The 243,793-nt window shown below is 47.1% G+C and overlaps 13 protein-coding genes and 4 pseudogenes across 29 annotated transcripts; 11 read left to right on the top strand and 6 right to left on the bottom strand.

Moving 5' to 3' along the window:
• The first annotated feature begins 1,503 nt into the window (after positions 1-1,503).
• On the top strand, positions 1,504-27,207 carry PPM1G (protein phosphatase, Mg2+/Mn2+ dependent 1G). The gene is made up of 10 exons (XM_066266771.1): positions 1,504-1,800; positions 21,038-21,107; positions 22,288-22,373; positions 22,703-22,835; positions 23,518-23,930; positions 24,517-24,654; positions 24,987-25,221; positions 25,771-25,900; positions 26,194-26,296; positions 26,597-27,207. Exons 1-10 carry the CDS (start codon positions 1,681-1,683, stop codon positions 26,798-26,800), a joined length of 1,632 nt encoding a protein of 543 aa, XP_066122868.1. The 5' UTR covers positions 1,504-1,680; the 3' UTR covers positions 26,801-27,207.
• A 484-nt stretch (positions 27,208-27,691) lies between these two features.
• Positions 27,692-31,202, top strand: ZNF513 (zinc finger protein 513). 2 transcript variants are annotated; one of them, XM_066266767.1, is made up of 4 exons: positions 27,692-27,972; positions 28,218-28,379; positions 29,362-29,949; positions 30,035-31,202. In XM_066266767.1, the coding sequence occupies exons 1-4, from the start codon at positions 27,918-27,920 to the stop codon at positions 30,859-30,861; spliced, it is 1,632 nt and encodes a 543-aa protein (XP_066122864.1). In that variant the 5' UTR covers positions 27,692-27,917; the 3' UTR covers positions 30,862-31,202. The 2 variants fall into 2 exon arrangements, with proteins under 2 accessions (XP_066122864.1, XP_066122865.1); XM_066266768.1 differs by lacking the exon at positions 27,692-27,972 and adding an exon at positions 28,011-28,095 and having other exon boundaries at positions 30,035-31,200.
• A 102-nt stretch (positions 31,203-31,304) lies between these two features.
• On the bottom strand, positions 31,305-36,853 carry SNX17 (sorting nexin 17). Its single transcript, XM_066266770.1, has 15 exons — positions 36,653-36,853; positions 36,154-36,228; positions 35,019-35,136; positions 34,476-34,540; positions 34,132-34,242; positions 33,948-34,038; positions 33,714-33,801; positions 33,410-33,479; positions 33,015-33,107; positions 32,719-32,922; positions 32,449-32,574; positions 32,212-32,289; positions 32,017-32,091; positions 31,894-31,935; positions 31,305-31,802 (listed from the first exon to the last, which is right to left on the bottom strand). The coding sequence occupies exons 1-15, from the start codon at positions 36,713-36,715 to the stop codon at positions 31,689-31,691; spliced, it is 1,413 nt and encodes a 470-aa protein (XP_066122867.1). The 5' UTR covers positions 36,716-36,853; the 3' UTR covers positions 31,305-31,688.
• Positions 36,854-36,920: 67 nt separating this feature from the next.
• Positions 36,921-41,586, top strand: EIF2B4 (eukaryotic translation initiation factor 2B subunit delta). Of its 4 annotated transcripts, none has more exons than XM_066266766.1 (13): positions 36,921-37,133; positions 37,508-37,551; positions 37,870-37,999; positions 38,202-38,405; positions 38,669-38,751; positions 38,944-39,035; positions 39,264-39,378; positions 39,576-39,652; positions 39,833-39,935; positions 40,203-40,330; positions 40,474-40,651; positions 41,056-41,236; positions 41,347-41,586. In XM_066266766.1, the coding sequence occupies exons 1-13, from the start codon at positions 37,103-37,105 to the stop codon at positions 41,544-41,546; spliced, it is 1,566 nt and encodes a 521-aa protein (XP_066122863.1). In that variant the 5' UTR covers positions 36,921-37,102; the 3' UTR covers positions 41,547-41,586. The 4 variants fall into 4 exon arrangements, with proteins under 4 accessions (XP_066122863.1, XP_066122862.1, XP_066122861.1 ...); XM_066266765.1 differs by having other exon boundaries at positions 38,199-38,405; XM_066266764.1 differs by lacking the exon at positions 36,921-37,133 and having other exon boundaries at positions 37,399-37,551.
• A 3,792-nt stretch (positions 41,587-45,378) lies between these two features.
• GTF3C2 (general transcription factor IIIC subunit 2) lies at positions 45,379-75,785 on the top strand. 2 transcript variants are annotated; one of them, XM_066266762.1, is made up of 21 exons: positions 45,379-45,512; positions 48,667-48,801; positions 49,813-49,874; positions 54,634-54,901; positions 55,087-55,408; positions 55,965-56,250; positions 59,521-59,615; positions 59,985-60,062; positions 60,205-60,303; positions 62,127-62,354; positions 62,528-62,639; positions 62,855-62,963; positions 64,263-64,288; positions 64,466-64,595; positions 71,248-71,392; positions 71,496-71,657; positions 71,849-71,936; positions 72,432-72,560; positions 73,248-73,400; positions 73,707-73,814; positions 74,246-75,785. In XM_066266762.1, the coding sequence occupies exons 4-21, from the start codon at positions 54,658-54,660 to the stop codon at positions 74,414-74,416; spliced, it is 2,685 nt and encodes an 894-aa protein (XP_066122859.1). In that variant the 5' UTR covers positions 45,379-45,512; positions 48,667-48,801; positions 49,813-49,874; positions 54,634-54,657; the 3' UTR covers positions 74,417-75,785. The 2 variants fall into 2 exon arrangements, with proteins under 2 accessions (XP_066122859.1, XP_066122858.1); XM_066266761.1 differs by having other exon boundaries at positions 48,667-48,809.
• Positions 75,786-77,507: 1,722 nt separating this feature from the next.
• On the top strand, positions 77,508-88,722 carry MPV17 (mitochondrial inner membrane protein MPV17). Its single transcript, XM_066266758.1, has 8 exons — positions 77,508-77,567; positions 78,064-78,138; positions 85,362-85,477; positions 85,678-85,770; positions 85,863-85,958; positions 86,202-86,234; positions 86,497-86,549; positions 88,397-88,722. The coding sequence occupies exons 2-8, from the start codon at positions 78,069-78,071 to the stop codon at positions 88,494-88,496; spliced, it is 561 nt and encodes a 186-aa protein (XP_066122855.1). The 5' UTR covers positions 77,508-77,567; positions 78,064-78,068; the 3' UTR covers positions 88,497-88,722.
• Positions 88,723-88,856: 134 nt separating this feature from the next.
• On the top strand, positions 88,857-91,597 carry UCN (urocortin). Its single transcript, XM_066266759.1, has 2 exons — positions 88,857-90,496; positions 90,755-91,597. Exon 2 carries the CDS (start codon positions 90,768-90,770, stop codon positions 91,149-91,151), a length of 384 nt encoding a protein of 127 aa, XP_066122856.1. The 5' UTR covers positions 88,857-90,496; positions 90,755-90,767; the 3' UTR covers positions 91,152-91,597.
• Positions 91,598-91,701: 104 nt separating this feature from the next.
• TRIM54 (tripartite motif containing 54) lies at positions 91,702-119,983 on the bottom strand. The gene is made up of 9 exons (XM_066266757.1): positions 119,465-119,983; positions 96,479-96,651; positions 95,820-95,991; positions 93,954-94,049; positions 92,922-93,155; positions 92,627-92,649; positions 92,393-92,517; positions 92,176-92,268; positions 91,702-91,847 (listed from the first exon to the last, which is right to left on the bottom strand). The coding sequence occupies exons 1-9, from the start codon at positions 119,630-119,632 to the stop codon at positions 91,837-91,839; spliced, it is 1,095 nt and encodes a 364-aa protein (XP_066122854.1). The 5' UTR covers positions 119,633-119,983; the 3' UTR covers positions 91,702-91,836.
• A 1,848-nt stretch (positions 119,984-121,831) lies between these two features.
• On the bottom strand, positions 121,832-141,178 carry DNAJC5G (DnaJ heat shock protein family (Hsp40) member C5 gamma). Its single transcript, XM_066264718.1, has 5 exons — positions 141,099-141,178; positions 124,340-124,455; positions 123,452-123,665; positions 123,114-123,258; positions 121,832-121,899 (listed from the first exon to the last, which is right to left on the bottom strand). Exons 2-5 carry the CDS (start codon positions 124,450-124,452, stop codon positions 121,832-121,834), a joined length of 540 nt encoding a protein of 179 aa, XP_066120815.1. The 5' UTR covers positions 124,453-124,455; positions 141,099-141,178.
• A 333-nt stretch (positions 141,179-141,511) lies between these two features.
• SLC30A3 (solute carrier family 30 member 3) lies at positions 141,512-150,308 on the top strand. The gene is made up of 8 exons (XM_066264716.1): positions 141,512-141,773; positions 146,079-146,260; positions 146,692-146,838; positions 146,935-147,088; positions 147,652-147,850; positions 148,093-148,198; positions 148,452-148,586; positions 149,480-150,308. The coding sequence occupies exons 1-8, from the start codon at positions 141,679-141,681 to the stop codon at positions 149,626-149,628; spliced, it is 1,167 nt and encodes a 388-aa protein (XP_066120813.1). The 5' UTR covers positions 141,512-141,678; the 3' UTR covers positions 149,629-150,308.
• Positions 150,309-157,985: 7,677 nt separating this feature from the next.
• On the bottom strand, positions 157,986-183,766 carry CAD (carbamoyl-phosphate synthetase 2, aspartate transcarbamylase, and dihydroorotase). Of its 3 annotated transcripts, none has more exons than XM_066266754.1 (44): positions 183,525-183,766; positions 183,133-183,272; positions 179,978-180,107; positions 178,937-179,079; positions 178,636-178,777; positions 178,273-178,444; positions 177,887-178,072; positions 177,597-177,709; positions 177,153-177,298; positions 176,751-176,882; positions 176,373-176,606; positions 176,022-176,243; positions 175,659-175,847; positions 175,284-175,408; positions 174,989-175,119; positions 170,768-170,880; positions 170,071-170,315; positions 169,624-169,870; positions 169,157-169,255; positions 168,742-168,966; positions 168,482-168,664; positions 167,848-168,066; positions 166,373-166,540; positions 165,622-165,804; positions 165,411-165,515; positions 164,730-164,969; positions 164,423-164,504; positions 163,977-164,143; positions 163,648-163,812; positions 163,342-163,473; positions 162,923-163,124; positions 162,394-162,584; positions 162,144-162,284; positions 161,844-161,945; positions 161,324-161,420; positions 160,643-160,687; positions 160,370-160,542; positions 160,185-160,259; positions 159,469-159,681; positions 159,246-159,371; positions 158,915-159,070; positions 158,728-158,829; positions 158,433-158,527; positions 157,986-158,325 (listed from the first exon to the last, which is right to left on the bottom strand). In XM_066266754.1, the coding sequence occupies exons 1-44, from the start codon at positions 183,604-183,606 to the stop codon at positions 158,223-158,225; spliced, it is 6,681 nt and encodes a 2,226-aa protein (XP_066122851.1). In that variant the 5' UTR covers positions 183,607-183,766; the 3' UTR covers positions 157,986-158,222. The 3 variants fall into 3 exon arrangements, with proteins under 3 accessions (XP_066122851.1, XP_066122852.1, XP_066122853.1); XM_066266755.1 differs by having other exon boundaries at positions 160,370-160,539; XM_066266756.1 differs by lacking the exons at positions 157,986-158,325; positions 158,433-158,527; positions 158,728-158,829; ... (4 more) ...; positions 160,370-160,542; positions 160,643-160,687 and adding an exon at positions 160,710-161,026.
• A 200-nt stretch (positions 183,767-183,966) lies between these two features.
• ATRAID (all-trans retinoic acid induced differentiation factor) lies at positions 183,967-189,811 on the bottom strand. Of its 3 annotated transcripts, none has more exons than XM_066266753.1 (7): positions 189,683-189,811; positions 188,493-188,614; positions 185,955-186,026; positions 185,666-185,737; positions 185,444-185,565; positions 184,525-184,622; positions 183,967-184,301 (listed from the first exon to the last, which is right to left on the bottom strand). In XM_066266753.1, exons 2-7 carry the CDS (start codon positions 188,588-188,590, stop codon positions 184,197-184,199), a joined length of 567 nt encoding a protein of 188 aa, XP_066122850.1. In that variant the 5' UTR covers positions 188,591-188,614; positions 189,683-189,811; the 3' UTR covers positions 183,967-184,196. The 3 variants fall into 3 exon arrangements, with proteins under 3 accessions (XP_066122850.1, XP_066122847.1, XP_066122849.1); XM_066266750.1 differs by lacking the exon at positions 189,683-189,811 and adding an exon at positions 189,314-189,443; XM_066266752.1 differs by lacking the exon at positions 189,683-189,811 and adding an exon at positions 189,314-189,443 and having other exon boundaries at positions 185,444-185,499.
• On the top strand, positions 188,781-203,826 carry SLC5A6 (solute carrier family 5 member 6). Of its 8 annotated transcripts, none has more exons than XM_066266747.1 (17): positions 188,781-189,141; positions 190,214-190,280; positions 196,079-196,577; positions 196,895-196,960; positions 197,306-197,357; positions 198,136-198,203; positions 198,905-199,059; positions 199,443-199,583; positions 199,790-199,916; positions 200,205-200,293; positions 200,569-200,681; positions 201,037-201,104; positions 201,480-201,566; positions 201,714-201,892; positions 202,093-202,196; positions 202,426-202,541; positions 202,910-203,826. In XM_066266747.1, exons 3-17 carry the CDS (start codon positions 196,185-196,187, stop codon positions 203,060-203,062), a joined length of 1,911 nt encoding a protein of 636 aa, XP_066122844.1. In that variant the 5' UTR covers positions 188,781-189,141; positions 190,214-190,280; positions 196,079-196,184; the 3' UTR covers positions 203,063-203,826. The 8 variants fall into 8 exon arrangements, with proteins under 8 accessions (XP_066122844.1, XP_066122842.1, XP_066122841.1 ...); XM_066266745.1 differs by lacking the exon at positions 188,781-189,141 and adding an exon at positions 189,524-189,662; XM_066266744.1 differs by lacking the exon at positions 188,781-189,141 and adding an exon at positions 189,569-189,705.
• LOC136328595 (nascent polypeptide-associated complex subunit alpha-like) lies at positions 194,330-195,257 on the bottom strand (annotated as a pseudogene).
• A 4,437-nt stretch (positions 203,827-208,263) lies between the features above and the next one.
• LOC136329806 (glyceraldehyde-3-phosphate dehydrogenase-like) lies at positions 208,264-215,263 on the top strand (annotated as a pseudogene).
• Positions 215,264-229,633: 14,370 nt separating this feature from the next.
• LOC136328593 (large ribosomal subunit protein eL34-like) lies at positions 229,634-229,981 on the top strand (annotated as a pseudogene).
• A 6,787-nt stretch (positions 229,982-236,768) lies between these two features.
• On the top strand, positions 236,769-237,099 carry LOC136328592 (large ribosomal subunit protein eL38 pseudogene; annotated as a pseudogene).
• The last annotated feature ends 6,694 nt before the right edge of the window (positions 237,100-243,793 follow it).

Raw genomic sequence — 243,793 nt, 5'->3', positions numbered from 1 at the left:
AAGCATCAATCATCAGTTTTTTGTTGCGAGACCTTAGTTGTTCATTGATTGCTTTCTCATATGTGCCTTGACCGCGGGCTTTCAGCACCGAGTAACCCCTTGTTTGAGCCAGCAACCTTGGGTCCAAGCTGGTGAGCTTTTTGCTCAAACCAGATGAGCCCGCGCTCAAGCTGGCGACCTCGGGGTCTCGAACCTGGGTCCTTTGCATCCCAGTCCAACGTTCTATTCACTGCGCCACTGTCTGGTCAGGCTAGTTTTGTATTTAAAAAAAAAAATCAACTTGCTCATAATTTGGAGCATTTTTTCCCCCTTCCGTTCCTGAATCCAATCTATTGCTGAATCCTGTCAATTTCTTAGTCTATAATGTTCCTTCATCTCTATTCCCACCACCCAATCTTCTTCTCGGCTCTTCTCACCTCATGCTTAGATTGAGAGCCCCCTAACCAGTTATTCTCCAGACTCTCCCCCCAATCTACACTGCACGCAAAAGCTAGACTAACAGCCCTAAAATGCTATACCAGAATAAGAGTGAAGTCCCAGTCACCCATTTGGCACTTACAACCATCTCTATCCTAATATTACTATTTAAAATCACTTTCCAACGAGGCTAGTCAGCTTCCTCAAAAATCTTCCCAAACGCAGTTTAGTCATTCCTCATCCCTGCAATCTAGCTACATTATTCCCTCCTCCCCGGCATAAAGCACTCTAATGAGGCATCCTGAGGATTCAAGCAACAGCGCATCCTCCTCTTCGACTTCTCACCCAGCATAAAATGTGCCAAACATTTCTGCTCTGTGTCAACTCATTTGAGGTCATAGATACAGGTCTTTATTTTGTCAGAAAAGATCTCACATTCTACTCAGAACTAGTTAACTTGAACTGAACCGAATCAGGCAGGTTTGTGAAGTCTGGCGGTACGGTGGGGCGAGAGGGGGATAACACGCTGGAGGACAGACTGGAAACACCAGGTCCCACACAAAAGAGCTTCAAACACGCGAGAGGCCGGGGGAGGGGAGCAAAGAAGAGGTACAGCTGGGCGCGCGCGCGCGCGCGCACACACACACACACCACCACCACCACCACCTGCCCGAGGGGCCGCGAGGGGCAGTTCCCGACACAGACAGACACACACACACACACACACACACACACACATGCGCCACCACCTGCCCGTGGGGCCGTGAGGGGCAGTTCGCGACACACACACACACACTCTCTCTCTCTCTCTCTCTCCTCTCTCTCTCTCTCTCTCTCCTCTCTCTCTCTCCTCTCTCTCTCTCTCTCCTCTCTCTCCTCTCTCTCTCTCCCTCCCTCTCTCCATCTCTCTATCTCTCTCTCGGACGTCGGTTGGCGTGGCCCCGCCAGTCTCGCGTGAGCGGCGGTTGGGCGGGCGGTTGTCTCCGCGGGTGGGGCGAGTTGCTAAGGAAATGACTGCCCACAGCGCCCGGCCGCGCCGCGCTGCGCCGGCCGGGCGGGGCCTGGAGCGGCGCCGTTTCCGCTTCCGCTCCCTCTCTTCAGCAGTCCCGTTACCGCCTCCTGGCCGGCCTCGCGCCTTTCACCGGCACCTTGCGTCGCTGCGTTGCCTGGCCCTCTCCTGCCACGCGCGCCCGCGGAGCTCCCGGCTCCGGCACGGGTCGCGCTCCGCTCGCTTGCCCTTGAGGCCACCGGCCAGCCGCCGCCATGGGTGCCTACCTTTCCCAGCCAAACACGGTGAAGTGCTCCGGAGACGGGGACGGCGCACCGCGCCTACCGCTACCCTACGGCTTCTCCGCCATGCAAGGCTGGCGTGTCTCCATGGAGGTGAGGCAGGAGAGGCCCACCGGCTGGTCGCTGGAGGGCGGGAACCCGATGGAGAAAAAGGGAGCGGGGGCGGGGGGGATGGAGTCGTCCCCGGGGAAGGGTCCGAATCGAGAGCTTGAGTCTCCAGCGGCAGTTTGGGGGGCAGGCACCGACAGCGAGCCCGAGGCCGAGCGGGAGCTGCCGGTCCTTGGGGACCGTGTGCCGGTGACCAGCTTGGCGGCGAGGGCTTTGCCATGTGGAGAGAGGCACCTTCCGCCCATTGACCGCCCTCTCCCCGTGCCTTCGCGCCATCCTCTTAAGTCAGCATAGCTCTCCAAGCTCATAAACGGTGTGAGGTTTAGTGTGGGGGTCAAGATGAGAAGAGGGACTACTTATTCATTTACTTTGTGAGGAAGAGGCGAATAGATGTGAATGACTGTACCTTAATTTCTATTTTATATTTTAAATATGTGAGAGGCGTCTGGGTGAGGAGGTTGACAGTGAAAGGAAGCCCAGGCAAATAGTCTGTTTCTAGTTACCACCTAGTTACCTGGCCCTGGGCACCGTATGTTAATATCAGAGGCTCGACCTGACTTCCAAGAATTGTCACTCGTTTGTATTCTCTTCAGGGCCTTTGACGGCCTTTGGAAAACTTGAATACTGTCAATCAGTATTATTACTTTAAAAAAAATTATGCTTGATACTTTACCTCATTTGGGATTTTTTGAAAACTTAATACTTGTCATTTCACTAATGTATATATTTTTGTGTTAACCTACAGAGAATTGATTTTCTTTTCTAGAAAACTACTCTGCATAAAAGGGGGAAAGTCTGGATTACAAGTAGTACTATTGGGTAAATGGATTTGAAACTACATGGAGAACAGGGAAAACTATGGTAGGAAGGAAAGGGAGAAAGAATTAAGATATGTCTTTGTGAAGAGTATTGTGAGATCTAGGCAGAGGGGCCACGGAAATGCTCTAATTATGTCTGAGATTCAGGGTTTACCCACTTAGTAGGTGGGCTTCAGGTAACAGCCTGTCTCCTTTAGGGATTTCTTCAAATTCCTCGCTCCTCCCTGTGGTTAGCTCTGGAATGACAGTATAAACTTAAAGATTTGTTCTCAGTCTCAAATGTACCCACAGCGGACTTGAAACAGTTCTATCTTTGGGTGTAAATTTCAAGAGAGTAGGGGATCCTATAGTTCATCTCATCTAGCATGGCACCCACATTTTACAGCTCAGAAGTTGAAGCCCAGAAAATTTAGGACACTTGTGCCTTGGGAAAGAATCTGTAGGATGAAGTTGTTCAAGACACTTACTAGACATCCTTTCTGTCAACCTGGAGTATAATGTTCATATTTCACTGTGGTGCACAGTATTGGGCTGAGTACTTGGTTAATGAAATTGTCTGTTAGAAATACCTGGATATAGTTTGAAGAGGTTAACATTTATGTAAAACTGGGGTTTGGGTGAGTTGGTAGTTTGGAGATTTCATTTCTATCATATTTTCTGTTAATATTGTAGGATTTGAGGTGACTCTATCATCTCTTAGGCAAATTTTCCTTTAGGTTTCTCATTCTGTATTTTCTGATTTCCTCTCAGCTGTGGTTTTCCCATTTCTTTCTTTTTTTTTTTTTTTTGTATTTTTTTCTGAAGCTGGAAACGGGGAGACACAGTCAGACAGACTCCCGCATGCGCCGGACCAGGATCCACCCAGCACGCCCACCAGGGGCGACGCTCTGCCCACCAGGGGGCGTTGCTCTGCCACGACCAGAGCCACTCTAGCGCCTGGGGCAGAGGCCAAGGAGCCATTGCCAGCGCCCCGGGCCATCTTTGCTCCAATGGCTGCCGGAGGGGAAGAGAGAGACAGAGTGGAAGGAGAGGGGGAAGGGTGGAGAAGCAAATGGGCACTTCTCCTATGTGCCCTGGCCGGGAATCGAACCCGGGTCCCCCACACGCCAGGCCGACGCTCTACCGCTGAGCCAACTGGCCAGGGCTGGTTTTCCCATTTCTTTAGTACTATTTCTCGTTTTCTTTATGAATTGGATATTCAGTTTTTCAAGTCGTTTGCCCAATGATTTTGTGCTGTTTTCTTACTCTCTGCAGGGCATTTCCTTTTATTTATGGTTTATCCTCTGGTAATAAGAAAATGATTTTTTGCCTGACCTGTGGTGGTGCAGTGGGGTAAAGCGTCGACCTGGAATACTGAGGTCGCCGGTTCGAAACCTTGGGCTTGCCTGGTCAAGGCACATATGGGAGTTGATGCTTCCTGCTCCTCTCTCTCTCTCTCTCTGTCTCTCTCTCTCCTCTCTCTAAAAAATCAATAAATAAAAAATAATAAAAAAAGAAAAAAAGAAAATGATTTTTTTTTTCCTCAGGGGCTGTTTGGTTTGTAGAGATATTGTTAGACTATTACTTAGATCCTAATCTTCCTTTTGAGAGATAACTACTTAGGGTTTTAAAATCCTCATTATTCTGTTTCTGAATTTACCTTTTCTGAATACTTAAATATATCTATTTAAATCCTTGAGGTCCTGTTTGGGATCCTTTTCTGCTTCCTTGATATTTTTCCTTTTGGCTTTGTTTTTTCCTTTCTCCGCAAAGTACAATATGATTTCTTTGGTATGGCAAGGAAATAACTGACTTCCAGCCTCTTGAGCAAATCTTTTCACAAAGTGTACTCCTGTTCCTCATGACCTTTAGGGCTTAGTTCCACCATTTAAGTCCATTGACCTTATTTGGTTGGTCCTAATGATCCAGTTGTGTTAAGTTTGTCATACCAATACACATTACAAAGGATGGTAAGTTTGTCATACCAATTCACATTACAAAGGATGTTAAAATTCTAACATATAGATTCAGCCTTAGTACTATAATATTTTACCCCTTCTCTTGAGTCAAGGATGGCAGCTGTCAATAGCTGGCATTTTACACTTGTGCCTCTCTCCAGCCCCTCTTGCTCTGGAATCAGGGTGTTTTGAGGAGGGGTAATCATGATACCACAGTTGATGTTCCCTTCCCTCCCCTCTACTCCCCTCCCCTCCTCCCCTGGTTTGGAGGGACCCTCAAGCTGCTTGAGGTATGTATTTTGGGGGTTAAGAGGTATGTTGTGGAATAGTGCCTGAGAAATACATGTGGAAAGGCTCTGAGTTTTTGGTGGTTAGTGAGAAGTCCAGTCTGAAATGTTGTCTTAAAAAAGGGACAAAGGTACTTGTAGTTTTTGGTTGGGAAATTCTCTGAAAGGACAAAATTTGCTTTCAATGGAGAGTTAGGATTTTTTTTTACTTTCTGTATATTTGCTCCTTTTAATTTTTTTGTTATTTAAAAAAATTTTTTTTTTTACAGAGACAGTTAAGAGAGAAGGATAGATAGAGACAGACAGGAACGGAGAGAGATGAGAAGCATCAATCATCAGTTTTTCGTTGCCACACCATAGTTGTTCATTGATTGCTTTCTCATATGTGCCTTGACCGTGGGCCTACAGCAGACCAAGTAACCCCTTGCTCAAGCCAGCGATCTTGGGTCCAAGCTGGTGAACTTTGCTCAAACCACATGAGCCCGCGCTCAACCTGACGACCTCGGGGTCTCAAATCTGGGTTCTATCTATCTATCTATCTATCTATCTATCTATCTATCTATCTATCTATCTATCTATCTATCTCTCTATCTCTCACAAAAAAAAAAGAAATTTTAAATTGATTTTAGAGGGAAGAGAGAGGGGATTAGGAGCAGGAAGCGTCAACTCATAGTAGTTGCTTCTTGTATGTGCCTTGACTGGGCAAGCCTGGGATTTTGAACTGGTGACCTCAGCACTCCAGATAGACGCTTTATTCACTGTGCCACAACAGGTCAAGCAGTTTCGTGCAGGAGTCCCGGGTTTGATTTCCGGCCAGGGCACACAGGAGAAGCGCCCATCTGCTTCTCCACCCCTCCCCCTCTCCTTCCTCTCTGTCTCTCTCTTCCCCTCCCACAGCCGAGGCTCCATTGGAGCAAAGTTGGCCTGGGCGCTGAGGATGGCTCTGTGGCCTCTGCCTCAGGTGCTAGAATGGCTCTGATTGCAGCAGAGCGAAGCCCCAAGATGGGCAGAGCATTGCCCCCTGGTGGGCATGCCAGGTGGATCCCGGTCGGGCGCATGCGGGAGTCTGACTGCCTCCCCGTTTCCAACTTCAGAAAAATACAAAAAAAAAAAAAAAAAAGATTTTATTTATTGATCTTAGAGAGGTGGGGGTGTGTGAAGCATCAACTCATTGCTTTTCATATGTGCGTTGACCAGGCAAGCCCAGGCTTTCGAACTGGCAACCTTAGCATTTCAGGTCCGTGCTCTGTCCACTGTTCCTCAACTAGTCAGGCCTAAAGTAAAAATTTTTCAAAAAATTTTATTTATTGATTTTACAGAGAGGGAAGGTGGAGGGGAATGAGAAGTATGAATGCTTCGCTCTAGCTATTCATTGGTTGCTTGTTGTGTGTGCCTTGACTGGGCAAGCCCAGGGTCTTAAACTGGTGGCCTCAATGTTCCAGATCAACGCTTTAACCACTGTGCCATCACCAGCTGGGCACCAGAAGTATAATTTTGAGAAGGTTAGTTGTTCATTTCTGGGTTATTAACGGTCATAGAATATCATCTAGAATTGAATGTAGATAATGTTGAGTAGAAAATTCTTAAACAGCTGCATGATAGTTTCAATATTATATTAATGGGCAAAAATATAACATAAACTACCTTAAACATGCTATGGAGTTCCGCTTGAGAGAGGGCATCTGAGGCTGGAGAGCATTTATGTCGGATTTTCAGATTAGTGTCTCATCTCTAGCTAAAAGCACTTTTTACTTACTGAACCAGGTTGTAATTCCTTTGTCTAGGTTGCAGTTAAGGAACTTTATAAAAGGGCATTCTTTTTTTTTTTTTTAAAGATTTTATTTATTTATTGTAGAGAGGAGAGAGAGAGAAGGGGGAGGGAGGAGGACCAGGAAGCATCAACTCCCATATATGCCTTCACCAGGCAAGCCGGGGATTTTGAACCAGCAACCTCAGCATTCCAGGTCAACACTTTATCCACTGCACCACCACAGGTCAAGCAAAGGGCCTTTTTTTCATTTGATTAGCATGCAGTACCTCTTCTTCACAATTCAAAGATAGGATGAAGTGATACCAAAGATAGGCCCATGTATATGGAGAAATTGTTTTCTATTATACTGTTCCTTTATAAGGTCTTAAGTGACTGGCCTGAGACACAATCAGAACGTATTCCTCAAGATTTCAAGAGTATTTTACATAAATTATTTCTATTGCCCAGTCCCCTTTCAGTTGTTACTACTACTTCTCCACCCCTGATCCTCTATTGGGTTATCATTTGGGAATTATACTTTTAGACCTAAGGACTGATTTTGAGTGTAGAAATTGAACAGATTTGAGCAGTAGCTCTTCTCATTTTAAGCTGCTATTAAAATGATCCTTTCTGGGAGCAAAAATCTTCAGAACTGAATTTAAAGCATTATTGATATTTAATGGCATGTTATAGACTGTTTCCAGAGGAGTTGTTTTCTGTTTTCTTCTATATCTAGTTCAAAGATGGAGTACATCAACTTTTAATTATACATGGTTTTGGAATGATAAGTATTATATATACAGGTCACTTTTTAAGTAACTGGGGTATAATTTACATATCATATACATTTATATTTTTAAATTTTATTATTATTTAGATTTTATTTATTCATTTTTGAGAGGGAGGAGAGAGAGAGACAGAGAGAGAGAAGGCAGGGGAGGAGCAGGAAGCATCAACTCCCATATGTGCCTTCACCAGGCAAGCCCAGGGTTTCGAACCAGCGACCTCAGTGTTCCAGGTTGATGCTTTATCCACTGTACCACCACAGGTCAGGCATATTTTTAAAATTTTTAAAAAGATTTTACTGATTTTAGAGGAAAGAGAGAAAGGGAGAGCAGGAAGCATCAACTCACAGTAGTTGCTTCTTGCATATACATTTATTTTCTTTTAATTTTTTAATTTGATTCTTAGGGGTAGGGAAAGAGTGAGGAGCATCAACTTGTAGTTGCTTCACTTTAGTTGTTCATTGATTGCTTATTATTATTATTCTTTAGTGGGGGCGGGGAACAGACAGACAGGGACAGACAGCCAGGAAGGGAGAGAGAAGAGAAACATCAACTCATAGTTTAGGCACCTTAGTTATTCATTGATTGCTTTCTCATATGTGCCTTGACGGGGGAGGAAGCAGGCTCCAGCTGAGCCAGTGACCTCTTCCTTGCTCAAGCCAGCAAACTTTGAGTTCAAGATAGGGATCCCATCAGCAGCAACCTTGGAGTTTTGAAGCTGGGTCCTCAGCCTTTTGCGTTGACGCTCTATCCACTGTTCTACCACAGGTCAGGGCATATCATATACATTTTATTTTTAAGTGAGAGGGGAAACGCATAGACAGACTCCTGCGTGTGCCCCGACTAGGATCTACCAGCAACTCCCATCCAGGGCCAATACTTTGCCCATCTGGGGCCATGCTCACAACCGAGCTATTTTTAGCCCCTGAGGTGGAGGCTCCACAGAGCCATCCTCAGTGCCTGGGGCCAAGGAGCTTGAATCAACTGACCATAGCTACTGGAAGGGAAGAGAAAGAAAGAGAAGGGGGAGTGTGGGGAGAAGCAGAGGGTCACTTCTCTTGTGTGCCCTGACTAGGAATTGAACCCGGGACTTCCACACACTGCGTTGATGCTCTACTGCGAAGCCAACTAACCAGGGCATATATGTATGTGTGTATGTGTGCGTGTATTTATTTATACATTTTAAAAAAAGATTTTATTTATTCATTTGAGAGAGAGAGAGAGAGAGAGGATTCACAAGGGGGGAGGAGCAGGAAGCATCAACTCCCATATGTCCCTTGACCAGGCAAGCCCAGGGTTTCGAACCGGCAACCTTAGTGTTCCAGGTCGACGCTTTATATATTTAAAGTGTACATTTCAGCAGTTAATTTATTCAGAGCTTTGTAGCCATCACCACTATCAATTGTGGAACATTTTCATAACCCCCAAAAGAAACCTTGTTAAGTATTACCAAGTCATTCCCTATGCTCTCTCCTCTAATCTCTGGCAACCACCAAATTTACATTATGGGTACAGTATGTCTATGGACTTGCCTCTTCTGAACTTTTCATATGAATAGAATTATAAGTCACTTTTTATGTCTGGCACTTAACATTGTTAAGGGTCATCCCTGTTGTATCTTTAATGTAGTAATTCCATGTTTTACATTTTGAGGAACTGCCTAACTTCCAAAGTGGTTGCACCATTTTATATTTCTACTAGCAATATATGAGGGTATCAATTTCTTCACATCCTCCCTGCACTTGTCTTTTTTATTATAGTGTATGTGAAATTGGTATCTCATTGTGGTTTTTATTGTATTTCCCTGATGGCTACTCGTGTTTGAGCATCTCTTCTTATGCTTATTAGCCATTTATATATCTTTGGAGAAATGTCTTTTCAGATCTTGTGTCCATTTTTAATTGGGTTATATTTTCTCTTTTTATTGAGATTAAGAGTTCTTTATATATTCTGGATACAAGTCCCTTATTAGATAGGATTTGCAAATATTTTCTCCCACTCTGCCTGCTTTTTGGTGTTCTTTGAAGCACAAAAGTTTTAAATTTTGAAGTCCAGTTTATCGAGAGTTTTATAGTTTTAGCTCTTACATTTAGATATGTGATTCATTTTGAATTATTTTTTGTGTATGGTGTAAGGAAGGTATCCAGCTTCATACTTTGGCATGTGGGTATCTAGTTGTCTCAGCTCCATTTGTTAAAAAACCTATTCTTTCCCCTCATTGAATTATCTTGGCATCATTGTTGAAGATTGGTTGACCATAAATATGAGGATGTACTTCTGGACTCTTACTGTGTTCCATTGATCTGCCTACCTATTGTTTTGCCAGCAACCACATTGTCTTGGTTGCTATAGTTTTGTACTAAGTTTTCAAATCAGGAAGTGTATCTTTCAACTTATTTTTTTACTTGTTTCTCCTTTTCAGGATCCCTTGTGTTTCCATATGAATTTTAGGATCAGCTTGTTAATTTCTGTACGAAAGGCACATGGGATTTTGATAAGGGATTATGTTAATCTTTAGATCAATTGAGGAGTAGTACTACTTTAACATTATTAAGTCTGTGGTTTTGTAGTGGTATCTGCCTGGTTTTGGTATCAGGATAATACTAGCCTCAAGAATTAGTTGGAAAGTGTTTCCTTCGCTTCTATGTTTTGAAAGACTTTATGGAAAATTGGTATTCTTTTTTTTTTTAAACATTTTATGTACCTTTATTTATTTTTTAAAATTATTCTTATATATTCATTTTAGAGAAGAGAGACAGAGAGAGAGATAGAAAGAGAAGGGGGGAGGAGCAGGAAGCATCAACTCCCAGGCAAGCCCAGGGTTTCAAACTGGCAACCTCAGCATTCCAGGTTGACACTTTGATCCACTGTGCCACCACAGGTCAGGCTGGTATTAATTCTCTGGTTGGGTCGAATTCACCAGGAAAGCCATCTGAGACTGGGCTTTTCTTTGTGGGAAGTTTTTTCTTTTGTCTTTGTTGGTGTTAAATATATATATATTTTTATATGTAACATATACATATACATATATAAATAAAACATATATATATGTTTTATTTATTTTTTTTACAGAGACAGAGATATAGTCAGAGAGGGATAGATAGGGACAGACAGACAGGAATGGAGAGAGATGAGAAGCATCAATCATCAGTTTTTCGTTGCTACACCTTAGTTGTTCACTGATTGCCCTCTCATATGTGCCTTGACCTTGGGCCCTCAGCAGACCGAGTAAACCCCCTGCTCGAGCCAGCGACCTTGGGTCCAAGCTGATGAGCTTTGCTCAAATAAGATGAGCCCATGCTCAAGCTAGCAACCTCAGGGTCTCAAACCTGGGTCCTCTGCATCCCAGTCTGACACTCTATCCACTGCGCCACCACCTGGTCAGGCTATATGTTTTAAATTTTTTATTGGGGTAAAATATACAACATTAAATTTGGTATCTTAACCATTTTTAATTTTTTTTAATTAATTTATTTTTTACAGAGACAGAGAGTGAGTCAGAGAGAGGGATAGACAGGGACAGACAGACAGGAACAGAGAGAGATGAGAAGCATCAATGTTTAGTTTTTCATTGCACGTTGCGACACCTTAGTTGTTCATGGATTGCTTTCTCATATGTGCCTTGACCGCGGGCCTTCAGCAGACCAAGTAACCCCTTGCTGGAGCCAGCGACCTTGGGTTCAAGCTGGTGGGCTTTTCCTCAAACCAGATGAGCCTGCACTCAAGCTGGTGACCTCGGGGTCTCGAACCTGGGTCCTCTGCATCCCAGTCCGACGCTCTATCCACTGTGCCACCGCCCGGTCAGGCTTAACCATTTTTAAATGTACAGTTTCACCTGACCAGGCTGTGGCGCAGTGGATAGAGCGTCGGACTGGGATGCGAAGGACCCAGGTTCAAGACCCTGAGTCGCCAGCTTGAGCGCGGGCTCATCTGGTTTGAGCAAAAAAAAAATAGCTCACCAGCTTGGACCCAAGGTCGCTGGCTCAAGCAAGGGGTTACTTGGTCTGCTGAGGGCCCATGATCAAGGCACATATGAGAGGGCAATCAGTGAACAACTAAGGTGTCCCAACGAAAAACTGATGATTAATGCTTCTCATCTCACTCTGTTCCTGTCTGTCTGTCCCTATCTATACCTCTGTCTGACTCTCTGTCTCCGTTAAAAAAAAAAGTACAGTTTCATAGTGTTAAGTACACTCACATTGGTTTGCAATCTCCTGAACTCTTCATTTTGCAAAAATGAAACTTTATACCCATTAATCAGCTCCCCATCCCCCTCTCTCCACCCCTGACAACCACCATTCTACTTTCTCTATGAAATTTGACTGTTCTAAGTGGTTAGAAAGGGAACTACATTTTGGTATTACTATCTGATTTTTAAAATTATATGCATTTATTACTGCTGTTTTTCATCCACTAAATTCATACGTTAAAGTGTAATCCCTATATAAAATCTTTTCATATAAAGACAGATTTACCTTTTTGTGACTGTCTTATTTCACTTAGCAGAATGTTTTTTTTTTTATTTTTTTATTTTATTTATTTATTTATTTATTTTTTTGTAGTTCCGACTGTCAGCAGAATGTTTTTAAGGTTCATCATTCTGTAGCATGTGTCAGAATTTCCTTACTTTTTAAGGCTAAATAATATTCTGTTTGTATATACCACATTTTGTTTATCTATTCATCTCTTGATGGACACTTGGGTTATTTCTGTCTTTTTTGGCTATTGTGAATAAAGTTGTTATGAACATTAGTGTACAGATATCTCTTCATAATGGAAAGTTGAGGATTAAGGTGTCTAATGAGCCCTGGCCAGATAGCTCAGCTGGTTAGAGCATTGTCCTGAAACATGGAGGTTGCGGGTTTGATCCCTGGTCAGGGCACATACAGAACAGATTGATGTTTCCCTCCCTCCCCCTCCCTCTCTCTCTGAAATCAATAATAATAATAATAATAAATAAATAATAATAAAAGTTAATAAAAAAGGTGTCTTAATGAGGGTTCACTTCCTGATTCATAGACAGCTGTCTTCTAGCTGTGTCCTCATAAGGCAAGGGAGCTCTCCGGAGTTTGTTTTATAATCTCATTCATGAGGACTCTTCCCTTATGACTCCCCCCCCCCCCATGACTTCTTAAAGCCCTACCTCCAAATACCATCACATTGGTGATTATGTTTCAACATATGAATTTTAGGGGGACACAAAACATTTAAGTCTATAGCACAGTGGTAATATGTGCATATAATTAAAGAAGTCAGTTAGCATTATGGTGATTATCAAAGGGAAAGGGGGGTGGGGGCAGGTAGAAGAGGGTACAGGGGGATAAATGGTGATGGAAGGAAACTTGACTTGGGGTGGTAAACACAATACAATATACAGATGATGTATGAAATAGAATTGTACAACTGAAGCCTGTATCATTTTATTAACTAATATCATCCCAATAAATTCGATAAAAAAAGTCAGAAATATTAAGGTGGATTTGAGAATTACATAGTTCTCCTGTCTTCTCTAGCTAGGCCTTCTTTTTTTTTTTTTTTTTTTTTTTTTGTATTTTTCTGAAGCTGGAAACGGGGAGAGACAGTCAGACAGACTCCCGCATGCGCCCGACCAGGATCCACCCGGCACGCCCACCAGGGGGCGATGCTCTGCCCCTCCAGGGCATCGTGACCAGAGCCACTCTAGCGCCCGGGGCAGAGGCCAAGGAGCCATCCCCAGCGCCCGGGCCATCTTTGCTCCAGTGGAGCCTTTGCTACGGGAGGGGAAGAGAGAGACAGAGAGGAAGGAGGGGGGTGGGGATGGAGAAGCAAATGGGCGCTTATCCTATGTGCCCTGGCCGGGAATCGAACCCGGGTCCCCCGCACACCAGGCCGACGCTCTACCGCTGAGCCAACTGGCCAGGGCTAGGCCTTCTTGATCAGTAAACCTGTTCTTACTCTAAAAGACAAAAACAAAAAACGTAACTCCCTTCCTAACTACCTTCACATTTTAAAAATAAATTTGTAAAGATGAAGATATCACAAACCAAATGGTTGACACAGTGACACAGGAGTGTTTGTGGATATATTTATAACCTTAGGAGATTGACATCAGGAGGATAACCAGGCCTTTATTAATACAGATACCATATGTTGATTGATTGTCTAGACTCTAGAAGGTCAGAGGGGCTGTGTGATATATGATTTAGTAAGACAAGGCCTAAGAGCCCTGACTCAGGTGATCTGTGTATTCTGAATCATCTCCTCCAGTCCATGGTTATTGTGTTATGATACCCATCTCTGAGTTTGGGGTAGGAAATGGAAGAGGCATCCTTAATGTATTTGTACTGAGGCATATAGGAACTCACCATTATAAGCAAACATGGAAGTCCTGCTCTGATGCAGAACATACTGTTGTTAGGCCCCAGAGCTAGATAGAAATTTAAGACAATCTTTGCTTTCATGTTGGTTTACAATCTAGTTTGAACCTAGGACTCCCTTTTCCACCATAGAATGTTGGATAACAATACAAGATAGTATACGCTAAGTGTCAAAATTTTTGGTAGAGGCAGTAAATACTAAAATACTTTAGAGGGGGGAATTATCATAGAGTATTGATGTGATTGAGAAAGATCACTTTGCCTGACCTGTGGTGGCACAGTGGATAAGGCGTCAACCTGGAATGCTGAGGTTGCTGGTTCGAAACCCTGGGCTCGCCTGGTCAAGGCACATATGGGAGTTGATGCTCCTGCTCCTCCTCTCTTCTCTCTCTCCTCTCTTCCCTCTAAAATGAATGAATAAATTTTTCTAGGGAGAGAAACAGAGACAGAGAGGGACAGATAGGGACAGACAGGCAGGAAGGGAGAGAAATGAGAAGCATCAATCTTTGTTGTGGCACCTTAGTTGTTCATTGTTTGCTTTCTCATATGTACCTTGACAAGAGCTCCAGCTGAGCCAACGACCATGGGCTCAAGCTAGTGACCTTGGGCTCAAACCAGCCGGGGATCTCAGGACTTCCGTATCCTAGTCTGACGCTCTATCCACTGCACCACCACCTGTTCAGGATAAATAAAATCTTTAAAACAAAGAGAGAGAGAATGATTACTTGGAGGTGATGAGACTAACTGGACCTTAAGGAAAGAGTATAAGAGACAAATGAGGTGGAAGAAAGTGGGAGGAGAAAAAGTATTAGAAGAAGGGATAGGAGGAAAGACTCTGAGGCAAGCATGCTTACTATGCTGGGCTGGGGTGGTCAGTGTCAAGAGTTTGTTATGGGGAATAGTTATGAAAGGTAAGAGATTAATTAACAGAGATTGGTAGGAACGGTGTTGAGTGCCTTAAATTTCCAGTAAGTTGTAGGGAATCAATCTTATATGCAGTAGAATTCACGGAAAGTTCTAGCAATAAAATTGTCAGCTGAATATATGTAGGTTGAATTACAGAGGGCAGAGAGTAGAGATAAGAGAGGAGTTAAACTATTAAGAGTAAAGTAATTCAGGAACAGAGCTACTAAGGAAAACTCAGTAGAATTCAGTGATGGAAGGTATAGGACAGCCATGAAATCAAGGAGGATCTATATTAGGCGTTGTCTGGGAGAGTTAAGATTTCATCCACAGAAATAAGACCCGTAGGGTAAGCTCTAATGTTTTTGTAGACTGCTGAGTTCTGTTTACATACGTTATGTTTGAGGTAGAGAAGGGATATTTGATAGTAACAGGCATTTTGAAGTATAGAACTACAGTTTTTCACAGAACTCGAGAACTTTCAAGAAAGCTGCCATGCTTAGAGCCCTGGCTGTATAGCTCAGTTGGTTAGCATCATCTGGAAGTGCAGAGGTTGCCGGTTTGATCCCCAGTCAGGACACATACAGGAACAGATTGATGTTCCTGTCATGTGGGCTTTCTCTCCCTTCCTCTCTCTAAAATCAATAAATAAAAAAAGAAAGAGGGCCCTGGCCCGTTGGCTCAGCAGTAGAGCGTCGGCCTGGCGTGCAGGAGTCCCGGGTTCGATTCCCGGCCAGGGCACACAGGAGAGGCACCCATCTGCTTCTCCACCCCTCCCCCTCTCCCTTCCTCTCTGTCTCTCTCTTCCCCTCCCGCAGCTGAGGCTCCATTGGAGCAAAGATGGCCTGGGCGCTGGGGATGGCTCTATGGCCTCTGCCTTAGGCGCTACAATGGCTCTGGATGCAACAGAGCGACACCCCAGAGGGGCAGAACATCGCCCCCTGGTGGGCATGCCGGGTGGATCCCAGTCGGGCGCATGCAGGAGTCTGTCTGACTGCCTCCTTGTTTCCAGCTTCGGAAAAATGAAGAAAAAAAAAAAAAGAAAGAAAGAAAGAAAGAGCCTGACCGGTGGTGGTGCAGTGGATAAAGCATTGACCTGGAATGCTGAGGTTGCTGGTTCAAAACCCTGGGCCTGCCCAGTCAAGGCATATATGGGAGTTGATGCTTCCTGCTCCTTCCCCCCTTTCTTTCTCTCTCTCTCTTCTCTAAAATGGATAAATAAAAATTAAAAAAAAAATAAATAAAAATAAAAAAGAAAGAAAAAGAAAGCTGATGTGGTTTGTACTATTTGATTATATACAATGGCTGGGGTGAATGAAACCTGCAAAACAGCTCTTTGAATTGCTGTTAAGGTTATTGTCTGCTTTGTGAAGTAAGATCCTGAAGGAGGAGGGTTTGAAGATTAGGAATTTAAGAGGAAATATTAATCTAGAAAGAGGAGAAATACTGCTTTTAAGCAAGTGCAGGAGAGATTAGATAAAGTTGGAGAAATTTGGGAGTAGTGTAGGGAAGGTGTGTGAATCAGTGGAGAGTGCCTTAAAAAAAAATTAAATGGAAGTAGTGACCACAATCAGCATGATTTCATGACATCTTATGACTACAATGCTTAGTGACTGATTCAGGGGTAAAAAGGGCAGTTGGGTTGGTTTTATAAGATTAGATGAGGTTTTCTAGCTAAGGGACAGTGTTGAAATAGTTGGCTCTGGCTCAGAAGGGGACAGAGAGAAAGAAAGGCAAGGCTTAAAGATAGGCTGTGATGAAAGGTAGAAAAGGGGAAGTTGAAGTGCTTAGAGAGGTAGAGCAGTGATAATATAGATTGAAAGCCTCAAGAATTGGAGAAGGTATTGTGTTCTAGGAACTGAGACCTTAAGGCAGTGGTTCTCAAACTTTTTGAAGTCAGGTGCATTTAAAATCCTACAAATAATTGTAGTGCACTATATACAGATTTCTGAGAAATATGTTATAATAATTAAGTCAAATATTAAAGAAAAAATATAAAGTCCAAGTGTGCTTTTATGGTAATTAAATGAAATATGACAAAGTTAAATTTATTCTGACATTAAAAAACTTTTTTTTTTTACAGGGACAGAGAGATAGTCAGAGAGAGGGATAGATAGGGATAGACAGACAGGAACGGAGAGAGATGAGAAGCATCAATCAGTTTTTTGTTGTGACACCTTAGTTCATTGATTGCTTTCTCATATGTGCCTTGACTGCGGGCCTTCAGCAGACTGAGTAACCCCTTGCTTGGGTCCAAGCTGGTGAGCTTTTTGCTCAAACAAGATGAGCCCGCGCTCAAGCTGGCGACCTTAGGGTCTTGAATCTGGGTCCTCCACATCCCAGTTCGACGCTCTATCCACTGCGCCACCACCTGGTCAGTCAAAAAAACATTTTTATGTTACATCTTTTGAGTTATACTTTTTAGAATTTATAAAAAAGAGGGGTTAAAAAATAAAAAAAATGACAAAAAGTTATCTTTTTATATATAAATATATAGATACGTTCTTAGTAAGATTTAGTAAATTCTGCAGGTCCCGCCGCGAATGTGTTAAGTTTTTTCATTCTTGTGTTTATGAGAAACATGAGCCTGATGTGTCCTAGCAATTTCTTCAATGTTTGGGCATATGTTTGAAAAGCAAACTCTCATTTCCTCATCAATACATTGAAGAATTCCTCTCTTTTTACTCTTGTGTTGAGTGCAGAAAACCCCCACCATATATATCATTTTAACTTTATACCAAACAAAGGATAGAAGAAACTTGCCTCCAGTCTTTCTGGGGAACATGAGGGGTAGTGTAAACAATCCAGCACCATAGCTTAACAGCCTTTTGCAACCTAATCAGTCAAGTGAGGTGGAGGGTTGGGCAGACTGTCAGCTTACAGCCAATTCCCAACACCTCTGTCCCCCAAAAATCTAAACTCCAAAAATCCTGTTGGTTTTTTGGTTCCCAACAGGTACATATTTCTCTGGAATACCATAGGGCACACCTGGAGATCTTCTAGGGCACACCAGTGCACCCCAGCGCACACTTTGAGAGCCACTGCCTTAAGGCATAAGATGAATCTTTATGGTGGGCTTTCCTCTTTGAGAATAAAATAGAGAGAAAAATGTGAGTTGTGTGCTAACTTTCAGAGAAGCATTATAAATTCCAGTTTACAAAGGACTTACACATGTTTTGCATTATCTTCACAATAGTCCTGTGATGATATGGGCACAAGGTAGATATTCTTAATCCATTTTGTAGAAGATGAAATTAAGGCAGGAGGTAGCTGGACGGAGTTCATGCAGTATATAGTAGCATGGGTACTCAAGGCCTGTTCATAGTTTTTATTTATTTATTGCCATTCAGAATGGAACAATATGACTTACTGTACAAAAATTAAAATGTAGAAAATAATTATTACCTAAAGCTCACTAAGTTTGGTACATGAGCTTCCAGACTTCTAGCATATACATACAGGCACTGTTTTTCTTTTTATTCCTTAATAAAGTGTAAACTCGTTTTCACCTTTTCTTTATTTTTTTTTTTACAGAGAGAGAGAGAGAGAGAGGAGGGAGAGGGAAGGGGAAGGGAAAGGGAAAGAGATGAGAAGCTTTAACTCATTGTGTCACTTTAGTTGTTCATTGATTGCTTCTCATACATGCTTTGATGGGGGTGGGGGAGGTGGGGGAGTGCTCAAGTTGAGCCAGTGGCCCCTTGCTCAAGCCAGCAACCTTAGCTCAAGCCAGCAACCTTAGGCTTCAAGCCACTGACCTTCAAGCCACATGATCCCATGCTCAAGACGGTGTCCCCATGCTCAAGCTGGTGAGCTTGTGCTCAAGCTGGATGAGCCCACGCTCGAGCCTGTGACTTCAGGTTTCGAGCCTGGGTCTTCAGCGTCCCAAGTTGATGCTCTCTCCACTGTCCCATCACCAGTGAGGTTCATATTCATCATTTCTAACAGCTGCATATATTCCAGTGGAGGGATGTACTATTTGTACTCTATTCATGGATATGTAGATAGTTATGATTGCTTTATAAACAATGCCACAGTGAATATTCTTTTACATATCTCTATACTCTTGGCCTTTTTATTTTTTGTGACAGAGAGAGGGACAGATAGGGACTGACAGGAAGGAAGAGCGATGTGAAGCATCAGTTCTTCGTTGTGGCACCTTAGTTGTTCATTGATTGCTTTCTCATACGTGCCTTGATCAGGGAGCTACAGCAGTGCGAGTGACCCCCCCCCCCCCTTGCTCAAGCCAGCAACCTTGGCTTTCAAGCCAGAGACTATGGGGTCATGTCTATGATCCCACTCTTAAGCCAGTAACTCTGCGCTCAAGCCGGATGAGCCTGCCCTCAAGCTGGCGACCTCAGGGTTTTGAATCTGAGTCCTTTGCATCCCAGGCCAATGCTCTATCCACTGTGCCACTGCCTGGTCAGGCTCTATACCAGGGGTCCCCAAACTACAGCCCGCGGGCCACATGCAGCCCCCTGAGGCCATTTATCCGGCCCCCACCGCACTTCTGGAAGGGGCACCTCTTTCATTGGTGGTCAGTGAGAGGAGCACATTGACCATCTCATTAGCCAAAAAGCAGGCCCGTAGTTCCCATTGAAATACTGGTCAGTTTGTTGATTTAAATTTACTTGTTCTTTATTTTAAATATTGTATTTGTTCTCGTTTTGTTTTTTACTTTAAAATAAGATATGTGCAGTGTGCATAGGGATTTGTTCATATAGTCTGGCCCTCCAACGGTCTGAGGGACAGTGAACTGGCCTCCAGTGTAAAAAGTTTGGGGACCCCTGCTCTATACCCTTGTCTTATACTTCCATAAAATAAACTTTTTTAAAGTTTTTTTTTTTTTTTTTTTTTGAGAGAGAGAGGGAGAGGGAGAAAGGGGTGGTGGTGGTGAGAAGCAGGAAGCAACTACTATGAGTAGATTGCTTCTGTATGTGCCTTGACTGGGCAAACCCAAGGATTCAAACCAGCCACCTCAGCGTTCCAGGTCGTTTTATCCACTTGTTACCACAGGCCAGGCCAAAATTAACCTTTAAAATTTTTTTAACTGAATTTTAAAGAGAGAAGAAAACATCAGTTTGTTGTTTCATTTATTTATGCACTCATTGGTTGATGCTTGTATGTGCTCTGATCAGGGATTGAACCTGTAACCTTGGTATCAGGATGATGCTCTAACCAACTGACCTACCTGGCCAGGGCATAACTTTTATTTTCTAGACTTGTATAGTGAAGCCATAGTCTTATTTCAGGGATAACATAAGAAGCACTGCACTCAGATTTCCTAACTATTAATGTAATTAGAAATTTTAAAATGTTAATGTGTAAGTGTAAGGAGAACTATTAACTTGTACAAGGATAATCAGTTAAAGTAAATAAATAGTTGATTAAAACCTTTCTGTTTGTAGAAAGCACCTGAAAGGAAGGTAGATTGTTTTCCAAGATGGGGCACAATAAACTGTGGCACACTTTTACTTAGGTCTGATAGTCTTGGTTGAACTATAGCTTAACCTGGAATTTTAGTTTGGGTGGCAGAGTTTAGTTACTAGAATTTGATTAAACTCAGCCTTCCTACTGAAATGTTAGTGTGGCAGAACCATTACCAACTTCTCTTCAGATGTGCTATTATGTGGTCAGGGTTGAAGGATATCTTAGTTCTGGTTGGGGGTAGAAGATGGGAAGGCTGTTTATATGGGGCATTGTAAATTCCAGGTAACAAGTACTAAACAGCATAATTTAATAACATTATTTGTTGGGAAGATACTCTGTAAATATGTCCTCTGCCTAGCCTGAGGGTAACTTCTTGAATGAGTTAAATTTTGAAGAAAGAAGGGGTTTGGATGGTGATGTGGGGAGGGCAGGGTTCTATTAAGTTCTAGTGCTTTCACTCAGAAATCCCTTAGAAACTTTTTAGGTTGGTAATGCCCTTGCGTCTCATTGTACTGTCTTCCCTTGAAGTTCATTGATTCATGGAATGATTGTGAGAGTGACTTTTAAAGATCCTTTATTCTGGTTTTTCCCATAATTGCCACAAATCCAAAAAGAGCAGGTCCAGAGTTCCAACACCCAAACATTCTGCCATCTAGACTGAGCTCTCCTAGGCTGGGGTTGCTAGACTGCAGAGGCAATGACCTGATTTATCTCTTTCTTTGCTCCCTCCTTTCTTTCATTTTCCCCCCTCCCTTCACTCCTTTACCCTCCTTCCTCCCCCCACCCCATACTTCTTTTCTTAGTTTATCATTCTATCTTACTTTCTTATTTCTAGGCCATGTAGATCAGCTAGGGAAGGGTTAGTGAGAATAAGGTGTGAACACGATCCTCATGATTTTGCACAAGGAAGAACATCTTTTGACCTTGAGAAATGATAATTATGCTCTCCTTTTTCCTAGGATGCTCACAACTGTATTCCCGAGCTGGACAGTGAGACAGCCATGTTTTCTGTCTACGATGGACATGGAGGTAATTTCAACAGATCATATCTGTAACATTCTAACACTCTAATTCCAGGTTCTATAGGGCAAGAACAGGTCCTTTGTTTTTTTAATTTCTAAGGTTCTGGTCCTCAGATACCATTTCTTGACTGGTGTTTTTCTCTATTCTGCCATTCTTCTTTTCCAGTAGGATACTGTATTGGCTCATAATCTTACCAGGGAAGCCTCTTCCTACATTAGCACTTTTTTTTTTCCACTGAAAAAAAAGAGAGGGTATATTAATGTAGCCTCTGCTGAAGTCTATTTTCTTTTGCTTGCTTTCTTGCTTGCTTTCTTACTTTCTTTTTACTGATTGGTTTTAGAGAGAGGGGAAGGGAGAGAGACAGGCACATCGATCTGTTCCTGTACGTGCCCCTGACTGGGGATTGAACCTATAACCTCTATGCTTTGGGATGATGTTCTAATCATCCGAGTTATCCAGCCAGGACAGAAGTCCATTTTCTGAGTCAGAGCTTTCCAAATATTGTCTTTCAAATAGGTTTCAGTTGTGCTAAGATATTCATCTCTTCAACCCTTAGGGTTTACTCTAATATGGCATATAGATATTATATTACCTTTTCTTTGTGTATGTGACAAAGAGAGACAGAGAGAGGGACAGACAGGAAGGGAGAGAGATGAGAAGCATCAATTCTTCATTGCGGCTCCTTAGTCTCCTTAGTTGTTTATTGATTGCTTTCTCATATGTGCCTTGACTGGGGGGCTACAGCACAGCAAGTGACCCCTTCTTGGGCTCAAGCCAGCGACCTTGGGCTTCAATCCAGCAACCTTGGGCTCAAGCCAGCGACCATGGGGTCATGTTTATGATCTCGCGCTCAAGCCAGATGAGCCTGCGTTTAAGCTGGTGAACTCGAGGTTTTGAACCTGGGTCCTCCGTGTCCCAGTCTGACACTATCCACTGCGACACCGCCTGGTCAGGCGATATATTACCTTTATAAATTTTTTTATTTATTGGTTTTAAGGAGAAAGGAAGGAGGGGAGAGAGAGACAGGAACAAAAATCTGTTCCTATATGTGCCCTGACTGGGGATGGAACTGGCAACCTTTGCACTTCAGGACAATGCTCTAACCAACCAAGTTATCCAGCCAGGGCATTATATTACTTTCTATGTGTGGGAAGCAGTGCTCTGGGTGACCTTACCTTTCTTCTAGGGGAGGAAGTTGCCTTGTATTGTGCCAAATATCTTCCTGATATCATCAAAGATCAGAAGGCCTACAAAGAAGGCAAGCTACAGAAGGTCTGTCTCCCCATAATGTTCATTCTTCCCTTCTGTAGGCCTTCCCTTATTTTCCAATCCTTGGCTTTTCCTTTCTTATTGCCACCTAGCTTCTTATTAAAGAATTCTGTCCCTAAAATGAGCTTATTCCCACTTTGGTGTTTCTAGAATTGCTTTATTATTCCCAGGTCTCTGAACTGTTCTTTATTTATATATGAGTGCCTCCTGTTATGGCAGATCACAATCTAATTTGCACCCTATTCTGTGACCAGGGTTGTATATAGGCAATTTATTTTATACCTGCTGTACTTTTTCCTACACTTGCCTTATACTATTTTGCTTATATCCAGGCTTTGGAAGATGCCTTCTTGGCTATTGATGCCAAACTGACCACTGAGGAAGTCATTAAGGAGCTGGCACAGATTGCAGGGCGACCCACTGAGGATGAAGATGAAAAAGAAAAAGTAGCTGATGAAGATGATGGTGAGTATGGCATCTCTTGTTTGAGAAGAAATCAGCATTTTAAAGTACTATTCTTTAGTATATATTATTTATGTATCAGTTCTCAGAGAGGATGCCTTCCTAGGGACCTGGAAAGTCCTCACATTAAAGAACCCTGTGTTCTGCATTAAATGTGATTATGAAAAGGAGAAAGAACATTAACCTGTGTTGAGTGCCTAGTGTCATAGTTGTAAGCATTTATATATGCATTATCTTTTGTCTTTTGATGGGGTCTTTCTGGTTCCTATTAATGTTTATGTGATCTTTTTTCAAGACCCAAGCTGTCATTAGCCCTAGCAGCCAGTTCTTAAGCCTGAGCCATAGGACTGAACTGGCACTGTGGGTTTCTTAGATCCTCAGCCAGAATAGGGATTCCAGCTTACCAATAAAAAATGAGAGGTGATAAGGAAAATATAGTAACTAGTGTTCCTTTGACTAAAAAGGAGGTGAAGGGCAAAAATCAAAGGAAGTCTATGGAGATAAGTGTTACTTGAGAAGGCAGCAAAGGGGTGTTTTTCTTAGACTTGATAAGTGAGAGGACCCTTAGGAGTAGGAAGTGGTGGGGAAGTTGGAACTCAGGCTGCAAGGACAGTGTATGTAGTAACAGGGACTAATCCCATGAGGAGTCTGGCATGGGGGCGCTGATTTAGCCTCTTACCTGCAGTGGACAATGAGGAGGCTGCACTGCTGCATGAAGAGGCTACCATGACTATTGAAGAGCTGCTGACACGCTACGGGCAGAACTGTCACAAGGGTGCTCCCCACAGCAAATCTGGAACTGGGACAGGCGAGGAACCAGGGTCCGAGGGCCTCAATGGGGAGGCAGGATCTGAGGACCCATCTAGGGAATCTTCTTCAGAGGAAAATGGCCCCACAGCCAAGGCCCACACAGGCCTTTCTTCCAACTCGGAACGTACAGAGGCAGGCCAAGGTGGTGAGCCTGGCACTCCCACTGGCGAGGCTGGGCCTTCCTGCTCTTCAGCCTCCGACAAGCTGCCTCGAGTTGCTAAGTCCAAGTTCTTTGAGGACAGTGAGGATGAGTCAGATGAGGCGGAGGAGGAAGAGGAAGACAGTGAGGTAAGGGCCTGTAGGGGCAGGTAGATGCTGAAGTTCAAGATAGGGCCTGTTTGGCTGCCATCCATAGCTTTTGACTCTTTTCCTTCTCCTATTTTGATGTCATCCCCAAGACCCAGTATATTCTAAGCTTTTTCTTGAATTCATTATCTTCACCAACATAGGTACTATTAGCACTCTTACATATTATTCCTTTGTTGATATACTAATAAACGGATCCAGTTCTGGTTTTCCAGAGTCTCTCCTAGAGAGAGGACAGGAAAATGGTGGTCATTATTTTGGATATTTGTTTATTTCCTTTTCTAGGCTACTTATTTTCTGGTCAAGTTGCCTAGAAGGTCCTTTTGGCTGACAGCCCTGGCCTTCCCCAGGGCTTCCTGCTAGGAACTGCTGAGCCCAGTTCAGGATATCAGTTATACCCATCCTACCCCTCTCTATTCCCCCAAATTTCTCACCATGATTATATGGTTGCATCTTTTAGTGTTTTGAGGACCTGTGTTCAGCAGGACCTCTTTGTTTTGAGTAGGAGGTGGGGAGTGGGACAGGAGGTTATCCCAGTCTCAGTGGCTTGGGATCATCCCTCTGGCAGGAATGCAGTGAGGAAGAAGATGGCTACAGCAGTGAAGAGGCAGAGAATGAGGAAGATGAGGATGACACCGAGGAGGCTGAAGAGGATGAGGAAGAAGAGGAGGAGATGATGGTCCCTGGCATGGAAGGCAAAGAGGAGGTGTGTGGGGGAAGGGAACAGAGAAATCCATTTAGAAAAACCAAGAGGCACAAGAGAATTTCCTGTTTTTTATTTTGGGAGAGGGGACCCCCTTGCTATCTTAGTACTGAAGTCATGGTCATGGGGGATTTATTCTGCAAGGGAATTAGATCTTTGGAACTAGAAAAGGGAGGGACTGTGCTGGAAAGGTTAAATCTGTGCTCCTCCTGTTGGTTAAAGCTCTCTTATTGGTCCTAGTGAGAACAGAAGGCATAGGTGATGGTCAGGGGAGCACTGATGAGAGAAGCTTGTGTACAGAACCTCCCATGATGCTTCCTTTCTTCCTCTTAAAGCCTGGCTCTGATAGTGGTACAACAGCGGTGGTGGCTCTGATCCGAGGGAAGCAGTTGATTGTAGCCAATGCCGGGGACTCTCGCTGTGTGGTGTCGGAGGCTGGCAAAGCTTTAGACATGTCCTATGACCACAAGCCGGAGGATGAAGTGGAACTAGCACGCATCAAGAATGCTGGTGGCAAGGTCACCATGGATGGGCGAGTCAATGGGGGCCTCAACCTGTCGCGAGCCATTGGTAAGGGTTAGGGAAGTATGGGAAAGACTTCTGGGATCTCGGTTTCTGTTTCAGACTATATAATAGCAAGTTTTATTCTTCATAGCCCTTTTACCTTTCCACATATTTCTGTATATGCCACCTACATCCTTAAATGTCTCTGTCTTCTCCCTGGCTGGGTGGCTCAGTTGATTAGAGCATTTTCTAGATGTACCAAAGCTGTGGGTTTGATTCCCAGTCAGGGCACATACAAGAATGAATCAATGAACGCATAAATGCATGGAAAACCAAAAGCAACAATTCTGTTTTTATCTCTTTCTCTCCCGCTGTCTCTCAAAATCAACAAATGTTTCTATGAAATAGATTAGACTGGTATCATTTCTGGGGTGAAAAAGACAAATTAGTGAGTTGAGATTCAACAACCTAAAGTCAAGGCTGAGACTAGAAAAACTAGAACTCACTTCTCTTTACCATTAGATTATGGAAAAGAGATAAATGAATGGTAAGGCTTCAAACACAAGTCTGGAAGGTGCCCAAGCTTCTCATTAACCAATTATTCCTTTACTTCAGGAGACCATTTCTATAAGAGAAACAAGAACCTGCCACCTGAGGAACAGATGATTTCAGCTCTTCCTGACATCAAGGTGCTGACTCTCACTGATGACCACGAATTCATGGTCATTGCCTGTGATGGCATCTGGTGAGCACTGGCAAAATGCCTTAAAATTCCCTTTTTTCTGCAGCATTATTTCTCGTGTAGGGCTCTGAGCTGCTTTGGCTTTATCATCTCTTGAATGGTTGCATTCAGCACATTTTCTCATGCTGCTCTAGGATTAGAGCCTAGGCAGACAGCTTGGTATCAAGATCCCCAAGCCTAAGGCAGAATGAGGACAATCTGTGAGTGTTTACATTGGCCTGGGTTGTAAGCTCTAGCCATATTCCTCTACTCTGCTTTGGTGGGACCGAAGAACCTGACTATTGTTTTGATCCCAGGAATGTGATGAGCAGCCAGGAAGTTATAGACTTTATTCAATCAAAGATTAGCCAGCGTGATGAAAATGGGGAACTTCGGTTATTGTCATCCATCGTGGAAGAGGTGAGTTCCCAGGAGGAGGAGAGTGAGTGAGTGGTCTGCATAGCCAGGATTTTCTCTAAGACCAGAGCCTGGGAATTATATTTATTAGTGACAGATGCCAAACCCTGACTAGAAAGTTCCTTCCCTCATTTCCCTGACTTACCCCTATGCCTCATGGACTGGCAAATGGGCTGTTTTGTAATACTTGTTGCCCATTTCCCTCCTGCCACCTTGTCTGGTAGGGCCAGCCCACTAGTGGGACATTAGGTGCCTAGGAAGGTGTTCAAACCCTGAAGTTGTGCTACGTCATCCCTTTTGTAGCTGCTGGATCAGTGCCTGGCACCAGACACTTCTGGGGACGGTACAGGGTGTGACAACATGACCTGCATCATCATTTGCTTCAAGCCCCGAAACACAGCACAGCCTCAGCCAGAGAGTGGCAAGCGGAAACTGGAGGAGGTGCATTCTACTGAGGAGGCTGAAGAAAATGGCAACAGTGACAATAAGAAGGCCAAGCGGGACTAGCGGTTTTGGGTGTCACACTCCTGCCCCCTGGACTGTTTTCTGAGCCCTCTGGACCTGAGACTGAGTTTTGTCTTTTTCCTTTAGCCTTAGCAGTGGTTGTGAGGTGTGCAGGGGGAGCTGGTGGCTTTACTCAGCCCATTCCAAAGAGGGCTCTCCGTCCACACAGCAGCCCAGGAGCCTCTGCTCTTCTCCCCAGCCTCCTCCTCACTCCTTGGGGCTCATCACCGGTTCTGTGCCTGTGCTCTGTTGTGTTGGAGGGAAGGACTGGAGGTTCTGGTTTTTACTCTGTGAACTTTATTTAAGGACATTCTTTTTTATTGGCGGCTCCATGGCCCTGGCCGCTTGCACCCTGCTCTCTGTTACACACTTTCAATCAACACTTTTTCAGACTAAAGGCCAAAACCTAATTGCGCCCTGGTGTCCTTTCTTTGCTGTCGTCGTGTCTGGGCCATCCAGGTTGCTCAGCCTTTATACTTGACGCCATTAGTAGCTCTGCCTAGCCAATGTGTACGTTTGTGTGTGTGTCTCATGTGCGACCCTGTGTGTCAGGGAGAAGGGGCCCAGGTATTTTAACTCCCTGAGTTGCTGGCAGGCTGGCTAGAGTGTCATGTCAGCTCATCCTCACCCCTTCCTGCAGTCAGGAATAATTTCCTCGTTCCCTCAGAGTGGGTTCAGGATCAGCCAGGTGGCATACAAGACGAAGCCAGTGGCCCCGCTTTGGTCCTCGCCAACCTTTTTTTAATCTGATCTCTGATTGGCTCTCCCACTTCTTTTTGTCACAATCACTTCCTGGTCACGCTGGGAAAGCCTTGTTGCCTCTGCAGTCCGCGGACTACACGTCCCGTGCGGCTCTGCGGTAGCGGAAGCGGAAGCGAGTACGGAGGTACCAGCTGGTCTCCGTAGGGGGGTAGGGGGCTCCATGAATGGACGCGGCGGTGGCGGCGGGAGCGGCCTGAGCTGGGCGGCGGGGCCAGGGCCGGGGTCTACCCGGGGCCCGCGCCGCTGCATGGGGGCGGCCCGTGGGCCCTGAGAGGAAGGGCAGGCGGCAGGCCGAGTTGGGAGGGGCGGGGCCGGGCGGCCGCAGGCCAGAGGCGGCGTAGGGCTGGAGCCGGTCACGATGCCCCGAAGGAAGCAAAGCCACCCGCAGCCCGTGAAATGCGAGGGGGTCAAAGGTCAGGGGTCGTGATGTGAGGGGGAAGAGCGGGGGTGGGGTCAATGGAGTGGGTTCAGGTCGGAGTGGAAGGGGACTCCTAAGAGATGGGGTGGGCGACCTGGACTCGAAGCTTCCCACCGAGGTACTAAGGGAACCCGGGAGGGTCTACAAGTCTGTGCTGTAAGGTCTACGAGGTCAGGCATCCCGGTGTGGATAATGGGCACGGGTCCTGAGGGGACATCTACGTTTCCAACCCCTATTCAGTGGATACCGAAGACTCCCTCGAAGAAGGACCTGGGGCTCTAGTGTTGGAGAGTGATTTGCTACTAGGCCAGGATCTGGAGTTTGAGGAGGAAGAGGAAGAGGAAGAGGAGGAAGGTGACGACAACAGCGACCAGCTCATGGGCTTCGAGAGAGACTCTGAAGGTGGGTTTTAGAGACTTGGGTAAGGATTAAGTGATAGCTGAAACCTGTCCTTCATGGTGGGTTAGAGTTTAATGCCAGTGAGCAAAACACCATTTACTGCCACAAACTAGGGCTGGTTTAGATTGGACTTGAGCTAGTTTCATTTGCCTAACTGTCCAGTCAGCTCTATCACTTTGTTGAGGTGAAGTTCTGGGGCCTGGTCCAAAGGTGGTATGAATAGGACGGTGGACATGTCATTGGTTAAAAGTAAATGTCCTTTTTATAACCTTGTCCTACTCCATAGCCCATTTCTTTTGAGTTTACTTCTGAGAGGTTCAGAGAAGCAACTTCTCATACAAGCTGAATTACTTAGGTCTAATCTCCCTTTCATCTGCAGCATAAGCTCCTTTTGTATTGAGGTTTGTCTCTGCCTTCAAGTATCCTTCCACAATACCTCTCCCCTGTGATCTTAGCATCACCCCATCCTAATTTGCTGCACTACCTACTTATTCATGCCACTTAATATTTTTGAAAGTCATTAAAGGAACCTATGTAAAAGAATCTATCTTTTAGGCTTAGAAGTGGTATTACATGCATTACTAGGTTTATACTCCCTCTACATTTTACCTTACTCTTCAGTTTATTTTATAATCAGGTCTGTACTAAAAGGGACCTTACTCATATAGAGCTTAGGAAAGGTCTGAGGCCTCTGCCTGGTGTATTTTTACTTTCTTACCCTAAGAATCAGTTTACTACATTATTGATTCATTTCATTGTGGTCTATCTACTGTGAGCCCTTAATCTTTTTTCATTAAGTGTAACTAGACACAACTCTGTCTTCACTAAATTAGTCCAGGTTCAGCAATAGAAAATTCATATTTAATTTTTGGTATCACTGAAGAGAAGGGTGGGGCCAAGCAAATAGGAAGACCAAAAGTAAGAAAGGGCATTGGAGTCTGGTCCTACCCAATGTTGATGTTTCTTCTCATGTCTGTCTCACCAGGAGACTCTCTGGGGGCCAGGCCTGGGCTTCCCTATGGGCTGAGCGACGATGAGTCTGGGGGCGGCCGGGCACTAAGTGCCGAGAGTGAAGTTGAGGAGCCAGCCAGGGGTCCAGGGGAGGCCAGGGGTGAGAGGCCAGGCCCAGCCTGCCAGCTGTGTGGGGGGCCGACAGGTGAGGGGCCGTGTTGTGGGGCAGGAGGGCCGGGTGGGGGGGCCCCGCTGCCCCCACGGCTACTATACTCATGCCGCCTCTGCGCCTTCGTGTCCCACTACTCGAGCCACCTGAAGCGGCACATGCAGACACACAGCGGGGAGAAGCCGTTCCGCTGTGGCCGCTGCCCCTACGCCTCAGCCCAGCTCGTCAACCTGACACGACATACCCGCACCCACACTGGCGAGAAGCCCTACCGCTGTCCCCACTGCCCCTTTGCCTGCAGCAGCCTGGGCAACCTGAGGCGGCATCAGCGCACCCATGCAGGGCCCCCCACTCCTCCCTGCCCGACCTGTGGCTTCCGCTGCTGTGCTCCTCGTCCAACCCGGCCTCCCAGTCCCACAGAGCAGGAGGAGACAGTGCCCAGGCGACCTGAAGGTAAAAACACTAGGGACCACAGAACCTGGGACACAGGTGGGTGGCCCTAGGGGTACATGGGTTCACTAGGTCTCTGTCCCTACAGATGCTCTGCTGCTTCCAGATTTGAGCCTCCACATGCCGCCAGGTGGTGCCAGTTTCCTGCCAGACTGTGGGCAGCTGAGGGGTGAAGGGGAGGGCCTATGTGGAACTGGATCAGAACCACTGCCAGAACTGCTGTTCCCTTGGACCTGCCGGAACTGTGGACAAGAACTGGAGGAGGGGGAGGGGAGCCGGCTGGGAGCTGCCATGTGTGGGCGCTGCATGCAAGGAGAGGCTGGAGGAGGTGCCAGTGGGGGGCCCCAGGGTCCCAGTGACAAAGGCTTTGCCTGTAGCCTCTGCCCCTTTGCCACTCACTATCCTAACCACCTGGCCCGGCACATGAAGACACATAGTGGTGAGAAGCCCTTCCGCTGTGCCCGCTGTCCCTATGCCTCTGCTCATCTGGATAACCTGAAACGGCACCAGCGTGTCCACACAGGAGAGAAGCCCTACAAATGCCCCCTCTGCCCCTATGCCTGTGGCAACCTCGCCAACCTCAAGCGTCACGGTCGCATCCACTCTGGGGACAAACCTTTTCGGTGTAGCCTTTGCAACTACAGCTGCAACCAGAGCATGAACCTCAAACGTCACATGCTGCGCCACACAGGCGAGAAGCCTTTCCGCTGTGCCACCTGCGCCTACACCACAGGCCACTGGGACAACTACAAACGCCACCAGAAGGTGCATGGGCATGGTGGCACCGGAGGGCCTGGCCTCTCTACCTCTGAGGGCTGGGCCCCACCTCATAGTCCCGCCTCTGTTTTGAGCTCTCGGGGTCCAACAGCCCTGGGCACCACTGGTAGCCGGACTCTCCATACAGACTCACCCTGAACTAGGTCCTTCTCTCTTGGCCATATGGCCCTGATCCTCCTGTCTGTTTTATAGAGATGGACCAGAAGCCACGTTCTCCTTCCTCCCCCGCTGGCCAGGGGCTCCACATAGACTAACCTAGGCACTATATGGACCAGTCCAAACCCCATAGGCGGGGTGCCCATATGGACCAGGAGGCCTTGCCTTGACTGATGCACTTCATGAGCTCAGTGAGAAGGGCCCTGTATTCCCTTCCACTGCTCCCAGGGGCTGTGGAGAAACTGGCTGGGGGACTGCCCAGGCTCCCACCTGTTTATTTAACTTATTTCAGTGCTTTATAATAAAGGAAACACTAACAAAGCCACGTCTATGCTGAATTGGCAGTGGCAAGCACAGCTCAGCCTCACCCTTAGCACAGCAGTTCATGCTGTGACTGGAAGCAGGGGTAGAGAGGGAACCAGAGGTAGGCAGCAATCAGGCTGAGTTTAATGACAGGAAACTGGGCCAGACCATACACAGACCTCTGCCCATCCTCTTGGCCCATGGCCCTGAGGAGCCAGAAATAGCCCGAGAGCTGTGGTTCCTCCCCAAGGCAGGTAGCCATGGTCCCGTGGACTTTGTGCAAAACACTAAATGCTAGTTTGGCATTGAGGGCCAGCTCTGTAAAAGGGACAATCCTTTGTGCAGCCAGCCCAAAGGGAAAGGGAACGTAGGTTAGGAGGCCCCTGGCCGAGAGGAGAAAAGGGGAAGGTAGGAAGGAAAAGGCCCCCGGGTTTGGGGGATGCAGGCACAGGGCAAGTTTTTGAACATTCCTCTGGGGTAGAGGGCAGACATCCTAGCACTGGAGATCACAGATCCTCATCTCCAATGCCCTCGAAGGCGAAATTGCCGTGGACATCACTGGCACTGGCATCTGTGCTGGGACTGCCAATCCCCCGCAAGCTCACGGCACTCAGCTTGCTCTGTAACAAAGGCAGGGTGGGATCAGAGGGTTCAAGCCTCCCTGAGATCCCCTACAAACACCCACCACACAAACCCTCATGGGAAACTCACTGAGAGTTTGACCATGGACTCCCGGCTGGCATCAGGGGACTCCTGGGGAAGAGGAGGCAGAGGTGTCAAGAGACCTCACTGGGGACATGAAGCAAGTGTAGGGTATTGATATTTAACACTTACAAGCATTGGTGGGGATTTCACCGTTTGCTGGCTATCTGAGCGTCTCAGGGTGCCTCCTACCCGCCGGCGTAGCATCTGGGGATGGAGATACAAGACACTGAGAAAGGGCAGGATCACTTCCTTTGGAATCCCCCATCACTTACCTCCCTGACACCTAGGACAAGACAGGGAAAGCACAACCACTCAGCTGCTCACCTTCCTGATACTGCCGCCAGATTTCTTCACCATCAGTTCATCTACCATGGATTGCAAACAGATGCTCATCATGATAGCCTGAGGGCAACAGAAGAGCTCAGCCTGACTCGAGTTGTAATCCTGAGCCCAGCACCCCTAAGACAAGGGCTCCCACTCACATGGAGTCCTGGAAACCCTAGACTTGGATATCTAAGAGGCGGTGCAATGGGGTCCAGAGGCCTGAGGGTGGGCTCACACCTGGGGGCTGGTGATGGTGACCCACTGGAGCCGGTCCTTGCTCATGAGGTATTCAAAAGCCAGTTCCAGGCGCACCTCACCCCTGCCCCGGCCTGGGCTGCTTGTGCCTCCACTGGGCAATGGCACCTGGGAAAGAGGGAAATTAGGCTGAGTTCATTCTGACCAATCTGCCAGATTCTCTGACCCACTACAGCCCCCCCAGCCCATTCCTGAAGCTCAAGGCTTCCCAGGCCCCCATCCCAAAGGCCTCTCCCTCTTATTCCAACTCACAGAGGAGGTGACCCGCCAACACCGCATGCGGGTAACCCGGAAGGAGCCTTCACGAAGTTGCTGGCCAGGCAAGCGGAGCTGGAGGCTGAGCTCACTGTTGCCTGCGCTCACCACTACCGGACAGTCCTTCTCTGGGAAGTCAGCCACACAGGCATCGAAACACAAGTAGCCATAGTGCCGCAGAGTCTGGGCCAGCCGCAGGAACTGAAACCCAGTCACCACGTGGGGTGGGTCAGGACAGGAAGCAGGGCAGTTGGGAGAAAACAACCACTTGGAAGGAGAAAGGCAGAGCTCACCTCTTTCTTGGAGACCTTCTCTTGCAGAGATTTGAGTTGCCGATGTTGCTCCTTGGTTACCAGGATCCACCCACGCTCAATGTCTGATACTGTCTACAATTAAGGAGTGGGGGGAGAGGGGGGCTTAGGGGTCCCAGTCAGAAGTCCAAGGAAGAGTGTCCAGTTACCTCTATACAGCTTGAACCCTAGCGCCACACTCAACTATCTCTTTTGCAGTAAGTCCTTGACCATAACTAGCTTACAAAGTAGGGAGAGTAGATGTTGTGCCAGACACCCTGATAGTATTCTAGGAACTTCCCCATGAACTGGCAGAAGACATGCCAGGAGTTTTCCTGGCAGAGTGGGACACTGGAGTCACTTTCAGGGGAAGGGTTCTGAGGCAGCGCCAAGCTCACCTGAGCATAAAGCAGGTTCAGGCCAACCCGGTTCTCCATGACATCGTCATCATAGGCAGAGTCCCAATAACTGTGAGGCAAAGGGGTGGAAAGGAGTAATGGGGCTAAGCTGGGGTAAAGCAAGAGGTAGAATGGAATACGGGCAAAACAGGAACAATCTAGAACTATCAGACTAATGGTGGTATGGTGGGAGGAAGCTTGGGAAGCCTGGTACAAACACCCAGTGACCAGATTATTCGGTCTCAATACATGGCCCAGTAATTCAATCTAGCACCTCCCCCCCTCCTCCAAGCTCAGCCCTGACCTCTTTCTTAGCACAATCTTATACTCTTGACTCCGAAGACTGGTAACAGACACATAAGGCAGCTCAAACTCTTGCAACTTCCGTATAACTATGGGTTAAAACAAAAGAGGAAAATGTCATGAGACTCAAGGGTGGGGGTGAATCAAGAGGAAAGCCCTGAGGAAATGCAAGGGGGCAGACAGGCAAATTCACTACTAGAAGCACAGGGAAGCAGTAAAGAACAGAGAAACTCACAAGAAAAGGCTCCATCTTCTTTTTCTCGAACTAGAAAGAGACTAAAGTATCCGATCAAGTCATCTGGAAGATCCAACTTTGCAGCCACAGCCTGAGAGTAGGGAAGAAAAGTATAGCTTGTCATACTGGCTGGTTCCAATCACCCCCCAAACCTGGGCTCTGGGGTGCAGAACAAGCACCTCACCTCCAGGACATCCTCAGTCTGATCCGAAGTTAAAACATTGACCAGGACTTTCTGCCCGTTGCTGAGCAGCACTTCCAAGGAGACCTCTTCTGTGGGAACCTGCTGGGTTTCCTGGGAGTGGAAGGCACTGCTTTAACCCCTGTCCAACTCTGTCTAGGTCCCTCTGGTGTCTTTATTTTCAGTTGCTTAACTACAGGCTGGGTTTCCTTGATTTCACTGGTATAGCAGAAGTGCCATTCCATGAAAAATGGTGCCAGGATGACTTCTCTGCAGCCACCTCATTAAAGTGACATTGCCCTGCAGGAAGGCCCTTCCCTTAAATCCTGGTCCTACCAAAGCCTCACCTGTTGTGCTCGACGTAGGAAACTATTAAAGGTCTCACTGCTCCCAAGCAATGGGTCTTGACGAACTGTGGGGATGAGAATGATGTTGCAGTAATTTAGGAATCTTTCTTGGTAAGTACCCTCCCCAGACCTCATTTCTTGGGCTGATGGTGGCCTGTTACATCCCCAGCTGGTCTCATCTCACTGTTTGCATAAATTCTTAACCTGTCCCACCCAGCTGCCATCTAGTTGAGTTCAGTCTATAGAACTAGGGAAATAACGATGTCAACCAAAAACACATCAGAAGCAATTTAAGCTCTCCCCACCAAGCTAAACTGCTGTAAGACTATTTACTATTATATTAGAATTTCTCATAGATATTAGTGCCCAAGTTGCTTTGCTAGTATCTAGAGCATCTATGCATGCTACTTACTTTTTGCAATTAAATCCAGATCAGACAAGAAGCTTCCCATGTCTAGAATTCAGGACCTTCCACAAAACAGCTGTCTAGTCTCCCCCCTTGTCCTCAACATAGCCAGCCTCAAGTTCCCTCCAACCACTCACCAGCTTGCATGTACTTCTCTAACTGTTCTCTCCTCTGTTCTACCTCAGCAGGTGTCAAAGAGAAAAGCTTCTTTGGGGGAAATGCAGGAAGCACATTGGCCCCATACTCCTTCCGAAGCTATTTTAGAGAAAGAGATACAACCCTTCACATTAACATAGCAAACAAGAATAGGCAATCCATGCTCACAATGTTGTTTTGGACTCCCTTTCCCTTCCTCAGTCTCGCTTCCCAATCTAACCTGGTCATCTGGGGAACAATTCCTTTGGCAAAGGTAGTGTACCTTTGCCAATAGAGCCATTCATCTGTCTTAGATACATGTTCTTTCCTATCTTACTGTGTACAAGTCAGTCCCTTTACAGTGTAGGAAGGGTTTTTGTATAGGGTCAGGGCCTAGGGAGGCTCTTAATTATCTAGCAAGACTGTGTTTACTGAACCCTCACAGGAAGCAAAGAGCTTTATAAGTAAAGCTTATATGCACAAATAGTTAATAGTTAAGTATATTCATAAAGCATCTTGGGACTTATAGGGACTTTACAGATCAACAAGTCCATTTTTCAGTTGTAGAAACTGAGACCCAAAGAAATTAGGTAACTTGCTCAGGGTTGTACAACTAGGTATTAGCAGAACCAGGACTCTGAACTGAGGTAAACAAGAGTTCACAGTCTGATGAGAACGGAGAAACATTGCATCACGGATACATCAAGATAACTGGAACAGCTACTTACACTGAGATGAACCACAGAACATAGAAGGAAAACGGTTGGTTTGTGTGAGCAGGCAAAAGAATTTTAAGTTGCAACTAGATAATAGAAGGAATGTGCTTTGGCAGCAGAAAGGAGGGTGGGGATGAGGTCGCCTTTTCATGCACAGGCAAAGCTTGAAGTAAGCCAGGGGACAGAGAAGCAGGAAAGAGGGTGTGAGTATAGGGAGAAACAAAACGCAGACATTAAGCTTCTTAGGGAGTTCCCCGGAAATGTCAAAAGATAAGGTAAAGTCATAGGTCCTCCCCTGTAGCAGTGATTAAAGAGTAACTACAACCTACAGGAAAGGGATGAGGGAGGAAAATGGGAGACACTGATGCCAAGGGGTAGGGAAGGGTGTGACGCTGCCTCAAGGTAGGGGTGCTAGTCCCACCTGCTCGTGCAGCCCCAGGAGTTGGCTGTAGCGCACCCGACAGTGCAGGACTCCATTCACGTGAATGTTATAGGCCTGAGGACACAAAAGCAGGCAAGCATTTTAGGGTCGCGATCCGGCGACACCCCTCAGAACCCTGGCCGCAAAGTTGCCTGGCACAGCTCCGCCTGAGTAATGCGCCGAGACCTTGTTAATCTCTTTTCCCCAGGACCAAGTCCCAAAGCAGGAGGACCAGTCCTGGGGAAATACGGGAGCGTGTCGCAGTCTCTATTCATAAGAGACCAGTGACGCCCACCATAGCAGCCGCAGCCCAACTGAAGGCGACGCGGCCGAACAAAGGACCTACAGGAGCTGGAGCGACTTCTGGACGAATCTGAGACGTAACATAAGATCCCGGCAAGGCCGTCGGGAGTCGGCGGCCAGGCCTCGGAGGCCGCTCAGAGAAGACGCCGGCCCGTTATCCCCGCCCCTGCCCGGCCCGGCTCCAGCCGGTCCTCACCACGTAGGCGGAGCCGCCGCTGTCCCCGCTGCGGGACTCGGTTTCAGGAATGGAAAAGTGCATGTTCCCTGAAGCAGGGCCCAGCCAGGCACCGGACTGTGAGGGCCGCAGCGGCTTTGCACGCTCGCCTCCACTGCTCAGCGTGTCCTCGCAGCCTCATTCGCCATTTTGGGGGTGGGGAGGGTCTGCGATAGGAGGTGGGAAGGGCGGTGGGACGTCCGCTCCCGGGCGCAGCGTTCCAGCATGCTGGGAATTGTAGTCTAAAGGGCAGGAAGAGACTGCCGGGACTGGAGGACCCAAGTCGAGATGGTCCTCGTCGCTACCCGTAGGCCGGGCGGCGCGCCAGCGCACATCAGAGTGTAGTAGGCTAGGGGCTGAGCGCCGCAGGTGTCGGCCCAGGACGTGCTGTAGTCCTTGCGACCGTGGGGTCGGATCCTAGGACTCTGGGTGATGGCTGCCGTGGCTGTGGCTGTTCGCAAGGGTGAGTGTAGGGCCGGGGTGCACAAATAGGCATGCTAGCCGAGGGGCTCCGGACGGCCGCTGCTGGGCCTTGAGGCCCTCTGGGCCCTGTCGCTCAGTTCCGGCGCCACGCCGGTCGGCTCTGCCTCGGGCGCAGCCTGGAGCCGCAGACCGCCTGGTTACCGTGAGAAGGGTGGGTGCCCCACCTTTCCCCCTCCCCCGCCTACCTTTTGATCCTTCCGCTCACCGCGTCCCCACGCGAATCCTTGGCTCACCTTCCGCCTGCTGGCGGAGCCGTGAACATGCCGACCCATCAGCCAGCTGCTCCCTGTACGAGTTCCCTCAAACCCTCCCGGAGCCTCTCGGGGTCACTTTGTGCCCTGTTTTCTGATATAGACTCAGGATCTGGGATGAAGACGGAGCTTCCTCCTCGGCCTGGGGTAAGTGAGGGTGCCCTCCCAAGCTGCCCGTCAAGCGCTGCGCAAGAGGCTGTATCAGTTTCATTCCGCCTCGATCTCCATCCCTTTTTCATTTTCTTAGTAAAGTCAGGAGAATTTAGAGTTCTTATCGCTCTAAAGGTCTGTGACTGTGACCGTGGATAAGAACCTTCGTTCCCTGTGAGATGTAAACTTGTAACAGGTAACTGGTGAGAGTTAGGGAGCTTTAGAGACTTTACCTTCTGGGAATCTTGTGAGCGTCCAGTAGTGTTTATTTACCTCTGAAAAGGTTGGGGAAGAGCAGTATTTTATATGTTTTAGGCAGCAGGGAGGGAGATGACCCAAGAAGAGAAGCTGCAGCTGCGGAAGGAAAAGAAACAGCAGAAGAAGAAACGGAAGGAGGAAAAGGGGGCAGAAACTGATTTTGCTGTATCTTCAGCCCAATGTCAAGGTGCGGGAGCTTTTAAAGGACTGGGATGTCGAGCTAGTAAAAGGATGTGTGGCAGAGAAAAGGGGGAGACGGGACAGAGTTGGTTTGAGCAAGTGAAGTTCAAAGAAGTTTAGATAGAGAGGAAAAGAGAAGTCTTGCTGATAAGAAAGCATAGATATTGCCTGCCTGGGGTTGGGGCATCTCTTCTTTCTACTTTCAGTAGGCCCAACCAAGGAACTGCCAGGACCCGGCAGCCATTTGGGCACTACTGGGGAGAAAGTTCTAGCTGGTCGGAGTAAAGCTGAACTTCGAGCTGAACGGCGAGCCAAGCAAGAAGCAGAGCGGGCCCTAAAACAGGCAAGAAAAGGCGAACAAGGAGGACCACCTCCTCAGTCCTGTCCTAGCACAGCTGGAGAAACCCCCTCAGGTATCTATCTTCCTGTCACTTCAAGACCTCTGTTTGATTTTCATTCTTGTGTTAGCTTAGCTCTCATCTCCCATTTTTTGCTTTGGTTCCCACAATTCAAAATTGTCCCTTTAACCTTATCATACCCCTATTTCTTCTTCTCCCTTTTCCACTTCCCTCTGTCCAATTTTTCGTGATGTCTCTTACACCCTAAAAGTAAATTTCTCAGTATCACTTACTCTGTAAGTCTTACAGAGTCTTGAAAACATGATCATTATTTCTAGGAGTGAAACGTTTCCCTGAGCACACTCAAGTTGATGACCCCACAATTTTGAGAAGGCTGGTTAAAAAACCAGAGCAACAACAGGTAGGAAGTGGCTTTGGTGTAAAGGGTCTAGGGAGGTGGGGTAGAGGGAGGAAATGTACTTGAGGCAAAAATGAGACCCTGGAGAAGGATGAGTATTCGGGTCAAAGAAGTTTCACTGTTTACTTCCTTTCCAGCTTCATATCATAAGTTTTAAACTCTGGGCCATTGATTCTGTTTCCCTATTTTGTCAAGGGTCTTACACGAAAAGATTATGGATCCAAAGTCAGTCTTTTCTCCCACCTACCCCAGTACAGCAGACAAAACTCTCTGACTCAATGTATGAGGTAGGATCTTTTGTCATAATTTTTAATCTGAGAAGTTCTAGTAATTATGTTTTGAAAGTGTCTGGAAATTTGAGATTGGATCTGTGGGAAGAAGCATGAACACAAGGCAAAACTCTAGTAGAAATGGGGGTGTTTGTGCTAGTGAAGGAAGTTCCTTTTCATTAGGGGCAGGTGGGCAGTAAGTGCTCAAGCTCCCTTGCAAAGTGTGTGACACCGCCATCCCATCAGCATTCCATCCTCTGTGATCCACCCAGCCATGGTGCGACTCGGCCTGCAGTACTCCCAGGGCCTGGTCAGTGGCTCCAATGCCCGATGTATTGCCCTGCTTCGTGCCTTGCAGCAGGTATGCCTTGTCCTGTTCCCTCTTATGCTCCAGCCTCTCCTCCCCCAACAGTACCCCCAGCTTCTCTCACCCAAGTTAATTTCTGGGGGAAAGATAAATGACTCCACCCTCAGAACACTTTCCTCTGTGAAGCTTGCCTGTCCCCTTCAAGATCTTTATTAGGAGGCATTTTGTTGACTAACTTGTATACATTACAGGTGATTCAGGATTACACAACACCACCCAATGAAGAACTCTCAAGGGACTTAGTTAATAAATTAAAGCCCTATTACAGGTAAGGACAACCACTACAAGCCCACTCTTAGTTCTCTTAGTCCTTTTCTTGTATCCTTTCTCTTGCTCTTCTACCTCTTTTTCATCTTTCTGTTCTTTGTCTTCTTTTTAAAGTTTTTTTTTAAATGTGAAAGCTTTGTAAATTGTGAGGAGTTACACAAATGTAAGATGTTGTTTTTAGCTTCCTGACTTTGTGCCGTCCCCTGTCAGCAAGCATGTACAACGCCATCAAATTCCTTAACAAGGAGATCACGGGTGTGAGCAGCTCCAAGCGGGAAGACGAGGTGATGAGTATAAGGAATGAGCAAGGCATACACCTGGGGGTAGAGCTGTGAAACATTCAGGACTCCTAGGAGGGACAGCACAGCCATTCTGTCCTGGTCTGGGGTTGAGGAAATGGTTGGGCTGCCTTACTTGTTCTACTTTGGGGTCCCTTTTATATCTCCCCACACCCCTTGAACTCATCTTTATATACATATTCAGGCATCTGGCATGATCATCAAGAAGAAATGTGTCCATTTCTTGTTCCCTAAGCATCTTATTCCATTTAGGCCAAGTCAGAACTTCAAGTAGCCATTGATCGGTATGTGCAAGAGAAGATTGTACTTGCAGCTCAGGCAATTTCACGCTTTGCTTATAAGAAGATCAGTAATGGAGATGTGATCCTGGTATATGGATGGTATGGTCCAGATGCTATGGCTAAGAAAATTGGGGGTGGGGTGGGTGAAATGATCTGAAGAAGGGACTACTGTTCTTGCCATTTAGGAATGAGCTGACCATCAGCTAGTAACGTAACTGAATCCTCCTCTCCATTCACTCCAGCTCATCTCTGGTATCACGAATTCTTCAGGAGGCTTGGGCTAAGGGCCGGCGATTTCGGGTGGTAGTGGTAGACAGCCGGCCACGGCTGGAGGGAAAGCACATGCTGCGCTCTCTGGTCCGTGCTGGGGTCCCTGCCTCCTACCTGCTGATTCCTGCAGCCTCCTATGTGCTCCCAGAGGTGAGGGCAGAGAAAAGGAACTCCAAAGTTGGAGTAAAAGGGTTTAGTAGTATAGATATAATCCCACTTCCCAAGGATTATAATTATTTAGAAGTATTAGAATTGTATAGCTCGGTTTATATTTAATGGGAAAACACCTACAGCATGTTATAGCAGTCTAGCTATTAAAGAACATTATATTAAACTAGCAGCCACAAAAAGGGAACAGGACAAAAATAACTTCCAAGTTGAGTTTTCTTGTGGGAGGTACAGTGGGTTATTATTAGCCAGGTGTTTTCCAATAAGAGCCATCATTAAGATTTGTTAGTCATGGTCTTAATGTTGCTGTCCTGGACAGGAGTGGGGAATTTTATTCTGCATTGATCACAGATGACATTTTTCCTGTTCTCTACTCTCTAAAATAGGTTTCTAAGGTGCTATTGGGAGCTCATGCACTCCTGGCCAATGGATCCGTGATGTCACGGGTAGGGACAGCACAGCTGGCCCTGGTGGCACGAGCCCATAATGTGCCAGTACTGGTCTGCTGTGAAACATACAAGTTCTGTGAGCGTGTGCAGACTGATGCCTTTGTCTCTAATGAGCTAGGTAAGGAGGCCCAGGAGGGCAGAAGAGAAGGAATTGAGATTTGGGATAGGGGAGGTTGAACTACAACTTGATTTCTTAAAAGACATAAATGGATACACCTCCCATTGCAGATGACCCTGATGATCTGCTGTGTGAGCGAGGAGAACATGTGGCCCTGGCTAACTGGCAGAACCACGGGTCCCTACGGTTGTTGAATTTGGTCTATGATGTGACTCCTCCAGAGCTCGTGGATTTGGTGATCACAGAGCTGGGGATGATCCCCTGCAGTTCTGTACCTGTTGTCCTACGAGTAAAGAGTAGTGACCAGTGAGTGGGGGAGCACAGGGTCAATAAAGGACATACTCTCCATACTCAGCAACTCTGCTGCCTTTGTCTCTTTTAGCATTGCCACCACTTAGACTCCCCAACCCCTCTTAGCACCTGCTACCGTCAGACCTTTATGGAGACTCAGGTGACTAGTTCCACACCAGTGCTTTAGGGCCAAAGTGAAGGTCAATATGGAGACCAAAAACTATCCTAAATCAACCTTTTTAACAAGAATCTAAGTGCCTCTAAGCTAGATATGAGGAGGAATATAAGGACAAATAGGTCTTAGCTTTTGTATTATGAATACATATTATGTTAATTATATTAATAAGTATTTGGTATCCTTAGTATTGAGTACTTATTGTGTCAGAAACAGTTTTAATTCTTTATCCATTTATGAAGCCTTAACCTAATTCTGTGGAGTAACATTTTACAGATGAGAATACCGAGGCACAGAGAGGTTGTTTTCCAAGGTAACAGCTAAGGCACAGAGAGGTTAAGTTACTTGCCCAAGATAACACAGTAACTAAACCAGCATGTGAGCTCAGGCATTCTGGATTCAGAGACTGTATCTTCTAACTTTTATGCTACCTGCCATTAAGGAACATTCATCATGGTAGAGGAAAACAGTATCAACAGTACGAGATAAATTTTTCTACCAGTAGTATGAGCAGATTCCTGGTAAGCAACCAAGGGTGATGCCAGGAGATCTAGTAAGGTTGGGGAAGACTTCGACAGGTAACATCTGACCTAGTCCTTGCAGGATAAAAAGTTTCTTTGTTGGAAAAGAATGGGAAAGAGGAAATAGCTTGGGCACAAAGACAGAGTAGACCTTAAAATAAATGGCTAATTCCAAAGTATCCAGTAGTGTGGTGAGGCTAGAACTGAGGCTTATTTGGACAATGAGTGATAAAGCTGCAAAGGTAAGGTTGGGCCCAGACTCTGTGAGTCTCACCATTGTGGTTAGCTTAAAAAAATGCAGTCAACAACACAGTATTTGTGTTTTATTGAAAAATTTCAAGCAGCACAGTAGAGTGACCTATATAAAGATTTCATACCTATTCAGTGCAGTTCGATGTGGGCTCACGCACAGATTTTTTAGGGCTCCTTAGGTAGCTATCCCGTACAGAGCCTCTACAGACTCGCCACTGACTGATGGCCTACCAGAACGGGGTTTCTCCACCAAACTGCTGGTTTCCTTCAACTGCTTATCCCACTGAGTAATGTTATTCCTATGTGGTGGAGCTTTGTTATAAACGTGCCGATACTCACGTTGCACTTTGGTCACGGATTCGAATTTAGCGAGCCACAGAACACACTGAACTTTCCTCTGTACCGTCCACATCTCTACTGGCATGGCCGTGGGCTGCTCCGCTGTATACACGGTGTTACATCATCATCTGCGCATGTGCACATGCTGCTACATCATCCTACGGAAACTGGGAGAGTTTTCCTTTTATTTGGTGCAGATTTCACATTTCTTTCATCTTTTGTTGCTTTCCTGTGACTGGTCAAAAGTGCACCATGACTACGGACACACTGTATTTGGTTATTAAATTTCTTGTAATCAGAATTAGTCTTCCCCACCCCTATTTTCTCATGACATTGACTTGTTCCAGAAACCAGGCTGTTTCATACTGCCTCACATCAGGAGGCAAATAATGGCTGCCTGTACCACTTTCAGTGATGAGTGGGTCCACACATTTTGAAGTTTCCTAAAAAGTTTCATCCACTGATGATTGTTGCCCAAATTATGTTATCAGAGGATGCACAATGGTGATATTTTCCCACCTAATTCTATCATTCTTTCCACACGACTAGGTCATAATCTAGAAATAACTCATCATATTTTTTTCTCATCAGCTATTATTCTGAATTACAGTTCATAATTCAGAAAGGCAGGATGCTTCTTATGTAACGTATTTGCTGGTTTTCAGTAATTGATCAATAGTGACTTCCAATGGTGTACAATGACTAGTTGATTTTTTTTGGCTTTTAATCACTTTTTTAAAAAAATTATGAATTAAAAAAAATTGAGCATACCACTCAATCATCAAAATTAAGCAGAGGTTCAACAGGGTCATCTTGGTGCTTCAGAAAGGTAACTTGTAGAGATTAGAAGCAGTGAAACATCAGTTAAAAGATTGCCTATTCAAAATTACAAATGGTTCAGTAATTCTACTTCTAGGAATTAATGTTATCCATATAGTCCCACATTTGAAGTAACTTAGATGCAGGGTTATTTATGGCAGCATTGTTTATAATTGCAAAACACAAAACTACCTAAATACCTTTTAATATTAATAAGGTACTAATTATACTAAATATAATTAAATCCTAAGGAGTCATAACAAAGAATGAAGTTTTTTATGTACAGAATCAGAACAATCTCCAAGGTACACTGAGTTAAAAGAATCAAAGTGTGTGTAGTTGCTGTTTGAATCAAATGGAGGAAATATATATGTACTCGCATATATGTTTAAATACATAAAACATCTTGGTGGATGTTTTATGTAACAAGAAACTGCCAGTGTGGATGTGGTCTGGGTGGCTGGAGATAGATGGGAGTCTTCACTTTATACCCTTTCTATTTTGAATTTTGAGCCACGTGAATGTATTAAAAAGTAAATATGATTATTAATATAAAAAGATTTTGCAATTGTTCAAGTGAAAGATAGCCTAATCCGAGGCAACAGGAATAGAGAGGAGACAGATCTGTTCATTAAAGAAGCATTTAAGATCTGATGTATTGGGAAATCAATCCTCAAATGCACCAACTTTGCGCTCTCCAAGGAGTTGGTCCTAAGCCACAGAGCTGCCTTAAGCTCGTCCAAGGAGGTGCGTAGTGAAGAGGAGACCCTTTATTCCATAAGCAAGGGGCTTTAACGAGATATTATTTTGGAAGAGAAAGGGTTTACCCTACTACTTTACGTATTTATACATCCTGAATTCTCCGGTCTGTAGAGATGCATGAAACTTACATATAGCTTTAAAGCTTCAGGAAAGGGCAGAAGTTGATTACATTTTCTTCACCCGCATCCCACTTCCCAGTAAGAGAGTGGGGCAAAGCCAGAGTCTCACGTGAGTGTAGCGTCCCCACGTCAGGTTTTTCTACTCCTGTTCCTCCCCTTTCCTGTCCTTTTCCCAAGCCCCCTTTGCGTTTCTGTGTCGCGTCCATCCTTGACTTCACTAGCGGTTCCATCCGCAGGAAGGTGGGGGGCGGGACGGTGGGGGGTGGGGGTGGGGAGCGGAGGCCGGAGTTATCTCCTGGCCGCTGGCCGCAAGGATTCCTTTGTCTCCCAGTCTGTCTTCCACGCCTGGTTTGCAGGTAACGACTCACATCTGGGCCTGGCTGGGTTGCTCAGTTGGTTAGAACGTTCTCTGGACAGGGTTGCGGGTTCGATCTGGTTAGGGCACATACGGGAATCAACCGGTGAATGCATGAATGGGTGGCACAAAAATCAAATCGATGTTTCTCTATTTCTCTCCCTTCTTCGCTCTCTTTTTAAAAAAAAAACAACTCACATTCGGCCTGGCCCTGTCCGCTACAGGCCCGGTAGTGAAGGAAATCCAGGGTTCAACGCTGGGGAAAAAGAGTCTACTCGAGTGTCTCGTACAGGCCGCGTGGGAACCCGCCGGGGCGCGACGCCGTCACCACGCAGGCGTCAATCTTACCTTCCTGATACTGCAATTCCCATAAGGCCGTGCAGCGCCTTCTGCGCCGCTAAAGCCCAGAGGCTTCGGCGGCTCGGGAACTCTAGCCGCACTGCATTACGGAATACATAGTGTAATTAGGAAACGTCTTCGGGCACCAACTCCTCCACCAAGTTCACGTGTTTATCTTGTGCACCGGCGTCTGCTGCCGGGGTGGGGTATCAATGAAGAGTAGCTGCCGGGTTACGTCATAAAGCCGCGACCAGACGGGCGGCGCCATCTTCGAACTTGGACTTCCGGAAGGACTTTGGTGAGGGTGAGTGTACCGCCACGGGGTGTACTGGGGGCCCCGCGATTACTGCTCCTCCTTTTAGGGAGCATTGAGATTTTGGCTCCGCTATTTCCTCTTTGCACGGCATCGCGACCTCCAGTCCCTGGGCTGCTGCAGAAACCATCATGTTCCCTACTTCCCCGTAGTGGCAAGAGTGCATCCCCCATCTCTGCTAACCACGGGTCTTCTTCCCCTTCGCGGTGTCCGTACCACGACATCCTGTGTCCCGACTTCGGCGTGCTGACATTACCTCTCTCGACTTTACGCACCTACAGTAGTTCTCAACCTTAGAAAACTCATAAGTTTTCTAAGTAGTGGTGAAAGCTACTTAAACGCCTAGGACTGAGGGAGGCCAGGAGGCCACTCCAGTAGTAGATGTGGGTCAATCTCATTCTGCTATGTCCCAGTATCTTATTCGCTGAGGCTCTTCTAATCCTGAGGTTGTGCCTTGTGCGCTGCAACTTTATTGGCGCAGCCAAGGACCAGTTACTTTTCCCTGCCCACCCCTTTTATCCCGTGGCAAGTTGTCTGCTGGGGATGGCGGAGGTGACGACTTCAGCCCCACCCAGTGATAATTCACTTTGTTCAAGTAGAGTATGGCTTAGCCTTTTTGCCCAAGCGGCATATTATTACACAAACTTAAGTCATTCTATGCCATCATCTCTTTCTGCCATCCATTCTTATCCGCTATACTGTTATTTTTCTTAAGAGTTTTCTTTAAATTGCTTTATATTTAAAGTTTAAGTGCTTTTGTCCCCATCTTAGCAATATAGATGAACCCATGGGTTTCATGGGCTTGTTAAACTTTTTATACAAGTTAAAATAAAACCACAATTAGTAAAATAAAATTGTTCATTTTTGTACCACTAAAATCATCTTGCATACCACCATTTGTACTATAGGAATACTTTGGAAAACAATATGTTAGACCAAACTGAGTTTGAAGTAATTCCATATTTGAAAAACAGTGTTATCTATTTTCTTTGGCTGAGGAGGTCATGCAGGCAGTCTGAAGCATTTTAGGTACTGGACAAGGTGGGGTGCAAATGTAAATTTTTATAAACTAATACAGATTTATTAATATCCTTTACTTGTGTCCAAAATTTATATTGTGAAATCATAAATGGAAATTAAGCACCATACCCTGCTGTTGCCTTAAAAAGTGAATCTTTAAAAGGGATTTTTGCACCTAGAGAAGTTAATTGTTCATTCAACACAGGTTATTACATTTACCATGTAGCAGGTTCTGGAAACAATAGAAAATCAAATAGACAAGTTCCCTATCCTTTCAGGGACTGTAGATGTGAAATAAGTAAATACCGTTATCTCTTATCAGAAGAAAATTCCAGAAGGACTAGAGAGCTACATGTAAGATTCAAGCTTATTTCAAAAAAGTGTTAGAAGAAAATGAAATATCCCTGGTCAGGTGGCACAGTTATTTAGAGTATCCTCCCAATATGCCTAGGTTTGATCCCCAGTCAGGGCACATATAAGAATCAACCAGTAAATGCATAAATGAATTGAATAACAAATTGATACTTCTCTCTCACCCTTCCTCTCTCTGTAAAATCAAAAATTTTAAATTGATTTTAGAGGAAGAGGAAAGAAGAGGGAGAGAGAGACAGAAACATCAATCTGTTCCTGTATGTAACCTTTGCTTATCAGGACAATACTCTAACCAACTGAGCTATCTGGCCGGGGTTAGTCTAAAATCAATTTAAAAAATTATTTTTAAAAAGAGGAAAATAGCCTGACCAGTCGGTGGAGCAGTGGATAGAGTGTCGGACTGGGATGCCGAGGACCCAGGTTTGAGACCCTGAGGTTGCCAGCTTGAGTGCGGACTCATCTGGTTTGAGCAAAAGCTCACCAGCTTGGACCCAAGGTCACTGGCTTGAGCAAGGGATTACTCGGTCTGCTGAAGGCCCACGGTCAAGGCACATATGAGAAAGCAATCAATGAACAACTTAAGTGTTGCAATAAAAAACTAATGATTGATGCTTCTCATCTCTCTCCGTTTCTGTCTTTCTATCCCTCTCTCTGACTCGCTGTCTCTGAAAAAAAAAAAAGAAAAAAGAAAAAAAAATAGGTTATGTTTATGTCAGTGAGGTAGAAAATGCCTTTTTAAGTTGCAAAACAGAAGCCATAAAGGAAAAGATTGAGAAATATAATTCATAAAATTTAACTTCAGTTTAGGAAGAACATCATAAAGTTAAAGAATAATAGGTACAGAGGAGAAAAAAGAATAGTAGGTACAGAGGAGGAAAAATATTTGCAATATCAATAACCTATCTCCACAAATCAATAAGAAAAAATTAATTTACCCTATAGAAATATGGCAGATTATGTACATGCAGTTCATTAAAGACATACAGATAGCCAGCATATAAAAAAATTGATTTAAATTATCAGGTCAATGAAAATGAATAAAATAAGGAAGAATTCTTTCACCTATCAGGTTGGCAAAAATTAAAGATCGGGAAGGGAGTGGTAAAATAGTTATATATAGTTAGTGGGAATATAAATTAGGGTGTTTTTTTTGGGTTTTTTTTTTTTTTGTTTTGTTTTGTTTTTTGTATTTTTCTGAAGTTGGAAACGGGGAGGCAGTCAGACAGACTCCCGCATGCGCCCGACCGGGATCCCCCCCGCATGCCCACCAGGGGCGATGCTCTGCCCATCTGGGGCGTTGCTCTGTTGCAACCAGGGCCATTCTAGCATCTGAGGCAGGGGCCATGGAGCCATCCTCAGCGCCCGGGAGAACTTGGCCCCAATGGAGTATAAATTGGTTTTTGTTTTGTTCGGCAGCATCTATTAAATTTTAAAATACATACTCTTCAGATACTAAATCCCACTTCAGATGCTCATTCTAGAAAGATAATTTCTCATTAATGAAAAGATCTGTACTAAAATAGTTGTTGCAGTATTGTTTGTAATGGTATTATTTATATAACCCAGTTATCCTTAAATGGGAAATACCCAAAATTATAGTTCTATAGAACACCATACAGTAACCAAGAAGAATGAGATAAATATATGCATACTGATACAGAAAAATTTTAAGACATATAGTATAGAAGTTCTCTTGGTTGATCTCCATTTAACTTTCCTATGTTAATTGACATTTTCCCTTTCCTTTGTAAAGCATACAGACTGATGCCATGGCACACTGAATGCTGAAAGCCACAGAAACTTTTCTGCTGTAGGCCTGATCACTCTATCTCTGCTAGTTGAGTTGAATGCTTGCCAAGAGTCTTTGTATTGATTTCCGAATCTGTTTGTAAGTTGGTATGTCATTATATTTATATAATTGTGTTGTATATTTAATTTTAAAGAAATTTGAGTATGAAAGAATTATTGTCTCTATTAAAACTAAGTTGAAACATGGTGGATATATAGGTATTTTATTGTTATTTATATTCTACATATATTTATAAGTGTTCTGTATGAACTAAAAGTTTTATATAAATAATTCTAAAAAAGAAAAGCAAACTAAATTAAATGTTTTGGAAACACAAAAGAGGTGAGTTTGCAAATAAGCAAAAAAAAGCTGACAAATAGGTGTGAGTGAGACAATTGTAAAGATTAGGAACATTTGTAAAAAATCTGGAAGGTTATTGTACTTGAATTGCTTCTCAAGAAAGTAAGGTAAGTAGCCTCAATGCTTATGAGAAGTCAAGTTAAACATGACTGAGAAGTGTCAGTGGATTAACTGACCACAATTACTGACAACTTTTGGCTTCAGGGATGAGTTGGGGATAATGTTCTATTTAGGAGGAAGCAGAGTAATTAAAATGTAAGGGCAGACAACCCTTTCAAGAGTTTTACTGTGAGAGGGAAGAGGAAGATATTAGTTGGAGGAGGGATACTAGTTGAAGGATAATTGTATGGGGTGTTTAGATGAAAATAGTAAACGTATTTAAATACTCTTTGGAAGAAGCCCATGGAAAAGAAAATGATACATGACTCTAGTATTTTTAAGGGGTGAAAGGGGCCCTAGCCGCATAGCTCAGTTGGTTAGAGCATTGTTTCAAAGCGCAAAGGTTGCCAGTTCATTCCCAGGTCAGGGCACATACAGGAACAGATCAATGTTTTATCTCTCTCTTTCTTCCTTCTGCTCTCTCTAAAATTAATTAAGTAAACATTAAAAGGTGGGGGGATGGGGCTAGAATATTAATGTAAGGTGTGGCCTTAGAAGTGAATGAGGGAGGGGTTCAGATGCCTGGAGGGTTGGGCTGTTTAACAAGAAATTGAAGTATTTCCCATTTAATGGCTTTGGGTTTTGTTTCAGAAATCAGACAAAGTCATCTGCTGAGAACCAGTGGATCAGACATTGGAAGAGAGAGTGTGAGGGTAAGTAAGAGAAAAGTGTGATTGCTAGCACATGGGCAGCTTAGATGCATACAGTGGAGAAGATGGATAATTGGTTCATTCAGAGCTTGAATTTTGCCAGACCTGTGAAACAAAAAGATAGAAAAAAAGGAAGTTCTTATGTCAGTAAAAGTCTGATTAAAATAAATCTAAACTAGATTGCATGTAGCTGCCATAGGGAGGAATTGGAGCGATCAATGTATAGTGGTTAGATGTCATTGAAGAATAGATATAGCCCTGGCCAGTTGGCTCAGTGGTAGAGCGACAGCCTGGCGTGCAGGAGTCCCAGGTTTGATTCCTGGCCAAGGCACACAGGAGAGGCGCCCATCTGCTTCTCCACCCCTCCCCCCTCTCTTTCCTCTTTGTCTCTCTCTTTCCTTCCTGTAGCCAAGGCTCCATTGGAGCAAAGTTGGCCCGGGCACTGAGGATGGCTCTGTGGCCTCGCCTCAGGCGCTAGAATGGCTCTGGTTGCAACAGAGTGATGCCCCAGATGGGCAGAGCATCGCCCCCTGGTGAGCATGTGGGTGGATCCCAGTTGGGCGCATGCGGGAGTCTGTCTGACTGCCTCCCCATTTCCAACTTCAGAAAAATACAAAAAATAAAAAAAGAATAGATATAGTGATAGTAGTTGAGCAATCTAGCTATAATGATGGGAGGTTGTGATCAGTTAGTGAATGTCTTGGTGATTTTGGAAGTCAAAAGGTTTTATGTGGTGACAGAGTTCAGGATGTGACAGCATATTGATTAGCAGTGCTTTAGTTGAATGTTACAAGTTTAAAGGAACGAGGTTTTTACAAGAGGGGAAGCACTATTTGGCAACAGTGGCATTGGAGAGGAATTGAGAAGACACTGATCCCCAATTCTACCTGGGGTAAGTGGGATGTATGAGAATGAGCAACCTTCACTTGAGAGCCTGGAAAGCTAGAAATTTCACTTCCTGGAAATTTACCATCCAAGATTCTGAATGTGATTTAGATCTTGCCTATCAAATGTGCTCTTGAGCAACTCAAACTTGGACATAAGATTAGAGAGGAGAGACAGGATAGCAGGTATATAGTTTGTTGGTGCAGATTGTGGTAGTGGAATTGTTTTGGATTTGGGGGTCAGAGAAGGGTCTTTCCCATTTATGCAGTCACTTTTTTGGGGGTGTGGGTGAGAAAGTGAGACAGACAGGTAGGCAGGAAGGGAGAGAGATGAAAAGCATCAACTCATAAGTTGTGGCACCTTAGTTGTTCAGTGATTGCTTTCTCATATGTGCTTTGACTGGAGGGCTCCAGCCAAGCCAGTGACCCTTTGCTCAAGCCAGCAATCTTTAGGTTCAAGGCAGCGACCATGGGATAATGTCTATGGTCCCATGCTCAAGCCAACAGCCCTGCACTTAAGCCAAATGAGCCCACACTCAAGCCGGCAACCTTAGAGTTTCAAACCTGGGTCCTCAGCATTCCAGGTGGACATTCTATCCACTGTACCATCATCAGTCAGGTGACAAGTTTCTGATTGCAGAGGCAATTTGTTAATGGAGCCATCAGCTGTGGCAGGGGCTTCTTGATTCAGGAAATGGGTTCTCATCATGGCATAGGAGAGGCCATGTGGTTCTTGAATTAGCAGCTATAAGCAACTTTATAGTTTGACAAGTACTTGTTCCTAAACTGTTTTTCCTCCTAGCCCTCCCAGTGATCTTCTATGCAGGTGCTTCTCAAGCTTGAGTGTGCATCAGAATCTGAAGGGCTGCTTATAACAAGAGCCAGCCCCATCTCAGAGTTTCTGATTCAGTAGGTCTGGGGTAGAACTGGAAATTTTCATATTAACAAATTTTTGAGTGATGCTGAGGTTGCCAGTTCTGGGGGAACCACACTTTGAGAACCACTGTTGTGAACCACTATTACCCTTTAATAAATTCCTTTTATATTGGACTGACTAGAGAGGATTTTTTTCTATGTAACTGAACCTTGGCTAATAGAGAGGGCAATAATTATTCACATTTTTGTCTTTACCTACTTCTGGTAAAGGGTAGGTAGCCTACAGGGTATTTTGGAAGCAATATGGTATACTGTTTTTCTGTTAAATTTTTGTAGTTTTTTAAAAAAAGATTTATTGATTTTATTGAGAGAGAAGCAAGAGAGGTAAGGAGTATGAGAAGTATCAAGTCGTAGTTATTTCACTGTAGTTGTTCATTGATTGCTTGCCATATGTGCCTTGACCGGGCAAACCCAGCTACTGCACCACCACAAGCCAGACATAGTTTTTTGTTTGTTTGATTGTTTCCATTTTTCTTCTCTCTTTAGGAACACCAATTATTCATATGTTGGCATCCCACTTTCTCTTTCTCATCTATATCATCTTCTCACTAATCACTTTTATCTCTTTGCAACCTATGTGGGTTTTTTCAAACCTATCCTTCATATCACTTCTTTTCTTTCCTTTTTTTCTTTCTTAGGTGAGAGGAGGGGAGATAGTGAGGCAGACTCCCACATGCGCCCCGACCAGGATCTACCCGGCAACCCCATCTGGGGCCAGTGCTTGAGTACGGAGCTATTTTTAGTACCTAAGGCTGTTGCGTTCCCAATCCTCAGAACCAGGGGCCACACTCGAACTAGTTGAGCCACTAGCTGTGGGCGGGGGGGGGGGGGAAGAGGATGAGAAGCAGATGGTTGCTTTTCCTGTGTGCTCTGATCGGGAATAGAACCCAGGACGTCCATAAGCCAGGCCAACACTCTATCCACTGAGCCACCAGCCAGGGCCTCATTTTCTTTTCAGCAGTATAATTTCAACATTTTGCTTCTCTGGTTTTCATTTCTATGATTTTATTCTTTTACTCAGTTTCTTTCCTTATAACTGCCAGCTTACTTTTTACCTTGCCATTGTCTTATCTCTGTTTTGGTCTCTTGTTTTTGAATTTCACCATCTCTGGTTTCTTTAAAAATATGGAAGCTTTTGTTGGAATATTTTCTGTGTTCTGGACCCATTCTTTTTTTTTTTTTCCTTTTGTATTTTTCTGAAGTGAGAAGTAGGGAAACAGAGAGACAGATTCCCTCATACGCCTGACCGGGATCCACCCGGCATGCCCACCAGGGGGTGATGATCTGCCCATCTGGGTCTTTGCTCTGTTGCAACTGGAGTCATTCTGGCGCCTGAGGTGGAGGCCATGGAGCCATCCTCAGCGCCCGGACCAACTTGGCTTCAATGGAGCCTTGGCTGCAGGAGGGGAAGAGAGAGACAGAGAGGAAGGAGAGGGGGAAGGGTGGAGAGGCAGATGAGCACTTCTTCTGTGTACCCTGTCTGGGAAACGAACCCAGGACTTCCACACCCCAGGCCGGCGCTCTACCACTGAGCTAGCCAGCCAGGGCCTCTGGAGCCATTCTTTGAAATGGTGCTTTCCGTTTTTGTCATGTGCTTGTTTGTATCCCTTTTATTTGTAGTTTCTATGCATGGTTTCCATTTTTTTAATTATTGAGTTGTAGAGAGAGAGGAAGGGAGGGGAGAGAGAGAGAAACATTGGTTTGTTGTTCCACTTATTTGTGTATTCATTGGTTGATTCATGTATGTGCTCTGGTTGGGGATCGAACCTGCAACCTTGGTATATTGAAACAATGCAGTATCCAGCTGAACTACCTGGCCAGGGCAATTTTTATTGATTTTAGAGAGAGGGGAACAGAGACAGAGAAAGTGAAAGAAACATCAATTTGTTGTTCCAGTTATTTATGCATGTATTATTTGATCCCTGTATGTGCCTTGACTGGGAATTGAACCTGCAACTTTTGTATCAAAATGACACTAACCAACTGAGCTACCAGCCAGGGCCCATAGGTTCCATAGGTCCCACTTAGATCCTTTTTGTTTATTACTAATTTTGAATGGAGTAGTTCTGTCAGGGCCTGCTATTTACCAAAGAACAATATAGGTAGATTCTCATTGACCTCTATTTTCTTTGACATTGTTGTATTTTATCTGTAGCACATAATGTTATATTGTGTCCTTAGCATCTGAGTTAGAGGGTTGGCTATTGTCAGTAGTTTAAAATCGCTTAGACAGCCTGACCAGGCGGTGGCGCAGTGGATAGAGCGTCGGACTAGGATGCCAAGGACCCAGGTTTGAGACCCTGAGGTTGCCAGCTTGAGCGCCGGGCTCATCTGCTTTGAGCAAGGGGTTACTCGGTCTGCTGAAGGCCCGCGGTCAAGGCACATATGAGAAAGCAATCAATGAACAACTAAGGTGTTGCAGTGCGCAACGAAAAACTAATGATTGATGCTTCTCATCTCTCCGTTCCTGTCTGTCTGTCCCTGTCTATGCCTCTCTCTGACTCTCTTTCTGTCTCTGTAAAAAAAAAAAAAAAGTAAAATAAAATCGCTTAGACTGTAGCTTCTTCAAGAAAGACAGTTGTGAACTTTAATTTATATGAGCTTTAAATTAAATAATATAAATAAAGCTCTTAGTACAGTACCTGGCACATATTAAGCATTTAATAAATGCTAGCTTTATTATTATGTTTATTGTAAGCTCCACTAGCATGCAAGTTCCATGAGAGTAGGGACCTTGTCTGTCTGGCTTTATTGTCATAATATCAGTTCCTAGAATAGTACCTGATGTAAAGATTATGTTTAGTAATTATTGTTGAATGAATGCATGAATAATCAGGGAGCTTAGGTTTCTGGTTGCAGGAGGGCAGGTGAGAGGAGGGGTGTAGAAAACTCTGAGCCAATACAAATAGCCTTTGCCTTCTCATTTGTATGCCTATATGCAGGGACAGCCATTTCAGGGGGTGCTGATGGATACCTACGGGGTCGGCTATGTTGCCCTGGGGGAGGCCGACCCCGTGGGGAACATGACTGTGGTAGAGTCTCCTGGACAAGAGGTGCTAAACCAACTTGACATCACCACTTCAGAAATAACCAGTACAGAGGCCTCCTTAGAGATGTCTTTACCTACTCCTTTGTCTGGATTTGAGGATTCTCTTGATGAGAAAAAGCTCCTTCCAGTACAGGAAAGCTTTTCCAGACTGGAACAGCAAGGTATGTACCTTGTTCTTTCTTCTTTTTCTCTCCCTGTGCTTAGCTTAAGGTGAAGGACAACAGGTTGAGTTCAGAGGTCTTAGAAACCTGGATATGATGTAGTCTATTCTAACGAGGCTTGAGCTCTAATGAGGTCCATCTATGAGATGGACCACCATCTCATAGACCCATGTTCTTCTCTACAGCTCTTTCTTCAGAGATGTCAAAGGTCTCAAATCCTAGGGCCTCAAAGCCTGGCCGGAAGAGAGGTGGTAGGCCACGGAAAAGCCCCAAAAGGCCCCAACAACCTAACTCTCCATCGGCCCCTCTGGTTCCTGGTCACTTAGATCAGTCCAATTCTCTGTCTGCCCCCATGCCTAAGAAACGAGGTCGAAACTCCAAGGCAGAGCTGCTACTGCTGAAGTTGTCAAAAGGCCTGGATCAGCCAGAGTCTGCACCTCCAAAGAGGCCCCCTGAGGACTTTGAGACCCCACCTGGGGAACGACCCCGTCGAAGGGCTGCCCAAGTGTAAGAATTGGGGCACATCTTGGAGGGGTTTTGGGGTGAAAGGGTCAGGGTGGGTCAGATGTTGGAGGAAAGAGAAGACCATAATGAAGTGTCAGGTTAGCAGGGGTGGTATCTAGATTCTGGGGACGTGAGCAGTTTTCTGGCTTTTACCACAGCAACTTAGGCAGTTGCTAACTTTGCCTGTTTAGGAGGTTTCTTTCTGTACCATGTAACCTATCACATTTTTCACAATTTCCCCCAGGTTTTCATTGCAATTTTACAACCCAGTATATATATCAGATTATATCAGTGATCTTTGACTGCAGCAGAGTGAAAAATGCTTGGGACTTAGAGTCAGAGGGCCTGGTTTAGATCCCATATATATTATCTGAATCATCTTGGCCAAGTCACTTCACTTTCTTGGATTTCTGTTTCTTCATATATCAAAAGGGGAGGGGAAACTAATAGCTGCTTCACAAAGTCACTGAGAAGATCCAGTGGGATAAGAATCAGCCAAGTGTCTGGAAAGTGAGTTAAGTGTGTGTGAGAATGGCTTTGACTCTCCTCTGTCCCACAGGGCACTTCTGTATCTTCAGGAACTGGCTGAAGAGCTTTCAACAGCCCTGCCTGCTCCAGTATCCTGTCCTGAGAGCCCCCAAGTGAGCAGCCCCATCAAACCAAAGAAGACCCGGCCACAGTCAGCCTGTCAAGGTGGAGAAGTAGTAGCTGAGACAGCACGGGATGAAGACTTTGTTCTCCAGGTTGAGGCTGAAGATGAAGAAGAAAGTGAGGTCCCAAGTGAGAGCTCATCTGACCCTGAGCCTGCTGTGCCCCGAAGCACCCCACGAGGATCCACTTCAGGGGTAACCTGAATGGACAAGAAAGTGAATGGGGAAATAATAGGATTATTAGGATGTCAAAAGAGTTCCCAGAAGGAAAGCTTTGGCCTGTGTTAGGAAACACAAATGTGGATGAGACAGAGTCCTGCCTGTTAAATGAAGCAAGTGCTAGACCAGGAGTAAACAAAGTGCTATAGGCAAAGGGAAGAGGGATGTTTAACTGCTTAGGCTTCACAGAGGAATGATAGTTAGGCTAAGTCTTGAAGGGTAAATGGAAGTTTGCTAGAGAGATTGGTTTTCCCATAAATTGATTATGGCTGCAGTATAAGGTGTGGGGTAGAAGTGGTGGGGAGATTAAACTGGAGAAGATAAAAAGACTGAGATTGGTGGAGCCAACCAAAGTGTTTGTTTATTTAATTATGGTAAGATATATATAGTTGAAAACCTACCATTTAAAAATGTATATATATATTTATAGTTTAGGCCCTGGCCAGTTGGCTCAGTGGTAGAGCATCGGCCTGGCATGTAGACTGGATTCGATTCCTGGTCAGGGCACACAAGACAAGCAACCATCTGCTTCACCCCTCCCCTTCTCCCCTCCTTTCTCTCTCTTTCTCTCTTTCTCTTTCTCTTTCTCTTTCTCTTTCTCTTTCTCTTTCTCTTTCTCTTTCTCTTTCTCTTTCTCTTTCTCCCTCAGCCATGGCTTGGTTTGTTCAAGCAAGTTGGCCTTGGGCCTTGAGGATGGCTTTGTGGCCTCTGTCTCAGGCACTAAAAAAAATGGCTCTTTTGCTGAGCTATGGAACAACTCCCCAGATGGGCAGAGCATTACCCCCTAGTGGGCTTGCCCAGTGGATCTCAGTTGGGGCGCATGTAGGAGTCTCTCTACCTCCCCTCCTCTCACTAAAAAAGATTTTAAATAGATAAATAAAATAAAAATGTATAGTTCAGTTGGCATTTAGTTTAATCACAATGTTGAGTAACTATCCATTTCTAAGACATTTTTCATCATTTCAAGTAGAAACCATACAACAAAGGTTTTTAAGTTAAGAAAAATAAGTCTGAGGTCGCCGGTTCGAAACCCTGGGCTTGCCTGGTCAAGGCACATGTGGGAGTTGATGCTTCCAGCTCCTCCCCCCTTTTCTCTCTCTCTCTCTCCTCTTTCTCTCTCTCTCTCTCTCTCTGTCTCTCCCTCTCCTCTCTAAAAAAAAAAAAGAATAAAAAAAAAAGAAATTAAAAAAAAAAGAAAAATAAGTCAATTATGGAAATAGGTCAGTTTGCGGTTGGAAGTTAAAAGACAGCTTCAGCTTAACCATGCAGTGGCACAGTGGATAAAGTATTGACCTGGGACACTGAGGACCCAGGTTCAAAACCCCAAGGTTGCTGGCTTGAGCGCAGGCTCATCTGGCTTGAGCATAGGCTCGCTGGCTTCAGCCCAAAGGTTGTTGGCTTGAAGCCAAGGTCGCTGGCTTGAGCAAGGGATTGCTGGCTCAGCCCAAGCCCTCTGGTCAAGGCATTTATGAGAAAGTAATCAATGAACAACTAGTATCGCAACTACAAGTTGATGCTTATCTATCTCTCTTCCTGTCTCTGTTTCTCAATCTTTAGCTCTCTTATTCTCTCTTGCTAAAAAAAAAAAAAGGACAGCTTCAGTGATCTAGGTGAGAGATAGTGTGGGCCTGAATCAAGCAGCGAAGGAAGAGAAGATGAGGGGCAGGTTCAAGAGGAATTAAAGAATTAACAGCACTTGGGAATTGAAGGGAGAGAATGAGTAGGAGTTTCCAACTTAGTTGGTACTCTCATGCACTGAACTTGGTAAAACAGGAAGAGTGGCAGACCTGGGAATGGTCAGGGTGGGCGGGGCAGGTGATGAGCTCACTTTCTGACATGTTGAGTTGGAGATGCCTGTGGGTCATGGACCATCCTTTGGGGACATCTGGTCGCCAGTCATATAGAGGGTGGCGTAAAAGTAGGTTTACAGTTGTTTGCTTGGAAAATAATACAATGATTAACAAGTAATAATATAGGAATAAACTCTGTTTTGTGTACTCACAATGGTAAACCTACTTTTGCCACACCCTGGATGTGGGACCAATGCCTTACTTGTCTTAAGTGCAACATTTAAGGAGGCATTGTGTACCTCAAATCAAGATAAATATTTTGATACATTTTTTAAAATCAAAATTTAATAAATCTATAATGAGCAAAATACCAAGTTTTAAATAAAGACAGGAACTGTAGGACTGATTTTTCCTTTTGCCTCAGGATCTAATGTGAACCACTGTATGGGTCTAGAGTTTGTAGGAAAGTTGAAACCTAGTAAAGTTTGAGTTACTAAAATGTGCACTTGCTAAACAGGTAATGATGCTAGTTAGACCTGATAATCAGGTATAATGATGGGTTGAGGAGAAGTCAGAAGGGCTCTGGGAAATACCATCATGGACCAAATCTGTGAGAAGAGAGAGAACCAGTGAAGGAATATTTGAGAGGTGGGAGAAATGAGGAGAGACTGGTCCAGAGGGCAAGAGTTTCAAGAAGTAAATGGGTGTCCTCTGAATCAAATGCATGAAGATGTCAAGGAGGATGATAAAGATAACAGATTTTGCAGGGGTTTTTTTGTTTGTTTGTTTTTTCTTTGTTTTTTGAGAGACAAGAAGGGAAAGAGCTGAGAAGCATCAATGCCTGATTGTGTCACTGTAGTTGTTCATTGATTGCTTTTCATATGGGCCTTGACTGTGGGGGGTGGCTCAAGCTGAGTGATTTGACTTCTTGCTCAAGCCAGCGACCTTGGGATTGTGTTGATCCTGTGCTCAAGCTGGTGAGCTTGTGCTCAAGTGGGTGAATTCAGGATTTCAAACCTGGGTCCTCAGCATCCCAGGTCAGTGTTCTATATACTGCACCACCACTAGTCAGGCAGATTTTGCAGTTTTGATGGAGGAATAGAAACAGAAGTTGGAGAAACCATTGTAATGGTTGAAACAAATCTTTTTTTTAATGTTTATTATTTTTATTTTAGAGAGAGGAAGAGAGAGAGTGAGAGACAGGAACATCAATCTGTTCCTGTATGTGCCCTGAGTGGGGGGATCGAACCAGGCACCTCTGCACTTGGGCGATTCTCCAATCAACAGAGCTATCCAGCCAGGAAAAAAATATAAATCTTTTAATTAAGATTCTGATAGGGCAAATATCAGAGAGGAAGCTAGTGCCAACAGAAGTAAAAGCTGGGAAGGCTCTCTCCTGGGGACTTTCTCCAGCCTATAAAATTCTTCCCATATGCTTTCTTTATTTGATCCCCAGAAGCAGAAGCCACACTGCCGGGGAATGGCTCCCAATGGCTTACCAAATCACATCATGGCTCCTGTTTGGAAATGCCTCCATCTCACCAAGAACCTGTGAGACTTGGGGAATGGGAGCTGGGGATGAAAGGCTGGAGGTGGAGTGCAAAGGATTATCGAGAAGTGGGGCTATGGGAAGAAGGGAAGGCACTCCTGGGGTCGAACACTGAAGACATTTATAAATAAATGGCACTGTTCCAAAGGCAAGAGCTCTAGAGCTGTGCTGTCCAGTATGGAAGCCACTAGCTGCATGTGGCCATTTAAAATTAAAAGTTCAGTTCATTTGTGTTAGCCCCATTTCAAGTGACCAACTAGCAGCTCATGTATTGGACAAATAATAGTTACTTCCATTGTAACAGCAAGTTTTATTGGGCAGCATTGCTCTAGAATTTATCTCCTTTATTATTGCTTCTTCTGTTCCTCCAGCCGAGATCAGAAGCATTCATACTGGGAGTTTGCAGAATGGATTCCTTTAGCCTGGAAGTGGCACTTGTTATCTGAACTGTAAGTTGAAGAGACATCTTTGAAGCCTTGGAGGGGGTGATACCACTGGAGACAGAAGGGTGACAGAGAACTCTAGATTTATGATGGGAATCCTGGAGAGACTGTACCAGACTCAGGCTGTGTACCCTTTGCCTTCCCCTAGTGAGGCAGCTCCCTACCTGCCCCAGGAGGAGAAGTCTCCACTGTTTTCTGTACAGCGTGAAGGACTTCCTGAAGATGGCACACTCTATCGAATTAACAGGTAAAGATTACGTGAAAAGGGATTACATCTCTTTTTCTGATTCTAGGAGACAGAAGTAGGAAAAATGAATATTGAAAAGGACGACAGATTGGCCCTATTCTTCTGCTGAGGCTGGTCCATTTGATCCCAGGGATCAGAATCCTGGGTAGATCTGGTCAGTCCCCTCTGACTTGCAGCACTTGCTGCTGCTGGCCTGACTGAGGGAAGGGAGGGAGATTGAGGGTCAAACCCGTTTACAAGATCATATTTACTCAGATAGACCCAGATAGACTGGCCTAAGGAGGAATACTGTAGTAACTAGAATGCACAGCCTGACTCCTTTGAAGGTGAGCTAGAACTAGGATGACTTAGGGAAAGAAACGAGGAAGACACAAATGGTGTCTAGGACTGTTCTCACCTGTCGACTTTTCTTGATATTCTGGCCCTTGCTTAAGCCAGTTCATACTAGCTCTTGGTGGAACTTCCACTCTGACCTTGTTATTTTTTCATTTTTCTTTCTTTCCTTTTTTGACTTAATTTTTTAAAGCAGTTTATGTTCACAGGAAAATTGAGAGGAAGGGACAGAGATTTCTCATATATTTCCTGCCCCCATACATGCATAGGCTCTCTCCCTATCAAAATCGCCCACCAAAATTGTTGAATCTACACTAGTTGAATCTACATTGACATATCATATTCACTCAAAGTCCATAGTTCACATTAGGGTTCACAGTTGGTGTGTGCATTCTATGGGTTTGGACAAATACCATTATTTTATACACAGGATTTTTACTGCCTTAAAATTCCCCTGTGCTCCACCTCTCCACCCCTTTTACCTTAACCACTGGCTATCACTTATTAGCTCCATAATTTTGCCTTTTCCAGACTGTCATAGTTGGAATTATATAGTATTAGCCTTTTTTTTTTTTTTTGTATTTTTCCGAAGCTGGAAACAGGGAGAGACAGTTAGACAGACTCCTGCATGCGCCCGACCGGGATCCACCCGGCATGCCCACCAGGGGGCGACGCTCTGCCCACCAGGGGGTGATGCTCTGCCCCTCCGGGGCATCGCTCTGTTGCAACCAGAGCCACTAGCGCCTGGAGCAGAGGCCAAAGAGCCATCCCCAGCGCCCGGGCCATCTTTGCTCCAATGGAGCCTCGGCTGCAGAAGGGGAAGAGAGAGATAGAGAGGAAGGAGAGGGGGAGGGGTGGAGAAGCAGATGGGTGCTTCTCTTGTGTGCCCTGGCCGGGAATCGAACCCGGGACTTCTGCACGCCAGGCTGATGCTCTACCACTGAGTATTAGCCTTTTAAGATAGGCTTTTTTCACTTAGTACTGTAATATGCTTTTAAGGTTCTTTCATATCTTTTCATGGTTTGTTTTTTTTTAGAGACAGAGGGAAGTCAGAGAGAGGGATAGATAGGGACAGACAGACAGGAACGGAGAGAGATGAGAAGCATCAATCATTAGTTTTTTGTTGCGACACCTTAGTTGTTCACTGATTGCCCTCTCATGTACCTTGACCGTGGGCCTTCAGCAGACCGAGTAACCCCTTGCTCGAGCCAGCGACCTTGGGTCCAAGCTGGTGAGCTCTGCTCAAACCAGATGAGCCCTCACTCAAGCTGGCGACCTCAGGGTCTCGAACCTGGGTCCTCCGCATCCCAGTCAGATGCTCTGTCCACTGTACCACCACCTGCCTGGTCAGGCTCTTTTCATGGTTTGATAGGTCATTTCTTTTTAGTGCAAAGTAATCATTTGTCTGGATATATCATAGTTTATTTCACCTATGAAGTTCTTATTTTTCATTAACTACTTCTTTCATTCCACCTTTGACTTTTCTCCAGATTTAGCTCGATCACAGCACACCCAGAGCGCTGGGATGTGTCCTTCTTCACAGGGGGACCTCTCTGGGCTCTGGACTGGTGCCCCGTGCCTGAGGGGGCAGCAGCCTCACAGTATGTGGCCCTTTTCTCCAGCCCTGACATGAATGAGACACATTCACTGAGCCAACTTCATTCGGGCCCTGGGCTACTCCAGCTCTGGGGCCTTGGGACCTTGCAGCAAGAAAGCTGGTGAGGTGGGGCTGGGACACCGCCATGGGACGGTGGTTGGGGCAGAGAGAAGGATGGGGCTGGGCAGGATCGGGGTTGGGGGTCTTGGGTTGGGTTGAGTGAGAAAACACCAGATGTGGCAGCCCTAGGCCCCTTCTTCCTACCCATTCTCCCCACGTGGTTTCTCTCCTTAGTCCTGGCAACAGGGCTCACTTTGTCTATGGGATTGCTTGTGACCACGGCTGCATCTGGGACCTCAAGTTCTGCCCCAGTGGAGCATGGGAACTTCCAGGCACCCCTCGGAAGGTACCTCCCACTTGATTGTGTGATGGCCCTAGCACTCCAAGCCAGGACAGAGGCCCTGGATGTTCCCAGAGTTGGAACAGTGGAGTTTGGAGAGTGGTGGATGGTGCTTTTTCCAGCAATTCCATGTCATATTTTCAGAGACTAGAACCTAAAAAGTTTTCTGAGAGACTCCTGAGAGCAGCAAGCCTCAGCGCAGATCTGGTCTCTCCCTCTAGGCTCCTCTTCTGCCCCGGTTGGGTCTCTTGGCTCTTGCCTGCTCAGACGGGAAGGTGCTGCTGTTCAGTCTGCCCCATCCTGAGGCCCTCCTGGCACAGCAGCCGCTGGGTGAGTAGCAGAGCATGGAGAATGGGGATATTGTAGCCATGGCCAGAGTGTGTCCATCTCCCTTGAAACCCCCATAGGCCCGGTCTCTCTAATACAAAGCCTTACATAGTCATACCTCACATTGACTTCACACATTTTGTTCTTGACCTGTCTCTTCAGCAGCCCGCAGGTAGTACTCCTGCAGACTTATAACTGCACTCTGCCAGTACATCACCTCTGACTCCCCTCCTCCCTGTTCTGTGCTCTCGGGCCCCTTCCTCTTGCTGCCAGTTAATTGGCTGTGTAAAGAGCTGCTGACGGTGGAGGCGGACAGGTGGGCCTTGTCTTTCCTGCCATACCCTTGTCCTCCCCGATCTTGTCCTCAGCCTCTCCTGCCCTCACCACCACACGCACACCACACACACACACACACACACACACACACACACACACACACACACACTCTTGTTAGGAAGAAGGGGAGAGTATAGAGCTGAAGGTGCACGAGAAGAGGGGGTCAGGGAAAGGCAGCTCCTATTTGTTGATTTTATTTTTTTTTAACTATACTGAGTAAATAAGAGGGCACCCAGGTGTGAACCCTGAGAAAGCCCTATTTGTGATCTGGGGGAGGATTGGCTTGAGAAGGGAATGGTATGTGAGGAAGTGAAGATGGACAGGCAGTTCGTTCAGGAAGTTTGGCTGTGGAAGAGAGCACAGAGGGTGCTGGCCAGAGGTAAAGGAAGGGTTTTGTTTGTTTGGTTTAAAGTTTTTTTGTTTTTTTTTTTATTCATTTTTAGAGGGGAGAGAGAGAGGGAGAGAGAGAGGGAGAGAGAGAAGGGGGAGGAGCTGGAAGCATCAACTCCCATATGTGCCTTGACCAGGCAAGCCTAGGGTTTCGAACCGGCGACCTCAGCATTTCCAGGTCGACGCTTTATCCACCGCGCCACCACAGGTCAGGCTGTTTGTTTGGTTTAGATAGGAGACGAGTGTGTGTGGAAGTGAGAATGACCAGTAGGGAGAAAGTGAAGAATGCAGGAGGAGGGACTGGTAATGAAAGAGCAAAGTTCTGGAGAAATGGGAGATGGTGAGAAGCGAGCAGAGCGGCAGGATTAGCCATTCTGATAGGAAGGGTACTAGCAGGTGTAACAGGAAGAAAGGAGAGGGTGGGGCAGAGAGAGGTGGGCTTGTACATTGATGGTGACGAGATAAGCATGTAGGGGGAAGGTCATTATTGAAAGGGCAGGGTGGTCTAAGCGAGGCTGATGAGGACCCAGTCCTCTGGATCCAGAGTGATCGGTTACTGCTCTTTTACCCTCACAGATGCAATGAAGCCCGCCATCTATAAGGTGAGTGAGGAACTCTGCCTTACCTGAGGTTCCATCTTCCAGTCCCTTAGTGATTCCGCAGTGAGTCTCTTTCTGACTCAGAGATCTTCCTCTCCTGTTGGATTGAACACTAATTTGAGCCTTTGTTCCAAACAGTAGGTATCCCTAACTCGAGTCCCATCTCTTCTGTCCCTGCAGGTACAGAGTGTGGCAACCCTTCAGGTGGGATCTATGCAGATGTCAGACCCCTCTGAGTGTGGTCAGTGCCTTAGCCTGGCCTGGATGCCCACCCGGCCCCACCACCACCTGGCTGCTGGATACTATAATGGTAAAAACCAAAACAGAACGCAAGGAGCGGCGGCTCTCTGGGCTTTCATATATGTTGCTTTGGTTGTTTCCTTTTTGGTTCAGTATTGGGCATTACATAGAACTATTCAGGCAGTGTTAAAAAAATAAAGTTATTAAAAATTTTTCTATTCAGAAAAATAATTAAGTAGTTGAACATTGTTTCATGCAGTTCTCTATGCATATATAAAGATAAAAAGAAGTGGGATCATACTCTATAAGCTATTTTAAATTAGAAGGTATTAAATTTAATTACACAGTGGTACCTTGAGATACAAGCAGACCAACATACGATTTTTTTAAGATACGAGCTGCGACTCAGTCTGTATTTTTGTTCAAGATCTGAAATTCTGAGATACGAATCATGATTCAGGAAGCTGCCGCTAGTTGGCGCGTTGATGCACGGGTCCAGTATCGGCAGCACAACACCAGCATTTCATTCTTTCTCACGTGTTACCCACAGAATCACGTTGAATCTCGTGCGCTGTACTCGTTCTTGCATCATTTTTGCATTTTTTACTAACTTTTTTTGTGTGCTGTCATGGGGCCAAAGAAAGTGAGTGTAAAGGACAGTGGTGAGAAGAAGAGAATGATGTCAATAGAAGTAAAGCAAGAAATAATAGAAAAACACAAGCGTGGTGTAGGAGTGATTGAACTGGCAAGGCTGTACGACCGCAATACATCTACAATTTGTACCATCCTTAAACAAAAGGATGGCATCAAAAGCGCAAATCCAGCAAAAGAAACTACAATTCTGTCCCAATTAAGGACAAATATCCATGAAGAAACGGAGAAGCTTCTGCTGGTGTGGGTGAAAGAGAAAGAGCTGGCAGGAGATACAGTGATAGAGACTAATACGCGAAAAGGCAGGCATTATTTACGGTGACTTGAAGAAAGAACCATTAACCTCAAAAGAGGCAGCAGAAGGTAAGTTTAAGGCAAGTCACGGCTAGTTTGAAAATTTCAAGAAGAGATCTGGCATCCACTCGGTGGTGAGGCATGGTGAAGCTGTGAGTGCTGACGTTAAGGCAGCTGAGGAGTACATCGCACGTTTTGCTGCACTTATCGCAAAGGAAGGCTACATCCCCCAGCAAATGTTCAACTGTGACAAAACAGGATTGTTTTGGGAAAAAATGACCCAGAGGACTTTCCTCACCACAGAGGAGAAGAAGCTGCCAGGCCATAAACCCATGAAGGACTGTCTGGCCCTTGCATTGTGTGCAAACAGTGACTTTAAAGTAAAGCCACTGCTAGTGTATCATTTTGAAAATCCTTGAGCCTTTAAGACTCACAAGATTCTTAAAGAAAAACTGCAGGTTATGAGGTGCGCCAATGCTAGGGCATGGGTTATGTGGCAGTTTTTTATTGAATGAGTAAATCTCGTCTTTGGTCCTGCAGTGAAGAAATATCTTCAAGAAAATAAACTCCCGATGACAGCATTACTAATCCTTGAAAATGCTCCAGCCCACCCACCTGGTCTTGAAGATAACATTCTCAATGAGTTCAAATTCATGAAAGTCCTCTACTTCCCACCCAACACAACTTCAGTCTTGCAACCTATGGATCAGCAGGTCATTTCCAACTTTAAAAAGCTTTACACAAAGCACTTGTTCCGCCACTGCTTTGAGGTGACTGAGAATACAAATCATACCCTTCGAGAGTTTTGGAAAGATCACTACAACATCGTGATATGTTTACTCATTGTTGACTTGGCATGGCAAGAGGTTACAAGAAGAACCTTGAACTCGGCATGGAAAAAGTTATGGCCTTATGTTGTTGCAGACAGGGACTTCGAACCCGAGACCGAGACTGAGGAAGAAGCATTGGAGGAGATTGTGTCCCTCGGAGAGTCGATAGGTCTGGGGTAGATGAGGGTGACATAAATGAGCTCATCGAGGAACATGAGGAAGAATTCTCAATTGAGAAATTGAAGGAGCTACAGATGATGCAACATGCGGAGCTTCTGCAAGAGATTAGTAGTGAGGAGGAGGTAGAGTTGGAGGAAGTGATTTCTACAAGTGAAATTAAAGACATGCTGGCAATGTGGGAGAAGCTTTCAAGTTTCATTGAAAAGAAACACCCAGAAAAAGTTTCAACTGGTCATGTACTTTTTGATGACACTTGTCACATTTCTGTAACATTTTATTTATTTATTTATCTTATTTATTTATTTTTGTATCTTTCTGAAGTTGGAAAAGGGGAGGCAATCAGACTCCCGCATGCGCCCGACCGGGATCCACCCGGCATGCCCACCAGGAGATGATGCTTTGCCCATCTGGGGCATTGCTCTGCCGCGACCAGAGCCATTCTAGCACCTGAGGCAGAGGCCATGGAGCCATCCCAGCGCCCGGGCCAACTTTGCTCCAGTGGAGCCTTGGCTGCGGGAGGGGAGGAGAGAGACAGAGAGGAAAGAGAGGGGGAGGGATGGAGAAGCAGATGGGCGCTTCTCCTGTGTGCCCTGGCCGGCAATCGAACCCGGGACTTCTGCACGCCAGGCCGATGCTCTACCACTGAGCCAACTGGCCAGGGCCTCTAACATTTTAAAAGGCAGGCAAAAGCACACCTCTATGGTTAGATTTTTATTCAAACGTCCTGCAAGTGAAAGTGCCGAAAGTGCAGCCAAAAAGGCAAAAACAGGTGGTGATTAAATGAAAAATACGTAATGTGAAGCTTAGATTAAGTTTAAAGTTAAGAACGTTTTTTTTACAATTAAGTTTTTGTGGTTTCATTTTAAATAATGAAAGTGCAGTTTTAGTTTACTTGTCTACAGTGCCTGCATCCCTTCCTCCCTCCCTCCCTCCTCTTCCTCCATTTACCTCCATTAGCCACACTTGTCTGTCTCCAAGGTAAGAATACAGTACTAAATAACCCTTTTTTCTTTTATTTCATATATTTTGTTATGCATTGGTAAAGTATACATGTGTATTTCTTAATTTAAAACATGTCTTTTTTCATAATTTAGGATGGTTTGGGGATATTTCACAGGGCTGGAACAGATTAAATCTATTTCAGTTATTTTAAATGGGAGAAATTTGTTTGATATACGAGTTGACTGACAAGCTCAGTTACAGAACGAATTAAACTTGTATCTCAAGGTACCGCTGTACTTCATTTTATAGAAGAAAAAGACAAATGAAGCTGAAAGGTTAGATAAGTTCCCAATAAATGTTCCTTTACCACAGAAATACTAGTTTCTTAAAGATATTTTTAAGATTAAAAAGAAAAAAAAGATTATAAATGACATTAAGTGTTGGAGGTATTAAGTTGTTTTTAAATGACAAGTTTATTTTTAGGCATCATCAGTAACCTTTCTGCGCGGGAGATAAGGAAATTAGCACTCTTACATTTCTTTTTATCTTCCCTCCCACCATCTAATTGTGTTTCTTTGGTGATATTACTCTTACATTTTGTCGAGGTACATGAAACTTGATGCTCATTTGCTATCTTAATTCCCAAAGTTGCCCTGGCCCAGTGGTTGGCAAACTCATTAGTCAACAGAGCCAAATATCAACAGTACAACTATTGAAATTTCTTTTGAGAGCCAAATTTTTTTAAACTTAAACTATGTAGGTAGGTACATTCCTTATTGAGGTAGCACCCACACGTGGTACTTTGTGGCTCACGAGCCACAGTTTGTGGACCAGGGCCCTGGCCGGAGAGCTTGGTTGGTTAGAGCATCGTTCCAAAGCACAGAGGTTGCCAATTCAATCCCCAGTCAGGGCTCATACAGGAGCAGATATTTCTGTCTCTCTCCTCTCCTTTCCTCTCTAGGGTCAATAAAATAAACATTAAAAAAAAATTCCTGGCCCTGGCCGTTGACTCAGTGGTAGAGCGTCGGCCTGGCGTGTGGGGGACCGGGTTCGATTCCCAGCCAGGGCACACAGGAGAAGCGCCCATTTGCTTCTCCACTCCCCCTCCCCCCTTCCTCTCTGTCTCTCTCTTCCCCTCCCGCAGCCAAGGCTCCATTGGAGCAAAGATGGCCTGGGCGCTGGGGATGGCTCCTTGGCCTCTGCCCCAGGCGCTGAAGTGGCTCTGGTCACAGCAGAGCGACACCCCGGAGGGGCAGAACATCGCCCCCTGGTGGGCAGAGCATCGCCCTTGGTGGGCGTGCCGGGATCGGGCGCATGCGGGAGTCTGTCTGACTGTCTCTCCCTGTTTCCAGCTTCAGAAAAATACAAAAAAAAAAAAAAATTCCCGAAGTTATTAAACTTTAATTTTATATTGAAATGACTGCAAGTCTCTACCAGTCCTTTCCTCTTTCTCCCTCCATTGATGAATTATTTATGTTGCTCAGTTGTAATTCACTTGTCAATACATTTTTTCTTTCCTTTTTGTTTTTTAAAAAATTTTTTTTAAATTGATTTTTGAGAGAGGAGAGAAAGAAAGATGGAAGGTGGAGCAGGAAGCATCAACTTGTAGTTTCTCATATGTGCCTTGACCAGGCAAGCCTGAGGCTTCAAACCAGTGACCTCAGCATTCCAGGTCAACGCTCTATCCACTGCACCATGACAGGTCAGGCAATGCATTTTCTTCAAGAAAGGTTCATAGCCTGACCAGGCGGTGGCGCAGTGGATAGAGTGTCGGATTGGGAAGAGGAGGACCCAGGTTTGAGACCCCGAGGTCGCCAGCTTGAACGTGGGCTTACCTGGTTTGAGCAAAGCTCACCAGCTTGGACCCAAGGTCGCTGGCTTGAGCAAGGGATTACTCTCTCTGCTGAAGGCCCACGGTCAAGGCTCATATGAGAGAGCAATCAACGAAAACTAAGGTGTTGCAATGAAAAAACTGATGATTGATGCTTCTCATCTTTCTCCCTTTCTGTCTCTCTGTCCCTATCTATCCCTCTCTCTGATTCTCTGTCTCTGTAAAATAAATAAATAAATAAAACCATCTTAAAAAAAAAAAAGAAAGGTTCATAGGTGCTACCTTCCTTGAGTTTATGTGTGAAAGAGGTTTTAGCTACACATATTTTTCCCAAATTTTATTTATTAAATTCTTATTTTCTTTTTTTTAAATTTTATTTATTCATTTTAGAGAGGAGAGAGAAAGGGAGAGAGAGAGACAGAGAGGGAGAGAGAAAGGAGAGAGAGACAGAGAGAGAAGGTGGGGAGGAGCTGGAAGCATCAACTCCCATATGTGCCTTGACCAGGCAAGCCCAGGGTTTCGAACTGGCGACCTCAGCATTTCCAGGTCGATGCTTTATCCACTGCGCCACCACAGATCAGGCTCTTATTGTTTTTTAATTAGTCTTATTTTTATCAAAGTTTCTTGACTTTTTTTTTAAGTAAGAGGGGGAGAGATAGAGACCCTCATGCTCCCTTACCGGGATCCACCCCGCCACCCCCATCTGGGCCGATGCTCAAATCAGCCAAGCTATTTTTAGCACCCAGGGCCGACACTCAGACCAATCAAACCACTGGCTACTAGAGGGGAAGAGAGAGAGAAGGAGGAGAGGGAGGGGAAAAGAAGCAGATGGTCACTTTTCATGTGTGCCCTGACCAGGGATCAAACCTAGGATGTCTTGCACACCAGGCTGACGCTCTATCTACTGAGTCAACTGGCCAGGGCCCAAAGTTACATTTTTTATTACCTCCTCATCAGCCAGCCTGGTCAGAGGTCAGCTTGTTTTGGATCATCCAAGTTAGTTTCTGTTTGTCTACTTGTTTTCTGTTTCTCTACATTTTGTTGTTTTTGGCACCTTGCCTATTCTCTTTGTCTTAGGGCAGAATTGGCAGACACTTCTGCAATGGATCAGATAGTATTTTATGCTTGGCTATTTGGCCATTGTTGGAACTGTTCAGCTCCACCATTGTAAAGTGAAAGCAGCCATAGACATTAGGTAAATGAATGAGTGGGGCTGTGTCACACTTTACTTACCAAAACTGGTGTCTTTGGCTCAGGGGCTGTAATTTGCCACCCCTGTCTTAGAGAGTTTATGTTCTTTTAAAATCCCTTTACATTTTCTTTAGAGGGAGAGAGACAGGAAAGGAGAGAGGTGAGAAGCATCAGTTCATAGTTGCATCACTTTAGTTGTTCATTGATTTCTTCTCATATGTGCCTTGACCAGGGGACTCAAGCTGAGCCAGTGACACCTTGCTCAAGCCAGTGACCTTGGGCTCAAGTCAGCAACCATGGAATCATTTGAATGATCCCATGCTCAAGCCAGAGTCTTCACACTTAAGCTGGCAATTCTGGACTCAAGCCAGTGACCTCAAGGTTTCAAACCTGGGACATTAGTATCCCAGGTCGATGCTCTATCCACTGTGTCACTTCCAGTCAGACAAAAATCCCTTTACTTTTATGTAGTAGAGCATAGAGGTTTCTGAGTGCATTCAGTATTTTTCAACTGAAGGTCCCAGACTAAGATATGACTTTTTGTTGCTGAGAATTGGATCTAAAATTATGTTACATATTTTAACCTTTCGAGCAGTTAGGTTTTTGTTAACCCTTTGAGTGAGGACGTACATGAACGTTTGTGTTACTCAAAGGGTTAAACTATGGAGGGAATGTTGGCTAGCTAATCATGATCCTTGTATCATTTCATAAGCGATCAGATCTGAGGGTAGAATATAGAGAAAGTAATTAGAGCAAGGAAGAGAGAACCTATCTTAATTCCTACATGTTCTATCCTACCTCAGGCATGGTGGTTTTCTGGAACCTGCCCACTAACTCGCCCCTGCAGCGGATACGGCTCTCAGATGGCTCCTTGAAGCTCTACCCCTTCCAGTGTTTCCTAGCCCATGACCAGGCTGTGCGTACCCTTCAGTGGTGCAAAGCCAACAGGTTGGAATAGGGAGTTGTGGAGGTGGGAAGTGCAGCTGGGACAAGCTGACTCTTCAGACTTGTTCAGATTTGATCTTCTCCCTCATCTTCCATCTTTCCACAGTCATTTCATAGTGTCTGCAGGAAGCGATCGGAAAATCAAATTCTGGGACCTTCGTCGACCTTATGAACCTATAAACTCTATCAAGCGCTTCTTGAGTACAGAGCTGGCCTGGCTGCTCCCCTACAACGGTGTCACTGTGGCTCAGGACAACTGCTATGCCTCGTATGGCAGGATGGAGATAGGAGAAACTTGGGGGACAGACCCTTGGGGTTGGGGTGTGAAGTGTGCCAGTTGATTGTGGGGAGGTTGATGAGGGCTGTTTCACTGAGGGAGTTTGAATGTTGGAAGGACATGGGGAGAAGAAATGAATGTAATCTTAGAAAACAGAAGGTTTTATTTTCTTTCTCTTATAGTTATGGACTCTGTGGAATTCATTATATTGATGCTGGTTACCTTGGTTTTAAGGCCTACTTCACTGCTCCTCGAAAAGGCACTGTTTGGGTGAGCCCTTCTCTTTGAAATCTTCATTACACCAGAAAATGATTTATTTACTCACCTAGTAGTGGTCAGGAAGAGGTAGTAGTTTTGGATAGAAGATAGGTATGTGTTAACAGTTTCATCAGGAATATGAGTTATGATTAACTTATTTTGTTTGTGTGTCTCTTCTACCTGAGATTGCAGTTATTACCAGTTCAAAAAAAAGAGAGCCTGGCCTGTGGTGGCGTAGTGGATAAAGCGTCGACCTGGAAATGCTGAGGTCGCCGGTTCGAAACCCTGGGCTTGCCTGGTCAAGGCACATATGGGAGTTGATGCTTCCAGCTCCTTCCCTTTCTCTCTCTCTCTGTCTCTCTCTCCTCTCAATCTCTCTCTCTCTCTCTCCTCTCTAAAAATGAATAAATAAATAAATAAATGTATCTTAAAAAAAAATTTAAAAAAAAAAAAAAGAGAGAGAATGACTGAATGGATAAATGAATGAAATGTGTCTCTTCCTATTAGAGTCTTTCAGGATCCGACTGGCTTGGGACAATAGCCGCAGGAGATATATCCGGGGAGCTCATTGCAGCTATATTGCCTGATATGGCACTGAATCCAATAAGTGTCAAGCGACCTGTAGAGCGAAGATTTGTACGTATATGAATATATAATGGCAGCACCATCTGTTAGGTCCTAATCCACATGACCTCCCAAATTAGTACTACAAATTAGTACTAGGTTTCCCCGCCTTGATCTCCCTGGGAGTCTTAATACAGAGTTGCATAAATATTCCCTACTCTAGTGCATCTGAACATATGTTTAAACATACTGCTTTCTTTTTTTTTTTCTGTATTTTTCTGAAGCCGGAAACGGGGAGAGACAGACTCCCACATTCGCCTGACTGGGATCCACCTGGCACGCCCACCAGGGGGTGACGCTCTGCCCACCAGGGGGCGATGCTCTGCCCCTCCGGGGTGTTGCTCTGTTGTGACCAGAGCCACTCTAGTGCCTGGGGCAGAGGCCGAGGAGCCATCCCCAGCGCCTGGGCCAACTTTGCTCCAGTGGAGCCTTGGCTGCCGGAGGGGAAGAGAGAGATAGAGAGGAAGGAGAGGGGGAGGGGTGGAGAAGCAGATAGGCACTTCTCCTGTGTGCTCTGGCTGAGAATTGAACCCTGGACTCCTGCATGCCAGGCCGACGCTCTACCACTGAGCCAACCGGCCAGGGCTTAACATACTGCTTTCTTAATTTTTAAGTCTCTCTTACCCCAGACCATTTTTCTCTTTTACTTTTATTCTATATTCAGCCTTATGGAACCTAATCTCATGGTCTCCTTTCTAGCCTATATATAAAGCAGATCTGATGCCATATCAGGACAGTCGTGAAGGTCAAGACCATTCTTCTGCTTCATCTGGGGCCCCCAATCCTCCCAAGGCTCGAACTTATGCTGAAACTGTCAACCATCACTACTTGCTCTTTCAAGACACAGATTTGGTAAATTGGGACCAGGGAAATGGGTGTGGCATTAGAAAAAGTAGAAAACTTGCCTAGGCCAAATAGCTCAGTTGGTTAGAGCATCGTCCCAACACTCAGAGGTTGCTGGTTCGATCCCTGGTCAGGGCCCATACAGGAACAGATCAATGTTTTTGTCTCTTTTTCTCTTCTTTTTAAAATCAGTAAATTAGAAAAAGTAGAAAACTCTAGTCTTTATATAATAGGGAATCCTAAAGTGTTCCAGCACAAAGATGCAAAACTAAGAGCTGCTCACTTGCTCTCTCCTATTGCACTTCCCCTCCCCAGGGTTCTTTCCACGATCTGCTCCGTAGAGAACCAATGCTGCGTATGCAGGAGGGAGAGGGGCAGTCTCAGCTCTGCCTGGATAGGCTGCAGCTGGAGGCTATTCATAAGGTAAGAACCTTGCCTCTCATTTTCTTCACCCTTCACTCTCATTTTCTCCCAGCTCGGGGCCTGTGGTCAATGAAATGGGAGATGAAAAGGCGACCAAGGGCAGAGCGTCGCCCCATGGTGGGCGTGCCGGGTGGATCCCGGTCGGGCGCATGCGGGAGTCTGTCTGACTGTCTCTCCCTGTTTCCAGCTTCAGAAAAATGAAAAAAAAAAAAGAAAAGAAAAGGCGACCAAGAGGGCTAAGGAGGGAAAATAGCTCTGAGAAGCTTGTGTTCAAGAGCTTACCTTGTTCATTGTCTTCTCATTCCTACTTCTCTTACCCCCTCATGGTCCTGTCCTTTCAGATTGTGGCCCATGTTTTCTGCTCTTGTGACTAGGACTCACCCTAAAGCAACCCTATGAGCAGCTTTCTTTTGTTTTCTATTCTCTCACAGGTACGTTTCAGCCCAAACCTGGACTCCTATGGATGGCTTGTATCTGGGGGGCAGTCTGGGCTGGTTCGGATCCATTTTGTCCGTGGACTCACCTCCCCACTGGGCCATCGTATGCAGCTTGAAAGCCGAGCCCACTTCAGTGCTATGTTCCAACTATCCTCCCCTACTTAAGGGCCTGGCTTCTCTTCAACCAGCCATCGCCTTCTGCCCAGTCCCTAGTTGTGGTCCACATGGGACCCTTGGAATAAAGTCTGCCAAGAACACATGGCCCCCCCCATGCACAGACCATAGGAACTGGGGCCTTCTTGGACAGTGATGCTGCCAGGCCTGGACCTTTAGACCTGCCTCCCCAGGACTCCTTAGATACCTCTCCTTCCACTGACTTCTGTCATCACAGCCCCCTGTGAGCAGGAGGGTTCGCCCTTCACAAACTCTCAAGCCTTCTTAGCCTAAAACTATGGCTCACAAGAAACACTCAGGCCTGACCTAGGCTTGGGAGTCAAATTGCTCATATTGAGCATATTGTGAAGTGGGTAAAGCTAAGTAAAGGTACTGAGTGTTTTTGAGACCACATATGAGTGGGTGTTTGGAGAACTGGGAAGAGTATCTGCATGAAGGCTCCTGTCTGATTGCATTCCAGATCCAATATTACTGCCTTCCCAACTTCCTGTTTAGAGTAAGCAACACGCAAGCCCATGGTAGCTGTGGAGTAGTAATTTATTGGACTGAGGCTGCTTATACTAGTTCTTTAACAGAGGAACACCACAAACACACTACCAATAGAACAGTGGCTCAGATCTTACTCCTGCTTATGAGATATTCCTGATCACTGGTCATCTGACCCTACTTGAACACTTGTAGACAGTAATGTTTTTAAACATCTTTATATCCAGTCATACCTCTGTAAATTTTACCATGGGTATTAGGATTTCTAGTCATTCTTTCCTGTGATTGCCCTTTTAAATATTTAAAATAGCTATCATGTGTTTCCCAAGTCTTCTCTAGATTAAATATCTTCAGTTACATTAACCATTCTTTTACCCGTCATGATTTTTTATCTTTCATGATAGGTCATGTTGACTTACTAAACGTTTAGCTACTTTATTTCAACCCTATATATAGGTGTTTAGAACCCAAGTAATGTACAGTAAGTCTGCACTTAACTTCAATATGGCCTGTGACTACGTGATGCATAATGAAACTAGTCTTACCATAGGCAAGTTGTTATAAACAAGAGTTCTTATGAAATCTCACCAATGCTATAATGAAACAGTGTTGAATGAAATGATGTTTATTTGAGGACTTGCTATAGTGTTATAGCTCATTTTGTTAAAATCCTTTTGTGGAATGCTGCAGACTCATCATGACTGCAATACTACTTCTTGTTCAAGGACATAACCCAGCAATGAGAAATAGGCAAACCATAGTTTTGGAATATATAGGAATACAATTTGAGGTTTGGGGTAAGTAGTCAGATGACCTCAGGAACTATTACAGAGAAAAATAGGCAGCCAGCTGCTATTGAAGGGAGTGTTCTCTTTAACATAAACTTCTTTCTTCTAGACCACTCCACTTCTAACCTGCCCTCCCAATATGTCCACGTTATACTACTCTCCATGGGTTTCTGCACCTTGTCCTTTGTGTTCTTTCTCACACTATTCCCTCCTCCAGGAGTGTTCTTTTCTAGCATCTCCACCTAAATCCTATTCATCATTCAAGGTCCCAGCTCAAATTCCACCTTCCCAAAGAGCTTCCTGTATTTTTTAAAAAATATTTTTTTGAAGACTTGATTCATTTTAGAGAGGAAAGAGAGAAGGGGGGAGGAGCAGGGAGCTTCAACTCCCACATGTGCCTTGACCAGGCAAGCCCAGGGTTTCAAACCGACAACCTCAGCATTCCAGGTCAATACTTTATCCACTGCGCCACCACAGGTCAGGCCTATATTTCTTGAGTAAGAGTTTTCCTCCAGTGTGTTTCCAAGAGGGAAGGAAGGCAAGTATAGGATAAACGTGTTTATTAAGCACTTGGTCTACTTCAGGTACTTTGCATGTGTTACTCAATCATGAGGTAGGTATTGCTCCATTTTACTTGATAAATTAAAATTCAAAGTGCTTAAGCAGTTTGAATAAGGACTTCAGAATACAGATTTCTAATCTGCCACACTTGGTCTACTATCATATATTTATTAGTGTAAATGGACTCTTCTATTATGGTGTTTTGCTTATAAGAGAGAGCCTTTAGTTAAAGGTTTGTAACCTCTAACTCTTGCTTCTTCCCTGTGTTTCTCCCTACCTTAATCATATAGGAATTGAATGTATTGTAGCTGGAGCTAGCCAGGTAGAGAGCCTGAAAGAATCAGATATGGCTGCCTCCTAAAGTGGGCTCCCTGGATATGGTTAAGCAGAGGCTGACAAATCCATGGCCAGGGATCTTGTGGGTGTTTCCACCTCCCTAAAAAGAAATTTAACTTTTAGAACGTTAGAACTGGAAAGGGTAATTAGGAAATTACCGAATTTATTGGTTTACAAACACTTTGAATTCCGTACCCTTTGTTAAACGTGGCCCTTTACATATTTGGAAGTTGGGGTAAAGAAGAATCTGTAGTGATACCCATCCTCACAAACCTAAACCGATAAAACTGGATGGAGCCCAGTTTGTTAAACATAGTCCAACCCTCTTCTTTCACAAACGAGGTACCTTAAGTTCCTCTAGTGATGGCCATGCCTGCCCAGCCTGCTAGTTAGGAAACCAATACCTACACTTCCTTGAGGCTCTGTAATCCCAATGCTTTACACGGAGAAGTCATCTTTATGCAGCATTTCTCAAGGTTGTGGACAAAACACTGAACTAGTTGCTGTGAGGACGACAGATATGAACAAGACCCAATTCCACTCTCTAAGAAACAACTGAGGCTCGTGAAGAACCTAGAGACAAATACACACGTACACACTTAACTGGTTTATAGTTTCCAAACTTAATTCGTAAGACTGAGACGGAAGTCAGCACCTTGGCCAGTTCTGGGGCTCGGGAACAGCGAGGCTCTCCAGGTTGAGAAGCCGCAGGGGAAAGAAACAGAATGAGACAGAGGTCAGGCCATGGTGGGAGTTATGAACGGCGGGCCCCACACCAAGACCTGGCTTAGTTAACTTGGGAAAGGGGTTTCTGAGCCAATCTCTATGAATATTAGTGATGAATCAGTCCACTCCCATTCCTGCGCTGGCTGCAAGGGAATGCCTTCCGGCCCGCCAGGCGGAAGGGGCGGGGCTCACAGCGGAAGTGCCGCCGCCGCTCAATCACGTTTGAGGGCTGTGTTCGCTCCCAGGTGAGTGTCCCGGTCTGTTGTCAGCAGCTCATATTTCTGCGCGCTCCGAACGCCCACAGTTCATGTGATAATTCCAGACCCAGGAATGACAGGCCCTATTTCTGGCGTGGAGTTGGACTCAGGAAAGATGAGGGCTGGTTCCAACTAAGTGTCTGAATGTGGGGACCGACCAGGCTTGAAAGAGCAAACCTGTCCTCATGAGAGTACCTCGCTGGGACAGAGGTCCCCCAAGGCCCTGCTTCAGGGCCGGGGGTGGCGGGTGGCGGGTGGTTGCCACCGGGATTCCATAGTCATTCACAGCCTTCCTCTTTTACCCGATTGTCTCAGGAGACCCCTGGGACAGGAAGCTGTCCAAGAAGCATCCCTCCCGAGGCCCCTTAGGACGGACGTATTGAAAGCGGGAGGGGAAGTCTGAGTGGGCATAAGGGCAAGTCCAGCGTCTCTTTAATTGTGGGGAGGGGCAGTGGGGTGAACCCCTCTCCTCTTGGCTTGACAGGAAGCATGGTACTCTGGCGGGCATACCAGCGGGTCCTGAATGCTCACCCGTGGAAAGTGCAGGTCCTGACAGCTGGTGAGTGTCCCTCTGGGACCAGAGTGGGCTAATTTGGAAATCAGCAGCTTGCCTACCGCACTTCCCTCACTTTTTGCTTCTATTCCGCTCCCTTGAAGAATTGGCTGTCTCTCATCCCAAGCTGTCTCCAGTCGGGAGGGTGGGCCACCTTAAAGGAAGGATATGCAGAGTTGGCCTAGCTGTAGGCTAGGATCTGAAAGTCCTCAAAAAGCTGAGGAGTCAGCCCTTCAGGATAAAGGCATTGCTCTAGGAGGCTTTAACTCAGAAAACTAATCATAATAAATATTCCTCTAACATTTTACAATGTGCAAATCACATTCACACACGTAGCTCACAAAGGTCTGTGGGCTCTAGGCCTACTTGAGTCCCCATTAGATTACATACCTAATAAGTTCTAGAATCAGGATTCTTGCCTTACTTTATTTTTCTTAGTATTCTTCATTGTGGAATACATCCTAACATACAAAAGAATGATTAAGACATGTATGTACAGTTTTAAAACTATTATAACAATATATCTGTGTGAGTACCCAACTTTGTGATAGCTTGTGCACCTGTCCCTAATTTCCTGACTTATGCCCACAAGAGAACTCGTTTCCTGAGTTTTCTTTATATCATTCTTTTGGTTTTCTTTTACTACCTAGGTATGTATCCCCAAGCAATATACTAATCAAGGATTTATTTTTACTCGAAGTCCAGTAATTGTGTAGCAACCATGCAAAGGTAACCCAGTAGCTTATATGCATTTGTTACCATTTTAATTTTGTAGATTAGCTAATGTGAGAAGGGATGGCACAGAGATAGTTTTATAGGGGGAAGAATTATAAGGAGTATTGGGGCAGTGCAAGAGTGATCAGGTTAAGATAGGGCCTTGCTTATGTTTAGAGAAGGGAACAGGATTCTACTCAGGACCATAGGCTTCTGAGAGGAGGACTGTTGAAAGGGTAGGGTATACAGAAAGCCAGGGTGGAACAGTGATCCTGTTACAGTGTAGCCTCACATCAGCACTGGAAACCTCACTCGGTGACTGGCCAACAAAGATGGACTCTTTCGCCCCTCCCTGTACCCCTCTCCAGGCTCCTGTGCCCAGCCACCCTATGTCCTGTCCTCAGAGTGTCCGTCAGCCTGCATGACTCACCTGGCTGCGTGTGTGGTGACTCATGCTGGATTGTGTGGCTGTGATGGGAACTGACACGCTGGGCCCTTTGCCCAGCCTCAGATTCCCTCAGGAATCTTCCTTCCTGCCGGAAGGAAGGTTCCCCCTTGTGGCCATCAAGAATAGGGAGGAAGGCCCTGGCCGGTTGGCTCAGTGGTAGAGCGTTGGCCTGGCGTGCAGAAGTCCCGGGTTCGATTCCCAGCCAGGGCACACAGGAGGGGCACCCATGTGCTTCTCCACCCCTCCCCCTCTCCTTCCTCTCTGTCTCTCTCTTCCCCTCCCGCAGCGGAGGCTCCACTGGAGCAAAGATGGCCCGGGCGCTGGGGATGGCTCCTTGGCCTCTGCCCCAGGCGCTAGAGTGGCTCTGGTTTCGGCAGAGCAAAGCCCCGGAGGGGCAGAGCGTCGCCCCCTGGTGGGTGTGCCGGGTGGATCCCGGTCGGGCGCATGCGGAGTCTGTCTGACTGTCTCTCCCCATTTCCAGCTTCAGAAAAATACAAAAAAAAAAGAAAAAGAAAAAGAAAAAAGGATAGGGAGGAAAGGATAGTCCTTGTGTTTCCCTACTCACGGTGTGTCTGGAGTTGGAGCTCCAAGGAGCCCAAGTGCAAATAGATAGCTGAACTGGGGTGCTTGTCTTTTAGTGCTCAACCCTGTGGCTCCACACCCGCGGTATTCCTGACAGCTCAGCCTCAAAGCAACCTCTAAGTAGCACTTTTCTCAGACTTTTCCAACCCTTTCAGACTTTTTCTTTCCTGCTGCTCAGTGTATTTGGATCAAACTAAAAATAAAGGGAGGAGGTGGAATTGCTCATCGAGCTGTTTTTAGATCCCAACACAGTAGTTTCTAATGGTCCATGGGATAGTTCATCACACTGGGAAACAGAATGGAGACTTCAGACCTGGAGTTAGAAGACCAAGATTTGAATCTCAAAGCCATAGTAATTCGTTGTGCTGCATGAACAAGTCAGTAAACCTCTTTGAGCGTGTTTCCTCATTTATAACTTGAGTTTAGTTATATGACCTCCTTATAGTCAGTGTAAGGATTATCTCAATGAAGACTTTAGAGATTTAAAACTGTTAATAAATGTCAAAACTCCCAGGGTTGGCCTAGATTGTTCTATGAGTACTGGCAACCAAGGCACAGCAAGCTATTCTTTTTATAGTGGTGTTTGGGTTGGATTTGTTCCACTTGCCATAAATCTGAACGTGGACAACTATCTCAGCCTTGCTTGGTTCTCCAAAAAGCAAAACCTGAAGCTTTTGTATAAGTTCTTTGAAAGGGAGTAGGAAGGAGTCCCATGAGGGGAAGAGGGAGAGCTAATATAAGGATATGTTATTAAATTGGACACTTAAAGCACCTGGTTTCCCAGTCCCTTAAAACTTACTGAGAAGCTCTTTGAAATGCTTAGCAATACACAGGTGAATAATCTTTTCTGGAGGAAAGGAGAAACCTTGACCCACCAGCTACCATCCCAGATTGGTCAAAGGTTCGCCACGTGGGACATTAATGCCATGCGCTACCAGATTGCACATGCATGGTCCCCAAGTAAAGATTCAACAGTTCAGCTCCAGGTGTAGCATAGGCCAGAGGCAAGACTCTATCAGTTTGAATTGCAGTAGTGGCTGGAGTAAGAGATAGGTGCATCAAGAAGATCTAAAATGGTTTAAAAGAAGTGTCTTATACACCCAGATTGGGCCAAGCCAGTCAGGAGCAGTGCAGCCTGGGCAGAGGTCTGCTCTGTGTTTTGCAGAATTTGAGCCAACCTTCTCCCATCCTTTCTTGGGGGCCTTTTCAGTCTTCAGTGGACCCAGAGCCCAACTCCATCTATCTTAAGTCCACCCTGGTCCTGCTGTGGGAACAGCTGAGCTCCCGCAGACACTGGTTTCCCTGGAGTCTGAAGTAAGCCAGAATGTAAGAGCTTATTCAGTCCAGCCTCTGCTCTTATAGAGAAGGAAACTGAGGCAAGGGGGGTGACATGCACTGATGCCTCACGTCAGTGGTAGAGTTGACATTAGGACCTAGGGCACTTGCCAATACACTGCCCTGCACTTGAGACTAGTGGGCTCAGAATGCTAAGTGTAGCCCCAGCTGGTCTGGGCTTAGACACCTGACAAGCTATAGAACCCTCCATTTTGTCTCATTTTCTAGTAGTAGGGTAGGGCCAGGTCAGGAATGGGGAGGACATTCAGACCAGTTCCAGAGGATGCACTCTCTCCTTTCATTGCAGGTCTCCAGCTCCCTCTGGGCTTTGCCAGACCAAGCCCCTGTGCCAGGCAGCTATTTAATTGTTGGAGACTTCTGGAGAGGAATGAGTCAACAGTACTGCTGGCCCTGTGCCAGTAGCTATACCTGACAACCCGGGTCTCCTGTACTCAAGGGCATGCTTCGTGCCCTTCCTTTCAGCTTTCTGCTCCTCTCAGCCTCTTCCATCAACACTGTTTTCTTGCATCTAGGACTCCATGCACAAAAGCCAGGAGAGGAACAAATAGAACTAGAGAACTCAGTCCCCCCGTGTCTAGGAAGAGGGTGTGAAAGTTGGGGCTTTTCCACTAGTAGACAGAGGGGCGGTCCTAATTACATCTGTGCTCAGAGGCAGGTTCTCCCCCAACCCGCCCCCACTCTGCTGAATCCGGTGGCGAGTGACGGCATGAGAACTGGCTCCAACCCAGGCGTATGATGTCACGCCCGCGCCAGCATCTGCCTGCTGGGCTCTGTGCCCAGCCTGGCATTGGGACATCACTGCCCAGCAGCCCCTCACCCTGCCCCATCAGGGCTCAAGCAGTATGTCTCTGTCGGCCTCCAGCCCCAACCCCCTGGAAACAAGTCCAAGGAAAGCAAGACCCAGACCAAGCATGCCCAGAGGACTCCCAGAGTCTGGGTTGGGGAAGATGTATGGAATCCGAATGTCAGCCTTTCCTGCGCAATCACTTGCACCAGAAATGAAAGCCTTGCTCTATGTTTGGACCAAAGCCATAGACCACCCTGGAGTTGCTGAGGCCCAGGGATCTGATGTTCTGTGGGCAGAGGAGGAACCTCTGGGTCCTGTTCTGTCTGAAATGGACAGACCTAATGGGGCTACAGAGCTACACACCACCTACTCCTCCTGCTGCTCTCCTGTTGCTCAGTATCTCTCAGGCTTGATGTGCATGTTTTGGGGGCCTGGAATCTATCTCAAAGACTGCAGGCTCCCAGGACTGTAGGGCTAGAAGTCGGGTTTTTATTCTTGCCCCACCATTAGCTTGTGTGACAATTGGCAAGCATGAAGAGTGAAAACACACACCTCTTTATGACTGTTTCTTTCCCAGGAATATTGCTGCTTGCACTCCCCACAAGTGACTAGGGACAAAGATGGTCCTACATTTTAAGAAGTAAAAGACAGAGAAGTGTCTTTGTCTTTGATATGCAGGACTTTGGGGCCTAGTTTGGACAGGAACTCCCTTTGAGTAGCAGTGACAGGGGCCTCTTGGTGCCTCTGGCTCCTAAGCACGAGTCTTGCCTATTCTGGGAATTCCCTGGCCTCCTGTTCCTCCTTGAGAGAATGCCTGGGTTCAGGCCCCAGGTCTACTCCTTATGAACTCCCTCTCTTTTCAAAGACATTAGATGGAGGTGTGATCTCTACTTCCCATACCTTTTGTGAGGACTAAATATGTGAGACCCCTTTGTAAACTCTAAACATCTTGCTAAAGTAGAATGTCAAATTGTTAATCTTTTCATTTACCAAGTGCCTGCCTTTCTGTTCTGCCCTCCTGGGCCTTCTTAGGGCCACTCTTTGTACATGGCCAGAGCGGCTCCCTTCTCTGCCTGGAATGCAGCTGGTGACCCCAAGTTGTTCGGGACAGGGGATAGGGAGTTCAGTGCTCTCCAGGGGAACAAGCCTGCAGTTCCACTGGAGTCTGGCATGCAGTCCTTTGGGCTAGACCTAGGATGAGACTTAGCTCTTTATGCCCAGTTGTTTGGGGCAGTACATTTGACATTTTCCTTAAAAAAAAATTTATTAAATTTAGAGAGATAGAAGAAGGGAGAGAAACATCGATTTGTTGTCCAACTTATTTATGCATTCATTGGTTGATTCTTGTATGTGCCCTGACGAGGGATCAAATCCGCAGCCTTGGCTTATTGGGACAATGCCCTAATCAACTGAGCTACCTGGCCAGGGCTACTTGGTTTATTTTCTGAGCACCTGCCAGGGGCTCGGTTAGGTGGGGCTGGGGATGAGAGAACAAAGAAGTCTAGGATTCTGTCCTTGTCCTCTGTGAGGTTGTGACTAGCTGTGTTCTGGGGAGAGCGTCCACTGCTATGAGAGTTTCAGGGAGAGGAGAGGCTTGCTGGGGGTCCCAGAGTTGCACCGTGGCTGGGAGTGCCAGCAGCTGAGGCCCGCAGCCTGAGTCAGCTACAGGTGTCCTGGCCCCGGCCGCAGCCCTAGCTCTCTGCCATGCCCAGCTGCCTCTGATGAGGCAGCTCAGGCGCAGGGCTGGGCAGAGGGTGTGGGGGAAGAGTAGGGAGTGTGCAGCCAGCATGGACGTCAGAGCCAGCTCCGGGCCAAGCAGAGGGGTTGGAGGATGTGTTTGCCCAGTGCTAATTGAGGGCACAGGGACAGTAGTGGCAATGGGGCTGAAGGGGGACTCTCATTACTCAATAAGATGGACAGGCGAGCTGGAGATCATACGGTCACTCCCAAGCAGCCCTATTTATAAGTGTGTATTTGCTAGAAACCATTACGCCACAGTAACTGATGGGGGGAGGGGGCTCTGTAAATAGTGATGGTTTTGGTCTTGGCTTCTGGTCATGGGTATCTGACAAGGGCTGCTTAGAGCTGGGTGCCTGTGCAAGAGAGGGGAGGGGAAGTGGGTGCAAAGGCTTGGGGGAGAAATGGCTATAATACCGATTGCCAGCGCAATCTGAGATTGCGTTCAGATTCTGTTTTGGGGAGAGCGTCCACTGAATAGCGTCCAATTCTCATAGTGGGAATTTGGGTTTACCTGGTTGAACAAAGAGGTGGCCAGGACTCCTCCCTGCAGGACCTCTTTTACTATTTTTTTTTTTTATTAATTAATTTTTTTTTTTTTTTTTGTATTTTTCTGAAGCTGGAAACAAGGAGAGACAGTCAGACAGACTCCCGCATGCGCCCGACCGGGATCCACCTGGCATGCCCACCAGGGGGCGATGCTCTGCCCCTCCGGGGCGTCGCTCTGCCGCAAACAGAGCCACTCTAGCGCCTGGGGCAGAGGCCAAAGAGCCATCCCCAGCGCCTGGGCCATCTTTGCTCCAATGGAACCTCGGCTGCGGGAGGGGAAGAGAGAGACAGAGAGGAAGGAGAGGGGGAGCGGTGGAGAAGCAGATGGGCGCTTCTCCTGTGTGCCCTGGCCGGGAATCGAACCCGGGACCCCTTGCACGCCAGGCTGACGCTCTACCACTGAGCCATCCGGCCAGGGCCTACCTGCGGGACTTCTTACCAGCTCAACCCGTCATCTTCCTGACTAGGACCATTTGAACACTTTAGAAAAATTTATTCTTGTGGTTCTCCACAACTAGAGATCCCAAGGCTAAGGTGAAGGACATTGGCCAGGGTGTGTGCTGGGGAGCAGGGAGTCCAGGCTTCCTTACCATTCTACACATGACTTTTCACAGTGTGGTGTCCTGGAAAGGACACTGTCTAGAAGATGAAGCCACTGGGTTTTTGCCTTGGCTCTTCCTCTTACCTGTAATGCTGCAGACCTTTATTTCCACACCTCTAAGTTACCTGGAAGGCCTTTCCGATTCTGACAGTCTAGTGCTCGGCCCCTGGTGTCTCAGGTTCTCCTTTCTTGAGCTGCATTTTCTGAATCTCACTTCCCTTGATTGCTCAATGTAGAGTTCTTGGGCCCTGGCCTGCTCAAGGCTGCTCATCCCAGCTCCTAACAGTATACATGAGGTGTTACCATCCTTGGGAGAGGAGAGCTTTGAAGCAGCAGCAAGGGACTGCCCATTTGCTCCAGAATTAAGCCCTTGGGCTCAGAATGCCAGAGCCTCATCCTTGGAGTGGCAGCCCATCCCAGGAAGGGTCCTGAGAACATCTGTGTACCCTGCACAGGGTCCCTGATGGGCCTGGGTGATGTTATCTCACAGCAGCTGGTGGAGAGGCGAGGTCTGCGGAAACACCAGATTAGCCGGACCCTGACCATGGTCTCTCTAGGCTGTGGCTTTGTGGTAAGTTCTGCCTGCAGCTGGGCAGCTGGGGGATTGCACAGTGGTCTGTCTGTTTCCCTTGGCCTCTCACACATCTAAGCCAACCTGGATGTATGTTTGCCCTGGGATTTAGTTTTAAGGCTTGGGGAGGAGCTTTGTAGGATAGAAGCCAATGCTCCCCTCACTGCATCCCTGCTCCCCTCCCTGGAGTTTACTTTCAGGGCCCTGTGGTAGGAAGCTGGTACAAGGTTTTGGACCGGCTCGTTCCTGGCACCACCAAGGCGGATGCTCTTAAGAAAATGCTGTTGGATCAGGTGAGCAAGAGGAAAAGGAAGTTGGGAAGGGTGAGCTGCATTGGGGAGGTTGGGGCTTAGGTGCTCACAGCACTTTAATTTCTCTTCTCTAGGGGGGCTTTGCCCCGTGTTTTCTAGGCTGTTTCCTCCCACTGGTAGGGACACTCAATGGACTGTCAGCCCAGGACAACTGGGCCAAACTCCAGCGGGTGAGCCGGGAAGGCGTGGGGAAGATCTCTGGCTGTCTGACTGGCACACCCAGGGGAATGAGGCAGGCCTGGGGGGGGGGTGCAGGTGGATGTACAGGTAGAGTCCCAGGCTCTGGAGAAGAGGAGTCGGGGGAGGTGTGGTGTAGGAGTGTTTTCTTTGAAACGCTGGGTGTATAGTAGGACTGAGAGGCATGAGTTGCTTGGAAATGTGAGTATTAATTTGTGCCTTCTCTGTCTCCTTAGGATTATCCTGATGCCCTTATCACCAACTACTATGTAAGAACTGACACCTCCACTCCCTGTTCTCCTGCTTCCTTGAGTCCAGAAGTGCCCAGGGATTGGGGGTCCTCCTGACATGGAAATCCTTTAATTGGGATTACTCTCATTCCTAGTGTGGGCAGCACGCTCTGGGAAGCACTCACCCAGTTTTTCAAGTTGTATTCTGTTTATAGAGATTGGAGGAAGACCAGGCAAGGCAGTGAGTCTGGGGTTGAGTGATGGAGGCAGCCCCTCAACAGTTACCTTCTTTCTCTTGTAGCTCTGGCCTGCTGTGCAGCTAGCCAACTTCTACCTGGTTCCCCTTCATTACAGGTATGACAGATTCCTGCCCCAGCCTTTAAGGGAGAATCACATTATGAAAAATTGTAGATAAAGTGATTCTCATTTAACCATGAGCTACTTTTGATGCCCCCCCTCCGAACATTCTGCCCTGATCAGAGCTCCTAGACGCCCGAACATTTTATTTTTTATTTTTTTTAAAATTTTTTTATTTTTTAGGAGGATAGAGGAAGATTAGAATTTTTTTTTTTTTTTTTTTTGCATTTTTCTGAATGCTGGAAACAGGGAGAGACAGTCAGACAGACTCCCACATGCGCCCGACCGGGATCCACCCGGCTTACCCACCAGGGGCGACGCTCTGCCCACCAGGGGGCAATGCTCTGCCCCTCCGGGGCGTCGCTCTGCCGCTACCAGAGCCACTCTAGCGCCTGGGGCAGAGGCCAAGGAGCCATCCCCAGCGCCCGGGCCATCTTTGCTCCAATGGAGCCTTGGCTGCGGGAGGGGAAGAGAGAGACAGAGAGGAAGGAGGAGGGGGGGGTGGAGAAGCAAATGGGTGCTTCTCCTATGTGCCCTGGCCGGGAATCGAACCCGGGTCCCCCGCACGCCAGGCCGACGCTCTACCGCTGAGCCAACCGGCCAGGGCCGCCCGAACATTTTATTCAGAACCTCTTCACTATAGAACCTGCCCAGAGTATCTGCCCACTGACCTTCTTTTATCTTCTTAGGGAGGATCCTGCTCCACAACCATTGGCTACATCCCACCTGAGCTTTCTCCCTTTGCTATAGGGATAGTGCCTGGGTCTGCAGCATAGATTAGACAGAAAGGTTGACCAAAGAGTCAGGTAGGTTAGGTTAGTCCACTGCAAAGCATTATTTTACCCTAATAATAGAGGTAGTTGTTAAACTGCAAAAAAAAAATATATAGTAGCGGTCCTGGCCAGTTAGCTCAGTTGGTTAAATGCATTGTCCTGAAACAATAAAGTTATGAGTTTGATCCCGGGTCAGGGCACACATGGGAAGCAACCAGTGAATGCATAACTGAGTCAAACAACAAATGAATGCTTCCCTTTCCTCTCCCTTCTCTCCCTCCCTCTCTCTGTCTCTTAAAAAAAAATTAAGCCCTGGCCAAATAGCTCGATTGGTTGGAGTGTCCTCCCAGAGCACAAAGGTTGCCAGTTCGATTCCCCAATCAGGGCACATACAGGAGAAGCTCCATGTTCCTGTCTCTCTCTCTCTCTCTCTCTCTCTCTCTCAATAAAAATAAATGAATAAATTATATATATATATATAGGCTGTATTATATATAATATATATATACTGTACATATGTAGTAGAATTCAAGATGAGCTGTTAAATTATTGGAGATAAGGGATCTCAGGGAACAAAAAAATATGAAACTCTTCAGACGGGATGTGGTCAAAACATACATGAATAGCACAGCTAAAAGGAAGACATATGGACCAAAATGTAAACATTATTGTCCTTGCAACAGTCATTGAAACTAAAGCAAGATAAAATGAAGAGAAGCAGGTGCTACTCTCAATGGCAGACAGTACAGTTTTGAAGATGAGATCTCAGCTGGTACAAGATGGACATAGTTGGAAGGAGCCTGGACAGGGGCATGAATAACAGCCATGCAAGGCAAGCCGGCTGAGAGTATTTTACTTTGAAGCTCTTGTCCAGGAGACAGAACTCTGGGACAGCAGCAGAACCTGAGCTAGTTGTGTTTTGGTCTGAGCCACGTCCCTCCATAGGGAGCTGAAAGAAGGAGACCGGAATCTGGATGTTCTCAGAGATAACCCCTCCATTACACTCTCCTCTCTCCTCTTTTGGTTTCTTCATGTCCAGCCTCTTCTTCACAATGCCTTTCTGTTCTTTAGGTTGGCCGTTGTCCAGTGTGTTGCTGTTATCTGGAACTCCTACCTGTCCTGGAAGGCACATCTAAGCTTGCCTCGCTCCAGTGCTTCTGCCTTGAAATGATGCAGCTTGACCCTGGAAGGATCAGATCATCTCAAAGTGGGAACATTGGCCTGTGGTGGCACAGTGGATAGAGCGTTGACCTGGAATGCTGAGGTTGCTGGTTTGAAACTCCACACTTGCCTGGTCAAGGCATATATGAGAAGCAACTACTTTGAGTTGATGCTTCCTGCTCCTCCCTGTGCCCTCCCTTCTCTTTCTCTCTTTCTTCCTGCTCTCTAAAATCAATAAATAAAATCTTTTTTTAAAAAGTGGGAGCATCAGTTTTCATGGGGATTAGTTATGGGGTCAGCACTATGAAATGGCCCATTTATATATAATATGATATAATATATAATATAAACTGACTCCTTTTGAATTCTCTAAAATATTTATAATAGTCTTATACCCACTACATAGTAGGAACTCCATAAATACTTGTTGAGCCATAACGACCTTGGCAACTTCAGTTTATTCCCATTTTTGGCAAATGCTATGTATCCCTGCTCTTCATAGATACATTTGTTTCTCTAGTTCCCAGCCCTACTGTAGCTCCGGTTCTTTGGGGAGCCCTCAAATTCTTTATTTGGTACCTCCATACCTGTTATAAAAATGTAATCTGGAACCTGCAGAGGCAATGAATAAGACCCAACAGAAAAGTCCTGGAGAGTCAAATTTTCTAGAGATGGGAAGAAGCCTAGAGACCACCAAGCCTAATCTACACATGAGGACACCGAGGTCCATAGAAGTGAGGTGTCCTGTTCACACCACAAGTTAGTTGTAGAATAGAAACTTGAGCCCATGTCCTACAAATTAAATTTTTGTATAATCCCCAAATTCATCTGATGAAAAACCTAGTGCCCAAGGTAATAGTATTAGGAGGTGGGACCTTTAGGAGGCGACTAGGTCATGAGGGCAGAGCCCTTATGGGGTTAGTTCCTTTATAAAAGGTGCCATGTGGGGACACAGCAAGAAGGTGCCATTTATGAACCATTAAGCAGGTCCTAATCAGACACCAAATCTACTGGCACCATGATCTAGAACTTTCCAACTTCCAGAACTATGAGAAATACATGTTTGCTGTTTATAAGCTACTCAGTTTGTAGGTTGTTTTTTTGTTGTTGCTGTTACAGCACCTCAATTGGACTAGGACACCATGTTTCCTTACTTTCCACCAAGTGATCTTAATCTGGAGGTTAAAGATACATTAATACTTCCGCTGCTGAGATTCCGAGGAGAAAAATTAACTTGGCTGAACTATCACTTTGGGGCAAGTTCAGAAGCAGATGGACCAGCTTTTTTATGGTTTCAAAGCACTCAGATTCAGAAACCCTCTTTTTTTTTTATGGTATCCCCCAGTCAGACAGCCCTAGAATTTAGATCCTGGGCTGGAATAAGATCAAGAATCCTGGCCAACTCAGCCTGCTTCAGCTGCTTCTTGGGTGGGCACCATGGTGATGGCTGAGTTCCAGCTGTGCTATCCTGATTGCTTGTGTTTACAGAATTGGTACCTGGGGCAAAGAACTGGGTCTGGATAGCACAGCCTTCTCCCAATGCCGCTGGACCCTCTGGATGCAGAAGGCAGGGTCAGCACCACGGACAGCTCCGCGATCCGGCTACCCTTTTGTGTGCCAGAGAAGACTGGCCATCCGGGCTGGTCTGGTCTGAGGACCGGCCCTGGTCACTGCGGACTGTTATAAGCGGTGAACGACTCTCTTGGCTCCCAGAGCAATTTTTACGCCCTAGCCAGCTTCTCGCTCACTTGAGTCCTCTGTCGCTTCCAGCGCAAGCCCCAGAGACGTGCCCCTCGGGGTCTCGCAACCCGCTGGACTCGAAGCTGCGGCCGTCATTGCTCTACAATCAGTGCATGTTCCTCGCTGACGTCAGTCGGAGCTGTCCTAGAGCTATATAAGGCTGGCGGCAGTCCCGGGACAGACCCCGTGTTTCCCAAGGCGCCCTCAGCCCGCCCCGAGGGACAGGGACAGAAGCTCCGTCCTGCACTGTTCAGACTCTTCCCGCAACCTGTGAGTGGCTTGGAGCTTCCGCCCGGACTGCCTCGGCGCCAGGACTCGGCATTGCGCTCACCCACCGGGACCCGCCGAGAGGGAGGGAGGGAGGGACAGAGGAGAGGGTGGCAGAGGCTGGGGCTGCAGGGAAGGTGTGGGCACCGGGCGGCAGCCGAAGGGGACCGGCGGGGACTCTGGACGTGCGAGGGAAAGGGAGTGGCGCCACCTGCGACTGCTCCAAGTGCGCCTCACCCTGCGCTGCCCCTATGTGTCCAGGGCTGGAGGCACCATGAGGCTGGTCGGACGCGCGGCGCTGCTGGCGGCGCTGCTGCTCCTGGCACAGCTGCGTCCGGGGAGCAGCCAGTGGAGCCCAGAGGAGGCGGCGGCGACCAGGGTCCAGGACCCGAGTCTGCGCTGGAGCCCCGGGGCTCGGAACAGGGGCGGCGGAGCCCGCGCGCTCCTCCTGCTGTCGGCCGAGCGCTTCCCACGCCGCGCCGGCCCGGGCGGATGGGGACCTGGGACCTCGGGCGAGCGGCCGCGACGGGACGACCCTCCGCTGTCGATCGACCTCACGTTCCACCTGCTGCGGACCCTGCTGGAGCTGGCGCGGACGCAGAGCCAGCGGGAGCGCGCAGAGCAGAACCGCATCATATTCGACTCGGTGGGCAAGTGACCGCGGGGACTGGGGCCCCCAAAACCTCGACCCCGTTCCCCAACGCCCCAAGGCTGGCCTCTGCTCGAGCGGAACTGACCCAGTCCCACGGGGCCGGCGCGGCCCGGGGATACCCTGAGCACTCACTGCGTTACTAGTTTTTAATAAAAGTGCTGAAGAGCCTCTGGCCTTTGTTGTTGTGGCGCGGGGAACCTTCCACAGCAGAGTGGGAACCCACGGGAAAGTGGGGCCTCCCGGGCCGGCGGGAGGGAACCGGTGCTGCAGGAGGAGCGCCAGGAGAACGGCTTTCAACCGGGATCCTGTGTCCCACGGTCCCTAAGTCCCCCACGAGCCCACGTTCTGAGTCCTCCACACCACCCCTCACTCTTTGCCCTTGGCTCTGGGCTCGGGAGTCCGTGCCTGATACCAACCAGATGCCCAACAGGGGCTCATCCCACTTCCGCCTCCCCCGCCCCCCGGCAGGTTCCAGACCCAAGGACGGGAGGGGCGGTGGGGAGGGGTCGCTTCCGAAGCCGGGGCTGAGAGAGCGAGCAGTGAACGGAGCTGCAGGTCAGGGTGCGTTAGCCTTTTATTGAGCTTTCCTCGCGGCGGGGCGCCCAGCTGGGGCGCGGAGGTCTCTGCGCAGATCCTCCACGACCGGAGCGCCAGGACCCCGGATCGCGGGGTCCCTCACAGGGTGGGGGAGTCAGTGCAGGCCTGTCCCCACGAAAGAAAGTTCAGTGGGCGGGGGCTCCAGAGAAGCGAGGCAACTCCGAACCCCAGCTCGCCCCTTTCCCAGGCATGTGGGTGTCTCCTCTCGCTTCCCACCCGCTCTGGTCTTCCAAAGCACAGGTGGAACGACTGGTGGAAAAGAAAGTGTCCTTCTGCACCTACGCTAGGGCGCTACCCTCCTGCTGGGTGTTGGGGGGCACTTAAAAGGAGTAGGGGCTACAAGCCAACCCTGGACCGGCAGGGAGGGCAATCGGCCGAGGACAGGACGGGAGCGCACTAGCCAGGCCCGCTGTGTCCCTCGGGCCACACTCACCTTCCGGCCCATCCCGCCGCTCTTCCTCTGGCCCCGCGCCGCCCTCTTCTCCGTCCAACACCACCTCCTCATCGTCTTCCTCTCCGGAAGCGCCTGGGCCGGAGGAGGACCCCGGTGAGGTGGGGTCCCCGCTTCGCTGGCTGAGATGCCCCTCCAGCCCCCACCCGCCCCTCCCGAGGGTCTGGGTAACCGGTCCCGGGGGCCCGCAGCCCCTCACCCGGCTGGAAGTCGATGGTCCTCAGCATTTCGGCCACGTGCTCCACGCTCACGGTGAATTGCTCCATGCTCTCGTAGCCTGGCTCTGGCCGCCCTGCCAGCTCCACCTTCGACATTGCCCCGACCCTGCAACAGCAGAGCGGCTCATCTGGAAATGCCCAGCACCCTCACCCCCTCCCGGGGGCAGCGAAGCCCCGCACAGCCCCTTCCTTTCCCTCCGGCTCCGCCTACTCACTTATTGATCAGCTCCTTGGCCTGCTGTAGGGAAGAAGGAAGGTGAGAGTTAGCACGGTGCCTACCTCTGGCCATGTTCCATTGCTGATACCCACCACAGTCCTCAGTCCTGTGGGGCGGGCAGATGGGGGAGAGTCATATCCCAATTTTAAGGAAAAAAGAACTCAGAAGGGGTGATTTGCCCAGGGCCATGGGGCAAGTAGGCGCCAGAGATCAGCCTTGAACCCAGGTCTCTCGGTGCCAAGGCCCCCCCCCTATAGCCACTATGCTGCCTGCCACCCACCTCCAGGGCCCACCTGCAGGTAGAGCGCCATCTGAGGCTCCTCCATGGACTGGATGGCGGACTCCACCAGTTTAGACGAGACCTCCAGGTGGTCGCCGTACTGGCGGATGAGGCCTCTGACGCGCTGCAGCTTCCCCTCCTGCTCCCGGGCCAGCGCCTGCAGCAGCTCACCCTTCCGCTCCTCCAGCACTGCACAGAGGGTCTCGAACCTCTGGTTTAGCAACTGCTTCTGCCTTCTGCTGTTGTCCTGAAAGATGAGGAGTGACGATGAGATCTCATAGGTGGGAGAGCACCAGCTACTTGTCCCACTTCCCACTTAATGTAAGTCATGGGGAACCAAGAAAAGAAGGGACCAGTTACACTACAAATTAGTGGCAGAGCCAAGACTCCAGCCAATGGCTACTGATTCCCAAATTTTTCCCCCCAGAAATAACAATAACATAATTTTTTAGATATAATTGACATACAGTATCATATAAGTTTCAAGTGTACAATGTAATGATTCAATGGTTATATTTATGGTGAAGTGATCACCACAACATGTTTAGTGAACATCTGTCACCATACATAGTTACAATTTTTTTTTCATGTGATAACTTTTGAGATCTACTCTCAGCAAATGACACAGTACTTTTAAGCATCACAAGTGCTGCCTATGTCTCTGGCCTGATTTTTACATATTTATTTTGAACTAAATTCCACATTTGTTTCTCAAAAAGATCCAGTGAGGTAGGTGCCAAATCATTCTCATTATCACTATTTCATGTAGTTAAAAATAAAACCTTGGGTGATGGGTATGCAACATAATTGAACTTTAAGATAACCTGGACATATTATCTTTGAATATATGTATCTTGATTTACTGATGTCACCCCATTAAAAATAAATACAATAAAAATAAATAAATAAAACCAAAGGACACAAAAGTAAAGTAAATGGACTAACATCACTGAACTAATGAGGAGCAGAGCTGAAATTCAAATCCAGCAGCCTGGCTAAGCTCATCCCACTACTATGATCCACCTCCCTTTCATCACAGGCTTACCTCAATGGTCTGGCACACCTCCTCCATCTGTGTGATCACGGCTTGCACACGGTCGTTGCCTGCCACCAGCATCGCGATGCCATCACTGAGCTCACTCTGCCACACACACAGGTCAGAATTAGGAGGACCTGGTTTAGAGCTGCCGCACTCCCACTGCAGCCAGGGGTGCATAGGAGAGAACTGCCCCTGCCACCCCACCATCAGGGCAGTTATTCCGGAGATCTAGAGGGAATGGAACCATCCAAGAAGTGTGGAAGCACATTCTATGGATTCTGGAAGGACAAGAGAAGAAGTCTTCTACTACCAAATGAGACATATCCACCATGTGCCAGGCACTGGGCTAGATGCTTTATCTGTAGATTCATGCCTTCCATCAATTTGGAAAAATCCTTCATGTTTGTCTGTGAGGATAACATTGCCTTTTCTCTATTCTCTTTATTGTCTCATTGAGTGACTCTGATTAGGTATATGTTAGACCTTCTCACTCTCAACCTTCTCATCCCAGTGTTGCATTCTAGTCTATTTTTTTCAGTCCTCTCTTTCTGTTCACTAATTCTTTCTTCAGTGAAATCTCTCATTTAATTCATCCTTTGAATGTTTTATTTCAACAATTGTATCATCATTTCTAAAAGCTCTATTTGGGTGTTTGTCAAATCTGCATTTTTTTTTTTTTTTTACAGAGACACAGAGAGAGTCAGAGAGAAGGATAGATAGGGACAGACAGACAGGAACAGAGAGAGATGAGAAGCATCAATCATTAGTTTTTCGTTGTGACACCTTAGTTGTTCATTGATTGCTTTCTCATATGTGCCTACCCCTTGCTTGGACCTTGGGTCCAAGCTAGTGAGCTTTGCTCAAACCAGATGAGCCTACACTCAAGCTGGCAACCTCGGGATCTTGAACCTGGGTCCTCTGCATCCCAGTCCAACACTCTATCCACTGCGCCACCACCTGGTCAGGCTGTCAAATCTGCATTTTTGATAGTCAAGTATTGCTTTTTTTTTTTGCTTGTTTTTTAATTCCATCTTTTTTTAGAACATTTATACACAGTGACTTTCTGTTCTTTAATAATTACAGTATCTAAATTTCTTGGAGGTCTAAATCTATAAGTTTCATTTCTGCTAACTTCAGTACTGAGGTACATTTTTTTGTGTATTTTAAATTGTGAGCTAACACTTGGTTGTTCTTAATCTAATAGAAGCCCAAGTGCTTAAACAGAGTTTGTTTCTACAGAGTTTGCATCTGTTTTTTTTTTTTTTTTGCATCTGTTTTTGCCAAAAGCTGGGTGGTGAAATTGACCACTTTAGTTCTTGGGATTCCAATTTAACCTGGGATTCTTAAGGGTCTTCAGTGCAGGGCTCCCCACCTATGAGGAGTTTGGAAGCATAGTCTCATGTTTCTAGCTCAGTAATTCGGCAGCATATGCCCTCTGGGAACTCCTACCTTTTCTGTGCGCAGCATTCAGTGTTCTGTTCTCAGTTCACTGCCCCCCTCCTCTCTCCACCTCACCCTCACTTGGAGATTTCCTGTGTGCCTACCAGTATAACTTTAAATTATATTTTATGTAGAATGTGATTGTGTGATGATGAGAGGGCCTTGAGAATATCTAGTCCATCCTACTAAAGTCTCTGCTTGCATCCATTATTTTATTTTACCCTAAAACAACTCTCAGAAGTAGGCATGTTCATCCCCAGTGAGGAAAGTAAGGGCCAGAGAGGTCAACTGACTTGCGCAGGTAACACACAGAGCACGACTTTAGCCTTGATCTGCCTTCCTTTAAAACCAAATGGAATCAGAGGCTGAAGTTAGAGACCTGGTCTTGTGCCCTCCTACCCCCACATTCCTGCTTCCTCTGCCACTCAGTACCTTCTGGCGTTTGTAAATGGTGGGCAGTGGGGCCACCTCACAGTCCTTGTGGGCACCGAAGACCTTGCAGAGGGAGCAGGTGGGCACTTCACAGCTCAGGCAGTAGATATTGATCTTTTCCTCCTCGTGCTCCTCACACATGAGGTGCTGCTCAGCCTTGGAGTGCAGCGGCCTGGGGGGGAGTGGGCAGGGTAGCAGGAGGGTCAGGGGCCCGGCCAGGGAGTGAGGCGAGGCCGGAGCGTGCACAGCTCCTTGGACACCTTCTCTTCAATTTCCGCCAACCACCACCACCTTTTCTGTCCCTGCAGTTGGTGCTCTGGCTGGGCAGGTGAGTGACTTCCACAGTGCTCTTCATTTGAGGAACAGAAAGAGCTAAGGGGTAGTCCCAAGAATCCAGGCGGCAAAGAAGTCCCACAGGGCAGGAGGGTTGGTGAGGATCTTGCTGGACTGCCAGCCCTTCCCCACATGAAGAGAGTGAAGGCGAAGCAGTGACCAGAGACCACCCAAGCCGAGTGACCTGGGGCAAGCCCCTTCCCTTCTCTGGTTTCCTCCCCTTGTCACTTAAATGAAGGGGCGGGTTGATTTAGTGCCCCTTCTTTCAGCCCCGATGGGTTCCCAAGCTCTACCCTGTAGAGAGACAAGAGGCCCTGACAGCTCACCGGGAAGACTCCTGCTTGTAAATGTCGATAATATTCTCTACTAGCAGGTTCCGCTGCAGGCCGTAGACACCGTGTCGGTCCAGGACGACCTCATGCCTGCAAGATGGGCAGCGGAAACGGCCTCCCGAAGACACAGTGGTAGAGCCCCGAGATTGCCACAGAGGGTTTGATGCCTGTAGGGAAAGGTAGCAAGAAAGAATGGCACCATGAGGCCTGAGAGGGTTAAGAGTCAGGGGAGAAGGTACTGGGGGCCAAAGAGTATGAGAATGATGGAGAGGGTGGCATCAGCTCTTTTCTGGGGCTGGGCCCTCCTGCAAGAGCAGCTCAGGGTGTGTGGCCACCGAGATCTTGTCCTCCTTTTTTTTTTTTTTAAATTTTATTTATTTATTTATTTATTTATTTATTTTATTTTTTATAGAGACAGAGAGTGAGTCAGAGAGAGGGATAGACAGGAACAGAGAGATGAGAAGCATCAATTATTAGCTGGTGAAATTTTGCTCAAACCAGATAAGCCCGCGCTCAAGCCAGCGACCTCGGGGGTCTCGAACCTGGGTCCTCTGCATCCCAGTCCGACGCTCTATCCACTGCACCACCGCCTGGTCAGGCCACAGAGATCTTGTTTCCCACCATTATCTGACTACTCAGCCCACCTCCTTAAGTATCCTTCATCCAGAGCCTAGCTTCCGTCGAGGCCTCATCGGAATGGGATCTCCTCAAAGGGGCCAGCTTAGAGCTGTGAGCTGGCATTGACCTCAGCAGGAAGGCCCAGGTAGAAAATGAACTCTAACTGATGTAGCCAGTGTCCTCCAGCCAGGGGCTCTTATGGGTCACATCTGGGGAGGATGCTCTTCAGCTCTGGGCAGGGACTCAAGCAGGAACATGTACTGAACAATGGGGTGAACAAGCCACACTGTGCTGGGTGATTCTGGGAAATCACTCCAGGGACTGGGAATCAGGAGTCCTGGGTTCTTTTGCTGCCCTTGACACTGTTCTACTATGTACATTTGGGCAAGCATGCCACCTTTGTAAAATTAAGGACTAGATTGGATTATTCATTCTATCACAAATATTGAGTGTACCAGGCAATTACTGGGTTCTGAGGATGAGTTATGCACAAACGCATCCCTGCCTTAAGGACAAGCAAATTGACAACTACATTCAGAAGGCAGGGTGTGATGATAAGAGTAAGCTTAGAAGGAGGACTTACCAGAGATGTTCATCACTTCTTCCCATGTATATCTGTCAAGAACTTGCTCCACCCCATCCTAAAATGGCCTGCTATGTCCCTGGCCACAGACAATTGACTCAGAGTTGAAGGGGTGATCCCCTGACCCAAGCAGGACAAATCAAACTTTCTCTCTAGGAACTTGGGATTGAGATATATATAGAATCTGAGGTAGCTAAATCATGTGTGGCTTTAGAACTGAAAAGGCCTGTGGTGTTGGGCTGAGTTGATGTTGTGGCCACCCAAAGTTTTTACAAGTACAAGTAATAAGTGTGAGGGGGTCAAAGACTATAAACAGAGAAAGCTGTTCTGCAGAGAAAAGAGCTAATTTGTGAAGAGCAGCAGACATGAATCACTGGTGGAGATTGCTTGTTGTTCCTGAATATTCGCCTCCTCTTCTTAAATAATAGACCCCCTGACCATATCAACACAATAAATTAAAAACAAAAATTAAAAAAATATAATAGGGCCTCTGAGATTTTAGCAAGACACATGGAATAAAGAACATGTATCCAAGCCTCCCTTCCAGCCAAGGGACTGTGTTCTAGCCAATGGAATATAGGTATTTTAGAAATGTTTTGTGTCATTTCTAGGAATTGTAGAGGTCCTCGAATAACATTGATGAGTTGTCACAGGAACTTAACTCTTGCTCATATCAATTACCTATGTTAAAATTGGTTTTGGTATATGTCATTTCATTTAAAGTCGCAGAACCTAGCAACAAAGTTAAGTGAAGACTTGCTGTATCTTTGATGGGAGGGATGTGCTCAACTCCTCTTTCCCGCCATTCCCACTGCCTGAAATGAAGATAGAATGGCTGGAGTTGAAGCAGCCATCTTGAGCCATGAGGTAGTCACGTGTTGGGAACTGCAGCAAGATAAGGGGAGTGAGTCTAATGAGGCGGTCCTGGACTGCCTACCCATGCTTTTACTTGAGAGGAAGAACAATTTTTTACCTTCTTAAAGCTATTGTCATTTTGGGTTTTCTGTTATCTACAGCAGGACTAATATCAATACTAACTGGCTGGAAGACCACACACTCCTAAATAGTAATAGAGAGAGTAGTTACCAGTGACTTTGTATATTTAGATGCATTTCCTACAATTGGGTGCCATTAGATTCTCCAACACCTTATGCTATATGTCAACTAGAAGGTCCCTTATGTGTGTGCAGCAGCACCTGATAATACCTAGAGGGTGCCCAAATCCAGAGTCTTGGTGGATCCCGTGGTAGCAAGAGATGTAGGCAAGGCAGGAAATGTAGCCCTACTGTGAAGTGGGCAGCCTGTCTTGGGGAGAGAGACTGGCATGCCACATATATCACATTTTGGGGGGGGCGATTTCTTGAGAATTATGAGAAGCTAAGGCTTTATAGCCCACCATAAAGCTGGAACCTATTAGTTTGAGATTATCCAAGGTTGTGTTCGTGTATTTGTCTTTCTCAGTAACTAGATTATATGAATATTGTTAATTTAGTTTAGGAATGGGTTCAAATATAAGATCACTGGATTTTGGTTTGTTTCATACAGTTACCTTTTCTTTTCATTTTATTTTTAAAATTTTTATCTTCCATTTATACAACAAATTACTTTGAACATTTTAATTCCATCCCCACCCTCCATCTCAATCTATATATTATTATGTGTTTTCCTTTTTAATGATAGTTTCTATTATTTTGTACTGTTTATGTTAGTTTGGGCTTAGAACTTTTTTAAACTTCTCATTTACTATCTGGGATTACTTTTCACTTTTCTTGAGTACATTCTTTAGAAATTCCTTTAATGACATTGTGCTGGTACAGTTACCTCTTAATATTTAGAATCCAAGTGAGTGAGGAGGTATTGGGAGAACTCTAAGGCTGTAAGCCCCTGCAGGAAACTTGCTCCCTTTTGTGGATGAAACATAGGGGTTCAATGGAAAGTAACCTCACAGGGTGATCTGGTCATAAATTCCTAACTGGGCAGGTCATGGTGGGTAGTCATCCCCCAAGCATATAGCTTTTTAGTAAGAGGCTTATCTTCACCCTGTCCATTGTTTCTGTGCATCTAGGTTAATACACCTTTCAAATTGCAACCACTCTCAAGAGAGAAAGCATATAATCTCGTTAACAATCCTGTAATCCAAACCCCACCTTGCTTTTCCCATCTCCACATAATCTTCCTTATGTTCCCTCATATTTCAGAGGAAGCTGCAAAATGTTATTCTGCGGAGCATTTGAGATCTTGATTTCTGACATATGTAGTCAGTTAGGCTCAAATAAATTCTTATAAAATTCTCTACAGATTTGAACACTTTGATTAGCTGGTGGCAAGCCTATAAATATGCCCAGTAAATGTCTGAATGTCAAGAAAGGACATATTCTAAAGTCCTGGCCCACAGCAAAAACAAACTCATGGTGGACTGATAGCTCAGTTAGCTGGAACACCTAATATACAAAGATTGTGAGTTTGATCCCCAGTCAGGGCACATACAAGAACAGATTGATGTTTCTGTCTGTCTCTCTCTCTCCCCCTTCCTCTCTCTCTCTTTTAAAATCAATTAAAAGAGGCCCTGGCTGGTTGGCTCAGTGGTAGAGCGTCAGCCTGGCGTGCAGAAGTCCCGGGTTCGATTCCCGGCCAGGGCACACAGGAGAAACGCCCATCTGCTTCTCCACTCCTCCCCCTCTCCTTCCTCTCTGTCTCTCCCTTCCTCTCCCGCAGTGAGGCTCCATTGGAGCAAAGATGGCCCGGGCGCTGGGGATGGCTCCTTGGCCTCTGCCCCAGGCGCTAGAGTGGCTCTGGTCACAACAGAGCGATGCCCTGGAGGGGCAGAGCATCGCCCCCTGGTGGGCATGCTGGGTGGATCTTGATCGGGCGCATGCGGGAGTCTGTCTGACTGTCTCTCCCCGTTTCCAGCTTCAGAAAAATAAATAAATAAATAAATAAATAAATAAATAAATAAAATCAATTAAAAGAAAAAAGACAAACTCATAGGGACCTTCTCTCTTCCACCTCCCTCTCTCACTGCACTCTTCCTTTATACTCATTTGATATTCAATACATGTTTAGAGGGCCTGTTAGGTATCAAGCACTGTGCTATGCGATTTTCAGACATCATTGAATTTAATCCTCAAAAATTTCTTGTACATCCCTGTCTGGGTAGCTCAGTTGGTTAGAGTGTCATCCCAATACAGCAAGGTTCTGGGTTTGATCCCTGGTCAGAACACATGCAAAAATCAATCAATAGATACATAAATAAGTGGAACAACAAATAGATGTTTTTCTCTCTCTTGCCCTTTCTCTGTCTCTCAAATCAATAAATTAAAAAATTTTTTAAAGATTTTATTTATTGATTTTACAGAGAGAAGAGAGGGTGTAGGGAGAGGAGAGAGAAGTATCAACTCATAGTTGATTTACTTCAGTTGTTTATTGCTTGTTTGTTGTATGTGCTTTGACTGGGCAAACCAAGGGCTTTGAGCCCGCAATCCCAGCATTCCAGGTCGATGCCTTACCCACTGCGCCACCACAGGCCAGGCATAAAAATTTTTTTTTAAAGATTTATTTTTTGTACACATGGTGGAGGAGATAAATAAACATTTACCCCCTAACTTAGATTACAAGAGATATACTGATGGTGGCTAAAAAATACTGAGCTTTTACTTTATACCAGACTGAGCTTTAAGTCCTTTTATTTGTATTAACTCATTTACTTCGCATATCAACCTTATGAGGTAGGTGCCACTATTAGCCCCATTTCAAAGACAGGAAATTATAGCCTGGACAAGTTAAATAGTAAATTGCACATGGTCATCAGCTAATAGGTGACAGAACCAATATTTAAACTCAGGCACTGTGACTCCAGAGTCTGTCCTAATAATCAATATACTACATTATCAATTCCAACATTCGCCTCTCTAAGTTTTAGATAAAACAGATTTTAGAGAAAGTCATGAAAGGCCAAACATCAACGTTTCACAAAAGACAGAAAAAGCAACCTAAAAGTTTATTTTAAAATAATTATTTATGCTTTTCCCCCCTCACAGCAGCCCAAAGTTTCACTGCAGATAAACAAAAGATGACCTATCAAATCAAAACCCTTTGTGCCATGGAGCATGATAAAGGCTCAGCTTGCAACCAAAATGACCTGCTTGTCTGTGAATAGGAAATGAAATAGTTCAAATCTCAAGGAGACATTTTCCCATAAATCTGCGCATGCCCCCAGGGAAGATAATTCCTCGGATTCTGTGTAAAAATATTCGGATGCAGGATAATGAAATTGAGACAATCAACTGTCTACTAATCCAGGTCATATCCCTCTCTTCACCAAAGAAGCCAAAGGACTAAACAGAGATTGCAGACCAATGAGAACACCCAGCTAGCCAGTTTACATTTAAGAGAACAGTGCAAGAAAGCCAAGGTAAATGAGACGTTAAGTAAAAAATGCACTTTCAGCACCAGATAAGTACCTCTATTCAAAGAGGAGTGATAAGCCGAAGGGATCCAACAGTAGATGCAAGCCAAGACAATACAAAAAGAATAAAAAAAGAAAGTAAAGGGCAGATAAAGAATACATTTTGGAAGATGAATAGCTCCAAGAAACAGTACAATCTTAATATAACATTTTTTAAGGAAATAAAAAAAACAATCTTTTTGATTAAAGAACAGATAGAAGTGCCAGGCCATGCAGTGGCACAGTAGATAGAGTATTAAATTGGGACGTGGAGGACCCGGGTCAGCCTGACCAGGTGGTGGTGCAGTGGATAGAGCATCAAACTGGGATGCAGAGGACCCAGGTTCAAGACCCCGAGGTCACCAGCTTGAGCGTGGGCTCATCTGGCTTGAGCAAAAAGCTCACCAGCTTAGCCCTGGTCGGTTTGCTCAGTGGTAGAGCATCGGCCTGGCGTGCAGGAGTCCCGGGTTTGATTCCCGGCCAGGGCACATAGGAGAAGCGCCCATCTGCTTCTCCACCCCTCCCACTCTCCTTCCTCTCTGTCTCTCTCTTCCCCTCCCACAGCCGAGGCTCCATTGGAGCAAAAGATGGCCCGGGAGCTGGGGATGGCTCCTTGGCCTCTGCCCCAGGCGCTAGAGTGGCTCTGGTCGCAACAGAGCGACGCCCTGGATGGGCAGAGCATCAACCCCTGGTGGGCGTGCCGGGTGGATCCCAGTCAGGCGCATGTGGGAGTCTGTCTTACTGCCTCCCCGTTTCCAGCTTCAGAAAAATACAAAAAAAAAAAAAAAAAAAAAAGCTCACCAGCTTGGACCCAAGGTCACTGGCTTGAGCAAGGGGTTACCTCATCTGCTGAAGGCCCATGGTCCAGGCACATATGAGAAAACAATCAATGAACAACAAAAGTGTTGCAACGAAAAACTGATGATTGATGCTTCTCATCTCTTTCCATTCTTGTCTGTCTGTCCCTATCTCTCTCTCTCTATCTCTCTGTCTCTGTAAAAAAAAAATAATAAAAATAAAATAAATAAAACCCGGGGTTGTCAGCTTGAGTGTGGGCTCATCCAGCTTGAGTGTGGGCTCACCAGCTTGAGTGTGAGGTCTCTGGCTTGAGTATGGGATCATAGACATGGCACCATGATCGCTGGCTTGAGCCCAAAGGTCGCTGACTTGAAGCCCAAGGTCATTGGCTTGAAGCCCAAGGTCATTGACTTGAGCCCAATGTTGCTGGCTTGAGCAATGAGTCACTCACTATGCTGTAGCCCCTGGGGCAAGGCACATATGAGAAAGCAATCAATGAACAACTAAGGAGCCTAGCCTGACCAGGCAGTGGTGCAGTGGGTAGAGCGTCGGACTGGGATGCGGAGGACCCAGGTTCGAGACCCCGAGGTCGCCAGCTTGAGCGTGGGCTCATCTGGTTTGAGCAAAAGCTCACCAGCTTGGACTCAAGGTTGCTGGCTCCAGCAAGGGGTTACTTGGTCTGCTGATGGCCTGCGGTCAAGGCACATATGAGAAAGCAACCAATGAACAACTAAGGTGTTGCAATGAAAAACCGATGATTGATGCTTCTCATCTCTCTCTGTTCCTGTCTGTCTGTCCCTCTCTCTGACTCTCTCTCTGTCCCTGTAAAAAACAACAACACAACAACTAAGGAGCCGCAACAAAAAATTGATGCTTCTCATCTCTCTCTCCTTTCCTGTTTGTCTGTCTCTATCTGTCCCTCTCTCTGATTTTGACTCTCTCAGTCTCTGTCAAAAAAAAAAAAAAAAAAGAACAGATAGAAGTGTGCCTGACCTGGGGTGGCACAGTGGATAAAGCGTAGATCTGAAATGCTGCGGTTGCTGGTTCAGAAGAACCCTGGGCTTGCCCGGTCAAGGCACATATGGGAAGCAACTACTACAAATTGATGCTTCCCATTCCCCCCCGCCCTCTTATCTGGAAAAAAAAAAAAAAAAAAAAAAGAGAACTGATAGAAATAATCAAAGCTGGAGAGGAAAAGTGAGCTGGCAGAATTAAATGAAGAAACTAAGTAAAATATGTTATCAACAAGAAACAAAACGCACATTTTACACAGTAGGAAGTAAAATCTATGATACTGACACAAGTCACATAGATTGTAGAAAATAACAGATAAAAGTAGTCAGGACCACATGCTATAATATGAATCAAACTTGAAGGCATTATATGCTAAGTGAAATAAGTCTGACACAATGGCCTGACCTGTGGTGGCGCAGTGGATAAAGCGTCAACCTGGAAATGCTGAGGTTGCCGGTTCAAAATCCTGGGCTTGCCTGGTCAAGGCACATATGGGAGTTGATGCTTTCTGCTCCCCCCCTCCACTCTCTATAATGAATAAATAAAATCTTTAAAAAAAAGAAAAAGAAATAAGTTTGACACAAAAGGACAACTATTGTATTATCCCTCTTACATGAGGTACCTGCACCTGCAGGACTCAAATTCATAGAGCTAAAAAGCAGAATGGTGCTTGCCAGGGGTTGGGAGGAGGGGAAACGGAGAATTATTGTTTAATGGGAACAGAATTTGAGTTTGGGAAGATGAAAAAGCTCTAGAGAGGCATAGTGGTGATGGTTGTACAACCATGTGAATATTCTGAATGCCACTGAACAACACACTTAAAGACGGTTAAGATGGTAAATTTATATTATGTGTACATTAGTGCAACATTTAAAAAATAATAATCAGGCCTTGCCTAACCAGGTGGTGGTGCAGTGGATAGAGCGTCCGACTGGGATGTGGAGGACCCAGGTTTGAAACCCCGGAGCTTGTTGGCTTGAGTGCAGGGTCACTGGCTTGACCATGGGATCCTACAGATGACCCCATGGTCGCTGGCTTGAAGCCTAAGGTCTCTGGCTGGAGCCCAAGGTCGCTGGCTTGAGCAAGAGGTCACTCGCTCTGCTGCAGCGCCCCCCCCCCCAGTCAAGGCACATGTGAAAAAGCAATCAATGAACAACTGAGGTGCCACAATGAAGAATTGATGCTTCTCATCACTCTCCCTTCCTGTCTGTCTGTTTCTATCTGTCTCTCTCTCTGTTGCTGTCACGAAAAAAAAAAAAAAAGTAATCAGGACTTGTAGGGATGCATTGGCCAAGCATCCTACTTTAGTCTCCTCACTGTCAGGACTGACTTCAGGGTTGGCTGAGGTGGACTTTCCAAGTCCACTACCTCTTTCAAGTTCAAGCACACTACCTCTTCACCACACTTTCCTAAATGCCGAAGAAATTCCTTCAGCAGCTCATCCCATTGGCCGATAGCTACCATTTTATGGGACCCAGGGCTCTGAGAGGTAATCTGTACTCAGGCACTCCACCCTAAATGCTTTGATTGAATGCACTTTTCTTGGGAGCGAGAACACACAGGGCAGGTAGTGGGGAGGGTTGTACCTCTGCCATCTTCACAATTTGGCTAAGGGCTGGGGCTGCTCCCTGGAGCAGACACCACAGCTGAGCGCAGCGTCCCCATTCACCCACGAGCCCCACAGTACCTGCCCTTTCCCAAAGCTCAGGTCTTCTGCCATATACTTCCTCTGGCTGTGGCTTTCCTCTTCACCTCCAGGGCCTCCCTGCCTTCCTGTGACAGCTTCTGCGATGGTTCCCACCACCCAACTCCCACCTCTTTTCCTAGTCCCTGGCCAATACTAGGGCTAAATTTGGATGGTAATAAAATAGTAAAGTTTATCTTTTGGATTTTCCAGGGCCTTCTGGCTCATGGCACAACACTCATGCTGCTTAGAAGCCCTCACAGTTCTACCTAGGAGCTAAATCAGTGTTTCTCAAAATATGATATACATGCTAATGACAAGCATGATAATTTTAGGTAATACAAGGATGGACATTTACATTTTTTATGTCTTATTTTAATGCACATTAGAAAAAAACAACCAGCCTATAAAACTGGTGATTTTTCATGGATTTTGTCATTTTAAATAAGGATAAAGTTCATATTTAAACCTTGAAATTGTGTCCTTTTAAATAGAAATATTAAACACATGTTTCAGGTAGTACCAGCTGTGACAAAGATCAGGAAGGTGAAGTGAGAAGGAAGTTTGGGAAGTAGCACTAACCCTTTTCTGACTCCCACTTCTCATCACAATTTGCCCGTCTTGTGTCCCAACCTTTTGTAAATGCTGGGCGTCAACTTTGAGAGAGTCATCTATCTGTACTGAATATGTGGATAAAATCGTTACCCCTTCTTGGTGACACCTCTACATTTTAACCATTTTAATGGAGGGAATTTAGCGCAGCATGATATAGGGAAGGTCGCAGTGATTGGAAGATCTGGTTTTGGACTTGCTATATACGACCTGCAAAAGCCATTTAGCTCAGGCTCCAATTTCCTCAGATCTGAAGGAGGGATTTGCACTTAGCATTAGGTCCTGTCAAGGACTGACGTTCCTGAGCAGTGAGTCTTACTTGATAGAATTACAGTAAGAATTATCAGATACCTTGACCTGTATGTTTTTGCCTGTGAGATGGGAGAAGGGAGTAGGTGGTTTTTATGACAACCTCCTCCTCTCACACTATGTAGGCCCCACCTTCTTCTGTGTTTAACTTTGACTGTGATCCAGATTCTCAATTGATTGTGCCTCCTCCGAGCTGTTTCTGGAGCGCCCTCTTCCTGTCTAATGTAAGCAGTTCTTGAAATTCCAACTCTGAAATAGCCCTAGTGTGTTTACACGGGTTTATATACTGAATTTTAAAATTTGCATTATCTCTGAGGCTTGAATTTTTAAATAATACATCAGCATTATTTTGTGATTAGAATGAAAAATAAAATTGTTTTTTAAAAATAAACATGCCGGTTATTTCACAGTAGAGGAAAGATTAAATGAGTTATTAATGGAATTATGTTCCATTTTTAACAAAGTTGTTAATAACTCATGTCATGATTTTAGATAAAAAAGCAGGAATTACATCTGTATAAACAATGGAATTCCAATTTGTAAACGTGCTATGAGATTTACAGGTGATTCTTTTTTAATGTCTTTCTATTCATCTACATTTCCCAAATTTCTTTGTATAGACTATGAATTATTTTATAAATGCATGAAATTAAAATTAAATAATTTTGCACCCTGGCTGGTTGGCTAAGTGGGAGAGCATTGGCCTGGCATGTGAATGTCTTGGTTCGATTCCCATTCAAGGCATAGAGGAGAAACACCGATCTGCTTTTCTACCCCTTCCCCTCTCGCTTCTCTCTCTCTCTCTCTCTCTCTCTCTCTCTCATCCCCTCTTGCAGCCATGGCTTGATTAGAGCAAATTGACCCCAGGCGCTGCAGATGGCCTCCTCATCAGGCGCTAAGAAGAGCTCAGTTGCTGAGCAACGGAGCAACGCCCCAGATGGGCAGAGCATCGACCCCCAGGGGCTTGCCAGGTGGATCCTAGTTGGGGTGCATGCAAGAATCTGTCTCTTTGCCTCCCTTCCTCTCACCGAATATAAAAAATTTTTAAAAATAATTTTGCTATAATTTGTCAGTGAGTAATAAAATTAAATTGTGGGTGGTTCCTTACTTCTTTAAATTTTTATCTTTTAAATTTTATAATTTCCATACACAGCACAATCAAATGTCAAAATAATCTAGAGATGTTTTATTTCAACATATGTACCCTGATTTATCAATGTCACTGCATTAAATTTAATAAATAAATTAAAAAAATAAAAGGGTAAATTAAAAAAGGAAAAAAATTTTTTTATAATTTCCAAATTTTGTACAAGTACTTTGGGGTTTGGGAAGAAAAAATTTTGCTTTTTAAAAATGCAATGATCAGGCCCTGGCTGGTTGGCTCAGTGGTAGAGGGTCGGCCTGGCATGCAGGAGTCCCAGGTTCGATTCTCGCCCGGGGCACACAGGAGAAACGCCCATCTGTTTCTCCACTCCTCCCCCTCTCCTTCCTCTCTGTCTCTCTCTTCCCCTCCCGCAGCTGAGGCTCCATTGGAGCAAAGATGGCCCGGGCGCTGGGGGTGGCTCTGTAGCCTCTGCCCCAGGCGCTAGAATGGCTCTGGATGCAACAGAGCAATGCCCCAGAGGGGCAGAGCATCGCCCCCTGGTGGGCATGCCAGGTGGATCCCGGTCGGGCACATGCGGGAGTCTGTCTGACTGCCTCCCTGTTTCCAGCTTCGAAAAAATGAAAAAAAAATGCAATGATCAGTTTTGACGTGAGAGAAAAGGGTGGCGCTAGAGTGCCTCAACAGCCAACAAGGTAAAACACTACTTAGTAAAAAAACTGTTGGCCCTGGCCTGTTGGCTCAGTGGTAGAGCGTCGGCCTGGCGTGCAGGAGTCCCAGGTTTGATTCCCAGCCAGGGCACACAGGAGAGGCACCCATCTGCTTCTCCACCCCTCCCCCTCTCCTTCTTCTCTGTCTCTCTCTTCCCCTCCCACAGCCAAGGCTCCATTGGAGCAAAGTTAGCCTGGGAGCTGAGGATGGCTGCATGGCCTCTGCCTCAGGCGCTAGAATGGCTCTGGTTGCAACAGAGTGACGCCCCAGATGGGCAGAGCATCGCCCCCTGGTGGGTGTGCCAGGTGGATCCCGGTCGGGTGCATGCGGGAGTCTGTCTGACTGCCTCTCCATTTCCAACTTCAGAAAAATACAAAAAACAACAACAAAAAAGACTCTTAGTTCAAGTTATCATTTGAAGAATGGGAAGACAGGTGACAGAAGATGATAGGTAAGAGCCTGACCAGGTGGTGGCGCAGTGGATAGAGTGTCGGACTGGGATGCAGAGGACCCAGGTTCGAGACCCTGAGCTCACCAGCTTGAGCGCGGGCTCATCTGGTTTGAGCAAAAGCTCACCAGCTTGGACCCAAGGTCACTGGCTTGAGCAAGGGGTTATTCGGTCTACTGAAGGCCTGCGGTCAAGGCACATATGAGAAAGCAATCAATGAACAACTAAGGTCTCACAACGAAAAACTGATGATTGATGCTTCTCAGATCTCTCCATTCCTGTCTGTCTGTCCCTATCTATCCCTCTCTCTGAATCTCTCTGTCTTTGTAAAAAAAAAAAAAAAAAAAAAAGATGATAGGTAAGAAATAGTTTCAGGAGACCATAGAGACTGTAATAGGTTAGGTTACAAATAGGGTGGGGTGTCATGGGAGAAGGCAGAGGTGAGTTTTACCATAAAGACCTTTTTTTTTTTTTTGTATTTTTCTGAAGCTGGAAACGGGGAGAGACAGTCAGACTCCTGCATGCGCCTGACCGGGATCCACCCGGCACGCCCACCAGGGGGCAACGCTCTGGCCACCAGGGGGCGATGCTCTGCCCCTCCGGGGCGTCGCTCTGTCGCGACCAGAGCCACTTTAGCGCCTAGGGCAGAGGCCAAGAAGCCATCCCCAGCGCCCGGGCCATCTTTGCTCCAATGGAGCCTCGCTGCGGGAGGGGAAGAGAGAGACAGAGAGGAAGGAGAGGGGGAGGGGTGGAGAAGCAGATAGGCGCCTCTCCTGTGTGCCCTGGCGGGGAATCGAACCCGGGACTTCTGCACGCCAGGCCGACGCTCTACCACTGAGCCAACTGGCCAGGGCCAAGACCTTTTTTTTTTAATTGTGGGACAATCAAGTAGGGCTTTGAATTCAGAGTTAAAGGATATGAGCTTAATTTTGTTTGTTTATAAACTTTTTTTAATTGACTAATTTTTATAGGAAAAGGAAGTGAAAGCAAGAGAGAAACATCAAATTGTTTTTCTTTTATTTATGAATTCATTGCTTGATTCTTGTATGTGTCCTGACCGGAGCTCAAACCCATAACCTTGGCATATTGGGACGATGCTACAACTAACTGAGCTACCTTGTCAGGGTGATATGAGCTTAATTTTGTTGACAAGGTTTCTAAACCAGGAGAGAAAATAAGAGTGAATATCAATCTAAAAGAGGTGATTTGGATAGACGGGAGGGGGAAGAGACTAAAGCACAGCTCAGCGGGAAGCAAGCGCCATAGTCGATGTGAGTCACACGCCTGCCCTGGAATAGTGGCAACAATCACAGGAAGGCTGGGGATGCTGGAGGTAGAATCATTAGGACCAACCAATCACTTGGATGTGGGTGGGTTGGGGGGAGAGAAGGGGGTCAGACTATTCTGGCATTTCAAGCCTGGACACTTGGGATTACACTGGTGCTTAACATGCAGGAATACTTGGTAGTCTGTGAACTCAGATGAGAAAAAAATTACATCTTTATTTTTACTAACCCCTAGCAGAAATTAGGCACTTCCCTTAATTATGAAAATAGGTGACACAGCACAGTAGCTGTAGTAGTATGTCAGCCACAGATATCACTGGTATTTTCATATCACATTAGAGGTGTTGATCAAGTCTCCAAAAATACTTTATGCGTGTCACTACTTCTAAACTGTAATAGTTATTATTATTAAGCTCACTGCTCAATCTCATTATTTAATGTGTTAATCAAAACCACATATATATATTAGCCTCGGCCAGGTAACTCAGTTGGTTAGAACATCGTCTTGATATGCCAAGGTTGCAGGTTTAATCTCTGATTGGGGGACTTTTGAGAGTCAACTAACAAATGCATGGATAGAGGGGAGCAACAAATCGACATTTGTCTTCCTCTCTCTAAATTCAATAAATGTATTTTTTTATTTTATTTTTTCCTTTTTGTATTTTTCTGAAGTTGGAAATGGGGAGGCAGTCAGACAGACTCCCGCATGCGCCCGACCGGGATCCACCCGGCATGCCCACCAGGGGGCGATACTCTGCCCATCCGGGGCGTCGCTCTGCCTCAATCAGAGCCATTCTAGCGCCTGAGGCAGAGGCCACAGAGCCATCCTCAGCGCCAGAGCAATGGCTGCTCCAATGGAGCCTTGGCTGCAGGAGGGGAAGAGAGAGACAGAGAGGAAGGAGAGGGGGAGGGGTGGAGAAGTAGATGGGCACTTCTCCCTGTGTGCCCTGGCTGGGAATCTAACCCAGGACTCCCGCACGCCAGGCCGATGCTCTACCACTGAGCCAACCGGCCAGGGCCAATAAATGTATTTTTAAAAAGCATGTATATTACCCTACAAAACATGTTCTAAGTATTTTGGTATTCCATTTCAGTGTTTCTCAAGCTTTTTAAAATTGCTCTTCCTTTCTGGAATATTTTGTTTTGTTTCATTTTTTTGTATTTTTCCGAAGTTAGAAGTGGGGAGGTAGTCAGACAGACTCCTGCATGCCCACCAGGGGGGATGCTCTGCCCATTGGGAGTGTTGCTCTGCTGTGGCTGGCTGGAGCCATTCTAGCGCCTGAGGTGGAGCCCATGGAGCCATCCTCAGTGTCCGGGTCAATTTTGCTCCAATGGAGCCTTGGCTGTGGGAGGGGAAGAGAGAGACAGAGAGGTAGGAGAGGGGGAGGGGTGGAGAAGCAGATGGGCGCTTCTCCTGTGTGCTCTGGCCAGAAATCGAACCCGGGACTTCCACACACTGGGCTGATGCTCTATCACTGAGCTAACCAGCCAGGGCTCTAGGAATTTTTTAGACAATTTTCTCCTAATCACTAACCCTTCCTCATTAAATTTTAATACCATAAGTCTAAAAAATGTCAAATTTATAGAAGCAGAGAGTAGAAAGGTGGTTGCCAGGGGTTGGGGGTAGGGGAAATGGAATGTTGGTCAAATGGTGCAAATTTTCAGATATAAGATGAATAAGTTCTGGGGATCTGATGTACAGCATGGTAACTATAATTAATAATACTATATTGTATACTTGGTATTTGCTAAAAGGCCACATACACACATAAAAAATGGTAACTATATGAGGTAATGGATGGGTTAACCAGCTTGATTGTGGTAATTATTGCACAATGTATACATATATCAAATTATCACATTGTACACCTTAAATATATATAATTTTTGTCTATATATATATATTTTTTCAATATATATCTTGTTAAATCTGGGGAAGGGAAAGTTTTACATGAAAGCAAAAAATTAATAAAAATTTAAAAATTAAATCACAATAAAAAATTTTAATACCACCAAGGCACTTGAATTAATACCACCCCATACTGAGAATGCATGAGAATGTGTGCTGTGTTCTAATGCAGTTGGTTTTCTTTATAATCATATGTAATATATTTTTACATTTAAAAAACACTGTTATTTTAGGCTGGCTTCTGGTGGTACAGTAGATAGAGCATTGACCTGGAACGCTGAGGTTGCCAGTTTAAAACCTTTGTGCTTGTGGCCCTGGCTGGTTGGCTCAGCGGTAGAGCGTCGGCCTGGCGTGCAAGGGACCCAGGTTCGAATCCCGGCCAGGGCACATAGAAGAAGCGCCCAATAAAACCTTTGTGCTTGCTCAGTCAAGGCACATATGACAAGCAATCAATGAACAACTAAAGTGAAACAACTATGAGTTGATAATTCTTGTTTCCCCACCCCTTCTCTCTTTCCTCTCTGTGTAAAACCAATAAATAAAATCTTTTAAAAAAACACTGTTATTTTGAAAAAAACACATACATATTGGCCTTAAAAGGGGTCTATAGGTTTCACAAACCACCAAAGGGGTCCATGGCACAAAAAGAGATGACTTCCTGCCCTGATCATAAGTCCCTAGATGGTCTCATCACAAATAGGAATTTTATACTGTGAGGTGTATATGGCAACCTCCTCGACACATCTCTGTAGCTGGTAGTCTCTCACTGGGCTTAAGAGCACTCAGCTAATATCCAGTTAGCAAAATTCTATCTTTTGCTTCTGTAGACCTTTCTATTCAAAGATTAAGAAATAACTGATGGGTTTTGTTGTTCACGTAAATGTCTTTGTTCTTTCCTTTCATCTTACATTGTGAGATGGTGTAAACAAGAAAACCAGCCCTATAAAGTAAAATTTTGTGTGCCAGTAATATGACATATAAAGTAAATTCCATCACTGTAGGAGACAGAACACTTAGATATATGTTCCTACTCTGTTCCTTTGTGTGACTGTAACTTTCTTCCTGTGTTCTCCCTATAAAATGGCAATAACACTCATTCTACTTACTCACGTGGAATCATGCATGTGAAGGTTTGCTATAAATGATAAAGCACTGCTCTAGACCTTAGAAATGTATGACCACACAGAGCCACAGGACATGAAATGACTGTTCTTTCTTCACTGTGAAGTATAAAATGGAATAAACAATTTAATTCTAGGCTATGTCTAGGCTTTTATGTGGCATACGTGCCATGTACTGCCACTCTTTTAGGCTCTGTGGTGCCTGTTTCTTTGTAACATTTCATAGCATCTAATAGAAATGTTCCATCCAGAAAGATGCTCTGTGAATGCAGTTACACTATCAAGTCTATACTTAGGTCACAATACTTTCGGCCTCTGGCTATCCAGAGTGATGCTGATTTGGGATTCTGGCCCAGGATGCAAGGAGTAAGGGAGTGCTGGAGGCGTTGGAGGCTATCTCCCCCAAGTTGGTGGCCTGGCCAATGACGAGTAATGGACGATGCAAGTCCCCTGAGCCAGCCTTGGAAGATACTGAAGAAACCATGAGGAAAATAATGAGCAGAAGACTAGACATTTAGAAAAAAATTGAAGAGTCTTAGAAGAATCCAGGTGTTGGCAATGCTCAGTCGTGGGTGGGAGAGTGATTTTGAGTGGAGGGCTCGCTCTGCCTCGCAAAGAGCCTGGCACAGGGGTTGCGAAAGGAGGCAGGCTGAAAGGAAGGTTGAGAAGCCGAAGAGTGAGTCAAGTTAAGACCCTAGCAACAGAATGGAAAGCCCTTAAAAAACAGAAATGTATAATAATTCTTGAACTTATAAAATCAAATTGTTAGAGTTATTATGGTAATGTGCCAAAGAACTGTAAAACTTAGTATTGGCAATGCCATTTTAAAGAGGAAAAGTCAGGCTTCTTGCCCCCTTGTTTCTTTAGAGAATTGAGGGAGAAGAATGTGGGAGCTTCCTGGCTTACAAGGACAACTGGGTCATCTAGTCATAGTTTAACTATAGTTCTCTGAAAGAATAAAGGTTATCTGAAGAACTTCTTTTCCCCTTTCAATGGGATCCTTTGGGAGACAATGTTTGCATATCCTACCCTGATTTTAACTCTTCCTCCCCCCTGGAGTCCTGAGAGTAACATATACCTCTAGACCAGGGGTTGGGAACCTATGGCTTGTGAGCCAGATGTGGCTCTTTTGATGGCTGCATCTGGCTTGCAGACAAATCTTTAATAAAAAAAAAAGTTAAAAATATAAAACATTCTCATGTATTACAATCCATTCATTTTCTACCGCTCATGTTCATGGTTGCGGGTGGCTGGAGCCAATCACAGCTGTCCTCTGGGACAACACCAAATTTTTATTGAATAATGTGTAACGTACACGGGTTGTTGTATGGCTCTCGTGGAATTACATTTTAAAATATGTGGCATTTATGGCTCTCTCAGCTAAAAAGTTTTCCAACCCCTGCTCTAGACAAAGGGATGGGGGGGTAGACACTAAAAGATTTGTAAATGTCTTTGATTTGTAAAATGACATCACTATTGTGTTGCCTTTTAAGTTTTAATATATAAAAATGTTTTTTATAGATCCTATAGCTGAATGTCGTAAGCTTGATAATGATTGATTATTGTGTCATGCTCCCCCTCCTTTTCCCCCAACCTATATGTGATCAAGTCTACATAACTAGCTTCAGGGCTATTTTGGGACACACGATTTGGGTTAGCTATACCTCATGTAAGTCATATGTAGCCGGGTTATTAATAAATCTCCTCCTAAACATTCTTCTGTATTCTGCCTTGATGTCTCTACATAACCTGTGGAATTAAGGTACGCTACTTTACAACATTATAAGGATGTTAGAGATCACTTTAAAACATCCTTTATTATTTCTCGCTTTCTCTCTTCCTCTCCCTCCCTTGCTCATATATGTGTGTGTGTGTGTGTGTGTGTGTGTGTGTGTGTATGTAAAGAGGCTTGAAGAAGTGAAATAACCTGATTTACATCACAAGGCAATTAAGGAAGAAACTGGGTTGAGGAGATCCCAGGAATGCCAAGGCTCAGTCTAGGTTTTTGTTACCCACTAAATCAAGTTTCTTCCTTAAAGTCAGTAAGATCTTTAACCCTGCTTCAAGGTTAATGCAATTCACAAAATTTCAATAAATCAATTTCTCATAAAGGAGACCTGCCCAAGGTTGGGCTGGGGAGGTCCTGAGCCCTCAGAAGCAGGTGGACATGGTTAAGGAGGAGAGCCAGGTAGGATTTTCACTGCAGGCCCATACTTGATGACAATAGATCCTAAAAACTGATAACTGGAATTAGGCATGGAGTGACACAATGCAGAAGTCACCTCTTTCCCAGACTGCCCTGTATTAGAGGAGGAGGCCACTTTCTTGATATTCCCATCTCTGGAAATCTCTCCCTAAATGGACCTCCTCCAGAAAAGCTGTTCGTGAACAGTCTTCTTACAAGGCCTTCTGGTTGGTGGTTAAATTCAACAGGATGCAGCTCATAACCAGTGCCCACAGTGATGAGGGGGCAGGTACAGAAATAAATGGAAGACTAGCTTCAAAGCAGTTCAGGAGCAAATAGAGTTTACAAATACAGAAACACATGGAAAGATGTTTGTGTCAAAATTCTTGGCAGATGAGTGGGTACAGTTTGGGGAAAGGGGAGGAAGAAATTAAAGGGCACTAATATCTTGTTTAGGTTGTTTAAATTTAGACAGAAATTACACCTCTAAAAAAAACTAATTAAATTGTGATGACAACTATGTAAAAATACGTTTGGGGACAAGGGCTTGAAAATAATACGCAAACATAAAAATAATTGTGTCAGGGGAGGTAAGATTATGGCTGATTCTTTCCCAAACCCTTAATACCATATAATTTATTATTATTTTTTTTAGTTTTTCCATTGGTTTAAGAAAGAAAGAGATGGAAAGGCAGAGAGATAAAAGTATCAACTTGTTGTACCATGTAGTTGTTCCAGTTTTAGTCGTGCGCTCATTGATTGCTTCTTTGATGTGCCCTGACGGGGAATCAAACCCGTGACCTTGGCTCTCCAGGAGGACACATTATCCATTGGGCAACCCAGCCAAGGCCTGTAGAAAATTTTCAATGAAATGTTTTAACTTTTTAAATTTTGCTTCCTGGCTGTCTAGTTTCCCTGCTGTTATAAAATCACAGTTCTCTAAAAGTCTTGTTTGTTGTCCATCACAACAGTTTTTAGAACAGCAGAACACCAGACACCACCTAAATGTTTTAGAGGACTGATTAAATAGACTGTCATCCAGTCACAACAAGGGAACATCATACAACCACTTAAAAGGGGGAGGGGGGGGGCCTGACCAGGCGGTGGCGCAGTGGATAGAGCGTCAGACTGGGATGCAAAGGACCCAGGTTCGAGACCCCAGGTCGCCAGCTTGAGTGCAGGCTCATCTGGCTTGAGCAGAAACCTCACCAGCTTGGCCCCAAGGTCGCTGGCTCGAGCAAGGGGTTACTCGGTCTGCTGAACGCCCACAGTCAAGGCACATATGAGAAAGCAATCAATGAACAACTAAGATGTTGCAACAAAAAACTGATGATTGATGCTTCTCATCTCTCTCTGTTCCTGTCTGTCAGTCCCTATCTATCCCTCTCTGTCTGTCCCTGTAAAAAGAACAACAAAAAAAAAAAGAAAAGAAAAAAAAGGGGGGGGGAGGGGGCAGGAAATACAGATCTGAATGTGCGGGTGTGGAACAACTGCCAAGAGAGAGTAAGTGAACAAAGGCAGGTGTAGGACAATGAGTCTAGTTTAAATATATGTACACACACACACACACACACGTACCTATCCATGGGAAATTTCTGGAAAGCTACCCAAGAAAGTTGGTAGTGGCTCCCTCCATCTGGAGAAGGGAATTGAACATCCAAGGTAAAGATTCATTTTTCATGATATAATCTCTTATACTGTCTGAAAAAAAAGTATGTGTGCGTGTGTGTCTAATATAATATACTGGTATAGTTTTTAGAAGTCCTATTAACTTTCTAGGCAATGTTCTAAGGCAGAGATTTTTCAACTGGTGTGCATCAAGAATCTTTACAGCATGCAGCACTGTTTAGTGAAGGGCACTGACCTCCTTTCCTTTAGATTGTCAGATACAAAAAAAGACAGCAGACAACACAATAGCCATCTGATATGAATGAATCAAAATTATACCTATTTTTTGGTCAGATCAGCAAAAAATATGTTTTTTGTTGTGTCACAGAATTTTAATTATTAGTTTATGTGTGCCATGAGATCAACAAAGTTGAAAATAACTGTTCTAAGGGTATTTTTTTCTTAGTGGCTTGAGGAAAGAGGAATCAGAAGTCCTATTCTTGTCCCCATACTTAGAAAATAGACAATCTGATTATGTCTAGAGTTGTCAAAATGTGGAGGCAGTGTGTGAAAAAACTAAATATGCTCTTTCAGAGGGATCATTCCTGAGATGTGCATGCATAGGTGCAGCCGGAGAACTGGGTCAGCCTCCCACCAGGCCAGCCCGAATTAAGCAGTACAGATACAAGCTGTTCACTCGTCTCTGCTTGCAGGGCTCAGGGGAGCTCTGCACTTGAAAAGACCCAGAGAACCACCCCAAGGCCCTGGGGATCATATCATTCCCCAAATATTTTGCACAGGATTTGGCCCAAAGTATTCCCAGGTCTCTCGGGGCCCAGATCAGTATTTTAGAGATTCAAGGAACCAAACAAGCGTGCCTGAATACAGAGGACTGATTTGAACAAGGGATGTCACTGAAATGTTTTCTAGCTTTCTGTCCTGGGTCCCTCTGTCCGATGATACTGCCTGCCTTGCATTTTCATATTCTGACCACTTTTTTACAGACATATTACCTTAATTTCAAAACTTCACTTTCCTTATTTCAGGTTCTAATGGAAAGATGTTTCACTCCAAATTCATGAGGAGGGATAGTATAACTTTTTTGTCATTCCACCCTAGGCCCCTCAGCCTGAAGGATGCTCAGAGAGTTACTTAGACCAAGAGGAAAACCAAGATGGTGGGCAAGGCTTAGCCTCTCATACAAGACTTCATATCTGGGGTAGGGAAGCATTATAGTCAATCTAGGCCCCCAGACAGGGAAAATCACTGGCTCTGAGGTACCCTGGAGCCAAACAGACTCATAGAGGAGTGGGAGATGGGAATGGGCCTCAGTGGGAAGATGGCAGAAAGACTAGGGGGCGGGGCAGCCGGCCAGGACAGCAGACAACAGCAGAGGGTGGGTCCCAGGGCATAGGGAGGGATGAGGGATGGTCTGATTTACTGAATCCATTACTCTCCCCCGCCTGCCCGCCGCCCCCCCCCCCCCCCCCCCCCCCCGCCAAACATGCTGCCTCAAAGAACTTAAAAGGGAAGTGTTTTTTTTGGTTCAGTTAAAAATCACTTGTGTTCAACACAATTCTTCATAATTTCTGATACGGATGGAGAATATGTGTTCATAATGTCCCTTACCGCTACCATGTATACTAAGCCAGCCAGCTCTGGTTTGTTCAGTTTTTACTTCATTTGCAAGAGGGGTGTGTGTGTGTGTGTGTGTGTTTCTCTCACTCTCCCTGACCTTTGTCCCATTTTGTAGATTACTAGAACCTATACCAATGACACAAGGCAAGAAAGAAAGCTCATTTATAAACCATTCTGGTATATGTTGCTTTTCTTTTTGAAACCAGTAGCTAAAATGATATGTGAATTTGATTAGGTTTGCTTTGCCCTGTAACCACAAGTAACCCCAAACTGGTTGCATTTCTGGGAAGTAAAATTTCTTCTCTGCTTTCCCTCTGTTTAAGTGCTCTCATTCCTTTTAACAAACAGGCCCCTTTATTAATAGTCTAGAGTGGGGTACAGGTGTGACTCTTTTAATTGGGGAGAATTTCTAGTCTCTTGCCCACTGTTTAATTTTGCCCTTAAAGATCAATGAGCTGAACTTTGCCTTAAATGCCAATAGTTTCACTATCATCATGAACCTTTCTCAAAGGATTAATTTTTTATGTTTCATTATCTCAATGCTGTTTTCTCCAGATTTTCCTTATAATGTTCTCAAAATCTGAAACTCCAAACTGGAATGCAGGCTGGCACGGACTGTTCCACAGCCTGGTGTAGGATCACCTTCCTCCTACCTTCTATGGGGGTCTTCTTTCCTCTGTAGATCCCATCATCCCAGCCCTTGTCCATGTACAGGCTGTCCTCGCCAGCCTGCAGGGCAGCTGCTGACTCATGCTTACTCTGGGATCTCCTACAACCCAGCTCTCCATCTGTCCGTCAGCCAGGACAGCCACCGCCTGTCTCATCGAACTCTGCCCATCACCTCCTGACCTGATGAGAAGCCTCCCACAGTCCCACTGCTTCACCTGGCCCCACCCCCGCCCAGGCCCACCTGGAAGACGTCATTGGCACACTTTCGGCACAGGTTGTGCTGGCAGGGCAGGATCACCACCGGTTTGGAGAACATCTCCAGGCAGATGGGGCAGATGAGCTGCTTCTCCAGGTTGTCCATGCTGTGTGCATCCCCTAGCAGCGGCTTGAAACCCACTGCGAAGTTCATCCCCTCAGTGATTGTGCCGACCTCGGCCTTGGCTCTGGACCTGGCCTTTCCTCACTGCCTCTGGACCCTTCCTCGGTTACTTCAGACAGTCTGTGGATTCCTACGTTCCCTTCTGTTGCTCACTCTTGAAGTAGCTCTGCTATCTCTCCTGTCCCTTCCTCTGACAATTCACCTCGTCCTTAGCTGGCTGTTCACACACACTTCCCGTCTCTCTCTTTGCTCTGTATCCCAGCCAGGCACATGCAGCTCTCTCTATCCCTCACTTGCTCAGTAGCTCGGTCCCTGGAAATGTCTCCTTTTGTTCCCCAAACGACTCTTGTTCACTCTACAGGCAGTACTGTTTGTTCCTCACTCCCCAGAGAGGAGATTAGTTTTAACGTGGGGGTGGGGAACAAGGGGCATCTGTGTGACATTCCAACTCCCAATTTAGCTCATGTAAGGCGAGCCACAGCTGTCACCGAATGAGTGACCCTGACTCACTCAGGAATGGGTGACTCTCTTGAGCAAGAGCGGGGGGAGCTTCACCGTTTATGGTGCAAGGTGGGCCAGCAAAGGTATTGAGCTCTCCCTTGCTCTCACTCAGAAGGCTCCTGTGAGCCCTGAGGCCCAACCTCTGGCATGGCCCTTCCTCCAGGGCAGTGACACAGAGTCACTGTGAGAGGGACCACACACGGCTCAGGGCGGGAGGCAGATCTTACTAGACCTAGAAGGTCAGTGAAAATTTCTGCCGCCAAGGCTTAGCCCGTGGTACTGACTCTCTTCCTCTGAACCTCATGATTCAGAACAGGGGCACCAAAGACTAGTCCAGCATTTCTGGTCCACGTTTGTTCTTACCCAGAACTTTCTTATATCACCCTCGGAAAAGAACTCCGGAGGCTAGAGCTGGCACTTTGCCAGGGCTTAGACTGATCTCACGAGCTTGCCCCGAGAAAGTGTGGCATGCCGGCCCATAAACGTGTCTCTGGAGCCACTCTGAGGACTTTAGATGTATAGGAAGTTGGGAGAAGCTGAGCTGGGCAGAAAAGACCTTAGTGCCAGGGACCTATTTTGAATAGGAGGGGAATTGGACTCCAGGGGAATTTTAGAGCACTGACAAAGTCATAATCACAAGGTCCAGCAGCCTCTGCCCCAGCCCCGCAGCGTGCTGGACTGCCGCTCTCCCCGGCAGACCGGGCTCAGATGTGGCCACCGGTCCTCTACCTGTTTCTCTTACCTTTTCCCTATCCCAGGCACAATTTGTCTTCCTGGGCCCCACATATGCACTGAGATTGGACAAAAGCTCTTTTATTTGTGGACATTTCTTAGCCCTTCTCCCAGTTACGAGAGACAAGTTGGAGGAGTTACTGAACTCTGACCCTGGGGGAGGGGGGGAGACAGGAAATAAATGGTGTGGAGAGGGCACCAACTGAGCGGTGCGAAGAGGCAAGAGTGTGGAAAGGGTCTATAAAAGTACAATTTTTTCCCTATCACGTGTTTCATGCCCGTTTTAAAAACATATGGTGATGAGCCTGTGTCCGAATGGAGAGAGGCAAACAGGCACTGATGTGCCAACTTCCGTCTACGCACAACCTCAGGCTGACGGGGGCTGTGCTGGTAGCTCCGGTCCAGGGACAACCCAAAGGCGGGAGAACTAACCCAGAGTTTCACACGCATTCATACCTTTCCTAAGTTGACTCATGCTGGCATGAGATGAGGCTGGCAATGCCAAGTGTATGGACCTTCTTCTGAAGGTGAGACCACCGTAGAAAGGTGTACTGGCTTAGGAATGAGTCTGATGCTAAAAGTTCTTGGTACACAGAGTTGCAACAAAGGAGGTCTAATTGGTTCCACGGCTCTGAGACAGGATCTACTCTGCTTAGTGTTCAGGATCTTGGTGGAGATATCTAAGTGACTCAGGGACCCTGCCCAGCTGACACTGGCTCAAATCCTAAGGAAGGTATAGGAAAAAGGATACTTGGGAAAAGTCTGTCACCACTGACTGAGACCTCTTAAGGGTGGGGATGGGAGGTCTGCTTTCTAAAAGATTAAAATTCAGACTGGAGCTAAAAGGAAGAGTAGCTAGGTGACTGTGTATCACCAGGGTCAGTGACACTGTCAAGGACTGAGACGGCATCTTCATTGGGATGAATGCCACTGATGCATCTAGAGTTGGGATTCTTGTAAGAGGAGGGAAAAATCAGGGTCAATGTCAGGACAGGGCTACTTGCTCCTTTCTCCAATGTAGCCAGTGGACTGGGCAGCAGGAGGTACCTTCATTGGGTCATCACCTAAAGACAGAAGTTGGCATCTTATTAACCAGAACGAATGAGCACCCAGTATGTAAAGCAAACACCCTATAGGTAAGGATATAAACACTTATAGTCCATACTAGAAGGCAGCAATTTTCAACCTTTTATGTCTCATGGCGCACATAAATTACTAAAATTCTTTGGCACACCAAAAAATATATTTTTTGCCAATCTGAGAAAAAAGTAAGTATAATTTTGATTCATTCATACCAGATAGCTATTTTTGTGTTGGCTGTTGTCAATTTGTTTTTAATTTTACATCTAAGGGAAAAGAGGTCAAAGCTCTTGACTAAAGTAGTGTATGTTTTAAAAGTTCTAGCTGCACACCAGTTGAAAATCGCTGCTATAAGGGGATAAACTTTCCACTAATGACTCATCTGAAGGTGGTGTATTTTTTTTCTATAATTATTGCTGCATTTCAGTTTTCATACCTCCATCTTATTCATCTTTTAATTATCATCGTCACTAGAATTATCTTCCTCTCTTCTATAATTTCCTTTGTTTCCTAGGATAGAATTTGAAAACCACATATACAGTATAAACATTTAGTAACAATATGCTGGCCTACTGGTGAGAAACCCGTTGCTTTGCAGTTACACATTATCAGCGTTAGGTGGTGCTGTTGTGAACTTCAGCCAACTTTAACTAATTGGAGTGGGGATAATACAAGACACTTCATCTTCCTTTGAAAAAAAGGATTTTATTCTTTATCAATTTTAGAGAGCAAGGGGAAGTGAGATTGCAGTTGCTTCACTTCTAGTTCTTTATTTCTCTTAGTGTGCCTTGACTGGGCAAGCCCTGGGTTTCAAACCAGTAATCTCAGTGTTCCTTGTTGACACTCCATCCACTGCACAACCACAGGTTAGGCTTCATTTTCCTTTAGAATAAAGGCAAAAAACTACATCCTCTAACTTGTCTTCAACTACTGCCTCTTCTAGGCATACTCTCCCACCCATTTCTTACCTTAATTTCCACCCACTCCTTAGCTTAACTGTCCAGAGGCCAACATTACATGCAAACTGTCAGTTTGTGGCATAAGCTCTTCAGAAAAAAATATCTCCTTTTCTCCTTCTTCACTTTGTCCCAATACCGATGTAAGACTCTCGAATTTAGGGGTTCACACTTTTACTTCCAACCATTTTTTTTTCATTCCTATTCCAGCTCTTACCTTGGTCCCTGTCTCTGGTTCTCACCTGACCTCGAAGGCTGATTCTGGACATTCTGCTCATATTTCCTCCTTGCTATGTCCTCAGATGGTGGCTTAAGTGTTCCACAGCAAAAGCAGCAGCAGCAGCAGCAACAACAACAGGTGAGCAGAGCACACAGGAGGACAAGTGTCTAAAAGTTAGAAAAGAATGGCCTCAGTCCAATAGTTATTCTATATATTCATTTAAGCTCCATTCCCACCATCCTCTTAGCACCCAGAAAATGAGACAACAGAACCTTTTCCCTAGGAGAAGGGGCTCAGGTTTCAAGATGATGAGGGTCACCCTCTTTCCTTATTCTTAAAGGGCTTGGAAAAATTGTGTACCTTGAACCAACAACTATTTAGCGTAAAATAGTATCTGACGCCTTCTTCGCCAAAGTTATCATATAAATATATTCCCAATGAGCCATGTTGGTCGTAGATTTTCCGCTTCTTAGGGTCACTCAGAATGGCGTGGGCTGTGTTGATCTCTTTGAATATTTCTGCTGCTTGAGCATTCCTTGGATTCTTATCTGGATGATACTGCAAGGCCAGTCTCCTACCCAGGTGATACCCAATAGGGGAGTGGGGAGAGAATGAAGTAGCTGGGGAGGGAGGGTTAGGATAAATGGCAGGAATAGGTTTCTAGATAGTGAAGAAGAAATGCAGTAGATGTAGAATGAAGAATGGAGGCAAGCAGCCCCTTCCCATGCCACACTGAAGAGGATGATAACCCCATCCAGACCCAAAGTTGTTTTTTTAAAAAATGGGACAGAGGCCCTGGTCGGTTGGCTCAGTGGTAGAGCGTCGGCCAGGCATGTGGATGTCCCAGGTTCGATTCCTGGCCAGGGCACATAGGAGAAGCGCCTATCCGCTTCTCCACCCTTCCCCCTTTCCTTCCTCTCTGTCTCTCTCTTCCCCTCCTGCAGCCAAGGCTCCACTGGAGCAAAAGTTAGCCCAGGCGCTGAGGACAGCTCCATGCCCTCTGCCTCAGGCGCTAGAATGGCTCCCACCACAATGGAGTAACAGCCCAGATGGGCAGAGCATCTCCCCCTGCTGGGTATGCCGGGTAGATCCCTGTCGGGCTCATGCAGGAGTCTGTCTGACTGCCTCCCTGCTTCTCTAACTTCAGAAAGAAAGAAAGAAAGAAAAAAAAAAGACAGAGAGTAAGGTAGAAAGAAATGGGCTTAAGAGGGGAAATTGTAGTGTTGAATAAAGGGCTGAGATCTGAACCTGTAGGCCTTTTTGATGTCTTCAGGTGAGGCACCCTTCTTAAGCTCCAGCACTGCATAGAGGGTTGTCCCAGTTTTAGACAGCCGGCGGGTTGCTTCCTCCACATGAGACATGATCTGGGTCAGAGGAGAAGAAGCATTTGTGAGAATTTTGACAGGTGAGGTTGCGGAGAAGTGAACTTCCAGCGACAGGAAACTCATTGCCACCAGGGGCTAAGTGGGTAAATGACTACAAAGGGACAAATATAAGACAACAATGAGTGGGATCTGTGACTCACTCATTGCGCCTCAGCCCTTGAACAGGTTCGGTCAGGAATCGGGGAGACCTACAATGACCAAGGGAGAAACAGTTCAGACCAATCCCTGAGATACTTGAGGGAAGTCAGGCGTCCCAAGCCAGGCCAGAGGGCAGTGCTTACAGCTAACCAGACTTTATTCTTCCCTCCAGCCTCTCCTCTAGACTTGTCCCACCCTTCCCCTCAGAGACAGGGCAGTGGAAGGAACAGAGGGATGAAGAAGGAAATGAGAAGGAGGGCTGTAGGGGCCGACCAGCGAGGGGAAACGGGAGCAAGACCCCAGAGAGTAGGGGCGTCTGGGAGGCTGTGGCCAGGAACCAAGGTAACGAACTCAGAAAAGAGTGCTCTGGCTCCCCAGGTCCCCTCTGGCTGTGTGGACTCCCCACCAGGCCTGGCGCTCTACCTTGGAGTCCTGGCTTAGGCTGGGTAAGCCTCACATAACCTCCACCAGGGTGTGAAACTTCACACCGCTGGGGGCCAGTGACCCAGTGCGTTTGCGCACTGCGTCAACACTCCAGGTCGTTTTTTGGCGCCACCGGAAGGTCTGGGAGGTGAGGCTGAGCGGGCCCTGGGACTTATTTGTTGGCCGGAAACTCGAGTGTAGGGATATGCCACGCCACGCCTTCTCAGCCAAGCGCAGTGGCGTTTTCTCGAGCTCTTGCCGCGGGTACAGCCTCCACGAGCATCCCTTCTCTAGTGGGGGGGAATCACCTATCCTGGCCACCTACTATCCTGGCTCCAATGTTGGAGACTGGCTGCGCTTAAGAAAAGATGATGGTCTTGCAGAAAATGGTGGTGCAAGAGGTATGGTTGCTGCACCCCCTTCTCAAGAGGTGTATTGCCCTCCAGCCTTCTCCTTCAGAATTTAGGGGTCTCCACCTGGTTCTTTCTTTCCCTTCCACCTGGAAATTCCTACTTGTCCTTTAAGACCCATCTCAGATGTCAGTATTCCTGGGAATCCTTCCTTCATTTCCCAAGTTGTTCCCACCTTTCTTTGTCAAAGCATTTATCCCATTATATTGTAATTTATATTACAATTATATTGTATGTTCCTTTAAAACAATATCTTGAACATTTTCAGAAGTTACTACAGTTCTTCAAAAACTTCTATACACATATTACAACACAAATATGTACCGTAATGTAATTATATAATACAGATTGGATACTGGAGTTTTTAATCATTTGATATTGTAATGACCTTCTGATAAAAATTCTTATCTACAAATCTTTAAATAAATCTTTTTTTCCCCTTGGGGTAAATTTCTAGAAGAGGAGTTACTGGGTCAAAGTGAATTTTTTTTGAGTCTTTTGATCCATATTACTTTCATTCCAGTAAGGTACCATAAGTACCAATCTACATCTCTAACCAATTTCCATCCTACCCGCAGGACATAGGAGCCCCTGTCTTTACCTGGCCTCTCTTCCTGTGGTCCCCTCCAGGAAAAAGTGTTTGCAGCACTTATCACTTCATGATATTGGAGAGGAGCACTCAATGGCTCCTATAACATGTGATTAAAAGAGCTTTATTAATTCAATAATACCTTTCTGTGACCCTTCTTGTGGCTTTTATTCCTCTTTTCTTTAATACATTTATTTGTGTACATTTATTTCCCCTTCTAGGTTTTAAGTGATAAATCAATACTCCATGCTAAGAGATATGAGCCATCTGAGCAAACTAAGGAGTCCATTTAAAACAGGCACAATGACCACTGAATTAACTAATTTATTTCTGTAGGTCTGTGTTCAGGATGGGGATGAAAATCTTTGGCATCACCCACCTACTTCATAGGTTCTGGGTCAGATGAGTTTAGTGGTTAGTAACCTAAAGTGAAGGAGCTAAAGTTGACAATTGGTTTTTTGTTTGTTTGTTTTTTGGTGGTTTGTACTATGCCAAATTTCTCTAACTTACCTCCACCCTTTCGTCCCTGTCACAAGAAGACAACTACTGGAACAACATAAGTCATTTCTCCCCTAGCACTGGGAAGAGAGCAGAAGGCATTGGAAGTGCAGTGCACTTACAGTGAATTCCTTACCTCAGTCTGCAGGCCCAACGTGGTCCTGTCCCTGCCTCTCCATCCCATTCTATTGAGTATCTCCTCCTCCCCCCCCTTTTTTTTTTTTCCACAGAGAGAGTCAGGGAGAAGGATAGATAGGGACAGACAGACAGGAAGGGAGAGAGATGAGAAGCATCAATCATCAGTTTTTCGTTGTGACACCTTAGTTCATTGATTGCTTTCTTATATGTGCCTTGACCGTGGGCCTTCAGCAGACTGAGTAACCCCTCGCTCAAGCCAGCAACCTTGGGTCCAAGCTGGTGAGCTTTGCTCAAACCAGGTGAGCCCGCTCTCAAGCTGGCAACCTTGGGGTCTCAAACCTCGGTCCTCTGTATCCCAGTTTGACGCTCTATCCACTGTGCCACCGCCTGGTCAGGCGAGTACCTCTGTCTTGATTGCTTTGGTCTCTGTCACACTGTTTTTCTCTCAATTCTTTGACGACACCACGTTCCCTGCTACGTCAAGGGCCTTTGGCTTTGCTGCTCCCTCTGCCTGGAGAACTCCTTCCCAGGCTGTTTGCTGTGCCAATTTCTCATCTCTCACGGATCTCATCTTTGTCCTGCCTCCTCAGAGAGACCCTCTAAATCAGGCATCCCCAAACTACGGCCCGCGGGCCGCATGTAGCCGCCTGAGGCCATTTATCCGGCCCCCTGCAGCACTTCCGGAAGGAACACCTCTTTCATTGGTGGTCAGTGAGAGGAGCACTGTATGTGGCGGCCCTCCAACGGTCTGAGGGACAGTGAACTGGACCCCTGTGTAAAAAGTTTGGGGACCTCTGCTCTAAATGGTATTCCACTCCTCTCTCCCCACCTCACACTCCTCTCACCATGATTTGTGAATATATTTAGTTGCATGTCGATTTGTTCAACATCTGCCTTCCCTAGGAGGCAGTGACCTCCATGATGGCAAAGACCTTGTCTGTTCACCAACACCTAGAACCATGCTTGCCTCACAGTAAGTAAATTAATGATTTATTCAATGAGCTACTGCAGAGGGAGCCCTCTGCTGGTCCAATGTAGGTTGGCCCATAACAGGAATGCCTGAGACATTGGAGAGGCCTACAGGGCACTTCTCCCCCATGTGGTCCTAGACAAGAAGAAACACAGAGGCAACAAGAAAGAGGGCAGTAGGGGAAATGGTACTGGTGATTTTGAGCTCCTTGTTTTTTGTTTGTGTTAATCTTTCTCCAGTTCCTAACACAGTTCCTGGATTGTTGTAGGTACTCAACAATTGTTGCTTGGTTGAATGAACCAGCAAACTTTTGCGTGCCTTTTTCAGAAGTTCTTTTACCTACTTATCTCCTTTGATCCTCACACCAACTCTGAGAGGTGGTACGATCACATCCCTGCTTAATAGAAATGAGCGCTATGAAAGAGAAGAAATTAGGTGCTGAGAAGAATTAATAAACATCTTTCACATCTTGCCAGAGGCTTCTATCATTACCCTCTGACATTCTAATTAATTCTGATTATAGTTCTAGTTTGTGCTTCTTGAAGTAACCATTATCTTTAAGTTTCTGAGCTTTAGATCTTACTGAAATGATGCTGCAGCCAGCAGGCTGCATAGGTGGGAAGGGAGCAGGCAAGTCATCTTGGCATCCTTTGACCAAAGGCTCTCCACTGCACCTTCACCTAGAAGCAGACCCCCTTTGGCTCTGTTTCTTATGCATGTTATATCTTCTAACACCAAGCACAGAACTAGGAAGAACATACAAGCCAGGAATCAGAAGTCCTAGTTCTGAGTTCTCATTCTGGTTCTAACAAGTTGTGTTATCTGGGACAGGTCACGTAATCTCTGAATCTCATTTTTCTCTTCTATATAAACCTATGTAATTTCAAGTGTTGATGTCAAGACTAAATTACATTTGGTGTAAAAAGGATGGAAAAAATGAAAATAGCTATGCCAAAGAATGAGTGCAGACTAAAACATTTTCTGGAATTATTTGCCCTCTCGCCATAACTTGAGTCAGGGATCGTCTTGTTTACTAACTCACAGAGCCATTTGGTCTCTCCTGGAGAAAACCAAGAAGCAGCCCTTGTTTATCCACAAACAACTAAGGTTTTAGTCATATAGCTGGAATGCACACACACAGACAGCAGACATTGGCATATTTATATCCAAAATATCATGCTTTCAAACATATGCAGTGGGAGAGAGAGATCATCATTTGTCATACTCAACCACCAGGTTCTAGAATTGTGCCATTTTCAAGCGGGAAGTTACCTTAGAAACTTAATTCTCAACAGTGCCTTCATTTGTAATTGAGGAGAGTGCAGCCCAGAGAGAAGGATTGACATGCTCAAGGTCAACCCATACTGTCCAGATCTAAGTCTTCTGACTCCAAGTTCAATGTCTGTACCATGATTGCTCCTTATACACATCAGATCTCTTTAAAATCTAGGTTAGAGACAGACCAAAGCTGTGGTTGACATGCACCTCCTTTCATGGATGATGTCAAGAAATGTTCCTCTTTCCTTCCCCCCAGTTGAAGGCATGTGACCAAAAAATACCATTGGCCCAGTTTGTTTGCCTGTCCTTCCTAACGCAGACATCTCAGGATGGGAGGTGGAGCGTGTCCAGCTATAAAGGAACTTCATAACCTTGTCCTTTCTAACCTGCAATCCCAGACCTGCAGACCTAAGGGCAGGCTAACAGGGCACACCTATCTCACCTGTAACATGGAGATAATAGTATATATCTCTGAGGGAGATATTAAGTAGGAAGCTTAAGTATTTAATTTGAATAGTGCTTGGCATGTGGTAAGTACTATATAATTTATCATTTATCCTCCTCCTCATCATCTTCATCGTTTCTATCCTATCTCCTCCCAATTTTGTAAAAAGAGAAGTTGCTTTAATTTTGTCGCTGGGAAGGGAAAAATCAGGATCCTTTCTCTAAGAAGATTTCCAAATTGTCAGTGGTATCCTTCCATCCTTTTCTGCATCCTTCTCAGCTTTTTAGGACCCCATTTTCTTGTTCCCCTTACCCAGTACCCTCATGCTGCTTTCTGGCTACTCAAAATATCCCCAACAGTCCTCCCCAAGATGTCAGAACTCCAAATTACCCCTCTCACTTCCTCTCCGTATCTCCATAAAACAATCTCATCCTTAAGTGTTAGGTGGAAAGCAATCTGATTAAAACACTGTAATTTAGCTTATAGTGAAAAAGACTGTAATATACTTCACAAACTTAATTCTTACACAAAAAGGAATAACTGGTAGAATTTCAGACTATGCTTTGGGAAGAGACTTTGGGCCTTAAGTACTTCTCACGCTCATGTCTTTTTATTTCTGCGTCTCTGCGTTATTTTGATTCTCCCCCTGCTGGCTCCTTTTCCTTCTTTCACCTCCCTCTGAAGGATATTCTATATGGTTTTGTCTTTAAGCTCCTGCTGTGCTCTCTCCTGTCTTCTTCAGAGATCCAGTCTGTATCCACGGCTTCAGCTGTCACAGCTATGCTGTAGTGTCAGATCATTGTCGTCCCCATGCCAGTCCCCACTGCCTCAAAAGCACACTCTGAAGCCCAAACGCATGATCTTGTCGCCAACGTGGTTATTCCTATTGGTTTCTCTATTTATGCTAATGTTGTGACTTTTAAAGATAATGAGGCTCAAAACCCAAACATCTCTGGGCCGTGGATTCATTATTTACACCGAGTTCAGTCCAGAAAGTCTTAATCTTTTATTTTAATTTTTTTTAGTCTTGTTAATTTTTTTAAATGGATCTTTCATTTGTCCCTTCTTCTCAGCCCCTGCAACCTTAAAGCACCCTAGATAAAGGATTTCCAATCACACTGACTTGTCCTAGCCTTGTAACTGTTCTCCCTACTGCCAGTTTCATCCTGGATACTGCTACCAGATCAGTGTTCATAAAACAGTGCTTCTATCATTACCACTCTTTTGGTCTTAGCCTACAGGATACAAAACAACCTTTTAAGGCGATCTGTGGTGGCGCAGTGGATAAAGCATTGACCTGGAATGCTGAAGTTGCTGGTTTGGAACTCTGGGTTTGTCCAGTCAAGGTACATATGAGAAAGTAGTACTGTGAATTGATGCTTCCTGCTCCTCCCCCCTTCTTTCTCTCTCTCTCTCCTTTCTCCTCTCTCTAAAATCAAGAAATAAAATCTTTTTAAAAACAACAACAACAATCTTTTAAATCTGGCGGTGAACTCTACAATTTGATTCCAATTTACCCCTCCAAAATTAGTGTCGACTGTTGCCCACAAGCAAACCTTCCATAACACTCAGGCTGGTCTTTCTCCTCCAAACATTCCTATTTCATTGCTCTCGCACTGTTTCCCCTCAAGAACTGTGCTTTTCAGTAATCAGTTCACTTACTCAACAGATATCTGTTAAACACTGCTATATGCCTAGTATCTTGGATACCATAATAATTGGTCAGACTCTTTCTGCTCTCATAGATTATAACCTAGTGTGGAAGACAGACACTTATTAATGATAGATACATGAATTCCAAACTGCCCTCTTGATGTTCCACTTATCTGTCAGACCTCACCCTTACTGGACTATCGCCCCTGAGACAGAGGAATTCCAAGAAGCTGACAAGCTCCCCAAGGAGGAGCACTCTGGACATACCAGGACTTTTGCCTCAGTATCCCCTCAGGCTCTCCCAAACCCTATATAACTCGCCCCTAGTCTGTAACTGGAGCTCTTCTCCCCGGGAGAAGTGCCCAGCAGGGTTCCCTTTTTCCTTTCAATAAAGCCTGTTACTCTGGTCTTTCGAACTCCCATGGATTCCAACATTTGGTGCCAAAACCCGGGACAGGATACTAACTGCCTGGACGATCCTTCTTTGCCGTCCAAACTTACAACCAGGGAAGCAATGGGCAGAGGCAGCTCATCCCGGGCTTACTCCCTGATTCTGTTTGGACGTGTAATTGTAGGTTGATTGGCCGGCAGTCTAACCCTGTCCTGAACCCCTGCCAGACCAGAGAAAGGTAAGGAGTCTCTCCCTTCCCCTTCCCCGGTTGGCCTCTAAATTTCTCTCTAAAAACACCTCTTCCTGGTCGAACGGTTTTCTCTGACACGCCTCACATTTTGAGGGGTTTGACTTTCAGTGTCAGTAGACTGCACGGAAGACTAGGTGCCTAGCCAAACCTCTCCACTCTCTCGGACTTCTCGTCCTTAGAGCTCCCTGACAGGTGGTGACGACCTCTATCAGGGATGACTCCCCCACATGGAGATTCTCTCCTCTTGGGACAGTGACAAAAGGCGGGACGCCCCTTCTTGCTCACCTGTCTCCACTATGGGCTCTTCAGAGTCTAAGCCTTCCAACCAAACCCCTCTAGGATGTCTCTGACCTTAAGTCAAAAAAACTCATTTTCTTCTGTAACATGGCATGGCCTCAGTACAAATTAGACAATGACTCCCATTGGTCTGAAAACAGGACATTCGATTATAATATCCTAAGAGATCTTGACAATTTCTGCCACCAGACGGGAAGGGCATCAGAGATTCCTTATATGCAGGCTTTTCTTCTCCCTTCTCTCCTGTCCTTAATTTCTGTGCCTTCTGTTCTACATGCAGGCCATTTTTGGCCAGAGAAACCTCACCTAAAACCTCCGCTCCTAATCTTTCCTTCTCCGCGGACTTCCAATTCTCCCCCTCCTGCCTGACCCCCAGGGGCACCCCTCTCTCGGGACCCCTCTCTGGTCCCTCTGCAAATCTCTTTCACTGGATTCTCTCCCTTCCAAGAGCCCCCTCCCTTCTCAGAAACCTGTTTCTCATTCACCTGCAAATACCACACTCTCTTTCTCCTCCCCTGCTGGCCGGGGGCTTCTCCCTTCTCCACTGTGTTCTTCATCTCCTCCCTCCTCCATAGAAGCTGTGGCTCCAGCTGCGGTACCTGTCTCTTCTCTGACCCCTCTTCCTTCCTTACAAACTGTGACTGTGCCTCTTTCCTACTCGTCCCCTCCCCTCTCCTCAAAGCTCTAAATCAGGCCCCAAACTATGGCCTGTGGGCCACACGTGGCCCCCTGAGGCCATTTATCTGACCCCACTGCACTTCCGGAAGGGGCACCTCTTTCATTGGTGGTCAGTGAGAGGAGCACATTGACCATCTCATTATCCAAAAGCAGGCCCATAGTTCCCATTGAAATACTGGTCAGTTTGTTGATTTAAATTTACTTGTTCTTTATTTTAAATATTGTATTTGTTCCCATTTTGTTTTTTTACTTTAAAATATGTGCAGTGTGCATAGGGATTTGTTCATAGTTTTTCTTATAGTCCGGCCCCCCAACGGTCTGAGGGACAGTGAACTGGCCCCCTGTGTAAAAAGTTTGGGGACCTCTGCTCTAAATCTTTTTTGACTCTGACCACATGGTGCCACACCAGTACTTTACCCTCCTCCTCCTCCTACAGATTGTGACCCTCCTTCTTTTCTATTCAACTGCTCACACTGTCCATCCGTCTGCTTTCTCTCTTCTTCCCCTCTATGCTGGAAAGTCCCCGCCATCTCTAAAAACTTAAAAAAAACAAACCAGAATTGTATATTAAGCTATGTGAGTAAGTAATCTGTCTTGTCTCTTTGTCAGAAAATATCTCTAGTATAATTTGAATTGAAACAAGTAAAGCACATTCATTTAAATTCCTTAATTCATAATTTTTAAAATCTTTGTTTAATGTGTAACTGTGTCTGTTTCTAAGACCTTAAACCAATAATTACCCACCTCATAAACTGAGGTTTACTCATCCCTATGGATTCTCCCTGCAATACTCCCATCCTTCCTGTTCGAAAACCTTCAGGGGTTTATCGCCTCGTACAAGCCTTACACCTAATCAATGAGTCAGTAATTCCCCTCCATCCAGTAGTCCCTAATCTCTACAAGTTACTGTCACACATTCCCTCAAACACCACTCACTTCATAATCCTAAAAACCTCAAGAATGCCTTCTTTACCATTCCTCTACACCCTGACTCTTACTTACTGTTTGCATTTACCTTTATTTAGACTGACCCAGACACTAATGCAGCCCAGCATCTTACATGGACTATTTTACCCCAGGGGATCAGAAACAGCCCACACCTATTTGGGCAGGCATTAGCTCAGGATTTAACAGCATGCAATCTCAAAACTAGTACTCTCTTATAATATGTAGATAACCTACTCCTCTACAGCCCCTCCCTGCCTGCCTCAAGGAGACACATGGCCACCCTTCTTCACTTTCTCACTGTGAAGGGATATAATGTCTTCTCTGCTAAGGCTCAACTTCATTCTCAGTCTGTAGTCTATCTAGGCATCACCTTAACCCCCACCACCTGAGGTCTCACCCTAAATCAAACTCAGACCCTCGCAGTCTCCAACCACCTACCACTGCAAATCAACTCTTTTCTTTCCTCAGTCTAATAGGCTTCTTTAGACATTGGATTCCCAATTTTGCTCTCTTAGTCAAACCTCAGTGAGATCTTCTGAGCACGGCTTTTAAGATTTATAATGGCCAAGGAAGTGACAGAAAAGGCAAATAAGGCCCAAAAGAAGTCAGGAAATACCAGCTTTTGGCATAAGCTCTTAAAGGCTCCAGCACCCTAAAGGGCTTCATAGGATTCCATCAGGGCCCTGCTCCAGAGTGGAAAGAAAGGTCATTGAACTGAGGCCTGCCAGGCTTCCTGGCCCCATCAAGGGACACATCATTGCTGTGGAAAGAGGGATACAAGAAGGTAAGCTGCCCCCTTGCTCCATGGAGGGAGGGTTCAGTCTCTTCTAGCCCTACTCCAGCTACCTGTGACCTGACCTTGCCTAGCATGCTGGGTATTGCCATTGAAGGCCCAAGGACATCGTTCACGAGCCTAAGGTATTTCTTCCAAGTAGCAGGTAAACTAATCTCATTTCTTGTAAACACAAGGGCTATCTACTATGCCTTGCCTGAATATTTAAATTTTATTTATCCCTCGAAGATCTCTACTGTGGGTATTGATAGTCTGATTTTGTTGCTTTATTTAATGTATAATATCTCCTTTATAACTCTTGTCTCAATGCCCCATGCCTATTGTAGGCTGGGACCTGCTGCTAATTCCAGCTAGAAGCATGGTCTCTAGGACTTAAACTCTAACTGCAAAGTGTAGAAATATAACCACCCTTTCCTTAAGTACTTGCAGGATTTACAGGTTACTCAGCAAACTGTTCAAAGACTATCCAAGAGGCGCTTCCAGCAGTACATCACCCAAGGACTGACTTTCATGTGGACAGGTCCACACACCGTGATCCTGACAACTCCCACTGCTGCTAAGGGCAACTCTTTCTTCCACACTGACCATCTGGAGCTCAGAAACAGAGAAACAATATTGATCCCTTGTTCTCCTATTCTCTATTCACCTCTCAGCCTGCCTCACCCAATCAGGGGTTTTCTACTTGTGTGGGACCAACACCTATATGTGTCTCCCTACTAATTGGACAGAAACCTATACCCTAATCTATCTCACCCCAAATATCAACCTAATCCCACCCCATGGACCTCTTCCAGTTCCTAGTACACTACCCGCCAATCTAAGGACCAGACAAGCTGTACAGGTAATTTCTCTTCTTGTTGCTTTAGGAATCTCTACAAAAGTAGGTCTAGGGGCAGGGGTACTGGCCACTTCCCTGTCTTATTCCTACTCTCTCCCTTTCTCTCTCTCTCTGAAGCCTAGTGAATTTGTATACATGGAATCAGTGGTTTCACACAAACTGGGTGTCTTGACTATTGCCTTTCATTAGTCCACTCACTCTCCTATTTATTTTTCTAACTTTTAAACCCTGCCTCTTACATTTGTTCACTAGTTTATTACAGAACCGCATGCAGACCTTCGACAATCAGAAAATTGGAAAAATCTACCTAACCCTACACACCAACCCTGAAACCTGCCCTCGCGAAACAGAAAAATCTGAAACCCTATATCAGCAAATATCCTAAATCCTATCTTTCAACCCCTACAGGTCCCCTAACCCTAAAGTTCTCCCATATCCCTGAAGAACGGGGAGAATTAATAGCATTCACCTCTTAACACTTCTCAGTCTTTTTACCCTTCACATAGTAAGGGGACAAGATCACTTGGTCTTCTTGGCTGCAGAAGAACCTACAAACGGACATGAAACATTTCTTTTTTTTAGATTTTATTTATTCATTTTTATAGAGAGGAGAGAGAAAGAGAGAAAGAAAGAAGTGGAGGGGGGAGGAGCAGGAAGCATCAACTCCCATATGTGCCTTGACCAGGCAAGCCCAGGAACTGGCCACCTCACCGTTCCAGGTCGATGCTTTATCCACTGCGCCACCACAGATCAGGCCAAAACATTTCTTTTAGCTCAAACTAACTGCTCTCTCCAGGGCAGCCAGGAAAGAGTATCTCTAACTTTACCATGGAAGAACTTTCACCCCCCACTATACAACCCTCCTTATCTCTGCATTCCTGATCTCCAAATACTTGCCCCCTTCTTTATCAAGTTCCTACAGTCTCGAATGAGAGAAATCTCTAGGATTACCTACAATCAAATACTCCTACACTCCTATTCCCCAATACCCCAAGGAAAACTTCACAAGGAAAATATCAAATAGGTAGGGATGACAGCAGGAAGAAGCTGCCCCTCAGCCCGAGAAGTTTCCTCCTGAATGTTCTCCAAACCCCCTTCCTTTTAAACCACACTTATTCAGTCCTTCTAAAAACTTACATCAACAGGTTCCCTGTCTCTAAAAATCTCCACATGTCCTCCCATTTGAGAGGAACCAGACCAGCACGTTTCATGAGGCTCATCCAGGAGACCATGTATTACCATGTCACTCTGTCCACTCAGCACTTGCAGCAAGGAATTCACAATTATTACCTTGCAAATTTTTTTTTACTTCCTCACTCAGGTTTTCGGAGACATCGTCTGGTTCAGACCTTAGAGCATGGAAATTGATGACCTCCTTAACTGGATAAAGGACTTGGCTTGGCAAGGTTCCCTTCTTGAGTTCTCTCCAGAAGAAGCAATAATTTTTCAATTTTTTCTCCTCTTTCTCCTCATCACCCCTCACCGTATATTATAAAATTAATGACTGCCTTTCTTTTATATATAACCACAGAGTTCAGAAATGATAGATACGTGAATTCCAAACTGCCCTCTTGATGTTCCGCTTATCTGTGAGACCTCACCCTTACTGGACCCTGAGACAGAGGAATTCCAAGAAGCTGGCAAACCCCCCAAGGAGGAGCATTCCGGACATACCAGAACTTTTGCCTCAGTATCCCCTCAGGCTCTCCCAAACACTATATAATTCACCCCTAGTCTGTAACTGGCGCTCTTCTCCCTGGAGAAGTGCCCGGCAGGGTTCCTTTCTTCCTTTCAATAAAGCCTGTTACTCTGATCTTTCGGACTCCCATGGATTCTAACATTTAATACCTTCAGCAGGTATTTATTGGGTGCTATCATGTGCCAGACACTGTTCTAGATGCTGGAGATACAGCAGTATACAAAACAGACAAACCTGTCTGTCATCATGGAGTGTACATTCTGGTGGGAGGAGCCAGACAGTAAACGAATAAGTAAAATATGAAGTACATTAGGTGGCAATGACTATGAAGAAACATAAAGCAGAGGATGGAGATGGAGAATGTTTAGGGTAAGATTGCAATTTTTAAAAGAATAGGTAGTAGGGCCTAAAAAGGTCATATCTGAGTCAAGTTCTGAAGCAGGTCCCAGGTGAGTAGAGAAGACGTGCAGCAGAGTGTATTACAGATAGCAGATGAGGAAATGTGGAGACCCTGGGGTGGCAACATGCCTGGTGTATTCTAGGGTTGGATGTGGGGTGAAGGAGTCAAGAGTGACCCTAAGTCTTCTGTCCTGAGCAAATGGAAGGATGGAGTTACCATGTTCTGACGTGGGGGGACTGCTGAAAGAGAAAGTTGGGGATGGAGCTGATGATCAGGAGCTCAGTGTTAGGCTAATGAAGCTTGTGATGCCTAGTAGACATGAAGGAGGAGAGGTCAGGCTGACATTTGGATATTAGAGTTTGGTGTTCAAGTGAGATCTGAGAATCATCAGATAGATACCTTTTTTAAAGTTTATTTTTAATAGAAAATTTCAAACACATGCAAAAATAGAATAGTACAATGATTCCTCATGTACACATTAGTTTCAAGAACCAGTGCTTTGTGCTGTTTCTAGACAGTATTTAAAGCTTTGAGACTGGATACTATCTCCAAGGGAGTGAGGTGGTCAGAGAAAAGGGAGGCCAAGTCCTGGACTACCCCAGCATTGAAAGGTTGAGCACATGAGGAGGAAACATCAAAGGAAATTAAAAACAAGTAGTCAGTGAAGTAGGAGGAAAACAAGATTACAGTATCTTGGAAGCCAAGTGAAGAAACAATTCCCAAATAATTTAATTATAAGTATTAAGGCAAATAAAGTGTTCAGTGAGAATGTATAACATGAGAACTAACTAGTTTGGGGGTCAGTAAAGGCCTCCCTGAGGAGGTGACATTTAAGCTGCAGCTGTCTGTCCCTCATCCTATCGCCAGCTAAAATCCTACTTTCCACTGTGATAACCGGCTCCTCCTTCCGGGAATGGCTTTTTCAAGGACGGTGTGTCAGCCAATAGGGGGCGCTGGGGATGAGAAAGACAATTCCTACTTACAGGGGACTTGTACTCTAGTGAGAAGTCAGACAAGAAAATTTCATTAAATATGGTGAGTTCTACCATCACATAAGCACAGTGGGTCTTGAGAGCACCAGGTAGGGGCACATAACTCAGCTGGGGGGAGTCAGAAAAGGCTTTCTGGAGGTAACAGCTGAGCAGAGACTGGAGCACAGGCTGCCTCTGTGCATACCCTTCAATCTGGCTTGGAGTTTTCAAGTGTTAACCCTTGCCTACAATGCTTGGTTCCAAATGTTGCCTGAGATCTCTAGCCAGCCTAAATCCTGACCTCACCGCTGGGCTTTACTCTCCTCTACCAAGATAAACACATCTAGCCTGGGTATCCCCCACCCCCCTTGAAGTCCTCTTCTAACCTGCTCTGCCACCCTCTCCTCTGGAACTGTTATTGACCTATTTTCCTGGAAACATCTAGGGCTTCCTGCCTCTGTCATGCCTTTGGGAATAAGAGTGGCCTAAGGACTTGTTTTAGGGAAGGTCGATATCTGAGGCAGGACAGGACAGGCAGTAAAGAGCATGTTGGGCAAATCAGTAACAAAACACTGCAGAAATTGAAATCGCTCTCAATCAAGTGAAAGCCAGAGTTTGAGGGGAGGGGAACATTTATCTTATTCACCAGGAATCCCCAGCTATGCTAGCAAAGTGCATGGCAGGAAATAAGTGTTCAGTAAATGTTAAATGAATAGTTCTTACAGGACTACAGTTCTATACAGGGCACCAACCCTAAGCTGTGCCTCTAACTGCTGCATAATTTTCCTAGCTCTCAGACAAGTGCAGAATGCCTTCCTCATTCAAGAGGACCCTTTGCAAAGATTTTCATACTTGATGGCTCTTTGAGAAACAGGTGCAAGCAGTCTGTTTCGCTGCCAGGCTTTTCCTGCATAAATTTCCAAACAAAAGCAACTGTTGGTATTCTCCCGCCGTGTTCCTGGCTTCCGGAGGCAGCAGCATCCAAGGCCCTACACCAGGGGAGATGCGGCAGAGGGTAGCCCTGTAATCCTCTGCTCTGACGTCCATTTCCCTTCCCCGCCTGCCCATTCCCCGCCCGGTAGGTGGCTGGGCACGTGCCAGCGTCTGCGCACCCCTTCCCCCCTGTACCCCGGGCTGCTGTCCGCGCCGTAGGCTGTCTAGGAAGGGAAATCCCGAAGGAAGCCATAGTTGTTACTGTCACGTCCCCTGTTGGCGTCATCAGCTGAGGCGTGCCCAAGAAGCCCCTTCTCCCGCTTAGGGCCCCGCGGTTTCTTCCTATTCTCGAGCTTGCCCGCCAGTGCCACTCCGGGCGGGGCTACCGCATCCAAGCCCTGTAGTGCGCGGCGGCCTCTCCGCGTCCCAGCTCCAATGCTCTCAGAATCCGGGAAGCCCCAGGCCGGGTGCGGAGTTTAGAAAACCGACGGCGCCAGACGGGACTTGCTCGGGGCGCTGGCATAGGCAGGCGGGGACGTGTTCCATGCTGGCTTTGACACGGACCAACAAGGTGACCTTAGCGGGTGGCTTCCCCCTCCGCCACCTCAGTTTGCTTCCTTATAACCCAAAGAAGGAACTGAGGTCTCACGCCTCTAGGGGAGGTTGCAGAGAGAACGCTGCCGCCTCGCGTGCCTCCTCGCCGCGCGTGGGCTTTAGGCTGGACTTTGGTCAGGGAGTCGGGTTAGGACGTCTGAGGAAGGCTGGCGCCGGCCCCAGGCGCAGCTCGCGCAGACCCTCTGGTTCCGTTTCGCATGGCTCCCCAGAGCAGTACAGTACCTACGCCGCCCGCAAACCTTGGCACCAGCCGCACACTCCCCCGGTGGAACAGCCAGCCCGCCGCCCAGCTAGCTTGCTTAATCAGTTCAAGTCTCACCTCCTCCGCGAAGCTCTCCTGGGTTAACCCCATAACTTCCGACCATTCTATCTGGCACATTTCAGGTCTTTTTTGTTTTTGTAAGTGCACACGTGGTCTCATCATTTGGAATAATAATGTCCCTAAATTCAGAACGCCCAGTGTGTTCTGACGGGTTCGGTTGATGGTTTTATTGCCTGGGTTTTATTAATCACTCCCATCCTTCACTCTCCCCCCTCCTCTTACGGACCCTCCGCTTTAGAGTCACGGCTTGGAGTGCACAATCCAATCACCACCCCTTTTCAATCTGCAGTGACAGCGGGAGTGAGGGGAGGAGAGCATTGAGCATTTGAAGCTTCAACTCCAGGAGGCTTGGCGACCGACTTTGCTGCAAGTCATTCCTTTCCCCAGGCTTCAGTTAAAATGAGGCAAAATGAGGTTAATGCCCAGGAAGGTACTACACGGGTTCTAGGTAAGGAATCACCTCCTGGCAAGCTGACCATAGCTTCCCTCCAGGAATAGCAGCTTGTGACTCCAGAGAGATGGGGCGACACTCCTCCCTTCAGCTACCCCAGAATTCTGAATGGCATAACCAGCACTCCCTTCAGTCACCATTGTAGGGCCCTGAATCAAGAAGGGACCGAGAATAGGGCTCCAGCCCCAGCCCTTTATTCACCGGCTGTATGACCCTGGACACTTCTTTCTCTGGGATTCAGTTTACTCATCCGAAAAATAGGGATAATAATGGATTGAAGGAGAGCAGGAAGCTTTTTGTCATCCAAAGTCTCTGTATAAAAATAAATGATAATGAACGGTACAGTGCTTGGCAGCAGATTTAGCTCACGAATTCTGACCCCACATCCTCCACAGAGTGGTTTCTGGCCAGAATCCCTGGAGTTCTCCCAAATATATCACACTTTTCACCCCACATTCTTTCTAGTTCTCTCGAGATATATAATGGATGCCCACCTGTTTCTGCCCCCGTGTAGGGGGCTGGGGTCACGAGACGACAGGGTGGTGGAGGCGGCGCGCGGGCTTGCAAAGGGCAGTGTTCCTTGAGTGAAGGTTAGTTAGTCCGGGAGGTTCCCAGTCTTGAGGAAGCTTGGCTTGGAACCGGTGGGCGGGGGCTGAGTGGAGGCGGGGAAAATCATGGAGAGGGCGGGGCTATGGAAATTAGGCGTTCCTAGTACCCGCAGTTGACGCCAAGGGCTTCCACCGCCCCCACCTGGCTCAGGCGCTAGTCAAAGGGGCTTTGACTGTGGGCGGGGGGGGGGGGGGGGCTACGGGGGCGGGACCTTGGCGTGAGGGAGAGGCTGGGGAGCCTGGGGGCGGGGCTTGAGGAGCTTGCCCCCACGCGGGGCGGGGCTCCCACAGCCGCGGGATCTGCAGTTCGGACTCCCAGCGCCACTGTCGCCGCAGTTCCATCCACTCTGGTGGCCCCACTACCTTGCGGGAAGTCCGGGGGTTGGCTGGCCGCTTCGGCTTGGCACGGAGCCGGCCCGGCCTCTCCCTTCCTCGGTGGGGCCTAGACGGTCGGGGCCGCGAGGACATGGAGCCCTCTCCCGCCACGGGGGGCTCGGAGACTACCCGCCTGGTGAGCCCCCGGGACCGCGGCGACACCGGTGGTGGCCTGCGTTTGAAGAGGTAGGACAGACCTGGGTCAGCCCTCGGCCGGGGAGCGCCACCCTCCTGCCTTCCGTCTATTTCGTTGTCCCCCTCGGCGTGGCCCGGGCCGGATACCCCCGTGCACCGCGACTCCCTCGGTTTGGTGGCGCGCGGAGCCCTGTTCTGCGGCTACACCGAGACCCCGGCCTGCCCCGACCCCCCGCCGCTCAACAGCCCGTTCCGCCTCCTCCCAGCCACCCTCGTTCTCCGGTTCCCGCGAAACGGCTCCCGGGCCCGCCCCCCAAGGCTCTGGACCCCTCTGCGCCCCCGCCGCGTTTGGCTTCCCGAGTAGCGACCGCCCTCCGTCGGACCGGAGTCCGCGCCAGGTGCCCCGATGTTTGCAGTGCTCCGGGCTCTGGCGGTGGGAGCGCCTCTCTGCCGAGGCTTCGGAGCCCCATCTGCAGGCCCCCAGCCCCTTCCTCCGCGCGCTCGGGCTCAGGGCGTCCCCTCCAGCCGTGGCCAGCTGTGAGCGCCCGGACCCAGGATGGGCCCGGACTCCTCGGCAGGTCTTCCAGGCCCCTGGGGGGCGGGCGGGCACGCACGAGGAAGCGAGGGGGCGACAAGCAAGGAGCAGGTGCGGTCTGGGCGGCAAGGGGTATTCCCGGCGCCGCACAGACGGGGCCGGGGGCGGCGAGGTGTGAAATGAGGCGCTCGGAGCGGCCAGGACAGCGGGCCGGGGGCGGCCACAGAACCGCCTCCGCGTCCCGCCGGCTTCCCCCGCAGCGCCGGCGGGCTCAGTCCGCCCTGTCTTTCGGAGCGGCCGAGCCAGGCCCTCTTTGCCTACCTTCGCTGGCCATTTTGTCTGTAGGCTGACCGTCCGTTTATCTCTTTTCTCTTCTTCCCCAATCTTCCTGTTTCCCTCCCAGCCCCTCTCCCTTTGTCTCTGATATGGTTCCTCGGTGTGTTTCTGGATCCTTCTCTGGGTTGGGGGCTATACACCTTGTTGGGTGAGGGAGTGGGTGAGCAGGAGGAGAGAGTTCTCATTGGATTCCTTCCTGCGGTGTACTGCGGACATGGGCAGCTGTGAGGGGCTCCAGCCGTGGCCCTGGCATCTCTTCACATACCCTTTTGACTGTGCTTCAGATCATCTGCGCTCCCTACATCTCTCTACCCCACTCAATATTGTTTGTTGTTTGTTGGGGGTTTCAGAGGGCTAGGGGGCAAAAACTGCCTTCCCTTCTCTCTAAACTGCATGGACACCCCTTCCCCATACACCCACACCAGAACAATGACGTTCTTTAGGGCCCGGTTGCTGCAGAACAAAAGGGAGCAGCCTGTTGATGAGTGGCTTCCTTGATGACAGCACTGTGCAGGGTGGTGCAGGAAAGGCATCTTACCCACCGCCCCAAAGCCGCTCAACCTCTGCTCTTCAGAGTGCTTCATTCTCATATGACCATTAGTCACCGAATCCTGCAGTATTTTCCCAAAAGGCTCTACCATACCTACATGCCCCTCCTCTCAAATTCTGTGCAGGGCGCCACTGGCTTGGTCTGTTGTGGACCCCTCCATCTCCTCTCCTCTCTTCCTCTCAGATTAGTCCATCAGCAAAGTCATCTCAGGGCTCAGGAAATCAATCAGTGTATCCCCCTTTATATTCCTTAGAGTTCATCACTTTTCTCTTTAGCCCTACCCCTGGCTCCTCACTTAAACACCAACCTGAATATCTTGTCATTGTCATTCCAAGGGTCTGGATTCCCTTTTGTCAATCACCTAGGTCTCATCTACATCTCTCCCTCTGCGGAGTTCTCCTCACCTCATTAGAGTTGGTCTCTCCCTTTCCTGTGCTCCAAAGTCCTTTGTTTATAACCCTGCTGGACCTGGCCTCTCCTTGCATAGTAAGTCATTTGTGACACATCTGCCTCTCCTGCTCGACTGGGCTTCAGCATGTGTACACTGCCTGGCACTTCATTTAAGAATGAGGATGGGCCCTGAACAGCTAGCTCAGTTGGTTAGAGTGTCATCCTGGTAGGCCAAAGTTGCAGGTTTGATCCTGGGTCGGGGCACATGCAGGATTCAACCGATGAATGCATAGATAAGTGGAACAACAAATCGGTGTTTCTCTCTCTCAAATCAATAAAATTAAAAAAAAAATGAGGATGGATTTCAAAGACACCCTTGTCTGCCTACCTCCTCTGGAAACACACCTAGAATCATACACATCTAGATTCTAAGTCTTGGAAGGGAATTCCAATAAATTAACCTACCCACCAACATTTGATTTTTCCCTTCAAGCACCAAGGGTCCCCCCACTTACCTCATACCTCAATCCACTCACTTGGCAGTCAAAAGGCCCAAGGCACCCTTCCCCACTTGACTGCTGTGACCACGCTTCTATCTGGAGCCTTCATGTTCACTCACAGGCATTCTTGTCACACTTCCTTATTTCTAGGACTGTATTTTTCTTCTTAGGTCCTTTATTCTGTGGAAGGTCCTTATCCTTCCTGGGGTTCAGGTTGGGTAGTAATGGGGGTGAGAATTGGGCCAGCAGGGACCTAAAACTCAGTCAGCCTGAGCATCCCCGGACGAGGCCCTCAGCCCCATTCATTTGCCAAGGGAAGCCTATGGCCCTGTGCAGTTAAAGTGGCCTCTGCTGGGTGCTTATGGTCAGACTGAGATCCAGCTAATGAGTGACCTCAGTCACTCCAAAGCCTGTGTTCTCAGCACTGCCATTTCCAACCACAGCAGTCTGCAACACCATCCTCTCCGTGACAACCCGGCTCTGGAATCTGGCCATTATTCCTCAGACTTTTTGGGTCTCAACATTCCACTCCTCTCTTAAAGAGCCACACTTCGGCCGCATGTCTAGACGGAAGGTGAGGGATCTGGGAGTGGGGGCACAGGAGGCAGGTCTAGGAGGGAGGCACTGAGGCCAGGATCAGGTGTCCAGTCCTGCCGCCCACTTTCACTTTCACACCACCTTCCCTTCATATTGCCGCTGCCTGGTATGCTCACTCCGTCTTTATCAACATCCTCCCCACCCTTTAAGGCCCTTCTCACGGGGCCTTCTTCAGTTTTTCCGACTTCCTCATTGGAATCAATGTTTCCCTCTATCTGAGCCCTAATGGCACTTTCACTGCTGTAAGGGACCTTCTGCTTATACAATTTGTCTTGTCCACCAGAAGCTCGCAGAGACCAGGAAGGATTTTGTTTGATGATTTGTTCATTTTGTATGCCTAATAGTGCCTATCATAACGAGCTTATTTGGTTGGAAGCTAGTCTCAACTCTACCACTAACTAGCTGTGTGGCCCCAATAAGTCCTTTCCCTCTCTGTGCCTCATATTTCTACTTCTTTTTTTGAATCACTGACTTGCTTTTAATTAGTTTTCATTCTAGAGCTTTTTTTTTATTGTATTTATTGATTTTACAGAGAGAGAAGGGGGATGGAATGAGAAGTATAAGCTCACAGTTGCTTTACTTTAGTTGTTCATTGATTGCTTATCATATGTGCCTTGACCAGGCAAGCCCAGGGTTTCGAACCTGCGACCTCAGTGTTCCAGGTTGATGTTCTATCCACTGTACCACCACAGGCCAGGCCACTCTAACGCTTTTAAAAGTGGGATCAATCAGAAGGCAAGGGTATAGGGAAATAATTTTTCAACACTTCTCTTGTAAACTCATGTTTTAGATTCCTTTTTAGAGTAAAACAGGCCTGTTTTGGAGTAAAATTACCTGTTTACAGGTAATTTGAGTTCTAAAAACTCCATGTTTTTGGTCCTGGCTGGATAGCTCAGTTGGTTAGAGCATTGTCTGGAAGTGCAGAGGTTGCCAGTTTGATCCCTGGTCAGATCGATGCTCCTGTCTCTCTCTTGCTCTTTCCCTTTCTCTCTCTCAAACCGATAAAATAAACATAAAGAAAATATAAAACTCCATGCTTTGTCACCATGCTCAAGCTTGGCTGCCGCAATTAGCTAGAAAGCTGAGGACCCTTTTTCCTTGCTTCTGCACTGGAACCTTAGGAGCAGACAGAAACTGCTTCTGGTCTGTCAAATAGATGCACGCCTTGTACTTCTAGTTTCATTAATAAGGTAGTAGACTGGGCCGTCTGTAAGGTGCTTTCCAGCCATGAACTGTGTATGAAAAGAAAAGGAAGGCTGGGATCTGAGTGTTCGTTTAGGCCCCATCTCTCGTTGGTCCTTTGCCCACAAGGCCCCGGGTTTGACCAGAGTGGGAGTGGGAGATAGGCCACACCTGATGAAGCCGAGTCTGTAGGATCCAGGATCTGAGCGTGAGGAGCAGGTCAGCCGGTAGGCCAGGCCCCAGGAGAACCATGTTGCCCGCCTCAGTCTCTTCACAGAGCCCACAGAGCCCCTCCCCGAGGAGCACAAACCTGTGGAGATGCCCGCCCACCACTGCCACAGCGACCCCCTGCCACAGCCGGGGCTCACCCCGGAGAGGCTGCAGGCGCAGAGGCAGCTGTGCGCCGCCTGCGCTGTGTGCTGCATCTTCATGGCCGGGGAGGTGGTCGGTGAGTTGGAGAGCTGCTCCTCCAGTGCCGTCCCCCTGACAGCGCCTAAGCCACTCTCCCCTCACAGTCCTGGGGTGTTTCTGGGTGGCGATGCAAAGAAGGTAGGGATGGCTGGGGCGTGGGAGTTGGGTGCCCAGAGCTCCAGACGTGGGAGAGAGCGAGAGATAGCACCAGGAGAAATTCAGGGCGAGGTCCCGGGTGACTTCTGTGTTAACTACTCTTTTAAAAGCCCTATTTTCTTACTAAAATACGTCACTGTAGGAAAACTAGAAAATATGGATGAGTGAAAAGAAGAAAATAAAAACTATCTGTAATCCCATCACCAGAGAAAATCACAGTTCACATTTTGGTGCCTGCCTCCCAATCCCATTTCCATGCCCATGCACTGCCCTGAACATGGAGCCAGACCGCGTGCTGCTTTACCCTTGCAGGTGGGTATCTGGCACACAGCCTGGCCATTATGACCGATGCAGCCCACCTGCTGGCGGACGTGGGCAGCATGATGGGCAGCCTCTTCTCCCTTTGGCTCTCTACCCGTCCAGCCACCCGCACCATGACCTTCGGCTGGCACCGCTCAGGTAAGGCTCCTGCATGAGCTGGTGACCCTCCAGTCTTGCCAGATGGTACCGCTCAGGGTCCAGGGCAGGACTCTGATAGCTTGTCTCCGCCTGCAGAGACTCTGGGGGCTCTGGCCTCTGTGGTCTCCCTCTGGATGGTCACTGGCATCCTCCTGTACCTGGCCTTCATCCGCCTGCTGCACAGCGACTACCACATTGAGGGGGGCGCCATGCTGCTGACCGCCAGCATCGCAGTTTGTGCCAATCTGCTGTACGTTCCAGTATGGAGCAGGCACCTTGTGGGGCTCAGGGCAAGGGGTCCTCCTCCAGGCCGGGAGAGCTGGCCCTCCCCTCACCGACAGGTGACACAAACACGCAGTTCTCAGCAATCTGCCCTGGGAATGCCTGAGAAGGGACTGGGATAGATACCTAAAATTCAGAGTCAACAGACACTTGTTAAGGGCCCACTGTGTAGCAGCCGCTCTTGTTGGGGACTTTATCAGTATTCTCTCATTTAAAGCTTACAACTGCTCCCTGAGGTGGGTTGTATTGCCCCTATATACAGTTAATGAATTAGATCCAAGACGTGACCAGGTGGCTTGCCCAGGCCACATAGCTGTTTAGGTAGCAGGACTAGCACTTGCATCCAAATATCTGGCACCATATGCTGTAGTCTTGCCCCCAGGCTGTACTCTTTGTTTTCTTCCTGGGGCTGAGAAAACGGGAGAGAATAGGGGGAGAAGGGTGCTGTGGGAGGAGAGGAGGTGGTGTGGCAACAGGCAGAGGAGGCTGGGAGCAGGCCCCCTGTGCTGAGCTGCTCTGCTTCCCCCTCAGAATGGCCTTTGTGCTGCACCAGGCCGGGCCCCCCCACAGCCATGGGTCTAGGGGGGCTGAGTATGCACCGCTGGAGGAGGGGCCTGGGGAGTCCCTGCCCCTGGGGAACACCAGCGTCCGGGCGGCCTTTGTGCATGTGCTGGGGGATCTCCTGCAGAGCCTTGGGGTGCTGGTCGCCTCCATCCTCATCTACTTCAAGGTACCGTCCATCAGGCCTGCCCCAGCTTTCCTCCCCCACTTCTCCATTCCCCTCCTTCCCGGGACCCCCAGCCTCCCTCCCCCACTCCAGCTCCTAGCTCCCCAGGGCTCCGGCCTAGGGTCATGGTTCCCTTTCCTAAGCAGGGCTCTCAGGGGCTTGCTAGGTCCTGTGTGTGCAGGATACCCCTAGATCTTCCTCTGAAACGTTCCTGGTTCCAGGCTTACGGGTCTCTCTCTCTTCAGCCTCAGTGCAAGGCAGCTGACCCCATCAGCACCTTCCTCTTCTCTATTTTTGCCCTCGGGTCCACGGCTCCCACCCTCCGAGATGTTCTCCGTGTCCTCATGGAAGGTGAATCAGACCCCACTGTTCCCCACCCCTTGGGCCCCATCTGACCTTGCTCTGGCACCGGCACCTCTTTTCTCTAATAAGTCCGGGAAAAGGCTGGGGCCATGAGGCCAGTTGCTGGAAGGAGGATTCAGACACAGGGTGAATTGTGGGGGTCAACAGGGTGAGCGGATACAGGATGGGGTGGGTGGAGTCTGGTGGCTGCCTCTGGGCATGAGCAGCTCCAGAAGTAAGGCTTGGTGGGTGCTGCTTGCAGGTACCCCCCGAAATATAGGGTTTGAGCCGGTGAGAGACACACTGTTGTCAGTGCCAGGAGTCCGGTCCACTCATGAGCTACACCTGTGGTCCCTGACGCTCACTTACCACGTTGCCTCTGCACATCTGGCCATCGGTGAGTCCACATAGGGCCCAGCCAGTTACTCCTAGAAACACGCCTTCCCTCCACTCCCCTCCAAACGTAGGAAGATAATCTGAAATATTGGGATTGCTTCAGTCTCTCTGTCTCTCTCCATCTCCCTGTCCCTGTCTCTCACATACATGTGCATGTTGGAGGGTGTCCTGCGGGGAGGCTTTACTCTCTAAGGTAGTCCAGGGGACCAGTAGCCCCTTACTAGATCACTGCTATCCACGTGGGATGGGGACTAGGGATGGGACATGGGTAGGTAGACTCCAGTACCTCCACTCAGGGGGTTGCCACATAACTACTAAAAAGGATGATTATGAAGACTGTGTGGCAACTAGGGAAACTGTTTATGGTATAATGCTAAGAGGAAAAAGCTGAATATAAAATTATATCTACATTATGACTCAACTATTAAAAATATATACGGTGACTCAAGCTGACAAAGGATTTTTGAGTTTCTTCCAGATGCAAGAAGCAATCAGAGACATGTAATTTAGATGCCAAAAATATTATACTTTGTGGGATATTTGATGATAGCTCTAGAGGGACAGTGGGGCAGAATATTTAACATCTGGGTTGTCCTGGGAAATTGGGTGGCCTGGCTGCTGAAATACAACTGTGTGCTGATACTCAAAGGGCAGAGGAGAATAGAAAAGTAAGAACAATTTAGTGTTAGCATGGTCGATTCGGGGTGAGTCTCTCAACCCTTTCTTTGACATTGTTATGCTTTTCATACAACACAGAAAGCAAATAAAGCTCCCCTCAAAGCCTGGCTTTAATGCTGTGCAAGCCCCTGGGTCCCCCTCACTGGTCCTTATCTGGGTCCCAGCCTGGTTCCCGACTCCCCTGGGAACCTGCCGCCTCTTATCACTCCCCCACAGACTCCACAGCAGACCCAGAAGCTGTCCTGGCCGAAGCCACATCCCGGCTCCGCTCCCGGTTTGGATTCTCCAGCTCTACCCTGCAGGTCGAGCAGTACCAGCCTGAGATGGCCCAGTGCCTGCGCTGCCAGGAGCCTCCCCGAGCCTGAGCCGGCCCTGCCCTCACCCCACTGCCAGGCCCTGGCTCGACCCTGGACTCTCAGCAGCTGCCTCCCTGCTCACAGAGAAGGGACAGAGCTTGGCCCTTACCCCTTCCTCTTTCCCTCTCCCTCCTTCCACCTGCCAACTCCCCAGCCCCCAGCCCCAGTGGGCAAAACCAAAGTATGGGGGTGGGGGAGAATGGGGTGGGAGTTGGGCTGAACAGGGAATCAGTACAGTGGGGACTGGGGGTGGAAGTCCTGTGGTCCTGGTTCCCCCCAGTCTGGGGAACCGCGAGCATCCTTTCTGTGCAATTCATTTGTCTGTGTGGCAGGCTGGCTGGCTGGGGCATCTGCCTGTCTGTGTGCTGTCGTGCCTATGCCTGGGGGAGGTCAGCAGGGGCCCCTCCCCACGTGGCCCTCGCTCTGTCTATGCAGGAGCCCCAAAACTTGCACTTTGTCCGTGTGTTCTGGCCCTGTGGTTTTGTGTATATGTGTGTATATGTGTGTGTGTTTCTTGGTGCTGTGGCCTGTGTGTCTCTGTGCCTGTGTGCTGTGCTATGGTCTCTATGAGTCTGCACCATCCATGTGTTCGTTTGGGGGGGTCTTTGTTCATCCCTCTGTTGGTGCTGTGCCCTCAGCTATCCCAGAGAGAGGGAGGACGCTGCTACAGCTCCACCAATAAACTTGTGTCTCACTGCATCTTTCCGCTCCTGTGCTGACTCCCAGGAAGGGGAAACAGAATCAGTCATCTGAGCACTGACAGAATCCTGTAGTCCAAGTGACCTTCCACAGCTCTCCAGCCCTTTCCCAGCCCCTCCACCCTCTCCATCATCAAATAAACATTCCAGTGATGGAGGCTAAACCTGCCAGGCTCTTAACCATCTTGCCCTATTCACAGCGCGCTGGAGCCTGGGTCCTTGGTTCAGGGACAGACCCCCTGTGCCCTGGGCTTGGCTGCCAGAGAAAGCTGGAAGGCAAGCTGCCAAGGGTTTCTGGAGAGTTATTCCTAAAGCCTGCCACAGTCTATGTGGCCTTGGGCTGGTCAGAGGGAAGGAAGCTACGTCCCTTTGGGGGGGAGTTTGGACCACAGTGCTGATGTGGGCTCGGTTCTCAAGCTGTGGGATACCAGGGGAAGGCCTCAGACCTGCCTGCCCCAACTATGAGTCCAGGTTTGGGCTGCGGACACCAAGGACCTCTTTATAGTTATTCCCCTTTTGCCTTAAGAGTCATATATTTTGACAGGTTTGATCTTACAAACTCATTGAGGGATTGTTGATTTTTGCTTTTTAAAAATCAGACTGCTCTGATTTTAGACCTAGTGGTTTGGATCAGTGGGAGTTCACTGGCCTTCCTACCCTAGGCTGATAAAATTCCAACCTGAGGCAAAGACACTGAGTATTTTTTATTAGCTCATGCATATTTCTGCAAGGCTTTGCCCCACAATGAAAATATCTTTATGAAGTTGTCTCCTTTTTATTACTAAAGCATATTGTAAATATATGCTTGTTTTAAGGGTTCAACAAAGGAAATGTGTATAAAGTAGAAAGTGAACGTTTCCCCTATATCCTACTCCCAGAGATAGCTGCTATTCCCAGTCTGGAGTCTCCCTGCCCATACTTGATAAGTGTACTAACACTTCTAGATAGCATAAGAGGCATCATTTTATCATGTAACCTGCTCTTACGACTCAGCCATGCATTCTGGCAGCATCTTTCCCTGACGATACACATAGATCTCGTTATGAGGCCTTTGGACTGGTTAGAAACAGGCCTCCCCACTCTGGTCTGTAGCTGGGGCCTGGGTCCAGGCTGGGTGAGTCACTGCTGGCCTGCTGGCCCGAGTGGATGTAGGAGGCTGGGCCAAGGTGACAGACAGGCTGGCAGTCCATCCCACCGGGAGCGTGGAGGCTGCCCCAGCTGCACTCCATGCTCTGCTAGTTCCTGATACTTTCTCATTTTACGTCTCATTGATTACAGGCCCCAAGCGATGGGGTAGGGGACAGGGAGGAAATGGAGGGTGGGAAAAATGAGGACTAGATGTTCACTTTATGAAGAGCCTTAGGCTGCAGACCCGCCCTGTATGCACAGTGCTGAGTCCCTCTGCAGGGGAGGGAACAGGCTGCTCCGGGCAGAAGAGACCTCACAAAGCATGGGATCCATCTCTGCCCCACCCACCCGCTGCAAGATGAGGGAGAGGAAGCCAGGGGAGAGAGGCAGGAGCCCAGCGGGCTCACTCCCACTCAGGTCCCTTTGAAGCTCTGGCCCAGCTGAGTCTCTTGGCTCCTTTCTCAGCAACCTGCTGCTGCTGGCACGCGGGTCCCGGGGCTCTGGACTCGGGCTCCCCGGCTCTGCCTCAGCCCTCCACTGATAGCCTGGTCACTGTTAGCCTCTGCCTTCCAGCTCCCCTAATTGGAAAGAGAGGGACTATATGACATTGTGGGTGTGAATGTGCCTGGTTGATAGAGGGCCTGTAGGAAAGGGTTAGTATCTGGGCGGAATCCCGGTTACAGGGGAGAGATGTCAGGGGAACAGGGGGGCCCAGCACCCTGACAATAGGGACAGGAGCCAGTATTTATTGAGCTAACACTTAATGGAAGGCACTGAGAAAGATATTATCTGCCCTTTCTATATGGAGAAACTGAAGCTTACCTGCCCAAGATCATGCTGCTAATACTGTCAGAGTTGAAATTCAAACTCAGTTCTGGCGGCTCTAACTCTCCAGCAGTTCTTCCATGCCGTGCCTTTCTGCCCAGCTCCCCCACAACTCTGTTGGGGACAGGGAAGGACAAGGGGATCAGAGCATTTTCTTTCATTCATACAGCATCCCCGAGAGAGTACAGAAACCCTTATCTGCAGGAGCTGCCTGCACACCCGTTATCTCCCCAGCCCACCTCCCTGGCTTGTCCAGAGGCCCTCTCCCCCCTGGAGCCCTCCCTGATGATAAAATATGTGCAGGGAGAGGTGAGGAGGAGGGGCTGGCATGCAGTGGGGAAGGAAGTGGAAGCGGAGGAAGAGCAGAGTGGGAAAGGCCCATCATCCATCAGCCCAGCCCTGGCAGCTTGTTACACAGCTGGTTAACCAGGGGAGGCGAGAGCAGAGGCAGAGGGGCCAGAGCAAAGGGAGAGCCAGAGAAGGATGAGGAAGGCAGACAGAACTGCACCCTGAGAGAAGTTGTAGGTGTGTTCACAGGAGGTGGGAGACCATGGAGCCAGTCAGAAAAACCAGAATGGGAGGCTGTAGAGACTGGGCCTGGGGAACATTGGGGCAGATGGACAGGCCCGGCTTTCCTCACTGCTCAGCTTACCTGGGGCGCTGCTGGGCCAGCTGGCAGGGGACAGACATATCTTCCTTTCCAGGGGGTGGGGACTGAGGCCCCAGCAGGCCAGAGGAGCAATCTGTCTGGTAGGGTGATGAAGCCATGTCCATCTTCTTCCAGGGACCCTCAGGGATTCCAGCACAGGCCAGTCTAAAGGAGGAGCTGTGGGCCCATCCCGACTGCCCTGAGCTAGACTGTTGGAGGGGAGCGTCACTCTGCCCCTCGCTGAGGCCTGTGCCAAAGGAGAAGCAGAGGCAGCCAGAAGGCTTTGGAGGGAATCTCAGGACCCGGGTCAGGACAGGAAAACCTTTGCTCCTCTTCCTGGCAGATCCTCCCACCTCTGTGGAGCACTGAAAGGAGGGAGTTGCCTTTATATTATAGTTGAAGGACCTCCAACTGCAGGAGCTTTCCTGACCTCCCTGCCTCTGCCATGAGCCCCAGGACCATTCCACCAGCACCTGGTCAGTACTTTTCAGGGGTGCTGGGTAGTTCCCAGGCCTCTGTGGGGCAGAGCCTAAAGCTGTTGATGCAGCTGAGAAAATAATCCCACAGGGAAGTAGACCCTATTTCCAGGACTGGGAAGAGAAAGTGTGGGGAGAAATGAGTGGGAAGGAAGGCTCAGGGTTGCCAGGGCCTGTGCCTGTCTCCTTCAGCATCTGTCGGCCCCTCACTGCCCCCTGGCTACAGCATCCTGAAGTCCCAGGAAGCAGTTTCCACCAGGCTTCTGCAAAGTTCATTCAGAGGACAGTTCTCCTCTGGGTTGGAGCTGGCCCTTCGCACTGGACACCAGCCTAGAGGCCATGGTAGCCACCCTGGGAAGGGCACATTTCATGGCCTCTTCTCCTCCAGCACTCGAACTCTCATGCCCTCTGGAAGGCTCTCTGGTCAGTTCCTAAGTGGGTGAATCACTCTTGGCAGAAGGAAAGAGCAGCCATCAACAGCCTCCCTTACCCTGATTAGAGCTACACTCGAAGGAAAAGGCTGCAGGCTCCTGGTACAGCACAATTTCCATTCTTAAAATGTAAAACCTCAGAATAGAACAGGAAAACACTGTGTAGGTGGGTTTCCAGGTACAGCCCTTCTGAGTTTTCCTCTCCCATTTGGTGCTGTGCCCATGGCATCTGGTGCCAGGGTTTATTGCCTGACTTTCTCTCTGACCCAAACAGTCTGCACATTCAATTCCATTCTCTTGTTTCCTTTGGCTCCATCAAAATAGGCTATAAATTTTAAAAGGTCTATAGCCAAACACCTAGGGAGAAACAGAAGGGAACCCAGAAAATAAAAGACAGTTAAAGCTTACCAAAATAAGTAGGTTTAAAACCCTACAACAACAAACTTGCTTTTCCCTGACCGTGAAGTCTGCCCAGAGATGGACTCCCTGTTCCCCTCCATCCAGTCCAACCTGCTGCACAGGAGCAGGGTTCAATCAGGACTGTCACACAGGACTTCCAGGAGGTGCAGAGATGGGGGTGCGGGGCAGACTGCCCTGGAGGGAAGGCACTGCTTTCCTCGCTGCCTCGCCAGCACCCAGCTCAGCCTGGCACCAAGTAAATGCTCAGTACTGACTCTAGGATGGAAAGATGATGGACAAATGGACATATGGTCAGTACAAAGCCCATCAAGTGCTCTTTTAGTCACCAGGCTCCCACCCACGGGCCAGCGAGCCAGTGCCTTACAAGCTGACTCCCTAGGGCAAATCTGTAGTACTAGGGGCCTCTCAAGGAGGAAGAAATTACTATTTTTGGGTTCCACAGGGTAGATGACATGCCTGCCCAAGTCCCTGCCCTGGACATAGCCTCCCCAACCCCCACAAACTCAGTGTCTAGCTTCCCCTTGAGCCCAATATGGTGATCCTTTCATTAATCTCCTGTGAATTCATCACAGCTTTTCCAGCCTTTTCTAGACTCTTTCAAGGACCAATCCCAACACCTCTTTTTCCCTTGCCTCTTGGGACCCCGGTCTCTAAACCAGTCCCTCCCTCACTAAGCCCATGTAATCTGGTATCCATCTTATCACCACAAAGCTGTTTATGCTGATGAGTCAGTCAAATGTTTATTGAACATTTACTATATGCTCAATACTATTCTAGATGCTTGGGAGATGTTAGTGAATAAAGTCCCCGATCTTTGGCATTTACGTTATCACATATAACTATCATATATTTTTCTCTGTCAAACCTTGCTGCAATCCCCCAACTCATTATCTCCATCAGGACCCTGTAGCTGTCCCACAGCTGCTGACAATATCATGCCCAAACAGAATCCATCTTTACCTACCTCAAACTGGCTCTCTGATCTACACTGGTACCTCATTCTCCCAACATCAAGGTTCCCATACAAGAGCCCTTTCTTGCTCTTTTCTAGCCTTAGAATTTTATAACATACATTCCTGTCTGTTAGTGCAGACCCACTTTACCCATTATCTGCATTTAGTGCAATGTCCTAATTGGCTTCCCTGGTGGTGGAGTGGCTCTTATCCCCCATCTCTCCAGATGCTGCTTCCAGATGAGTCTTCCCTAGGCACTCACGTCATCCTGGCACTTTCTCTGCTCCACGCCTCCACCAGGCAATGTCTCCCACAGTTCGTGAGATAGTTATAGAATCAGAGATGCCTGCCACTGTTCCACTGAAAACTTCTAACTCTAGCCTTTCAACTTAAAGCCCTAAGGTGCACTGGTTTGCTCACGGCTACCGCTCATTATATCAGCAGCAGGAATAGGATGAAGGTGGCAGAGCTCCACTACGTGGGTTGCCTATTTTGAGGGCATTTTCTTCTCTAGGGTAGACAGTGAGTAGTTGGGGGGGGGGCGGCTTTGCAATGATAATAAGCAAACATGTTAGGTTGGGTCTCTCTGCACAGGGAGGGGACGGGGAGAATAAGGGTTCATCCAAAAGTAAAAGGCAAAAGGAATGCTAATATTTGTGAAGTGCTAGAACAGTCCTTGGCACAAACTAGAGCTATGTTGATTTAAAAAATAATAGGTCAAATCTCTAAAGCGTCTCAGGAGGAAAGGAGACCAGAAAACTTAAAAAAAAAAACCCACAAAACTTTTTATGGTTAATAATTACCTGAAACTTATGAACTTCCCAGAAATATCTGAATGTAGAACAGGCTCAGATATTTTGTTTAAAGGACTGTTTCTCTTTCTTGCTGATAAGTTCTTTTATGTCCCAATGTAATAAGATCTCATTTCTGGTTGTAGGGGGAAAGTGTAGTCAGTGTAGAGCTGTGTTATGATTAGGAGAGCCAAAGACAGGATCAGGGAGAAACACCTCCCACCACTTAGCAACTGAGTAGAATGTGCATGCCACTTGGCAGCAAACACGCTTCCACTTGAGGATGAGGCTGAGTTCTGTGGGAATCAGTGCATAACGGACTCCTAAGTTCGTGGGAAAAAAATCTCAGACTTGTTTGAATAGCCCACAAAGGGTAACAGAAGCTCTAGAAGGGAGTGGATGGGTTCTATAAATGATACTCTTTTTCCAACCAAAAAACCCTCCAGATACCTGAGGGAGTTTTCAGGGCTGGAGTTTGGAAAGCTTGGGAAGGGCTAATATTAGAGGGAGGAGAGGTCTCAGCTCCCGGGAGGAGCAGATGGCCTTATATAGCTCATCCCACCTTTGTTCAAACAGTGCCTCTTGTTATGAATTCCTATTTCTGTTGGAATCTATATCCAAGCCTCTTGGTCTGGTCCATCACTCAACCCTGACTATACAGAGCAGGGACTCCTTGCTGGGTCTAGGTGGGTCTCCTCGCTGTGCTGCAGACACACAGCTACCACTCATTCTGTTCAAGCTGTGCTAGAAGTTTCTTCATCCTCCTCCCACCCACCTGCCAAGCTCGCCCCTTCCTCAGGAACCAGCCCAAATTCCAACTCCGTGGGCCTTTCTTACTCCAGGTCTGTGCTGATCTCTTCCCCACAGATGTGCTCTCTGGTTGATGAGATTTGTGTGGCTTGTCCCTCCCGCTGCCTCTGGGTGCCCTGGAAGCCAGAAATGACTTTGTTTTACTAGAAAGACGGGTTTGAAGTTGTCCTGTGTGTGAACCCTGGCTATGTAACTGGATAAGCCCCCCAGAAACTTTTCTGAGTCAGTTTCTGCATCTGCAAAATGGTTGGAAGGTTGGCATAACAGTAGACAATATGCTAAGTTCTTGCTCACACTTTCAAAAACCGAGTTCCTTCTCCTTTTCCTATTGCTGGAACACAGAACCGGCTCTTTGCATGAATAGGTTCTTCCTGAACGATGCTGGAGCAGTTTGGACTATCGTGTGTAAACACGTCCAATCAACAAATCACTTGATGCCTTACCACCTAAGAGGCTTCAAATCTAAGGGTGAGAACTATTTTATTCATCCTTGTGCTCACATCAGTGCTGCTTTCTACCCAGAGAGTGCTAACTGAAAGTCTGTCTCATTCTACTAGTGTTCAAGGAATGGAACAGCTCACATGCTTTGAGTGACCTGCAGAAACCCTAACTGCAGACCTATGAGCTATTTGACCACAGCACCTGACCCCAGGGTTTCCAAGCCAAAGTGCTCCTCAGCCCTCCACGCACCTGTCCCTCTGTCCCTAGTCCAGTCTGAACAGCCCAGTGTCAGGCAGAGGCTCCCACAGAAGAGGCAGGAGGGGCTCTTAGCAGTGATGGCAGCTGGAGAACTCCAGGGCAAGGCTTTGAGGATCAATGGCCGCCTGAGCTACTGAAGGAGAGGGCTAACCAGGCAGAGGAGAGGAAAGGCCGACGGTAACAAACCTCACCAGTCAGGCCTGGCTGCTCAGCCTTCCTTTCACCATGACTCACATTGGGTCTTTGAGAGCGGTTTAATGGAGGAGGGAGGGCTGAACGCGTAGCCAGGTAGCTCGACACTCAGAGCACCATTAGCATAATGCATTCTTGCCCAGAACCCTGACTCTGACCTAGCTGAGCATGCTGCTCAGCCCTGGCCAGAGCAAGAGCTGCCAGTTCTCATTTTCTGGAAGAAAGCTCTGCTTATTACACTCAGCATCCTATGCTGAAGCCAGAGAACACACAAGGAAGCAGGAACTTGCGGCAGTTAAGCTATTTATTAAGTCAGTAGAAAAACTGTACAGAATTGAGATGCAACAGAGAGGCAGGGTCGACGCCCATGCTGGAGCACTCCAGTCCAGTCCAACGCCCGAAGTGTGGCCTGCCCCTGTGTGTGTGCCCGTGAGCTACCTGGACGCCCCAGAGCATCGATCAAGTGTGCTGCCCCCGTGGGGGGCACTGTGTTCATGCCCAGCAGCTGGGCCTGCGGCTGCAGGCTGGGCCCTAGAAGCGGCCCAGCACGGTGGCTAACAGAGCCATGCGTATGTACATGCCATTCTCGGCCTGGCGGAAGTAGGCCGCTCGGGGGTCCGAGTCCACCTCCACACTGCAAGAGAAGGAAGAGTTACCATGAAGCCCCTGATGGCCTATATGGAACTAAATGCCCTTGCCTAGCCAGCCCCCGCTGTGTTCTCAATTCCAATGTCACGTCACCTTATCTCATTGACACGGGGCATTGGGTGCATCACCACCATCTTCTTCTTGGCCCGGGTCATGATGTGGGGAGTGAGGATGAACTGGCCGAAGCACTGCGAGGCAGAAAGGGGACCTGTCAGCACCTCAGAACGGGCGGCGACGAAGCCACAGCCCGGGCTCCCTTAGGTCCTCTGCACACCCACATGGATCATTACAACCAAGGGCTCCTGACCAAGCTCAGGAGCCCAGGCTTCCCCGCTCTAGTCTGGGTGCCCGGGACCAGCGCCGGCCCCGCCTCCACCCTGGCACTCACCGCTTCATACTCCTGGGTAGAGCCAAAACGCTCCTTCTGGATTCGCGTCATGTAGAGCACGTCAGTGTCGGGCAGCGCCTCCTCAATGCTCTCAAATTCCTCCTGCAGGGGGAGGCCGAGGCAGGTGACTGCAGTGCCAGGTTCTGCCTGCCTACCCCACGTCCCCCATGGCCTTCCAGGCTCTCACCTGCTTGGTGCCACGGGAGGCCACAAAGGCCCACACACTGGGTGGCATGCGCAGACTGGGAGGTGCCACGTAGCGCAGGCTGACACGGTACTGGGTGAGCAGGCAAGCCAGGGAATGCACTGTGCGCCCATGCTTCAGGTCCCCCACCATTGTGATCTAGGGGAGGAACCCAATCACCAGGAGGGCCCCAGACTGTGCTCCCTTCCCATTCAAAGCTTCTGGCCTCAGGACCAGGATGCAGGACTTCTTGATGCAGCACACTCCAGAATAACAGAGCTACTCTCTAAGGCCTCCCTCGCCAGACCTCCTCTGGGCAGGCCACTACGCTCACCGTCATGCCGTTGACAGTCCCAAGCTCCTCCCGGATGGTGAAGATGTCCAGCAGGGCTTGGGTGGGGTGCTCTCCGACCCCATCCCCAGCATTGATCACTGGCCTCCGGCAGTGCTTGGCTGCCAGCTGTGGAAACAGGCACACGGAAGGAGAATCCTATCTTCTGCATCTCTGCCTCAGTCCTCCCTGGGTCCCCAGGCACAGGCGAACAGGCGGGCCTCACCTCCACTGCTCCGGGCTGGGGATGCCGAAGCACCACGACGTCGGCGTAGCAGCTCATAGTCTGCACGGAGTCAGCCAGGGACTCACCCTTCTGGACGGAGGATGTGGCTTCCGAGAAGCTGAGCACAGCGCCCCCCAGCCGGGCCATGGCTGCCGCAAAGGAGCTGCTGGTCCTCGTGCTCACCTCGTAGAACATGGAGGCCATCACCTTCCCCTGGGAGGGTCAGGTTCAGTGTGTCTGTCTGTGTGGTCACCTTGGCAACACACAGGCTGCTGCTTGCCTCCCTCTCCAACTTACACAAGAGGGATGCTGAGAGAATCATTCCCCCAAACCTCCCCGTGACCTGAATTTCCATTATGTGTGTTACTCTGAGCTAAAGGCTCTGCCTCCAAAAAGCCACTGCAAAGCATCTGAACGAGACACGCCTTCTCTGGGAGAAAAGGAAATATCCTAGCTCCCTCCCATGAATACACCAGCACAGAGCAGGTGACCAGGTAAAAGGGCTGATGCTCAGGGCTTTGCGGGCCAGCAGCATGCTGACAGGACAGACATGGGGGACCGAGAGCAACAGGCCTCCCCAGGGCAGAGAAAGCCGAGTTACAGTGGGAGGTTCGCACTCACACGAGGGGCTTATAGCAGGGGCAGGGAGGCCCCTCTGGCCACTGCACAGCACTGCTGGCAGGGGCCGGATCCTCAGTTCACAGCCCTGCCCTGACCTTGAGGATGTCGAGGCTCCGCTCCTTCTGCACCATCATACGCAGCATGTGCGCCACATTGAACAGGTAAGACATCTAAGAAAGATCCCGAATCAGCTGGGCTGGCAGTGCCCTCCAGAGGTCCTAGCCCCGACCTGCCAGATCCTCAAAGCTCTGGGCATCCCCATACTCCCGCCGCCAGGCACCTGGTCCTTGGTGAACTGCTGGACGGACAGGATATGTTGGCCCACTAACGAGTGTAGCAGGGGTGAGGTCTGGGGGTGCAGCAGGCCAGGGGTCCCCAGGTTCTGGGGTGATGCCTGTCTAGGTACTGGTGGTGGAGGGTAGCAGGTGCCATCAAGGGTTCCCATCAGCTCTGCTGTGAGGGACGGGGCAGAAGAGGCTGGTCAGAGGGTTCCTTCTACCAGGCCAGCTCAGAGGTCCCCGAGGTGTGTGTGTGTTCCGGGGGAGCCTCTCACCTGGCTCAGCTGCCTTCCGAGATGCCTTTTCCTTTGGCTCCTCGGCTACAAACGGCAATAGGACAGATGTAAGTGTGCGGCTGAGGTCTGCGAAGAGCCCCCCTTTCTCCCAGCCTCTGAATCAGGGTCTGTGTTAAACCAACTCACACCACAGTAGCTCCAGCAGGTTAGAGGAGGGCAGGAAGGACTAGCAGCTCTGGGGACACACACGTGACTTCCCATGGGGGATGCTGTGTGTGCGCAGGTGTCCCCTCCCTGAGCCCTCCCAGGTGGCAAAGGGATCCTGGGGAAGGGGCACGGCCAGGCTCACATCAACCGACCACTGGGATTTACCCCACGCTCTGCTGCCCCGTGGGATCCCAGCTCCCGGGCACAGGAATGCAGCTGCCCACAACAAAAGAGGGCCCGTGAGAAGAAACTGTGGGATGCCTACCTTACACTGGGCAGACTAGTTTAGGTAAAGGCAGGTACAGTGGATCAGACTAGGATGAGAGGACGGCGGGAAGGACAGGGTAAGTAGACAGAGATGAGGTGCTAGGAGGGGAGGGCCAGGATCAGCTCTTCGGCCACTGAGCCCCCACCCCTGGTCCATCTGGAACACTTGCGGGGAGAGGAGCCTATCCCTACAAATTTTGGAAGTCCAGGTGGCCAACCCTCCCCATAACAGGACCTCTGTCTTACCTGGCAGACCTGGGTCCGAGGCTCGGTGGATTCGGGGTGGCAGGTGGAAGCGGCCATCAGGAAGCCCTGGGATGCCCCGGCGAGGCCTTTCAGGTGTCTGGAGAGAAAACATGGGTCTAGTGTTTTGAGAACAACTGACCCAAGCCCTTCTGAATTCAATCAATCAAAAAGTCAAACTGTTCACTATTCACATGGATTCAGTTCTCCATCACTTCCCCTCCTCAGCAGGGGCAGATGCACTGGCCTTTCAGAGGCGTGTACGAGCCCTGTGACAGGCCCCCAGTTATATCTCTGGTTAGCTTGATGGGTTCGTGTTCCCCATTCCCCATAAGCAGCCTCCCAAACTGAGAGTTGGTCTTGTGTTTTGCAGTAGACAGAGAGAGGTAGGTGGCAGGGATTTTAACTGTCAAGTGAAGAGCTTTTTGTCCCTGAAACCACCAATTAAAAAGTTTATGTCATTAGCCCTGCCCATGGCTGCAACTCCCAACACTCCCACTCTAGCCCCGAGCAGTGTGTGTACCGTGGTGACCTCCCCGGTGGTAGGGGCTGAGGGCGCAGGCTGGGGGACAGCTCCCTGAGGCCACTTGCGTACATCTTGTCCATAGCCTGGGGGTACCAGAACCTGCAGACAGAAGGCGGGGCGGGGAAGTGAGGAGGACACTGGACTGGCATCGAAGGAAAGGAAGCCAGCAAGGAGAAAAATGCTCTAGGGGCTCTTGGCCCACCCCAGGGCAGCTGGAGAGGGTAGTGGGACCGCACAGATGTGCTGGGGGAGCAATGAAAATGGCACAAGTGGGATCGGACACAGGCCACCACGTACCTGCCCATCAATATAGGCAACCTCTCCTCGCAGGACTACACGACGAACAGTGCCCTTCACCTTCTGCCCCTCGAAGGGTGTCCAGTGGGCCTTGGAGAAGGGCATGTGGCTGGGGACTGTCCACTCATGCTCCAGATCCACCTGACCAGAGTCATGGATTATGCTAAAGAAAGCTCACCCCATGGAAGAGACCCGAGGGCCGGTGAGCCCCCCACCACATCAAGGCCCCCTCGTCCCGCCACCCCCACACCTCCACATAGGTGTCCTCTTGCGGGGGCAGATGGAAGATCCGCCGAGGGTTGTGGTGCAGCCGCTGCAGCAGGTCGTCCAGGCTGAGCCGGCCCTCGCTCACAGCCGTCAGCAGCAACGGCAGCATGGTCTCAAGCCCAGGGAAGCCGGGGGGAGCCCTAGGCCCACACTTCTCCTCCAAGGTATGGGGGGCTGGGAGAGAGAGCATTAGCCTCAGCACCAATCACCTCCACATCTGGGAAGTCACACACACCACCAGGGCAGCCACCTGGGATCATCAAGTAGGGAAATGGGGACTCCTGCCGTTTTCTGGGCCCACACTTTTCCTCCACATTCTCTCATTTACGATTTTATTATGTGCTCATTTTTTTTTTCAATGAGCATTTATCAAGCACCTATCACAGACCAGGCACCGTATTAGAGGCTGTGATACCACACAGATCAAGTCTCAGTCTTCAAGGAGCCGGAGTGCTGGCCCAAATCCCAAGCTGGGGCCTCTGCTGGGCAGAGTACCCTGCAGGCGCTCTCACCATGGTCGGAGGCAAAGCAGTCGACGACAGCCATGTTCTCCCACAGGGCCTCCACGTCCTCGCGGGAGCCAAGCTCAGGCCGGACCGCCCCCTTCCCAGGCCCCAGGCGTTCCAGGTCCTCGCAGCTCAGGAACAGATGGTGGGGCGCCACCTCGCAGGTCACTGGCAGCCCCCGTGCCTTTGCAGCTTTAATCAGCAGGATCTGGGGTAAGAGCGGGGGATCTGGAGGAAGCCTCCCCTTGTGCCCTGCCCCATAAAGTTCTCACAGCCAACATCCCTTCTTGAAAAGTTATGGGACAGACAAGCCGAGGGTTCTGCCTCCAGGCTTCCCTGACCCTCTGCTGCCACCGCGGACTCCCCTGGTCTGATGGTGTTACTGGGAAAGCAACAGGGGCACCAGGACCTCTGGTGCCTCTCACCTCCTCCTTCCGTGCCACGTGACAGATGTGCACCGAGCGCTGGGTCAGCTGAGCCACCATGAGGATGGCGGCCACGCTCTGCCGCTCCGCGTGGGCCACAATGGGAAGGTGGGAAGGCCATGTCTCCAAGTGCTGGGGGCAGGGAGAACTCTCAGGGAGTGTGCAGAGCCTTTGGCTCTCCACGCTCGCCACAGCCGGGAGCCCTCACAGAGCTCCCTCGGCTCCTCACTGCTGTCAGCCCACTTTGTGGGCCCCTCCGGCCAGCAGGGACTGTCTGGCTGCCTCCTCCCACATGCCACACCCTACCTCCATCCACTGGGCCACACTGTCCAGCCGCAGCTCAGAGAAGGTCTCGTTGAGGTAGAGCTTCAGCCCTGCAGCAGACCCAGCCACAGCACCCAAGGTCCCCGCATTTTCTGACGAGGCTCCGAGGAATAAGGCAAAGTCACAGCGGGCGCCAGCCTCTGCCAGCTGCAGAGGATACATATGAGAGAGGGGCCATGGGCACCCATGCCAGCCTGGCACCAATGGCCTAGGCTCCTGGGGAGGGGCAGCAGGAGTAGGGCTCAGGAAGGCTGGTGGGGACACATGGTTCACCATAAAGTGGCTCACCTCCAGAAGGTGCAAGGGCTCACCTTCTGGGCCAGGGCCAGTGCAGGGCCATCAACGATGGGGGGCCGGGTATTAGGCATGGCACACACCATGGTGACGCCCCCAGCCAGGGCAGCGGCTGTGCCTGAGGCAAAGTCCTCCTTGTGTGTGCCACCTGGTTCCCGCAGGTGCACGTGGACGTCAATCAATCCTGGGAGAATATGGAGGCAGTAAGATCAAAGGAATATTCAGAGACACCAAGGGCATCAAGGAGGTGAGTTGTGGGGCCTGGAGAATACACGTCATAGCTGACGAGGTTCCTCAGTCAGGGGCATCGTGGATCAAAGAATGAAAGTGCTCAGAGTGACAAAGCTTCTGGGGCAACAAACTATGCAGTCCAGGACAGGGGGAGAGGCCCTCGCCACACCAGGGTCTCTACGCCAGCTGTAACCAGTGTCCAGAGCCAGGTCCTCCCGGAAGGTGCACTTACCAGGAAGACGCACAAGCTTTTGGGAGGTCATGCAGTCAACATGCACCTTCATAGGAGGGGTTGGCCCGATCTGGCCTAGGGCCTGCAGATGGAAACCACGGTCAGCTCTGACTTCAGGGCATCCTGGCAGCTGCAGGCAGGGACTGGGTTTCCCATAAATCAGGCTCCTACCTCTCATACTCACCTTCTCTCTGCAGCCACAGAGTCTGATTATTAGCATGGCTGTTTCAAACCTTCCCAACCCCATGACACCCTCTCTTCTCCCTTCTCCCCCATGTCTTCCTCCCGGCACCCAGGTCTCAGTTACCTCCACAAACAGTTTGGTGCATTTGATATCAATGATGAGGGGCACGGAGAAGTCAGCGGCCAGCCGTCGAGTACGGTAGCCCTTGGTGACAAAGGAGGAGAGACGGCGGCCCCCAGCTCCTCGCATCGACAGGTTAATCACAAGCTCAAAGTGATTCTCAGCCAGCTGCTCCAAGATGCTTCGCTGTGGTGGGCACTCCCCATCTACTGCCTCCTCGAAATGCCAGTCCACAGCTGTTACCTGCGGCCCAGAGACAAGGTCAAGGCCAATCTGAGCCTGGCAGGGGTGTCAGATGACCAGCCTGCAGGGAGGGGAGGTGGCCCAGGAGCCCATGAGGAGACTGAGGACCCATAGGGCGGGGATCACGGCTCCCTGCATTTGCTAGTGGTAGTCTATCTGCAGACAGGGAAGATATTTAAACTTGGTTACCAAGGACTGTGTGCAGTCTAAGCCCACACACAAACACACACACAATGAGAGAGAGCAAATTCTAGAAGAAAATACATCAAAATGTTAACAAGTGGTAGAGAGATTGTCAGGGATTTTTTTCTCTTTGCTTTTCTGCATAGAATATATACGATTTGTACAACAATAAAAGCAGAGGAGGAGGCAGAGAATTCTATGCTGCTTTCAAACCCTTGCAGGAAGGGCAGCGGAGGGTAGGCCCTGGAGCCCCAGTACCTTGACGCCGTGCTCGGTGTAGAAGTCAGCAGTGCCCAGACTGGCATAGAGGCTGTAGCCCAAGCTCTCCAGCAGTCGTACGGTTGGGAGCAGCTCACTTTTGTTCTGAAACAAGCAGAAGGAAGATGAGGTTGTGTTTCTCCCACCTTCCGTTTCAAGGTCAGGCCATCTGTCCCATCTCTCTACCCACCCCCTCGCCCAGACTCTGTACCTTATAGCTGCCAATGGTCAACAGGATGTTCTTCTTGGGAATCTTAAAACCAGTGCTTAGCATGGCCTTGAGGTAGGCCTCACAGCGGCTCTCCCCAAAGCCAGCCACTTCCCCGGTGCTGGTCATTTCCACACCCAACACCACGTCAGCGCCCGCCAGGCGGGAGAACGAGAACTGGGGCACCTGAGGGAGTGGGATGTGACAGAGGCCAAGGCGTGAACACCTGTCTCCCCGCAGTGGGAGAGGCAGGCACAGTCCCCTCGAAACAGCAGGGTGCCCACCCCGCCAGCCAGCCACTTCCCCAACACTCCCAGGCCTTCCCTCAGTGGCCATGCAGCTGCCCCCTGGCCTCGGAACACTTCCTCAACAAGGTCTGCAAATCAAACATCCTGGGCGTCCTTCAAGGCCCAATTCAAATGCCACCTCCTCTCTCAAGCCTTCCCCAGTCACCCTTTTTGGAAGTGGCACCTACCATCTGTAAACTCTTAGCGTATTCTGTTTCTATCTTTATTATGTAGGTTTATTACAGACTGTTTTATAAACAAGCTGGTTTTGGACCCAACTTCTCTTGCCTCCATTACAAGAGTGTAGGCTCCTAAGGGACAAAGGCCATCTCATCACTCTTATGGCCTCGCGACGCCCTGCCGACAGCAGGTGTCTCGTTTACACGTTGACAATTTGCGGAGTGAGGGAACTCTCCTGCTGTCTCCCTGCTGCTGACCGCGAACCTCATGGTTTCAATTCTCCTTACCTTGACCCCCACGACTCCAGAGCCAGTCATGAGCCCCACGGGCTCCACTTCTTCCCCCATGATGACTCGTGTGGCCAAGGCTACTAGGTCTACACCGAGGGTCTTGGAGACAAAGGGAAAGGAGCGAGACACACGCACGTTGCATTCAATAACTTTCAGCTGGTCGTCCTGGGGCAGAGAAGAGAATTGGTCAGGTCTTCTGCAGGTTGGGCTTGCCAACACCACCCTACTGACCTCAACTCTTCTTCTCACTCACTGTTCTGTGGGTAATCAACCAGTTTAAAAAACCCTGACAAAGCCCTGGCCGGTTGGCTCAGTGGTAGAGCGTCAGCCTGGCGTGCAGAAGTCCCGGGTTCGATTCCTGGCCAGGGCACACAGGAGAGGTGCCCATCTGCTTCTCCACCCCTCCCCCTCTCCTTCCTCTCTGTGTCTCTCTTCCCCTCCCGCAGCTGAGGCTCCACTGGAGCAAAAAGATGGCCCGGGTGCTGGGGATGGCTCCCTGACCTCTGCCTCAGGCTCTAGAGTGGCTCTGGTCGCGACAGAGCGACGCCCCGGATGGGCAGAGCATCGACCCCTGGTGGACGTGCCAGGTGGATCCCGGTCGGGCACATGCAGGAGTCTGTCTGACTACCTCCCCATTTCCAGCTTCAGAAAAATACAAAAAAAAAACACACAAAAATCCTGACAACACGGTGGGTCCTAGATATCACCCCATCCCTCCAGCCTTCCTGCCTACTTTCATGAGGGCAGGAGACAATGCAGGGTTCCCTGTCACTGGGGCTGGCGTGGAACGAGGAAGTGCTGTGGCCTGTTAGTCCCTTCCTTTAGTCCAGCGCTTTTCCTTTTAAATATTCCTTTTTTATTCCCGGCCAGGGCACATAGGAAAAACGCCCATTTGCTTCTCCACCCCCCCCCTCCTTCCTCTCTGTCTCTCTCTTCCCCTCCCGCAGCGAGGCTCCATTGGAGCAAAGATGGCTCAGGTGCTGGGGATGGCTCCTCGGCCTCTGCCCCAGGCGCTAGAGTGGCTTTGGTCTCGGCAGAGCGACGCCCTGGAGGGGCAGAGCATCGCCCCCTGGTGGGCAGAGTGTCGCCCCTGGTGGGAGTGCCAGGTGGATCCCGGTCGGGCGCATGCGGGAGTCTGTCTATCTCTCCCTGTTTCAGCTTCAGAAAAATACAAAAAAAAAAAAAAATTCCTTTTTTTAAAAAAGTTTTATTTATTTATTTTAGAGAGGAGAGTGTGTGTGTGTGTGTGTGTGAGAGAGAGAGAGAGAGAGAGAGAGAGAGAAAGGGGGGAGGAGCAAGAAGCATCAACTCCCATATGTGCCTTGACCAGACAAGTGCAGGGTTTCGAACTAGCGACCTCAGTGTTCAGGGTCGACGCTTTATCCACTGCGCCACCACAGGTCAGGCTAGTTCAGTGCTTTTCAACCAAGGACCAGCTGTTGAAAAATACTGCTTTAGCCCTCTATTCCTACCTTGGCAATGAGCTGCAGGTTGAAGGGTCCCGTGACCTGCAGCTCCTGGCCCACAGCATGCACGATGGCTTGGATCCGCTCCAGGGTTTTGGCAGTGATGTCTTGTGGTGGGGTCACCAGCGTGGCATCCCCTGAGTGCACGCCTGCATTCTCCACATGCTCAGAGATAGCGATGGCCGCCACCACACCATCACAGGCCACAGCATCCACGTCAATCTCCTGGTGAAGGGGGCACGCAGGGCAATGTGGCGTGGCGCAAGGCCATTTTCCTCTCCCACTTGTCCCAGGATTCTCCCTCCCTTTTTTTAAAAAAATATTTTTCTTTATTCATTTTAGAGAGGAGAGAAAGAAAGAAAGAGAGAGAAAGGGGGGAGGAGCAGGAAGCATCAACTCCCATATGTGCCTTGACCGGGCAAGCCCAGGGTTTTGAACTGGCAACCTCAGCGTTCCAGGTCAACGCCTTATCCACTGCACCACCACAGGTCAGGCTGGATGATCCCTTCCTTTAAGAGCTCTGGTGCAACCCATCTTTCCCAGCTCACTGTGCTTACGAATTTCTATAGGACGAGAGGGGAGGGCCTCCTTTAGGGCCAGGAGCCTGCCCTCAGAGACCTCTTCGTCTGTAGCCTCCTACCTTGGCCTCCTGGATGAATTTGGAAATGACCACAGGGTGCTCCTTGGAGACGGCTGCTGCGCTGCTCAGGAAGCGCTCCAGGTCCCCGTCAGTGTAGGCCACATTCATTGCGGCGCCACTCAGCACATAGGAGGGGCGCACCACACAGGGGTACCCCACGGTCTGGCAGAACTGGCGAGCTGACTAAGGGTGCAGAGAGCTTAGTTAGATTGGTCACACTCACGTGACATCCTCCAGCCTCCCAGCAGGCCCCAGCCCACCTCTAGGTCACTGAGCTCCCTCCACTGAGGCTGGCTGATACCAATGGTATCAAGGAGCCGGGAAAACTTGAAACGGTTCTCAGCTGAATCAATGGCTTCAGGGGAGGTGCCCAGCACCCGGCACTGCTGCCTATGCAGAGCCATGGCCATGTTGTTGGGCAGCTGCCCACCCATGGACAGGATCACGCCTTCAGGGTTCTCCAGCTCATAGATGTCCATCACCACCTATGGTGCAGGAGAAGAAACAAGTGGTGGTGACAAGTGGGGTCAGGGACCTCAGCCTGCTGGCTCACTGCTCCTCACCCTCCACCCATATCCCCTCACACCCCACAACACCCGGGAAATCTTAGGGCAGCCAGCTACCTCCACTTGGTTCTGGCTACTCAGGCTGAGGGGCAGCCTTCATTCCTCTTACCTCAAAAGAGATCTCATCAAAGTAGAGTCGGTCACACATGTCATAGTCGGTGCTGACTGTCTCTGGGTTGTAGTTCACCATGATGGTCTTATATCCCATCTGCAATGCGGAGGGGACTGATATTAACAATTAGGTGAGAGGAAGAGATGGAGAAAAGAAGCCAAAGCCGCAACTTTAGAGAGCACCACCTCAGCTTCCTGAAATAGCGGTACAGGGCACTCGGCGAGGAAGGGAAGTGGAGCTGGCGCTGGCTGCAGGCATTGGAGAAGCAGGTACAAAGTGTTGGAAAGGAGACAAGTGCATTGTGTGGGGCACAGGCTAAGGGGACCCTTGTTCCCAACCCAAGGCCCTACAACCGATGTAAAGAGTAGCAATGATCAGAAATTGCCATGATTTAGCCTGGGTGAAAGGCACTCTCTGAATCTGAACAGAACAGCAGAGAAAGCATGAGAGACTAGCCCTCGGACCTTCCGGAGCTGCTGGATGCAGCCCACGGCACACCAGTCAAACTCGACGCTAGAGCCGATACGGTACACGCCAGAGCCGAGGACCAGGACGTGAGGCGTCCGGAAGGTGAGATCGTGTGTGGTGCTCCAATATGTCAGGTACAAGTAATTTGTCTGGGCTGGCCACTCAGCTGCAACCGTGTCGATCTGTTTCACCGCCGGGCAGATCCCCAGTTCCTGACGCAGCTTGCGAACAGCCAGCTCTGTGCTACAGGAGAAAGGGCGGAGACATAGGCCCTGGGAGCGGTGCGGACTGAGCAGGGTAGGGACCACAGAGAGCAGTACCCGAGGGATGAAGGTCAGGGCCTCCAAAGCTCCCCACTCTCTCTCCTTTCCGAGGGCCCTCCCTGGTACCAAGGTTCACTGCCCCACACTTCCCAGCCCGAGGCCCTCACTGCCGTCTCTAACCTCAGAACCGCAAGGGCAATCTGTTTGTCTGAGAAGCCCAGGCGCTTGGCCTGGTGCAGCAGGTGTGGGGGCAAAGGCTGGCCGCGGTGCTCCTCCAGCAGCTGGGCGTGTGCGACGATGCGCTTCATGCGGTGCAGGAACCAGCAGTCGATGCGTGTGAGTTCGTACAGGCGCTCCACTGAGTAGCCTGCCCACAGAGCAGCGGCCACCACAAAGATCCGCTTATCTGTGGGCGTCTCCAGCTCCTAACGGGGGAGAGGGCAGACAGAGGGAAATGAAGGACTGTGCAGAGGTAGGAGATGGCAGAATGTTAAGCAAAATGTTCCCGATCTACTGTCAGCACCTCAAAAAGCCTGATGGCAGGACCGTCAGCATCTTAGAAAAGGAAACTGCAGCCCAGAGCAGAGGCTCTGCAGTTGCAAAAACCTAGATAGATCCTGGCTCTGCCTCTTGCTGCTTATGAGGCTTTGAGCCAGTCCCACAAGCTCTCTGAGCCTCAGTTTCCACATCTATAGTCTCACAATACGTCCTCATATAATGACAAATGAGATGTCACAAAATTCTCAGCAAAATGGAAACACAGCAAAGGTTCGATAATGATCACTGCTACTATTACAGGTAACGGGCTCATGGGCTGGGGACAGAAAGCAGCAGGGTCTATTTTAGGGGTACTGCTAAGGGAGGGGGGGCCACTTACCATATCACTGACTGGCTTTACTGTGTGATCGAAGCCCACACAGTTCTCATCCACCATGCGCAGAGCCTTCTGGAAGGCCTCCTCAAAAGAACGCCCAATGCCCATGACTTCACCTGGAGACAAAGGATATCAAGACTGAGGGCCTGGTGGTAGGGGGAGCTGCCAAGAATGTCTATGGCTTACAGTCAAATCTCTAGAAGCTTCTCAAGTCAAGTCCCATGGTGATGGGATTTATGGTATTTCATTATTGATAAATTTTAAACTTTCAGCTCTTTCCCCACAATTTTCATGTTTTGCTTATCAGTGAATATGGAATTAAAATAACTAAAATGGGCATGTGGATACTGGAACATGTTACAATTTATCACAGTGGCCCCCAAGAATCAATAGTTACCCAGTTATTTGGTTTGCTTTATTCATATTGCTAAGACACCATCTGGAATCTGACTTATCCCTTAAAACTTTTAACAAGTCTGGATAATAGGAAAATAATCCCACTACTCACTGAATCTTCCCTGAGCTAGTCACATTTATAATCGTCACTTCAGAGTATTTCCTCCTGGACATCCTTTGCATGTGTGTTTTATACATGATAGTGCACGTATGATTTCCATCCTGCTTTCTTACTCCCCATAAGCATGTTTCCACATTGCTTTGTGACCTTATCACCAGCAGTTTAATTCCTGCATGATTTGTGGTGTGTGTGTGTGTGTAACAGAGACAGAGTGAGTCAGAGAGAGGGACAGATAGGGACAGAAAGGAAGGGAGAGAGATGAGAAGCATCAATTCTTCATTGCAGCACCTTAGTTGTTCATTGATTGCTTACTCGTATGTCCCTTGACCAGGGGGCTACAGCAGACTGAGTGACCCCTTGCTCGAGCCAGCGACCTTGGGCTCAAGCTGGTGAGCTTTGCTCAAACCAGATGAGACTATGTTCAAGGGGTGAGCTTTGCGCAAACCAGATGAGCCCACACTCAAGCTGGCGACCTCGGGGTCTCGAACCTGAGTACTCAGCAACCCAGTCTGACGCTTTATCCACTGTACCACTGCCTGGTCAGGCTAATTCCTGCATGATTTACCTCATTTAACTGCTCACTCACTGAAGGACATTCAGTTTTGTAGTGCTTCTCGTTCTAAGTGAAGCTAGGATGCTTTTGGTGCTTTGGATTTGCTCCTTAGTGTAAATTTCCAAAAGTGCAGGGGCAACAGGTAAGACAAGTTTTCTGGCTCTTGATAAGTATTAATTGTTTTATAGAAGTTTGTGCTTTACATACAAAGTGTAAGTTTAACCAACCTTCTAAGTGTGTATAAGCATTTAAAACAATTTTTGCTAATAGTAAAAATATTATCTAATTTAACTAGATTTCTAGTTACTAATGAGAGGAAGCCTCCCCTCCAGTTCGCTTATTGATTTCCTCTTCTGTAAAGTTTTGTTCATGACCTCTGATGTTTTAGCCTACAGTCTTCAAGTATTTTTCCCAATATTTTTTATTTACTATCCTAATATTTGTTTTTTCCCCCTTAATATTTGTTTCTTTTAAAAAATTTAAAACGGCCCTGGCCGGTTGGCTCAGCGGTAGAGCGTCGGCCTGGCGTGCAGGAGTCCTGGGTTCGATTCCCGGCCAGGGCACACAAGAGAGGCGCCCATTTGCTTCTCCACCCCTCCTTCCCCTCTCCTTCCTCTCTGTCTCTCTCTTCCCCTCCCACAGCGAGGCTCCATTGGAGCAAAGATGGCCCGGGCGCTGGGGATGGCTCTGTGGCCTCTGCCTCAGGCGCTAGAATGGCTCTGGATGCAACAGAGCAACGCCCCAGAGGGGCAAAGCATCGCCCCCTGGTGGGCATGCCGGGTGGATCCCGGTAGGGTGCATGTGGGAGTCTGTCTGACTGCCTCCCCGTTTCCAGCTTCGGAAAAATGAAAAAAAAAAAAAAATTTAAAACATCAAGGTGCCAATAGTAGGGTTAAAGAAGTGGAATATAAGTGATTTTAATTCCTTTGTAATGTGGTTATATTATAAAAGTTTTTGTTTTCGGTAAAAGAAAAACTCAACACACTCATACTTGAATGTTGAGAGAAATTCTGGAATCAAGACATATACACCCAAGTTCATCTCTGTGTGACAAGATTAGAGGCGATTGATTATTCTTTGGTTAAACTATCTTTTCTTTTCTTTTTTTGGACAGAGACAGAGAGAGAGTCAGAGAGAGGGGTGGACAGGGACAGACAGACAGGAAGGAGAGAGATGAGAAGCATCAATTCTTCATTGAGGCACTTTAGTTATTCATTGATTGCTTTCTAATATGTGCCTTGACCGTGGAGCTACAGCAGACTGAGCAACCCCTTGCTAGAGCCAGTGACCTTGGGCTCAAGCTGGTGAGCTTTGCTCAAACCAGATGAACCTGCGCCCTAGCTGGCGACTGCAGGGTTTCAAACCTGGGTCCTTCGCATCCTGATCCGACACTCTATTCACTGCACCACTGCCTGGTCAGACAAACTATCTATTCTTTGTAAAAACTTTTTCTTGATTTTTAGAGAGGAAGGAAGAAAGAAACATCAATTTGTTGCTCCACTTATTTATCATTCATTGGTTGATTCTTGTATGTGCCCTGGCCAAAGATCGAACCTGCAACTTGGCACATTAGGATGATGCTCTAACCACCTGAGCTATCTAGCCAGGGCCTAAACTATATTTTCTAATTTCTCAATGATAGATATATCTTACGTGTGTAATAAAAGTTTAAAAAGTTACCAATGATCACACTGAATAATTCTTGGATAGATATAAAACAGTGAAATGTCTCATCCAGGAATCAATCTTTGATTGTCTATTTTCTTTCTTTCTTTTTCTTGTGGGAGAGACAGAGTCAGAGAGAGGGACAGATAGGCACAGACAGACAGGAAGGGAGAGAGATGAGAAATAACAATTCTTCGTTGCTGTTCCTTAGTTGTTCATTGATGATTTCTCATATGTGCCTTGATCGGGGGACTACAGCAGACCAAGTGACCCCTTGCTCGAGCCAGTGACCTTGGGCTCAAAGCTGGCGACCTCAGGGTCTCGAACCTGGGTCCTCCACATCCCAGTCCGATGCTCTATCCACTGCGCCACCGCCTGGTCAGGCTGACTGTCTATTTTCAACCCACTTCTTCTAGCCACAATTATGGCTTTGTTCCCATGTTTATTATAATTTTCATATAACAGAAATTCATCTCCAGGAGGAACAACTTGGCAGTCTTGTAAGATTTCTAAAAATTCTGAAATAATATCTGAGCTTAGAGTTAACTTGTTTAAAGGCTACCACTACTTGTAATGGAAATTTGAGAACAGTGAAATGCTCTTCTTCTTAGCAGGTGGCACTTTGGTTCATGCACATTCTTGTTTGGGCTGAAATGTTGTAGAGGACAGTCTAAGGCACCTTAAAAGGACACTATGAGGAAGCACAGTAACTCAATTCCAGCATACTCTACCACTTTACGAAGACTGACCACTATGGCCATTCACTGTCTACCTTTTTCTATGAAAAAGATCTCTAAAATCCTGCTCTGATCTTATACATGTTAAATCAAACCAAAACAAAAACCTCTCATTTAGTGACTATGGCAGAAAGTGCCCAGAGAAGGAAATGTGCTAAGAATGGTTACCATCGTGCTGACTTGGATAAAGAAGGTTCACAAAAAAACAGCAGTCATTGCCCCAAGCATCAGAATTTAAACTAGCATAGAAAACAAAACATCACTGCCATTTACACCCTAAGGGCCATGGACAAAATGCCATGAAATGCTGTGGGTGGAGTTTCATGGCACTGGCCTCATTATGGGACAGGAATACTAGCAACCAGGTCTAGTTTTCAGTTCTTGGCTCCGCCCTCTATTTGGCCACAATACTTTCCTTTGTGGGCATCTTAGTTACTCAATGGTAAAATGAGCAATGAGATCCTCTGATGGCTATCACCCCATCTCAGAGATCCTGACATATCACCTGGGAGGGGAGGTGGCATGTGTATTATAACATAGATTTCCAGATGCCTTTGATTCCCACTCCTAGTAAGTACTACCTTAGTCTGAATGTCCCTATTAGCTCTAAGAAACTGTATTCCCAAGAAGCTGCTAATATAGATGCTGAAAGGCCATGCCAGGGAACTAACTCTATGACATTTTAGACTCTTGGGACAGATGGGACTCCGTGGGGTGATCTGGGGAAGGGTCACTTGGGATCTGTCCCTCACCAACGCTCTTCATACAGCTTCCGATCTTTGTGCTGACGCGGAGGAACTTGCTGAGGTCCCAGCGAGGAATCTTCACCACACAATAATCCAGGCTGGGTTCAAATGCTGCTGTTCCCCCGGTCACGGAGTTCCTGGGAGCCATCACGTGGGGGTGCCAGAGGAACAGGTGGGAGACATATAGGGTGAGCTCACAGGTAGCTCTCTCCATCCCCACACATCCAGGCCAATGTCCTTTTTATATGCCCTGTCCACGAATGTTTCCTTTACGTCCCTGATCCCTCCCCCACCCTTGTACCTGAGCTCAGGCAGAGGGATGCCCAAAGCCAGCTTGGCTGCCACATAGGCCAGTGGATAGCCTGTGGCCTTACTGGCCAGAGCGGAGCTGCGAGAGAGCCTGGCATTCACTTCAATGATGTAATACTACAAAGAGAGAGAACAGAGTTACCAGATAACTAGCCTGGAAGGGCTACCTAAGAGAGATCTCAGAAAGGCAACAAAATAAAGCCCTCCCCAAGGGATGGATAACAGAAGCCCCCTATCCAAGGCCCAACCCTACCAAAGACAATACTCCAAGGTCTGTAGGGCCAAAGGGCCTCACTGCCTTGAGGCCTCAAAATTATGGAAGGAGGTCCAATAACTAAAATGTCAGCTCCGGGACCTACAGTCTCACCTGCTCAGACTCAGGGTTCAAGGCATACTGCACATTGCACTCCCCAACGATTCCAAGGTGCTGGGTCACCTTGATGGCCGTCTGCCGCAGTAGCTGGTACTCCCTGTCATTCAGTGTCTGGCTCGGAGCCACCACAATGGACTCACCAGTATGGATGCCCAGCGGGTCCAAGTTCTCCATGTTACACACCTGTGAAGGGAGGGTACCATGGAGGTCACTGCCAAAGCGGGTCAGGCGAGACCAGAGCCTTCATCCATCCTAGGTCTTAGGGACAGCAAACCCTCCCAAGACCTCAGCCCAGGCCTCTGCTCTTACAGAAGCTCATACTGCCTGACCCTACTCCCACCCTGGCTCCACACTCACTGTGACACAGTTGCCAGAGGTGTCTCTCACCACCTCATACTCAATCTCCTTCCACCCCTTCAGGGACTTGTCCACCAGGACTTGGCTGGTATGGGCAAAAGCTGGGGCCACGAGAGCAGAGAGCTCCTCTCTGGTAGAGGCAAAGCCAGAGCCCAGGCCTCCTAGGGCAAAGGCGGCACGCACCAGCACAGGGTACCCCAGTCGCTCGGCGGCTGCCTGGGCCTGCAATGAGAAGAGAGGAACGAAAAGGTCAGGCCTTGACTGCTTGCTGCACAGAGTCCCTGGACCCAGGGAAAATAAGGTGTAAAGAAAAAGGACACCATTCTACCTCCCTCCAACCATCTCTCAAACCTGTTCAAGAGAATTTGCTGCCTCACTAGGGGCCACATGCTCTCCAATCTCCGCCATCCTGGAGGCAAAGGCACGCCGGTCCTCTGTCAGCTCGATGGTCTCCACGGGTGTGCCCAGGACCCGGACACCATACCGTGCTAGCACTCCAGCCTTAGTCAGCTCCACACCACAGTTCAGAGCTGTCTGGCCCCCAAAAGTCAGTAATATGCCATCTGGGCGCTCATTACGGATCACCTGGGGAAGGAGAGAGGAGAATAACAGACAGTAAGACCTTGGGGTTAGGAAATGGGTTAAATAAGTTTAGAAACCCAGTGTGACCACTGGATCCCCCTGCCAACAAGGGTCCCCCTCCTCAATCTAGCCTTACCCCGGTCCTACCTGGGTTACGTAGTGCGGCGTTATGGGAAGGAAATAGACCTTGTCGGCTAGCCCCTGGGAGGTCTGTACTGTGGCAATGTTGGGGTTGATCAGCAATGTCTGGATGTTTTCTTCCTTCAGGGCCTTGATTGCCTAGGGGGATAAAAATGGCATTTCAGCTTTGACTGCAGAAGCAAGACCATGAACAGTCTCAGATGGGCACTTCTCTTCCTCTTCTCCCTCCCTGTGCTCTTAGTCCGCAACAACCAACTTCTATCCCTCAGCTCCTCACCTTTCTGCACATTCCCAGACCCTGTCCGCCACTGCCTCCCCACAACCAGTGTTCAAGCCTCAGCCTTTCTCCCTAAGACTATCCATTCCCGAGGCACACACACCCAGAGGGGCGGGATGAACGTGATTCACCTGAGAACCTGAGTAGTCAAACTCTCCAGCCTGGCCAATGGAGAGGCCCCCTGAGCCCAGGATCAGAACCTTCCGTGGTGGGGGCGGCCCAGAGCCCGGGCTGGGAGTCCCAGGCGGACAGAGGCGCTCAGCAAGCCGCTCTCGAACTGTGGAAACAAAGAAAGTCAGACTGCTAGAGATGAATGAGACCTGTGAGAAATCATCTGGGTTAACCCCCTCATCTTACAGAAGAATCCAGGACAAGTCATGCCTCTAATGAGTGGCAGAGTCAGAAACAGAACGCAGGACTCAAGACTTAGGAGCTGCTTTCAATAGAAGTATAAATAAACCATCTTAGTTTGGTTGCCCTCCCAACCCACCCCCTTAACGTCCCAAACGTATGTTTCCGGAGGTATGTCCATCCTAGAGCCAGGCTTCTTAACCCAGTTCTTCGCAGGTGCTTACCTGTCTGGCCACCAGGGTTTCCAGCCTTGGCTTCTTTCACAGTTTCCAGAAAGATATCAAAAAGAAGCTCCATATCTGAAGGGCCAGCGTGGTGCTCTGGGTGAAACTGGACACTGTTGAAGAGACTGGGTTATAGAACCTGTCATCCTGGGCACTGGCAGCCTCGGAGGTGGGTAATGAATGGGATGGAAAACTGGGGCCCACTATCATGCTGTACTTTTATCTGCAAGAACCAGGGGGCTTCAAAGCTGTGCACACCCAGTCACTGTGCCAGAATCACCCAGGCTCACCTGAAGAAGGGCAGGTTGTCATGTACAATGCCTTCATTGGAATGATCATTGGCGTTGATGAAGAGGGGGAGCCAGCCTGCTGGCAGGGAGTCTGTTTCCACAGCAAATCCATGGTTCTGGGATGTCAGAAAGCAGCGCCCAGAGCCCACCAGCAAGCAGGGCTGGTTATGGCCTCGGTTCCCGTATCTGGCGATGGAAGAATGATGAGTCACAAGTCTCTTTCACCCTCCTTCACCGCTGGACCAACGCAATTCTTGTTGGTCTGAGGACTCTTACCAGCTCCTGCTCTGTTTCAACACTAACAAACACTGACTGAAAGCCCATTCCCAAGACTCCCCTCCCCTCACGTCAGTACTGCGGGCCCTTCCTCTCCCCATAAGTCCCACCTCATCTTATAAGTCTTGGCCCCAATGGCTAAGGCCAACAGCTGGTGTCCCAGGCAGATCCCGAAGACAGGCCGGGGATTAGGCTCAGATAAGACACGGCTTAATGCAGATATAACACTGGGATAGGAGGCGGGGTCACCAGGGCCATTACTCAGGAAGAGACCCTCGTATTCTGGAATGGGCAGAAAAGATGACATCAAAACCAATATCGAATTAGAGACACCCTTGCAGCCCTTTACTTAGAGCAAAAGCCCTGCTCTCCATTGTCTTCCCTGCAACTCATGTTGACTTCTAACAATTAGACCAAGGAATATATCTTCCACCTATGCTGTTTGTGGTCCTGCTGAGACCCCTGCTACTTACCCTGGCTGTCCAATGTGTGGTCCCAGGGTACCACAGTGACCTCAGCCCCACGCTGGCATAAGCATCGAATCTGATTATACTTGAGGCCACAGTCCAAAGCAAGGATACGAGGGGTACCTCCTGAATTGAAAACCTGTGGAGCCTGAGAAATAGAGGGCAACATTGGCATTTGTGATTAGTGGGTACAAATCTGTGCACACCAACCCCTAACTTTGTCTGATTCTCCCTGAAGTCCCAGTTAGAGGGAGAATGTAACTACTCTGTTAATAGCTTGCAACATTCTCCCACTCTACTTTTGTACCTTAATGGAGACCTCCGGCACCAGGGGGCGGGCATTGGGGTCCAAGAATGGCAGGGCTGACGGCTCTGTCCCATCCTGCACCAGCTTGCCCAAGAGAGACCCTTGCTTTCGCAACTTCTTAGTCAGCTCCCGAGTGTCCACTCCTGTCAAAATAGCACAGTCCTAGATCACACTCCCCCAATTCAGTCACATATGAGGTTAGGGTTTCCAGCTGCACTTCCATTCCAGAGCTCTGAGTCACACACAGCTGTTCTATGGGCATTAAAATCCTGGGCCATCCTGATGGAAATACACTACCATCAGGTGTTCGTGCCAAAAATATCACATCTCAATTGTACCATGACTCTAGATAGACCTGTTTATAGAAAATAATACAGATTTATCTGTTTACAGAAAAAGAACATGCTAAATGACACTATAGGAATATAATCAACAAAATGCAGACTGTGGGATACTCCAAAGGAAAACTGACCTGTTTTTTTAAAAAAAGGTTACAAAGCCCATAGAGTAAAAAATATATAACCAAATGCAATGTAGGGATCTTGTTTAGACCCAGAGTCAAACAAACTAATTGTAAAAAAAAAAAAAAAAATTTAGATAACTGGAAAAATTTTAAACCTTGCCTGGATATTCAAATATTAAGGAAATATTACTAATTTTTTAAAGGTATGATGTTATTGTGGTCACGTTTTAAAAGGATACCTTTTTCAGATATTTAACTATTTATGGATGAAATGATACATCTGAGATTTGCTTCAAAATAATCTGGCTGTTCTAGTAGTGGTAGTGAAATATATTTAGCCCTGAGTTGGTAGCTATGGAAGCTGGGGGTTCATTACAGACTATTCTCTCTGCATGTTTGAAGTTTTCCACATGAGCAAGAGCTCAGTTCCTTGCCCCCAAACCCAATCTAAACCCTCAAATCAGATTTGTTTTCTCACAACCTTGGACTCAAGTTCCAACAGTGCACACAGGTCTTCTCTTGATTCTTCTTATCCACACACCTATGCTCTGCCTGAACACACTGTGTTTGCACCATACCTTGCAGGCCAGGTATGCCATGCTGCTGCAGCCACTCGTGCAGGGTGCGGACGGTGCTCCAGTGGCTGGGAGTAGGACAGCACTCTCCCACCACCAATCCTGCCACGTGGATTCTCGAGGATTCAAACCACTGTTGATGGAAGGAATAGACTGCAAGGAGCCCAGGGCCATTGCATACCTTCCTACGTTGTCTTTTCACATAGTACAGTATGGGCCCTGTACTTCAGCCACACTGAATGACCTGCCATTCCTAAAACACATCAAGCATCTCATACTTCTGCCCTTTACCAGCCATGCTGTCCCCCATCTGGAGTACTGTACACATGGTCCCAGGGTGCCCGATAAATAGCTGAAAATAACATTTTCCTTTTTCTTTCCTTCTCTTTTAACCAAAACTCAGACCACAAATCTCCTCTTCTGTAAAGCCATTCCCACTCAGCCACTGTGTTTGGCCCTCCCCCTTTAGAGCTCACCTAAGCTCACTTCATTTCTAGTGTTCTTGCCATTTACAGCCTAATGTGAATGTAAATTCTTCACAAAACTGTGAACTCAAGAGCAAAGCGACTGATACACGGTAGCAGTCAAAAAACATTTCTGAGTGCTGGGGGAAGAGATAGTGAGCATAAAAAAAGACAAGGTCCCTATCTCACAATGTTAATTTGTTACTTAGTGAGTGTAAAATTAACAAGGTAACATGTAAATAAACAAGATCATAATTACAGGGTCTTTCAACATGGCAGCAGTGAGACAGTTGAAGTGAGAAGGGAGTTTCTGTGAAATGGTTTGAGTGCCACAGAAAAAAGAAAAAAATATTTTAAAAAATCATAATTACAGGGTATGATAAAAACATGTAAGACAGGCAGGTGTACAATATCTTACTAAATAAAAATAAAGGTTCAGGGAACAACAGTAAGTATGATTATACCCTCCCCCTTCATAGGGGACTATATATACAAAAGAACGTAACACAGATTTGTTCCCTGTATGACCTGTGGTGGCTCAGCGAACAAAGTGTCAACCTGGAATGCTAAGGTTGCTCGTTCAAAACCTGGGCTAGCTTGACCAGGTGGTAGCACAGTGGATAGTGTCAGACTGGGATGTGGAGGACCCAGGTTCGAGACCTGAGGTCCCCAGCTTAAGCACGGGCTCATCTGGTTTGAGCAAAAAAGCTTACCAGCTTGAGCCCAAGGTCGCTGGCTTGAGCAAGGGGGTACTCGGTCAGCAGTAGCCCCACGATCAAGGCACATATGAGACAGCAATCAATGAACAACTAAGGTGTCACAACGAAAAACTGATGATTGGTGCTTCTCATCTCTCTCCGTTCCTGTCTGTCTGTCCCTATCTATCCCTCTCTCTGACTCTTTCTCTGTCTCTGTAAAAAACAAAACAAAAACAAAAACAAAACCCTGGGCTTGCCTGGTCAAGGCATGTATGAGAAGCAACCACTATGAATTGATGCTTCCTATTCCTCCTTCAACCCTTTTCTTTCTCTCTCTCCTCTAAAAATCAATTTAAAAAAAAATTGTTCCCCAACAGATAAGCATTTAATAACTAAACAGATAAATAGGTAATTTATGTAGGAGGTAGTGATATAGTCAAATCACATGTTTAGTGGAAGATATAAAGAAAGATGGATATTAAGTTTGTTATTTAGGAATTCGAAAAATAGTTTGGCAGGCTCTGCTGGTTAGAGCAATGTCCCGATATGCTAAGGTTGAAGGTTCGATCCCTTGTCAGAGCACATACAAGAATCAATCAATGAATGCATAGGCCCTGGCCGGTTGGCTCACCGGTAGAGCATCGACCTGGCGTGTGGGGGACCCGGGTTCAATTCCCGGCCAGGGCACATAGGAGAAGCGCCCATTTGCTTCTCCACTCCCCCCCCCCTTCCTCTCTGTCTCTCTCTTCCCCTCCCGCAGCCAAGGCTCCATTGGAGCAAAGATGGCCCGGGCGCTGGGGATGTCTCCTTGGCCTCTGCCCCAGGCACTAGAGTGGCTCTGGTCGCAACAGAGCGACCCCCCGGAGGGGCAGAGCATCGCCCCCTGGTGGGCAGAGTGTCGCCCCTGGTGGGTGTGCCAGGTGGATCCCGGTCGGGCGCATGCGGGAGTCTGACTGTCTCTCCCCGTTTCCAGCTTCAGAAAAATACAAAAAAAAAAAAAAAAAAAATCAATGAATGCATAAATAAGTGGAAAAACAAACCAATCTTTCTTTCTTTCTCTTTCATTCTTTCTCTTTCCTTCCTTCCTCCCTTCTTCTTCTTTCTCTCTCTTCTTCCCTCTCTAAAATCAACAAATTAAAAAAAAAGTTTGGCAGAACCGTGTCCAAGAGGACTGATCTGCACATGGACAAGTACATTAACAGCACATGTGCCACAAAAGCATCTGTGGTGGTCTGCCGGCTCTAGGAGGCCTTACCCTGGTTCTGTCAGGGCCTTAATTTTTCAGGTTTATAAAATCAATTTTGTCATTGTTTACAGTTCACAAAGCTGAAAATTAATATGTTAACCAAGACTCTGTGTTAGAAACTAGAATGCAGTGTACTTTTGGTTTGTGATGAGGAATGGTCCCTTCTGAGGAATAACAAGTGTGTCCCTTACCTCTCCAAGTGGAAAGAAGGCTATGGTGATTTCCCCTATTAACTTGTGTTGATTTAATTTACAAATTCCAGAGAAGGAGGGATAGGGGAAATCTGTGAGAAGAAGCTGAGTTTTCTTATCTAGAAGTAAGAATGCTACTGAAAGTGGTAGAAAATGAGGCAAGGTAAGGAAAGTAGGTTTATAAAATGATAATCAACTTCACTGGTTTGATAGGTCAACTGGGACCTACTGTCACTGGAAAGGGTGTGACCCTAGTTTCTAGTCTCTTTCCCACTCATCCATTGAATCGTAAAACAAAGTACTGCTCCCATCACAGGACTCTGCTGCTCAAATGTCTTCACTGGTTTCTCACCAAAGACCAGTCTCTGGCTTGGCCTCTAGTACTGTGCTTCTCCAGGTATTTAACAAACCCTTCATAGTACAGTACTTGTTTTATCACTTCTGTACAAATCTTTGTTCTCTTCAGGATGCCTAGCAGAATGTCAATGTCTTCACTTCATTAACAGCTAATAATTACTTATTTGAAAAGGAATATAGAGAAAGCATTGGGTGTGGCTACCTTGCTGAGACCGAAATCATCCACTTCATCTGCAGGGATGCCATAGTTGCCGATCAGAGGATATGTCAGCACTAAGATTTGAGCTTTGTAGGAAGGGTCAGTGAGGGCCTCGGGGTAGCCGACCATGCCGGTTTGAAACACTGCAAGAAAGGCAGGGCTGGGGTTCGGGCGAGGCACTCTTTGGAACTCTGCCTCACGCCATGAGAATGCCCCTGTGAAGGCTGCCTTGGCCGTGAGAGATGAAAGAAGCTGGGTTGGGAACCTGGGCGCCGAAAAGGGAGGGGGGGGGAATTGGGCAGGCGGGAAAATGGCGGGGTCTGGGCAAGGCAGGTTGGGCAAAGAAGGGCAGCAGAGAGTGGGATGAGGTCGGCAGCCGAACCGGGCTTGCTTACCCACTTCTCCCGCAGTCGACACAGCGGCCCCAAAGGGCTGGCCCCGCAGGACCAACCCATCCTCCAACACCAGGGTCGCCATGGGAACGGAGCTCAGAGACGTGGGCAAACAGAAAAGCTGGAACTATAGCAAGTTACCGCCTATAATGCAACCACGTGAGGACTGCAAGCCCCAAGTCGGCACACGTGGCTAGCTGCGCGGCTGGCTGGAGCAAGTACGCGGCAGAAAGCGCACGAGCCCAGACGCTCTGCGAGAAGGCAGACTGCGGCGGCGCGGGAAGCGAGGGGGCGGGGCCAGCACGTAAGGGGCGGGACCAAGGCGGCTACTAGGTTGGAGACGTCTGTCCACCTAGCGCAAAGCCTGGAGAAACCTACGAAAGAAAGCCAACTCCCCTAAAGCAGTTTCTCCCACCCCGACCAAGAAACAGACAAGGCCAGGGCATCTTTCCCTACAAAAAAAAAGTTTATTACAGTTAACACATAAATGGGAAATGGTACTAGTCCACTTCTGGAGTGTGACACTCCAGCATTGTGCAACGTTTCATCTTCCTTCCAACCACGGTCTGGGCCATGAAGAGGATCCTCTGGCCAGTCTGTCTAGGAAGCAAATCTTCCCGGCTGGACTAAGATAGATTGGGATGATCTTTAGGTCAGTAGGAAGACATATGTAGTTCATGAAGCCTTGGCTTTTCGGCGTTGGGTCCCCCAAAGCAGAATGGAGATAGATAATGTTGTGGATCCCAGAATTCCGAAGAACATAAGCATCGAGAAAGAGCCCTGAGAATAAAAGATTAAAAGAAAACTCATATAGTGTTACACCAAGGGCTGCATCGTAACACCCAGTTCTTTCCTAGTATACCTAACCCCTCATTTAGGGAAATTCTCTTAGTTTACTTCACGAGGTAATTTGCATCAGCTCCTGGTCTTAAGGCTCTTCTTTCTGAGAGATGTTTGCTCTATGCATTTCTCTTATCCCCAATTAGAAGGCCTAATTCCTCACCTGGCGCATACACTTGTAGCCGTGAAATCCATCAGCACAAATACACTGCAAAAGACCTGGACCATCATGCACACAAGATCCATTCTCAGGACATATTTCTGGGAGCCAGAGAGAAACAGAGAACATCACTGGATCCTATTAATATGTTTCTTAAATATCTGCTTCAATTTAGATTCTCTCAATTATTGCTACGTCAAAGGAGAAGATTACAATAATCAGAACATGATAATAATATAAAATATATTATTTTGCAATATTATTTTGCAATGATTTTATAGAGAGGAGAGAGAAACATCAATTTGTGCATGCATCAGTTGACTTTTGTATGTGCCCTGACCAGGGACTGAATCTGCAACCTTGGTGTATCAGGATGACACTCTAACCAAATGAGCTATCCCATCAGGGATAAAATATATTTTAAGACCTTTTTTTTTAAGGGGTTAGAGCAGGCTTAGTCAACCTTTTTATACCTACCACCCACTTTTGTATCTCTGTTAGTAGTAAAATTTTCTAACTGCCCACCGGTTCCACAGTAATGGTGATTTATAAAGTAGGAAAGTAACTTTACTTTATAAAATTTATAAAGCAGAGTTACAGCAAGTTAAAGCATATAATAATAATTACTTACCAAATACTTTATGTCAGATTTTCGCTAAGTTTGGCAGAATAAATCTTTATAAAACAACTTACTATAGTTAAATCTATCTTCTTATTTATACTTTGGTTGCTCTGCTACCGCCCACCATGAAAGCTGGAACGTTTACTAGTGGGCGGGAGGGACCAGGTTGACTACCACTAGGTTAGAGCCTCAGAATCCCAAACAAAAGAAATATAAGCAATTTTACTGTCTTTTTTACCTAGTGGGAAAAATACAAAGAAGGAAAAGCAGTTCCAAAAGGCTGGAGGTGAGATAGCATACCTATGTCTCCAGTGCTATTGCAAATGTCCCTTTGCCCTTGGCAGGTTTGGTTGTCTCTATAAAAGGTGACAGTATTCCAGGCATTAATGCCTCCAGGACAGTTGACATCTGTTGGTAGTATTCTGAACACAACACAGGCAGTCTTAATATGCAACCCAAAGTTGCTGAGCTCACAGCACTGCCCCTCTTAGATTCTCTTCCCAACCCCATAACCTAACTCACAGGGTCTGGAGCTGGGTAAAGCCATGGAAGTTGTTGGCCAAGTCATCCTTGAGGGGGTTTGCTTGTAGGTCTCTATAAAAAGCATATACTGTTAGCACTGTGCTTTAGGAAAACATCCTATTGAATACTTCCATTCACATATCTTCCTAGACTGGTATTCCAGTTCTCATTCTGAGTTAAGTTTAGAAATCAATATCCAAACATCTTTTTAGGAGTCTATCCTGAAAGACTTTACCAACAACCCTTTGCCACAGTCACTTTTTGGTATGGAAGATTATGGACCACTTACATGATAACAGCAGTATGTGCTTGAGGAAAGTCTGGACCTGGGTCCTTCAGAGAACAGTTCTGGAGATCCAGCCTGAGGAAATAAGATCATCAGCATAAACATGTGTCTCTCCTCTTTATCCACTAAAGGCTAATACAACCCCTTTACTGCTAACATTCTGCTCACAAAAAGTAGGGGATATTTTATAGCTGCATATTCATTTTGAAATAGCCCCTAATTTTTGTGAGCAGTATATTAGTTGAACACAGATATGTTCAAGGCCACAAACTAGGTGCTATAGATGTTTTATTACTGCGTTGGCCAATTCAGTCACCATTAGCTAGCTACATGTAGCTATTTAAATTAATTTAAATTAAAAAAACTTCAGTCCTTCATTTGCACTAGCCACATTTCAAGTATTCAGTAACCACTAACATGTGGTTAACAGCTACTGGACTGGCGATTACAGATAGAAAATGTTTCCATCATGGAAAGTTCATTGTATCTGTGCATATATTGGAAGAAATACGTTTGTCTGGATTAGTAAATCTCACATTACGGTGTGATTCTCAGATCCACAAAGGACCTTCAAATGGAAAAAAAATCAAATCACATAAATGAAAGTTCTTCCAAGTACATTTCTACCACAGATTGGCTGTAAACTACTGGATATTAATAAGGACCATACCACATTATTTTCTTCAATATCTAATGCTGGCTAATCTTTATTTTACAAATATTTACTGAGTGTCTACTAACTGCAAAAATTTGTGGAGTATAAAAAAATCCTTTCAGGCCCTGGCCAGAAAACTTGGCTGGTTAGAGCACTGGCCCAAAGTGCAGAGGTGGCTGGTTTGATCCCCAGTCAGGGCACATACAGGAACAGACTGCTATTCCTGTCTCTTTCTCTCTCTCTCCCTTCCTCTCTAAAAATCAATAATGAAAAAATTTTTTAAAAAAATCCTTTCAGGACACTCTCACGTCTGGGAGCACACCCACATCTTTCTTTCCTCTCATGCATGCACTTTCTAAACTATAAGGGTCCCCATGAGACTTGCAACTGGGGGAGCAATGGGCAGCAGCAGCTCATTTCAGGCTAACCCCCTGAACCTGTCTCTAAGGCCCCTTCTTTTCCTGACTTTCCAGTGAGCCAACAGCCCCACCCAGGCTCAATTCTTTCTTATAACATTTCCAGAGAACCAAAGCAGCCCCGCCCAGGCTCTCTCCTGTTGCTTCTTCTATCCTAAGCCCGCCCTTCTTTCACTGTCCCCAGCTTTAATAAATGTCCTCTCAAAAACAAAACAAAATACCCTTATTATTTTAGCTTTCAAACAGCTTACAATGTAGTTAGAAACAAGATGATCACCAACAATAAAAACAATATAAACACTAAATTATAATACTGAAGAAACCACCGGACAGTATATGAATAAATTTGAGTGGTACAGACATTAAGGATTTAGTGGAAATAAAATATATTATACTCTGACAGAAAATGATTTGACTTTGGGTGATGGGCACATGACACAATCAACAGTTCAAATGCTACAGAAATGTTTACCTGAAACCTATGTACCCCATTGATTAATGTCACCCTATTAGATTTAATTTCCTAAATAAAATTATTATAAAGAAAATATTACTCTGGTATTTAATAGTAGGAAGAATTAACAAAAGATGTTGGAATTAAAGAATAAATATGTCTTAATTTGGTGAAGGAAGGCAATTTTAGGTAAGAGAGGTCTGAACATAGAAACAAAGGTACTGTACTTTTGGAGGTAGGCTGAAGCCAGACTTTCATGAAGGGTTTGAGTGGACAAATAATTGGAAATCTAATTTTAAAGCCAGAGAGTGATAATGGAAAAAATTTGTTTTCAAAAAGTTTAACAGAGAAGTATTTAGGGAGATTAGGGAAAGAGAAAAATGGAAGCATGACATGATATTTTGAGTTTGAAGTGAGGGTGCCCTCAAGAGGAAATGTTAATAGAAAGCTAGAGGTATCTGCTTAGACAAGGACCAAAGGATACTAAAAAAGATCTAGTTTTTGAGACACCTGCATGGTGGTTACAAGGGAAACTATAAGAATTAGGTGGATTCTCCAGAGTGTAAAGGGAGAAAATTCAGGGACCAACTGCATAAGGAGACAGGAAGAGAAATTTGCCTCGAAAACAAACATGAATTAATCAGAAAGGGGAAAAAGAACACATATTAGTATAATGTATTGGAGGCTATCAGGGGTCATTTCATGGAGTTACACAGTAAATAATCCAAAGACTTGATAATAAACAAACAAAACAAAGCTCTCTTTAAAACAAAGCCATAAAAGCCTTTAAAATAAAACAGGCAAAAGTTAAGATTTGTATGTACTTTCAACCAGGAAGAACCACAGCATTGTTTACCTAGCCCAAAATGCTAAAACAGATTTAGAGGTCTAAAAATCATGGTTGAGATGCTTCCAAAATAGGAACAAATATTTATCCAAAAGCCAATTAAGCAAGCCTTAATGAATCTGAGTCGGGAGCTCTTTTCCACTATCCAGGGATGCCTCTCCTCTCTCACCCCAGGATGGTGCCCTTCTGATTCAGGCAGCAGCGCGCGTGCACCATTAGCCCTGGTGTCTGCTTACAATAAAGGGCCACTTCTGACAAATTTCGCATACTCCCTGGGCAGTAGATGCATATCTGCAGAAGAGAGAAAACTATTAGAGGACTCCAGAAAAAAGAGCCAAGAAAAGAACAAACAGCGATCAAGAGTTAACTGCCAGTACATCTCTCCAGAATGCCTCTAACACAAGGAAGTTCCGGAAGTGTCCTATCTACATCAGGTTTGACTAGGAGCCGCATTTCTTCCCAGGCGCTAAATCAGCGCACTAGAGACTTTCTGCATGCACTAGACTAACCCAGGGAAGGCCTTCATCTTTGCAGATCCCTATCCGAACACATTTATTATGTCCTCTCCAGTGACTTCTCGACCTGGCAGTTCCGGTTTAGCCAGGTGTAAATGAAATGCAGGTACACAAAGAACTCATCAAGCAGTACAGAAGGTATAGTCCTGTCCCCGCACTATATACATTTGTGTGTGGCGAGCCTGCAGAAGAGCCAAAGGGCTCATCGGTAGAAAGAACTTAAAAGTTATTCAAAAATTAAGGAGCGAGGTCAGAGCTCAAGGGATGTCGGGCAGGGCGAGGACGCTGGGAAACCTACGCAGAGTGAGTAATCGTGGGCCCGGCCGATGGGCCATGGCTGGGGAGGCTGGCTGGGGAGGCCTCAAGAACCAAACCAGAGCTGCGGGTGGGCTGGGGAGAGCAGAGGGCGCGCGAGTGCGACAGCCAGCTGGCTCAGCACCTCTGCCTCGGTCCAACCGCTAACTTGCTTCTGTACCTCGGGTAGCGCCAGAGCCCTTTCCACGCTCAGAGCGAGGAGCAGAGCCGCAGCCCACGGTAGCGGAATCGAAGGACAGTCAGCATCGTGAGGGGACATTTTTGCGCTCCCTCCGTCTTTCTCTGCAGCTCGCGAGACTTGTGCACGTGGCTCCGCCCCTCAGGGGGCGTGGACTAGTAGTGAGGCCGGTCTGCGGCGCTGGGGGTAAAGGGTTTTTGCTGCTCTGGAGGTCACGTCTCTTCTCCCGGCGTCCCAGTCCTCGTTAGGGGAAACTGACTTCTCCCAGTGTAGCGAAGCCCTTCCCGCCGCCGTTCTTTGAGCCCCGCATTCCTTGCACCCGGACCCCGAGGTCGGCGCTCCACAGCCTACCTGGGCTACTCCAGCGGCCCTCAGTAATCATGGCGGGGCGGGCAGGGGGCGGGGCCCCGCTGTCACCCGGTCCACGTGCTGGGGGCCCGGCTCTTCCGCGGCGGCGGGACCCAAGCGTGGAGACCCGGCAGGTGGGACGGACCGGGGCTAAATGGAAGGCTGTGGGCCGGTACCAAGAGGCTCTGGAGAGCCGCGTCAGAACCAGGAGGGAGGGACAAAGAGGAGAGGGGCGGTGTGAGCTCGTCCCCGGTTAGGAGGCCCGAGAAAACCTCAGGTGCGGGCGGCGAGGTGATAGTGCTCTTTACGTCGCCTGTGGAAAGAAGGTGGGACAGCCAGAAAGTAGAGCGAGTAGGAGTAAGAGAAGAGGGAAGGGCGAAGGGCACACCCGGGCGGAAAGAGAGAAGCCTGGGGATGCCTCGGGCACCTTGTTCCCCTCACCAGTCCGAAGAGCACGCAGCGTCCGGTGCCCTGGCGACGACGTCGGGGCGTGATATGTGCTTTCCTAACTCCTCACCTCTTTTGCCTTCCCAGAAAAAGGGAGCGATGCTGATCCTAGGAAGAACGACAGGACATTCTTAGCCCTGCCTGAGCTGCAAAGGTAAGGAGAAGGCGAGTGCGGTCCCAGGGTGGCCCCCGTCCTTGACCCAGAGGTGCAGGGTGGCGATGGTGCGGACCTGCCCGGAGGAACTGAGTATTAAGGCCTTAGAAATTAAAATTAGCAGTAAAATTTTAAATTAGCGTTACGTTTTCAATTAAAATTAGCGTTTTAGTGGGGGTCTCGCAAAGTCTCGCAAAGCCTTTCAGACCTTGAGGAATTCTAGGCACAAGGCCAGATTATGAAGGAATCTTTCGGGGACGTTGGGTCCTGCTGTGGCCCCCTTCCGTTTGTAGGAGTCTAAGCAGTCCAGTGCAGTTTGTGGCTGAAGGGTGGTGGGACAGAGTCTCTCTCTTGTCTTAGGCATTTGTGCCCTGGGGGTTAACAGTGTTAAAGAAACAGCTCAGCTCATACTTTCGGCTCACGTCTCTCTCATACTTTCGGCTCATGTCTCTCTGAGAGATACAAGCCTATAGGATTTAGGTCAGTGTAGAGTTTTTATTTTTTATTTTTATTTATTTATTATTTTTTTTTATTACAGGGACAGAGTCAGAGAGAGGGATAGACAAGGACAGACAGACAGGAATGGAGAGATGAGAAGCATCAATCATTAGTTTTTCGTTGCGCGTTGCAACACTTTAGTTCATTGATTGCTTTCTCATATGTGCCTTAACCACCAGCCTTCAGCAGACCAAGTGACCCCTTGCTCGAGCCAGCGACCTTGGGTCCAAGCTGGTGAGCTCTGCTCAAACCAGATGAGCCCACACTCAAGCTGGCGACCTCGGGGTCTCGAACCTGGGTCTTTTGCATCCCAGTTCGCCGCTCTATCCACTGCGCCACCACCTGGTCAGGCAGTGTAGAGTTTTAAGAAAGCCACTCTCCTGTTCTTGGAATCGTGTCTGAGGAAAGCTTTGTTACTGGGTCAGATTTTTCCTTGCTTTATCTCTCTTCAGCTATGTAGGAGGAGGGTTCTCCGCAGCTCATGTGAATAGATGTGATTCTGTCATGTAGCCCTGCCAGTTTATCCCAGCAGTCTTTGGTTCTGTGTTCTAGTTTATGATGGAATCTTTCTTTCTTCAACTTCTTACCTATCCATATCACTAACCCTTTGTCACTCACTACATGTGCTTATTTGCACACAGAAGCTATTTCTTACTTCCCATTATCTTTGTCATAGCAGTAAAAATTTGCTAGAGGAGTGAAAAAACTTGAGATGTTGCAGTGTACATGTGAGGTTCAGGTCCAGAGTCCCTTACCAAAAGCCTATATAGGCTGAGGCTTTTCATCTTTTCGCTGCTGATGCTACTAGGAAGAACGATGGGACCTTCTTAGCCCTGCCTGAGCTAGGGAGGTAAGGGGAAGGTGAGCCACTAGGGTCTCAGCTCATCTGTGCACAGATGCACAAATAAATCTCTTAGAAGCTCATCAGGCCTTGCGTTTCTCCTTTGTAACAGTACAAAGGCCCAGGGAATGTTTAGGTTCAACTAGAGTGGCCTACTGGGAACATTGTTCTCATTACTGACATTTGTAACTTGTGATCCAAGAGTTGCCAGCTTTGATTTTTCTCTCCTCATTGGCCCTAGGAGGTTCAGAGTTCAGGTTTCATCTGTGTGAGGCCATATCATTCCCGTCAGGCAACATCTGCCCAAGAACACAGTATGAGAGAGCCAGAAGACATCCAGGCTAATCTTTCTCCTAGTGGGCAAACTCAGAAGATATAGTTTGTAATGATCTGTGTGTAAATTAGTTGAAATCTAAACTTTATTCCATGAATGAATGACCACAGTTAATATTCTGCTTATGTCTTGGTTCTGGGAATAGTAAGGATGGGGCCCTTGGTGAATAACCTGGTATACCTGCAGATAGTAACGTTTCCTCCATGTTTTGTGTCGTGCTGTGTAACCTTAAGCAAATTATTTAATATCTCTAAATCTCAGTTTCCTAGAGAGTGTTCGTGTAAAGTGAATGACCTTGGACATGTTTATGTTTTGTTTTCTTTTTTTTTAAAATAAGATTAGCTGATGACTAATCCTGTTTTTCTGTTTTGTTTTTTCAGAGACAGAGAGAGTCAGAGAGAGGGACAGATAGGGACAGACAGACAGGAATGGAGAGAGATGAGAAGCATCAATCATTAGTTTTTTGTTGCGACACCTTAGTTGTTCATCGATTGCTTTCTCATATGTGCCTTGACCGTGGGGCTACAGCAGACCAAGTAACCCCTTGCTCTAGCCAGCGACCTTGGGTCCAAGCTGGTGAGCTTTGCTCAAACCAGATGAGCCCGCACTCAAGCTGGCGACCTCGGGGTCTCAAACCTGGGTCTTTTGCATCCCAGTCTGACGCTTTATCCACTGAGCCACGGCCTGGTCAGGCTGTTTTGTTTTCTTTATTAAAGACTTTTACTTATTGATTTTACAGAGAGAGAGTAGAGGTATTGGGGGGGTGGGGGGGGTAAGGAGGAATGAGAAATATCAACTCATAGATATTTCACTTTAGTTGTTCATTGATGGCTTGTCATATGTGCTTTGACTGGGCAAGCCCAGGGTTTCAAGCTGGTGACCTCAGCCTTCTAGGTCAATGCTCTATCCTTTGCGCCACCACAGGCCAGGCTGAGACATGGTGTTTTAAAGTAATAGCCATGGGTTATGTTTTCATTTATTTTAATTATTATTTTTCATTATTTAATATTATTGTTATTACTAATGCCTGTAAAGTACATAGCATGCTGCTGGGTTACATAGCAGGTGTTCAAAAACTTAACTGTCATCATGTTAGGCTATCTAAATTCTTGGTATTCTTTGGTATTTTTTTCTTCATGCCAGTAAGTACCCTAGGGCAGTGATTTTTAACCAGTGTGCCACAAGAATTTTTAAAACATGTAATACCTGACTATTTAGTCAGGGCACTGACCTCTTTTCTCTTAGATTGTCAAAAAAAAAAATTACAACAGCCAACACAATAACAGCCACCTTGTGTGAATGAATCAAAATTGTGCCCTTTTTTGTCAGATTGGCAAAAAAAATATTTTTTATTGTGCCGCAGAATTTTGGTGATTAGTTTTATATGTGCCATGAGATGGTAAGTGTTGAAAATCACTGCCCTGGGGATAGTCTCTAAAGATAGTATGGTATAAATGGAGAGTCATGAATGGGGAAGTCACTAGACCTGGGTTCTAATCTAGCCTCTGACAATGATCAGGTCTGTGGTTTTGCAAAGATCAATAAATTATCTAAGCCTCAGTCTCAGTGTCTTTGTAAATGAAGGTGGTGTCTTAGTAATCTCTTAAGATTCTTTTAAAATTTGAAATACTATAATCCTATCCTTGTTCTAAGGATAATGGCATATTTGAGGATTAGTATTTCTTGTGCAGGAGTCAGAAAAGCAACTTTTCCATCTTCTCTCAGCCCCTCCTTTTCAATTCCCTCTAGTAGAAGGTGCCAAGTGTGATTTAGAGTGAAAGCCTAATCCATCTAGGAATGTTTTGACTTTGAGCTCCATGCTCCCCATTCTGGAGCTGGAGTTTGGGGGCCATAGGGTGATAGGGCCATTTGGATCACAGCAATTGGTTCCTTGAAGGGGCCAGAACAAATAGCTACTGAGTTTCACCCTGCCCCCAATTCCTGATCTCTCTGTAACCACTTATCGAGCCAGACCCTCAGTCTCTGCCCAGCTCCAGATGCACACAGCTTCTCCAGGCAGCTCAGCCTCAGAACAGGATCACATCTCTAGGTAAGGTATTTGCCCCACCAGGATAGGACCCCTCTCCCTGGCCATTCTCCTTGCCCCAGCTCCCTGGCTGGTTTCCTTCTGTAATTGTTAACTCTGGACCCCTGACTCCAGCATGTTGCTCTCTTACTTTTTTTTTTTCAGTCCCACAAGAAGCCATAACTTGATTAATGATTGAAACAGTACAAATTTCAGACCAAGCTGCAGTTACTTTTTTGAAACAGCAAAAGTTCCTGGTTTTTAGTGGCTACATTTTTAAAAATTATCAGGGTGACAATGGTTAACAAAATTATACAGGTATCAGGTTTACAGTTCTTTTGTGTAGATGGTTACATTGTGAATTCCATAATAGCATTTATAATATCATTATTGCTGTTCCTCAGGGCTTTCACTGCCTTTGCTCTTGACACATTTGCTTGTGACATGACCAGTTCTATGTCCTGAACTTTCACACCTATTTCATCAACCTCTTCTTCACTTTCCTCTGTATAGTTGGAGTCTGTCTGTTTTCTTGAATGTTTGAAACAACTTCACCTTGAACCTTGAATTTCTCAGCAGCTATTAGCTGTACTTGCTGAGATAAATTCTTGGTCTTGGCTTCCCCAAAAACTACATAGCGCCTGACCTGTGGTGGCACAGTGGATAGAGCGTTGACTTGGAATGCTGAGGTCGCCAGTTCAAAACCCTGGGCTTGCCCGGTCAAGGCACATACAACAAACAATCAATGAACAACTAAAATGAAGCAACTATGAGTTGATATTTCTTGTTCTCCACCCTCCTCTCTCTGTAAAATCAATAAATAAAATCTTAAAAAGAAAGGGAGAGGAAAGCGAGCTGATGGGCAAAACAGCCAGTCTGTTTAAATGGATGATTTCCTTTCCTTTTAAAAAAAAAAAGGCTATATAGGTATTTGAAACTGTTCTCTTGTAGACATCTGGTTTTGTTATGACAAAGAGGATATTCTTAGATTTCTGGATAGTAACCTAGTAACCACTGTAACCTGTCAAAGACCCAGTTTGGGCATAGCATTCTGTGCCTTCTTTTCACTTAGGCTCTATTTTGCTTTACTGACTGGTTTCATTGATTTCAGCTGCTGCAACCAGCTGGGATTTTTGTGGTGGCCTGGGTGGAATCCTGTTCTTTGAGCTCTGTTACTGATTCATCCCTGTCAGGTTCTGTTCCAGACCCTGCCTCAGCCCGGTGTTGTGGCAACTCCTGCTCTGTAGCAGGGACGGTTTCTGTGGTTTCACTGGGCATTTTGTGTGAAGCCAGTGTGAAGCCACAGAAGCTCCTCTTACTTTGGAATCCCACCCCTCTTCCCAGATCTGCTATTCACTGTGGTGTTACAGGTCGAGTGGCTGAGAGATAGGTGGCAGGGCTTACCTAGTAATGCTGGGGAGAACAGTGGTTGATGTGGTTGCGCCTGGAATGGAGTTTGGGGCTGTTGTGGAGGTGATCTCTTTGGGAGTCACTGCTGAGTAGGGCTGCTCTTGGCAACATGAAACTGGGAGGTAGGAACTGAGGCCAGGGGGAATAGAGACCATGCTGTTATTAGTCTCCGTTTCTTCTTCCCCACTGGGCTATGGCGCCAGGTTGGGCTCTGCTGGTTTAGTGTATTGTAGTGACTGGGTCTGTGCCTGCAAGTGGGGGCAGGGAAATCTGAGAAGAAACACAGGCTAGACTTGATTTTTAGGTGGAGACCTAAGAAGAAATATAAGAATCTTCTTAGGTCTCCACCTAGATCACGGGTGGAGACCTAAGAAGATTCTTATATTTCACAGCTATGCATGCTCAAGCATATACTATGCATGGACAAGTATACTGCTCACAAGAATTAGGGGATATTTCAAAATGAATAAATGAAATATCCCCTAATTTTTGTGAGCAGTATAGTTGTCTCCTGGCTATCTCACAGTGCTGCTTTCTCCTTCCTTTTTCCTCTACCACATCCATACTAGGACTTTCAGACTTTGAGGGTCTGCCACTGAACTGGTTCGTCCAAATTTGGTGGTATGGGATGCACTGGTGAGTGGCCCAGAAGGCAGGACAGACCTGATTAGAAGCATATTCTTTTTCAGGTCACCCTGAACAGTGTCACCTGGTGGAGACACAGTAGTCACTACCTGGTTGCAGCCAAGAATCCAGGAGCAGCAAGTGGCTACAGGTCATAGACAAAGTGAGGCCATGAGTGTGGGGGTGACAACCTCCGCTCCTCTCCCCCCAACCTCAGACACGAGTGGGGTAAAATCTGCCTTCTCCCTTGTGGACTATGTGGTCTTTGTCCTGCTGCTGGTTCTCTCCCTTGCCATTGGGCTCTACCATGCCTTTCGTGGCTGGGGCCGGCATACTGTTAGTGAGCTGCTGATGGCGGACCGTAAAATGAATTGCCTTCCCGTGGCGCTGTCCCTGCTGGCCACCTTCCAGTCAGCTGTGGCCATCCTGGGTGTGCCGTCCGAGATCTACAAATCTGGGACCCAGTATTGGTTCCTGGGCTGCTCCTATTTCCTGGGGCTGCTGATCCCTGCGCACATCTTCATCCCTGTCTTCTACCGCCTGCATCTCACCAGTGCTTATGAGGTAAGCGGGAGGGAGGGAGGGGCACACTGGGCCTTGAGGCCCAGGGATGGGGGTGGGGACAGGGACCTTCTGAGGAGGTCTGGGCCCCCAGCTTACCTCTGCCTAGTGAGAGTGACAGGGACCACATCGTGTGTTTATAGGTTCTTCTCACATGAGGCCAAAGGTGCCGTGCTGAGTGGGGCCCAGAGAGGATATGAATTGGATATTCCCTCATGTTCCGGACCTCTTGAGGGAAATTAAATGTGTGCATCATGGGGAGTGGAGTGGGGAGGAATACCTTTATTTATTTATTTGTTTATTTTTTTAATACTACCTAGTACCTGGAACTCCGATTCAATAAAACTGTGCGGGTTTGTGGGACCATGACCTTCATCTTTCAGATGGTAAGTGGAATGAGGCTAGAAATGAGCCTGAGGCTTGCTAGGGGGACCCGAACTCAGGCCTGCTGAGGCACTGAGAGCCTTCCCTGCTCTCAAACTGACAGGATTAACATTTCTATTAGGGGCAGAGCCCCGGAGGCATCCAGCTTCCCATTCCTTCCAGTTCCTACACAGGCGCTATAAGCCAGTGTTACTACAGTGGCAGTAAGCATTTGGAAGAAGGGAGAGGGAGGTGAGCCGAGGTGAAAGGAGCCATTGGGGATATTAGAGTTGAGGTCCGTCGTTCTTCCTCTCTCTGCCCACCCTCATCGCCTCTTCCCCTCACATTTTCTTTTCCATACCCAACAGGTGATCTACATGGGGGTTGTGCTGTATGCACCGTCACTGGCTCTTAATGCAGGTGAGGAGTCACAGCCCCTGGATCCCAGCCCCATTAGGCTGGGAAAGCACCTTAGGGAGGGGCAGGTAGAGGAGTGTGCGGAAGAGAATCTGACCTTGGCCTTGGAATGATTTCACTGCATGGGTCCTTGGCTGGTCTCCACTAGACATGGAAGCAGGCTTGCTTCACTTCACTTGGAAGCTAATCAAACGTTACTGTGCCCCATCTGAATTGGTTAACTATCACCTTTTGTTGGAGTTCTGGGAACATTTTTTTTTCCACTGTGGTGAATGATTTATTTCATCTTTTTTTTTTTTTTTTTTTTAATTTTTTATTTTTCTGAAGTTGGAAACGGGAAGGCAGTCAAACATACTCCCGCATGCGTCTGACCGGGATCCACCCGGCACGCCCACCAGGGGGCGATGCTCTGCCCATCCGGGGCGTCGCTCTGTTGCAACCAAAGCCATTCCAGTGCCCGAGGCAGAGGCCACAGAACCATCCCCAGCGCCTGGGCCAACTTTGCTCCAATGGAGCTTCGGTTGCAGGAGGGGAAGAGAGAGACAGAGAGGAAGGAGAGGGGGAGGGGTGGAGAAGCAGATGGGTGCTTCTCCTGTGTGCCCTGGCTGGGAATCAAACCCGGGACTCCTGCACACCAGGCCGATGCTCTACCACTGAGCCAACTGGCCAGGGCCTATTTCATCTTTAATGAGCAAATGCTTCATGTCTTGCCAGGACTTCTCTGGTTTCCTTGATGGGAAATCCTCTTCCAGAGACAGAAATGTGACTTATCTCTTTACAGTGACTGGCTTTGATCTGTGGCTCTCAGTGCTGACTCTAGGCATTGTGTGTACCATCTACACTGCTCTGGTAAGTACAGTAAGTCTTAGGGGAGGGAGGAAAAGAGATGAAGTGAGGAGGGAAAATGGGGAGAAAAGGCAAAGGAGGGATGAATGAGATAAGATAGGAGGGGATGAGCCTGACCAGGCGGTGGCGCAGTGGATAGAGCATCGGACTGGGACACGGAGGACCCAAGTTTGAGACCATGAGGTCATCAGCTTGAGCGCGGGCTCATCTGGTTTGAGCAAAGCTCACCAGCTTGGATCCAAGGTCACTGGCTTGAGCAAGGGGTTACTTGGTCTGCTGTAGCCCCACGATGAAGGCACATATGAGAAAGCAATCAATGAACAACTAAGGTGTCACAATGAAAAACTGATGATTGATGCTTCTCATCTTTTTCCATTCTTGTCTGTCTGTCCCTATCTATCCCTCTCTCTGACTCTCTCTCTGTCTCTGTTAAAAAAAAAAAAAAAAAAAAAGGAGGGGATGAGATAAAAATATAGGTGAGAGGGTGGGGTGAAACTCTAGGGTGGAATGAAGATGGGATGGGATTTTGGTGGGGGAAGGGATATAGGAGAGGGGCTGGTATATGACAGGGCTGAAATGATATCAACAGGATCTCAGTAATTATGCCCCTGGTAGCAATATAGTACCCGTGCTGGTAGTGTGGTGTCCTCACTGGTGGGTGGTTTTGAAGACATTTGTGTCAAGCATGCTCTTTTTTCTTACAGGGTGGGCTGAAGGCAGTCATCTGGACAGATGTGTTCCAGACACTGGTCATGTTCCTAGGGCAGCTAGCGGTTATCATTGTGGGGTCGGCCAAAGTGGGCGGCTTGGGGCGTGTGTGGGACTTGGCTTCCCAACAGGGCCGTATCTCTGGGATCGAGTAAGTATACTCCTTCCCCTGGCTGGGGTCTCTAGTGCCTGGGAGCTGAGGGTTGTAGTAAGCAGAGGGCAAGCTGTGGGAAATGTAGGTGTAGCACTGAGATGGGTGGAAGCCAGCACTGCAGGGTGATTACAGGGGTCTGGCTGGTGGTTAAGGAGGCTCAGGATGTATTTAGTACCTGGAATAAGGCTGTGGCTTGGACGAATGGAGCCCTTTCTCCGACTTGCTACGTTATCTCTTGAGTTCACCCAGTTCTTGACTTCAGTAGCTCCTTAGCCATCGCAATGGTGTTTCTGCTCCTTGTTGACCCCAGTTGTAGGAGAGTGAGGAAGGCTGAATCTCTCTGGGGCTATGGCACAGTGACCAGATGGCATTTATTGCAGGCTAAATCCAGACCCTTTTGAGCGGCACACTTTCTGGACCTTGGCCTTCGGTGGTGTCTTCATGATGCTCTCCTTGTATGGGGTGAACCAGGCTCAGGTGCAGCGCTACCTCAGCTCCCGCACGGAGAAGGCTGCTGTACTGTGAGTACAGGGACAGGGAGACTGGGCAGCAATGGCTTGGGGAAGAGAGTGGGCCCCAGTTCCATGGAGGAAGTTTGGGTGGGGGCAGGATGTCAGAGCACATCACCCCATTGGGTCAGGATGTGAGTCTCTTTCTGGGGCTCCAGGACCTGCTTGAGGGTAGCTGTGAAGCCCCTCTCTCCCCTTGACCCTGGACTCTCTTGCAGCTCCTGCTATGCAGTCTTCCCTTGTCAGCAGGTGGTACTTTGCATGGGCTGCCTCATTGGCCTGGTCATGTTTGCCTACCACAAAGAGCATCCCGGGAGCATTCCGGCTCAGGCAGCCCCTGACCAGGTGAGAAAGCCTTTTTGGCCCTTTTCTGTGCCCAAGAGGGGTCAACCTGGGCCCCTCAAGAGGAGCGTCTGTGTGGCTTCAGAAAAACTCCCACCCTGGGCAGCAAGTGAGTTTCAGTTCTTTTCCACTCTGGGATTCTATTGATCTAGATATGAGGACCCCAGCTCCCAGCATCCTCCTCCTGATGCCCCAGACTAGCAGGGGCACCTGCAGGGGGGCTTCCCACACATCTCGCTCTGGGGCGGGGCTCCCTCTCAGGAGAGCTGTGTACTTCTGCTCTGCCTGCAGTTCGTCCTGTATTTTGTGATGGATCTCCTGAGAGGCCTGCCAGGCCTGCCTGGGCTCTTTGTCGCCTGCCTCTTCAGTGGCTCCCTCAGGTACCTTTGACTATTTCATAACCTCAGTCTTGCTTCCTTTTCTGGTGAGGGATTCTTCTTTTACAATACCTGGGGTTGATCTACTGAGCAAAACGTACCCCACTCAGAAAAGGATAAGTGTCCTTACCTGCCAGCCTCTTCTCTGGCTGCCACCTGTGAGCAAGTTTTCCTGGCTGCACATGTCATCTCCTGCCTGTAGGGTGCTAGTCCCTCAATGAGTCCCGTGTTAGTGTTGCCTCTCCGAGTGCAGCTTGTCTTTCTTTTGCTCCCTTCAGCACCATATCCTCTGCTTTTAATTCATTGGCAACCGTTACGATGGAAGACCTGATTCGACCCAGGTTCCCTCAGTTCACAGAAGTCCAAGCTACCATGCTTTCCAGAATCCTCGGTGGGATTATGCGTTCTCATCTCTTCAGTCACGTTTTTTCTAAGATACTCCTTACGTACTGTTGTCAGTCTGCTTCAAAGGACCGGCTTAAGCCTGGGCTCAGCACTTGCTGCTTGCCGAATTAAGCACACAACCTGGTCTACAGCTCAGGGCGCTTTCGGGTGTGTGTGGGTGGGGGGCTCTGAGTCAGTAGGAGTGAGGACAGGGTGGGAGGGATCTGGAGCGGGGGCATGCGGTAATTGCCCTGTTTCCAGGGACACAGAGCTAGTGGTTGGCTGGGGAAGGAGCTTTGCCCTACTTCCCCCTCCTATTTTAGTGTGTTAACTCACATCTTGTTTCCTCCCTTTTTCCCCAGCCTTTGGCTATGGGCTACTTTGTCTGGGAATGGCCTATATTTCCTCCCAGATGGGACCAGTGCTGCAGGTAATTGTGGAGGAAAGAAAGCAATTTTTAGGGGAGGAAAAGGAACAGATTGAAATTGGAAACTGAGGAAGACAGCTATTGTGATGGGAATGACATAGGGGCAGGCCTCAGAAATTGCCCTTTGATGGAAAACCTTTAGCTGCCAAAGCCCCATTATTATTCTGGAATATTTTTGACTCGGAGACATTTAAGGATCAGCCTCAGCGGAGAGCCCAAAGCACTTTTCTCTCTTTATCCTTGCCTGCTGGAATCCTGCACTGTGATGGTTCCAGATAGAAGAGATGGGCAGATGGTCCTGAAAAGAGGGCTCTGGGCAATGTCAGTGTGGCCAGGGGCGCTGAGCCTGAGTGTTCTTTCCCGACCCTGTTCCCACAGGCAGCAATCAGCATCTTTGGCATGGTTGGGGGGCCGCTGCTTGGACTCTTCTGTCTTGGGATGTTCTTTCCTTGTGCCAACCCTCCTGTAAGTGACCCATCTGGCTCCACAGTCACGTGCAGTGATGAACCTTGGGGAAGACTTGGCAGAGCTCTTACCATGAGTGCTGGGAACTGGTGTGAAGGTTTGGTCGGGCTGGCATTGTAACAGGAGAGTGTGCATGTCTTTGGGCAGGGTGCCATTGTGGGCCTGTTGGCTGGCCTAACCATGGCCTTCTGGATCGGCATTGGAAGCATAGTGACCAGAATGGGTTCCGGCATGGCACCCTCACACTTCAATGAGTCCAGCTTTTCCCAGTCCAGTAATCTGTCTGCTGTCACGTTGACCACACTGACTTCGACAACCCTCTCCAGGTAGGTTGGACCCCACTTTTTCTCCTTGAGGAGAACAGCTCACTTTTGAGTGCTTTCCCATGGGCCTCATTAAGGAATGGGCCACCAGATGCCTCAGGGAAATGTTGGGTGTTAGATTCCAAGACTGTGCAGATGGGTGGAACCAGGTGGCCAAGGAATACCCTGTCAACGGATTGTCCTCACCCCTCTGCTCTCCCCAGGCCCACAGGGCTGCAGCGGCTCTATTCCCTGTCGTACTTATGGTACAGTGCTCACAACTCCACCACAGTCATTGTGGTGGGCCTGATTGTCAGTCTCCTCACCGGTGAGAGGGTGTGGAATGGTCACAGAGAAGCAGGGCGGGCTGAGGGAGGGTGCTCAGGGAACCTGGACTCGGGTTGAATTGGCCCTACCCTCTGGGCTCTTGGTATGTGTTAGTTTCTCGGTTGAGCTTCAGGAGGTGGGCAGGGCTGGGAGCCAAGAGCCCCAAGAACAGAGGGCTAGCTGGGAGGTACACAGGTCACACAGTGAGACTCAGGTGTCTCAACTTCCAGGGAGAATGCGGGGCCGGACCCTGAACCCTCGGACCATTTACCCAGTGTTGCCAAGACTCCTGGCCCTCCTGCCCGTGTCCTGTCAGAAGCGACTTCACTGCAGAGGCTACAGCCAGGTATCACCCACGTTGTCCAGACTGCCCCCTTCCTTCCCTTCCCAGAGACCCCGGACCTTACGGGTTCCCTTCCATCCCTTTGCTTTCTCCCCCACCCAGCACCTCTTCCTCTGATTACTGCCTGAGCCTGGACCATCCTGCAGCAGCTGAGCCGGCTCCTTCCTGCAGGGGAGCGTGGGCGTGGGGGGCGGAAGGGTCTGAGCGCACAGAGGCCACAGCGTGCTGGCCTTTCCTCCTCTCCCCCTCATGCTGCCCTCCCTTCCAGCTGGGGTCAGAGCCGAGTCTTTGACCTTTCATGCATGAGTTCCTTCCCCAGCCCTCTGCTTCCTGTTCACCCCGCCTTGGGCCCTGGCTCTGTGTGTCCCCAGGACCTCAGTGTGGACAGCACGATGTTTCCAGAGAAGATGAGTAATGGGATGCTGAAGGGCAGCAGAGACAAGGAGGCCACGGCAGGGCCGGAAGAAGGCCCAGTCCACCAGGGGAGCAGCCCCACCTTCATCCTCCAGGAGACCTCGCTGTGATCAGGAACCAGCCTGAGTCTGCCCTGTGGTACAGAGATGAGCTACTTGATGTGTTCTGCACAGGAATGGATGACTAGATGACTTAGCCCACACCAAAGGACCTTGTTCTTAGGGGCCTGTGCTGCGGTAGAAGCTGTCACATCATGGGAAGTATGAGGTTGGGACAGGTGTTTGCCAGAAAACTGGATAGAAAGGAATCCTCTGGGAAAAGGATAAAGGATAATGGCTTCTGACTCAATTTGACGAAGCTCCTTTGATGAAGTGGATGGAAACTGCAGTGCAGGTTACAGTTGCCATAGGGCCTTATCTGGCAACCTTGATCAGATTGATCACCATAAACTAGCTGTTGCTTCCCTTGTGGTCCCATCTAAGCGCAGATTCTGCCAGCCACAAAGGGCCCTGTGACTACTTTCAGGTTGTGGCACCCAGGCCCCTCTTATTCTCATTTGTCTACCTCCATTCTTGAGAGGGAGGTTTGGTGTTCCTGGGAGACGTCTCAGAATAGACAGGTACATTTACCGCTTTTGTGTGGAGTAGGGGAAGCTTTCCACCTCACTGCCCCCAGCCCCACCTTTAATGGGCATTTGGGGTGGGGGCAGATACTGACCTAAGAAACTAGGGCATGACCACGTCCACTGTGGATGTTCATCTGACTCCTGAGCCACGTCACCCTAGTATATTATCATTTATGTTCCTGTTTCCTTTTGGAGTTTCTTCCCCACATATCTTTGTTCCTAGGGAATAAAAACTACAATTGAACCTAAAATCTGGGCTCCTGGACTGTCTGCAGCAGCTCCTGTCCACCTCAGTCCCACCCCTGGAGAGGCTAGGAGCCCTCATTTCCCATGCATAGATCATGGGCTGAAGTGAAGCAAAGGGGACTAGCTCTGGTTCCATGAGGCTTCAAGTCATATCCCTGCCATGTCTGCAGGGGATAGCATTGTGCCCATCATGGTGGAAGATGCATTCTCTCTCCCCTTGCAGCTTCTCATCCCCTTTGGCTCAGTGTGTCCCCTGTGAAACCCTAGAGCCAAGAAGCTGAAAGGGGAGAGAGGGTGCATCTCCTCCCCTGTGGTTCTGAGATTTTCACTTTTGGAGCTAGAGGAAGAATACTGCTGTTTGGCTTTAAAAATAGAACATTCAATGCCCTGGCCGGTTGGCTCAGTGGTAGAGCGTCGGCCTGGCGTGCAGGAGTCCCGGGTTCGATTCTCGGCCAGGGCACACAGGAGAAGCACCCATCTGCTCTCCGCCCCTCCCCCTCTCCTTCCTCTCTGTCTCTCTCTTCCCCTCCTGCAGCCAAGGCTCCATTGGAGCAAAGTTGGCCTGGGCGCTGAGGATGGCTCTATGGCCTCTGTCTCAGGCGCTAGAATGGCTCTGGTTGCAACAGAGCAACGCCCCAGATGGGCAGAGCATCGCCCCCTGGTGGGCATGCCGGGTGGATCCTGGTTGGGCGCATGCGGGAGTGTCTGACTGCCTCCCTGTTTCCAACTTCAGGAAAAAAAAATAGAACATTCAAGGTGAACTTTTATGGTCTGTGAAGAACACTGCTCATTCTTACCCACATATACCTGGTCTCTATCTCCTGCTTGGCCCCATCCAGCTACCCAGAAGCAAGTCTGCACAAGCTCTGGAGGCCCCTCAGGAGAGACCTGGTCCCAGGCAGCTCTGTTGACAGTCCCAGAAAATGCTGTTAACTCTCCTGAACTCTGCCTTCCTCCTGACAGCCTCCCCCCACACCACTACCTAGGGGCTGAGGGGGCATTGCTCCTGGCTACCCACCCTACCCCACTGAGCTTCCCATGTTCTAGACCTAACTGGATACACATTTGTTAAATTTTTTTTTTTTTTATTGGGCTCACCAGCTTGAGCCCAAGGTTGCTGGCTTGAGCAAGGGGTTACTCAGTCTGCTGAAGGCCCGTGGTCAAGGCACGTATGAGAAAGCAATCAATGAACAATTAAGGTATTGCAACGCGCAAAGAAAAACTAATGATTAATGCTTCTCATCTCTTCGTTCCTGTCTGTCTGTCCCTGTCTATCCCTCTCTGACTCTCTGTCTCTGTAAAAGAAAAAAAAAAAAAAAAGATAATAGATGATATGAACAGTAGGCCAATAAATTTGAAACTTTAGAATAATTGCTAGAAAAATACTGCTGAAATAGACTCAGGAATAGAATGTCTGAATAGTCCCATTCCTACTAAAATACAATAGCAGTAAGAAAAGCTTGTGAGGAAATCTTCCAAGGGATTAATAGTGTGAAGTTTGCAGAAATGATTCCTGAGTATAGAAGAAGAGGAATCTTCCTGACTGCATTTTGTCTATACTAGCAACAGGCATTTAAAGTATGAAATTTTAAATGAGTCTTTTATAATAGGATCCACCTAATACTAAAGACAGCATAGGAAAAAAGGAAAAATATAGATTAGTCATTCATGAGCAGATGCAAGATAAAAAAATACTAGTATATCAAGTCCAGCAATGTATATAAAAAATTATATCAGCCTGACCAGGCGGTGGCGCAGTGGATAGAGTGTTGGACTGGGATGCAGAGGACCCAGGTTTGAGACCCCAAGGTCGTCAGCTTGAGCGCAGGCTCATCTGGTTTGAGCAAAAGCTCACCAGCTTTGACCCAAGGTCGCTGGCTCAAGCAAGGGGTTACTCGGTCTGCTGAAGGCCCGTGGTCAAGGCACATATGAGAAAGCAATCAATGAACAACTAAGGTCTCGCAATGAAAAACTGATGATTGATGCTTCTCATCTATCTCTGTTCCTGTCTGTCTGTCCTTGTCTATCCCTCTCTCTGTCCCTGTAAAAAAAAAAATAAAAAAATCACGAATTGAGTTTATTTCAGAACTGAGAAGTTGGTTTAACAATAGAAATTCAACATTCTTAACATTAAGATTAAAACAATCTTACTATCATTTCAGTAGGTGTTTCATAAAGCTGGACATTCATTTATGAGAAAATACAGCTTAGAAGGACTTCCCTAATCTTATGATTAAGGGTATCTATGGAAAAATTCTACAGCAAAATTCTAAAAACTATTATCAAAGTTAAAGGTAAAACAAACATTCTTTTAACTATAATCAAAGTGTTTTTTCAAATCATAAGTGAAAATTTATTTAGAAAGTTACAGAGGTAGTAGATGTGAGACATCTGGGCTGCGTGGGCTCAGGAAAAGATACAGAAGCAAAAGAAGTGTTGATGGAGCTTAGGAGAGCAAAGTAACATACCTGGGGGGTGCGCACTGGCATGCTCCCAAGGGGGAGTGTGCTCAAAAATTTTTTTTTGGGGGGGGCTGTGATTTTTAAAGGAAACAAAGACACTTTTAAATTTTTATTGATTTTAGAACTAGACAGAAACATTGATCTGTTCCTATATGTACCCTGTCCAGGGATCGAATCTACAACCTTTGTGTATCAGGCTGATGCTCCAACCAAGCTATCTGGTGAGGGCTGGGGGAAAATTTTAATGGGATGGTGAAAAGTTTTCTCTTTGAGGGCTGGGGGAAAATTTTAATGGGATGGTGAAAAGTATCTCTGGAAACAAGATAAAGGTGCCTGCTATTACAATTTCATTTCATCATTGTTCTTGATATAAATACTCTAGTCAGCAGTCATACAAAAGCTCAAAACAAAAAGAAGGATGAATTTGACCATGTTGAGGTTTAAAACTTCTTTTCAATGAAAGACATCATTAAAAGAGTAAAACAAGAAAAAAAAACAACAACGTTGAGATGGCCTGGCTTGTGGTGCAGTTGATAAAATGTCGATCTGGAAATCTGAGGTCACAATTTCAAAACCCTGGGTTTGACCAGTGAAGGCACAGATGAGAAGCAACTATGAGTTGATGCTCCAGTTCCACCTACACCCCCCTCCTCGCACTGCCTCCTCACCTTTCTCCTCTGTCTCTAAAACAAAAACAAACAAAACAATAAAATGTTTTTAAAAAGTAGAGAAAACCTGTATCACATGTAGCTGACTTGACCTGATATAGCCCTGGCTGGATAGTTCATTTGGTTAGAGCATAATACTGATATGCAAAGGTTGTAGGTTTGACCCCTGGTCAGGGCACATACAGGAACAGATCAATGTTTTTGTCTTTCTTTCTTTCCTCTTTTCTCTGTAAAGTCAATTAAAAAAAAAGAATGTGATATAAAGAACACCTCACAAGTGAAAAAGACAAACCCTGTTAAAAATGGTGAAAAGATTTGAATTGACATTTTACAAAAGAAGAAATGCAAATAGTCTATAAATAAGCATATGAAAAGTTCATTCTTGTTAGTAATGAAGGGTATGTCAATTAAAACAAAAACAAGGCAGAACTATATACTAGATTGGCCAAAAATGACTTCATATACAGTTGGGAGTCATTGGCTTGATACTTGCTAAAGTGGCTACACTGCTTTTGTACCATCAGTGCAATGTCCACAGACTGGAAAGAGCACACTACATTGTAGTATTATAGAAGGAAATAGTTTTAACTTAGAGATAAATGAGGTCCCAGGGAACCCTAGGGGGTTCATTGACCACTATGTGAAAATGGTTTCCTAAACCAGGAAATGTACAAACCTTTCATAGCAACATAATGACCCAAAACTGGAGAAAACCCAGAAGTCCATAAAAACTAGTGTTACATTCTTACAGGATTGCTATGCAGCAATGACAAAAATTTACACATAGCCACAGATGTCAACAAGCTGAACTGTTCATCAAAAGAGTCATGGGGCGTGGCCCTGGCCGGTTGGCTCAGCGGTAGAGCGTCGGCCTAGCGTGCGGAGGACCCGGGTTCGATTCCCGGCCAGGGCACACAGGAGAAGCGCCCATTTGCTTCTCCACCCCTCCGCCGCGCTTTCCTCTCTGTCTCTCTCTTCCCCTCCCGCAGCCAAGGCTCCATTGGAGCAGAGATGGCCCGGGCGCTGGGCATGGCTCTGTGGCCTCTGCCTCAGGCGCTAGAGTGGCTCTGGTCGCAATATGGCGACGCCCAGGATGGGCAGAGCATCGCCCCCTGGGGGGCAGAGCACTGCCCCTGGTGGGCGGGCCGGGTGGATCCCGGTCGGGCGCATGCGGGAGTCTGTCTGATTGTCTCTCCCTGTTTCCAGCTTCAGAAAAATGAAAAAAAAAAAAAAAGTCATGGGGCGGGTTGGGGGAGGTTAGGTGAGGGAGGTAAAGGGATAAAAAAAAAGGACAAATAAAACTCATGGACATGGACAACAGTGCAATGATTGCTTGTGGGGGTGAGTAGAGGAGGGTATGGGGGAGGGATAAATGGTGATAGACGAAGACTTGACTTGGAGTGAACATACAATATGGTGAACAGAGATGTGTTGTAGAGTTGGGTACCTGTAACCTGTAAAATTATGTTGACCAGTGTCACCCCAATAAAATTTCATTAAAAAAAAGAGAGCCCTGTGCGGAGGACCCGGGTTTGATTCCCGGCCAGGGCACACAGGAGAAGCGCCCATTTGCTTCTCCACCCCTCCGCCGCGCTTTCCTCTCTGTCTCTCTCGTCCCCTCCCGCAGCCAAGGCTCCATTGGAGCAAAGATGGCCCAGGCGCTGGGGATGGCTCTGTGGCCTCTGCCCCAGGCGCTAGAGTGGCTCTGGTCGCAACATGGCGACGCCCAGGATGGGCAGAGCATCGCCCCCTGGTGGGCAGAGCGTCGCCCCTGGTGGGCGTGCCGGGTGGATCCCGGTCGGGCGCATGCGGGAGTCTGTCTGACTGTCTCTCCCTGTTTCCAGCTTCAGAAAAATGGAAAAAAAAAAAAAAAAAAAAAAAAAAAGAGAGCCCTGCCTGACCTGTGGTGGCGCAGTGGTAAAGCACTGATCTGGAACGCTGAGGTTGCTGTTCAAAACCCCAGGCTTGCCTGGTCAAGGCACATGTGGGAGTTGATGCTTTCTGCTTCTCCCCCTTTCTCTCTATCTCCTCTCTAAAATGAATAATAATAATAATAATAATAAGCTCTGGCCAGTTTCCTCAATGGAAAGAGCACTGGCTGAGCATATGAACATCCCAGGTTCAATCAAAGCACACAGGAGAAGTGATCATCTGCTTCTTCTGCCTCCCGCCTTTCCTTCTTGCGTTCTTCCCCTCCCACAGCCAGTGGCTTACTTGCTTTGAGCATCAGCCCTGGGCACTGAGGATAGCTTGGTTGATTCGAGCATGGGCCCCAGATCGGGGTTGCAGGAGTTTGTCTCACTATGTCCCCTCCTCTCACTTAAAAAATAATAATTTTTAAAAAGCCACCCTTTCCTCACAGATTTTAAATGTCACCCCTACTGTAAGCTTCATTTCACACATACGGATCTATTCTGCACTTTATTCCACTAATTTGTCTATTTTTATTCCTTTGGTTTCATGGTACTAATCTATTTGTATTATGTTTATATAGACTTAATGTTTAAATTTACATTTTATATATTGTAGGGAGAATTCCCACTCAATTTTATTCAGATTTTTTTTTTTGGGGGGGGGTATTTTTCTGAAGCTGGAAACGGGGAGAGACAGTTAGACTCCCGCATGCGCCCGACCGGGATCCACCCGGCACGCCCACCAGGGGGCGATGCTCTGCCCCTCCGGGGCATCGCTCTGTTGAGACCAGAGCCACTCCAGCGCCTGGGGCAGAGGCCAAGGAGCCATCCCCAGCGCCCGGGCCATCCTTGCTCTAGTGGAGCCTTGGCTGCAGGAGGGGAAGAGAGAGACAGAGAGGAAGGAGAGGGGGAGGGGTGGAGAAGCAGATGGGCGCTTCTCCTGTGTGCCCTGGCCGGGAATTGAACCTGGGACTTCTGCACGCCAGGCCGATGCTCTACCACTGAGACAACCGGCCAGGGTCAATTTTATTCAGATTTTTGTTTGTTTGTTTGTTTTTGGCTGCTATTGGACATTTTTTCCTTCAGGAGAGAATCAGAATTCTTTTTTTTTTTTTTGGTATTTTTCCAAAATTAGAAGCAGGGAGGCAGTCAGACTCCTGCATATGCCTGACCAGGATCTACCCGGCATGCCCACCAGGGGGCAATGCTCTGCCCATCTGGGGTGTTGCTTCATTGCAGCCAGAGACATTCTAGTACCTGAGACAGAGGCCATGGAGCCATCTTCAGCAACTGGGCCAACTTTCCTCCAATGGAGCCTTGGCTGCAGGAGGGGAAGAGAGAGAGAGGAAGGAGAGGGGGAAGGGTGGAGAAGCAGATGGGCACTTTCTTCTGTGTGCCCTGACTGGGAATCAAACCTGGGACTTCCTCATGCCGCCTGACCCTCTATTGCTGAGCCCACTGGCCAGGGCCGAGAATCAGAATTCTTAAATTTCAGTTTTAAAATCCTGTTAAGATTTAGTTGGGGGCCCTGGCCGGTTGGCTCAGCGGTAGAGCGTCGGCCTGGCGTGTGGGGGACCTGGGTTTGATTCCCAGCCAGGGCACACAGGAGAAGCGCCCATTTGCTTCTCCATCCCCCCCCTCCTTCCTCTCTGTCTCTCTCTTCCCCTCCCGCAGCCAAGGCTCCATTGGAGCAAAGATGGCCCGGGCGCTAAGGATGGCTCCTTGGCCTCTGCCCCAGGCGCTAGAGTGGCTCTGGTCGCGGCAGAGCGATGCCCCGGAGGGGCAGAGCATCGCCCCTTGGTGGGCAGAGCGTTGCCCCTGGTGGGCGTGCCGGGTGGATCCTGGTCGGGCGCATGCGGGAGTCTGTCTGACTGTCTCTTCCCGTTTCCAGCTTCAGAAAAATAAAAAAATAAAAAAGATTTAGTTGGGGTTGTCCTGGCCAGATAGTTCAGTTGGTTAGAACATCGTCCTGAAGCATAGAGGTTGCTGGTTCAATCCCTGGAACAAATTGATGTTCCTATCTCTCTCTCTCTCTCTCTCCCTTCCTCTCTTGCTAAAATCAATAAATAAAAATTAAAAAAATTTTTTTTGTTGTTGGGACTGTGTTAAATTTATAGATTAATGCAGTTGTCCTGGATGACAATAGCATAGAACAGGGGTCCCCAAACTTTTTACACAGGGGGCAAGTTCACTGTCCCTCAGACTGTTGGAGGGCCGGACTATAAAAAAAACTATGAACAAATCCCTATGCACACTGCACATATCTTATTTTAAAGTAAAAAAAACAAAACAGGGACAAATACAATATTTAAATAAAGAACAAGTAAATTTAAATCAATAAACTGACCAGTATTTCAATGGGAACTATGCTCCTCTCACTGACCACCAATGAAAGTGTGGCAGGGGCTGGATAAATGGCCTCAAGGGGTTGCATGTGGCCCACGGGCTGTAGTTTTGGGACCCCTGGCATAGAAGCTGCTTTTCCTGGATGGTGGAAATACCAGATCTGAGTGGCTTTCCATGCAGTCTCATTTGTGAGTTTTATTTGATTCTGATGGGCATTTCCAAGGAGTCCTGGCTCTCTCTGAACTGTCCACATGGGGTCCTCAATACCCAAAGTATGGATGATACTGATAGTGGGCTTTTCTCTCAGTGTTTGGACAGCACTATAACTAAAAATGTGACAAGCAGACTCAGGTACAAAAGGCCCATTTAACTGGCAAATTTCCGTGCAGAAATGCTTAGAATTCTAACCAACCTCTATGTTACCTCAGCAGATTGAAAGATGCTCTCCATTGACTCTGCAAAACCTACTGACCAAAACCCACTAAAATCTCAGCACTAGTAGGCTACACGCTAAAGCAGCCATACACACATGGCTCCCACTACTTGAGTTGTATACTTGCCAAGAATCAGTTGTGGTTTTTGTCCAACCTGAACTTAACAGTTGTACTTGTTTTTGTAATTATATATAGTCACCTTGCTGTCAAGTGGGAGTAGGAGTCTGAGTTCCCCACTAGGCCCCTGTTCCTGTCTGGGTGCTCCCTGCATCCCCTGTTCCTGTCTGGGTGCTCCCTGCGTCCCCTGTTCCTGTCTGGGTGCTCCCTGCGTCGTCTCCAGTGGCACTGGATGTGGGGTTCTACTTTCTGACTTGATGGGTTTGCCTATTCTGAATATTTCATATAAATGGAATTATAAAATATGTGTTCCTTTGTGTCTGACTCCTTTCTCTTAGCATAACATTTTCAAGGTTACTTTTAGAGAAGAAGAGAAAAAGACTAGGATGGAAGGGGGGCTTACTGTTCTGAATTCTGTTTGTGCCATATGCATATATAATCTATTCAAATTATTTAAAAATAAAAATAAAACTTTGACATACATTCAAACTGAGGCTATTAAACATTGGGTAAAATTTATTCATTTTAGAATGTCTGGAAATAAATGAATAAACCGGGAATTATCTACATTTTGATAGAAAGTGACAGCACAGATGCCATTAATGCTAATGATGTTTCGAGATTACCAACCTCAACTTTTGGGCTAAAAGGTTGCCCATCTCACACCCACAATTATGAAACAGCATCCATCTGCTCCATAAAATTGCCTGCTTGGTTAGCACTTCTCCATACAGCCCATTCAGATCTATGAATCTGTCAGTAACACGGAGAACACAGAGAACTGTTAATAAAAATCACTATTCCAGCCCTGGCCAGATGCTCGGTTGGTTGGAGTGTCATCCTGAAGTGCAGAGGTTGCTGGTTCGATCCCCGGTCAGGGCACATACAGGAACAGCTCGATGTTCCTGTCTCTCTGTCCCTCTCACCCTGCATTCCTCTATAAATAGATAGATAGATAGATAGATAGACAGATAGACAGATAGATAGATGATAGATAAATGTTTCAGCCTAGGAAGCAAGAAACACTGTTTCCCACCCATCCCCTCATAATCTGTAGGAGAGTTTCTATGATTCTTTCTTGAGGAGTTGGGAAAGACTCATGCAATACTACTAGGCCAGTGATGTTATAATAAAATAATTTTATTTATCTGGTAGGATAAGGTTCTTTAGCTGAGCCTGGGTCTATTAAAACCTGCTGAGTGAAATTGAAAATACTTTCAGCTGAATCATTTATGCTTGAACAGTGAGGACATTCAAAACAAGAAGTCTGGAGAACAGGGCCCTGGCCGGTTGGCTCAGCGGTTGAGCGTCGGCCTAGCGTGCGGAGGACTCGGGTTCGATTCCCGGCCAGGGCACACAGGAGAAGCGCACATTTGCTTCTCCACCCCTCCACCGCGCCTTCCTCTCTGTCTCTCTCTTCCCCTCCCGCAGCCAAGGCTCCATTGGAGCAAAGATGGCCCGGGCGCTGGGGATGGCTCTGTGGCCTCTGCCCCAGGCGCTAGAGTGGCTCTGGTCGCAACATGGCGACGCCCGGGATGGGCAGAACATCGCCCCCTGGTGGGCAGAGCCTCACCCCTGGTGGGCGTGCCGGGTGAATCCCGGTCGGGCGCATGCGGGAGTCTGTCTGACTGTCTCTCCCTGTTTCCAGTTTCAGAAAAATGAAAAAAAAAAAAAAAAGTCTGGAGAACAGAATTCCAGAGCTGCCTACTTCAGGAGTTTAACAATGCCAGAGCTCTGGGTCAGCCTCCCACGGTGACAAAAGGACTTCTACTGTTCCCAGCACCACATCTTCCATGAGATTATTTCAGGCAGGAAGCATGAAGGACTTCCCACATTTGTCTCTGTGTTTGTAATGAGGGAGAAAAATCTTTCCCAGAAGCTCCCAGAAGTTTTATCCTCAGATGAAATTGGTCAGAACTGTGTTATGCGCCCACCCACAAACCAATCACTGGCAAGGGGGGAATTGATTACCATATCGGCTTAACCAATCACAGTTCACTCTTGGAACCTGGGGGATGGGGTTGCCTATTTATTGTTTGTCTAAAATTCATTTTTAACTGGTTTTCTATATTTTTATTTACTAAATCTGGCAACTCTACTGGGGAACACCTCCATCTTTTTTTTCACCCCCATCTTTTTTAAGTCCATTGCCAGCCAATACTTAAAAAAAAACAAAGTTCCATTAGTAGGAAGAAGGAGGTAGTGCTTAAAAGTAGAAACCAGCATTCTGTGTCATTGCTACACAAGATTTCCTATAGCTCCCATTAGGGAAGTCCTGGTTTGTCTGTCTGCTTCTCCCAATTTGACAGACAGACAACCATATAACTAAGTTGTGATAGTGAAGGTTGGAGTAAGTGGGTTTGGCTGTATTGGGAGCCTGGTCACCAGGGCTGCTTTTAACTCTGGCAAAGTTGTCAATGAACCCTTTCTTTTTTTTTTTAATTTTTATTTATTCATTTTAGAGAGGAGAGAAAGAGACAGAGAGGAGAGACAGAGAGAGAGAAGGGGGGGAGGAGCTGGAAGCATCAACTCCCAGATGTGCCTTGACCAGGCAAGCCCAGGGTTTCGAACCATCGACCTCAGCATTTCCAGGTCGACGCTTTATCCACTGCGCCACCACAGGTCAGGCAATGAACCCTTTCTTGACCTTAACTATATGTTGCAGTGTGATTCCACCCATGGCAAGGTCAATGGCACAGTCATGGCTGAGAATGGGAAGCTAGCTGTCAATGGAAAACCCATCTCTATCTTCCAGGAATGAGATGTTGCCAACATCAAATGGGGTGATGACAGTGCTGAAGGTGTGGAGTCCACTGGCATCTTCATTCCCTTGGAGTGAAGGCTCACTTGAAGAGTGAAGCCAAAACGTTCATCATCTCTGCCCCTTCTGCTGATGCCCGCATGTTTGTGATGGGCATGAACCATGAAATGTATGACAACCTCCTCAAGATTGTCACCAATGCCTCCTGTACCACCAACTACCTGGCTGCTCTGGCCAAGATCATCCAAGACACATTTGGCATGATGGAGGGACTGATGACCACAGTCCATGCCATCACTGCTACCCAGAAAACCACGAAGGCCCCTCTGAGAAGCTGTGGCATGATGGCTGAGGGGCTGGCCAGAACATCATTTCTGCTTCTGATACTGGCAATTCTGTGGGCAACGTCACCCCTGAGCTGAATGGGAAGCTCAGGGGAATAGCCTTCTGGGTTCCTGACCACAGTGAGTTGGTCATGGATTTGAACTGCCTTCTGGAGAAAGCTGTCAAATATGATGACATCAAGAAGGTGGTGAAGCAGGTATCAAAGAGCTCCCTAAAGGGCACCCTGGGTACAATGAGGACCAGGTTGCCTCCTGTGACTTTAACCCACTCTTCCACCTTCAATGCTGGAACTGGCATTGCCCCACTTTGTCAAGCTCATTTCCTCGGATGACAATGAATTTGTCTACAGCAATGGGTGGTGGACCTTATGATTCAAATCACCTCCAAGAAGTAAGAGCCCCTAGGCTACCAGCCCCAATGAGAGGACCAGAGGAAAAGAGAGGCCCTCAGCTGCTGGGGAACTCTTGCCCCAATTTGACCTCCAATATACTGAGAATCTCCTGTGCTCACTACAGTTTTCATCCCAGAACCTCTGAGGAAGGGGAGAGGTTCAAGGAGTCCTATCTTATCATGTACCATCAATAAAGTACACTGTATCCACCACTCCCAAAAGATCATAGCTTTATAATATTATGAAATTAAACCTAAATGTTCAGGGTCATCTGGAAAAGATAAACAGTGACAGATTTGTTAAAAATAAGATGTGTATAGGGCATACTACATCTGTAATTTACACTTGTGTGACTCAAAGGTTTTTTTAAGATTTTTTTATGTATTCATTTTCTTTAGAGAGGAGAGAGAGAGAGAGAGAGAGAGAGAGAGAGAGAGAGAGAAGGGGAGAGCAGCAGGAAGCATCAACTCCCATATGTGCCTTGACCAGGCAAGCCCAGGGCTTTAAACTGGCTACCTCAGCATTCCAGGCTGATGCTTTATCCACTGTACCACCTCAGGTCAGGCTCCAAAGTTTTATTTTCAAGTTTTTAAAATTGATTTTTAGAAAAAGAGGAAGGGGGGGAGGGAGAGAGAAAGAAACATTGATTTGTTATTCCACTTACTTATGCATTCATTGGTTGAATCTTAATCTTGTATGTGCCCTAACTAGGGGTCAAACCTGCAACGTTGGCCCTGGTCAGTTGGCTCAGTGGTAGAGCGTCAGCCTGGCGTGCAGGAGTCCCAGGTTCGATTACTGGCCAGGGCACACAGGAGAAGCACCCATCTGCTTCTCCACCCCTCCCCCTGTCCTTCCTCCCTGTCTCTCTCTTCCCCTCCCGCAGCCAAGGCTCCATTGGAGCAAAGTTGGCCCATGCGCTGAGGATGGCTCCATGGCCTCTGCCTCAGGCGCTAGAATGGCCCTGGTTGCAACAGAGCAACGCCCCAGATGGGCAGAGCATTGCCCCCTGGTGGGCATGCTAGTGGATCCTGGTCGGACGCATGCGTGAGTCTGACTGCCTCCCCATTTCCAACTTCAGAAAAATACAAAAAAAAAAATCAAAAAATCAAACCCGCAACCTTGGCATATCAGGAAGATGCTCTAACCAACTGAGCTACCCTGCCAAGGCCTGACTCAAAGTTTTAAAAGCCACCACTTGACCTAACCTGTGGTGGCACAGTGGATAAAGCATTGACGTGGAATGCTGATGTGCTTGTTCAGAACTCCTGGCTTGCCCAATCAAGGCACATACGAGAAGCAACTAGTATGAGTTGATACTCCTGCTTCTGTCCCCCTTTCTCTCTCTCTCTCAAACCAATAAATTAAATCCTAAAAAATAGGATTGCGCAGTGGATAGAGCATCGGACTGGGATGTGGAGGACCCAGGTTCAAGACCTCAAGGTCCCCAGCTTGAGTGCAGACTCATCTGGTTTGAGCAAAGCTCACCAGCTTGGACCCAAGGTCACTGGCTCGAGCAAGGGGTTACTTGGTCTGCTGAAGGCCCATGGTCAAGGCACATATGAGAAAGCAATCAATGAACAACAAAGGTGTTACAACGAAAAACTAATGATTGATGCTTCTCATCTCTCTCCATTCCTGTCTGTCTGTCCCTATCTATCCCTCTCTCTGACTCTCTCTCTGTCTCTGTAAAAAATAAATAAATAAATAAATAAATAAATAAATAAATAAATAAAAATAAATACAAACCATCACCTGGTATTCTTCAGCTTTGCTAGAGCATCTAAGAAAGAGGGAAATACCAGCCCCACAGCTTCCAGGGACCTTGAAGTTTTCTCGTTAAGGAAGATTTAAGCATTACTGCCTTTTCAAAGACCACTGGGGATTGAAGATCAAAGTGCCGTAGAAATAATGAGAGAGAACAGGAATGATTCTTATGGAAATCAGTGCCATTTCAACACTATTTTTTTTTTTTTTTTTTTTTTTTTTTTTTTTTTTTTTTTTTTTTTTTTTTTTTTTTTTTTACAGAGGCAGAGATAGACAGGGACAGACAGACAGGAACGGAGAGAGATGAGAAGCATCAATCATCAGTTTCTCGTTGTGCGCGTTGCGACTTCTTAGTTGTTCATTGATTGCTTTCTCACATGTGCCTTGACCGTGGGCCTTCAGCAGACCGAGTAACCCCCTGCTGGAGCCAGCGACCCCAGGTCCAAGCTGGTGAGCTCTTTTGCTCAAGCCAGATGAGCCCGCGCTCAAGCTGGCGACCTCGGGGTCTCGAACCTGGGTCCTTCCGCATCCCAGTCCGACGCTCTATCCACTGCGCCACCACCTGGTCAGGCGACACTATTTTTATGCATCTGTATAAGGGGATGATTATGATGTAAGTAATGAAAAGGTATTTCTGGGTCCTGATTATAAGTGTGACTTCTGGGATGCTGTTCATAGACATATACAGACCCCACAACTCCTTTGCCAGATCACCAGCTTACCGCTATTAGTGGGCTGCCCAGTTCCCACAACCCTGTGTAAAATCATTGGTTTGTCAAACCCTCATGAATGCTGGCCCATAGCCCAGGCAGCTGTTGGTAATTCTAGCTGCCAGACCTGAAACCATGTGACAACTCTCTTATGTGTGTCTACTCTGGGAGACAAAAATCCAATGGCTTGCATGGAGATACTTGCTGGAATCATGTCTGGTAGACACCTATGTTTTTAGAGGTTGGCCAGAGATAAACATATGTGTGTGTGTGTGTGTGTGTGTGTATAAAATATCTGTTTCCTAAACTATATCTATATCTATCTATCTTTATCTATATATCCATATCTATCTATCTATCTATCTATCTATCCATCTATCTACTTATTTTGTATTTTTCCGAAGTTAGAAGTGGGGAAGCAGTCAGAAGACTCCCGTATGTGCCTGACCTAGATCCACCCGGCATGCCCACCAGGGGGCAATGCTCTGCTTATCTGGGGCATTGCTCCTCTGCAATCAGAGCCACTCTAGTGCCTGAGGCAGAAGCCACAGAGCCGTCCTCAGCGCCTGGGCTAACTTTGCTCCAATGGAGCCTTGGCTGCAGGAGAAGAAGAGAGAGATAGAGAAGAAAGAGAGGGAGAAGGGTGGAGAAGCAGATGGGCGCTTCTTCTGTGTGCCCTGGTCGGGAATTGAACCCGGGTCTTCCACGCGCCGGGGCCAATGCTCTACTGCTGAGCCAACCCACCAGGGCCTATATCTATTTTTAGACTTGATTAAAGAAGAGCTTGTGTGAGTAGACTAACTATATGTTTATCCGTTCCCTCTCAAATCCTCACTATCATACAGTAAAGAAATAAGAAGACCATAAAGCCATAGGATTAAAGAGAAGGGAGAAATGATGACAGGGATAGAGACATCAACACGGTTTCGGAAAATGAAAGCAGATGGAGGAGACATAACTAATATGCAGAATGTAGAGGCTTAAACCTAAGGGCACTTATGGGAGGGATGCTGCAGGCAGAGTGGGAGTGAGGGGCGCAGCAGTAAAGGGGAAGGTCCATTGTCCCAGCAGGACCCTAGAAATGGCTGGAACTGAAGATGCAGTGTACCTCTGGCAACCACCCATCGGTTCTTCGTCCTTATACTTTTGCTTTTTCCAGGAATTTACGTAAATGGGATCATGCAGTATGTGGTCTTTTGAATCTGTTTCTTTCATTTAGCATAATGCATATGAGAATCATCCATGCTGTTGTATCAATGTTTTCCTTTTAATTGCTAACTAGTGATCCATTTTATAGATGTGGCATAATTTATTGTATTGTTTCCAGGTTTGAGTGAATACAAACAATGGTACTGTAAACATTTGTGTAGTCTTTTTCAGTTTTTCTATGAACATAGATTGTTTTTGTTTTTGTTTTTTGGGGGGTGGAGCTGGTGACCTCACATTTTGCTTTGGGAAGACGCTTTATCCACTGTGCTACCGGCCAGGGCTCTGTGAACATAGGTTTTTATTTCACTTGGGTAGATATCTAGGAATGAGATTCTTGAGTCATGTGGTAGGAATATGTTTTAAGTCTGTAAGAAACTACCAAACTTTTCCAGAGTGACCTCGCTGTTTTTGCACTCTTATCAGCAATATATTACAATTCTAGTTCCACCACATTCTTGGCAGCATTTAGTATTGTCATTTGTGTTTTGTTTATTTTTTACATTTTTAGCCATTCTAACAGATAGATATATGGTGGTATCTTACTGTGCTTTTTTTTTTTTTTTTTTTTTTTTACTGTGCTTTTTAAAAAGTGTACAATTCATTGGTTTTAGTATATTCACAAAGTTGTTCAGCCATCATCACTATCTGATTCTAGAACTTTTCCATCACTTCCTGCAATGGATTGAACTGTTCCCACAATTCATGTGTTGAAGCCTCCTAACCCCTCAATATGAAGGTATTTGAAGATGGGGCCTTTGGGAGAAAATTAGAGCTGACATAAGATTAAGAGGCTGGGCCCTTTTGATAGGATTAGTGCCCTTAAAGAAAAAGAAAGATATCTCTTTCTATGCTCCCATACCAAGGAAAAGCCATGTGAACACACAGCAAGATGGTGGCTATCTACAAGCCAAGAGAAGAGATCTCAGAGTAAAACCTACTTTGCCAGCACCTTTATCTTAGATTTTCCAGCCTCTGGAAGCCTAAGAAATAAATTTCTGTTGTTTAAGTCATCCAGTTTATGGTGTTTGTTTTTTGTTTTTTAGCAAGGTGAGGAGCAGAGACAGGAAGGGAGAGAGATGAGAAGCAGCAACTCCTAGTTACAGCACTTTTAGTTGCTCATTAATCGCTTCTCATATGTGCCTTGACTGGAGGGCACCAGCTGAGTCAGTGACCTCTTGCTCAAACTAGTGACCTTGGATTCAAGGAACAATTCAATCCATTGACCTTGGGATTCAAGCCAGCAACCATGGGATCATGTCAATGATCTCATGCTCAAGCCGATGGCCTCAAGGTCCTGAACCTGAGACCTCAGTGTCCCAGGTTAATGCTCTATCCACTGCACTGCCACTGGTCAGGCAGTCTATGGTATTTTTTTATGGCAGCCACAGCTGATTAAAATGCCCCACTCCCCGAAACTCTACTCCCCTCTAACCCCCATTCTCATACTACAACTAATCTTCTTTTTGTCTCTATGGATTTGCCTATTCTGAACAATTAAATAAATGGAATCACATCATACAATACGTGGCCTTGTGTCTGTCTTTCTTTTTTTAAATTTTTTTATTTTATTTATTTATTTATTTTTAGAGAGGAGAGAGAGAGAGGGAGAGAGAGAGACAGAGAGAGAGAAGGGGGAGGAGCTAGAAGCATCAACTCCCATATGCTTCTAGCCAATGGGAGGTTGCCCAGGGTTTTGAACCGGCAACCTCAGCATTTCCAGGTCGACGCTTTATCCACTGCGCCACCACAGGTCAGGCCGTGTCTGGCTTTTTTACTCAGCATAATGTTTTCAAGGTTCACCCATGTTGTAGCATGCCATGATAGTTCATTCCTTTTTATGGCTGCATGATATTCCATTTCTTGGACATACAATATTCTACTTATCCATTCATCACTTGAATATTTAGATTCTTCCCACTTTAGGCTATTATGAATAATGCTGGTATAACTATTTGAATTCAAGTTTTTGTGTGAACATATGTTTTAAGTTCTCTGGCTATACACCTAGGAGTAGAATTGTTGGATGTAAGGCCAGGAGCTGCCATTGTGGCCATTCACATGCACGTTCCCATTAAATTCAGACAGATGGTAATGAAACAATGGAGCCAAAAACTGGTGGGCCATCATCTTTAATCCTAGCTTGCACCTGGCAGGAAAGTAAAAACACACACTGGGCTCCAAAACCCACTCATTCAGTGCTCACAAAGCTACTGACTTATCCGAGTTTCCTAGAATCAAAGGTTTCTAGCTCACCAGACTTATTCACCTCTGTTCCTCGTCTCCTTCCTTCTCCCTGCACAAACTCTGCACAGACTGGCTTCTCACTCAGCACTCCACCATCTTGGCTGCTTCTCCTGGCTTCCTCCACGTGGCCTTCTCTGCTCTCCTCTCTAATGCTAATCTCAGCAACTGAGAGAGAGCAAGCTCCCGGTCTGCCCCCCTTTATAGTGTAGAAACCAAAACCTTTAATCCAATGTACAAAATAGGGAAGTCTCTGATACAGAGTCACTTATCTGAGGCATAATGGGATTCCTCATGAGAGTGCACCACCCCACATCAAAAAGGGTGGGAAAGGCTTAGTCCCAAAACCAAGCCCCAGGCTACAAGGATCCTGCCTGCCCACAGCCTGCCCCCAACACACATTAATATAATCACACTCATCCCAAGTAATCACCTGGGTGATGGGCTTCCATGTGGGCAGTGCCATCTTTAACAAAGTGAGCATAATATATTTTATCTGCCCAACATTGGATCATATGGTAATTCTGTTTAACTTTTTGAGGGAACTGCCAAACTGTTTTCTACAGAAGCTGTGACTTCTCATATTTTCATCAATGGTGTATTGGAGTTCCAGTTTCTCCACATCCTCATTGTTATTGTTTGTATTTTGATTATAGCCATCTCAGTGGGTGTGAAGTAACATAATTGTGGTTTTGAGTCTCAATTTCCTATCAACTAATGATGTTAAGCATTTTTCTATGTATTTATTTGCTGTCCATATGGCTTCTTCAGTGAAGTGTCAGTTCAAATTTTTGCCCACTTATTATATCGGTTTGTTTTCTTGTCATTGCATTTTGAGAGAACTTTATGTACCTTGGATATACGTCCTTTGTCTGCTATGTGATTTGTAAATATTTTCTTCTCATCTATCAATTGTATTTTTATTCTTTTTTTTTTTTTTTTTTTTACAGAGACAGAGAGAGAGAGTCAGAGAGAGGGATAGATAGGGACAGACAGATAAGAACAGAGAGAGATGAGAAGCATCAATCATTAGTTTTTTGTTGCGACACCTTAGTTGTTCTTTGATTGCTTTCTCATATGTGCCTTGACCATGGGGCTACAGAAGACCGAGTAACCCCTTGCTCGAGCCAGTGACCTTGGGTCCAAGCTGGTGAGCTTTGCTCAAACCAGATGAGCCACGCTCAAGCTGGCGACCTTGGGGTCTCGAACCTGGGTCTTCCGCATCCCAGTCTGACGCTCTATCCCAGGGGTCCCCAAACTTTTTACACAGGGGGCCAGTTCACTGTCCCTCAGACCACTGGAGGGCCGGACTATTAAAAAAATTATGAACAAATCCCTATGCACACTGCACATATCTTATTTTAAATAAAAAAACAAAACAGGAACAAATATAATATTTAAAATAAAGAACAAGTAAATTTAAATCAACAAACTGACCAGTATTTCAATGGGAACTATGCTCCTCTCACTGACCACCAATGAAAGAGGTGCCCCTTCCGGAAGTGGGGCAGGGGCCGGATAAATGGCCTCAGGGGGCCGCACGTGGCCCGTGGGCCGTAGTTTGGGGACCCCTGCTCTATCCACTGCGCCACCGCCTGGTCAGGCTGTATTTTTTTTTTCTCTTAAGGGAATCTTTTACAGAGTAAGTCTTACATTTTGGTGAAATTTGATTTGTCAATTTTTTCTTTTAGACGAGATTGGGCGCATTCAGGGTGGTATGGCCATAGACGCTTCAATTTTTTCTTTTATAGATTATGCTTTAATGTTGAGTCAGGTTAGTAAGAAGCTAGGAAAATTTCTTGGCAAGTGGAATGGGGAAACTGAGACAAATAGCTAAAACTGACCAAGCCAGATAATAAACCAAGGTCTTATCTTTCCCTAAACAAGAACACTCAGGAACAAATAGTGTATACATTCCAGATCATCCTGGGGCAAGAGTCCACCTCGATGAAGGTCCCTCTTTAATGACATTTTTAGAAGGTGAGACTGACCAGAAAATGATCCCAGTTCCTCTATGCATTCATTTGGGTACATCAACATATTAGAGAGCTCACCTGGAGCCCTGGCCAGGTGACTCAGTTGGTTAGTGCATCACTGGATATGCCCCAGTCAGAGCACATACAAGAATCAACCAATGGGTACATGGATGGGTGGGAAAACAAGTTGATATTTCTCATTCTCTCTCTCTCTCTCTCTCTTCCTTGCTCTATTTCTCTCTCAACTCAATAAATAAAAATTAAAAAACAAAAGAACTCAGCTGGAAAGCTAATGAATATCTGCTGAGACCCTCCCTTGAGACCCCCCCTAGGCTTCCTGCCTGCAGAAGACGGATAGAAGCCCTCAAAACCACGCATGCTGGCGTGTGCTCCAAAGAGGGCACACCTGGGTCCTTCTCTAGAGCACACACTTTTTTTTTTTAAAAACTCAGGGGTCCTCATGGGACTTGGAACCAGGGGAACAGCAGACAGCAGAACCCCTGAATCTCTCCTCAAGGCCCCTTTTCTCTGCCCATAGCATCCCTTCTTAGGCTCTCCTGTTGCTTCTTCTATCCTAGACCCTTCCTTGTTTCACTGTCCCCAGCTGTAATTAAATGTACTCTCAAAACCACCCTGGCTGATTGGCTTAGTAGATAAAGCTTTGGTCCAGCCTATGGATGTCCTGTGTTTGATGCCTGGTCAGGACACACAGAAGTGCCCATCGGCTTCTCTCCCCCTTCCTCTCCCCCTTCTCTCCCCCCCCCCCCAAGCCAGTGGCTCAATTGGTAATTGGTTCAAGCATTGGGCCCCAGCACTGAGGATAGCTTGGTTGATTTGAGTATTAGTCTCGGACAGCGGTTGCTGGGTGGATCCCGGTCAGGGCACGTGTGGGAATCTGTCTCTATCTCCCCTTCTCTCACTTAAAAAACAAAAACAAACGCACCTGGACTCATGTTGTGAAATCTTTCCTGCACAGAGTCAAGAACCCACATACCACCAGCTGGCCCCAGGCAGACCCCCTCCTGCCTGTTCTCTCTTTCGTAACAGTGTCATTTCTTAGAACTTTTTGCCTAACTCCAGGTCACAAAGACTTCCTCTGGTGTTTTCTTTTAAAGTTTTTACAGTTTTATATGTTACATTTATATCCATTTTGAGTTAATTTTGTATAAAGTATGAAGTATGGGCGAATCTTTTTTTTTTTTTTTTTCTTTTACCTTTTTTTTTTTTCTGGGGTTAGTTTATTTTGCAAATGGATATCCAGTTATTCCATTACCATTTGTTGAAAAGATTTATTTCTCCATTGAATTGACTTTGTACTTCGGTCAAAATCAGTTGTGTTAGTCTATTTCTGGACTTTCTGTTCTTTTCTATTGACCTATGTGTTAGTCCTTTTACCTAAGTGTAAGTAAGTCCTTAAAGCAGAGCGTTGATTCTGGTTTTGATATTAAAGTAATTGCAATGGACTGGATGTTTGCTCTGCCCCAAATTCACATGTTAAAAATTCTAGCCCCCAGTGTGATGATTTTAGGCTGTTGGGCCTTTGAAAGGTAATTAGGTCATGAGGATGAAGCCTTCATGAGTGAGATTAGTGCCCTTATGAAAGAGATCCCAGACAGCTCTCTGGCACTATTTCCACTATGTGAGGATACAAGGAAAAGATGGCGATTGCAACCCAGAAGAGGATCCGCTCTGGAACCCAATCATGCTGTCATCCTGATCTTAGACTTCTAGCCTCCAGAACTATGAAAAATAAATTTCTGTTGTTTATAAGCTACCCAATCTGTGGCACTTCATTATAGCAGCCTGACTTGACCAAGACATTGGTCTCATAAATGGCTTGGTATGTGTTCCCTTCCTTGTCAATTGAAGCTTTTATCATTATAAAATGTCCCTCTTTATCTCGAGTATTTTTCATTGTCCTGGAGTCTACTTTGTCTGACATTAGTAAAGCCACTCCAGCTTTCCTCCCCCCCCCCCAACCACTTATTGGAGTAAAATACACATAACATAACATTTACCATCTAGACCATTTTTAAAGAGTATAGTTTAGTGGTATTAAATACACTCATATTGTTGTGCAACCATCACCACCACCCATCTCCAGAACTCTTTTCATCTTGCAAAACTGAAACTACACCCACTAATCAATAACTCCCAAGTCCCGCTCCACCCAGCCCCTAGCCAACAACATTCTATTTTCTGTCTCTATGATTCTGACTGCTCTAAGGACCTCACATAAATAGAATCACAGTGTTTGTCCTTTTGTGACGCTTATTTCACTAAGCTAATGTCCTCAAGTTTCATCCATGTCGTAACATGTTGCAAAATTTCCCTCTTTTTAAAAGCTGAATAATATTCCATTGTATGTATATAGCATATTTGCTTATCCAGTCAGCCTCAGTGAACACTGCAGTTGCTTCACATTTTAGCTTTTCAAATCAACTGATCATGTGGCCTCTCTTGCCCAGTCAGAGCATATTTTGAATGATGGATAGGATGCCAAATTCTGATGCTGTAAATGTCTAGTGACAGCATTTCACTTTAATCTCCATCCCTGACTTGCCTTGTAGAAAACCTATGACCACTGTGTTCACACATTTCACGTGAAATAAACTCCTTGTCATTCCATATTTCCAGGAGGATTCCCATCAAGAGAGCGTTTGGGAAATGTGTTGTAACATCCTGTATAAAGGCTGCCAAAGAGCCATTGCACCATGTTGTTTTTCCTGGCACTTCAGATACTCTTTTAATCACTCTTCTGATGTAACAAAGTTCTCTGCCAATTAGTTTTCTCTAAAATAGACAGTTGTGCCAAGATACAGAAACACACAAAATGTTTTTGCAATTGTATATATAGGACTCAGCAGTCAAGGATAAATTTCAAAAGTTTTGGATACTTAAAAAAAACCGTATTCTGTTTTTATCATATATAATGATTTGCCTTTTACCATATATAATGCTGCTCTGTTGCATAACTGTCTTTGCATGGTTTACCTTCCCAAACTGAGCATTTGTTAAGCACAAGATCTTTTAAGATGTCAAAACTGACCTTTGGTGCCACATTCAACATTTAGATAAGAATCTTTGTACCTCAGTCACATTCTTACCACCTATAATTTCATCCTTCTGTGACTTGGGGCAACAGAAACAAGTATAAAGGTGCTCCCCTATGGGTAGTTTGTAAGTTCTCATCAGACAAAGACATAATAAGCAAATAAAACTACAGAATAACAATAAGTAAGTCCTCACCTCACAAAACAAGATGCCTGGGGACTAGGCAGCCCAAGGTTAACTCGGAGCCTTAATAAGGTCATTACAGATCCAGATCCACCAATGAGTCCATCTTTCTGCTTTGCCATCCTTGGCATGGTTTTTTGTTTGGGGTTTTTTTGTTTGGTTGTTTTTTTGCATACAAAAATTTATTACTATTGTGTTTTCATTTTCAAAACTTATGATTTTGTTTTTCCTTCTTGCCTTTGCATAAAGCCAAAAGAGAGGCATTGGCTACTTTGACAACCTTAAAGTGAACTCCAGGAATGTCACCAACAGCATGACCTTTGTGACCAAATCCAGCAAACAGAACTTCATCATTTTCCTCAATAAAGTTCAAACAACCATCAGTGGGCCCAAAGACTGTGATTTTCTTGCCATTCTTGATCAGCTGGACCCTGACACACTTCCTGATGGCAGAATTTGGTTGTTTGGCTTCAAACCCTCCTTTCTCCAGCACAATTCCTTTGGCATGAAAAGCGCTTCCAAAAGGGTTGGTCTTCAGGGTCAGCATGTTGGTGATATTTCTACCTGGGGTTTCAAGATGGTTGAAGCAATTCCAGACCACACACGAAGACTTGATTTCATCCAGCAAAGAAGAGAAAGGGTGCTTCTTCCTGGACATCTCCTTACTTTAGAACAGACACAAAAACTTCTTAACACATATTTTAAGATAATATGTTATATTAGTGATTGTATTAATAATTCACTTGCAAAAGGGAGAAGCCAGCAAAATAAAACTAAAAGCCTTTTGGCAAACAACAAAATCCAGAAACTTAAGTAGCTACAGATTTGGGACTGACTGCTATTTTACAAGATAATTAATTAGCAAGGCTTGGAGATTGATAGCTCCCCTCTATAGGGGATGACATAAAAATTTTGGAGGCCAAATGTCTACAAGAAAGTTCTTACAGCCTGACCAGGCGGTGGTGCAGTAGATGGAGAGTCGGACTGGGATGTGGAGGACCCAGGTTCAAGACACCAAGGTCGCCAGCTTGAGCGTAGGCTCACCTGGTTTGAGCAAGGCTCACCAGCTTGAGCCCAAGGTTGCTGGCTCGTGCAAGGGATCACTCAGTCTGCTGTAGCCCCCTGGTCAAGGCACATATGAAAAATCAATCAATGAACAACTAAGGAACCACAACGAAGAATTGATGTTTCTCATCTCTCTCCATTCCTGTCTGTCTGTCCATATCTGTCCCTCTCCCTGACTCTCTCTGTCTCTGCAAAAAAAAAAAAGTTCTTACAAATAACAAAGACATTTTTATGATTACAGAAAAAAAGAACAAGAAGATTAGAAGACATTGCACAGGTAAAAGTTTCACAACAGAGTCCCTCCCCCTGACTATATATATATATTCAACACAACTTCTGGGGTAGGGAAGTGGTTGCATTTTCTGAATGGCTTTAGTGTAATTAATGCTAGGAACAACAAATGGAATCATACAATATGTGGCCTTTTGTGACTGGCTTCTTTCACTTAGCATAATGTTTATAAGGTTCATTCATGTTGTAGGATATATTGGTACTTCATTCCTCATTATTGTCAAATATTTCTTTGTGTGGATATATATCACCTTTTTTTTGTCCATTCATCAGTGATGAACATTTGGGCCATTTCACTTTTGGTTATTATGAATAGAGCTGCTATGAACATTCATGTACAAATTTTTTTTGAACACTTGTTTTCCATTTTTTTGGGTACATACCAAGGAGGGGAGGATTGTTGGGTTATATCACAAATCTATGCTTAAGTTTTTAAGGATCTTTCAAAATGTTTTCTATAGTGGCTGAACCATTTTACATATTTTGTATGGTTTAAAATTTTAATTTATTAAGGTTTATTTTAGGATCCAGAATATAGTCTATTAGCGATGTATGAGGGTTCCAATTTCTCCACTTACTCACCAACATTTATTTTCTTTATCACTTTTAGTTATGGTCATCCTAAGAGATGTGAAATGGTATTGGTTTGCATCTCCTTAATGACTAATGGTGTTAGTTATTTTTTGGATTTTTGATTTGAGTATTTTCTTTCTAGCACCGAAGACATCCAACTGATGCCAATGTTTCGGTGAAGGTGATGGTTAAAACAAGGTAACAGCCTGACCAGGCGGTGGCGCAGTGGATAGAGCGTCGGACTGGGATGTGGCAGACCCAGGTTCGAGACTCCGAGGTTGCCAGCTTGAGCGCGGGCTCATCTGGTTTGAGCAAAAAGCTCACCAGCTTGGACCCAAGGTCACTGGCTCGAGCAAGGGGTTACTCAGTCTGCTGAAGGCCCACAGTCAAGGCACATATGAGAGAGCAATCAATGAACAACTAAGATGTCACAACGAAAAACTGATGATTGATGCTTCTCATTTCTCTTCGTTCCCGTTTGTCTGTCCCTGTCTATCCCTCTGTCTCTGTAAAAAAAAAAAAAAATTAAAAAAACAAAAAACAGGTAACAGTGCTAGCTGGTGCCCTGGTAAAAATCTGAGTCCATACATAGCCAAGTCATGGGCCCACTGTATAGTATTCAAATAGATCAGCACACATCTGGTGATGCTCTTGCTTATCATCATCAGTGTCCCCCAGGACACTACAGTTATCTGACTGGTACAGGACTCCAGCACAACTCAGAATCCACACATCCTGCTTATAATAATTCCCTAACTTCTTCTGAAGATAAAACATAGTTGCTTGTGTTCTTTAAAACAATGCATAGAGCCTGACCAGGCAGTGGTGCAGTGGATAGAGCGTTGGACTGAGATGCAGAGGACCCAGGTTCAAGACCCCAAGGTCACCAACTTGAGCGCAGGTTCATCTGGTTTGAGCAAAAGCTCACCAGCTTGGACCCAAGGTTGCTAGCTCTAGCGAGGGGCTACTCGGTCTGCTGAAGGCCCATGGTCAAGGCACATATGAGAAAGCAATCAATGAACAACTAAGGTGTTGCAACGCGCAATGAAAAACTAATGATTGATGCTTCTCATCTCTCTCCATTCCTGTCTGTCTATCCCTGTCTATCCCTCTCTCTGACTCATTCTCTGTCTCTGTAAAAAAATAAATTAATTAATTAAGTTAAAAAAAAAAAAAGAAAAAGAACTTTAAAAAAAAACAATGCACAGAAAAATGTCATCAAGAAAGTCTTGGGTCCTCTTCCGGAAATGGCGTCTTTAAGGTGTGAATTATTTCTGCAATGCAATTTTATTCCTTCTTGTAGGCAGTCACAATGGTCCAGTGTTTGACATACTGTCAGAGGCTGTCCTACAATACAGCCTCTAACAAACCTAGACTGCCCCAAACCCCTGGTAATCGAATTGTTTACCTTTATACCAAGAAGGTTGGGAAAGCACCAAAGTCTGCATGTGGGGTGTGCTCAGGCCGGCTTCGTGGAGTTCATGCTGTAAGACCTAAAGTCCTAATGAGGTTGTCTAAAACGAAAAAACATGTAAGTAGGGCCTATGGTGGATCCATGTGTGCGTGACAGGATCAAGCGTGCTTTCCTTACTGAGGAGCAGAAAATCGTTGTGAAAGTACTGAAAACACAAGCACAGAGTCAGAAGGCTAAATAAAAGATGAGGCTCTTTTGAGTAATAAAAACATTAAGGGCTTAAAAAAAAAAGAAAGAAAGTCATGGGACCGTAGTTCTTTATTTCTCTTTTTAAAAAATAAGTAGTATATTTATATGGTCCCAAAACCAAATAATGTAAAAGGCATACTGTTAGGTCACCAAAGGAGGGACACATAAACAAGACCTGATGAGTTTTATAAAAGATTTATTTATGCATTTGTGAACAGATGGGCTGAGAGCCTAGTGGTGTCAGCAGCAAGAAGATGAAAAACCTCAGCCTATATAGAACTGAGTTTAGCTGTATTTCTTGCCATAGGGGGAAAACTTCTGTTACCTGTGGCAGTTAAACAATGGAAGGGTTAAACTATGATTAATGGCTAAGCAACAGAACGTTCTGTAAGTGAAGGGGAGTGACTAACTGGCAGAATGCCTGAGGGTTGGATGGAGGTAAGACAGAAATCAAGGCCTGACCTGTGGTGGCGCAGTGGATAAAGTGTCAACCTGGAAACGCTGAGGTTGCCGGTTCAAAACCCTGGGCCTAAAAAAACAAAAACAAACAAACAAACAAAAAAACCCTGGGCTTGCCTGGTCAAGGCACATATGGGAAATAATGCTTCCTGCTCCTCTCCCTTCTCTCTCTCTCTCTCTCCCCTCTCTATAATGAATAAATAAAATCTTTAATAAAAAATAAAAAAAAAGACTGCCTGACCAGGCGGTGGTGCAGTGGATAGAGCGTCAGACTGGGATGCAGAGGACCCAGGTTTGAGGCCCTGAGGTCACCAGCTTGAGTGCGGGCTCATCTGGTTAGAGCAAAAGCCCACCAGCTTGGACCCAAGGTCGCTGGCTCCAGCAAGGGGTTACTTGGTTGGTCTGCTGAAGGCCCGCGGTCAAGGCACATATGAGAAAGCAATCAATGAACAACTAAGGTGTTGCAACATGCAATGAAAAACTAATGATTGATGCTTCTCATCTCTCTCCATTCCTGTCTGTCTATCCCTATCTATCCCTCTCTCTGACTCACTCTCTGTCTTTGTAAAAAATAAAAAAATAAAAAAAATAAAAAGAAAGAAATCAAGATTGCTCAGGTGAAGAGCTATGGGGACTGCCCTGGCATCGGGTCACATAAAGTTCAACCTGGCAGTTGAGGTCTTTGGTAAGGGGCCCTGGACCTAAACCTAGCATTCCAGCCTTTTGTTTTTTAAGGAAAGGGGGAAAAGGCCTCTTCTTCTATAGCTACTTCCTGCTGGTTAGGGTCATTGAAGTATTTAGGGGAAGGGGTAAGTGGGAGTCTGCTGGTTGTCGATATAGGTCTGAGGTTGGGCTAGGGCCTGGTATGGAGCAGTGGCTTGAAAGAGCATAATCTCTCCGATGGACTGGTCGGTAAAACCATGGATGCGGTGCTGAATGAAATTGAAGAGAAGTCGGAAAACACAAGATCCAAAGAGGAGAAATAACGTTAGTATAATTATAGGAGGGAGTGAAGGTAACCATGAATTATAGGAGGCCTGTAGAACTTTTTTATTTTGGAAGCCGATTCTAAAATACTCTGAATGTTTTCTTGAACCTGTCTCAATTTATTAAACATAGAAGCAGCATTGTTCTTGTAGGAAAAGACAAGTCCCACCTTGCCCTGCTGTGAGGAGGTCAGGAGCTCTGCGATTTTGTAGGGTTATTCCTGTTGGTGAGTCTAGTTGTTCCTGGAGTAGCTTTAGGTTCCCCTGTCTGGGTGAATGCCTCTGCTGTCTCTTGGGATATTTTGCCTGAGAGGCTGAGTGACACTCCTCCTGTCACAGCTCCTGCTGCGGCTAGAAAGCCGACAATAGAGATGAGGGGAAGTAGTGGTCCTCCCATGTTTGAAGCTTGCTTCGTGAGCATTGAAGAAAGGGCACTGGCTTGGGTGACGGCAATATCTGGTAGGACATAGGCTAAAGAAAAGGTGCCTGCAAAGCCAGTAGCCACAGGCACCATCACAGCCGCCTGGCCTGTGCAGGTTCGCATTTGATTCGCACAGTCAGTAATGAAACAATGGAGCCAAGAACTGGTGGGCAATTACCTTTAATCCTAGCTTGCACCCGGCAGGCAAGTAAAAACACACACTGGGCTCCAAAACCCACTCTTCAGTGCTCACAAGGCTACTGACTTATCCGAGTTTCCTAGAATCAAAGGTATCTACCTCACTAGTCTTCTGTTCCCCATCTCCTTCTCTCTACACAAACTCTGCACAAACTGGCTTCTCTTTCAGTACTCTGCCATCTTGGCTGCTTCTCCTGGCCTCCTGAACGTGGCCTTTTCTCTGCTCTCCTCTCTAATGCTAATCTCAGAACTGAGAGCAAGCAAGCTCCCAGTCTGCCCCACTTTATAGTGTAGATTCAAAACCTTTAATCCAATATACAAACAAGGAAGTCTCTGATACAAAGTAATTTATCTGAGGCATAATGGGATTGAGAGTACACCAGCCCACATCAAAAAAGGTGGGAAAGGCTTAGTCCCAAAACCAAGCTCCAGGCTACAAGGATCCTGCCTGCCCACAGCCCACTCCCAACACACATTAATACACTCATGCCCATCCCAAGCAAGAAGGGCAACCAATACCATCACCTGGGAGACAAGCTTCCACGTGGGCAGCGCCATCTTTAACAAAGTGAGCTTAATATATTTTATCTGCCCAACAGTGCCCCTCCAATAAGGAGGAAGCACCCAATAAGCTGTACTGCTACCGACCCAGTAGACATCAAGGATTGATCTGTGATGTGGGGAAAGAGAGGTGTTCTGAAATCAAGAATGTCTGGACATGAATGGGTGGTGTCTTTGTCAGGAGAATGGCAGGATTAAGTTTTCTGCACTTGGCCAAGGTGACATGTGGAGAGGCTATAAAGGGGATATGTGTTGGGCAGATAAAATGTATTATGCTCACTTTGTTAAAGATAACACGAGGAGGCCGTCGCCCAGGTGATATTAATGTGTGTTGGGGTGGGCTAAAGGCAGGCAGAATCCTTGTAGCCTGGGGCTTGGTTTTGGGATTAAGCCTTCCCTACCCTTTTTTATGTGGGGTGGTACAATCCAATCATGCCTCAGAGAAGTGACTCTACTAGAGACTTCCCTATTTTGTATATTGGATTAGAGCTTGTGAAGCTACAATATAAAATGGGGGCAGAACAGAGTTTGTGCTCTTGGTTCCTGGGATGATGAGCAGAGAGCAGCAGAAGGAGGCCACGTGGAGTAGGCCAGGAGAAGCAGCCAAGATGGTGGAGTGCTGAGTGAGATGCCAGTTTGTGTAGAGTTTGTATCTGGGATAAGGAAGTAGATGGGGAACTGAGGAGAATAAGGCTGGTGAGCTAGAAAGCTTTGATTCTAGGAAACTCGGATTAAGTCAGTGGCTTTGTGAGCACTGAATGTGATTGGGTTTGGAGCCCAGAGTGTATGTTTTTACTTGCCCGCTGGGTGCAAGCTAGAATTAAAGACTATGGCCCATCAGCTTTTGGCTCCGTTGTTTCTTTGCCAACTGTCCGAATCCAATGCGAACCTGCATGGGCCAGGAGGCTGCTGTGATAGTGGTCCTGGCCATGGCTTCTGGCTTTACAATATGCAAGGCTTGAATTCTGAAGGAAGAGTTTGTGTAGCTTTGTGAGATAGTAAGAAAGATAGTGGGAGGAAAAAACTGTTGTTAGTTATCCAAAAGTGAGTTTTCTGTTCTCTTCCCTTAGGCAGCTTGGCCATCCCTTAATAGCAGTCTCAAGCTGTTTTGATAAATAGGCCATGACTTGTAGGCCTAGCCCTAGATCTTATCCTAAAAGGTTGACAGCTTTTCCATCTCTTTCATCAGCATTAAGTTTGAAGGGCTTAGTGAGTGAGATTGGGGAGAGTAAGAGCAGGAGCTGAGACAAGGGTTTGTTGGAGTTTTTCTAAGGGTGGGGAGATGTTTAAGATGGGATCTAGGGGCTCTGATAAGGGGCACTTACTTGCCTGATAGAGAGGCTTTGCTAGGAGGTTGAGAAGGGTAATGGTATGTTGTTATGATAACTGATAAGAGGGGCTGCAGAGAAGGAGATCATCTACATATTAGAGAAGCACGCTAGGGTGTAGAGAGGTAGAGAGGTCAGGGGCCGGGGGTTGGCAGAAGAAGTGGAGGCTGTCACGGAAGCCCTGAGGGAGGATTGTCCAAGTGTGCTGGGGAGACTGTAGTGAGACAGGATCACTCCAGGTAAAAGCAAATAGGCTTTGAGAGTCTGGATGTAGGGGGATGGTGAAGAAAGCATCCTCAAGATTGAGGACTATGGCCTGATCAGGCAGTGGTGTAGTGGATAGAGCGTTGGACTGGGACTCGGAGGACCCAGGTTTGAAACCCAGAGGTTGCCAGCTTGAGCGCAGCTCATCTGGTTTGAGCAAAGCTCACCAGCTTGGTCCCAAGGTCACAGGCTCAAGCAAGGGGTTACTCGGTTTGCTAAAGGCCCACAATCAAGGCACATATGAGAAAGCAATCTCTCCCTTTCTGTCTTTGTCTGTATCTGTCTCTCTCTGTCACACACACACACACACACACACGATCGAGGACTATGAAGTAGGAGGTGTTAGGGGGTTGAATGGGGAGAACTGCCTGTTTAATAATCCTCAGGTCCTGAATGAGGCAATAGGAACCATCTAGGTTTTTTTTAATTATAATTATTATTTTTTTTACAGAGACAGAGAGTGAGTCAGAGACAGGGATAGACAGGAACAGACAGACTGGAACGGAGAGAGATGAGAAGCATCAATCATTAGTTTTTCATTGTGCGTTGAAACACCTTAGTTGTTCATTGATTGCTTTCTCATATGTGCCTTGACCGCAGGCCTTCAGCAGACCAAGTAACCCCTTGCTGGAGCCAGCAACCTTGGGCTCAAGCTGATGGAATTTTTGCTCAAACCAGATGAGCCCGCGCTCAAGCTGGCGACCTTGGGGTCTCGAACCTGGGTCCTCTGCATCCCAGTCTGACACTCTATCCACTGCGCCACCGCCTGGTCAGGCCATCTAGTTTTTTGACTGGTAAAATGAGAGTATTATAAGGTGAACTGGCAGGGTTTAGGAGGTGTTGTGAGAGAAGGTGAGTGATGGTGGCCGTAGCCCTTATGGCTCTCCAGGGAGAGGGGATATTGTGGCTGGCAGAGATATGAAGTGGGGTCTTTTAGTTGACAAATAGACAAATACAATACAGGGACACGAGCACGACACACAAATAAAACTTGATGAAGCCTAATAGCAGAGTTGCAATTTGGCCCTTAACACAGGAGAGAATGAACACAAAGCATAACAATTTGTAACCCTTTCCTGAGATCTGCCTATTCATATTCTTTCCCCATTTTTTATTGGGTTTTCGGTCTTTTTCTTACTGATTTCTAAGATAAAAACAATTCTTTTTAAAAATTAGAAATGTTATCACTGTAAAGCCAGTGTTCACAGCCACCAGCACAGCCGCCTGGCCCGTGCAGGTTTGCATTAGATTCGGACAGTCGGTAATGAAACAATAGAGCCAAAAACTAGTGGGACATTAGCTTTAATCCTAGCTTGCACCCAGCGGGCAAGTAAAAACACACACTGGGCTCCAAAACCCACTCACATTCAGAGCTCACAAAGCCACTGACTTATCCGAGTTTCCTAGAATCAAAGGTTTCTAGCTCACCAGACTTATTCACCTCTGTTCCCCATCTCCTTCCTTCTCTCTGCACAAACTCTGCCCAAACTGGCTTTTCCTTCAGCACTCCACCATCTTGGCTGCTTCTCCAGGTCTCCTCCATGTGGCCTTTCTCTGCTCTCTGCTCTCTAATGCTAATCTCAGGAACCGAGAGAGCAAGCTCCCATTCTGACCCCATTTTATAGTGTACAAATCAAAACCTTTAATCCAATATACAAAATAGGGAAGTCTTTAACACACTTACTTATCTGAGGCATGATGGGATTGCACCACCCCACATCAAAAAACGGTGGGAAAGGCTTAGTCCTAAAACCAAGCCCCAGGCTACAAGGATCCTGCCTGTCCACAGCCAGCCCCAACACACATTAATATCACTTGGGCGCCTGACCAGGCAGTAGTGCAGTGGATAGAGTGTCGGACTGGGATGCGGAAGACCCAGGTTCGAGACCCCGAGGTCGCCAGCTTGAGCATGGGTTCATCTGGTTTGAGCAAAAGCTCACCAGCTTGAGCCCAAGGTCTCTGGCTCAAGCAAGGGGTTACTGGTCTGTTGAAGGCCTGCGGTCAAGGCACATATGAGAAAGCAATCAATGAACAACTAAGGTGTTGCAATGCGCAACGAAAAACTAATGATTGATTCTTCTCATCTCTCTTTGTTCCTGTCTGTCTGTCCTTTGCTATCCCTCTCTCTGTCTCTGAAAAAAAAAAAATATATCACCTGGGCGACAGGCTTCCATGTGGGCAGCGCCATCTTTAACAAGGTGAGCGTAATATATTTTATCTGCCCAACACCTAGAATCAAAGGTTTCTAGCTCACCAGACTTATTCTCCTTCATTCTCCATCTCCTTCCTTCTCCCTGCACAAACTCTGTACTAACTGGCTTCTCCACCATCTTGGCTGCTTCTCCTGGCCTCCTCCACGTGGCCTTTCTCTGCTCTCTTCTCTAATACAAATCTCAGGAACTGAGAGAGAGCAAGCTCTCAGTTGGCCCTACTTTATAGTGTAGAACCAAAACCTTTAATCTAATACACAAACAAGGAAGTCTCTGATACAAAGTCACTTATGTGAGGCATAATGAGATTCCTCATGAGAGTGCACCACCCCACATCAAAAAGGGTGGGCCTTTTCCTCTTCTTTGCGTCTTGCCGCTAGCTGTGCCGGGCGCCTCCTCTCCGCACGCAGCTATGCCTCGCAAAATTGAAGAAATCAAGGACTTCCTGCTCACAGCCAGACGAAAGGATGCCAAATCTGTCAAGATCAAGAAAAATAAGGATAATGTGAAGTTTAAAGTCTGGTGCAGCAGATACCTTTATACCTTGGTCATCACAGACAAAGAGAAGGCAGAGAAACTGAAGCAGTCCCTGTCCCCAGGTTTGGCAGTGAAGGAGCTGAAATGAACCACACATGCTGATCCATATTAAAAAGCTAAAAATTAAAAAAAAAAAAATTAAAAAAAAAAAAAAAAAAAAGGGTGGGAAAGGCTTAGTCCCAAAACCAAGGAGCAGGATACAAGGATCCTGACTGTCGACAGCCCACCCCCAACACACATTAATACACTCATGCCCGTGGTGGCGCAGTGGATAGAGCATCAGACTGAGATGTGGAAGACCCAGGTTCAAGACCCCGAGGTCGCCAGCTTGAGCGTGGACTCATCTGGTTTGAGCAAGGCTCACCAGCTTGGACCCAAGGTCACTGGCTTGAGCAAGGGGTTACTCAGTCTGCTATAGCCCCATGGTCAAGGCACATATGAGAAAGCAATCAATGAACAACTAAGGTGTCACAATGAAAATCTAATGATTGATGCTTCTCATCTCTCTTCGTTCCTGTCTGTCTGTCTGTCCGTATCTATCCCTCTCTCTGACTCTCTCTCTCTGTTAAAAAAAAAAAAAAAAAAATCACTCATGCCCATCCCAAGCAAGAAGGGCAACTATAAAGCCAGAAGCCACAGCTACTATCACAGCCGCCTGGCCCATGCAGGTTTGCACTGGATTCAGACAGTCGGCAACGAAACAGCAGAGCCAAAAGCTGGTGATTGTTGGGCAGATAAAATGTATTATGCTCATTTTGTAAAAGATAATGCTGCTCACATGGAGGCTGTTGCCCAGGTGATATTAATGTGTGTCTCTAAAGGCAGGCAGAATCCTTGTAGCCTGGGGCTTGGTTTTGGGATTAAGCCTTTCCCACCCATTTTTGATGTGGGGCGGTACAATCCAATCATGCCTCAGAGAAGTGACTTTGTATTAGAGACTTCCCTATTTTGTATATTGGATTAAGGGTTTGGATTTCTACACTATAAAATGGGGACGGAGCGGGAGCTTGCACTCTTGGTTCCTGGGATTAGCATTAGAGAGCAGAGCAGAGAAAGGCCACGTGGAGGAGGCCAGGGGAAGAAGACAAGATGGCGGAGTGTTGAGTGAGAGGCCAGTTTGTGCAGTTTATGTAGGGAGAAGGAAGGAGATGTGGAACAGAGGAGAATAAGGCTGGTGAGCTAGAAACCTTTGATTCTAGGAAACTCGGATAAGTCAGTGGCTTTGTGAGCACTGAATGTGAGTAGGTTTTGAAGCCCAGTGTGTGTTTTTACTTGCCCGCCGGGTGCAAGCTAGGATTAATGACTATGGCCCACCAGTTTGTGGCTCCGTTGTTTCTTTACCGACTGTCCGAATCCAATGCGAACCTGCATGGGCCGGGCTGCTGTGATGGTGGCCCTGGTCTTGGCTTCTGGTTTTACAGTGATCCATCATCTTTAATCCTAGCTTGCACCCGCCGGGCAAGTAAAAACACACACTGGGCTCCAAAACCCACTCACATTCATTGCTCACAAAGCTTCTGACTTATCCGAGTTTCCTAGTGTAAGGCCAGGAGCCGCCATCGTGGCCATTCACATGCAGGTTCTCATTGGATTTAGGCAGACGGTAAAGAAATGGCGGAGTCGGAGGATGGTGGGCCATCCTATTTATTGGTGTCTCACCAATACAGGCAAACCACAAAAGAAGATAAAGGAAAAGCAGAAAACCAGCTTTTACCATGAAGGGCAAGGGATCAGGGAAGCCCCTGCAATCGTGATAGCAAGAGCTGTGTGTACCAGCTCCTGGTCTGCCCCACTTTATAGTGTAGAAAACCAAAAACCCTTAATCCAATATACAAACAAGGAAGTCTCTGATACAAAGTCACTTATCTGAGGCATAATTGGACTCCTCATGAGAGTGCACCACCCAGATCATACAATCAGTCAAGGGTGTGGGGGAAAAGCTTAGTCTTAAAACTAAACCTGCCTGACCTGTGGTGGCACAGCGGGTAAAAGCGTTGACCTGGAACTCTGAGGTCACTGGTTTGAAATCCTGGGCTTCCCTTGTCAAGGCACATACGGGAGTTGATGCTTTCTGCTCCTCCTTCCCTTCTCTCTCTGTCTGTTTCTCTCTCCTCTCTCTAAAATAAATAAAGAAAATCTTTAAAAAAAAAAAAAAAAACTAAACCTTAGGCTACAATGACCCTGCCTGCCCACAGCCTGTCCCCCACACCCAATGCAAATCACAAGCGAGCAAACATATATATCATATTTACAAACCCATTTGACCAACACCTAGAATCAAAGGTCTCTAGCTCACCAGACTTATTCACCTCTGTTCCCCATCTTCTTCCTTCTCCCTGCACAAACTCTGCACAAACTGGCCTCTCACTCAACACTCCGCCATCTTGGCTGCTTCTCCTGGCCTCCTCCACGTGGCCTCTTTCTGCTCTCTCTCTGCTCTCTAATGCTAATCTCAGGAACTAAGAGAGCAAGCTCTCATTCTGCCCCCATTTTATAGTGTAGAAATCAAAACCTTTAATACAACATACAAAATAGGGAAGTCTCTAATACAAAGTCACTTATCAGAGACATGATGGGATTGTACCACCCCACATCAAAAAGGGTGGGAAAGGCTTAATCCCAAAACCAAGCCCCAGGCTACAAGGATTCTGCCTGCCCACAGCCCGCCCCCAACACACATTAATATCACCTGGGTGACAGCCTCCACCTGGGCAGCGCCATCTTTAACAAAGTGAGCATAATATATTTTATCTGCCCAACAGCAACCAATACCTTCACCTGGGAGATGGGCTTCCATGTGGGCAGTGCCATCTTTAACAAAGTGAGCTGTAAAGCCAGTGGCCAGGGCCACCATCACAGCAGCCTGGCCCATGCAGGTTCGCATTGGATTCGGACAGTCGGTAAAGAAACAACGGAGCCACAAACTGGTGGGCCATAGTCTTTAATTCTAGCTATCACCCGGCGGGCAAGTAAAAACATACACTGGGCTCCAAAACCCACTCACATTCAGTGCTCACAAAGCCACTGACTTATCCGAGTTTCCTAGAATCAAAGGTTTCTAGCTCACCAGACTTATTCACCTCTGTTCACCATCTCCTTCCTTCTCCAGCGTCAAACTGCACAAACTGGCCTCTCACTCAATACTCCGCCATCTTGGCTGCTTCTCCTGGCCACATGGCCTCTTTCTGCTCTCTGCTCTGCTCTCTCCTCTAATGATAATCTCAGGAACCAAGAGAGCAAACTCTCGTTCTGCCCTCATTTTATATTGTAGCTTCACAACCTCTAATCCAATATACAAAATAGGGAAGTCTCTAATACAAAGTCACTTCTCTGAGGCATGATTGGATTGTACTGCCCCACATCAAAAAGGGTGGGGAAGGCTTAACCCCAAAACCGAGACCCAGGCTACAAGGATTCTCAACACACATTAATATCACCTGGGCGACAGCTTCACGTGGGCAGCGCCACCTTTAACAAAGTGAGCATAATATATTTTATCTGCCCAACAATCCACCCCTATGCTCACTTTAATACCTACAATCTACATCACCAGCATCCCTGGGCAAGGAAATTAGGCAAATTACACAAATTACAACAGCACAAGTCATACAATTTCAACAATCAGAAAGGTACACTTCACCAGTCTCTGAGCACTTAGCCCAAAGCGCAAAATGTGCTCGGCCTTCTTTCTAGCCATGGGAAAAGCTTCCCAGGGCAGGGGAGTGCTTCCAGCAAAGCCACCCCCCACCCCCATCAGGGTATTTCACACTGTCCAAAATCCATAAGTCCATCCAACAAAGGAGTCAATGCCCACTCCGGTCGTAGTCCAGGAAATCAGTCCACGCACATAGGGCGTCAGCCACCCCCCTCATCCCTGCCGTCCTCGCAGGTCTTACACTGTCCCAAAGAGGGGCGGGCACGTGGCAATGGCAGTCAGCATTTCCATCTCTGCTCTGGAGAGCGTGTCCAGCCCTGTGTCCCAAAATCGCAGACCTACCAGGGCCGTAGTAAGTGCTCCTTCCAGCTGGGCTCTCATCTTCTGGAGACTGCAGATTACAACTCCAGCTCGATTCTCCTCATCCTCCAAAGAGGAACTAAAACACCAGTTCCCACTGCCAGGCTCGAGTCCTGGGCCGCTGCCGGGCTCGAGTCCCAGGCTGCTGTCGCCTTCTGCTCCTCAGATCTTGCAGCTCCAGCCCTGGCCTCAGCCTCAGCCTCAGCCCTGGCCCCCTGCCGTTGCTGGCTCTCCACATGTCCAGGGCAATCTGCAACTCATGAACCTGTGAATCCTCCTCCAGCAGCTGCTCCATTTCTAGGCGAATCTTGCAAACCTGGTCAGCCTCCTCCTCCAGTGCTTCCTCCAGCTCCAGGGTCAGCATCTGTCTCTCCCGCATTTGCTCCATCTCCTTCCACTGCTTGGTTTGCAGGTCCCGGGCAGCCTCTTCCACAGAGCTCTCAGTTTCCTCACACATGGCTGTAAAAGTCAGCCAGCCTACAATCCCCAAAAGGACAGCCATGGGGAACCCTAACACTAGCCAGTCCGCTACTCCACCACTCAAAGGCTCCTTGCTGATCTGTATCGAAATCTGCCACAGACTACACCAAATGTAAAGCCAGAAGGCACGGCCACAGCCAGGGCCACCATCACAGCAGCCTGGCCAGTTCAGGTTCGCATTGGATTCAGACAGTAGGTAAAGAAACAATGGAGCCACAAACTGGTGGGCCATAGTCTTTAATCCTAGCTTGCACCCGGCAGGCAAGTAAAAACACACACTGGGCTCCAAAACCCACTCACATTCAGTGCTCACAAAGCTACTGACTTATCCGAGTTTCCTAGAATCAAAGGTTTCTAGCTCACCAGCCTTATTCTCCTCAGTTCCCCATCTCCTTCCTTATCCCAGATACAAACTCTGCACAAACTGGCATCTCACTCAGCACTCTGCCATCTTGGCTGCTTTTCCTGGCCACATGGCCTCTTTCCGCTGCTCTTTCATGCTAGTCATCCCAGGAACCAAGAGAGCAAACTCTCGTTCTGCCCCCACTTTATAGTGTAGAAATCCACACCTTTAATCCAATATACAAAATAGGGAAGTCTCTAATACAAAGTCACTTCTCTGAGGCATGATTGGATTGTACTGCCCCACATCAAAAAGGGTGGGAAAGGCTTAATCCCAAAACCAAGACCCAGGCTACAAGGATTCTCAACACACATTAATATCACCTGGGCGACGACCTCACGTGGGCAGCGCTACCTTTAACAAAGTGAGCATAATATATTTTATCTGCCCAACAACCTCTGTTCCCTATTTCCTTCTCTCTGCACAAACTGGCATTTCCTTATGCACTGCGCCATCTTGGCTGCCTCTTCTCTGCAATACTAATACAGAGAGAGAGAGAGAGAGAGAGAGAGAGAGCCTGGACTGCCTTATTTTATAGTGTAGAAATTAAAGCCTTTAAGCCAATATACAAATAAGGAAGGTCTGATACAAAGCCACTTATCTGAGGCATAAATGGGATTCGTCATAAGAGTGCACCACCCCACATCATGCAACAGTCAAGGGTATGGGAACTGACCAGGTGGTGGTGCAGTGGATAGAGCATCAGACTGGGGCATGGAGGACCCAGGTTTGAAACCCCAAGGTCGCCAGCTTGAGCACGGGTGCATCTGATGTGAGCAAGGCTTACCAGCTTGAGCCAAGGGTCACTGGCTCGAGCAAGGGGTCACTTGGTCTTCTGTAGCCCCCCGGTCAAGGCACATATGAAAAAGCAATGAACAACTAAGGTGCCGCAACAAAGAATTGATGCTTCTCATCTCTTTCCCTTTCTGTCTTTCTGTCCCTACCTGTCCCTCTCTCTGACTCTGTCTCTGTCACACAAAAAAAAAGAAGAAAAAAAACAGTCAAGGGTATGGGGAAAAGCTTAGTTTTGAGAAGATCTTAGTACTAGAAGGATATTGAAAAGATCTTAGTATTAAAAGGGTGGGAAAGCTTTAGTCTTAAAAGTAAGCCTTAGGCCGTAAAGACCATGTCAGCTTACAGCCTGTCTCCCACACCCAATGCAAATTGTAAGCTAGCAAAGATATATATCATACTTACAAACTTATTTGACCAACAAGCATCTTTTTTTCTAACAAGGTGACTCTGGGTGAGCTCCAGGATGGGAACTGGTTACCAGAAAGCAAGCCATGTGTGAAGCCAGTAGCCACAGCCACCATCACAGCAGCCTGGCCCATGCAGGTTTGTATTAGATTCGGACAGACAGTAATGAAACAATGGAGCCAAAAACTGGTGGGCCATCATCTTTAATCCTAGCTTGCACCTGGCGGCCAAGTAAAAACACACACTGGGCTCCAAAACCCACTTATTCAGTGCTCGCAAAGCTACTGACTTATCCGAATTTCCTAGAATCAAAGGTTTCTAGCTCACCAGACTTATTCACCTCTGTTCCCCATTTTCTTCCTTCTCTCTGCACAAACTGGCTTCTCCCTCAGCACTCCACCATCTTGGCTGCTTCTCCTGGCCTCCTCCACATGGCCTTTCTCTGCTCTCCTCTCTAATGCTAATCTCAGGAACCAAGAGAGCAAGCTCCCAGTCTGCCCCACTTTAGGTATAGAAATCAAAACCTTTAATCCAATATACAAACAAGGAAGTCTCTGATACAAAGTCACTTATCTTAAAAAATAAATAAATAAAATAAAAGAATTGATGGACCTGTGGTGGTGCAGTGGATAAAGCGTCGACCTGGAAATGATGAGGTTGCCGGTTCAAAACCCTGGGCTTGCCTGGTCAAGGCACATACGGGAGTTGATGCTTCCAGCTCCTCCCCCTTCTCTCTCTCTGT

This window comes from Saccopteryx bilineata, chromosome 3 (genome assembly GCF_036850765.1).
Source record: "Saccopteryx bilineata isolate mSacBil1 chromosome 3, mSacBil1_pri_phased_curated, whole genome shotgun sequence".
NCBI lineage: Eukaryota > Metazoa > Chordata > Mammalia > Chiroptera > Emballonuridae > Saccopteryx > Saccopteryx bilineata.
This window is presented reverse-complemented; position numbering and strand designations above follow the sequence as displayed.

Coding starts and splice junctions, on each gene's coding strand:
- EIF2B4 (XM_066266763.1), top strand. CDS start 37,414: ATGCCGACCCATCAGCCAGCTGCTCCCTGTACGAGTTCCCTCAAACCC. Junction 39,379..39,575: donor TGCTTCGTGCCTTGCAGCAG/GTATGCCTTGTC, acceptor TATACATTACAG/GTGATTCAGGATTACACAAC. Junction 40,652..41,055: donor CCTCCTATGTGCTCCCAGAG/GTGAGGGCAGAG, acceptor TCTCTAAAATAG/GTTTCTAAGGTGCTATTGGG.
- SLC30A3 (XM_066264716.1), top strand. CDS start 141,679: ATGGAGCCCTCTCCCGCCACGGGGGGCTCGGAGACTACCCGCCTGGTG. Junction 146,839..146,934: donor CTTCGGCTGGCACCGCTCAG/GTAAGGCTCCTG, acceptor CTCCGCCTGCAG/AGACTCTGGGGGCTCTGGCC. Junction 148,199..148,451: donor TCTCCGTGTCCTCATGGAAG/GTGAATCAGACC, acceptor TGCTGCTTGCAG/GTACCCCCCGAAATATAGGG.
- SLC5A6 (XM_066266747.1), top strand. CDS start 196,185: ATGAGTGTGGGGGTGACAACCTCCGCTCCTCTCCCCCCAACCTCAGAC. Junction 196,961..197,305: donor TGACCTTCATCTTTCAGATG/GTAAGTGGAATG, acceptor CATACCCAACAG/GTGATCTACATGGGGGTTGT. Junction 199,060..199,442: donor GGCCGTATCTCTGGGATCGA/GTAAGTATACTC, acceptor CATTTATTGCAG/GCTAAATCCAGACCCTTTTG.
- ATRAID (XM_066266750.1), bottom strand. CDS start 189,412: ATGTCCCCTCACGATGCTGACTGTCCTTCGATTCCGCTACCGTGGGCT. Junction 185,738..185,954: donor GCACATACTGCTGTTATCAT/GTAAGTGGTCCA, acceptor TGCTTTTTATAG/AGACCTACAAGCAAACCCCC. Junction 185,566..185,665: donor TTTACCCAGCTCCAGACCCT/GTGAGTTAGGTT, acceptor TGTTGTGTTCAG/AATACTACCAACAGATGTCA.
- TRIM54 (XM_066266757.1), bottom strand. CDS start 119,632: ATGAACTTCGCAGTGGGTTTCAAGCCGCTGCTAGGGGATGCACACAGC. Junction 92,518..92,626: donor GCCAAGGAGCTGATCAATAA/GTGAGTAGGCGG, acceptor CTGCTGTTGCAG/GGTCGGGGCAATGTCGAAGG. Junction 92,269..92,392: donor GACCATCGACTTCCAGCCGG/GTGAGGGGCTGC, acceptor CCTCCGGCCCAG/GCGCTTCCGGAGAGGAAGAC.
- MPV17 (XM_066266758.1), top strand. CDS start 78,069: ATGGTACTCTGGCGGGCATACCAGCGGGTCCTGAATGCTCACCCGTGG. Junction 85,478..85,677: donor CTCTAGGCTGTGGCTTTGTG/GTAAGTTCTGCC, acceptor GTTTACTTTCAG/GGCCCTGTGGTAGGAAGCTG. Junction 86,235..86,496: donor CCCTTATCACCAACTACTAT/GTAAGAACTGAC, acceptor TTTCTCTTGTAG/CTCTGGCCTGCTGTGCAGCT.
- CAD (XM_066266754.1), bottom strand. CDS start 183,606: ATGGCGACCCTGGTGTTGGAGGATGGGTTGGTCCTGCGGGGCCAGCCC. Junction 168,967..169,156: donor TTGATGAGATCTCTTTTGAG/GTAAGAGGAATG, acceptor CCTGCACCATAG/GTGGTGATGGACATCTATGA. Junction 164,144..164,422: donor AAAGCTTGTGCGTCTTCCTG/GTAAGTGCACCT, acceptor ATATTCTCCCAG/GATTGATTGACGTCCACGTG.
- GTF3C2 (XM_066266762.1), top strand. CDS start 54,658: ATGGATACCTACGGGGTCGGCTATGTTGCCCTGGGGGAGGCCGACCCC. Junction 64,596..71,247: donor GGCTGCTGGATACTATAATG/GTAAAAACCAAA, acceptor ATCCTACCTCAG/GCATGGTGGTTTTCTGGAAC. Junction 71,658..71,848: donor CAGGACAACTGCTATGCCTC/GTATGGCAGGAT, acceptor TTTCTCTTATAG/TTATGGACTCTGTGGAATTC.
- ZNF513 (XM_066266767.1), top strand. CDS start 27,918: ATGCCCCGAAGGAAGCAAAGCCACCCGCAGCCCGTGAAATGCGAGGGG. Junction 28,380..29,361: donor CTTCGAGAGAGACTCTGAAG/GTGGGTTTTAGA, acceptor CTGTCTCACCAG/GAGACTCTCTGGGGGCCAGG. Junction 29,950..30,034: donor AGTGCCCAGGCGACCTGAAG/GTAAAAACACTA, acceptor CTGTCCCTACAG/ATGCTCTGCTGCTTCCAGAT.
- PPM1G (XM_066266771.1), top strand. CDS start 1,681: ATGGGTGCCTACCTTTCCCAGCCAAACACGGTGAAGTGCTCCGGAGAC. Junction 25,222..25,770: donor CAACCTGTCGCGAGCCATTG/GTAAGGGTTAGG, acceptor CCTTTACTTCAG/GAGACCATTTCTATAAGAGA. Junction 26,297..26,596: donor TGTCATCCATCGTGGAAGAG/GTGAGTTCCCAG, acceptor TCCCTTTTGTAG/CTGCTGGATCAGTGCCTGGC.
- SNX17 (XM_066266770.1), bottom strand. CDS start 36,715: ATGCACTTTTCCATTCCTGAAACCGAGTCCCGCAGCGGGGACAGCGGC. Junction 34,243..34,475: donor TCCTACGTCGAGCACAACAG/GTGAGGCTTTGG, acceptor TTCCACTCCCAG/GAAACCCAGCAGGTTCCCAC. Junction 32,575..32,718: donor GTTGGCGGGTCACCTCCTCT/GTGAGTTGGAAT, acceptor CCTCTTTCCCAG/GTGCCATTGCCCAGTGGAGG.
- DNAJC5G (XM_066264718.1), bottom strand. CDS start 124,452: ATGTCTCATGTGGAGGAAGCAACCCGCCGGCTGTCTAAAACTGGGACA. Junction 123,259..123,451: donor TAAATAGTTGTTGGTTCAAG/GTACACAATTTT, acceptor TCTAACTTTTAG/ACACTTGTCCTCCTGTGTGC. Junction 121,900..123,113: donor GAATCAGCCTTCGAGGTCAG/GTGAGAACCAGA, acceptor TTCTGTCTTTAG/GTGATGACCCAATGAAGGTA.
- UCN (XM_066266759.1), top strand. CDS start 90,768: ATGAGGCTGGTCGGACGCGCGGCGCTGCTGGCGGCGCTGCTGCTCCTG.